The sequence below is a fragment of the Anopheles nili genome, chromosome 2 (assembly GCF_943737925.1).
Source record: "Anopheles nili chromosome 2, idAnoNiliSN_F5_01, whole genome shotgun sequence".
Classification (NCBI taxonomy): Eukaryota; Metazoa; Arthropoda; class Insecta; order Diptera; family Culicidae; genus Anopheles; species Anopheles nili.
In genome coordinates, this window is record NC_071291.1 from 5,433,530 (window position 1) to 5,680,993 (window position 247,464).

At 48.1% G+C, this 247,464-nt stretch overlaps 29 protein-coding genes across 29 annotated transcripts; 12 read left to right on the forward strand and 17 right to left on the reverse strand.

Moving 5' to 3' along the window:
* The first annotated feature begins 8,969 nt into the window (after positions 1–8,969).
* On the forward strand, positions 8,970–154,812 carry LOC128721627 (hemicentin-1). Its single transcript, XM_053815398.1, has 16 exons — positions 8,970–9,066; positions 52,279–52,408; positions 59,666–59,795; positions 62,019–62,103; positions 66,180–66,290; positions 77,059–77,262; positions 77,375–77,526; positions 82,666–82,810; positions 94,791–94,921; positions 110,282–110,441; positions 121,423–121,631; positions 127,578–127,740; positions 132,534–132,755; positions 145,928–146,182; positions 146,896–147,023; positions 154,246–154,812. Exons 1-16 carry the CDS (start codon positions 8,970–8,972, stop codon positions 154,810–154,812), a joined length of 2,889 nt encoding a protein of 962 aa, XP_053671373.1.
* A 4,370-nt stretch (positions 154,813–159,182) lies between these two features.
* Positions 159,183–160,976, forward strand: LOC128721461 (serine/threonine-protein phosphatase 4 catalytic subunit). Its single transcript, XM_053815218.1, has 3 exons — positions 159,183–159,523; positions 159,619–160,606; positions 160,676–160,976. The coding sequence occupies exons 2-3, from the start codon at positions 159,813–159,815 to the stop codon at positions 160,803–160,805; spliced, it is 924 nt and encodes a 307-aa protein (XP_053671193.1). The 5' UTR covers positions 159,183–159,523; positions 159,619–159,812; the 3' UTR covers positions 160,806–160,976.
* Positions 160,977–161,951: 975 nt separating this feature from the next.
* On the reverse strand, positions 161,952–162,912 carry LOC128731914 (NAD-dependent protein deacylase Sirt4). Its single transcript, XM_053825070.1, has one exon. The coding sequence runs from the start codon at positions 162,910–162,912 to the stop codon at positions 161,965–161,967; it is 948 nt and encodes a 315-aa protein (XP_053681045.1). The 3' UTR covers positions 161,952–161,964.
* A 592-nt stretch (positions 162,913–163,504) lies between these two features.
* LOC128721628 (uncharacterized) lies at positions 163,505–164,306 on the reverse strand. Its single transcript, XM_053815399.1, has 4 exons — positions 164,206–164,306; positions 163,931–164,137; positions 163,778–163,867; positions 163,505–163,717 (listed from the first exon to the last, which is right to left on the reverse strand). The coding sequence occupies exons 1-4, from the start codon at positions 164,275–164,277 to the stop codon at positions 163,505–163,507; spliced, it is 582 nt and encodes a 193-aa protein (XP_053671374.1). The 5' UTR covers positions 164,278–164,306.
* Positions 164,307–164,645: 339 nt separating this feature from the next.
* Positions 164,646–165,839, reverse strand: LOC128721057 (uncharacterized). The gene is made up of 4 exons (XM_053814765.1): positions 165,701–165,839; positions 165,415–165,624; positions 164,999–165,088; positions 164,646–164,911 (listed from the first exon to the last, which is right to left on the reverse strand). Exons 1-4 carry the CDS (start codon positions 165,725–165,727, stop codon positions 164,762–164,764), a joined length of 477 nt encoding a protein of 158 aa, XP_053670740.1. The 5' UTR covers positions 165,728–165,839; the 3' UTR covers positions 164,646–164,761.
* A 360-nt stretch (positions 165,840–166,199) lies between these two features.
* Positions 166,200–166,895, reverse strand: LOC128721058 (uncharacterized). Its single transcript, XM_053814767.1, has 4 exons — positions 166,830–166,895; positions 166,568–166,768; positions 166,403–166,489; positions 166,200–166,340 (listed from the first exon to the last, which is right to left on the reverse strand). The coding sequence occupies exons 1-4, from the start codon at positions 166,893–166,895 to the stop codon at positions 166,200–166,202; spliced, it is 495 nt and encodes a 164-aa protein (XP_053670742.1).
* A 209-nt stretch (positions 166,896–167,104) lies between these two features.
* LOC128721106 (uncharacterized) lies at positions 167,105–167,826 on the reverse strand. The gene is made up of 4 exons (XM_053814827.1): positions 167,764–167,826; positions 167,494–167,694; positions 167,334–167,420; positions 167,105–167,257 (listed from the first exon to the last, which is right to left on the reverse strand). Exons 1-4 carry the CDS (start codon positions 167,824–167,826, stop codon positions 167,105–167,107), a joined length of 504 nt encoding a protein of 167 aa, XP_053670802.1.
* Positions 167,827–168,348: 522 nt separating this feature from the next.
* On the reverse strand, positions 168,349–169,208 carry LOC128721120 (uncharacterized). Its single transcript, XM_053814843.1, has 4 exons — positions 169,071–169,208; positions 168,794–168,994; positions 168,565–168,651; positions 168,349–168,486 (listed from the first exon to the last, which is right to left on the reverse strand). The coding sequence occupies exons 1-4, from the start codon at positions 169,206–169,208 to the stop codon at positions 168,349–168,351; spliced, it is 564 nt and encodes a 187-aa protein (XP_053670818.1).
* A 961-nt stretch (positions 169,209–170,169) lies between these two features.
* Positions 170,170–170,853, forward strand: LOC128721246 (uncharacterized). Its single transcript, XM_053814981.1, has 4 exons — positions 170,170–170,214; positions 170,283–170,474; positions 170,544–170,630; positions 170,713–170,853. The coding sequence occupies exons 1-4, from the start codon at positions 170,170–170,172 to the stop codon at positions 170,851–170,853; spliced, it is 465 nt and encodes a 154-aa protein (XP_053670956.1).
* A 134-nt stretch (positions 170,854–170,987) lies between these two features.
* Positions 170,988–171,772, reverse strand: LOC128721137 (uncharacterized). The gene is made up of 3 exons (XM_053814860.1): positions 171,695–171,772; positions 171,211–171,615; positions 170,988–171,128 (listed from the first exon to the last, which is right to left on the reverse strand). Exons 1-3 carry the CDS (start codon positions 171,764–171,766, stop codon positions 170,988–170,990), a joined length of 618 nt encoding a protein of 205 aa, XP_053670835.1. The 5' UTR covers positions 171,767–171,772.
* Positions 171,773–171,933: 161 nt separating this feature from the next.
* LOC128720362 (NADPH oxidase 4-like) lies at positions 171,934–174,391 on the reverse strand. Its single transcript, XM_053814028.1, has 10 exons — positions 174,329–174,391; positions 174,118–174,213; positions 173,848–174,046; positions 173,681–173,778; positions 173,439–173,620; positions 172,996–173,380; positions 172,653–172,912; positions 172,473–172,578; positions 172,232–172,407; positions 171,934–172,120 (listed from the first exon to the last, which is right to left on the reverse strand). Exons 1-10 carry the CDS (start codon positions 174,389–174,391, stop codon positions 172,000–172,002), a joined length of 1,686 nt encoding a protein of 561 aa, XP_053670003.1. The 3' UTR covers positions 171,934–171,999.
* Positions 174,392–175,581: 1,190 nt separating this feature from the next.
* On the forward strand, positions 175,582–177,437 carry LOC128732066 (terminal uridylyltransferase Tailor). Its single transcript, XM_053825227.1, has 4 exons — positions 175,582–175,640; positions 175,705–176,569; positions 176,653–176,811; positions 176,873–177,437. Exons 1-4 carry the CDS (start codon positions 175,638–175,640, stop codon positions 177,283–177,285), a joined length of 1,440 nt encoding a protein of 479 aa, XP_053681202.1. The 5' UTR covers positions 175,582–175,637; the 3' UTR covers positions 177,286–177,437.
* A 98-nt stretch (positions 177,438–177,535) lies between these two features.
* On the reverse strand, positions 177,536–178,137 carry LOC128720595 (39S ribosomal protein L51, mitochondrial). Its single transcript, XM_053814271.1, has 2 exons — positions 177,935–178,137; positions 177,536–177,858 (listed from the first exon to the last, which is right to left on the reverse strand). Exons 1-2 carry the CDS (start codon positions 178,135–178,137, stop codon positions 177,570–177,572), a joined length of 492 nt encoding a protein of 163 aa, XP_053670246.1. The 3' UTR covers positions 177,536–177,569.
* Positions 178,138–179,028: 891 nt separating this feature from the next.
* On the forward strand, positions 179,029–185,385 carry LOC128721554 (importin-5). The gene is made up of 5 exons (XM_053815316.1): positions 179,029–179,152; positions 179,992–182,581; positions 182,796–182,920; positions 183,025–183,212; positions 183,442–185,385. Exons 1-5 carry the CDS (start codon positions 179,069–179,071, stop codon positions 183,779–183,781), a joined length of 3,327 nt encoding a protein of 1,108 aa, XP_053671291.1. The 5' UTR covers positions 179,029–179,068; the 3' UTR covers positions 183,782–185,385.
* Positions 185,386–185,863: 478 nt separating this feature from the next.
* On the forward strand, positions 185,864–187,544 carry LOC128721582 (40S ribosomal protein S2). The gene is made up of 3 exons (XM_053815351.1): positions 185,864–185,890; positions 186,327–186,834; positions 187,093–187,544. Exons 2-3 carry the CDS (start codon positions 186,328–186,330, stop codon positions 187,402–187,404), a joined length of 819 nt encoding a protein of 272 aa, XP_053671326.1. The 5' UTR covers positions 185,864–185,890; position 186,327; the 3' UTR covers positions 187,405–187,544.
* An 89-nt stretch (positions 187,545–187,633) lies between these two features.
* LOC128720364 (uncharacterized) lies at positions 187,634–191,400 on the reverse strand. Its single transcript, XM_053814030.1, has 5 exons — positions 190,933–191,400; positions 188,714–188,876; positions 188,355–188,651; positions 188,056–188,272; positions 187,634–187,998 (listed from the first exon to the last, which is right to left on the reverse strand). The coding sequence occupies exons 1-5, from the start codon at positions 191,292–191,294 to the stop codon at positions 187,781–187,783; spliced, it is 1,257 nt and encodes a 418-aa protein (XP_053670005.1). The 5' UTR covers positions 191,295–191,400; the 3' UTR covers positions 187,634–187,780.
* Positions 191,401–193,531: 2,131 nt separating this feature from the next.
* LOC128720368 (uncharacterized) lies at positions 193,532–195,325 on the forward strand. Its single transcript, XM_053814034.1, has 5 exons — positions 193,532–193,647; positions 193,811–194,073; positions 194,138–194,302; positions 194,374–194,542; positions 194,621–195,325. Exons 2-5 carry the CDS (start codon positions 193,874–193,876, stop codon positions 195,323–195,325), a joined length of 1,239 nt encoding a protein of 412 aa, XP_053670009.1. The 5' UTR covers positions 193,532–193,647; positions 193,811–193,873.
* Positions 195,326–195,428: 103 nt separating this feature from the next.
* Positions 195,429–196,853, reverse strand: LOC128721632 (uncharacterized). The gene is made up of 4 exons (XM_053815404.1): positions 196,507–196,853; positions 196,275–196,443; positions 195,904–196,197; positions 195,429–195,830 (listed from the first exon to the last, which is right to left on the reverse strand). Exons 1-4 carry the CDS (start codon positions 196,851–196,853, stop codon positions 195,429–195,431), a joined length of 1,212 nt encoding a protein of 403 aa, XP_053671379.1.
* Positions 196,854–197,638: 785 nt separating this feature from the next.
* LOC128721635 (uncharacterized) lies at positions 197,639–198,994 on the reverse strand. Its single transcript, XM_053815408.1, has 3 exons — positions 198,461–198,994; positions 197,882–198,395; positions 197,639–197,811 (listed from the first exon to the last, which is right to left on the reverse strand). Exons 1-3 carry the CDS (start codon positions 198,992–198,994, stop codon positions 197,639–197,641), a joined length of 1,221 nt encoding a protein of 406 aa, XP_053671383.1.
* An 883-nt stretch (positions 198,995–199,877) lies between these two features.
* LOC128721638 (uncharacterized) lies at positions 199,878–201,225 on the forward strand. Its single transcript, XM_053815411.1, has 3 exons — positions 199,878–200,251; positions 200,317–200,479; positions 200,542–201,225. The coding sequence occupies exons 1-3, from the start codon at positions 199,878–199,880 to the stop codon at positions 201,223–201,225; spliced, it is 1,221 nt and encodes a 406-aa protein (XP_053671386.1).
* Positions 201,226–201,769: 544 nt separating this feature from the next.
* On the forward strand, positions 201,770–203,212 carry LOC128720366 (uncharacterized). The gene is made up of 4 exons (XM_053814032.1): positions 201,770–202,177; positions 202,234–202,396; positions 202,462–202,966; positions 203,043–203,212. The coding sequence occupies exons 1-4, from the start codon at positions 201,789–201,791 to the stop codon at positions 203,210–203,212; spliced, it is 1,227 nt and encodes a 408-aa protein (XP_053670007.1). The 5' UTR covers positions 201,770–201,788.
* Positions 203,213–203,651: 439 nt separating this feature from the next.
* On the forward strand, positions 203,652–205,576 carry LOC128720367 (uncharacterized). The gene is made up of 4 exons (XM_053814033.1): positions 203,652–204,087; positions 204,155–204,317; positions 204,382–204,889; positions 204,964–205,576. The coding sequence occupies exons 1-4, from the start codon at positions 203,714–203,716 to the stop codon at positions 205,140–205,142; spliced, it is 1,224 nt and encodes a 407-aa protein (XP_053670008.1). The 5' UTR covers positions 203,652–203,713; the 3' UTR covers positions 205,143–205,576.
* Positions 205,577–206,375: 799 nt separating this feature from the next.
* On the forward strand, positions 206,376–213,057 carry LOC128721639 (uncharacterized). The gene is made up of 8 exons (XM_053815412.1): positions 206,376–206,891; positions 206,979–207,272; positions 207,375–207,591; positions 207,690–207,879; positions 210,497–210,579; positions 211,687–212,360; positions 212,426–212,557; positions 212,641–213,057. The coding sequence occupies exons 1-8, from the start codon at positions 206,376–206,378 to the stop codon at positions 213,055–213,057; spliced, it is 2,523 nt and encodes an 840-aa protein (XP_053671387.1).
* On the reverse strand, positions 208,311–209,826 carry LOC128720365 (uncharacterized). Its single transcript, XM_053814031.1, has 3 exons — positions 209,614–209,826; positions 208,689–209,547; positions 208,311–208,620 (listed from the first exon to the last, which is right to left on the reverse strand). Exons 1-3 carry the CDS (start codon positions 209,824–209,826, stop codon positions 208,421–208,423), a joined length of 1,272 nt encoding a protein of 423 aa, XP_053670006.1. The 3' UTR covers positions 208,311–208,420.
* Positions 213,058–213,241: 184 nt separating the features above from the next.
* On the reverse strand, positions 213,242–215,958 carry LOC128721643 (uncharacterized). The gene is made up of 3 exons (XM_053815415.1): positions 215,257–215,958; positions 215,039–215,188; positions 213,242–214,954 (listed from the first exon to the last, which is right to left on the reverse strand). The coding sequence occupies exons 1-3, from the start codon at positions 215,956–215,958 to the stop codon at positions 213,242–213,244; spliced, it is 2,565 nt and encodes an 854-aa protein (XP_053671390.1).
* Positions 215,959–216,916: 958 nt separating this feature from the next.
* LOC128721914 (uncharacterized) lies at positions 216,917–219,729 on the reverse strand. The gene is made up of 3 exons (XM_053815717.1): positions 219,040–219,729; positions 218,721–218,882; positions 216,917–218,633 (listed from the first exon to the last, which is right to left on the reverse strand). Exons 1-3 carry the CDS (start codon positions 219,727–219,729, stop codon positions 216,918–216,920), a joined length of 2,568 nt encoding a protein of 855 aa, XP_053671692.1. The 3' UTR covers position 216,917.
* A 1,283-nt stretch (positions 219,730–221,012) lies between these two features.
* Positions 221,013–222,387, forward strand: LOC128721915 (ELAV-like protein 4). The gene is made up of 2 exons (XM_053815718.1): positions 221,013–221,403; positions 221,516–222,387. The coding sequence occupies exons 1-2, from the start codon at positions 221,013–221,015 to the stop codon at positions 222,385–222,387; spliced, it is 1,263 nt and encodes a 420-aa protein (XP_053671693.1).
* Positions 222,388–223,852: 1,465 nt separating this feature from the next.
* On the reverse strand, positions 223,853–227,250 carry LOC128721647 (protein Fer3). The gene is made up of 2 exons (XM_053815420.1): positions 227,133–227,250; positions 223,853–224,559 (listed from the first exon to the last, which is right to left on the reverse strand). The coding sequence occupies exons 1-2, from the start codon at positions 227,248–227,250 to the stop codon at positions 223,853–223,855; spliced, it is 825 nt and encodes a 274-aa protein (XP_053671395.1).
* Positions 227,251–233,766: 6,516 nt separating this feature from the next.
* Positions 233,767–240,378, reverse strand: LOC128721654 (uncharacterized). The gene is made up of 10 exons (XM_053815429.1): positions 238,586–240,378; positions 237,881–238,264; positions 237,630–237,790; positions 236,016–236,300; positions 235,694–235,925; positions 235,506–235,613; positions 234,985–235,435; positions 234,827–234,902; positions 234,645–234,751; positions 233,767–234,345 (listed from the first exon to the last, which is right to left on the reverse strand). The coding sequence occupies exons 1-10, from the start codon at positions 240,376–240,378 to the stop codon at positions 233,767–233,769; spliced, it is 4,176 nt and encodes a 1,391-aa protein (XP_053671404.1).
* Between the last annotated feature and the right edge of the window lie 7,086 nt (positions 240,379–247,464).

Here is a 247,464-nt window from a genome sequence, read left to right on the forward strand (position 1 = left end):
TGCCCTTGTCCCCCGGACACAAGTGTTTATGGCACGCGTAGGACGTAGGTGCGGCAGCGTGTACGCTTGGAGTGTGTGTATTAACCGCAACCGTAATTGGATTATATCCAAATCGTGGCCCGGCCCGGTGCGTTTGGTGTGGGCAAAAAACGGCAAAAATACACGGCGCGGGTCCCATCGCGCGGGTTGGCGTGCGGAAACGAGCGCGTGCATAATTTATTTGAGAAGCTCCGCGTCGCTCGGACGCGGTGACGTCTGGCGTGTGGCGTGGAACGTGGGACGCGCGTGCATTAATTTTGTTACATATTTTGATAATTTTGTTATCTGCTTCGCGCCTCGATGGTGGCAAGACGTGCGGAGGATATTTTTTCCGCACGAAAGCTCCCGACACGAGCTGCACTGAAGCGTACTTCTTTTCGTTGTTGTTGTTGTTGTTGTTGTTGTTGGCGCTGTTCCACCACCTAGCGCCCTTAAGAGCCTCGTGGGAGCGATGAAGTAGAAAGTAAAAAGAGAAAAATGTGAACCACGTGTGTGTGTGTGTGTGTGTGTGTGCGAGCGAGCGCGCGTGTGTGAGCACATTTTCAGTAACAGTTTGAGTGACGTGTGAGTGGAATAAATAACCGAGACAAGGTTAAGCGAGGAGGCCTCCAAGCAGCATTTCCCGAGCATTTTCCCACCACGTTACGGTCCGCTGGTTTGCTTCGGGAGGTGGGAGCGCGTTCTTTTTTGAGCTGCTGTATTTTTTTTTCTCGTTTCTTCGCAACTTTCCGCTTCGATTGGATTTTCCTCGGCTCAGTGCTGGGCTGAAGGTGCATGGAAAGGACGAAGAAGCTGCACGGGCGTCAGCAGAATCGAGAGCTTTTTTCTCTGACCCAACCCAGCGCAACCGAATTTGAACGGGAAAGGCACGCCTCCCACCAACTGGGCGGTAGCGATCTGTTTATGAAAATTTAAATTTCACTACATGCAAACCGGTCTCACCGAGGGTGGCGGCACTCCAAGCGAAGGAAAATCACACGTTCGTGAGCTTACGCGGTGCGGCAGAATTGGCCATGGTCGGTGAGTGGCATGAACGGTTCTACTGTATTTGCTCGTGCTACAGCTGCTGCCTGAAGTGTGTCCCCATTTTGCCTGCTTGTTGACTGAAAATTGCTGCAAAATTGCTTTCCGCTGTTCAGCGCTCGTAGTGCGTGGAGTGCTGGTTTTCCGAGCGCAAGTACGTGTAGATGGGCGCGAAAGTGGGACTCATTCGACGAACGGAAGCGCACATCTTGATACGGTGCGGCGGCAACCGAGCGGCATTAAAGCGGTTGGTTATAGTTTAGCGTAGAGAGGCTTCTTCATAACCTACATTTCTCCGTAAATGGCTTGGATTCGTTTGCTGCCTAGCAGCAAGGATATCATAACGAACCGGTTCATCATGGTGCGGTGGAAGCGGACCCAGCCGAACGAAACCAACGCAACCAAGGGCTCCGAAAGCTTTCTGGTATTTGTCGTCCAATTTGCCAATTTCTGTTGGGCATTTCGAGGCATTGCACAAACTGTATTTTTAATTCCCACCCCCTCGAGCTTCCTGGAGACGTTCTCGTCATCATGCGGCCATCGTTGGGCGCCTCCTTCCGACCCACGGGTACGGGCAACAAGGATTAATTTTTGTTTGACTTTGGGTCGTTCAATCACAGACTGGATTTCCTACCGTCGAGTGGTCCCTTTTTGCTTCATCGACCGCCACTTGCCCCAGAAAGGGAACCGAAAGCGTTGACAACTAACCGCAATGCCGCTCCACGAAGCTGTCCCTGGGCAGTCCCTGTGGCTGCTCCTTTTCGTTTGCAATGGATCGAGCGCGAGGCGGAGGTTAGCTTTGAGGAACGCAGGCCGTACACGAGGACGGGTTTCGGGAGGAAATTCCTCGCCTTCTTTTCTATGTCCGCCCTACTCCCGCAGGCTCGTTAGACAGTGTACAGGGCAGTAAAAGCAAGACCTCCGGGCGGGCAAAAGTTTCTATCTTAATTGGTAGTTTGAATTAATTTCAAGCTCCCTTTTTCCCCACCATTCAGCTTTGGCACTCGGGTCGAAGAGGTATCGATTGCGAGTGCGGGACGCGGGCTGCTGGTTTCGGTCGTATCACCGAAAGTTTCCTTATCTTCCCACCGCAATCAGCTCTTGCATGTCAATTATTGTCATGCCTCGAGTTGCGGCAGCATGGCAGCCCGGATCCGGTTAAACCGTGAAAGTGAGAGAGAGAGAGAGAGAGAGAGAGAGAGAGATAGAGGGCTTTGAAAGCAACCTGAGAGAGCAAGTGGCGTTGGCTTGTTGGTGAAGCCACAGGCGAACAACTGCAGTAGCGAGGATCGCTGCTGTAAAGCGATGCTCCAACATGAGTTATCTAAGCCAACAACTAACTTTCTGCCCTCATCGGTGCGCGCCTCGTTTCGGGTTCAAGACATCCTCCGGGTCTTGTTTCTCTGTCGGGAGTGCCGACAGCGCGAGGAAAATTAATTTATCGCATCGCAAGTGCCCAATTAAAGCGAATTCCAAGTGACATTTGCAAACTGAAGACGATTGTCGCCCCCCCCGCACGCGGTTCAAGGGGGCGACGACGATAGCGAAGATGGCGCTCGATCGGTGGTTGGCCTTCGGTCTCCGGTGTAGCGCAGAAAAGTTCCAACCGAGCGAATGGCGAGGCAAAACTTTCGACCGCTTCAGGCGATTTAAGCTTCTGTGTGATGGGGCGCACGGTAACGAGAAACGTGGGTGGTAAACGCTTTTATCAGCACGGCAAACGGCAGCTTTAGTAGCGGGATTTATTTCCAACAAGGCAATGGGGCCGGTGTGGACCCGCGGTACGATAGTTTCTATCGCATACTTTTCTCAATTCGCTCGCTAACGATTGCATAACTCGTTTTAATTTCTGCTTAACGTGGCGTCGTTCCCTCGGTCGCTCGTTACAGGAGACGCCGGGTTGAAATCGCTCCGCTCCAGCAAGCAATGATATCGCGGAATCGGAATCTCGCCAATGTGGCGCGTGATGCCGCTGGCCGTCGCCGTTTGAAGTGCTCGACGACAAATGGACGGGGCAAAGCCTGGCGTAATATTAAGATCCGATTACCGGTGTGCCGGAAAGCGCCGGTTGGAAAATCGTTTGATGTCGATCGATCCACCGGTCTCGAGAGCGCCCGCTCGAATGGAGGATGTAATTTCACCCTTTTTATGGAAAGCAAGCGTGTATGGGAAGATGATGCTGGCGAGATCTTAGTACTATTGGACAGTTGTTGTCATCGAGCACGATCCCCATAATGAGCTCATAACTTGAGTCGGCAAATAGTCTCCTAGCGACGAATGGAAATATCAAGATAGTTATCTTCATTTGAAAATAACATGCCATGTCTTTGATGTTAACTGTGACGAACAGCTAAAACGATGACGTGCTGGTCGGGAACATTTTTTTTTATATGAACTGTGAAATCGAACACAGATGGAATTCAGCAGTCAATATACTGGCCCAATAAGCGTACTGAGCGAACAGAACTGGAAAATGATCGTTGAAAACGCCGGAAAGGATAATCGTCAAAATGGTACACTTCATGTAACAGTTATTGGTCCCCATCATCGATCGATCGAAGATCCTCGAAACCAGTCCAAAAACACAAAATCTCATAAATCATTCTTTCTGTGGGGAGCTCACTGCAGAGCACCCAAATGATTTGCTATCCAAAAAGCACTCCAGAGCGGAGATAAACAACTGCCGTGCTGCACTCCGGAAACGTTACAAATCAATTAAAATGTCTTACCATGCCCGCGCGAGATTGCCATTTTTTTGTCGTCCTTCTTCGCGGCACGTGTCTGCTCTCATCCGTTCCACCGACATACTGCCGCTCCAGGGACATATTTCACTGTCGTTGAAAATAATTCGATGGCAGTGTGGGGGAGGTCGAAGAGCAAAAAAGCAACCTGTCTCAAACTGCACCGGCCGGAACGAAGAAATCTACTCGCAAATAATAATAGAACGACGTAAGGCTGGCTGGCGGGCGTTTCTCCGGTGCCGATGATAAAAAGCTATTAAGCGCCGAGGGTATGCCTCCAACGGGCAAACCCTCAACGAACTCCCTCTCCATCAGGCGGCCACATTGTTTTACAACGCCTCAAATGACTGGCCGGCCTGCCGGGAGAAAATCTATTTTGTTTTCCTGCCGACCCCGGGATTGGCTCCTTTTCGTGCCGATCCGTTGGGCATGTCTGGAGTGACTGGCACGGACGAGAAAACGAGCGATTTTTTTGTCTTCTCCAGGCGCTTTCTTCCCGCAGCCTGAGGCACGGCAAACAAACATATTTGAATAAACATGTTGTTCGCCGTCCGGTAGCAGCGCGTCGTGCTCGGGGCGCATCAGGGCGTGAGCTTGAAAAATAGCACTTTCATCTTGAAATGAAAATTTATTTCATGCCATTGCCATCGCTCCTCGGATCTCCGGTTCCGGCCCGCCGCGGGACGTGCGCTTTGCAATCATTAATTTTGCCCCTGATTTATGCCGTTTGTCAGAGAGTGTAAATCGTGTCCGCGGTCACGGCGGGAGCGAAAACAAACCAGGATGAAGGAAAAAAACACACACACACACACACAGTACAACAGTGAGACCCGCTCCGGAAACCGGTACCAGGAAAACCCCCGCGAGATGCTCTGGAGAAAAATTGGAAAACCCCGGCGGAGATTGGAAAATCGGCCCGCGGGAAGTGGGCCGGGAAAATGCTTCCCTTTGGCGCGAGAAGCAGAGAACCGGTATTAAGTGGAAAAATCATGCCTTAGGTCATTATGTGAAACAAACACATTCTACCGTTCGGGGAAAATGTGTAAGCCCCCTCCGACGGCAAAAGAAATGGAATAAACAGGGTAACTGTGACTGTGAGAGCGAGTGATTTCCTTTTTGCTTGCCGCTCCCCGTTGCAAACAGGCGGAACCAGATTCACGTGCCATGGCGCACTGCTTGAGGGGAGCAAGAAGACGAAGAAAAAATACACAAAACAGCACAAAACATTAAACAGCAAATCCATTCGCAATAATAGCCCCAAGAGCTGGGGAGGAAAATAGCGCATCGAAGCGAGCGGAAGATTCTCGCAAGTGAAGATGGAAAATGAGCACGGATGAGGGTGACTAACGCATAAAAAAGCAACAATCGTGAACGAAAACAAAAACCTGAAAATATGCCCACTTGAATGATGGATGACGCTCAACGCAAGGCCACGTGGAAGGTCTCCTGCCAAGTCCTACTCGTGTTCCGACGACAGTGAACTTGAGCCTGAAATTAAATGGGGGACTGAAACGTGTTTGATTTGCGTGGAGCACATGGACGGTTGTTCCAAGGTGAAGATGAAAAAAGGAAGATAAAGATATAGGTTGGGAAAACAGAAACGTACTTTCCGGTTTCACTTTCTCTAGAGGTCTTTGCCAAAAAAAAATATTAAACCCACCATTCTCCGTCCGTCGTCAGTCGGTTTTTCGCTCAGTACGACCATCACGGAGCATGGTCGCGATTTGGCTTCGAATGCGAATAGCTTTGTGCTTAAATCTAATAAATTATACAAATTAATTCCAAACTAAAGCCAGCGAGTCAGCTTGAAACAGAGCAACAACGACGGTGAAGGAAGGACGGAAAAAAAGGAATTGAAGTGAAATCCACTCGCACTGCGGCGGGAATGATCCCGGACAGGCTCGCTCGGAATTCGCTGACGAATGGGAAACGTGATGAAAAGCGCCGCTGGGCGCTGCTGCCGCGGTTGCAAACGCTGGTTCGGTTGAAACACTGGCATGGGGCAATGTAATAATAATCTTTCATACACATTTCCTCGCATTCTTTCTCGGGCGCGCTGTGCGCGAAATCATTACAAGCTCATTTGCCTCTAAATAGCTGGGGCCATTTTTCTTCGCCCGAGCGCAAAGGAGACTTTAATTTATTCGCCCATTCGCCGTGGCCGGGACCTTGAACCTTGAAATGTCAGTTGAACGGCGAACGTAAACGCGAGGGTGGACGCGTTTCAGCTGAAATCAGTCCCAGCCCCAGTGGGGATTGAACTTGCAACCAAACGGTGCCCGAAGCGGAGAAAACATGTTCAGCAAAAGTTGTGCAAAGCTTTGTGCAAGGATTTGTTTCGTTGCCAGCCGTCCAAGTTCAGATTGAAATTGTTGAACACGGGTTGGATATTTGTAGCGGGCTACGTCTGGTTTTGAGGTACAAATTAACAGAACCCAACCACTGAACGGAGATCTTCATCAGGTCAGCGTCAGCGTGTAACACTACTCTAAATTGTCGCATTCGTCGAACCAACTGAAAACATCGTCTAATGCAGTGGAGCTTATGGTCGTGACAGTTGCTTTGCGCCGGTTTCCCCAGGACGCTAACGACAAGTTGTGACTACGCTCCTAGTCAACGGCATCGGCATGTCGTCCGTGTTCGTCTGCAATCTGCACAGGGTGGCGCTTGGTTTTCCTTAGCGCAAAGTTTTTCCTTCGCGCGTTGCGCACGATTCTGTTTGCCCCTCGTTTGGTGCTGTCGAGCGCGAGATCCTTCCCGGCCGGTGGCCCCGTGGGCCGGTGGGCTACATTTAATAAAGTGTTCATGATTATTTATGAGTGGTCAGATTGTATCCGCTGGTAATTAGGTTTTCTGCCCACCCAGCGTCGACCTTACGCTGCCGTCCGGTCGAGCGCGACGTGCCTCTCGCGTATATTTTTTTTTGCTGCGTATCTGCTTTCCAAGCGCTACTTGTTCGACCTCACACATCTAGATCGGTCGTGTACGTGCTTTGTAATGTGATGCTCGGGCCTCGTGTATCATGCGGTACACACGGTACGACAACCAACCCAACACCAACCGATGCGCCGTTTGGTCTTATTCAATTTCACCATGCCGCCCTAGCCAACATGGCATATGACAATTTACTCATTGCAGCTCCCCTCGGTGGGGCAAACAAAACGCAAAAACGTCCGCAGCGGCAGGATCCTCCCATCGGGCGGTGCATGTGCTAAGAAAATAACGCCCAACGATATGCCGACCCGTGGCAGCTGGTTCGGGTGGGGCGCGCTTTTGCTACATAAATCTCCCCCAGGCACAAAAATTACAATGGATCACGCCAGAAACGTGATTCGAATTATTTTATGCGCCTCGCGCAGCTTTGGCGTAGAGGCAAAACACACACACACATTCACAGAAGGAAAAAAAAGAAACGCAAAACAGAGCGAAAACGCGCGAGGTGTAAATCGGGTGGAGTTTGTGCCGATTTCTTTTTCGTGGCGTTATCCTGCAGCTGTTTGTCGAGTATCGCATTTGCGTCATAATCGCGCTGTTTGCCTTTTTCGTGTTATTTTGCATGGAAGCAATTAAAACTTTCACAACGTTGTGCGAGACGAAAACGTTCTAACTGGTGGTGTTTTCTTCTGTCTTTCAGGCCTTTTTGTGGAGGAAAATTTTCGCCACCACCGGTGTGGGTGGATTTACAATTCAATTCGACAACTGCGCTACCGAGTTCATCTTTCGGCTGCAATGCCCGCGCAATGCCGTGTGGTGACGACTGTGGCCGATTAAAATTGCGTGTGATTGTACATTCGCTAAGCCAAGCCGGACGGAGATAGCGCTCTCGAAACGTCATCGATCGTCAGGTGACCGGCGCTGCTAATTGGACTGCCAACTGGCCATCGGAAGTCGGAACTAACGAAAGGCCTAACAAACTGCATTCCGGTGCATCGAATCCTGTGCAAGAGACGAATGTGCCTTTCCCACTGGGTCCGCAACACAAAACGAGCCAGCCACCAACTCAGCATCATTTCACCTACCGTCATTGCCGGTCTCGATTGTTCACGAATCGACACGTATTCACGTGGTGTTGAAAATGGCGCTGAAAATACGCGCACGTGGTCACGTGGGGGAAAACGAGCTTGCGAACGGTTATATAAATAGGCGCTTTTACCCGTTTCTCACTCCCTTTGGTTGTGCGGTAATTGGGATACCCTAGAGCAAACAAAATCTCGTCTCGTGAACTCGGAAACAATAAAACACTAGCGAGTGATGAAAGCCCACTCGAGATGGGCCAGAATAGAGCGATACTAGCGAACCGAGCAAAGTGAGATGACGCGAGAAAACACAAACAAGTAGCGAAAAAATGGGCCATCGTCGAAAATGAGCTTCCCGAGCATCCTTAGCTTCCTCGGTCTTCTGAGCGAACTTTCGGGATCGATTTTCCGGATCGATTCTCGCGTTTCAAGTTCGCTTCCACCCGAAAGCTGTTCAGCAGGAGCCTTTCAAAGTTTAGCCTAGCTCGTTTCGATGGGGGTATTTCGTTTCCGCATGCGATCCTTCCCGGTCACTCTTTTGCGAAAGAGCCGGGAAGGATTGATTGTGATGGAGGTCGTAGTGGTTTCTCACGGTCAAACACCTGCACCTTGGGCTTCTTTCCAGCGTGATCGATCGTACCCGTGGTTCCGGCATTGCGTGAAGGCTTCCAAAGCAGGTTGTTCAATTATCGTGAGTGTATCGGAAAGTGATTCGCGGTGTGACCTCGCGAAAGCTCGCGAATCGCGAATTGAAGTGTAGGATCACAGCGAAGCATAACGCACACCCACACACCGACAGGGAGTGTGAGGTGCGTGTGTGATGAAATGCCCCCGACCGGGGCCGCATGTGCGTGAATACGTGTGCAAGCGAGTGCATCTGCCGGGTGACGTCGCGAATGGTGCAACGTCGTGAATATCTTATGCGTGAATCAACCCGAATTCTGACCGACGAAAGGGTTTGGTGCGCGAAGTGAGCAAAGCGTGTGTGTGTGTACGCGCGCGTGTGTGTGTGTGTATGTGTTTGTTTGTGGGAGTTCCGCGTACTATCATAGTTTACTATTACTAGTATCTGAATTGGCCGGACGGCCGTGTGTGGCTGCGGCGCATACTCGGCGTAAGGCACATCCGTGCTTCACTCGGCCGGGCCACGATGGAATTGCGGCACAATTTTGCGACGGTGCTGCTGATGCTGCTGCTCGCAGGTAGCGATCGGTGGTCGCCCGTGAGCAGCGAAGGGTTCAAAGCAGGTAAGCCAGCTTGGGAATTGATGTTAAAACTGCCGAACATGTCCTTTCTGAAGGAGCGTAAATTTGAAGCATTATACCGTGTGTGGCATTACGCTTAAACTTCAAAAACCAACATCGTGACATAAAGCCCACTCACGCATGCCACAGCGATGCAGCTGCAAAATGCATCTGATCGATGGCGACAGCAAGGAATTAATGACGAAAATCATTCCTCAAAGTATCGTCATCGTAGCAACGAACGCGGTTTCGGGGATAACAGCAGTTTTGCCAAGCAAATGTTTTATTCAACTTCCGCCAATGCCGTGCCACGCCACCGGGAAAGTAAATGCATTCGAATCCCGGACAGGAAACATTTTCCGCTCGCTCTGCTTCTTCCGGGCTGGCGCGGTAAGCTGTGATTTATAAATTTATGTCAATGTTGCATTTTTACCCCACGCCCGGCCCAGCCTCCAGGCTACCAGTCGTCGTCGTCGTCGTCGTCGATTCTAGCTACCACCCTGTCACTCGTCACCCTGTCTGCCACCACAGGACGCACCGAGTAATCCACCGGCCAGCGGCGGGTGGGTGGAACTCAAAACGGTGAATATTTCATCGCCAGCAGTTGCGCGAAATGGAAGCAAATTTGCAACCAGAGCTCAATTTGCCTAATGGGCAGTCATTTGCTGGCCATTTTTCTTTCACCCCCTACCAAGCGAAAGTGGACCCATTTTCCCACCCACCCCGGCGGCTGTATTTGTATTGATAGATTGGCCAACAAACTACAAGCTGTGCGCTATCGTCCGTTCGTTCTCATGCGCCCCGAAAAGCGAATCGAAGCTGAGCACAAAAAAAGAGGAATGAACACACACACACACATAGGGGGTGGGCTGGCGAATGATTCGTTTTTCCTTTTTATCGATGACATTTATCGCCACTCGCCCCGGGGGGTTGATGGGACGAACCAACCGAACCGTTCGTGGGTCGCCAGCCCAGCACAACCGGGCCGGGCTCTTTCATCTTCGACCGCGTTTCACGTCGTAATAAAGCCGTTATGAATATTAAAATCCCTGAAATCCGATCAAGCCACAGACGAAGGGTCGGTAATCGCGCGATCTTAGACTGAATCCCACTCTGACCTATCCCCCTGTCGAGTATGAATAAGAATTGACAAATCCTGCCCGGATCGGGATTTCATCGGTCGGGCGCACACGCTTTGTTTGCGATTGAACAGCAACAGCAAAAAAGAAGGAAGAAAACGAAAAGAAAGGAAAAAGAAGCAGGCAAAAGCACACCGAAAGAAATCGCGAAATATGACGCGATGATGGGTGCAGGGCTAAAGTTAAGCGCAGTCCAATGGAAAAAGGCTGTCACTGACAGTGGATTGATTTTCCCGGAGCGTTTTCGCGGCCACAGTACAACGAGCTGCGCAACGGTGCCGTGTGCTCAGTTCGTACGAAATTTAGTTTTTCGTTCGATTTTCACTCCCCACTACCACCATCCTCCCTCTCTGGTGGCCGTCCCATACCTCCCGTCTCGACCATTGAACGGTATTTTATTCGCGCCGACGACGTCGCGCGGTGTTCCGTTCAGACACGCGCCATTTTCGGCCGGGCGTCCGTGCAAACAAATTCCGAATTCGATAAACAAAACTTTTCCTGCCACCTCGCTGCTGCTGACCCCCGCTCGCTACCGAGGCTGGGTTGGGTGGCTCATGAATATCGTTATTTTCACAACGGTTTATTTTTCTTCTTTTTTCCATCCGACCTTCCTCTCTCGCTCCCTTTTTGTCCAGCGGGTGGAATTTTGCCGTTCGAGCCGGGTCGATAATTGATTTCGATAAGCGAAATGGATATTTTTCTTGCCCCCTGATGTTGACATTTGGGTTCGAAAAGCGAAGGTTGTTGCCGGAGAAACGGCGAAAGCCCTCCTTCGGCTTCGGTCGAACGATGATGCCGATGACGACGGTCGAATGACGTTTGACGGGCATTTTGTGGGTTTCCTTTCTGTGTTGATTTTTTTTTCTTGCCCCTCTTCTGCGCCTTGTTTTAGCATACCGGTAAAGCGCCTCGTAGCACGCAGCGCCGTCGATGAAGCTGTCTAGCGCGCAAATTGAGCATCGAACCCAGCAGGGAGGCTTTGCGCGCTGGAGATGGTGCGCTTTTGGCACGCCGCACAATGGGACGCAAAACTCGATGGAGGCGCCTGGTCGTTCACGGGAAGATTGCTCCCAAGGCAGCTTTTACGTCACCGAGGCTAAGCTTTATGGGTTTTTGTTTAGCTAACTGGCCCACCGGCGTGAGCTTTGGACTTTTTTTTCTACTGCCCACGGACCCGCTAGTGGGAGCAATGGCAGCACAACCCAAAATCGTGGGAAGAAGTAAACAAAAAAAAAATTCAAACACAAACCCCAGCTCCCTAGGCACCACCGATTGCATTTGGACACCGGTGTAGCGATTCGTACTTTATCTAATGCGTTTTACCTTTGCCGGCGGTGTATCTGGCGAACAAACAAGCCCAGATCAAAGAAAGTCCCCAACCCGGAATACGCTCGTCCGAAGCCAAAAGCCACCCCCGGGGAGCCTTGTCGCTGGCGGATGTTTATTTTACGAGCGTGAACCGTGCAGCGTTTCTGTTCAAAGCGTTTTTCGTTGGACCTCCTTTCCCATCTCCTTCAGCCAAAACGCGGTTCGATCACACGCACTCCCGTAGGTCACGCTGAAACCAATCGCTGTTGCTTCATCGGGAAGTGTAACGGTGCGGCATCATCTTGATTCTCGCCCGTGGGAGCACTTGTTGTTTCTAGCGATACTCCGTGCTCAGCAAGCAGTGCATCAGGAGTGTTTTTCTCATCATTTCCAGGCCTTTTCTGGAGTACCGGGGGAGCAAAATACGCAGAAATTCGATAACTTTTCAACTGAACACACTGATCTTTAGGTCCGTTTACGTTAGTATAGTGAGGATTCTTCGTTCCCTTGGGCATTGCTGCTAGCCGTTTGGTTTTAAAAGACTCGTCCCTCATCCGATCTCAAACCTGTAGGTTTTGTGATGAATAAGGCTCGGATTGGCTGACGGGAATGTCCGGAACAGCCCCGGACACTGGAGTTCGATGAAGTGACTACATTGCTCGGGGCGTTTTTGATGGACTGCTGGATGAATACGCATCCAAGATCAGATGGCTTTTCACCGATGTTATTTCACCTGGCGTCGTTCAAATGGCTGGACTTTCGCTACGTCGACCAGACAATGGCCCGGACGGATGCATTCGATCGTTCCCTCTTCTGTTCGCTGGGCGTTGCCTTTCGTGACGTTCGACGTTTGACCGTCACAGTAATCGTCGGACGATTGTGGCGCAATGGTTTCAATTTCTAGCCGCTGGCTCCATCGTGGTGCAGTCGAACATCACCCTCAGGGAAGATGGTTGGCAGATGTAATCGTTTGGCAGGAAGAATAAAAGGGAGAACTTTGCTCGTACTTTCGTTGGAACTACATTCACATGACGAATCATACCTGGTATGTCCAGAGTTTCACTGCACGAACTGCACGATTAACATCGAACAATCTGTAATGCTTTCTACTATAGAGTGAGATAGATACAAGCATCATTTCAAAACTATTGTATAGCTTTCAAAACTAAAATTTTTGCCTAGAAGAGCCTTTGAACTTAAAATGAAATCTATCTGATTAAAACAGGGTGCTTTTCATGACACCTTTATAGCACCATACTATTATCTTGAAAAATGTTAAGTGTGCTAGTCACAAAATAAAATACATTTTCTTCTCCACTGGAGAAACCAAATAAACTAAAAAGTATACATTTCTCGGAGCTCAAAAGCTTAAATGTCCACGCGCGAAACAACATCGGACCGTTCCACCGTGCGATGTGAAGTATCGTCGACTGCTCGTGCCCACTTTAGTCGTGCATTTTTCCCACCGTCCATTCCACGGTCAAATCTGGGCAAGACATTTGACCGGTGTTCGGTGCGACTTGATACTTTCGGTCTACTTTCACTGCTTCCCCAGCTAGCACGTACGAGAGACAACGATATTCATTCACTTAGTCCTCCCATCAAGCTCCCATCTCGGGACGACATCAGAACCTTCGCTCCAACCGACCGAGGGGTGTGAAAATCTGGAAACCGTACCGGTGCGGCTGTACCGTTCAGCTACGGTTGACAAAGGGGGAGGCAAAAAAATCCAATTCGCTCACTCAATGTCCCAAGCGAGAAGTAGGACGCACACCTAACAAAACGAAATGGCACTGGAACAAGAAAGCCGAGGAGTAGTATCGAGCATCACAAGTCATGCACTTAGGTTCAATGTCACTTTATTACCGTCATAAACACGTCGCCGTCGGACGAGTAGTGCGCGATCCAAGCGAGAACCAAGCGTTCCCAGAATGATGCACCTAGCTGCAGCGGAATAAGCTTTCAATTAAGTAAACCCGGCTGTAAATGAAGCTTATTATCGCCGGCGACTTGCAATCCTTTTGCTACGTTCTGTGCCGGCGACACGAGTGACCCCCAGGCCTCGTCAGCCAATTGTTGCCAACGAGTCCATCATGGCTTGATAAAGTCCACAGGGGTAAAGAAAAAAGTGTCGCCTCATCGTCGGGTCGCCGAGTCACGGGAGTGGACAAGGACATCAGCCCTAGCCGAAGCGTTATCATACTAGCGCTCTAGCCCCGGGAGACGAAGGTGTGCAGCTTGTTGTTTCTTTTTTATTTTTTTGTTCGTTTACTTTGCTCCTCAAAATCCAGACGTGGGCAACGGTAAGAGGCTTTCGTCGTGCCCGTCGGGTGGCCGTTTCAAGATAAACATTTTATAGACCTCCTTGCGCTGGCTGGTTTGGGTGCCCATGTTCGGGACGCAATATCACTCGCGTCACCTCCGGCGGCTGCTTAGAGCCGAGGACTTTTCCACCCCGACTTTCCCCGAGGCATCGAATGGCCACTCTAGTTGTGCGAGTGGTATGAAAAAAAAAATCAGCTAAACACGCACACAGTGCACCCACCTAGCTCAAGGAGCTTGAAACAGACCTAGCTACAGTGTGTGTGTGTGAGAGAGAGAGAGAATGAACGAAGAAGCTAAAAACATAAAATAACATGTTTAAGATGACGAACGCGGTGACCTGCACGAGGTGATGAAAACCTTCACACGGTGAATGTAGTGAAGAGAGAAAGAGAAAGAAAAGCGAAACAGAGAGAAAGTGACAAAACACCTCTCATAAGCAATGTTTACGGAGCGCATACCACCACCAACTTTCCACGGGCGAAACGGGTCCCTTTGATGTATTCGTATCCTTTGAGCGTCCCCATTCCACCAACGCTTCGTTCCGCAGTTCACGTCGTTCCCTTCCGTTTCAGGGCGACCTGCACCGTGGCAACATTTGGCTGCGGCTTATCGTTTGTTGTTTTTACTTTCGGTGACCCTTGTCGGGAATGGGCCAGCGTAACGAAAGTGTGCTTACTTTCCCGTCGTCGTAACCCCAGCACGGGGCGACTGCTAGGTGAAGTCATGGTTTATTTTTTTTTTCTTGCATTTATGCTCCTAGCTATGGGAGCTTTCGCCCAAGCAGGCGTTTTCCACATGAATTTTTCACACGTATTCGTGCACGTGACGTTTGACTTAGGGCGTGTGGCAACCGGAAGGGCAAAGCGAAGATCCCATCCTTAACGAAGAAAAGAAAAGCACGTTTAGAAAGATAGCACCGATGCTCGGAAAAGGCGATCGGAGGAGGAAAAAAATAGGCACGATGACAGTTATGGGAGACGGGCGAAAGATTAATATCGAATTTGTTATACATTTATGACGAGCTGTACGGGGTTTTCGAAGAGGGAACGACGACCCATATTGGAAAGCGATGATATTCGCATAAACTTTCACCCGTCGCAGCTGCGGCGTCGCTTCCACGATAACAAATGTTGCTAATGGGACGGTTTTCGTGCTCATGAGGATGAGCGAGACAAAACTACTTCAAAAAAAGAATGAAGACCCAAACAAACCTACCACAAAAAAAAACCCAAGTTTTGTGTTGGACGTTGAGAGTTAGCACACGCGAGGTCACTCGGTGTTATTAGAGCCACACCAGCGGACAGCCTTTAATGCGGTGCGTGTGAGACATGTTTACCTACTCTTACCCTCACCGATGGCGATAACGATCACAATAATAATTTGTGTAAAGGATATGCGGTTGTATGCGAAGGCCGTGCTTTCTTCGCAGGGCTGACACGGGGCACGGGACACGGCGGTTTGATTGATTCTTCAATTAACTGAATTAAATCGCTCGTTCGAATCGTTCCATCAAACTTTCCCGCCCCAGGTGAACCTTAAATGAAAAATCGATCAATTACCTGCACCGTCGAAGGTATTTCTCACTCCCATCCCCGACCCGACGAGGTGTGACACTTTGCTTTTTTTTTCCGTGCAGACCGACAATGCCGCACTGTTCAAAGTGTTCCTTGCCGGTGCTGGGTGGATGAATACGAGGGGTGCAAACGCGCGCTTTCGAGCCTCACCGGTGGAACCGAACGAAGGAACAGGTATTGATTTTTCACCTGTCCTCACTTCACCCACAATGCCCACGGTATTTTGCCGTCCGGTATGGAATTGGGACGCGAATTAGAGCAGAAACACGGGCCTACGGTTTCCTTCACACGGGTCTCGCGCGCTAGATTTTCGGGCCATCAGAACGACCCCTCTGCCGCTATCGAGGTCCGTCGAGTGCGGCATCCTGGCGAATAATTTATTCGAGTCCGGGTTGGCTGTCGGGCGTAAGGTCGCTTCCGCTTGCCCTAATGCCTCTCGGTAGCCCTCTCTCGGGGATACTATCGCCGAGAACCAAACGCTGATCGATGACGGAACCACGCGCCGCGGTGGGCGAAATTACCGGAAAAGCGTACGCATATTTTCCTACGTTTTATCCGCACTCAGGTGGAAATTGAAAGCAAACAGCATTTTTCCACTTGGCGAACCCACCCAGACCCGAATGTTGATTCACCGGATAGGGGTGGGGCACAGTCCCGGGATGGAGGAAAATGGTACACTGGCGCGCACGTGAAAAGCTCAAAAACCCGTCGGAAAGGGGAGAAATGGGACCCACGGATGGTGCCTTCGCAAACATATCCTTCGTTCGTCCCCGAAAATACATTTTCACTTGGTTCCACCGCGCAGCAGGAGACGGACAACAGTGGGACCGTGTGGAAGGAAAATCGAAGCCCTTGGCTTAGACAATTTCCGGGATCAGCCTTTTTGACAGGCTTTGGCTAAAATTAGAGCCAAACGCGCCCGCGACTGGGTTCGCTCTCACGGCCCACGCTGGAAATGGGGATGCGTTTGACAAATATCCCCCAGGGTAAGCTTTCGACATTCAACATTCTGCCCTTTTCCGGGGGATGAGAAGCAGCTGTGGCGAATTTTTCTTTCACTTTTCCCACGGGGACGACCGTCACTTGAGCATTGGCAAAGGTAGAAATTACGATCCGGCTGCAAGTGAACCTCAATCAAAGGGCACCGATTTTCTGATTATCACTCACGGACCGATCCGAAAGGACCCTTCGGTGGGGGCGATTTTTAGGGCATTCAATTCAATTATCCCACCAACCTGGCGACTGGCAGCGACCCACGTCGAAGGGGTTCGCAAGGGCGCAAGAGCAGTTTAATAAATTTAACGAGCCGAAAAATTCGCCACCCAATTTCCACCTGGCCAGAAAATGAAGCGAAGATTAAATTAGCGATTAACGAGCGCGACCGTGAGGTCGAAGTGATCCTGGTTGCGAGTACTTTTTTTTCTCCTTCTTTTCCATCCATTCCTTTCGTTCGTCCTCTTACTTGCGCGGATGTTTTGCACGAGTAGCGCGTGGAAATTGATTTGCTGAGACGCATCGTTCACGCGAGGGTTCGTTAATTTTTATTCCACGTTATCAGACGACATCAGCTTCTGCTGGTTTGTGTGGCATATATCTGCACACGTACGTGCGAAGCAAATTATACTTACTGGCTGGGGCCGCGGGTCGGTCGCTCATTAGGTGCAAATTTCCTGTTCCCTACGCAAGCCGAACCCCCGGATGCAATCACATTAGCGCTTATTCATTGCTTCCGTCATAAGCGCAGATTAAACATCCGCCACCCGTGAGAGGCGATGGATTAGAATAAATTAAACCAACTATGCACGTCGCAGCCTTTCTTTTTCGTGTCGGTAAATGGCAGGGGGGCAATAATTTATTTAAATATGCCCTCAACGCTTTGGTGTGGCCGCACCGGGTGCACCGAAATTTCAAGCAAAACGAACCGACGCGTCAGATAAAACCTTAAACAATCACCCGGTGCCTGCATCCGTCTCGGGCTCGTCTCGGCTCGGTTCCAGCAACGCCTACCGCAACGCTACGTCAGGCTGTGGTTATATAATTATTTACTCACGCGCCACCGTCACGCGTCCACGCGGGATTCCTCCGGCTCGGCGACCGCACGGAAGCACCGGAGCGAGCCTTATCGCTGTGCAAACAGAGCCTCCTCAACTTCCGAATGGCATCCACCTTGAGCGAAACACAAGGAAAACGGTGCCGCACGAAACGGCAGCTGGTGTTAAATTGAAGCTCATTATTTTCATTCACTTGAAGGAGCATTCTAATTTCCACCGTGCGGCACCGGAAAAGCAGTGATCCGGATTTCTCTCTCCCAATCACACATACACACACGAAGGGCCCCGTGGGCGACTCTGGCTAAATGCGTTAAACTCACAGTTCCGTTAGTATCCCTCTGACTCCTTGCTGCCGTAAGGATACCAGCCCCAGCGAGCTCGCGTTGCCGACCGAGCTTTAACAAACGGTAAAGATTGGAGCCTTCTCGCTGGGTCTTTGATGGAACGGAATGCCATCTCGCTTTCAGGTCTCTCTTTTTCTCGCTCTCCTTTTTTATCTTTCTTTCTCTTTCCTTTTCCTCGACTGGAGGCTGCTGAAGTGCGTGATCCAGTTCAAGGAAACCTGTTTGATGTGTTAGCAGCACCACGCTGAGTGGAAGCGAAAGGAGGTCTCTAGCCCTAGCCGTGCGTTAATCCTCCGCTTCGAATTGTTCGCACTCGCGTAACTAAGAACCGTGTCCCTTTTCGAAGGGGGCGTGCACGAGGGCGCGTTAAGTAGTGTGCGCCACACCCCCCAACTAGGGCTCGGTGCTGGTTAATATTTAATTTCTAATACATTTAAAATTCCACCAATGCAACCAGACCCGTTCGGTACGGTTTATCGCGCGTCGCATCGTTCTCGGTGGTCTCGTGGCGTTAAAGCCGAAATGCCGGCACTCGAAAGTACGAAAACTACCAGCTCGGTCTGGGACTGAATAGTTTATTTCAGCGATGTTTGGCGTCGAAACAACCACCCCAGGAAGGCCACTAGTAGAAGAGAGAGAAAAAAAAAGAAACCAACCCGGTCATGAGGTTTTATGAAGATGTATGATGAGTTTGGAGGCGCCCGAGGCAAGGCCGTGAGCTGAAAGGATAAAGATGGCCTACCTCTTGCGGGTGGTGGTTTCGGGCTGGCGGTACCGCGTTCGGTGAAAGGCTCGACGGAGAAAACTAGCTACCCTCCAGCTGCCGTCTTGTGATGCCGCACCACCCAACGAAGGTCTTTAACAATTCAACGAACATCGTATCTTCATTATCAGCCCGTCTGGCTCCGGAAGCCCCTCTCGCCTTAGATCCCACCTTCGAGAGATCGCATCCCGGACGGAAGCATTCCTTCATCGGACACGGAACACCCTCCCCCGGGGGGTGCCGAAAATAAATCAAAAACTTTTGATACACTACACTTTTCAGCACTACCGGCACCGGCATTTTGCCTGGGTGTGTCCGTAGCCCCTTTGGGCTGGTAAAAGGGGTTGGTGAGTTGGTGCGGTAGTTTGCGCGTTGTCTGAGGAGTTTCCCTAATCTCATCAAGATTTCTGGCCTCAAAGATTTGAGCAGTCCGCAGCCATCGAGTCGCTACCTGAGCGAAAGAACGGATAGGGCATGACTGGGTTGGGGGGAGGGGAGGGAGGGGGGGGGGAATTCCTGTCCCAACGGGGGGAACGGGATAACGGCCTGAATCGTGCTGGAAGCGGACGAAAGTGGCGAACTAGTTTGCTCGAGAAGAATCTGCCGCACCTCGTAGGCAAAACTTTCACCAGTAGATGGGCCTTTTGGGCGTTGGCGTGTAGTTATTTTGCCATTCCCGTGGTGATGGCGACGTGGAGAAAGCGGCAAGTTGCTGGTTCGGTGCTTGCTAATCAGCAGCCAGGAAGGGATCTGTCAGCGGATGATTCCAAACGGCACCGGATTGGGCGCTTATCGTACCGAAGTGATGATTAATTAGCAAGCATCAGTGCGACAGACTGGAACGAAAATACCATGCTCGTGTTGGGGATGATCCAATTGCCGGAGGAGATCAGAGCAGATTCAGTTGAAAGTGTTAAATGGAATGAAATCGCTGGATGCTAACCAAATTGGCTTGTTTTCCACCAACTGTTTGGGGTATTGTAAGAATCTAAATCCAACGAATACAACCCGTAAATCTCTTCATCGAAAAGAGTACACAAGATTAGAATGCTTAACAAAACTCGACGATTTAAATAGAACGGAAACTGTACACACACGCACACACACCAGCACAAAAGCAGCCACCGTAAAGGCTCTTATGAAGCCACAAAATCGCACGTATCGTTTCACTCCTCATCAAGTGTACGCGTCGCGGTACCGCGAACCGTAAATGAAATTTTATCTCACAAAAATCAATACTCCGCGCTAGTTCACGGCATCATTTTCCACCCGAAAATTGTTTCGCACCACTCCGTTCTACTCTGTTTATTCGCCTCACCTCATCCGATGACAATATTCTCACCATTACCGGGGCGCGATGCTGATCCAATGAAAAAACGAGAAAAAAATGGTGTGCAATCGATTTTTGCCAGGACAAAAAAAACAACTCCGCATCGAATGCGACCACCTCAACACAGCTTTCCGGTAGGCAAAGAGAACTATACACACACACACACACATACACGAGAGTGAGAAGAGAGAAAAAAATGTGCCACCAAGTGGAAACAAGTACCACCCAAAGCCGAGTGCCCGAATCTCAAATATGCTGCTGCATCAAAGTTCACCGTTTGACACCTGGGTTGGCTCCCTTCGCTCAACGGGACGAAAAACACACAGGTGCCTGGTGCCGTTTAAAGCACCGTTTAAAGGATCCTTCGTGGAAGGAAGCAATCCTCACACACACACACACAATGATGAGGCCCGGAAAAAAGGGGGAAGGGGAGTGGGGGCGCATTTGGCCCCGAACCGGAACGACAGAGCGCCCGAGTGCGCTAGTCCGGGAATACTTTCGAGCCCCATTTCCCCATGCAATGTTAATGGTGTGGCATTTACTGCTCGCTTCCGTTCGCGCCCGAGTTCGTAGGAAGTCGGCAAAAAGCAAGACCCACGCTGCCGGCTGGTGTGGATGAGTTTCCGTTTGCAGTATCTGTTTCGGCGCTTCGGTCGGTCGGTGGCTTCCGTTGATAGTTTTCTTTTTCGTTTTTTTTTTGTTGCCAGCTCCTTTTTAGTTCTTCTTGCCCTTGATTCGAGTGTGAGCCTTTTCGTGAGGTGAAGGTACACGAACGACTAGTGCCGGACCGGTCTGGCTGACCGAAATCCCTTCCGGCCGTGCTGCGGAAAGCCCACACTCCACTGGCATGAGGGTGGTGCCTGGAATGCGCAGATGTGCATGCAGACAAACCCAAGCGCCGGGTGCAAGGCAAACCAGGAGGAACCGCCCGGCAAGGACTAAAGATAACCAAAGCCGACCGGCGACCACCATACGAGTTACACGGGTGAAAAGTGCATCGAGCAATAAAAAAGGGCTCCCTCATGTGAGAGATAAATTTATCTCTGTCCTGGGTCACGAGGACGCCACGACACGCCAATGGAACGGCGCACAGGACAAAAAAGAAAAGCACAGGAATCGTGGAGCTCATTTTTTTCCCAACCCGATAAAAACTGGGATCTGTTGGGGAAGTGGGGGGGTGAGGAGGTAGGAAGGACACGCCGGCAGAAGAATGACCCATTATTCCCGCCGGCCGGGATTGTAGGCCTGCAGTGGGACTCTATTTTTAACGGCACACGACCGTTCGTTCTGCTGCATTGATCAGAGCCACAGTGCCGGACAGGGTGACACGTAGGGACCCGATTAGGCTTCCGTTTTGTTCCCTATCCCGAACGGCTGGTGGCCTCGAAGGCCGAAAGGTCGTGTTGTAATTACGGCGAACCCGCCGGTCGACGGTTTTAGATTTAGAACCACCGAGCCACCACCGCGCTATCAACAGGGTTGATCAGCTTCGGGGTTCCGAGACCGGCAGCGAAATTGGTGTCACATCCTCCGCATCAGCGCATCTGCGACACGTTGGTGGTTGGTGCCGGGGAGAAAGATTTGTCACGTAGCTCATATAAAATAATTAACTTTTTTATGACCACCCCGGCCCGAACTGGGTGTGGGCTACCACCAGCAGCTTGAGGTTTTCGAGCCAACAGCTGCCAGCTGGCTACACCGGCGCTGCCGAGTGGCCGTGATGGATGTTGGGAAAGTGGGCTTAATCTCTCGTCGGCTTGCCCGTGATCTAAACCCGAGAACGAGGGCTCGAGAATCCACGAACCGGATGTGGGATGCGACGAGAATGGAGTCGACGATTCTGCATGATAAACGGCACACGGCGGAATGGTACCCAATTAGGGGCGCAAATTATGCGCCACAGGCGGTGGGAGCCCTTGTTTCTTGTTTCCAATGCCCGGTTTCGGTCACGTTTCGCACAATCTCGAGAAAAGGCGCCACTCGAGCCACATGTTGACTGGCGCGCGACGGTTGCACTGCATGAATATTTAAAACTCTAATGGGCGTATGATGGAGCGACCTAAAGTGACGGTGGTGGCAACGATTCGACCTCTCACACGCATTGATGGCATCGTTCGGTTCGCAACTGTATGTGACTAATTGAACACGGCCTGCTGAACGTTTTGTACCGTGCGCGTTCCTGCTGGCAAGACTCTGCTTTTCCACGAACCGCAAGCAAGCAGTCGAATTGAATACAAACACGCACCGAGCACTTAATGGCGAATAATTGGATGTTATCAACGCGGCCCCCTGATTGTTGCTTCAACCCATTGTGGGTGGGCTTTTCCAGTGTCGTGCCTGCGCGGGAGCTTTTTACGACTTTCCACCGCTCACCACGAGGAAAATTGCAACAATTATCGCATTAATGAGCCCACCTCTTCGGGTAACCGAGTAGGGCGCAAAAATTTGCGACGCGCAAAAACATCGAGAAAAAGAGAGAGAGAGAGAGAGTGAACGAGAGAAGACAATCAAACTCGACCTTGCGCCAGCTGGCCTTGATTAGCTTGGCCCTCCGAAGCTCGTCGAATCCTATCGCTCTATCTGATGTTGGCACACGGAACTGCCGTCGTCTCAGGGTACGGGTCGGGAAAAAAGGCCGCAATCATGCCCCAACCGTGGTGCCCTCCCGAAGGAAGTCAAGGTGGCAGTAGTAGCAGCTTTGAACCGCCGGCTTTGAACGGAACACGAACACGTTCGCGCAGTTGGGAGTAGAGCTGTTGAGGAACGAGGCTGAACAACGAAGGAAGGCACTTCAAAACGGCACACTCACGGCCGATGGAGTGGAGTTGGAGAAAACTTCCAACTAGCACATCCATTACCCAGTTCTCGATCTGATACGTTCGTTCGATTTTTTCCTTCCCGTGCCTTCCCGAGGAAAGGCTTTTCCGCAAATGAAAAACATGTGCCTCACTTTTTACCCGCGCATCGATTCAGAGCAGGCAGAGGGCCGGACCATCGGAACGGGATCGTGAGTCATGGCCGTTGATGCGTCGATTGAGAATGAGTGTGTGTATGTGTGTGTGGAAAGAGAGTTTTCCCCGTAATTCTCGCTGCGCTCCAAGCTTGGTCAGGTTCCAAGAGCTCGAGGCTCGGGTTTGGGAAAGTGTTGCGTGCGATTTTTATTTTTCCTTCGTCCACCACCTCCTGGGTGGATGGAAACGGATTGAGTTGATTGAGCGCAAAGATCGATCGTCCTACTCGTCGGCGTGGTTGGTGGCGTGCAAAAACAAACCCAACTGGGAAAAAACTGGCATCGAATACACTCAGTTCTGGCTCGGTGGTTCGGCCTTTAGTTCAGTTTTCGCTAAGCCAATCCCAAACGGATGTATGTTCGATGGATCACCAAAAGAAAAGCAATGTACAGAACCGTCCCAGGATAGGGCAGTGCCGTGTACGGTATCTTTTTATTGTTTTTTGTTGTTCTTGGCTGCAGGCGTGCTCGCTGGTGGCAATTAGAAACACTTATTTTCCACCCCGTTACCTTCTCGGTTCCTAGTTGTTCCCGGCAATGGATCGGTCTCCCGGCGGATCAGCCATCTCAAGCACCCAACCGACTCGACGCCGATGTTTGCTGCTGCACTTTTTTGCACCTACTGGTAGCCTTGCAACGAACAAAGTTCTTGCAGTAAAAGTTGCACCGCTAACCGTTTCTGACATGCAATAAATTATCGCAACCCTTTCGAAGGAGAAAGCGAGAAAGATGGTAGACAGAGCGTGTGCTGTGTGACGGGGATCGGATCCAGCAAGAAGGAAGTTGGCTTTCTCTACGGGCAGCTCACGTGGGAACAGTAACGCCCGGTCCGGTCGGGGCTGTGGTCCTTTGAAGGACCTACTCGGCCCTAGTCGAGTGGTCCCGTGGCAACATATTGTTGCGGAGCTCGTTGGCACGAAGGTGGACGAGCCCGGGGCTATCGCAATTATGTTACTACACTCTTCTTTTTCTCGCCAGCCATCCAACCGGTGAGCAATTACAGTTTATATTAATAATGGCTTTCGGTGCGGCTTCGCGCGTTCCACGTGTTTCCCGGTTCTTGGCGAGCTAGCTGGACGTCTTTAAGAAGGTGCCCGATTTTAAGTATTAACTCCAGACGGGCAAATAAATACACCTAACACACACACACACACACGCGCTCGCGCGCTCGTGTTTACGGACAGTGCATTTTTCATCGCACTCCCTCGCACTTGCCGGCAGCCAGCGCCGTTTTTCCAGACTTTTTCCACCCCTAATTCCACGGTACTGCGCGTCGGAACAAAACCAAACAAAACGGCACCGGGAGTAATGGTAACGGGTTTCAGCTGGCGTTGTGCTTTGCCAAATGCTTTACTGCTCCACTTCGATGCCTGGCGCGGTTGGGCGCGATGTTTGCAAAGTTACGAAATGGCAGCGTGGCGCTGGGTTTGGGACACCAGGACTAAGCTCGATAAAACACCACTCAGCGGTATGCTGCAGCCAGGAAAGCTTGGTTTTGGGTGTCGCTTTTCATTGGTGCATTCATGGCAGAGGGCTTCTTTCCCAAGGCACCCATTGTTGATTTTTACGCCGCAACAGAGCATAACTCTCCGTTAATGCTTATACTGCAGCTGCTATTTTGGTTGAGAAGGAGCAAAAATTTGCTTTACTCAAACATCGAAAACACTAAATAATATTTGCAAGCAGCCACTCATACACTTGCCAAAAGGAAAACTTTTTTACCCCGTTTATGCACATGCTACGGCCGGATCGAAAGCCTTTCCTGTTGGCACGAGTGTGCAGCACCGTCGTTGCACGTTGCATGTAATTACACAAAGTACATTTTGTTCAACGTTTAAGATCGCTCGGTCTCTTTCTGAAGAGCATTTGTTGGAACGAGTGTTTGTCACTTCAACTGGATTTCTTCACTTCCTTTTATTATTTATTTAGGGACGGCCTGGCCGTATTAAGATTTGTATAATTGTTTCTGGGCTGAAAGGCATTTCCTCCTAACAGCTGCTGAGAGCCTTATCCCGGGCTGACTCGGTTAATTTCTCTAGTCGATCTATGCCATGTGACGCTGGTAAGGCTCGGTAGCTATTGTTTGAGTCCATGTTTAGAGGGGTCGGGAATTGTCTTCCCATTAACCACATATATCAGGAAGTTAAACGGAGGTAGCCGAATTCATCTCCTTTTTGTGGAAATTCCGAAAAGAGCACTTAATTTGTTTTCTTTTGAGTTAAATTTATTTTTTTCATGCATAGCAGAATTGCTCGCCATAAAAAAAAGCTCCTTCTACGGCAACGCAGCATCGCCTGCTTCGATGGGCTCGTATTAATCGTGATGCATCTCCACCGAATTGCACTTGAATGCAACACGGAAAAAAACTTAATTGCCTGGCACTGTCAAATTAAAGTCACCCATCTTGTAATGCACTCCTTCCCTAAAACCACCCACAAGAGTCCTCAGCGGGCAGTGAAATGGTAGCGCTGTGGTGTTTTTCAGATGGCCAATTTTCAACGAACAACACGAGCAGGACTCCTCCGACACCATGGCGTAAGGAGAGCTAACAGGCACGCGCTCTCGAAGCAATTAGACGAGCGGCGTTAAGGACGACTTCGCCTCCACCAACATCATGGCGTTGAGGCATCCTTCGGGCTCATTGGGGAGGGCGTAATTAAGTTATGGGTGTGGCGTTTGCCCCTGGTGAAAATGCAACGCGGCTTGTCAAGTGTGTGCACCCATCCCCACCAGCGGCTAGCATTGAAAAGGTGATCGTTGAGAACTGGCCTAACCAGCGGTGTGTTCGTGTTAAATAAGCGCAAGCACGTGGCTGTCAGCCGTCGGCACTTCACCCGTACCGGCATAATCGTGCATCCGTGAAACGAACTCCAAAACACTATCCGTCAATTCCCGCAGTCAAGCAGCGTGCTAACGAGCGGCCCAGTGCTTATGGTACACTTGATTCGCCTACACCAACCGGAGGGCAGAAATAGGGGGCAATCCGATTCAGGGCTTTTTTCCGTCACCTCCACCCGAAAAGGGAGGTAGATTGTTAGCGCTTTTAAAAACCTTAGTCACGAAACTGGAAAGAACTGGTGCCCTTTCTGCGGTTCTGGTAGGCACCCATTCCCGACTCCTGCTGGGTGGGAAAACCGACACCGAGACATCGACGGGTGAACGAGATTCTGACACTTTGAAGCCAGGGCGCGAGCCCGGGCGCAGCAAATAAACAATAAATGCCACCCACCACCGCGAAGGAACTCCTAGCCAATGGCGCTATGGCGCTATGGGGGGAAAAGACTCCCAGGAGTTAGGAATTTGTCGGTTCGCTCGCTGCAAAATAGTTCCTGAAGACGTGAGCGCTGAACCGACGGCGTGAACGCGTTCGGGACGCACAAACGACGGAATGGTGGGTGAACACGGCGTGCATACATGCACGCGGGCAAACTGCAGCAACAGCACATCGGTGAAAATGATGTTCCCGATGCATGAATAAACGACTGCAAGCGAGTGTACGGTAGCGCCGGGGCAGCGCGTCAGCTGAACGATTTGCCACCGTCACACCAGGGCAGGGTTCGCTATAAAGTACATTTCAATTTCACTTGACGTTCAACACAGTAGTAGTGCTGAAGAAACGTCGGATTTTCCTCCAACCGGGATGTGGTGATTTTTTTTTGTGCTGCTTTGTTTTCATTCCACTTCTACACTTCTTTATGATGGTTTATGGTGCGTTGTTTTGCTTTTTTCACTCGTTGCTCGGGCGTTGGCATCGAACCGAGCAGCGAGGTCATGTTGGGGCGAGCTGTTGCGACGAAACCCGCAATCGCTGTTTTATGCTGCCGTTGCCGAAGACGAATACTCAAGGGACGACGAGGTCTTTTTTTACGGTGCATCTTTATGGCACCCCCGCAGTTGTTGCGCGTTGTCTCTGTTGTATCTAATTTTCTTCCGCAGTCCGACTGGTGCAGTCAGCGAAATCCGAATGCAAGATGCACATCGCTTGATTTCGATCCGAAAGTCTCTCTTTCTCTCTTTTTCTCTTGCTAAATCAATGCCTTTTTAGCGGCACTGGCACCAGGCCGTGGGGGCCGGAACTCGGTCGGTTAACGTTCGCTGCAATCAAGCTGACTGTAAATCAAATTTGGCAACGAAGACGAATGATTGCAGCTGCAGTTGCATTCGGGCGTCCACAGCGGTAAAACACTGCACTCGATCGTCGCAGTCGTTTTGGTTCACTTGGATGGATCTAGATGACTAGGTTCAACCACGCAGGCGCTTTAAAAATGCATTAATCTTGCGCTGCCCCCAAGGACCTCCACCGAGGGTGCTTGTCGGTTGTCCGCTCGAGCTCGAAACATATGCTGATCGACTATGATGGTACAAAACGGACGGACGGGATTCTTATGCGACAGTCTCTTGGAGGAAGATAGATGCGAGAACCATGGACACTTTCGTACGGAGTGAGCTTGTTTTTATATCCATCGTTCATCGCGCTCGGTTGAACATAAATGAGTGTTGTTTTTAAGTATGTGTGTGTGTGTGTGTGTGGTAATCCAGCTTTCATATAGGCTCACCTTTAAATCACAGTCAGAGTCCATGCTTCAAGGTTTCGACATACAGCTACGAGCGCATCGTCAGTTTGGTTGCAGCGAAAACACAAACATCCTGAAGATTCGACTAACCACATGATTTTTCCCCCATTCCATTTTCCGTTCGTTTTTATTCCCCGACGGATTTGGCTCCCTTTTTATTCTTCTACTTTAAGGTCTGTTTCAAATTTTCTCCAATTTCTTGCTCTCCACTTCCATTCCCTTGATGAACGAATGGCTACCGAGCTGCGGTCTTCGGTGGAGCATGTTATCATTCCTGTCATTTTTATCAGCGCAATCTGCCTGAATGCGGTTTTGCGAATGGTTTCCACAACGCGCCCGTGTATGCATGTGTGTCTACGTTGAATAAATTTTCAACCACTCGCTTTTCGATTCCTCTCTAGGACGGCAAGCTTCCTTTCCGGGCGCGGCACTTCATCCGTTGCGTTCCGTTTCCACAAGCCCGATAAAACTGCTCGCACTCAAGAGGGAGTTTCTCATACGGGAAATACTGAACATCGTCCCGTTTGTGTGCATCAAGGGGTATTTTTTTGTTGTATGAGAAAGGAAGAAAGCAAAAAGGGTTGCTACTGCATGCTGGGCACGAAATTTTTCCATTGCACCACATACGTTCTAAAATTCTACGGTGAGATTCGCCTTTAGAATTCGCTTCCCGTTGCGCGTACACCCACCGATCGTTTACCGCAGCGCTAGTCTAATCTGGGTTTTGCGCGGTTCACCGGCTAGGCAGGGTGTATTGGCTCGAGGGATTTCAAATTTCAGTCGTAGTGCCGTTGGTTGTTGGTGGAAAAACATCCTGGTGAAAGGGAAGAATACTCCAGAAAAAAGTGAAGCAACCTGTCCTCTACAGCGGATTCTACACTGCAGCCTTTTGACAGAAAAGAAGCAAGAAAAGAATATCCGGTTTGTTGCCACCAGAAACGAAGCACGATTTTTTGTTAATTTCGTCAGTTCCCACTAATGAACGAGAAATATATATATCTGGACTGCTAGAGCTGTACATAAAGCTGAGCTAGGATGCAAGAATGAACAGGCTCCTAGAAGCGTACGGGATAAAGTTCGCGAATTGTGTTGCACGTAATTATGTTCTAATAACATACGTGGCAAAGTTTTTAGCTGTAACACGTTATACAAATTCGCTCGAAAATAAAAATAGCTCTGCTTGAGAATTCGTCATCAAAACTAAATCTTTGGTAAGGCTCTAATCTGCTTTACTACAGGAAGTGAATTTTCATTTTGCTCGCTAAACAACCTATCGCGGTTTGGAGTATTTCGTGGAAAACAGAAATACCCAGCTCGTCACAATATTACCGACAGTCGAGCTAAAATAATTTACCTGCTTGAAAAGCTCGCCTCGCCATCTAACGGTTTGTCACTTCTATATAAATGTGCCCGAAATATATCGCACAGGCTATCCCGCGAGACATGACCGCAACGGCCCGGCCCGTTTGCTCATGACTTGCGAATCTTTTTTCGTGTGTATTGTCATCCTTTTCCGACTTTGTGGCACAGCGAACCCGGCCACGGGATGAGCATTTCCCACCGGGCGTCTATATCTGCTGCGGACACGCCGCCAGATAGCGGTGACCAAAAATGCTTCATCTTTTTCGCCTTTTGACTAACGGACAAGCCGCCCGCTGTTGGTGCCAGTAGTGCCGCACAATGGATGGGCTCTGGCGTAGGGCCACAAAGGAAATGGCAGCACCCAGCCCATCAGCGTGCGCGGCACTATCTCTCCCAGGCCGATAGGAGCCTTGAGCTGTGTACAATGACGCGCCGCTTCCTAACAGTTGCTGCAAACAACAACTTAAGGGCAGACGAAATGGAATAAGTGCAACGACCTGCTCCCTCATGTTTGCTTTCACGGTGCTTTAAGCGTTGTTTGTTCAGCAACAGAGACCCTCGGAATGGGAACGATTATTCTCCGGCATCGCTGGTGGTGTCAGGCTTTGTACCGTGCCAAGGCGCCTCGCACTATACCGGGTGCTTTCTGTTAAAAAGGGGAGGAAAGCTTTAAGGGCTTTTCTTTATGTAACCACAAATGTGTCCCACAGTAGGCAGTTTTTGGGTTTTTGGGTTTGGACCAGACAAATCCAAACTCCAAGCTTGCAAAAGGACGCTTCTCGACGCTCACAAAACGCCGTCATCGTCAATCCTCTACCGAACGAGCCGCATCTCCTAAGGATGCTACAATCATTCTGCTTTAAAGAGCAAGGTCTCGATTCAGTTGGAGCAATTTCAGTCGAAAAAAGTGTTTCAGTCAACCGCTGAGACTGATTTAGATAAGGACAGCGCTGAAGCACCATTTCCATCTGATAGAAATGAATTTGACTCATGGAATTTTTGATAGCAATAACTCAATTGGATACCAGCCCTATTCATCCACCCACGGACGTACCCGTGATGATTTCAATTTGACTATATAAGGAGAGAGAGAGAGAGAGAGAGAGAGAGAGAGAGAGAGTAAAAGGGAGAACGAAAAGAGAGACACAAAGGCAAAACGATCCACTTCTTGAAGCAGTTAATGGAGAACTACTTGGGGGAAACCAGCGAGAAAAGCTTTGGACAGGAAGCATGGAGCTGCGACAAAGACGGCGAGGAAATTGAAGATAAATTTTGAATCAAGGAAGTTACGCTAGAATTGCGTCGTCGTTCTGGTCGTCATTCACGGGGTGATCGGTATCTCAAAACCCGAGTGGATGGGCCGGTGAAAGAGACAAGGATGGTGAAGTCATACGAAAAAATTGCTAGCAAAAAAGAATTAGATAATTTCCTCCCACTAGTTGGCCGCGAAGGGTGCGCCACGGTCGATGCGTAACCGTATCGTTCGCAGGCCAAATGCCCGTTTCTTAGCTCGGCTAAGCCAAAGATATTGGACGGCAAGACGGTTCGGAAAGCAAAAGCAAAAAGCCTCACCAGAAAACCGGACCGGACTGTGGCTCCGTGCTTCTTTGTGGAATGAAAATATTACGCCCGCACAAATATTTAATCATATTCTTTGTCAGCAAATTTTCTCATCCGGTTGGCTTGGAGCGCTGGGATCTGATTTTTTTGTTTGCGCTTCCCCTTGCGTTTGGCTCTCTTTGGATGTCGCATCTCTTCGTCTTCGCGTGGGTTGTGTAAAGCGAGCTTTAATCGGAGCGCGAACAGGATCTGATTTTGACGTCGCAAGCACGGCGATTGTTGCTTATCTTCAGCGAGTCATAATTCTAGCGAAGATAAATGGAACAACGTCCACGGCTCTGGCATAGAACAGCAGGCAATGTTAAAGATATTTTACGCACAATCGTTTCAGTTAAGGGATTTCACCGTCGGCTGCGGGGCTGCTGTTTGTGCACGGGAAGCTCGGGAAAGCGGAAAAGCAATCTGACGAATCAAAGCGGACAATGAAAATCCTTTAGAGCCGAAAGCGAACCCTTCAAATCGGTGAGAGAGAGGGGGGGGGGAGAAGGTTCTTTTGGGGCATCAAAAAAAAACACGGAAAAATAAAGTTGTTTTCCATCCCGGATTAACCCTTTTCGGTTGCCGGACGGCAGAAAACAGCTTACGGTGGCGCAAAAGATTAGAAAGCGCACCAGCGTTTGAAGGGCAAACTCGGAACCTCGCTTTTGATCGCTGAGAAATAGAAATCTTGGCGCTACGTCAAAATCGAATCGCATTCAATTTGCAACGGTGGGTCGAAAATGGAAGTAAATAAATTTCATTTACTCGAGCACAAATCGATACCAACCAAGAATGCTGCAGCAGAACTATCGCACCTCGGCGCAGCAACGCCAACGGGAATCAATTACGGTGCCCATCGTTGATGGGCTGCCCGCAGGATAATCAGGAAGCCGAAAGATGGAAGATCGAGAACTCATTTCCCGTCCGCTGCTATCGCGGGCGCTTAATCTTGCGCCCTTTGGCCAACACAGCCCCGGTAGTAAAGTTAACGAATCAATGCGCTCGCTATCCCTTCCGATTCCGGAGGCACAAAGTAGGCCACGCGAATCTTCCGAACCTTTCCCAAGGCAGGCGGCTCGGGCTGTCTGTCTTGCTTCCATTACCGTAATCCGTTTGGAAGAACGCGCTTCACGCCAAGTTCAGATCGAACGCGATAAGGGCCCCGCGTCCCAGCTCGGGGAGGGATCCATCCTTTTGTTTGTAAATCATTTTTTACCCTTCGTACCGTCATGCGGATGCTTTCACTCGGTGGCGTCAGCGGCGATCCCACCGTTATTCTTTCTTCCGTTGAAATCCAAAATCCTGCTCAAGCTGCATTCTGGACCGGCCTGTTTTTATAGACCCCTTCTTGGGTTGCGGCATTGCGGTACTGGCGCTGTACTCGAGGGGCGTAGAATTGAGCAAAAACTCAACCGCCCACCCGGATAAACACGCGGCGGGACCAATTTCCTGTTCACTTCCGGCAGCCAGCACACGCCGGTGGATGTTGGAGGCGCTCCTTTTTTGTGGGTGTCTGTATTGGACGCTCGCAAAACCACCACCACCACCAACAGGGTTGGTCGACAGAATGGCGTCGATGTGGCATCGGTGGCTGGGTTGGGTTTACCTTTGGCGCTATCCAAGCAACTGTGCGAGCCATGAACGCGATGAATTTCATCCGCCGCTCACACCGTGGTAGTGAAACGTCCCCCGAGAGGGAACCGAAAAAGGATACGAGAAATCCACGACGGACTTCATCGAACTGGACACTGACGAATGGACGGTAGGTCTGGGCTCATTTTTTTGCAACTGCCATGCCCACTGGTCGAAGAAGCTGCTGAGCGCGAAAAAGAGACCCCGGTGGCGCAGCAAAAGTGAAAGAAAAATCAAAAAAGTTGGCGAACGAAGCTCGGTTCCAGCTCGGCAACCCCGGGTACCTGATAATGGAGATGAAATATTAATACCCGAGCAGCGGCACTAAAAGAATGCGGTTTTTTTCCCTCCACCACTGACCGCGTGGATGATGAACATCGTGCGCCATCGTCAGGGTTTCCCGTGGTGCGCCAGGAGCACCCTGATCCGCTGTTGGCCTTCTCATACCCATGGTCCCGAGAAAGGGAGCCATTTTGCGCCACCGCTTGTAACGGGCTCGAGTTTCCACACCGTCGGAGGATGGGTTTTTAGGCGGCTTATGTCCTTTGCCGGTTTCCGCGCGCAAATCCTTTCCGGCAAGCACCGGCACGATACCGGCGACGCGCTCGATCTCGCTTCAGATTGATTGGCACTGGGATTTCGCTGACGCCGACGGCCAATTGCTGCTCGGGAGTCTGTGGCCACACGCGGTGGATGCGAACACATTTTTGGTTGCTACATTTTTAATGCGCCCATCCTCGGCTCCCGGTGGCGCGATCAATGGTAACCGGCCATGTCCATGGTGTGGTCGGGCAGTTGAGCGGCTAGAAGATTGATTATGATTTCGATTTGGGACGAGCACTGGGATCGCCCTGGGAGTAGGAATTAGGGCGGGTGTCCGGGCGCAAATCGGCCCATAGTGGTTCTGGTGCGAATACGAACCGGGACGCTGAAGAGCTTTCTGTTTTCGTTCACATTTTGTACCCGTTGGGGGTGTGGGTTTTTTTTCTGGTGGAAATTTCAACCAGCGACGAGGCTTTAGAAGCTTTTAATTATAAGCGTTCGAAAAGATTCGATTAAACAGTTACGAATAATTGATTCTTGATTTTTTCGAAAAAATCGTCGAAGAAAACAAAAGTAGTCGTCTTGGTGCTCTCAGGACTCCAAGGATAAAATTCCAAAGTCAGCCCGATCTGTCTCTCCATCTCTCTATCTCTCTCTCAGCCCCGTTTTCCCGGATCACTGTTATCACATGATCATATCACACATCGGAATGACTTAATTCCTTGCGCCGCCCAACAGGGGCCAATTTTAGCACTCTCCACACGACACGCATCATCCGTGCCGGGTGGTTTTCGCGCGAGCCTAAAGTGTTGCGTCTTAATTTATATCTGCTTTACGGATCATAATCGCCATCATAAGTTGCTCACGCACGAACGCCCACCCGATCCACCCTACAAATGGTCTCTAATGAACGCGGCGCCGTTCTTGGATGGGGCAAAGAGCTCTCTATCTCTTTGTCTCTCTTGTGCGTTCTCCACGCAAGCCCTCCACGTACGCACACGCCACCACCAGTTAATCTGCTCCACCGCCGCCGGTTCTCGAGTGGCGTTTCGGATTTACGATAGCGCATTACATCGGCATTAAATCTCGGCGCTTCTCTACACGGCCTCTTCCGATGCACGGCAACCGCCACGCGGAGCTTCGCGTTGTGGTGTTTGTGGCACATAAAAAAGCATAATTTATGAGCTTTTATTATTTTTATTATCATCCCCCGAACGAACGGCATACGGTTCAAGAGGAACCACCAAAACTCTTGCTACTGGCCCCACTTTGGAAATGCGGTTTGGGCCTCAAATTTCGCATGATCTCTCGCGTGGTCGTGTGCGAGAGTATCTTGTCACTAGGCTACAGGTTGCGAAGCACCTCCTCGATATGCTCCCAACCCATCGCCGGTCTCGGCTAATGATTAAGGGATAATAATACCTCAATTTATATTATAATTAAATTCCGTTCATCTTTATTATTTTCAATTTAGACGCTCACCTGATCGCAAGGCAGGGCAGGCTGATGTGATACCAGCAGAATAAAAGCAGCGAGCTCCGAGAGCAACAGCAAAAAAAAAATGAATCACCTCCCTCACGCCAGCTAGATAGCCGGACGGGAGAGCTCTTTGCCAGTGGCCCTTGGGTTTGTTGGGTTTTGTTGGGTTTTCCACCACCCAGCAATCGGCCATGGCGTCGTCTCCGTCGTCGTCGCTGGTCCTGACGGGAGCTGAGGCAAATAAATAAGCATCATAATCGACGGAGCGAGTTCGTGTAATGAAGTTTCCCTGGCCAACCTCCACCCATCCTGGGAGGTCCTTTATCACCGAGCGCCTCTAAACCGTGCGAAGCGGCTGTCTTTGTATCGTACGCCTTTTTGCACCTTCGTTACCCATTTTTCATGATGGCCCAGCGGGGTGTCGGTGCCCGGACGTGGAACATGAAAATGACTTGGAACCATCCGTACAGCTGCTCGGCCACGGGTCGGTAAAGGGGACCGGTTGCATTGTCAGCATTAAACTGCACCGCTGCTCCGTGCACAAAGTGCCACTGTGACAACGGTGGTGTCGCTGACGGTAAGACACGCGGCACACCAGGAAACGGATAGGGCGGACGAACGCGCAACTCCGGCACACGGATGGAAGTAATTTAATTTTTTAATTAATTTTTCCCTCCATCATGTCGCCTGTCGCTGCTGACGGCAACGTGCGGCCACTTGACGTCCGCCGGCGTTCTCATTCGTGCAAAGCGTGCATTGTTGCACCGAAAGGTGGTGCCCGGGGGCCGCCTTTAACCGGCCACTTTGTCACCTTTTTTGCAGGCCAAACGCGTTCCGTCTTCCATCTTCCAATGGCATACAACGGCCACCCAACTCTCGGGGGCGAACTTTCTTCACTCGAACCCCAACTCCAACTCCCCTTGGATAAGCGATTACACGTTTCTTGTTTTTTTCTTTTCCCCTGGTATAGCTCTCTTTCGCTCACAAATGAAAGAAAAATAATCTTCCCCTATCTTGGCGCGAGATACAATGGAGACGAAGGTGACCCCCATTTTACTCCTGCGGCAAACACGGCTTTTTTTTTCTCGCTCATCATCTTATTCGTGTGCTCATCCGCGATGCTTCTTCTTCTTCTTCTTCCTGTAAGCTGGAGAGGTCAGCAGTAATGCAGCCCTTTTCTTGCGCTTTTCGTTGTTTGAGTTCCTCGGGCTGAAGTTTTAATGCGGTTCCGAGCGACTTTTGGGTCCGACCAAATGGGCTGCAACAATGGGCTGGCGAAGCGGATTTCTTCTTTTTTGCTCACCCTCCCTCTGCAAGTTGGGAAGATGCGAGAAACCGGAACCGGAAGCGAGGGAGAAATAATAATCCCCGCGGCAAGCCGAGTAGGCGGGGAGGCATAAACGACAAGAACCGAAGAAAGCGCCAGGTTACAGCCCTGAGATAAGCGAATGCTTAATGCAACCTTCCGCGGGAAAGCGCAAAAAATAAAGCCCATCACGGCACGGGTGGGCAGGATGGAACAAGAACAAACAACGGTTGCGGTGCGATGAGCGAGGCATGAGTGGGGCAGTAGAAAAAACTAATCCTTCTTATGGCATAATCGACCTTCACGTCGGCCGCACGTACTATTAACCGGATAAAAGGAGCTTTTTTGTCGGGGCCCTTCTGGAAGCAATTTCAAGTTCCGGCAAAGCGAGCGCGGCTGCTTTCCTGCACTTCCGCCTTGCGGAAATGCATTATTTCTGCAAATGCCAGTTTCTTGCTTGGCTACTTTTCGCTGTTTTTCTCCAATTTTGTTTTTTTGCCTCATTGTTCCAGCTACTCGAAAGGAGAAAGTTTTAATCGATCTGTTACGGTGAGGCATAATCAACAGTTGGCCCAATCGTGCGTTGATGATCACGTTAATTCACCTCGCTCGGGGATGACTATCACAAGCAGCCCCGATTGAACTGATTGGACGGGATGCTAGTTTTTGCCTCTCGAAAGGATTAGTGGAGAGGTGGGTTGTTTGCATTCAGCCCCAGGGTGGCTACCGTCGACACACCAGTTTCATTATTATTCGACAGCTCAGGTGCGAATCCGATTGGCAGCGCTCACTAATCAAGCATTCAATATTGAATTCGGTAGCAGAGGGAGACTTTAATTGAATTCATGACAATGTGCGGACCCACCCAAAATCAGCCCGAGTTCCATGAAATCCCGGTGGGTCAAGTGGTCACCTCTTACACCGGGCCCCCCTGGACGGTTTGGAAGAAATTCATCACCTTTCCTTACCGAGTCGCTGCTAGCGGACGCCCCCTTTCCCGGTGGGCTAATCGAATTGGCTGCAATCAAATCAAAACCCGACCACCGATTGCAGTGACCAGAGCGCTTTGGTTGGCAACGCCCGGAGACGGTTGTGGCAATAAAAGGAAGCCAAAGCCCATTGCTGGTCCTTCGTTACGAAACCGACTGTCAGACAGCGCCGGTAGTGCGAATGTGAAGCCAGCGTCGTGTGTAAATTTCAATATTCATCACAAAACTGACCCATCCCTAATCGAGTAGCTCCCCGAACCGAGACGGGACGGGACTTGGGTTCTCTTGGGCACACCCCTGCAAGCCTTTACCCAGAAACAATATGTAATCAATCCTGGGCTCGTTCTCAACCCGAATCCTGTGCGAGTGACGGCTTGCCTGCCACGGCAGCCGCCACCGTCAGTAGGGCGATTGATTGATTTCGATCCCTTTTCCCGGTCCATCCGTACGGACAATCAATTTGTTTCAATATGAATGAGTGCGCTTCACGGCTCGAGCGGTGCTGAAATCAATCGTCCTTACACGCTCCCGGCTCCTGCAGACGAGCCTTTCGTACCCGAAATGCCGATCCTCTTGCATGGATGGATGAACCGACCGACCGACCGGCCGACCGATCCCCGGGCGGGTGTATGTGTCGGTTCTCGCATTGTTCCCGCAAACACACCCTGAACCGGTACCCAATTCACATTTTGAAGGAAAACTCCTGGCGGGAAAGGCCGGCCAAGAAATGACACCAATTGTGAGGCACCCTACGGGGAGGGCCGTGTGTGAAACAAGACACCGACATCGATACCTTCGGTATTCATTGATTATTTATGGAGCCAGAGACATCAATCTTGCACCGGCCATGAATCAACCGATGGGTCGGGACGCCTCGATGCTTTTTCGTTTTTGCAAGGACCACTCTTAGCTATCCTCTGCGCTCCCTTCGAAACCAGACAGGAGGCCACGTTTTATGTTCCGATTTGATTGGCGATCCCCGAAGTCAGTTTCATTTACACCCAATTCGAGTTCAGTTCGCTTGAGCGAAGAAAACACAGCACCCCCGTACGGTTGATGGATTTAAAATTGCCTTCCCGTTCGATTAAGTCGGTCAATCATCAGGCGATCGCCGGTCGCTTCGAACGCCATAAATCTTTCACCCGATGAAAGGCGACTGGCATCGGGATGAAAGCTTCACGCACCCAAAATCGAAACACAGTTGCACCCAGGCAAAACAGAGGAAAAGCTAACAAAAAGGCACAACAATTCGACTATGCCTCTCGGGAAGGCATTGGCACAATAGGGCATCTTCATTACCGGTGGGCAAAATTCACTTCCGACGCCCGTTACGAAGCGACCGGAATGGCGTCCGGAATCGGGTGCGAAACAAACGCCACACCGCCATTCGCCAACCAACGAGTTAAGTGAAGGAGGAAATGGTGAGAACAACGTTCCTATTCCCAGTTCCAACCGACACGGCAGGCATTCTTTCCCGAGGCTCGTCGCCATCGGGGTTTCCACACCCGGACAATCATGCTAATGAAGCTACAAAATTTGTAACCCACAAATCCCCCGAGGACTTGCTCCGAAAGGGATAAAGAGGTGGGGGAGGTGAAAAAAGAGAAAAAAAAAGATATACAAACGAAAAGTCCATTCCAACCTTTCAGTCGTGGGCGTCCCATGGACAACCTTGCAAACATTAGCAGCAAAAAAAAAAAACTACACCAAAAGTGGCTAAAAGAACTTTCGCACGGGTATCTCCGGGTTTCGGAGACGGCACAGACGACCACCGAGGGGAAAAGCCGGTTTTTTGGGTTTGAAATCGAAATCAATATGGAAATTCGATCGAACCCTCGTCTCGCCGTCCACACTGAACCCCCTCTCTCTCTCACACACACACACACACTCTTCCATCCTACCTCCAACGGCCGAGGCGAAGGATTCATCAAACAGGAGCACCGTATCGTTGGGAACACCCGGGGACCATTTTCCGGCATTCACAGCTGGTTCGGGAAAGGACGTCCACGCGCGCGCGAGTGAAGCAGGGGCAACGAGCTGGAAAAACTGTTCCATCTTCTCATGATGGTGCCGTGAAGCGGAAACGGAACCATTCCCCGTGTGCCGAGCGGCGGTGCGCTCCTTTGAGGTTGCTTTGCCATGCGTTAAGCCGGTTACATTTGGTCAACAGTCGGTTTCTTATTTCTTACTTCGCCTCGGCAAGGTTTTTTTGCCTACTTGGGGAAGGTTGTGTTTATGCGGAAACATTTAGAAGTCAAAGTGAGCCAGGCAACGAGGACGATCGATGCGGCGCCGTGTGTCGGAGTCGAAACGCGATACGAACCGAATCGGGTCACGGAGCACTAGGTTTCGAAGCCGTTCGCTAGTAACACGCGCGCTGCTGTTGACTTAGGGCAAGGATGGTCGATTGTTTCCAATGCCGAAGGCCGGAGATTGAAATCCGTCGGGCAGAGGGGTTTATCGATTCTATTCTCGGAAGATCGGTTGCCGAAACGATTCCCTCTAGCACCGGGAACACTTCTAACAACCGAGCACAAAGAACGAGTATGTCTCTCGTCGGTTGGCCGCGGGTTGGATTGAGGAGTTTCCATCGAAAAACGGAAACGCTCATCTCCCGGACCGGCTGGCTCGATTCGCATGAAGGTCGCACTTACATTGCTCCGTGTCGCCAGATTGCGATGCTTCAGTAACGGCAAAAACGACATGAATCGACTGATTGTTTGGTCTGCCCCCACATAAAGCCAACGGGCTCGAGCCGAAATGCTTGACTCACGCACATAGACCGAATAAAAGCGAAGGGTTATGGATTGGGGGCAGATTTTATGACGCTCGAATGCACGTAAGCACCCCGTAGGAGTGTGATAATATTTGCACGGTTTAATTAAACTTGATACGGCCAATTTCCACGCCTCGCTAGAGCACACCGGCCGTATCACATCGCATTGAAATCAGTCACCTGGTGCAGTCAGTTGCCGGTGATCGTCTAGTTGTTTAATGAGAACAACAGATTTAGCAACAGCTTTGCGAGTTCCATGAATGCATGCCGGTACAAAGATAAGTGAATTGTAATTCCATTCGATGGAATTGTCTTTTATGCTGCATTTCGATTTCGCTTTGATGGATTTACCTCGATTCAACTCAACTCTCAACACAAAATGCAGGTTTTGACATATGCAGTGTCCGAAAATCGCAAAAATTAATCACAAAATTCTAACAAAGAGCCTTGGTTACTGTGCTGAGTTTCAACATGGTCCTCCTGAAATTACCGTGCTTGGTCGAATCGATGCCACCAAAACCTCAATCTAAATCCAAAACGCTAGCATTTGCCATCCAAAAGCGACCTCCAAAGCACGCTGACGAGCTGTCCAAGCCCCGAAAACCATCGGACAGCCATTTCACGACCGACTGAATCACTTTAATAGCCGAATAAACTTCATTTTCCCCGCCGACGCCCGGTCGTGGTCACATCCGTCCACACCACAGCGACCACGGCCAGCCTGCAAGATGAAAGCAACAAGTCCCAGCGATGCAGTGATGGTTCAACACCGCAATCGATTCACACGAACTAGCGCTATAGCCGACACGAAACAACGTCAGCTTCATTTGCTCCGGGCTGCGGTTTTTGCACGGCCCTGTTCGAATCTGGTGGACCGGATAGACCAGCACCAGCGCGGGGATTGTACCAGAACCGTTCACTCGTAAAATTCCCAATTGATTTCCATCCTAAAACCAGCGTTCGTTCGCGCCCGCGCGCTTCCACCCAGGTGGTCCGCCCCCCGTTGGTCACTTTTTGTGGGCATCACCTGTGTTGATGATCCTGGAAATGATCCTACACAGTGAGGCTGACCCGGAACCACACTCCGAAAACCCCACAAATGAACACCGTAGCTGGTCGGGCGAAAGGTCCTCCTTCGTTAGAGAGCTAGCGACAAAAAATAAAACAAAACTGCCATCGTACACAGTGAAACCCCTCACCCAAACCTGGGTTAAAATGCCGAATGAGAAATGGATAAACTTTTGCACTCACTTTATACGCGCCCTGGGAATTGGCATCTTCCCTGATCGACCTCCGAGTGTGGACGATACGTTGCCTGGGCGGCATGGTGTTGGCTTGGCGATGTAAAAGTTCAACATGAGGATGTACGTGGACGTGTGGGCTCGTCGCTGCTTCGTCTCTCTCTCTCGGGCGGCTAATTCCGTTTGCGGCGGGATTTAGAGTTACGGATTTTACGAACTTTGAAACACACACACACACACACACACACACACACACACACACGTGGTGGCGATGACGACCAGCCCGAGGTTGGTCGGGTGGTTTTACTTTCGCCCCGTCCATGCCGTCCAATTCCTGAGAGAGTCATTCTTGACTATTATTTTGTCAGCTCGATTCGGGAAACGAGACACACCGGTCTTTGGCGTGCACCTTGAAAAAAAATCCCCAACCGATAAACTACGACCGTGTGCCGATTTGGGTGGCATAAAAACCAGGCCATGGCAGTGGGAAACAATCAGGGAATAAATACATCTCACCGACCGATCGACCGACCGACTGAAGCTCAAATACACTCCCGGGCATCGGTTGGCGTCCCGGATCCAAGGCGGGAGTAAATAAATTCTTCCCGGCACTCTTCCACTGGGAGGAAGGCGAAGCGGCGAGCCGGCAAAATAATCTTTTACCCGTCGATTTGGCCCAAACGCTCCAGAGGGAGAGCGGCATCTCGGTTCCCTCTTGCCTTTTCGCATATGGCTTCCTTTTACGCTCGTTGGCCCGCGTTGGCCGGGAGATGAAAAATGCTCGTCCAAACGAAAATTCGAACAAAAAGTTGCCAACTTTCTTGCATCCAAAGGGATGGGCGGTAAGAAATAAAACCACCTACAAAAAAAAAGTGTACAAACAAATAAATACCGCGCGAAAGAATGACGCCAACTGGGAGAGAGTGAAGGGAGATGGCAAAAAGTGGAAGAAAAAAAATACCAAAAAGACCCCCCACGACAGGACGTTCTCGTGTTTACCGAGGCGGGAAAGATTTTCGCTCCTAGTTTTTCGCATCACACTGCGATTTCTTGGCCAGAGAAAACTTGCTACGACCGGTGGCTGGTCACCGTGACTAGGTGAGGACTTTTCCTTTCCACCCGACGAGCGCGAGATGAATGGAAAATAAATGTTTTGCGGGCACTTTTGCTGTTTGCTTCCGCTTCGTGCGATGACGGCGGAAGTGACAATTTTCTTCCCGCTCGCTCGAGACAACAAAAAAAACATTTCCGCAATGGTGCGAAGTGTCAAAGCACGTGTCCCCGACCATCGCAACAACGTTTAGCGAGCTTTCGGCTGAGGTTCGACGCAAAAGTTCCCACAGTTCGAGCTGTGCGTCGTAAGAAACAGGACACTTTAAAAAGGCAGCAACCCCCGTTCCACGCTTAAAGTACCGCAAGCGAAAATAACACGGCACGGCCCTTGGCACCCTGACTGCCTAATGGAAAAGGCGAATTTTCAGCGGCCCCATTAGCAAATTGGAAGAAACATTAGGGGGCATTATTTACAGGCGCCTTTCTCGGTCTCGCTTCCGGTTCGGTCCCCGACCACGGTTGGTGTCCCTATCCCCGGACCCCGTTTGCTTCCGTTCCCTGACCCGGGCTAATGCAGATATATTGCCAACCACCGGGCACCTTACCGGGGGTCGGAAAGTTTTAGATTATTTCACCGCATGGTCCACACGGGCGCGCTTTAATTAAATATTACTGCAACGGGGAAAGTCAACACGGGCCCGTCGGTGGAATGGTTGGGAGCCCGTTTAGTGGCCGGCTTATTTGACGATCCAAGGTAAGCGCGTCTCACCCCTACCTATGGCACGATAGCGTTTTTGCTTTAAAGCCCACCGCGGCACTTTCTTCTCCTAATGAATGCTCCTCGGGCTTCGTTCCATCGCGAGCGAGTATTTGTTTGCTGCCAAGACCAGTTCCAAAGACTACACGCTACCGTACGCAACGACCACCGTTCCAGGAGGAGTCCGCACGAGAATCCACCACAAGAGACGCCCCAGTCTCTCGAGTCGAGCGTCCTGAAAGCGATCTTCGAACCACGGGCCTGGCGCTGGATTAGCACCTCCTCTGCTACCGTCTCCGGGTACATCGGTTTCCGGTCCGAACGGGCTTTCGGGTGCGTTTTAATTAGCTCCCCGGAAGTAAATACATGCGCGCGCGCGCGGGCGCTCTCGATCCCATCCACGCGCATCCTCCTTAGTTCCTCTGCGACACCGGCTACGGTATGAGCGAAATCGTGTCCTTTCCCACAAACGGGAGTCGCCTGTGGCCATCGGAGTCGCAGGCGCATAATTACTACAGTTGATGCCGAGCGGCTGAGGGGCGGAAGAACAAATAAGATTCAAATTTAATTATTTCGAATTAGCATATAATCTTATTGCCACAATAATGCCCGTGGCCGGATTATGCTCCCACCGCCCTAAGAGGTCGATGCGCTTGGGCGTAGGCGTTCCGTAAACCGGCGTAACTGTCACGCGGGAATGGGAGATGGCTTTAGGCCTTTCAGCGCGCCTCGATCCGTGACTCCTCGTGACCGTGTGTTACCACACGCCGACTCACACACACGGCAGGTTTCTACGAGTAATGCTTTGGGTGGAATTATTTGCGGACGAACTTGTCGACGTTGGCCACAAAAGAGCCCGCCTGAGCAAACACACACACAGCACTGGGCGAGGATTCAGAGAGTTCGTTCGTAAACGAGTGACCAGCTTCATCCTCTAACCCAATAGAGAGAGAGAGAGAGAGAGAGAGAGAGAGAAAGAGAGAGAGAGAGAGCTAGAATGTAGGGAAATATTTAAGACATTTCAATAATATCACTCGACAAGGCGGTTCCGGGGAAAACTGTGGGTGCGAGAGACCGTTCATTAGACCGGTTGGCCTGAGCTCGTTTGTCTTGGGCTGTTGGAAAATCGAATCGAATCCAAACGGCACCGGTACGACGGAAACGCTAAGCTAGGCGGGTTGGTGGTGGGTTGATTGTATAAATAATCCCTGCCAAGGTGATTGCCGACGGTTTAGCCGGAACAAGCGCCTCCGTCCCGTGAGGTGGAGTGAATGAGAGCGTGCGGGAGGTGCCACTGAAGTCGTGCAGCTGGTTGGCAATCGAAAGGATCGTGGATCTGACCTGTGCACCCGAAAGGATGGCAGAAACGATTCGACGTACGAAATCGAAAACCGAGCAAACAGGAATCGGATCTAATGAATGTCTGGAATTTAGTCCACCCGTTCGCCTTTCGTGGGGTGGTCAGGCGTCGCCAATGTATGTGTGTGTATGTGTGCACGGGAGTTGTTCCCAGCATTTGGTGCTCTTTCCCGAGTGATTACTTACCATTATCTTGTAAGACGTCGGTGTTCGGGAATGATTAGCCGCACCGTGAGTCCCGAGACTCAACTCAGGCTGTGGGTAGATGGAATGCTGCTAAAAGGAGCGCCCCAGTTTGCTAATCCTGCCACCGGTCCTTGACCACTCTATGCTCCCAGTGGAGCTCGAAGTGAAACGATACTTTTGTTTTCACTGCATCGTCTGATTGGATCTGGTTTAGTAAGCGGAAAGCGCCGGGTACAGGGCTTCCGTAACCATGCTTCAAAATGAAGTGTCTTCAGCTCATTCCGATAGATTAAACTTCGTGGAAGGAGAGGGCTTATTCATGGTATTTATTTGCCATACTCCGGCAGCTCGTAGCGAACGGATAAATTTGGATCTTCCAAAACCAACGCGAGCTCGTTGATTTGTCGAAAAATACTCATCCAATCAATTACCACTAATCTACGTTACGTTTTCAAAAAAGGCGCCTCAAAATGCAAGCCACAACTGACGAAGCAGGCAAAAATTCAATGTGGTCGCTTCTCGTTTGCAGCTGAGGCTGGATTACATGCCCTTGCCTTACGCCGCTTGTTCAAAGTGTTTCGAATGATCCACTCCATACTTGGAAGTGAAAGGCATACAAAAATAACCAGCGACACAAATCAAATCATTTCTCGGAGTGCTCAAAAACATACCCCACCGTAGCTGTGGCTCCGAGCAGGCGGACACACGCCGTAATTAGTGTCAGTATTTCAGGATAATCTTTTACGATCCCCATTTACCGCACAAGTAAATTTGAATGGCTGTTCCGGCATTTGTTCCCTCATCCCCGCCCCACGCTGTAGAGGCTGCCAATGGAGCAAAAAGCATCTTTTGAATAATTGATAAATAATTATTCAAAAGCCCAACCCACAGCCCCCGTGGCTATGGTGGACGGATCGGTGAATGTGGAAATCCACTTCGTAAGCTGCTTCCCTAATCCCCTCGTGTGCTCATGGCACACCGTCATGGCCCGTCTGCTGCTTGTTGCAATCTAAATCAACTCACAGGCTTCACTCGACCAGCCCCAAACGCCCCTCGCATCCGATTAGGAGCGTTAGCACAAGTAAATTGAAGCCATTCTTCTCACGAACGGCAATAAAAACCAGTCCCCGGCAGCACCGTCTCCAGGACCAGGCGTCTCCATCTGCTGCCATTCCTCATTCGGGCGAGCAAGGCGAGAGCGCACGGCCGACAGCACACAATAAAATATGATGCAATTAAAGGCAGCAAGTGCTCGGAGGGCTCTCCGTTTGCCAATCCACCTTCAGCCCAGGCGAGGACTACCGAGCAGCTCTGGCACTCATCTCTTTTTTGCTACTTCTTCTTCTTCTTCTTCATCATCATCTTCTTCTCCTCCGGCGGCCAGTTTGTGCCGCTCGTGTTATAATGCCACAGCAACATGCCAATCTCTGGCCAAAGAGTTTTGCCCATCGTTTCGAACCATTTTCCCACCCCCACCATCGCAAAGGCGTTGCATATCGAACTCGACGGGGCATCCGTGTACCGCTCGCTCGTCCTCCACACCGACCACCAAATCGCGCTTTATTTTCTCCGTGGAAATACATTATTTAACACATCGTTGAACAAAATTAATTGAATGTAGAATTGATTAGACTTTATGCTTGGCATCTCGGCAGACGCCAGCATCCGATCCGGTGTAGTTCATTGTTGTGTATGTGTGTGTGTGTTGCTACATCCATCCCATCAGCATTGTATCGGTGGTCCACCAGAATCCGTGAGCGTGTGGGTATTTTTGCTGCTGTCTTATACCGATCGGAGGGTAGAACACGCGTTCGATACGAGAAACACGTGTTGTTGTTATCGCGGAAAGTTACCAGACTAAACACTATCGAAACGATTGCGAGAATCAAACTCAGAGATTGCCTTCCGGAAGGTGGAAATGTAAATTCCAACATCCGCTTGCGCGCATCCATCCGTCGGGGGACGTGGACGATGAGCCGGAAGAAATAATGGCTGGCATCGCGCAGTTCGCGTGTCCTGTTCCCGCGAGGCGAGAGCATAATAATGTGCCAACTTTCCACCTCATCAATCCACCTCCGCGAGCGCTCATCGACAGGCGTCCTCGAAACAGGACGCAGAAACCGAGGGCCGGTAAAATTAATGCCGAAACGTGCTGGGAGAAAAAAAAAAACAAACGCTGAAATTGAAAGCCAAAGCAACGGAAGGAGGAGCGATCGAGCTCGACTAGTGGCGGCTCGAGTGTCTCATAATTTTTCAAATTGGGAAATGAATTCATTACACAATGATGGATGACTCATTTTCGTTCCTTCGTACGTTCGCGAGGGGTGAGCGAGCTCGCTGTGAAAGGAATTTCAAATTAGCTCACGGATGCGCCAAACGCGCTCGTCGAGTGAATTTGTAGTGCTTTAATTTTTGAATTGGTTTTGTTCACTTATTTCTTTGTCTGCCATTTTTTACGCGATGGGTGATGAATTCAAATTACGTAATGAGAGAAATTTTTGCTTCGCTAGTACCGAGGAAAGTCTATTACGGGTTCCAGTAACACAGAAAATTGTATTTCAATCAACTTCCAGTTCCGTATTATTTCATAAAAATAAAACCTGTGCAGCAACCCGTACCATACCATATTTCATAATGGCTTTGTTGATGGTAAACTTAACTCTTCTTTGATTCAGTCCACGTTTCATTCATGGAACGAAATTGAAATCAAATTGCAATTTGCGTCAAGAACGTTCCAGGTATTTCAGGTCCATAATTCCATCCCAGTATCCTTCTGTTTACGTGGAAATGATGGCATCATGTCGCAGCAGAGTTGCTCCCAAACACAGCAAACAGACACTTCAACGGTGCAATTAATTTTTGCTCATTCGCCTGCCAACCGATGAAATGTGGGCGAAACAAAACGGCCAAAGCTTTTGAACTAATCGGCTATCTCGTCGACGAATGCAACCGCATTGTACCTCACAACTCATGGCCGTTGATTAAAGCGGGTTTGGTCGGCTCCGTACTGCGTCTGCAATTGCATCGTTCATTCATAACGAACCGGTCGGTGGAGAAGGAAAATTTCGTGCCGATACAAAGTCGACCCCAGCTATGACCCATCGGGCAAAACTCACCCCCAATCTATGTGTGTTGCCTCTTCGATGACAGTCATCGTAAACCATTCGGCCTGAATGATTGTTCGGTTCGTTTTCAGAGAAGCGCATAAATCACGGCCACCACCCGCTGGGGAGAAGGCGTCCGAGAAGACGAGCTGATCGCATTTCACGGAACCACGGAACTAGCACCATAAACCGATCCGCTGCTCAATCAGCTCTTACGGGCCAAGCCGAACGGCCCCTTTTTTTATAGATCAAACATAATTACTCCACTAATTGAAGGCAAACACGGTAGTGACGGACGCGTTAGAAGTGAAAATTTTGTTCAGAAAATGTCCTCCCCAATGATGATGATGATGATGATGGGACGTGAGCGAACGAAAAGCGAGGAATCGGTGTAATCAGAGCACCCGCGCGCTGCCTTGGTTCGTTTGTGGCGTGGTTCCTTTTTGACAATTTGATGCGCAAAATTAAATTGGGATCAATTTATCACCATCGGAGCGCGGCGTGAGTGATTGCAATCCGGTTCGCGGACGTGGCCAACACCAGGACGTTGGGCTGGTTCCCGAGAGCCGAGAGCCATGCTTGCTGGCGGCAATTGACATGACGGCGTCATCATCAACAACGTCAACCCACGGTGGATGGGTGACGCACGAACATCGAACGACACCCGATCGGTCCTTGCGCGAGCGAAGGGCCAATGATGAAAAGCAACGACCGCACGCGCGTCGAAAGGATTAAGGATTAAGCGAAACGACGACGACGACGACGACGACGGTGAAACGAACCGGTGCCGGTACCGGTAAAGAAGCCACTTCCGGTTCACTGTTGACATTTAATTTATTCAAAGCTATTTATCATAATACGCCCGGTGAAGGCAAAGGTTTCGGCAGTGCTGGGGCGCTGGCGACGAAGATACGAACCACACCGTGCACACGGACGCGTTGACAGATTCACGAAACGACGGAAATGGGTCGTCCACCAAACCACGCCAAGCGCGAAGGATCGCTGACGGGGAAACTAACCGAATGACAAATATTAGCAATCTATTTCGAATTGTGTTTACACGGCGGTATACCTGCCAAACGGGGGAATGGCCGCAATTGGGATCGGGAGGAACTATTTTACCAAAGAAATACTCCCCCTTATGGTTCTTGTCGCGCGGCTTCCTTCCGTCGCCTCACACGCCAACGCAGGACTAATGAATGGCAATTAAGCGTCAAATTCGGTGTTTCAATTTCAACCCCCTAGTAGCTGGTGCTGGTGGCTTTTTAATTCTCACAGCCTCAGGTGGTTGCGTACCCCCGGTGGTAGGCTGTTTTCCTACCCCCAAACCCCTACTCGTTAACGACCCACGGCTAATGGATGGTTAAATCGGCGTTCAGATATTCAAAGCAATATCAAAAGGTGAGGCCAAGCGTTCGTAGGCTGTTTGCGCGGTGAAGGATGCTAAATTCCCGACTCGCGACGTGACGATGATAATTTCGCCTCCACCGAAAAAATGTAATCCCCACAATTATCTCGAGACGCCTAATTGCTCGCCCACCCCTAACAAGAAAGGCCCCAAATTCCTCCGAAGCAATCGAGCGCGGATTTGTTTGACGAATTTCTTTGCACCAACAACCTCGCTTCTAATCGCAGCTTAACAGCTAGCGCCGTTAGAACAGCAAAAAAAACACGTGGACACGAAATCCGGGACACCAATCAACACCTTCCGAGAAGCAGATTATCGCTGGCGCCGATGGCTTCTCCGCCTACAGACGGAGTCAATTGTTGCTTTGCTAATCCAATCACCAGATGGGCGAAACCGATTACAGGACGCACCGGTTCGATAGCTTTCGGAAGGGCAAAAGCCCTCCAACCGACCGTCCGGCCGTTCGTTGTCAACCATTGTCAAGATGGTGGACGTGTACGAGAAAGGCACTTCCATTCGCTCCGTGTCTCAATCAAGCGGAAGCGGTAACCATTGCCATCGCCTCGGATTAGGCACCCGGCGCTCCGATCACCGGAGCACCTTGTGCGCAATAATATTTATTGTGATTAAATATAAGCCACCTTTCGTGGGGAGGGCGTCCAGGTGGTGGCATCCACAGTGACGGTCGGCCGGTGTCCGAGGTCCAGCTTGCCGCACTGGCCTGGGGCCCTGAAACCACCGGTCGCATGTCTCTTTTGAAGGTTGGCTCAGCTTTTTCCAGTTCCAACTACCACCAACCAGCACGTCCACGTCCGCATTCACCCGGCTTTCTGCCATTTTGAGTTCTGTCTCGTTTTCCTCGTTTCCCCGAAGGCGATCCACCGTGCACACGGGAACAAACGGTTCTTGTAGACGGTCTGCTGCTCGGATTCCGCAACCCAACGCCCATCCCCCTTCTACCCATCCAATGATCACGAAGGACACGGGCTCATATTTCATCGGCAACATCATACTGCAGCAAGAATTAACAGCCTGACATTGTAATCTACCCAGGTTCCCGGTGCCCCCTGAGGGTGCCCCCCTTCGTCGGGAGTACGCTTCCGGAAAAACCCCGGCCTCGTTGGTTTCGTTTTCGTGCCATTTTCTGTCTCCACCTTCACCACCGCTTGGGCTTTTCCCCGAAGGACGGCATTTGGACGGCGATGAGGAGCTCGAAAACTGCTCGTTTATGATAAATTTGTTACCATTCTGCTTTTTATCCCTCGTCTTCCAAGCCCGGACGTTCAAGTTTTCCCGTTCCATGGCAAACGACTTCGGCCGACTTCTTGATCGTTTCACTTATCGCGTACGCGAAATATGCTTACGATGTACGCTAGGCGAATGATTTGTGGGTTTTTTCAAGGCTTTTCCACCATCCTACCTCGTCGGGAGTGACCTACATACCTAGCTGAAGGCCGACCACGGGTAACGTTGGGATCGATTTCCCGGACCGCCGTCTCACCGATGTGTCAAAAATCAGGATTCCACCGAGCGAAAACCTCTCGGATAAAGGGCTCACACGCCTGGTCGGTCGATGTGGCTGCTGGAAGCGGAACCTCCCGGGCCAAAGGGACCGCAACAGATTTTCACACCCTTCGAGCAAGGCGCCGGACCGAATTGACGGCCGGTTCTCGGGCGCGGTCCGTCGTACACCTGTGCTGTCTGGTGCAGATTTTTCACCGAGCTTGCCTACGGGTGGTTTACGAGTGGATTTTTGAACAGTGGTACGCGCCGTTCTGCAGGTGTTACTTACGGCGTTTGGTTTGTGACGCGCGTGTTGTAGCGAGGATTTGCTCAGCAGTAGCTGCGATTTTCCCTCCCGTGTTTTTTTACCAGCTCCTTGCTCACGCCGCTTCATTTTCAATTCCGAAACGGAAACGCGCATAGCTTTCCAAATTCATCGAAACCGCACACATCGAATGTGCCAGTGCCCAGTCCTGCCCGGAGACTTCGGAAGCTTCTGGAACGATGCGTGACGGTGCTTCAGTTCGGTTTTGGTGGTGCATGCATTCCACATGATGCTCGGTATTGGCATGCGAAACTCCCGGTAAAGACCGCGCGCTATTCTGCCACTCAATGGTAATCATCCGGAGCGGCCAAACCGGCTCGCTGGCACGCGGATGAACGCGAGAACGCGTCCAGAATACGCTCGCAACAAATAAGCCAAACAAGACGGACCTCGGTTGATAGCCTTCGGTCGTTCCCGAAACGGTTCCTTAGCTCACTGAAGCGGACGCTGTCGGCGATAGCTATTCCTTTTTTTTGTGCTCTCCGTACAACTGCATGATTGCCGATGCTAACCGTCGGTTCCCGGTCGTACCTCGTCTAGCTATTTGTGGCCAGGTTCCGGAGATTAGCTCTCGGTGGATGGTACCCTACGCAACATTCTATTAGGATTGCAAATTACCAGCCGTGCATCTCAGCCGTACCGAGTGGTCGCAGATGACTGAGATGTCTGACGGATGTCCGTGAACGGGAGCGAATTTCGAGCAGCTTTCAGCATTGTATCGAATGACGACGACGAAAAGCGGCACCCACGCGTGCCGGAATGTGCCCGTTCGCATAATGCATTCGACGCACGCTCGTATAATCAGCGACTTCAGGCGTTGTGAAAAGATGAAAATTTACATTATTGAATTGGTGCCTCGCGGGTTTCGCCAGCTTCATTCCTCGTGAAACGCGACGTACAAGTGGATGCGGAACACAAAAATGCTGACCACCGGTGCTGACACGTGTGCAAAATTCGAGTGCTCACGCATGACCACGCACGGCTATTAACATTTGACGGTTGTTTAATAGCGTAGTACCCGCACGCAAAATGCAACAGATCACTGCCGACATCGGCTGATGTAATGGAAAATGTGTGTTTACTCATCTGATGCATTCGATTACATTCGAAATGATGCAGCAAGAGAACGTTGAAAGTACATTGTCATCCTCCAGGCGCGGGAGGCGAAGCAGTCTCAATGTCAATTGTGTACAATTGGAAGACGATTACAACTTATTAACATTTGCTGGATTCTCAACTGGAACAACACAACAACATAATGGAAGCAAACAATACAAATTGTTCCATCGTTTCAAGTAAGGCTTGCAAACAAACAATGTAACAGCACTGATAAGTCCATGCTGCAATCCAACGCATTTTTTTTCACAAACCATACCCCGGCTTTGAAAAATGAACTGTTCTTTTCAATTATTCCAACCACCAATCGATGAATGAAGGTACGCAATTCAAGGTGCGATAGGCAGAATAAACCAGCCGCTATTAATTACGCTTGCTTTTAAGGCTATAATAAGGAGGAAACTTTTTTTTTGCGTTCAATCATAATGATTATGTGCCTACGTGTCCGATTCGCCAAAAGGTCAATTTTACGTAAGTTAGCCAGACATTTAGGCTTTTTGGTAGCTGATTTTTTAAATGTTGCTTTCAAGCCAGAAATTGAAAGGCAACAACAAAAAAACGAAGCGCACTTCGTTGCTTCACATCAAAGCATAGAAAGCCAGTCGTTATTGGTTCGTCCCTTCGAAAGCATAATCATTAACATCATTAACACAAACGGTAGGGCGAAAATGAGCACCTTAGAATCATCCATCAACCACCCGCATCCATGGCATTATGCGGTCAATTATGTTTATCTTCCAATTGTGCGCCAATTGCTCAGCCGCTGGAACGCTAATGAGCAGGGAAAAGTCGATTATAAACACCACGCGATAAGGCACGCTGTATCTCGTAACCTGATAAGGTGAGCCTTTGTATTTATTTTCTCCCATCGATGGTACACAGCAGCACCTTCAGAAACCTTCTGCTATGCGCGGCCTAATGAATATGCCACCCATGATGGATGGATTTCGAGCATGTCGAAACGAGCTGGCGATGTGGATGAGTGGATTTCCATCAAACGTCGTATCCTCGCACATGGTCTCTCGCTAATCTGCATCTCTTTTTCTTTCCCACTTTCAGACGTGCCGACTCACCTGGAGAAGGTGCTAGTTAACGAAACGGCTCAAATTAAGTGCGACGTTTCTTCTAACCTCACAAACGACCGAATTCTACTAGTGGTGTGGTACAAGGATAATGTACCGATCTACAGGTAAGTTCACGGTGGTAAGCGCGATAGTGTTCTCAATGACACGTGTCACAAACATGGAACACTCCTGGCTGCGGTGGCTTGCAAAAGAGCAATTGAATTAAAGACTTACGAGAACATTTCATAGTGGCTGTTTGGCACTGCGTTCTTGTCTTTTCCCATGATGTGGAAAATTGCCCATTAATGGATCAACGTCCTTCGCTTAAATAGATCATCGTTTTGCGCACGGAAAAATTACATCTGATTCCGAATGCATCAGAACGATGACGTTGCGCAACGGCCGGATATGACTTAACTAATCTCGTTGCATCCAAAGTGGCGACCTCGGCGGATGGGCACGCTCGGAAACGGTTGCTCTCTTCATGCTGCTCCCTAGTAAATACCATTTGGATGGCTCCACCAACGATCGATTGGAACGTTTACAGCGAGCGCGCGGTGCCGTGAATAAATATATTCATTCTCGATTGCAACGTTCTGCGCGCTTCTTTTATCATCGTTCCAGTTTGTCTTTCCTTCAGCCAATTCGTGGATTTATCGTTCGTTGACATAGAAACCCAGCCCTCTCCCTGGGGGATGATTTGCCTTTAAACCTTCTTATCATGCTCGTCGTCGACCTTCCTTGCTATGCACCTTTTTTCCATCCCATTTCCCATCGTTTAGTCTATTTTTTTTGCGTGCTGGTTCTCTTTCTCACTCCTTCCGGCAGCTCTCGAAACGCGAATGGTTCCTTTCTTCCCACTCATTCGTGCCGCGTGGCCAATGGCGCATCGCTTCGTGACGATGGTGACGAAATGATCGTAAAATATTCAAACCATCAATCTTCTCGTTTTACACGACCCAATAACGAACGCGGTGAACCTTTTCGCTGCCGGAAGAATACCACGGCTTCTCCGACTCTTCCGTCTCCAGGCGCCTGTTCACCAATTACGCTTTTACCCGTCCATCGTGGCCCCCTTTTGCCACGGAGAGTGAATTTTCCTTTCGTTTTTTTCACGATCGCAACCACCGCGAGGCTTGGCTAGGCGACGAATAGAGTCACACACCCACGAACAAAAAAACATCGTCCTCGTCGCACGGAGATGACAATCTCGACAGCGTAGTAGAAACGTGGAGTTGGGTTGGAAAAATAATTTACATATCGATAACTTTATCGTGCGCGTCGTTTCGTTTGAGTGTGTGTGATCTTTGCCGTTTTTTACATATCCCTGTATCGCTCTTTCGCGCAAGCTAACGTTGACAAAGTCACTAGCGGAATGCTCAACTTCCAGCCAGTCGCCGAGGCAACGAAGAAGGGAATATAGATTCATGCTCACGTTCGCACGGCGGTGGAAAAACCTTACCAGCGTGTATGGGAGGGAACTGGCACTTCATCGAACGGTGGGTGAAAAACAATTTTCAATCTAACTACCATTTGCCCCCCCATGCGGCACCGAGCTCCTGTTTGCAGTTTGTGCCAAGGAACAGCTCACCCCAAGCCAGGCAAAAGATGTATAAATATATCACCCTCACCGGATGGCGGAGGTAACTGCGCGGCGTGTGTGCATATTTTACGCGACCAGTTGGCAGTAGGCACAGCATCTTCAACATAAACATATCGTCTATTTTCATAATAACATTGAGTAAGAATAGCTCGGAAACACGTAGCCACAGTGGCGCCCACCTGTGCGAAACGAACGCAAAACGGACGGAAAGGATCGGTGCGTGGGTGCTCAGATTTTTCCCGCACCCATGGGTGGTCTTTTCCCCAGTCGGCTTCTTGTCTTGCTTCCTGGTGAGGCTGCAGGCGAAGAATAAGGTTAAATTCCCCGGTGGAACGCAAATTGGATTGGATATGTGATGAGGATCGCAAACAAGATCCCTCCCACGGTTGGCTGAGAGAGAACGGGGATGGATGGCTGCCAGGACCGGTGCGTCGCACTCCGCCGGTGTAATACTTGTGTATTCATAAGTGATGGCTTTGCATAGAATTTTTTTTACCTCTACGTTTACCGTCCTCCAAACCGACTCCAGTGGCATAAAAGGCGAATGGGGAATCTCGCCCCGTACCGTACATCAGACGCACACCGAGGTGGGCTAAGGGCGATGGAGCAGGTTGATGTATATGTATGCATATCGCATATTTAGCATAAAAATACGAAGCATTTCTCAAAATACCGGGGAGGGCTGGCTGGCTGGCTGGCTCTAGTGGGCCGCGCCCGCACGCGAGTTCCGATCCGATACGAGCCTTTCACACTGGTTGCTGTCATTTTTACTCCTCCCTGTTGTACGGTGGTGTCGTAGCTCAGTGCGGCTCTGATGTACCTTCCCAACTTTGTCGGGGTAAGGTAAATGCAACCGCAAAACCAAGAAAAGCAGAGAGAACCGTCCAAATCCACCTAAAAGTCAATTCTAGACGTTTCGCACTGTAAATCCTACCGCATACGCATGCAAGGAAAGATACACATCGGACTGGTGGGGGAGCTTTTGCAGCTACAGAAAAATGTCTTTCCATCTCTCTGGCTGGATTGTATTACTTATCTTTGCCAGCTTCACTCGCATGGTTCGTGAAAGGACACCCATCCGCATTGGCTACGACCAACGCAACACGCAGCCTGTCACGCGGGAGAATTTCGCAACGGCATACCGTAATCCCCGAAACATCCTGGATATAAATTTTCAACCATCCGACCCGGTCCGCGGACGGGTCGGCAAGGAAAAATATCGCAGGTCGTCGTGCGTCGTTTGTTACCCGTCATTGATGGAGAGGCCAGTCCCTCCGGCTCCGGCAGCCCGTTTCTGATCGATCGGCTCCGGTGAGCGCGTCCCAGGCAGGTCTCCCGGTGTTTGCCGTTTCGATGGATCATGCGGAAGGCTTTCCTAAGAGAGGGTGTGCTGGCGTACAACCTCGACAGCAAGTGATAGTGATGTTGAGTGGTTCCTTCGTACGGGCCCGTGTGCTGTACGAGGTGCAATATGGGAAATGCTCTCAGCTGGCACAGAAGCTCGTCTGAAAGTCCTTCGCCCTGCCGCCGTTTTGATCGATGACGAAAACACGACGAGCTCGTGAGTAAATGGATTTGTCCACCGGTATAGAGGATTCTCTTCCACCGTCGACACATACTGCGTCACGGGCGGTACATTTGAATATGTTTATCATGCGGAAGGAAGCCGGTTTCCGCGCGACAAGCCAACGATGTTAGCGTGGAAAAAAGTGACGAAGTGGATTTGCCGGTTCTGCAGCCGGTACTCGAGACGCAAGGACACGCGCTGGCTGCCTAGGGAAGGGGCCACCCAGGCCGTGTTTCAGAATGGCATACACGTTAATGGAGGGTTGGCAGGAACGCCCTTCGCTCGCGTGCCCTTGATTACGGCAATGAACCTCATCTCGGTGGGTTTCGGTGTCTTGAGGCACGACCCACGGGCTCCAACCGGAGACAGATCATCGATTTCGCATAATGATCTGGAATAATGGTCGAATACGTTGTCAATCACTTTGATTAATAGGAAAGGTTGCCGAACCGCACACGCGCGAACGTGTGTGTGTGTGTGTGTGTGTGTGTGTGTGTGTGTGGCAAACGAATCGTGAAGCTTGACAAACAAAAAAATGGAAATACCTTGTTCTTGGGATAAGTTTCATCCGAAAAGCAAACTCTTAAAGAACGTCTTGAACTTGTGAAAACCCACTAAAATCCCCGTCATGCATGCCCGTTACAGAATAGCTTTTCCTTTTCTACCACGCACCTACACGAGCCTATTCTATATGCTTCCAAGTGTGTTCTACATTGATAGGCACCATTGCTTCAAGTTCGCTAAATTATTCCTCACTTCCCACGAGCACGATTCAATTACGATCATCGGTTCCCATGGTAACCGCACATCCATGGTTCCTTAACGCATCGCAAACATGCCGGGCGTTCGACGGGTCCATCGATGAACTAGAATTTCCTAATGAACGCAGCCTCTTCTCCGGTGGCGAATTCGTACGGGAAAACCATCGATCCGGAAAGGGAAAGGCGGGCCCTCGAAATCAATACCAGTGCGAGCATCCTGCAACAGTGCCACTTTACCGAGCGCCACTCCAACCGGCATCGATACACGGGGCCTCGGAGAACTCGCCAACCACTCGAGACGGTAACATCATCTCAAGACGGCGCTGAGAAGCTGTCAAACCACTCGCCGAATGCTACCGAGAGGCCATATACGGCCATTCGATTGTGTTTCCACGTTTCGTTGAGTTCGCCATTACCATAGTACTTCGGGTGGGCGGTATGAAATTCGATCCCTCGACCTCCACCGTGTGTGTGCGATGGCACCCGTCGGGGACTGTTGTTGCTGTCGGGTCCTGGTCCTGGAAGAAATCAGAAGGCACGGGTATGCCTGCACGAGCTAACAGGCTCAGCAGACCGGCGCATAATTCGACACCGATATCGATAGGGTCAAGATCCACGTGCTCACCGAGATGCAAGCACGCGCAATCGTGAATGACCCTTCACGCTATCGACAAAACCCTACTCGACCTCCACTTTGACACCTCCATTACAGGTTTAGTCGACGGAAGAAGGAAAAGTTTTTCTGCTAGCTTAAAAAAACGCTCTTCTGCAGTCTGTTGAGAAATCGGGAGCAGATTGTTTGTGCAGGGTGTTCAAACTAGCACACCATTGACTTCACAAACAAACTGGACACCAACCCTTTTTGTGGGGTCCTTTTAATTTCCCCGACCGAGCTGAGACAGCTGCATGTCCCTCCCGGGGGGCACAATTAGGGTCACTCTGTGTAAATACAATGAGACCGAACTTTCTAACACCGATGGCCGGGAAACTCGAACCCAAGCTGTCTACTCCTGGGGGCATCTCCGAAAAAGCAAAGTCTTCATTTGTCCGCACAGATACACCATCCAGGATATTAGTTAGCCCTTCGATCGTTGGTTGGAATCAGAATATTGAATCTCTTTCCTTTACGACCGCATATAACGACCGGTGGGGCGAGTGAGTTCTAGAGAACGGAACAAGGATGATCCTGTTCCATCCACCCGATACGGCCACCTTCCCACACACGAAAATAGTTACCGGAACTTCATCGTCCTCGTCAACGTCGTAGAGCTCGCCACTCGACGAAGACCACGACGACATCGGTGGCATGGTAATAGCTACCTGTCCCCGTTCATAGTTGGAATTGTAGATTTTGTCTACACATCCAACATTCTCTCGGGCGACGAGGTCGGGTTAGCAAATGCGGAAAACGCAAACGGCTCCTCCTAGTCAAATGGAGCAGACCGGACCGGTGGCGAATTCGTACGGGAAAACCATCGATCCGGAAAGGGAAAGGCGGGCCCTCGAAATCAATACCAGTGCGAGCATCCTGCAACAGTGCCACTTTACCGAGCGCCACTCCAACCGGCATCGATACACGGGGCCTCGGAGAACTCGCCAACCACTCGAGACGGTAACATCATCTCAAGACGGCGCTGAGAAGCTGTCAAACCACTCGCCGAATGCTACCGAGAGGCCATATACGGCCATTCGATTGTGTTTCCACGTTTCGTTGAGTTCGCCATTACCATAGTACTTCGGGTGGGCGGTATGAAATTCGATCCCTCGACCTCCACCGTGTGTGTGCGATGGCACCCGTCGGGGACTGTTGTTGCTGTCGGGTCCTGGTCCTGGAAGAAATCAGAAGGCACGGGTATGCCTGCACGAGCTAACAGGCTCAGCAGACCGGCGCATAATTCGACACCGATATCGATAGGGTCAAGATCCACGTGCTCACCGAGATGCAAGCACGCGCAATCGTGAATGACCCTTCACGCTATCGACAAAACCCTACTCGACCTCCACTTTGACACCTCCATTACAGGTTTAGTCGACGGAAGAAGGAAAAGTTTTTCTGCTAGCTTAAAAAAACGCTCTTCTGCAGTCTGTTGAGAAATCGGGAGCAGATTGTTTGTGCAGGGTGTTCAAACTAGCACACCATTGACTTCACAAACAAACTGGACACCAACCCTTTTTGTGGGGTCCTTTTAATTTCCCCGACCGAGCTGAGACAGCTGCATGTCCCTCCCGGGGGGCACAATTAGGGTCACTCTGTGTAAATACAATGAGACCGAACTTTCTAACACCGATGGCCGGGAAACTCGAACCCAAGCTGTCTACTCCTGGGGGCATCTCCGAAAAAGCAAAGTCTTCATTTGTCCGCACAGATACACCATCCAGGATATTAGTTAGCCCTTCGATCGTTGGTTGGAATCAGAATATTGAATCTCTTTCCTTTACGACCGCATATAACGACCGGTGGGGCGAGTGAGTTCTAGAGAACGGAACAAGGATGATCCTGTTCCATCCACCCGATACGGCCACCTTCCCACACACGAAAATAGTTACCGGAACTTCATCGTCCTCGTCAACGTCGTAGAGCTCGCCACTCGACGAAGACCACGACGACATCGGTGGCATGGTAATAGCTACCTGTCCCCGTTCATAGTTGGAATTGTAGATTTTGTCTACACATCCAACATTCTCTCGGGCGACGAGGTCGGGTTAGCAAATGCGGAAAACGCAAACGGCTCCTCCTAGTCAAATGGAGCAGACCGGACGTGTCAGTGACTGGAATAAAAAGTCAAAAGTCCCATGGACCAAAATCCTCACATCTCGAAATCCACCGGTTCTGTGACAGCTAGTGATGTGGCTTTCTTTTCACTTTTTCTCTGTTGCCCTTCGCGTTCGTTATTTCTCTCTTGCTTTCTTTCTCTCTCCATCTCTCTCTCTTTTCCTCCAATACGGTTAAGGAAGAACTTCCGAAGCGGAAATAAAATCTATACAAAACCCAAAACCCAAAGGTACAGTTCGGTAGTTCGGGATCGATTTCCATGCATATAACACCGAATATGTCGCATAAAGTTATACGATTTTCCGGCTTCTCGGAGGGTGATTTTCCTTTTTTAAAGGTTTCTTTTTCTTCGCTGCCTCTCAGTCCCGAGCACCTTGCGGGAGCCTTCATTTTCCTCCATAATGAGCATCTCCTGGGAAGGACTGCAGCATTCGGAACCGTCCTGTACATGGGTGTGTCCTTCCTTCGATAAAATTGATTTCGCTTCGTAACCTCCGTCACCGTTGACAACCCACTTAGAGACCCAGTCCGGCCCGTTGAAGATCGAATTTGCAAGCCGTGTGTTTTACGGCATTTGTGCGTGTGTGTGTGTGTTTGTTGTTTTTGTTACTGAACGAATAGATAACAAGATATAGATAGTTAAATATTCACGCATGTGTGTTTCTGGCTTCGTTTCAGCTTCGACACACGTGGACCGCACGTGAACTCACCCTCCCATTGGAAGGATGTCGCCATCCTGGAAGATCGTGCCAACTTCAAGACGACACGGGAGCAAAGCCGAGCGGTGCTGGTCATCAGCCCAGTACAGGTAACGTCGATCAACATTTTGGTTTGATAGCTTTGTAACCATACTGCACTCACTTTCCGAGAAGGACAGTACATCAAACAGGAAACCGATACGATGACCGAAAACCGACGTCTATTGCTTTTCACTTTGATTTTTCTGTCTGCGAAAAATGGCCATGGTTGTTTCTGCTGGGTCTGTAAGCCGTCAAGTAAAAGGGATATTTCCGGTCACCATCCTTGAACGGCCGATCACCGGCCGAAGCGATAGCATTGTTGATGACGGCATAAAAACGAGGCACTTTTACACAAATTAGATTCTTTCCCATCCCACTAAACCGACCGAACGGGAACGAACGCGATAGCCCACCGGTCAGCAGTAGTTCTCTGGTGCTCTGGTTGGATTTGCAATTCTCCCTCGACTTTTCTTCAAGACAGACCGTTCGACCGTCTGCTGGCAGCGTCGATTTTCATTTCAGTCCTGCCACCAAAACCTGCCACTCAATCACGTCAAGCGCCAGTGATTTTCATTCATCTCAACATCTCGGCGCACTGTTGAATCGAAATTCCATTTTTACACTCCGTCACCCACCACTGACCGTTCGGTCGTCTCCACCAGATCAGCCCCAAGCACAAAAAGGGGGCGGTGAAATTAAAAGTATCTCCCACGGGACCAGCAATGGTCGTTGCCGGCGCGATTCGATGGGACGGGGGCAAAATTTGCATTTCGCATTCACGGTGGTGTCCATCGTTTCCTTCGATTTCTATTGTCGGCATCTTTTATTTCGCTCGAGGGCATTTGACAGCCGCCGCTGTAGGGGCGCAAAAAATGGCGTTCCCCATCATTACGTCGATGGCATTTTTATGGAAACCCTCGCGATTCGTCCATCGAAGGACGAAGATGCGCTCGAATCGGGGAAAATAAATAAAAATAACGCACATACACACACCATTGAGTACACCCTCCCCCGAACGTGCGAAGACGAAAGGCATGCGGCCAACAAGAAAAGCACGTCCGACCCACACCCTTAACGGAGAGATTATTTCGCATTTTAATCGAAATCAATTGGTGCTCATTTCATCGACGATTAATTGATGCATCCCCAAATCGGTTGCCAAGAAAGCCTGGTGCCGAAACCGAACCGTTCTCGATCTAGATCGAGCGCAACGGGACCGATTAGGCTAGACCAAATCGATACGCCATCATGGGAAGCAGATTTCAGCGCCACATTTCTCTTCCACTCAGCTCCAACCACCATCACCTCGATTGTTCGGATGGAAGCGAACTGGCATTTCTTGAAACGTGCCAGCATTCGAAGACGTCCTTTCTCGGTCTGCCCGAGACCCTCCCTGCTACCGATGTGTCGATGGAAAACGAAAATATATTACGGTCATTAGGAAAATCCGCTCAACCATGCAAATGCTGTCGATGCTCTGCCCGAGCGCCGTTTGAAGGACGGGAATTCAATTGTTCCCTTGCCTTCTTCTCCCATGCTGGGGGTGTGGTCATTTGTTTTGCTCAATTTCGAAGCAATTTGCACTGGCGGCGATGAGCTGCCCGGTAGGTGGATTGCTTCTCCGGCCGGGCTCGATTGGCTGAATAATTCAGTGCTTTATCGTGTTGGGTTGGCTTTTCCTAGATTCGATAACCATGGCATTAAATACCCATTCGAATCCCGTCAGCGAACGATGGGATTGGTGGAAAAATTCCATTCAGCTTCGACAATCGGGGTTTTTTTCCTTGAGAACGAAATTTCTCCATACCCATAGCAAAGGATTCATGAAGATTTTTTTTGAAGAGAAGCAAAGGATTCGTTAAAAAAACCCACTATTTGCTATGGCAAAACCCTATGGCTATTGAAATTAACCCTTTCCTCAACATTGTGCATAAATTATTCGCAAAAAGGTTTGTAAGTTGTGCAGGAAAGTATAAACTGCATCATCAACTATCATTAAACTGTTTTATGCTTTTCATTGGACCTTTCCTACTACACGTCACGATCGGTCTTAATCACTCTATCTTCCTGCCTGTGTAACTCACTACATGTGACCACAAAACAATAAAATCCTCAGCCTCAGGATGCACACTCTCAGCCCAAGAGATTGCATTTTCCGTGCTTTCCCATGGACCACGGGCTCACATCCGTTTCCGCGTCGGTTCAGCAACACGCATTCATGCCAACAATTGAATCGCACCACTACTCCTCCGGTTTCATATCCACCTTTACCTTCTTTTCTTTCGTTGCAGAAAAAGGACGCCGGAAACTTTCGATGTCGCGTAGACTTTTTGCTATCACCTACTAAAAATAGTAATGTAAATCTAGAAATCGTGGGTAAGTAAGCGCACAAAACCCGCCACCGGATGCCACCGAGGAAAGGGCTTGGAACTCGAGGGTCTGGACACCCCATCCCAGAGCTCAGGGTGCTTTGGTTTTGTTTTGCCCTTTGTTAGATTGCAGCATCGAGCAAAGTCTCATGTTACAACCGTCGTTACCATGGCGACGGGAAACGGATTGGTTCAAGATTTATGTTTTTTGTCCGGCTGCCGGCATCCACTTGCCAAGGTTGTGTTCCCGCGATTCGGTCCCGGATGAACTTCCCGCCCGGCCTTCACTGCGCGGAAGGAACTCGTTCATTGTTTCTTGTCACGCGCCAGTCTTGATGGTCGAGGACGAACCACGGGATCGCTTCACCCGCGGCATAATGCATTTGCGGAGCCAGCGAGAAAGAAAGAAACGAGATATGTATTTGTTATCTTGCCCTGACGTCCGAGCAACCGCACGGGTCGTTGCACTCGCTTTCATCCAACGCGTTTCGCCGTTTGGAACAAAAAAAAATGCGCGGGGTTTTAATTGGACAGGAACCGTTTTGCAGCACAGTCACCGCAAACAATACCCAAATGGAACTGCGGGTTAAGATTGAATGCTGAAGCTGAACTGAGGCAAATGTTCTCGACACCACCTGGCCCACAATGTGTTTCCGAGGGTGCATTTAATTGCATTTGCACCATCACTAACGCGTCAATTGATACGGGGGTACGGACTAGAAAGAGCCTGAAATGCTTTTGTTTGAAACTGAAACCACCTCCAGAGTGCACTTCCGCTCCACACGCAAGCAATGGTGAAAGCAATCACACAAAGAGCATTGCGAAATGATGTATCCAAGGAGGTCGCGTTATTACAACAGTGCTCGTGGGTCGGCTCATGTGCCGGCTCTTAGCTCCGTAAATGGACTTCTTTGACTCATCTGTTGAGTTGGATGTGCGAGCGACACATTAAAATGTTACCCCACCGACACCCATCCCATCGGGATATTTTGTTGTTGTTATTTTCCTTTGGTCCTAAGGGAATGGAAACCCCCAGCTCGCCTGCTGCTGCAGTTGCTACTTAAGCCTTTAAGTTGGCACATCAAATGATACCCGGCTCATCCACGGGCCCACGTGTGGAAACGATTGCTTCCGTATGTATATATATATATATGTGTGTGTGTGTGTGTGTGCGCATGTGTGGACGAAATTTTACTGCGCCTCGCATAATCATTCTCCGTAGCGTCGCGGTGATGGGCCATCATCAGCGAAATTACTTTTCATCCCACCCAACCCACCCATCGCCGGGTGGAAAAAGAGGAGCAAATGAACGACGAGCCCGCAAGATGGCGGCTAAAAGCAGCCCGATCCTGGAAGTGAAGCTCGACTGTAAAACCCCGACACGCCGCACTCGCACACATCGCCGCCACATCATTTATGGCGCGTGATTCGACAGCTCAAGATTTAAATTATGCAAATGCAAAAGCATGATCCAGCGGTGCAGTACTTTCGGTGATTGCAAGCAATAAACCGCAACCGCCGCCACCGGGTTCTCCCGGTCCTTTTTTCTGCCACTCGCCCGGTCGGTCACCTGTTGGCTGCGCTGGTAAGCGTTATGTTTTATGTGCCACTCTTGGGCCTTGCGCCCCTTACGCTGAGTTTTACGCTTTTAGTGTTTGTATGAGTTTTTGCATTTGCCCGAATACCATCGTTGTAAGGCCTTGGATGGAAGCGAGAAGACGTAGGACTCATTCGGATGTGCACATTCATTAAATGTACTGCGACCTGTTCACAAAGTTCGCCATCAGATCGGTCTATTTTGTTGCGAAGAAAAGCTCGGAGTTCAATCAAATGTAGTAATCGCCAGGAATTCTAAAAAACAGCAGCAACAAAAACACCCTCGATGACGCATGAAGTAAATGTCTGCATCAGGTTAACCTTTGCTTACCGCTGTGAGTAAACACCCAACCGGTCCATCGTCGGGAAACAGCTCAACCGTCCCAGCAACCGTGAGCACTGTCGCCCGACCACAGGATTGTCCGGATCCAAGGTGGCCGTGAAGAGGATCACCGCGTACATGTGGCTGCAACGGAGTCCCTCTGAAACACAAACACGTGCACACATAACACCGGCTCACTTCCGGAGGCGGCCCCGGATCGATCGTGTCACTCACCGACAAGGTTGACGTTACCCAGAACGCTCGCACACGGTGCCTGCGGATGGAAACCTCCGTTGGGCAAGAAATTTTGGGTCCCCACGAGTGGACCCATCCCGACGGTGAAGCGTGTCGTGTACACAACCTGCACGTACAGCGCATCGGTACCCGTGAGCCGTTGTTCCGGTCCCACATCGACGGGATGTGTGAAGAAGACACCAGCCGGATCCAGTGCGTAGATGGCCCCAAGCTGACCGCGGAACTTCTTCCCCGTGAGGCCCGAGATCTGACCGCCCAAACTGAAACCTACGAGTGAGATCTGATCCATCGGATAGCCTTCCAGGATGGCTGTCGACAAGTATCCGAACAGGAACTGCGCCACCAGTGGTACGCTCCTGCGGGCCGACACCGTGTACGCGAACGCGGCATACGGCTGCCAGTCCAGCACACAGTAGTTGCTGCCGTTGACGAATCGCCGGAAGCGCTCAGTCAAGCTGAGGTACGGCTGAATGTTGCTGGCCTCTAGCCATCCATGTGTGACGACTGTCAGAGGCCGCGAGAGATCAAGCTTCTGCGAGATGTTCACGTCGCTTAGGAACACCTGCTCGAGGTCGGTGGCCACGAACGGTCGTGCACAGAACAGTTTTATGTTTGCCTGTGGCACGAGCGCGTCGAAGGAAGTCGACCGGGACAACGGTTCTTGAAACAAGTCCAGAACCTGCGTCAATGGACCGGCGGTAAGCGATCCAAGCAGCGACCCGATCAACTGTCCGCTGGCCACGGCGAAGGTGCAGCTGACCGCGAACGCCAGAAAGCACCAAGACGACTGAGCCATGTGAAGTAGCTCCGGACCTCAACCAGTGAAGTTTGCAGTCGAGTGTGAATCGAGCACTTCGAAACGAATCATCTTATTGCAAGATCCAAAGAGGTATAGAGCAGAAGAGCGCACATGTATCGCCAATGGAGTGCGTACGTGAAGCACGCACCACACTGAACACATGGGGTGCGTCGTCTCGGAGTGCAGCAAAACGTGTTCAATCCGAGTGACTTGAGCGTATGTGGAGCTGCCATGGATGAGATAAGACGACAGGTACATGTAAAGCCGACACGTGGATGGAGCCTAATCAGCGCTTGTAGTATTCAGCCATTTTGCTATGCAAAGCGTTCTTGCAGGTATTGTTTGTTTTTTTTTCTGTTCAAGGTCTCAGAAGATATACAACACGTGAATTGACCGACGGTAGATTTTATGAACTTGTCCACAGTTTCAACGCAATAGAGAGATACACGTTGGGTGTTTGTTTCCAATCGTGTGACATAAAAAAAAACAGCAGCGTGAATTATTGGGCAATCATTTGCGTATCTAAGCACGCGTAGAAACGAGTAAATGCGTTTCTCGATAAATTGTAAAAACAAGACGAAACAAACGGGCTGCTTTATAAAAAAGCAACTATCATTAATAATTGCTTAGGTGCTCATCGTCTAACATCGACTCATCACATCATCAGGGTTAACGCATGGTAAACATGATCTTTCACGAATAAACAACGAAGTGTCTTCCCTAGGGTCAACAGAGAAAAAGGTCAATTTCTCTACCACGAGCCTACCTCGCAAATAATGTCACCGTTCAGACGACCCTTCATAATGACAGCCACCAATTTTCCATAACAATACTTTAAGGTTATGACGAAGGTTGATCGTCATACGAGAATATTTACCACCCACGATAAGCAACCGTACAACAGCTTACATCCTTCACACGTGTTGAGAACCGCCCTTCTTCCTCGGTGGCTCATTACTTACTTTATCTACCAGCGTACAGGGGCTCATTGGGGCACCGAAAAGCTACCAAATAATTACCTAAACGTCCCGGTGTCACCTTTCTTTCCCCCACTAATGATGCCTTTTTTATCGCAATTTTTCTTGCTCTTTCTCGCCCATCCACCCGACAGTACCACCCGACGTACCGAAGATCCATAATGAAGCTGGGGTCGTGCTTCCATCCCACGCCGGACCCTACGAGGAGGGCGGCGATCTGGTGCTGATATGCGTCGTCACTGGAGGTAAGTAACTGCGTGACTTTGGAGGCCATTTTTAGGGTCACGGTGTGCATAGGAGCAACTCTGGAATAAAACAATCCTTGCAGCGTTTAAGTTTCATCTTTTCTTTGTTCTTTGTGCTCTCGCTTTCGAGAAGGGTTACTCACTGGCCAAATGCCAAACGGCGCGAAATCAAAACCCGCACTTTCTATATGGGCAAAAACGAGCAAAACCCGAAGCACTTTTCACGCGCAGGGCTGCCACATCCGGGTGGGACGCAAATATTGCAAAGAAGAGACGGCTTTTTGCGCGTTTTGTCGCTCGTTTGTTTGTTTTCACACTTTTTCCCCAACGAACGTCACACGGAAACGGAACGTTACATAGTTTCCAGTTGTTTGCGGAGAGAAATGTAAATAAGTTCCATCCCGATCCTCTCCACCAAGCGTGGTGGTGCGCGATGTTGGGAGCTCGGGAATTTAAAAAACAAAACAAAAAGATGATATTAAATAACGCAAAAAAAAAGGAAAAATTCCCACTGCATCACCCAGCGAACGTGGACAATGGCAACAACAACAACAACTAAGCATAACCTTAACCCTTATCATTCAACGAATTTTAATTCTCGACAGCATATTTTGCGCTTTCGCTTGTCGTCTCCGAGTACGACGATGTTGGCTTTGCGATCGGTGGCCGGAACCGGAAGTGACCGGTGTGGCTGAAGCGCGCTAGTCTGTCAAGGGAAATGGTGGAATTGTTAGGGTGGGATTGTTTTTATTTTCACTTAAAATATGTATACAACGTTTACTGGAATGTTTCGCTTTTGGTAGCATTTGCCTCGAGACGGACTCGATCTCCTGCAGTCCCAAACTCTTCCGTCTCATTCAGTCTCCATTTCCATCCTCTGCAATGTTTGTTTGTGTGTGTTTATTTTGTTCCACTTCGTACGTTTTTCAATCCTGCTCGTGGCCAGTGGTGTCCTCGCACCGGTGTGACAGAAAAAAAAGGATGCGTTGATTTCCGTTTCACCGAATGGGGGTGAATTCATTTGCATTCCGACCGGGGGCGAATCCGTCCCGCAGTGGAGTGTTTTCCCGGTTGTGAGTTGTGTTTATCTCTTTTCGGGTCGTTGGTTTTTTTGTTGGGTGTATATGTGGTGTTTTTTCTACGTATTCGTAGCATTTTGATTTTAAAGTTTCAAAAGTAAATTCACTTTGCTTTTGCGCTTACTATGCTTACGCTTACTCGTATGGCAAATAGCACCAGCAGACGTCAATGTATGTTTGCTTGATTTTTCTTTTTCTCCCTTTTTTGACGGTCGATACTGCACGAGAACAAACATAATACGTGAACGGTTCAGTCGACCGTGTAGCCGAGCAAACATTGCCACCGGAATCAACCGTGCTATCGAATAATATGGGCAATCTCAAATTCTAAACTGTCCGGCATTGTGACGTCCAGTGACAGATGGGATGGCCAATCCTCAGGACCGTTGAAAAAAGAGTATCAGATTGATTGACACATATTGACTTAGGCTTCAGAATGGAACGTAGCAAAAACTGTAGATGACTCTCATCTCTCACTACGCAAAAACATGATCATATTTTAGTCCAAAATAATATCATCTCTCATAAAATGAAGCGTATCATAGTGTAGACAGTTAAGCATACGCTACATGGCATGAGTTTACCATTCAACTCCTGTCTCAAACACCATGATTGGTTCCAACGAACTGACACCCCTCAACTAGTCGTCCGTCGACGAATCCCATTTAAATCGGATTAAATCACCCTAAACTACCACCTGAGCAGCTCAGGCCACCAGCACAATGTTCCATTGCAGTGGGCCATTTTGCACGCCACCGTCGTTTCCGCGTGCTCCGTTTCTTCGGTTCTTGTGCGCCTCTAACACCGAAGACAGTTAATTAATTTTTCCTCTCGACCCGCACCCGCAGTTAACTCGGTGGAAATCGATTCACACCAACCGGCAGCATGCTGCGCCAGTGCGCAAGAATTTCCATGTTTGCTGTCCCAATTTCCTTTGGTTCGCTCCTGTACTCCTCACAACTCCGTGATCCGCTTCCATTCGGTTTCGACTTGCTGTAAATTGAATCCAACGCTGCGGGCACAAAAAAAACACCGCAGCGAAGAGCTGCTCTTTGCCCAACAGCGGCCTGAAGTGGGCCTGAAAAGGCAGCACCAAACTGTTATGGCGTTGGTCATTAGCATTATGTCCGACGACGGGCGCACAGTGCTTGAGGCTTGTTTCGCGATACTTGGGCACTTCTGCGACACGCCGTTTTGATCGCGCCCTCGGTACGATCCTGGCCAGGGCTAACGCGAACGGGGAGCCGGGGACACATAATTACATCTTCATTTGTTTGCCGTCCCGATTAACTCGCCTCCGATGAGGCTGAGTGGTGGTGGCTTCACCACGCTGGGGTGATATAAAATTCCAGCTCGCACTCCATGGTGTCGTGCGTAATGAGATTTTGGCAAGTACCATTCTAATTTATCCAGCCGTGCCTGCTGGTTTTTCGCGTGCTGCAGTACACGAACAATGGCACCGACGTACTCGGCTGTCGATGGTTTGTCGAGGTCGCGAGAGGAACGAAATTTGAAGACATGCCATAACGGGGCGCGTTAAAATTTACGGCCACAAGAATATTTCAAACAAGATTGTGCGCTCGTTTTTTGAGCTTTTTTATGAAATTCAGCCGATATGTTTCTAATCTTCGCACTCATGTGCATGAGGAGATATTTGTTTACTGATGCAAACCTGAAATCAAGCTCAGATTTGATTTGCTTGATTGTTCAAACAAGTTTCTATCATTAAATAACAACTTGCACTGCTGTTATTGAATCGTGTATCTCTGAACATACTGAACATTGAGGTAGGTAAACTATTTTGTTTTTCGTTCTCTAATATTTGATGCCCCTCAAACACAGCTCGGTTGCAGGATACCCAAAATTCTCTCAATTCCCAACTCGCCGAGTCGAGCTCGTTTTCATCAAAATTTTACTAGCAAAGGTCAGCGTGCGTACGCCTGCGTGTGACTGGCAAGGGTTATGCTGTTTTGCGCATAGCTTCCATTCATCTGCAAACGCCAACGCCACGCGGAAAAGCGAACGGAAAGTCAATGTTGACGCGAGCCCGCTTTCCAGTGGGAATATGCCCACGGTCGTTTCAAAGAGGCGTTCTGCAGAAAGTGGTACATTATTTTAATCACACTTCGCGCCATCGTCGCTGTCGGTGTGCTGCTGTTGCTCCCTTCGCCATTTCGTGCTGGGTCCGATAGGCGGGAATGCGCGCCTTCCACGCCCGAACAAACGCCATTCGATGCGATGCGAACGAGGCAAACTGGCGCTTTCGAGCGCGTTCCAAGAAACGAGATGAAAGGGGAAGTAATGGCGTGAATTGGCGGGAAAAAGGCACCGAAAAAGTGGATGCGCCAGCAACCAGCGAGTGCTCGCTTCCACAAGAGCGTTCACTGGCGCGCACTCATGAAAGCGAATTCAATTAGTATCTAATGACGGCTTACATCTTTAATGGCTGATTAATTAAGCGATTAGTTACGGGGAGGGCGCGCGGACGCGAGCGCGAAACTCCGCAGCTTAGCGTCTCGATCAGCCTGGTTAAGAATCGCTGCTGTTGGCCAGCTTTTCTTTTATGGTGCGTTAGGCCCGTTCGACGCACAGCGGTGCCGTTTCGGGGTTAAGTGAAACGATTTCCATCAAGTAGCAGCCATCGGTGGCCCAGTGCCGTCTATTACGCGGATTGGTAGGGTGCAAAAATTGAATTGTCTATCGACCGCTCGAATCCGCTGGCAGGTGTTGCGCACCATCACCGTGGCACTGCGGATAAAATCCGACTCACCCGAGAAGAGGTTAGAGAAGGGGAAAATCGATTTTTGATTTACCCAAGCTCGAACAGAAAGGCAGAGAAAATTGGACGAATTATTTGTCCACTCAACCACTTGCTTCACCCGGAAAGTAAATAGGATCGCGATGGAATAACGAAGTAACCAACTCCTTCTGCAGGAAAAGGCGAAAATACGAAGATACACGTCACCATTTAACCCTTCACTGAGCCCTCACTGTGCTCTTATCCTGGAAAAGGGGTTTTAAGAAATCAAATACGATACTCTTCGCTTGCTGGCTGGCTAGTTGTGTCTTCCTTTACGAAGCGAAAATGGGATCAAATGTCCTGACACCTTCGACGAATCCGGGGCGTGAGCGTGCAAAACAATATCAGTGAGAAGAACAAACCGAAAAAGAGAGAAAACTAAAATCAAGAACCGGATCAGTTGGGTTCGTTCTTGAGCTGGTTCTTCCTGCTCAAGGCGTGCTTGCACAGCGCATTTGTCTGCACCGATCGGAGCTCCCGGTGTTGTCCCATGGCCCGAAACGCTCTATTGGGTGTAGCGTTTGGTACATCCGTAGCCCTCCGTCCGCATCCAACAACGGTGTATTATATTACACGGTAAGCTGCTTTAGCAACCAACAGCGAATATCACCCGCCCGGTGGCTTGGGCACGGAACCGAAACAGGTCAGCTTCTATGGTGACTACAATAAACACGAACGAACCCAGAGCATTCGCGCTGCCACTCGAAGAGAACGTTGCCGTTTTGTTATAAAATATGAATTTTTATAGCACACCAGCCCAATCGAAGACAAGCCCGTATCCGACCGTCGCCAAGAGCCCGTTGTAATACGATTCCCACTTGGGTCGGCGCTGTGGTCGGAAGCTTTAACCCAATCCGGTCCAGTGTCGTATACATACACCCGACTCATGCGATCATGTTTTAAAGGGACTAGTTTCGTACCTTGCAACCGAGTACAGCACACAACTACCGTGAAGCGTGATTTAAACTTCAAGCTGCAGCACTGCCAGAGTGGAAATTCAACTCCCCTGTTTGTTCTTTTCCTACGCGCCATAAAAAGCCACAAATTGAAAAGCGCCATTCCCTCCACGGTTTCCCTGGGGACTCGGGAGTGGTGCCGTTTGCCATGCCAACCATTGTTGCTTCTTCACTCGCATTCACAATGGCAGTGACTAATGATGTGTTTCATTTGTCATTGTAATGAGCATAAAAGTGAACGATTCCCGTCCGAGACTGTGGGTGTCGTGGTGTCGTGGTGTCGTGTGTGAAGGGGCATTATCTTCTCTCCACTCGATCCCTTTTTTTATTTCACGCTTTTCTTCGTGCGGAATCAATTGCCAGAGGCCGGAGTTCATTCATTTCCATATGCGCTCGCTCCAGAAGAAAATGCTCACACGAGTATCATCATTCATCACGCAGGATGCAGCCACAAGCGGTATGCAGTCAAAGACTGGGCGCCTCCATTGGGCACACCAAGCAAACAGCAACATCAACAAGCGGACCCGTAATTAATCCCATCGAGCTCGAGCATCACAATTTAGAACTCAACTTCCTTTGTCCGAGCGCTATCGAGCATGTGTGCGTGTGTGTGTGGGAAAAGAACGGAAAATCGACAGAAAAATCCCGAGGAAGTCAATAGCATTTTCATTTCCGTCAACCGTTTCGAGCGTACCGGATCCCGCCGTAATCCTCTTTTTCCTGAAGTCGTCGTCGTCGACATCGTCCGCAGGCGACTTAATGTCACTCGGCCCGATTCTGGCCACATCCCTCCTCACGATGATCCATTAGCAAAGAAACCGGTGAACGGAAACATGTGTGCTTTCTCCCGCTGAAATGTGAGTCCGTTTCCTGCCACGTCCGGGGGCACACGTTCACCGAATAGCACCGAAACCAGGGGAATCGACGGAACGGATGCGGAGCAAATCGTAGCAAATCGTGGCGTCCCTCCGTCACCGGGGCCGATAGGTGGGAGCAAAAGGTGAATGCGGGACGTGCGTAAGCCACAGTGTAATGTCACCACGATAATTAAGATTAAATGATGCATGATGAGGTTGGGATGCTGGTCGATTATGGGGGTCGTCGCAAAAGAAGCCAACGGACGGACACAAAAGGAGAGCAAAAGAGAAGGAGCTAAAACGAATAGCTCGCTCTGACACACACACACACACACGACGTCGTGCCCCGAGGCGACCGGACGGATAGGTAAAGATTATTCGAGGGGCCGTCACTGGGCACACACAAAGCCGCTCACCGACCATGGAGGAAGTCAGCCAAGGCTCGCCATTTTACGATTTAATTAATTTCGCCTCATTCATTTTCGCCCCGATGTGACGTTCGTTTACCCATTTGATTCCACCGAGGCGACCTCTCCGACACTCGTCTTTCCTGATGGAACGAGGAACGGTACGGATCGGAGTGCTGGAGCGCGGAATGGAATCATTAGAGGATACGACGTGGAAAAGACACCCTCTCACGCTGGCTCTACGGGTAGCGTCTTGCCCGCAAAGAAATCGCTGTCCGTTGTAATGGCGGAACGATTTCATTCCAGACGGCGCACAGAAGCGTAGCTGGGAGTGGGCAAACGAAAACAAAAAAAAAAGCACACGCCAGATAGCCGGCTAACTTGACGATATTTCTGGTCCTTCGAACCTACTCTACATTCTCTCTATCACGGTTCCGTCGAGACCCCACTGACGGGGGCTTCAGATTTCACGCCAATGAGAAGATCTTAATTGAAGATTGGAACTGTTTGCGGAAGTTAAGTGCCTGAACGGATTTCTAATGGAAATTCTACCCTCCCACACCGTGCGGACACGTTTCCTCACCACCGATCGAACCGAACGAATTGAGCGATATTTTTAATCACTCGCAGGCGCACACACAAACGTGCTCGCTGCCATAATGGAAATGAAAATTGGAGAGATTAATTCACTCCCACTCCCGCACGCAAGAGCGGCGAACTTTTTTTTTCGTTTCGATTGTTGATCAAACCACACACCCACGTCTGATGTTATGTTGCCATAGTGGCATAAATATTTCCGAAAGGAATTTACGATTGCTTACCCTGGCATCTCGGAAAAGCGACCGAACATATTTTCGGGATTATTTGCATAGAAAATCATATCCAAAGCAATCGAGTTCGATTGGACTGGACGAAGCGAACAAGAAGACGAAGTAGCGGAAAAAATGTAATCCACACACTTCGCTCCACCAAACCCCAGAGCGGAAGGGCAGTCTTACCGGCTTTCGGAACGATTCCCATCGATTTTTCATGATTTCGTGGCACCCCGCTCTAGTGCGAGGTAGAAACACATTCCGTCTGCCTGTTTATGGTCGATAGAGTCGAGCCTACGCCCGGCGATCGTCGCCCCGAGCTTGGAAGTTCTTTTACTATGGTGGCACCACAACCGCAGGATGATTGAGCGAAGCGGAAAGGCACAAGAATACCGCTACCATAAAGTGCTACAACGGCCCCGCCAGCGGTCGGACCGAAAGGAGAGTCCTTCCAACAACAGCACCAACCGAAAAAAAAGGCATATACTGTGTGGATGGTCGAAGAACGTGCCGTGTGAAAGGTCAGTCCGAGCACCGTCGACTGAGGAAGCGCGTGTGTATGTGTGCTGGGAATGAAGTGAACTCTCGCGCACGTGAAAGGTGAACCCTCGAAAGGTCCGAGCGCGTATGGGGAATTCAGCAGTAAGCCCAGAAGGCTGAATCCTTGCGACTTGGGACGGCACAGGAACGGTGTTGCGAGACGATGCCAGTTCCCTGAGGTGATCAATAAAAATTGGCCCTTTTGCTTCCACCGTTCGCTGCGGTTGCTCGTTGCCTACTTTGGAAACGGTTCGACTCAGCCTGCCTGCCCACGGGGAGCCATAATCCGGATGAACAAGAAACGGCCAACACGCCAAAGCGGTGGTCGGGCAACCGCCGGCAGCTTTACATTCCACGCCCCGGTTGGCCGCTCCTCGGCCGTGGTGCTGCTGTTTTGGTCGATTTTTATTCCACCAATTTTCACCCGACACCGTTCGTGTGAGACTGCTCGCCGGTGAACGCGAACGCGCACTTTACGGCCCCCGAAACCCGATAAAAGGCGGGTTTGATACATAAAACTGTGAACTTTAACACGCAATCAATTTTGTTTACAATATTTCTTCATTCAATTACCGGACACCACCGTGTGAGAGCGAGGTTCCCCTACGAGGGAAGGGAACTGCGAAAAAGGTTTTCTTTTGTTTTCTTTTCTCGATTTTTGTTTTGTTCTACCCCTGCTCAAGAACACTCGTCTTTTCCCGTTCGACATCGGTTAAAGAACGGCGCGGGGCTTATCGAATGAGAACAGATTGACGATTGATTTAATGCGCCACTTTCTAGGGACCAGCAGAGTGCGACCGATCTGGAGTTTTCGTGCGTGTGACGTTCGATTCCTTAGCTGTTTGGGGCTCTTGGATTTGTACTCGCAAGACCACTTGGACGGGGCAGAGAACGGGGAAAATATATCGGTTTTTGCAAAGATTCCTGCACGAAAGCGGTTAGAAAAGTGTTTTACGATGGAGTCTTGGGTGGGTCACTGCAATCGTTGACGGTCCTGAACGGTCAAGATCAGCTTTGCTAAGCTAAGGCTCTCTATGACTTGGAATTTTCACGTAGATGGATAGTCAGCCCAGTATACGGGAGAGACTCAGTCGAAATTTGAACCCGATACTATCGTGTGTTTGTGACGCACGCTAACGCATCGGCATTCGAACCCCTTAAATCGCGATTTTAGCTAAGTGAAAAAGTTCATGTGCTACACTAAATAGCAAAGATATATCACAGATCAAATTAAGCAGAACAGTTTTAACATTTGCAGCTTGTTCGACGATTTCAAAAAATATATATGATGCAACTATTTAACATGATGTGTCTAGTAAGTGCGAAAAATCATACGCACACTTTTGAGTCCCAGTAGGATTATTCAACCACCCATAGTTTTCCGATGCCTCTCATTTCTCTACAATGGAGCTATCGCCTTCACTTAGGTTCTGTTCACATCAAAATGACATTCCTGTGGGAAGAACTCACTTTTTTTCGAAACGAAAACCACTTGAGCTGATGCAAGACGCTCAGCTGTGCCCCTAAAGTCAGCAGCGATCATCTGTAAATGATCCCATTCATCAAACGATACGCTCTGCGAAACTGCAGAACGTTGAACTCCCGATGGAGTGCGCTACACGCGCAGCAGCCCTTTGGAGCTCGTCACGCCTAGTGTTTTAAGGCCCTAGCTCTGGCTCTTGGTGTCGCAACTCCAACCAGGTCGCAGGCGACAAACGAACGGCTGACGCTGGTTGTCTAACCTCAACGACCGACACGGGGCGCATGTGTCAATTCCCAATTCTCATCACCCAGAGTTCATCAGTGAGCGGTTGTGGTTGGAAGGCGACAGTCCCATCTTCTTCTGCAGCAACGCCGAAGATGTTGAGCTTTCATGCGAACCTCTACAGGCCTCCCACTCATCCCGTTCTTCCCAACATTGTGTGACTTTTCGTAGAATATACATTTCAATAAACATGATCTAATAAATAAGCCTCGATTCCTTGAGCACAACCACTCGCCTTCGAGCCCAAGTCAGGCGGTAGGTTCGCCTATCCTCACACGTGTATCGGATTCGATCGCATTTATGTACCACCCCTAGACGAGCTGGAATGTATACGAGCACAGCAAGTGCTTTCCACACGTCGGGAAGAGCCACGTCGTACCCCAGGCAACGGATTTTCTCTGCTATTACCGCTACTGCTGCCTAGCTACCGCACATTCGTGCTCGAGTTTTGGGGAAAAGGTGATTCCAATTCCAGCAGGGGAATTGCGAAAACTGTGCCACCCATACCGGTTCGCGTCCCGAGTCGTCGACGGATCCGGTTTTCGGGACGGATTGCTCGCATACTCAACGTACCGCGAAACGGGAAACAAGATGGGGATGAGCGGACGTGAAAACACTTTTCAATGTTCGCGACTTTTGTCAGGTTAGACGGCAACCGGTGTCCCAGTGACATGAAACCACGTCAAACCCCCCCGTGTGGAAGCATTCAACGAAAACACGGCGTTAAGGTTGTGTGACGTCGAATATACGGTGCCATGGTTTATGTTTCACTTTTTAATAGAAATTCATTCTTGATGTATATCTGAACTCCGAAATCTAACTGCTCCCAGATGATGATATCGGGACGTCCTCCAGTTAATATTCTCCGCTTATACCGGTATAATAATGAACCGCCACGCAGAACCGAACCCGGTAAGCTAGGAATCAAAGGCAATTTATACGCTCCGTTAAATCAACCCTCACGATTCCGGGCCGGGAAAATCTCTCGGACGCGCCGTTACCGAGACCAATAAATCTAGATTTCAACGAATAAAACCGTTATTATGAATTATCCTCCCGGCGCTGTTGCGTCGACCGTCGTCGACCGATAATCTAATTGGTTCCGATTTTACGAGCAACCATTTGTCGCACGCGCCTCTACTCAGTCGGGGGCCATTTTGCGTTAGCCGTCGTTCTCGAACCGGTCGTCGGTCTGCCCGCAGGAATCGTGGAAAGCTTCCGGCAGCCACCGAACCGGAACAAATTGTGGCGTCATTAGTGTGGCCTTCGTCGTTTCTTCCCGCGAGCGCCCCTATCGGCCCCGTGGGGTTGTAATTGATTTAATGATAACATTTTGGCAAATATTTGCGCCATCCTCGCGACGTCGCAACTGCTTCTTGGGCTATGGCAACAGCACCGAAGATGGTACCGTTCATAGGAAAGCAGAGGACTTCTTGGGCACCGTTGCAGCTTGATGAAGCTGCTGATTGTTTGGCGATTTTTTTTTCTTGACATTAGCACCCTAACAACTGCGGCGTCATTAATTTCTCGTTTCTCGTTCGCTCGTTTGCAGGAATTCCAACGCCAAAGATTACCTGGTCCAGCAACGGCAAAACGCTACCGAGCGCGATGATCGATTACGCGCACGAGTCCACGCTCAGCAGCCGGCTCGTGGTGCGGAATTTATCCCGTGCTCATCAGCACAACGTCTACAGCTGTCAGGCGAGCAACTTCTACCGTAGGAACGTAACCGCCAACGTCACGATCGAGCTGCGGCGTAAGTGTGGTGGCCCATCAACTGCATGCGCGATGTCCCGCGTCACTAACTGCCGACGTTCTATCCTCTCACGCTGTCTCTCTTTTTCTATCTCGTTCGCTGTCTCTTCCAGTACGTCCCCTGGCAGTGGAAATCATCAACGGTAGCAGCCCACTTTCGGCCGACCGGCGCTACATCGTGCAGTGTCAGTCGGTGGGGTCGCGACCTCCCGCCAAGATCACCTGGTGGATGGGTGGCGTGCAGCTGACGGCAACCAACCAAACGGTAAGCAGGAACAGGGGAACGATGGCACATTCGCCTTGTTCTGTGCCACATCGCACGTCCCAGCACGGATTGCGTTTCGGATTGAAACTTTTCAATTTAAATGAAATGTTTCCCACGCTGAAATACACTCCAACATCGCTAACATCGAATGGCTGTTTCCATGTCGACCTGCCACCACCGCGGCCTACTACGTTTGCTCGTTACTTCACAGCAGGCGGCCTGGAGTATGGCCGTTATGTTCGTTTCAGCGTTATCTGCCCGCCAGCGTCACAAGCCGCGCACCTTCGTCAAATTTAACTTTTTAACCTAAATCCCTCTCAGCTGGGTGCGATGTAATGTTACTGTTACGGTTATTCGCACTCACACGCCAGCTGGTGTGCTAATTCTACTTCCCGCAACTCGGCAACGCCTTGCCACCGCTGCCACATGCAACAGTGCAAGAGCGAGAGTGCCTTTCGCGGGGGTCCTGATGTGCCGCAGGATCGCTTTCACCTTCCAGCGGCAAGGATATGCAGACAATTTTCTCCCCATCCCATCGAGCATCCCATTATACGGGCCTGGAGGGAGCCCAATTTAGAGCGAATTTAGGGAAGGGGCAAAATTGTTAATGGAGTCGTGAGCGAATTGGCCCGTTTAGGCACTCGGTACCCCGATTCGCATGTGCAGTGCACCGCAGACCCCTTATGGTGGTGTTCTGTCCCTCGTGCTTCCTTTTTTTCGGGCGTTTTTTTAGCTTACGGCCACCTCGAAAAAGGGATACGTTGTTCGGTAGTAGAGCGACCGGAGTACCTTCCGGTTGCCGCATCCGATCCATTAGGGAAGCGATTTGTACCCAATTGATGGCAACGAGCCATCGAGTTTTTGCCCTGCGCACGCCTGCCCGCACCAAGCCGACTATCAAGTGCAGCCCTATTTCACGAGCCTTTCCTTAATGGTTATGGACCGGGTGGCAGCTGGTCATATGTCGGAACCGGGCACCGAGCGGCGTCGAGGCGCGAGTTTACGGCATTTTTATGTTATTAGCGTTTCTATTTTCTTTTCTCTTTTCGCTAAAACACAAACCCATAACTGGTTGATTGAGCCGTTGAACAGGGCACACCCTTTTAATTTGACTCCACACTTGACGCACCCAGACAGTATATCGAATATCGGTCGATTCCAGGGACCTAAACTGGGTATAAATGTTTCGTAAAAATGCTCCTAGCACGTTCCACGTAACGATTCGAGATGTAGCGCGAGAATCGTTCGTTTGTTATGAATAAATCACTTGTTACATCATTCATAAGTCCGTCCCGTATAGTCCCTTCGTTGATGAAGCCCTATTTTCTTTTCTTTTTTTAGTAAACCAGTAACGAACCAAAAGAGAAAAACTCAGCCTCTTCCCCACGGTCCAGTCACTGGGATAAGTAATGAAAAATCTTCATCTTTGTTTCGCTCACCAGCGTCCCAACAATGGGACGGATTTCGGTCAGCATAGCTATCATTCTTCCGTGCCTCAACAGAATCCTTTTAGGAGAATTTAATTTATGGCGTCCATTTTTCCCACAGCATCCCAGACTAGGCAGGGCAAAGCGGGCCGAAACTGACCGGACGAAAGCTAAAAATCCGTAGCGGGTAAAAAAAAGTGCACGGCACACGAAGGGGTGAATAGAACCAAAACGGCAACGAACAAAAGCACACGAACGGGCTCATCCGAACTAGAACCGGACGCCATAGCATAATGTAGGCGATATTCATTACGAGGAAAAATGAAAGGATTATTAAAATTATCCCTCTACAAAGTCACTGTCATGTATATTGTGACGAAATCTGTGTCGTCTTTCCGAAGAGGTTTTTTGCTCCTTTCTCATTCCATCTCTCATTTTTTCTCTGTCTCTCACACGCATCGAGACACTTTCGCACGTGTTCCATGAGAAGGGAAATATGGTAACGAAAAAAATCCCTGCAACACCGAACGGTGCTACAAATTCATCCTCATCACGAAACAATGTCACTTTTTCTGTTTATCTGGACAGCTCTTTTTTTTTTCCTCGGGCTGGCGTCAGCTAGAAGGGTGAGAAGTAAAAAAAGAAAGATGCGTCCCAAACCGACTCTCCCTCGATCAGTCGGTGCAGCTTATTGTTTCACAACAGCTATACTGTATTGTAGTAGTAAACCAAAGAAAAGTGAAAATACTCAAAAAAGTGCAATTACCGCTAAAAGTTTCGTTATCCAGCAAATATTCTTTTACCAATATATCTACACTATAACCCGCGGACCACAAAAACGTCGTATTTAGTATTCTCTAAAAAGTTGTCTCGTGTTTTTGCGTCAACCTTTAAAATGAGATTTTCACGAATAAAAATTCAATGGCCAGACTACGAAATGTTGAAACATATTTGATATAATATATGATATATGAACGTAGAGAAGCGGTTGAATAGCTTTTTCGAATGAAAAGTCGTATATAGAGAGGTTTATCCTCTGATGCCAGAGTAGTGAACCTAGTATTCATTGTAGGAGATCTCACTTTTAAGGCTTAAGAAAAAGTAAAATATTCACGTACCTTTCGGGAAACTGCTACTTCAGCTTTGTTGAATGATTTTTCGATGATGTTGTAGACGATGTAAGCAAACACTTTTGATTGGATCACACAAACAAACACACACACAATTTTACTTATCAGGCGATACAATCGCTTAGCTTTCTTGGCATCCTCCAGGAAAAGCCGGAACCGAAACAGGAAACGCTTGCGATCCAGCACCGTCGGGGCAAAATGTACTGGGGATGGCATACACACGCACACACGCACACTTTAGCCCTGCTTTCATTTAGCACAAATTTTTCCGTATCACTTCACATATTTAGATCGATAAAATAGGTGCAACACCTCTTCACAATTACCATTTGCACTAAAATTGTACACGTTGGGTAGGATTTCTTCACGTTACTTCAGCAAACACTTTTAATTTGATCAGACACACTCACACTTTTACTTATCAGGCGCTAAAACCGCATAGCGATCTTGGTACGCTTAGCATCACTTCATCTCAAATTAAGCCTACTACGCATCCTCCATAGGCTTCACCATTGCTCACCACTTCATCACAGATTCTGCCTACTACGTTTCTTCGATATACTCCACCATTGTCCTTCCACACGCATACACATTTTAACCTAATCACTTGCCGAGGTTTGCTGTTGCAGAAACGAGAATCGCTCGTTGCCGATGGCCGTCGGGGCTAAATGTACGGGGATTACGCTCACTATACACACGCACACTTTACCGATGCTTCTAATTTAATCATCATCTTCGTCGTATCACTTCACGTATTCAGATGGATTTAATAGCTCCCATACCTTATCACAATTGAAATATGCCCGAAAATGATTTACAATGCCATACAAAACACACTTATTGAAAGACCTACATAATTGCTCTTGCATTTATTGCCCTTATGCATAAAGATCAAACTAGCGCTCTGACATTCACCTTTGTGGCACCACCATCGATATTTTAACACGAAATTTTAATCACCACTTTTGCGCACATACGGCTTATTACACATACGCTTGGTACGCCATTTTTGGCATTAAGATTTTTGCAATCCCTTTTCCTACCCTACCAACAATATAGCACAACATCCTTCCTCCATTTTATTATGAGCCTGCTTGATATAATGAGCCGGCCGATCATTTCTTCTCACCAGATCACCATTTTGCCCAATTTCACACCACCGAACATGACACGTACACCTTCCAACCGGCCATTTTGATGACGCAGCTCGCTTGTGGATTTTGGAGGGCAAAAAAACGAAGCCTCGCGAAATGCACTGCACCATCGACAAATTTCAACAAACCACTAGATTATTGATTGATTCGCAATAACTTTTCTTCCTTTAATCACTGCTAAGCTGACCATTTGCAAACCCTACGCCACTTTTCGATCGATTTTGGACGCCGGCACGACCTTGTACTACCACATGCGCATGACATCCGGCCATTTGCGGCTCAAGCGCGATTCTTTAAGTAAAAACAAAATGAGCATATCTTTGATGAATTGTACCAAATCGTTGCTATTTCGAACGTCACTTCACTTGCTCGCGACACTTTACTGGATGTTTTAACGCAAACGGCACCTAATATCCCGTTATTTCATATGGAATGTTCCGACCCGATCGGAGCTTGCCCGAATTACGTGTGCTCTCATTGCGAACGCGAACTAAGACTGATTGCCTGATCACTCGCAATCGCTTAAGCCGATCGCTTACCAACACTAGTATCGGCCCGATGGCGTTACCGTGATATCGGCGCGAGATATTGGCCGAGTTCGTCGCGCGTTATGCAGCAGCGATCCGAAGGGCATTGAACTCACCGTCGGCTTAGCACTCCGGCATCGTTGGCTTAGTGCAGATCCGGGATCGAAGGTAGTTGTTCTGCAATTCTTTTGACCTCGATGGAGAGGTCAATTTTCGATCCGATTCGACGATACGATTCGACGCCGAAAAGAACGATTGCCGAAGCAATCAATGTGGGTTGAAAAATATAATTAAAATGACGGTAGCATTTTCTCACTTCCGTTTCTTGCACGGATTGATCATTGAGTTTAATAATCAAGATCGAATCGTTTATTGTGACATCGACGTTTTAGATATTTCATCCAAAAATCATCTTCGCTAGGTGTAAAAGCGATATTAAAGCCATACTGCTAGCGAAATAAAGGCAACGGAGCTCTTGGGTCTGCTTCACGTTTTTCCACCCTACAGATAATTACTCACCTTTACGGCTCTATCGTACCGGAGCATGATTTTCTCCCCGTTCAAAGGGACGCCTTGTGGAAAAAAAAACCTCCACGAAGGCCATTTCGCCATTTGAGCGAATAATGAGCAGCGCTCTTAAAGGAGAACCATCTTTTTCATGCTACGTCCATCATCTTCCTGGCGGGAAAATTCCGTTCCGTCATCCGACGGGCGTTTATCACGCACTCGTTGTTTTTCTTCGCTTCCATCTAGAGAACACCATTTGTGTGTTCGCTCGCTAATCTATCCCATTCGCAGGTAGATTCACCGGACCGGTTTCTTTTTCTTAACGCCTTCATGTCTTCATTGTTTTACCGCACCACTTTTTTCAATTGCTTTTTTTTCCTATGTTTTCCCGCAGACATCCGAGGACGGTAACAGCACGCTGGCGTCGCTCAGCTTCACGCCAACCCGCGAGGACCACGGAAAAACGCTGATCTGCCGCGCCACCAACGAGCTGGTGAAACGGGGGACCAAAGAGACTTCGATGAAATTAAACGTCTTCTGTAAGTAGCCCCTCGGTCTCGGGAAAAGGCGACATTTAAGCGGCTCAGCAATCCCCGGGCCAAGCACGGAGGGACAGCAAACCGTCAGGATTTTGTCACAAAGATGCAAATGAATCGTTTAATTTAATGTTTTATCAACGAAACGAATGCCCGCTGCTGACCTTTCGGAGGGTTGGGTGATGGGTTTTCTTTTTCTCTCTCTCTCTTTTGCTGGTTCTTTCATTTGGGTTTAATTTCGCCACTGCGAATCGGCCGCCCGGCGTCGGGAAATGAGATTAAAGAAAGCCACCAAAGCAGCAAAGAAAGAAAGCACCGACCGGAATGGCAGCACACTTCCGAGCGCGGACGCAAATCGCTAAACGGACAATTTATTCCGGACAATTGTCACCTGCCCGGAGTTCGCCTTCCGGCACGGATCGGACAGCTGAGGGCTGCTCCATATTTGCCACGCGAAAACTCCGTTCAACAGCAAAAAAAAGGAGCCATTGCACGAAATTAAATCCTTGGCCGGCTTTCGCAAACGACAACGGACCCAAACCGGGGGTGATGGTGAAAGGAAATCAGGAAATCGCTTCCCGCATTTTGGGGTCGCTTGGTGGATGTGCGAGGTCCGAAAAAAAGGTCCCGGACCTATGGCCCGGACCGGTTGCCGGACTAACGAGAAACAACGGCGCCAATCTAAGGGAAAAGAGAATGCAAGAGAAGGAATAAAAAGCCCCGAGGCAAAACTTCGCCCCAGTACGGGGTATTGTTCTTTTCCCTGCCCTGGGCAAACATTCGTTCACTTCACTTATTTACATTGGTCACCGGGATCAAAAGGACCGACCGGGTGGCCCACTGGCGTTCGTTAAGCGAGTCATCCGCAGGGTGAGCGATGTGAGAAGTGTGAGAAAGTTGGCCCCTTCGGCAGAGCGAGACAACCTTAAGTGACAACCTTGGCTTCGTTTTGGGGCGAATAAATTAAAAGGGTTTTCCGAATGGGTAAACACACGGTGGCGGCGTCGGAGCAGCGAGGGCTTCATCCATCGGTTTTCCCGACGGGCGAGTCGAATAGTGAAAACTGCAACGGTTGACTTGTTTTTAAGGGGCTTGAAATGGCTCGTTTACAGGTCCCGGGGAAAACCGGGCCGCCGGAGAAAAGCCGGTTCGAATCGTTAGTAAAATGCCACAGTGCGGAAATTTCTCACCCTTACCGGGTGCCGGCATCGGGTGCCACGAAGGATGGGACCGATAAAAGACACCGAAACCGCAAACTTAACCAAACTAAACCGACCGAACCGAACCCGAGGGTTTCCGGTGTAAGTTTTCCCGCAACCGAGCCACCCGATAGGGGTGGTGTAAAGGGGTTTTCCACGGGATTCACCACACACACACCGAAGCCACCCATGCAAGGCTGGGCCGTTCCGGCGCGTGGAAAGAATTGATTAGTATCGTTCCGGTGACAACGGATCCATCACGTCGGATCCCGGCCCGGCTGCTAGGCGACCGAGTGGAAAGAGGCAGTTCGTTTCGGTATCCTTTGACTCAACTTCCTAACGCCCCCGCGCAACTTCTGAAAGAGTTGTATAAGTTGTTGTTCTTGCGGTCGACTCTTGAGCGCGAGCAGTCCAATCTGAGCGGTGCCAAGAAAAACCCCCCCAAGACCATACGGCATCATTTAATCAATCTAACCGTTTACTCGCGAAAACAATCACGCGGGAGTGAAAGTTTTCCCTTCGGCCCAGCACATCAGCAGGTGAGCGTGCGCCGAACCACGCCGACCCGACACCGATACGATTGTCGAGAGTTGCGCAAAGTGTGATCGAAAAAGTCAACCGGAAATCAGCTCGACTTCCGCCGGGGAAGGGAAAAATCAAAACATGTTCCTTGATGCTCGGCTCCCATTTGGGGTGCCTTGAAGCACTTCGGGGTGTGCTGTTGCCTCCAGTCTTATGTTTTCCCGTACGGGAACTTTTCCGGTGATCCTTTGTTGTAAAACAAAGCGCCTACTTCCTGACCTCGATGACGCACGATACGCCGCTTCGTTCGTTTCGCTTCTCGGTTCCTTCATTTTCACCATTACGCGTTTGGATAAATTACGCACCGCACGAAAGGAGGACGGATGGAATAAAATTATCCCGTGATTGACTAGTTCGTCCCGGTTCTGGCGTTCCATCCGTCACAATTGACCATCCCATCCAATTCTGGTAAGGCATTCTGCGCCCAGGCGCTTCACGGTGGTCGGGCAGCACGATGGAACAAATCCACCCGGTTTTCGCACCTCGCATGTTGGCAGTCATTAAAATTAAATCGGATTTCATTAGATTTATACGCTCCCGGCTCATTATGAGTGTGTTCCGGCGGCGTGTACACAACCCCTAGCTGACCAGGAATGTGTCCCGTTTGCACACCCCAACTCCTAACGCCCGGGAGGCTCCATTCTAATTGAGGAACCGCACGGGAACGCCAACGCCTGGGAAAAAGCCAGCCGTAGAATGGCGGTGCTTTCCGGCAACCTGTTAGCCCTCTCGTCACCTTCGGGTTCGGGCTTCGGTTTTGTCTGCTCATGACACTTTTTAACACCTGCCTTCCTGTGTTCGTACTGGCCGACCACGTTTCGTCCTTTGGAAAGGAGCTCTAGCAAAAACAGAGAGAGAGAGAGAGAGAGAGAGAAAAGGAGCGAAAAAAACACCAACCCTGCTCAAGCTCTGCCACACCCATCGGGACGGAACGATATGGCGCAATTTTTCCTCCAAAAGCCCTTTCAACTACACGCACGTGTGTGTGTGTGTTTGTGTGTGTGTGTGTGTGTGTGTGTGTGTGTGTGTGTGTGTGTGTGTGTGTGTGTGTGTGTGTGTGTGTGTGTGTGTGTGTGTGTGCCTATTACGCCTGCAAACACATTTTACGTGGAAATCATTTGCATCTGGGGAAATTAAGATAGCGTTACAGCTTCTAAATGGTTTATTTAAAAATGATTTGTACCTCGGGGGCTCAGGCACGAGCCCTCCTGCGTATGCGGAGGGTGGTTTTCCTTTAGTGCGTGCTTTGTTTTTTTTTTATTTTTTGTTTATTGTTCGCCTGCCTTCTCCGAAAATGTGTTTTGATGTTCGCGTTGTTCACGCCCACGTGGCTCCACCGCAAGGACTTGCCCAACAACGGTCGCCTTAGGAGCGTTTCGCGGGTTCCAAAAATTGTCGCATCGAGCAATACGCCCGGGAGCAGTAAAGTTGTTTTCGTTCGTCGAGCAAAAAAAAAACGACGAGAGTCGGAGAGAGAAGAAGAGAAAAAAGCACACACTCGCCATGGACCTGCTCCACCATGCAAATGTGGCCTCGTTCGCAAACGCCCGTGGTCGCTTTATGTTAGGTGCGAGTGTTCCACGGAAGGTTTTAAGGACCGTGTTCCTACGCCTTTACGCCCCCTTTAGTGGCTCGACCCATTGTGCTTAGGCTGCCTTTTCGCTAGATATGCTAATGAATGCCCATGCACCAGCCTCGCACGGGAACCGACGTTCCGTCGTTCGCGATAGACGAAGGCGATTTTGTTTCATAAATTGCGAAGCTCTGGAGCATATTTTACCGGTTCGTTAAACGCCCGTTACGCGCCTTTTCACTAGCGGTTGTTTTGTTTTCCCGGCCTGGATTTTTCTTCGCGCAAACTCGACTCTTTCACCAGTGCAGTGATTGTGCAAGGTGTCGCTTGCCAGCGCATTTAAATCGAGCTCGTTCTAAGGCTGCCGTTTTGTCGATCGAGGTGTCGATTGAAGATGTTGCTTTGTGAATCGAGTATCTGGGAACTGAGTCTTTTGCCGGTTTCCAAGTGTGTCCCAAAAGGATGCTCCTTGCGAAATTACGCTCACGGGTGCTTGTGTCGAGGACCTTTCTGCTCAGCCTAGCGTTGTCCCAGCCGTCATTAAACGAAGAGGGCACAGGCCCTTCGATGCGGGTCCGTGGTGACGACAATTATGTTCGCTGCTACTAATTTACATTTGCTCTTAAAAGCAAAACGGTCCAATACTGCCACGGGGAAATCACTTCACCGCCTCTCTTTCTTTCTCTCGCTCTAAACCATCCATTGGGCTACTCTTTAACAAAACTAAAAAAAAAAAGATGAAACGGAACACCGAATGGGAACCACCATTCGCGCCATCCCCATCCATATCACTTCCTGTTCCACGTTGAGGTCACCGGGCATGGAGCTGCTGATGTGCGAGTTGGTGACCAAGGAAAGAGCGAACTACGCGCCCTTCTCCGAAACCGTACATACATTTTACATTAATTTATGCGTTGAAAGTGCTCACCAACCCATGGCATGGTGGGTCGGTCTTGTGGGATCTACACCCACACACACACGTGAGACTTGGGAGCATATTTCATAACTCTTTCACCGACCCGGACGGAGGCTGGCATTTGCCGTTTTCATGTTCACCGAAAGGACGAGAGAAATCCGTGGCACCGTTGCGCTGAAGCATTCCTGCGGTCAGAAAGCATGGAACGCTTCGCCCGGCTCCGGGGAAGGATAAGATAGTTGGCCGCGTGGGTGCCCCCGGAAGTGCCGGCCCGGCTACTTTGCATTATTCACGCTGCTTCACGGTTGCCAACGCTGGCTTTTCGGCAAATATTTTAATTTCGTGCTAACTATGAAATGTGTTACCATGGATACGGTCGGGGCCGGGGGCGGTTTTCGGTACGCGAGATTGGTTCCGAGTGGTTTGGCGTGATTGAATGAGCCTTTTGTGAGCGCCGGGTTGTGGAATTAATTTCTCTAATTTCACCATTTGCGCACTGCCACCGCGAAGCTGTGGTTTCGGTTTCTGTCGATGTGGTCCTCGGTGGAGCTGGCGTGTCTTGAGAGCTTTTGCAAGCGCCAGAAGCGTCTTCTGGAGGACATTACGGCTGACAGAGCGAGAGAGAGAGAGAGAGAGAGAGAGAGAGAGATAGATTCAATTAGCAAACCTACGTATCCATTTGTTTGCAAAAGGTAGCACTCAAGCCAGCTCTAACAGTGACGGACAGCTGACAATGATTTTCCCTTTATATCCTACTTGTGCAGCGCATTTTATCTAGTTTTTCGAACTTCCCATGAGAAAAAAGGAAAATGATCTCCGTCAAATTGACACATTCCATGCAAAACCCCTTCCAACGCAAAGGCATGACAATCTCCGAAATGATTGCATTTTCTGACCGTGTACCTTTCGCCGTTGCAGCCGGTCAGTTGTTCGTCACCAAATTTTGCACTGCAAACCCAACGGCAACCGGTTCGTCCTCGTAACAATGGTAGCTAATTAGCTTCGGTCTTCTTCCTTCCCACGACGACTCGCGGAGCGTGGAGTCTCCACACCGCCAAGGAAAGCGAGCCCTCCGTGGCGTGCTCAGGTGCATCCGTAGCTTAATTTTCCGGCTTGTCCCAATCGCTTCCATCCGATTGACCGAAGACCACCCCGCTTCACTCGACCGAGACCGAGGGCCAAAGATCGCTTCCCAAATGCAGCCATCTACCCAGGCCGATGCAACCGCAAACATGAATTTGATTACGGTTTCATCCCCGGGAACGGTGGCCACATCTCTCCCGTTCCCGTTCCATCCACGGCGGGCCATAATGAGCCCACATCGAGTGCGCCGGTCCGGCACGGGAACGACCCCGTAACCGGACACAGTTTGTTCAATTAGTGGTAAATTCGTGCCACTACGTCACCGAACTGAGCGAACCCAGCGTGGGTTTGGTGGTGGTGACGGGAAAACGAACCCAGCCCCGGTGGGTCAGTTAATTGATTTTGTCAGCCCCAGCGATGTCATCCGATCGTCCACTCGGAAGCCACTGGCCGGAACCACCGGAAGCTCCCCTCCTGACGGGATGCCGCGGTGTATGTGTGAGTGTGTGCTAAATTTGAAACAACTGCCTCGTTTGCCTCGCTTATCGCGTTGAGAGCGCATTCTAGTGCGCTCGAGTGCTGGTGCTCGTGGTGCTTCGGATCGAATCCTCTTGACGTCCGGAATCGGCTCGAATGTCCGGTTTGGTTGGACGAGTTGATCCACCGCCATTAAAGGACCCGAACACGCGCGCGTACCCTTTTTTTTGCGCTCTATCTCTCGCTCTCTCTATCATATCTCCCAGCTGATCCATCACCCGAACCGGTCGATTTCAATCTAATTTCGAAATGAAGCTGTATCATTTCTTTTTCGCTCGTCTGCTTCAACCCCACCGTGATGTTATTTGAGCGGGTCTGATTGGTTGGGTCGCTGTCGATGTGCGGCCTCGAAGAGCTTCTAAGACGTGACGAAGATAGAGTTGTCTTCGCACGAAAGCGAGCCTGGGCCCGATTCCGGATGGGTGGCATTTAATTTCTATCTGATTCCATCTGCCGCTTTGGTGGAGATGTGTTGTCCTTCTCAGGATGCCCTTTCAACGGTCTCAAACGGTGGTGACGAAAGCCAACCACAGTCTTCGGATACGATGCGAGATCTTCTTCAAAACGGACGACTTAAAGGACATGAGCATGACCGAGAAATCGGCATCCGCTTATGCATGTGGACTGTTCTGTCAAGCGGAAAAGAGAGCACGAGAGAGAGAGAGAGAGAGCGATGTATAGAGATAGAGAAAAAATCGTCTCATTCCGTCGCACTGGCAACCGAGCGCAGATAGGATAAGCCAATTCAACGGCAAGCTGGGCACTTTAAAGGAAGCCAAGGAGCCGAAAACTTGCCCATCCTTGCCAGGACACAACCGACCCAGTATGGGGGCCGAAAGTTTGTTTGCTGGGAAAGCACCACCCACCAGGAGATTCCATATGTAACCACTATCCGCTTCGCTGGACACTTGCGCCACCGAACGACCAGCCAGTTCCGTTTTGCTTTTAATCCAATTTCGTACCGTATCATTCGAGTATCATCGCTCGAGGTTGGGGTGTATTTTTTTTCTTCGTCTATTTTTGTGCATTTTTTTTTTGCTTCTTTCCCTCCTGTCGACATGTCCTTGGGGCGCCACCCATGACCCGAAGTTCCGGGAGGTATGCAACGAACCGGAAACTTCGCAAACCTACCGCAGCACCGATTCCGCTCTAGTGGTCCACCTCCGGAGCTTTTCTTTCGCTTGTGTGGGGGGGATTTTGGAAGCTTTTTTTACTTCTGAGTGTGTGCTTCCTGCTTCCACGAAGATCTACTTCCCATTCATGAGCTGGGAAGCGTAGATGGGACTCTTTCTACGCTCGAAAGCTGCATGAAGAGCGATGCTTCTTGATGGGTTTGGTCTTGGGAATTTTCCCGTTGCCTCGACAAAGTTGAGCCCTCGGTCGGGATGGGCCGAATGGATTCCGAATGGGTAGTCAACCGTACTATTAGAAATCTCAGCCACTCCATGGGATGGCACTCACCGTACGGACGCATCGCCAGGCGCCAGAGGATCCCGCGTGTTGGGGGAAACTTTTCCCGTGCGAAACTTTTCCTATTTCAACCCCCAACCGGTGGTGGCTGGTTGTGGGAGCTTCGGATGAACATGCGAGTTGACAGAGGTTTTTCGCCAGCCTGCCGTCAGCCTGTGACCACACCGCAACGTGTGAAAGTGGCAGTCAGCCAGCCGGTGCCAACCGCCGGTAGAATCGGTTATCGACCCGAATGGGAAGTGCGCCCGGGAATGGTGCCCGTTATAAGGTGTTGATATTTGGGTTGTCATCCTCTAGGATAGGGCTGGGCGGAAAATTATCATCTGTCACGTGTGGGGGGCTGGAAAATTTTCCCCATCGTGCGGGTACTTGCTAGAGAAGGGCGCCCGTGGAAACACCATTCGAAAGCCTTCAATTTTAATGAATCTACTTTCTCGCCGCTCGTTACGCATTTGCCCGTCCATTGCCATTGGAGGAATGGGATCGCTTATTATGCCCGCCGAATCCACTCAGAACTCGAGCGTTGATAGGCGAGTACGCGATCGGATTATCCGCACTTTTCCGTTGACGGCTTCCATCTTGCGCGCGGACCATAAATCATCTCTGCGCGCGAGGAAAATGACAACCACGGCACGTCCAACGGCGTATTGAAGGGAAGCTAAATCTTGGAGCGAAAGTTTTGCCACCTCGCGACAAGTGGAGCCCAATTTATCCACCCGGTGGTGGAAAAACTTTCCATCGTAGACTTTCCTAACTACCGTTAGCTTCCTTTCTGGCCTTGGGCCCGGAAGCTCCATCGTCCCGTTTCGGTGGAGGATTCTTTTTTTCATCCGCAACACGCGGCAAACATCAATCACCTGCCCGAAAGCCAGTCCAGCTCGAATGGTGCGTCATTAAATCCTCCAATCGTCACCAATCAACCGATTTGTTCGTTTCAAACTCGCGTTTGATGTCGAGTGGTGAAACGAAAGCCCTAGTCCCCGAGGGTTTCCATTATTTTTACCACCACGAAATCAAGCGCTCTCACGGGAAGGCGTACCGTTGCCGCCCGAGGATGCACGGAAAATAAATAGCGTCACGCAGGAACGAGCGGCCAACCGAGCGCAGAGTCCCATACCACGTCAGTGCTGCCTGCGTCTTGTGCGATGCATTCGCCTTGAAGCGGCAAGGACGAGGCAAAAGCCGGCTCGGATAATGATGATGACACCGACACCATGTCACGAGTCGTTGGGAAGCGTGTTGTGGAAAATTGAAATTAATCTTTGCACCGTTTCGCCATTGTACCGATGGTAAGACGCGCCACCATGGTTGGCCCCATAACTCTTTTTGTTATCCTTCCGCGTGCCGGAACCCGCGTTGTGGGCAATTTTCCGCCCACTTTTCACACACAAACACTCGAGTGGAGTGTGTTCGTTTGGCCGTATTTCGTAAAGGAAATTACCCCGAAAGCGCACTGATGCGATGTGGTCGGATGGACCGCAGATATCGCTGAAAAAGGGATAAGGACCGTTCCCAAGGACGTCGACGATGGTTCCCAAAAACCGATGGTCGGTCACGCGTGGACCCAAAGCTGGCGGATTATGGAGGTTTTATTTTTTTTTTTGCCTTTTTTCCCCATATGCCGAGTGTTCCGCAGGTCACAACATTCAAAGCACCTGCAGCTGAAGTCGGTCCCCTTTTCCGATATATCCAGCCTCGTCCGAAGGCGGGGCACGTGTAAAAGCCACCCCCCATAGACAGGGTGCTGTACAAGCCCAACATCCGGGGTGCAACATGCTCTCGACAAATCCGACAAATGGCGCACGCCGGTGGCCGGTGGACGCTGGGTGGGCGTGCTAGCTAAAAGTTGCTAATGATAAAGTTGACAGGCCACGGCAGTAAAGTTCCGTCTGACACCTGCCGTACGTCAGTCTGCATAGGGTGGCCAAAGCGGGCGAAACAAGGGGAAACAAAATGGAAGAAAACTGTTAAAACGACGCACCGGAAACATGGAAAACGTGTCTGCCGTTTCCGGGTCCTCGTCGCGAACGTCGGTTGATGTTGTTCTCACCATAGAAGGCATCCCGGGGCCGGTCTTTTCCGATAGAGCGGCACAGTATTTGACAAGGAAGTGACTTTTTACCGAGTGCCACTCAACGGATCGGAGGCGAGCGGACAAAAAAAAACACACACACACACACGAAGCTGACACGCTCATCCGCAGTTTACCGTCAGCCTGTCTGACACCGGTGATGTGGCTGCAGAAAAAGGGTGATCCAGCTGGAGCAAAGAAACCCACCCACCCACAAGTGAATCGAAAACCAGCGACAAAACCGAGACATATCGACGTATGTGGGTGGCAGGAAAGAAAAATACCCGCGCTCACAGCCACGTAATCCCGACCATCCTGCGCCACCGATCGTTAACTTGGGCCGTGAGCGGAATGCAGATTGACGACTTGTCGTTTTTTATCCTTGCACGGTGCTGTGTTCCACCACGGTTCGAATAAACCGTGCGAAGAAACGAACGCTCAATCTCATCGAAACCGACGACGATGGCGACGAGGACGTTTATGCGGTTTTCATGTGACACACGCCGAATGTGTTTTGCTCCATCCGTGTGTGTGTGTGTGTGTGTGTGTGTGTGTGTGTGTGTGTCTTTTTGAGGAGACGCGTTGAGTGCCCGCGGAAGGAATCGCACAAAACGAAAAACACCCCATTCTTCCCACTCAACCGAGCATTAGCAACAGATTTCCACTATCCGTTGGTGAGAGATAGGGCAGCTAATACCCTCGTTAGGGTGACGCTGCGTATCGAAAGTTTCCAAACCGTGGAAAGTCTACCTCGTGCCTCTGAGCTCCGTTTATGCTAGGTAGTTGTTTGCTCCAACGGAAACGCTCTTTGCAGGCTCGCAACAAAAAGTTTCATATTTCTTCGAGACGTGGATGCTTGAGCTCCTTTTTAAAAACACTATTTCACTCATATTTTGTTTTGCGTCCTCTCGAAAACGCTCCAGCAGGGACACTCTTTGCCATAACGAGACAAATCACATTCCATAAACAACGCCCACAATGGGCCGAAAACCATTTTTCCGCTAATAAATTGGTCATTCCTTTCCGGCCGCATTTCACGAAAAATTTATCATTTTGTCACATTTCACCCAAGCCGAAGCCGAAAATCCGGTCTTCCAAGAAGCCGGTTCCTCACTTTTACCGGATCTTCGTGGGCGAGCTCTCGACCGAAATCAGAAACCGAAAAACGGTCGCCCTTCCCAATTCCGCTCAATTATGTGTGCCCGGTGCGCCGGAAAATGCGACGGCGGTGGCTTACGATGGTGGCTTCGGCCAAGACCAAGACGATGGATGGCTTTCGGTCGCCCGTGGGCTTAAGGCGGGCGTAAGAAACCCGCACCGAAGCGTGCTCCGGAAAAACGGGGACGCGCGTGTAATCCTTTCCGCTACCGACCGGCGCAAACTGTTTGCTCGGTTTGAGCGTAAAATATTTTATCATATTTATGGCGACAATAAAAGCGACTGATATCATGCAAAACAATCATAAATAACGTACGCGTGACGGGTGACCCGCGGTCACATATGGCGAAGGGTTTTATGACGTTTCGAGCTCCCGAGCTGTGATGATCCACTAGCCGAGGCCCAGGGGTTTTCCTGCGAACAGTGGCTTGGTTCGCTACCGCGGCCAGAAATCCAAGCCACCCGATCCGTGGAAGTGTTGACGATGACGCCCGCGGTTTGTTTAAACAGCGGATTTGTCGCGAAAAGCTGCTCGGGACGGATTGTTTAGATTGCTGACTGCTGTCGGGGTTTGCGCCGAAAGCAAATCAAAACCAAGCGCCAGGAACCGTTCCAGGAGAGCTAATACAATTAGGGCCGATTTGCTGGCTTCAGGGGCCGTTTCTTTACAAACTTCACCTGCAGGGAACGTGGTGGAATTGTGTGGACTTGTGAGTCAGCCCCCTTGAGTGAGGCTAGGGTAAGGATTATCGTTCAGCTAGTGGGGAAGATTAACCGATGATTAACGGAGCATTTCCACAAAAGAATCGCAAGGTCCTCGTTGGTGGTCCATAGAGTGGCTTTTGTACACCATTACAGTCACATTAAAGTCATTAGGTCCTTCTTATTACGACTTTATCCATACTCGAGGGGCTTGAACGCGACATTGAGTGGAGAGATGTCAAGTACTGAGCACATATTGACGCAAGTCAAGGAAAAGAATCAATGCAGATAAGACTTATTCTACTCCACTGATGCCTTTGACAAACGCAAAAGCCTACACTACAATGATTCGTTTCAGCTAACAATTTAACAAATAAAAAAACCCCTTACCAACGGTTTGTTCCAGCTAGCAATTTTCTTCCCATTGAATTCCTGCCTTCTACGACGACACGAGACTAGAATGCGACGAAATAAACCGAAACCGTCGCTAGACCGAACTCTTGCAGCACGTTCGTACTCACACTCGTAGCATGTTCAAACTGTGTCCAACCAGGAAAATAATCCCCAATTTTTCCCTCCACTAACGGTGCGGTGTTATCGCCTGTCGCAAAATAGTTATGAGTCTTTCGAAATGTAGCGCCAAACCAAACCTTCTCAACAGTGGCTCGGGCCTTCTTTGCTCGTTTTCGCAGATCTGCCCACCCTGAAGCTCGAGCTCGGCATCAACATGAACCCGGAGGACATCGAGGAGGGCGACGACGTGTACTTTGAATGTAAAGTGAATGCAAATCCGTCTGCATACAAAGTGATCTGGAAGCATAATGTGAGTATCTGCTTTTTGCGCTTCTCTGCTCCCTTTTGTTCATCCACCATTCCATTCTTCTGCTGTTCGTTCATTTATTTATTCCTCGGTCGTCGCCGTTTCCGCGGCATTTACATTTTCTTTTTGCACCCACGAATCGCGGATTAAGGGCCGCTCTTGTGGAGGGACGGAATGCTTGCTCTAAATGCAGCGAAGGGTGCATTGGCCGGGTTTCGAGGTTTCACTGTGAGCTCCGTTCCAAAACGTGAACCGCCCCAGATTGCACAGTGACCACATGTTGGCACTGCTATTGCTTCCGTTGTCGTGGCATCCGGTGGCATGCGGAAGCGCATTGCATCTTCGTCATGCATATGCATCAAGAAACGGAGATAAAGGCTCGCTTCGCTGTTCCAATCCTGGAGCAACCGTTGCGCCCGGGAACGCATCTGTGCGGCCAAGCCAAAACGAAAAACCCCCTGCGTAAAGAAAGTCGCCCGAAGCAGAACGGCCTTACAGGGCTCGCCTTTGTGTAAGTGAAGCCGTAATGCAATATCCCCGGGAAAGGAAAATCCCATCGATTGAAGGATCAAAAAAGGAAGAAGTGTGTCCTAGGGACAAAGGAGAAAAAAGCACACACACAACACTGGTCTCTCTCTCTCTCTCTTTCGCACAACGCACTCGAAGAACGGAGAGCTTTGAAAAACTGCACCCTACCAGGGTGCATCTGCATTACGCAAAACCCATTTTCATCAGTTCCCGTCGACATGCAGCGAGCGCGCTCACGCTGTTCGCCGCACGGAATCGAAAATAGAGCCGACTTTCCAGTGCCTGCCAGCCAGCTCTAATGCGGAATCAGAGCGCTTCACAAGCTCGCGGAATTCTTTCACCATTTTCTTCACGAGCCCGAATCCCGACCGCTTGCAGCTGCTTAAAATGGCCGGGCATCGGTGCCGACGCGATCCAGCTACAGGAACGGGTGGCACTTGCAGGTGGCGCAGTTGCAGCTGCATCCTTGCAAGACAGCTCCGATGCAATGCGGTTTCCATTTCGTGATATCTTATTTACATATGTCTCCTTAGCCGTTCGCTTGGCTGCCTTTGTTTTCCGCTCGAAGTTCACTGTGCCCAACCAGAACGCAGGGAAAGCGCCATCGAAAGCTCCGACAAGCAGACAGTTCCTTCTTGTGCACGTGCGGAATTTCGTTGGTTTGTGACTCAATTTCGGCTCCATTTCTCAAATCGAATCCAGCCCGTCTCGTGGACGGATACCCCTACGCTTTCCGGCAATCAGACAGTTGCAATGTTGACTGGATAAGAGGATTCGGTAGAAAAAAAAAACATTCACAGCGAGCTAGCAAAACCTGCTCTCAGTAAACGGGAATGGGAATGCATTCTTCGAAAAATCCTAAAAATATTTCCCCATCAAATGCAACGGCCCCGATGGTGATTGATATTGGGTTCGTTCCGCTTTCATCACCGTTTCCCGGAATTTCATTCCACTTCCATTCGAGTCCTGCACCAAAGGTCTCTCCAATGGTCAGGCTCGGTGAAACAAAAGCCTTCAAACGACCTTCTCGTTGGGAGTGTGGAAGCTTCATTTTCCGCCATGATTCGGCTCGTCTGCGTCAATCATATTTCATCAAAAAGTTTCATTTTTACGTCCACTAAGGGCTAGTTACCGACGGCAAACAGTGAAGGACTCCGATAGCCGGAATGGACCACACTCTGACAGCTTCCTTGCACGCTTACACGCCAGCGATGAATCGATCGGATGCGATCGGATCGAATCCGAGCATTCCGTCGCTGGTGTTCGAGGGTTTTGTAAGAATGTAATAAAATGTTACACACACACACTCGCCTCTGCCGGTTGGATTTTCCGGCATCCGTACCACAATAAACGAACCCTCGGGAAAACTCCACCGGACTCTGCTGCTCGTCAGAGGTATGCAATAACTTGCTGCAAACATTGATGCGCTTAATGAAGTTTTATCAAGTGCGCTTCAAAAGGGTCGACTGTTTAAAACGTCAGGTTGCACATTGCCATAAGAAAAGCATGTACTCCATATTCGATACATTGCATTTCGCTTTTCTGCTGCTACAAAGACCCATGATTTTCCGCTCAATATTTCAAACCGACCAGACCAGCCAACCAGTTGGCACTAACGAGTTCCATCACCGGAAAGTGGCACACTTGTGGCGGTCCTGATTGGATTTATTATTTCTTTACGTTTGTGGTTCCGAAAATGTGACCTACACCGGGGTTGAAAAATTCCACCCCACAACGGTGGCAGATAAACCGTTGCCGCGTTGTCGGGCGCATTTTGGGAACTCCCAGTCTTTTGGGAAGTGGTCGCCGGACGAACGATTCTAACACATGGTGCCACAAAACCCCACTCCGAAGGAAACAACGACCGAAACCGGACCATTCCGGGCTTTATATCAACGGCGCTGCACCACGAACCGGGGCGTTAGTATGTTTTATTTTAGCGCTTCCCGCACGACATCCGCCCGTTGGCCATCTCAAACATTTCGGTCACGTCCGCTGGCTTGGAAACCGTTGGGCTGATGCTTCGAGTGAAGGATCAAGTCCATCCCATGCGATATGCATATTGAAGACGTTAAAATAATAAATTCCTCTCGCCACCACCGATGCCGGTTCCGAGTCGTTCGTCCTTGGGGTGCGCTGCGATTGATATACGCGGTCGCCCTCAGGGCGGCCAAATTCCTGCGCATCCGCATTCTCGCACGATCACACTTGGACGGGATGAAGTTTTGGATGTGCGTTTGTGTCCGTTTGCGCGCGTGTGTGTGTGTGTTTTCCTACTCCACCCCAAGCCATACCAAAACCGACGATACGAAGGGATTGACTTTAATAGTCGGCCCCGTTTGTAACGGGCCTCGCCGGTGGCTGCTGCGGCGTAAAACTCATAAAACTTCGAGAAAAATTCCATCCCAAAAATATGTGGCAATGTGAAGCGACCAGAAAATATCCAATATTCGATATACGTTACCGCACTGCGCCATCGCCGTCCCGGCCAACGGGTGCGCTCATCTCGTCGAACCCGACAGGGTGACAACCGTTGCCTTTTTTTCATTTCGTTTCGTTTTTTTGCTGGCCACCCAAAGCCATTTCCTTCCACGTACGAGCCCCGGGCCTGCCTCGAGGTCATAAAGTTATTCCACTGCCCTTTCGCTCTGCGCGTGTAGCTGTGTGAGTGGTGTCCTAACGTCACACCCTTTGCAGCCTTTAAAGTCAACCGGAGCTCCCGGGTTTTCCCGAGCGCTGGCAGGATGCGGTACCGAAATCTTATCCTGATCCTGATTGCGTCCGATCAGGTCGCCACATTGGGCACCCATGGACCGAAACCAAGCCTCGGACCAGGAGCTGGGTCCGGACATCGGACAAAGCAGCGCAACATAGGGCGGGTGTGTGAAAAATGCTGCCTTTTCACTTTCTGCCCGCAGTGCTGCGGTCGCCCTGGGCAGACTATATCGACCCGGTGGCCGCCGGATGCTTCCCCCAGACACATTATCCTGCTAGCCACGTGCTTGAGGTGATCTAGATTTTATCTAAATGTTTTATATAATCTCCTAAGCACCGCACACATGTACACCGCGCGAACGGGTGGTCGAGATGTTTCTTTTTTGTTGCCATATTTTGAACTCGGACCACAGTCGAAAGCCCGTAAACGTAAAACTAAATTTGGAACGACTTTGAGGGTGCGTTCGTTTCCGAAGCCCCTCCGGAGGACAATTCACATCGTTTTGGGTGATTTAACAACGATACAAAATATGCAGAATGTTGCGTTTTTTGTTGTTGTTTTTGCTGAACTCTTTCCATAGCTTCACCAAGCGGGGTCAATCCAGTTGAACAGGTATGACACTACAGCGAGCGATATCGCATCGAGTTGAAACTGGACTTTTGAAAATTTCCATGCATTGTGTGCCGAGTGCTGTTGTCGAGATTGTATAGTTCAGCTGAAGAGCCCTCATTGAAGCTGAGGATCGAATTTTATGTAGATGCTTTGGATAAAATCAATTGAAACGAAAGCTCGAAAACAACAGCTTCTCTTTCCGTCTTTTTTCGTGTAATACCATATTTAAACCCCAGAATGTTGGCTAGAAGATATATTTCACCCCATCTCCACTTGTTCTTATCGACAGCGGTGCGCGGGATGATAAGAAACGAGAAGTGTTTCTGTTTTATGTGACAAAAAATCGACCCAACGATTTATGTTCGATTGTGACTACCCCCGAATTCGACCTGCGGATGTAGATCATTGAATCGAACATGATAATAACGGTAATGATGGTGTCATTTGGTTGTAGCGCTTTTCAAACCGAACGGTCACCATAACTACCGTTCCGCAAAAATTTTGAAAAAAAAATGGCATCCTTTTCCGCCGACATCCAATCGCTCCTTTTAGGGCTTTTCGTGTGCCTTTTCCCCCTTGTAACCGAGCAATGCGACTCCTATTTTAGTTCCCCGAAAAGGTACAGGCAAAAGGGGGAGGACAGGCGAAACCTGGGCGTTTTGGGGTTCTCAGGGCGTCGTACGTCGTCTCGCCGTAATGATAATCATCCCGAGGGTCGATTGTTCGCTGGTCACGATATTAACCACAGACCGGCCAGAACCGTGCACCAACACGTGGCAAGCGCAAGAGACGACCGAATGACCGTAGGGCGATGAGCGCAGAAGAGAAAAAAAAATATGCAACCCCCCCCCCCCCCCCTCCCCAAAATCCAACAGTGAGAAAGAGGACAAAAACAGCCCCGTGACCGTGTTTGACTTGATTGCGGTTGTAGGCCGGCTGACATTGTGCCTGTAACGGACCCGGTGGCAACAGCTGTCCTGTCCTCCTTGATTAAGGTTGGCATTTTTCCCATTTTCCACAATGTGGTATTTTCCACATCTATTTTTTTCTCTCTTTCGTTCTTGATGCTGCGTTTTTTTTTGCTGGAATTACTCTTTTTCTTCTTCCCCATTAAAGGTTTGTTTTTTATCATTTATGGCACGGTGTAATGCTTGTATTTTTTTTTTTCATTTGTTCTGCCCCAACGTCGCCATGTTCGTTCCTCGCCTTATCTTGTTTTCACTTTATTAACCTTTCCTCCGGCGGTCGCGCTGTCACTGTTTCACGCTGCGAGTGCTGTGAGGAAGGGACGTGAGCTGAAAACACAGGACAGTTCTTCATTTGTTCTGCCCCGAAGATCGTGGTCCGTGGTGCCGGCCAATGGGAGGCATTTTCCGAGCCGAAAATTGGGTGGCCTTTGTCAATTGGAGTCTTTGTACAACATTTTACGCATGAGCGAGCATAAATTGCCTACCAAAAAGGGAGCGCCGATTTGAAAAAAAAGCGTTCAACATTCACTGGGATCCTGCAAGGCAGTTCGTGAAAGGAGGAAAGGTCAAATATGAACAAACTGCGTTCAAATGGAGCGGTTTCATTTTGAACCATTTTCATTACATAATCACGGGTCGATTCAGCGTGTAATACGTCCCGAGAGCTGTAGCCAATCGTGCCCAAGGTAGCCGCAAGGGTTTCGAAAGGAATACATTAATCGTTCAAAAACCCTCGCGCTGATCTTTGGTACGATACAAAACCGGTTCCTAGCAAATTTTTATTCAATCGAATATCCATAAATTTAAGTTGTTTCGGTGCGGTTCATCCTCGCCACAGGCACGCGAGTACTTTTTCAAATGAACTTTCCCGGGTACGGTTCAATAGCCGCACCGCAAAATGGTCGGGAAAGCGAGGCTAAATTTAATGGAAAGTGTGGAAAAACTTTTCCATCCGCACGCCGCTACTCGCTTTGTTGCGACTCGCAGCCACTTGGAGTCCTCATTAATGGGGCATCCGCGTGCTAAAACGGATTGGCCCCGGTTCGTGTTCCATTCATCTCGCATCGGTGCGATCGCTCAACGCCGTCTCGCGTATGATCCGCCTAATCGGTGAGCGCTAGCAATTAACAGCCAGCCACAGCAGCGAAGCCAACCCGACACGGGACACTGAAATCTTTGTCGCGGTTGCCTTTAGTTGTCTGCACTAATAATTATCTGCGCCGCCGCTAGGGAAGAAGAGCTCGCACCCGGGGACGAAAGAAATTACTACCACGACGAAGTTTAACCCGATGAAGGCTATTTCGGCGCCCGCGAAGACATACCGTAACCGCCCGTGGCCGTCCATGAGCTTCGGGACTTCGTGAAAGCTATGACCTCCGGTGGACGGGTTGCTAGAGAGCGAAAAGAAACCCCGAAAGAAGCAATAACAAAAAAAACGCTCCAAAACCCAAACTTAAAATAAGTTGAACGCTTGCCCAACGGACTCGCGCAAAATGGATAAAGACACTAACGACGAGCGGAATACAAAAGCAGTAGCATCCGCAATGGCAACAGCACCAAACGGGTGGGAGCGTAACAGCACCAGCAGGAGCATGAAAAATGGAAAACTACGCCCTGGAAAGGGACGAAAATGAGCCACCCCATGTCGGAAAAGTTTTCCCTTAACGAACTGGCCTTCACGCGCTCCCGCGTGTCCTGTCCGAATGGTAGAAGGACGAAACACGGGAGTGACGGTTTTCTTTGGCGTGGGTTTTTTTTTTGTATTTCGGTGACGCGAGGAAGAACGATGAAACGCTCTTTTCCCCCAAAAGAAGCTCACTCCCACAAGTGCGAGCTGAAGAGAGCGGAGGAAAAAAAAGGCTCCTGCCAAAGAACTGGCAAAAGTTTCGCCTGCTGAATTTTCCTCCTACTACGGTTCGTGTATTACTGACCAAGGAAAATCATCGGTTCGCGCTCGCCAGGGTCGGACCGGGAGGCGGGTGTTTCGAGTAGAGTAGGAAAATTAAATTTTCGACTCAACGGTGGCCCCTTCGTGGCGAAGCGAAAACTCTTTCATGTTCGTCATGCTTTCAGACAACTCGTGATCCTCTGCACGCTTCGATCGCTTCCCAGTGGTTCCTATTTGCTAGCGATCGAAGCGAGTCTCGGTTTTCTTTGCTCGATTGACGCTCTAACGTTTCGTGGTTGCCATGGTTGCACACGTGGACACGAAATGCCACGCAGTGAAGTGTATTGGATTATGAAATCGATAATAGTGACGTCGATCATGCGTTCAAGCGACAACGATGCATGCGAATTTGGAACGTTGTTAGAAGTTTTGCAATCTTAAATTAAATGAAATTTAAAAAATAGATGCATTTCTGGTATTATCTATGGTAAACAGTTTAGTTCATGGTGAAAAATAAACCTAAAACAGTTTAAAACTTTTACCTTTGACCACAGCCACATTAATTCCGATTAACTCACATTTTCATACACCCGTAGCAATTATCAATCTATCAGCTTTAACCGGCAACTGCCCTTTAATAGGCGGAGCCACTTTCTCGATGGGCACATATTTTAAAGTTATTCATTCAGCAAGACCCAACTTCTCCATCCCTTTCGAAAACCCCTTTTTTTACCAGCTCAGCTGTTGCCATCCATCATGTTGCTAGTAACTACGTGGTCATCACATCCGAAGCTTTTGTGGCTTGGCAAAGCAGCAGAAGCAACAGCAAAAAGAACAGCCTCTGCAATACGCCCAAGCAAAACCCTTCACGATCATATTCCTTCCGAAATGCGCCCACACTCGTTCGTGGCGCAGCGTGTCATGAAGGTTTGGCACCGCTCCGGGAGCCATTGGCGCTCGGGCGCTCGTAAATGTTATGTAAATTTTTTATTTCCTGCCCTTTCACCGTTTCCGACGGATCAGATGTTTGGTGATGAAGATTGTGAGGAGAGGAGCCGGCCTACGAATGGCCAGTCCGTACAATCCGTCCGGGTGCCCGCTGAAATCTGAATCGGTACGTCAATAACTCAAACACTTTTCCTATGTAAAATCGGGCCCATAAAATGGTCGTAAAAAAGGATAATAATAAATGCATAAATTTACACACCGACCGCAGGCCGTGGCGAAACCGAGTTCCGGAGTTTTCCAAACGGCCCTCCTTGTTGACGGCAGAAAATGGCAATGGGCGCTTGAAGCAATGCAGGCTCAGCCCAGTGCAAAAGGAGGCTGGGAATTTTCCGGCTGACCAGTCAGCTCCATACGGCTCGGTCGAAACGATGTTCCACAAAAGCTCGAAATGTTCGAGCAGCCTGCTTACTGGGAGGGGCAAAATCTGACCCAAAAACTGGACCGGGCCCTTCGGGGATGGGAGTTCGTTCGTTTCGTGAGCGATTTTAAAGCGGAACTGTGAGCTTTCGGTGGCTTAACCACAGATGCTTAAGCTTCTGTTCGTTTCTCGGATTCATAAGCGTCATAACATAGCTGCATCGCAATCCCGATCTAATGTGCCGTTTTCCTGCGAACCTGCGTACGGACATGAAGCGGAAATCAAATCAAAGCATCCTGTTGTGATGGAACTAGATATTCTCTTGTCTGCCCCTTTTTTTGATGCAGGACTCCTAAGTGAGGCTATTCATGCCGGTCTTAGGCAACGGAAGCGATGCTCTCTAGCTCAAATCCATTACTGGAAACGAACGAACTTGATATGGAAGCCGTTCCACAAACCATTTCCCACACTAACACTGCCTTGCCCTGGTACGCAGTGATTGGAAAACTGCACTCCAAACGTGTACGATGTCATCTTCAAACCAGATTTCCCGAGCGATGCAACGACATAGTCGAGCGAATAATGGCACACACACACCATGGCCCCGGGGTGTGCTTCCAGTAAGTCATCCAAAGCATCGTGGACCGTGCTAACGCCTCGACAAACATAAGTGATGATGTGCAATAATGGAAAGGGATAAAGGAATGAAATTGATATTTTTACCACTCGCTTCCTGCACCTCCCTGGAGATTGCGAGCTGCACTCGAAGTCCTCCCGCTGTCACAAAGAAATGTGTTTTATGGGATTGAACTAGCTCATTATTACGGGCTTTAATTGGTCGCTTCAACATCTCTTCCATAAATCATTATTGTGCATTCGAATGGAAACTTGGCATAACGGCGCCCAAGGAAGGTGATAAATGTAAACAGACAATTCCGAGCGGGTGTTAACAGTTGTCAAGTAGGCCATGCTCGGATGAATACATATCCTTGTGACATTTGACAGATTTGACATCTCGCAAAGAAGGAAGAGCATTTTGAAGATTTTCTACAAATCACTGCTTAAAGCATCAATTGATTGACTGTTTGCTGTCGCAAATGTGTCGCATTGACGGGGTGAATTTATTTACCAGTAACCGTCCAGCTCTGCATAAATCTTATTGTACGCGATAAAATATGCCCAGCTCCGCGAGCCCGGTAAGCTCACATTTTTCTGTCTATTTTGCACGTCTCTTGAGGAATTCGTTGCTTGGATGTTTTTTTTTATTGCCGTATCTGTCCAACCGTCAGGACATGATGTCCACCACGAAGGCAATTGCTAGCATGGCGTGATTTTTTTTTGCCTTCCCAGATGGACGGTGCTAAGTTTATGGCTTCTCCATCGATGTTTGTGGAACCCACCGCACGAGATTAGCGAGAAGCCACACGGTGGTTCGGACGCAGCCACCGTATGCTTCTGCCAGCGCTTTTCGCCACCATTATTACGCTTCGACCAACTTATAATACTTTCGAGCGACTGGATTCCGCTCGTGCCTCACTCGTCGTAGCTCCCACCAAGACAAGGCGCAGATTGTGTTTCGCCGTGTTTCACCGTGCTCCGTTTTATCCCTTCGCTCTAAAATTGTCCTACAAATGCGACAAACGATCTAAGCTCGCGGGCTGCAGGACGTCGCAGGACAGATCGCGAGAAGGAAGGGGCAATAAAATTTTACATTGCTTGCAAAACCATTCCGACGTGGTGTCCGGACGTCACCGTACCTCGCCGACTCCTGCCCATCGGGCTGTACCGACTGCCGGCCGGCGTTCGCCATCGCCATCGGCACCGAAGGAAATGGCTGAGAAAATTCAATCGTGCCCCGCCGCCGGGCCACGTTTGTGCCATTTTCCCGTGTCCCGGCTGGTGTCGTGCATCCGGTGCCCATAATCGTCGCTTTGATTTCGGACCACCCGGGGTAGGGCAACAGGGCCACGAAGAACGCCAAATAGAAGCTGTTAGCAATTCGTACTCGCCAACACACGCCGCTTGCTTGGCGCCCGGTGGAAAGAATGGCAGCATTTTGATAACATTTTATTGCCTACATCGATTTTACTGCTTATTGGAATTCACTTCCGCCGGTGCACCCCACCCGAGGGTGGGTTGGTGCGCGAGGGACACGTGACAGCGGGAAAGGACGAAAGCGAACGCGGGCAGGAAAAGGAAATTTAAAACCATCAAAACGAAAGCCGGTCACCACACGGGGCAGGGCAAGCAAACAAATCAACACGCCGGCTCGCGAAGTGCACGCAATCTAAGGGCTCCTGTTTTCCTTCGGCACGGGAAAGTTTCCCGTAAATCGGCACGGGTGGAAAGTTCGGAAAACTGCGCCCCATTGACCAGTGGGTGGCCTTTGGAATCAGAGCGTTGGGTTTTCTTCTAGTTTAAAGCTGCTCGTTCACTTCCCGACTGCACTAGAGACTCGAAACGCTATGTTTTCGATCTCATCTCGGTTGGAATTATTATAGTTTCTCAATCCGTGCAACATTTTCTGCTGCTTTTGAACGCAATTTTAACGGGTCGCAGTGTTGACTGTGTTTCATGTTGATCTCAAGTTTCTACCGTAAGTAATAAGTTGATAATTATCGTTCCGGAGAAAATGCTTTTCGTTTTTGTAGTTCTTTTTCACTGATGCAGTGCATTCGAACTCAAAATACTATCAGATATTGCCACAGAAACCCACAAATCAGTTCAATTAGTGTTGCCCGAGCACATTCCGCTGCACACTGCATCACCAAGACAGTAGAATTCACCTTGCGTAAAACCACTACAGATTCTTCCTGCTTCCGGATCCGCCAAGAGCCAAGTGAGTGGATAAGAAATAAGGTGGTCGCCGTCCCGCTCAGCTCCTCGAATGGCTGAATCAATTAAAAAACTATGGACGAACAATTTGATTGGAAAAGTTCCGCACCATCGATTGTCGAGTAGTTTTTCAATTAAATTTAAGCCATCCCCAGATTCCCGCCATTCTACGTCGCGTCGATCCACCCAAACTCAGTTCCCATATTTTTCGAGTCGCATAACGCAATTTTATTGCGCTCCATGCGCTTAGCGCTTTAGCGAATATGTGAGCGGTAGTGAAGAAAGGTTTTATTATTGCTCAGTTCTTTTATTTTGTTTTATTTTCGATCATCCACCGAATGTTCTACTCCTACAAGAGCAGCGGTATCGATCGATTCTCGGTGGAAAACCTTTTTGCTTCCCATTCTGCACTAATTTACCGGATTGGAAGACATAAAAAAAGATAATAATGTAAAGTAAATGAGGACCGGTTTTACCGGAACTCTCTCACTATTTGCAAAGGACTTCAATAGCTTCTATACGCCTCCAAGGGCATGCATGGTTTGATCGCATCAAAAGTTTTCTTTCAGGTTGAGCGTGAGATGCGAGTTTTACTTTCAACAAAACACTCAATTTTTTTTCAGAATAAAACACTCCAACGTTTCATTTTTGCCGTAGGCGCGTTAGATGTTCCCACGCTTCCAAAATCGCCCCCACGTTGACGTCGACAACACGCTAATAGTCAGTTTACTGGATATTATTATTATTTTTTGTTCAACGCCCACCAATTCCGAGTTAAATTGAACGCTTGCAACAACGTCAACAATTAGCGCGTTCGCCTGCTTCCCACAGTGGCATCGTTCGCGGAAAACAACGCCTCATTCGAAACGATTAAAATGAGCTGCACTTTCCTCCTGTGGTGGCAGCAAAGAACGCTAGCATGAGGCAAAAAAAAAACATGAACCAAACCGTTTCTCGACCATCCTTCCGTGTAATGGTCGGTCATTAAAAGCGGACGATGGCATGGTGGTCACAAAAAAGAAAACGAACACAAACTCTTACCTTTACCACCCCCGTGCCGGGACCGATTCAGGCCGATTGTAAAACGCTGGCAAGAGGCGAGAGATTCTTATTTTCACTGCACTGGACTCCATTTTGGTCGCGTCCGGGCCCTTCGTTTGAGATCATGTGCCCTAGCAAGCAAACGGAAGTGTAGTTGAGGGCGTATTTTTTGTGCGTCTCCTGAACATGGTCGAGAGTGGGCGAAAGAATCGACTTCTCCATTCACCGTTTGACGTTTGCCGCGCGCCTCTCGATGTAAGTGTAATGACAATAATAATTTAATCTACGACTGAGCTCGACGTTCCCGAGTAGGTCTTAAACGACATTGTCTAACAACGGCACCAAGCCAAGAACCTCACGCAGCCACACAATCCCTGGTACACTTCCGAGGCACCGTCTAGTTTTTTTTCCGTTGGTTTCCTTCACTCTTACCTTTAGGAAAAGAAGCACAAAAAATCAGAGAATTTCCCCCTTTCTGCGTCTACCGTCCGCGCGTTCACAGGGTGAACCGTAAAACCCGTAACGGCATCGTTTTTGTTCCACCGGATTTGCGCCCCACCGCTGCCACGATCACACGACCAAATAGTTGTCCACCACCGCCGCTGGAAAACGGATCCCCTCACAAACCTGGCCACACAGCTCCCCTTCGTTTATGCTGGCCCATAAAAGGCGCTTTCCAGGGCGCCCACTCTCGCGGCGTGTCTAAAATAAACGTTGAATGAACACATTTTCCGCTAGAATTTAATTTTCTTTTATTACTTTATTGTTTTTGTAATCATTGCGCGCCGTTTGGAGAACCCTCCGGAGTCCATGCGGCCGGCCTCCACGTTCGGTGACACTAAAAGCGCCTTGAGCGGAAAACCGAACAGACCACGCTGAAACAACAACAACAAAAAAACGCCCACGCGCACCAAAATAACATAGAGCGGATGCCTCCGTGACAAGACTCGCTCGTTGGCGTTGAATTTTCGTCGACAAAATGACGCGAAATTGGCACAAAATGACAGCTTTTCGGCGTCCTACGCCACACCGTGGCGTCGTGATCCATTTTGCTGCTAGCCTTTGGAGAGAGATACTTTTACTGCTTCGTTTCTTTTGGTGGGGCTCGGCGATTTTTTATCTACTGCTCACTCCGATCCTTTTGAGGGTGTGTGTGTATGTGTGTGAGTGAAAAGGGAAAAAGAATCGTCGAAACGGGCTAGTTCGAACTGGGTAAGGATGAGCGAAGGGCGAACCATCAATATTGGTGACTCGTCCAACTGCACTTTATCGGTGCACAAGAAGCAAAAAGCGAATCACCAAAACAGCCAGTCCGACGTTCAGCGTTTCATCTAACGCCGGATGCTTTGCTTTGGTGGTGAGCGAAAAATGGGAAGAAATTTTGTTTTTCTGTGTTGATTTTTTGTTTCGGAACTTTGCTACAAAGTTCGAACTACGAGCGCAATAAAATTTAGTTACTCGTTCATTTCTCGTACGAGAGTTGTAGCGAAGTTGCATTTCCCTGAGTGCTACTCGAATAAAAACGCTAGCAGGATAACGAAATAAGTTAAATTTCATTACTTTACCGAAGAGGATCAGTGAAACAGCGCATAAGTGCTTCTCCGGTTCTCATGGTTGATAATTTGGCGTTATTCGAGATAGAGACAGAGAGTTTCGCATTTTTTGAGCAATTTTTTGTCAAAATGCATCACAATCAACCGGCGGAAATTGGTTCAACAACCATTTGGGTCACTTACGATCATAAATACTCTGCATGCACGCCCCAAACCAGGTCACCACAATCAGCATTTGTGCGGTGCTTTCACGGCGCAAAGTTAATGAAATGCCTCACGATATTACTATTTTCGGTCTTAAAATGCTTCATTTTGCTTAAGGCCAGCGAGTCGTTTTTTTTCTCTTCTCTCATAGCCAAATTCTCATACCGAACGAAACATCGCCCTCAACCACGCACCGAATATGTGTTTGATGAAAATCGATCTCTCCGGTGCGCAAACCCGAGCGAGCATGGCAACCGCGTTGCCTCTGCAGCAGGTATTGAATATTATGGCCCGTCGCACACATGCGCCGCATTATGATGCGTTATTTGTGCGTTTAACGCCAACTTACCATGAGCGGCATGATCGTAATATACGGCACCGCGCGCACACGGCAACGCGGACATTCATAATCTCCCGGTGCAGAGGGCGAACAAAAAACTAAACCTTCGCTTGGTTCGCATTCGCGTGTCGTGTTTCCTACGAAGCCGCGTGGTATGTGCCATTTTCATTCATGCTTTTTTACGACCCCACCGTGCGGATCATGCCCGGCCACATTAAAGTGGCCCAGAGACGGAGGGCTTCAGTTTTAGCTCACGGCTTGCTGCTGCCAAAACCGTTACATTAAACGGTGAGGTTCCTCGGCGTATCACCTGAGCGTGGTGAGCTAGCGAGGATAAAGCCCCGTGCTTAGCGTCACCGCAAGGCACAAAACCCTGGGCTTGGATGTATCTTTTCGATGCTCAACGGTGCCCTGCGGGTGCCACCAACGAACGCCATCGCAGCATCGTACGCGTGCGATGGAGACGCATGGTAGCTCGTTCTACCGAAGTGGCTGCGTACGGGCGATGGCTGCGTGCTGTGGCGGTGGCGGTGCGGGCAAAACGTTCGCGAGGGGGCGTGCGCCCACTGCAGACTCTAAATAAATAATCATAATAATAAAGCTCAAATTTACTGCCTACGCACTTGTTTTTCCTCACTTTTGACTTTTCCCGCCATCCGTTATCTCATCTCCCTGCCCTATCCGGTCGTTTCTGATGCCGCAGCGGAGCGAGAACGATGCGGCTGGGGTGGAAAGCATCCGTCGTTTGCCTCAGTGGTCTGATGTTGTTTGCTTGCGCGCTCGCAAAAGCCGTACCATCAGCCGTGGCATATTTTTATGATCATAACGAAAATTTTATTTCACTTAATGTACCTGCCATCTCGTACGCCATCCCGGACAGGCTGTCATTTCCGTCCTTCGCCAGTGCACCCACTCGTCCGTCTGCGTGCGTCTCATTTCGTGCCATTGGCTAATAACTTCAAAGTGATTCGGAAGCGAGGCACAAAAAAAAAACAACAGCCGAGCCTGCTAAAGCGCAAACACCCTGCGACACCTTCCGGAGTGAGTGAGGAAACAGATCGCGCCATTTGCCCGTCGATGGCCGCTTCGTGGGAAAACACTGTTCCTTGCCGGCAACCGCAGATATTTTGCGCTCATTTCACACGCCCATCGGAAACGAGCCGGCAAAGCGAATCTCATCAAGCAACGCGAGACGCATTTGCGAATTTTCCACCACCCGTTGCCAATGGTGTTGCTGATAAGGCTGCCCGCTGCCTATCTTTTCCCACCGAAGCCTGCTAACGTTCCGATTTTCTTCACTTGCTCATTTCAGGAACAAGTCGTTCAGCACAACTCCAAGTCGGGCGTCATCATGAGCAGCACAGCGCTGGCACTGCAAACGGTGACACGTCACCAGGCCGGTAACTACACCTGCATCGCGTCGAACGTCGAGGGAGACGGCGAAAGCAACACGGTCGACCTGAAAGTGATGTGTAAGTCCAACCAATCACCCTGCAGACTCGTTCACCTACGCGCCCGTGCATTGGGAAAGCTTTAAGCCTCCCAGAAAATAAACACCCCTGGCTTAGAACCGAATTTTGCACACCAAGCATCCAAGCCAATGCATGATCTCGCTCACCGCACTCATCACCACCATTGATTGTCACCTTGTGCGACAACGAAGGTAAAAAGGTGATGACGAGCGCGACGCATGCACCGAACACAAGACAAGCTAACTAGCTCGTCTCGCTTCTGAAGCCACCGGAAACAGGGATCCCTTCACGTGCAATGGACGGGTGTGCTGTAAAAGTTCTCGCTTCCGCGAAGCCTGCCACTGGCAACGCGACACGTGTGGAAAAGTTTCCTCCTTACTCCCACGTCTTTGGCACACATTCACTCCCATGTTGTGCCGCTGGAGCGTGGAGAGCCTGGTGGTCGTCGCCATCATCGCCAAGGCGCCATCCACCATCCGAGCAGGCGACGACGGCTCATGATGGTGACGGTAACGATGACAGCCGAGCGTGGCGAAAGCCAACTTCGATGCGACAAGACACACAATCCCACAATCACACAGCCACATACGGGTTTTTCCCCCGTGCGAACCACGCGTTATTGATGATTATAGTAGTGGCAATTTATGAAACGGATTACGCTTTATTTGTATTTGTTTCCCAGTTTGTTTTCTTCGCGCGAGGTTTTTCATCCCACCCCCCACCTTCCATGTGCAGTTGCTGAGTGCGCTGGGGTAGGGTTTCTTTTTTTACGTGAAACGCCCTCGGTGCTGCAAAGGGGGGTCTCGTGCCTTTGTTACACCTTTTTACATCACCACCACCGTTCGCCGTCGTTCGTTCTGGTATTTTATGAAACTTTTTTATTGGAAGATTTTCTCGTTCCGTTTCGACCGGAAAACAACGTACCGGCACACCAGCAAGTCAGCGGCGTGGACAGCTTCACTCGGGTGGGGAAGAAAAATCCATTTCAATCCCCGTGGCGTCAAGAATGTTCATCCCCCCAGCGCGCCAGCAGTCGTTTGTTTGGCAATATTTGTACCATAATGTTGATAATTTAATTCGCCCGCTCGCACCCGGGATTGCACCTCACCATCATGGGGGGGGGGGGCATTGGACAAGGGTGTTGAGTTCCGCGGTGCTGCAAATATTGAGGTCACAATTTACAATCGCGTTACACCTTTGTTGGGGATTTTAATATAGTGCCCTGGAATGGGTCATGCATCATGCTGCACCAGTCAGCTTACAAGCTTTGGCGTAAAATCGTGAAAATTGTTTTTCTTGTCCTTGGTAGTATGAGTTCGTTCACGGAATATCAAATCTGGCAAATTCATACAACAGAACCATGAACCACATCATACGTTGTACATCATAGGTTTTTTGTTTTATTCAAAGCCGATTCTCCGGAAAGTACAGATCTGTTTTGCTAATGGTTTCTAGTGTACGAAGGGAAACTTTCCATTTAAAAACTGATTTTAAATGCGATTTCATCATCATATTTCTTGTTTCGTCAAAAACATATGGTATTGTGCCACGGGTATTAGCTTGTAATTCAGATAGCTTTTTCCCAGTAGTACCACCCGGTGCATGTTTTAATGTTGTCTTTTGAACAACTATTATTCTCAACCCCATGATGCTCCTCTGAGAATGGAAAAAAAACCCACGCTCCCAAGAACTCCCCACGGAGCAAGTTTCGATCGCATCGAAATGCGGAAAGCACGAACACAAACAAACTGCCTGGTTGTTTCGCTAGCCGAGTGGTAGAAAAATAACTAAAAATTCACCAGAGAAAACTCATTAGTCACAAAAGTTTCGCTGCACTTGCAAAAATATTTACGCTCCCACCCAGCCGTCAGAATTCGAGGGTCTTTTGGCTTCCCCTTGGGGTTTTGTTTCGCAACCTCATTCGACTACCGCCGCCGACCAAACCGGCCAGTAGCACTGAGTAGCAGAGGAGGCAAATTTTGGTGAAATTTTTCGTGGCGTGAGCACATTTTCCCCCCAGCTGGAGCAAACGCTTCCCGGGATTGCTGGAGAAACGACGCTGTCGAGTGGCGTCGGTGGCGCTTACCAGCGATGCCATTCCATCGTGGGGCCTGTGGTGCACCTCGAAAACTCAGCCAACTCACCCTCCAGAGTATAAACCCAACACCAACCTCCCTGGTGGCAAAACCGCCACGAGACGGCAACACGAAACCGAGCACAACTTTGCGGGACATGATCGTGCGAACGGGTAAAAAAGGAGCGAGATACACTTTTGCATGTAAATTATTGTGTTTATTTTAAAATTTCCCGAACGTGTCCGGCTGCGCAGCTAGCTTCCAGACCACCCTAACCCTTGTGGTGGTGCTTAGGTGCGCCATCGAAAATGATCCCGGTGTGAGATGCATCTCGCCCGGGGAAGATTCTCGAGGGCGCCCAAAACTTGCTCTTACTGCAGCGAGATTTTTGGCCACGTGAAGTGCATTCGACACCCGCGTTCGTTTCCACTTCTTGCTTGCAACCTGCTGCTGCTGTCTACTGCTGCCTACACACCATCAGCACCGAAGCGATTCTTTTTCGCCGCAAACTGCACACGGAGCGGTTACAAATCCAGGGCTGCAGAGTTCCTGGGGCCGGCTTGTAAACAGCGGTGCTAAGCCGGCAAGTTTTACACCCTGCAAGCTGCAGCATTGCCCGGTGGCACTGTAACTTCCAGCAACCGCTTCTTTCTGGCGGTGAGCATCGGTATTCAAATGGAGGGGATATTTCCGCAAAACGCTTGGCTGCGGTTGGAAGAATTTTCCACATTCCCAACAACGGTCGGGGATTTTAATCGGTCCCGGTTGAAAGAAATCGTTTGATTTGAGCGGCATTCCGAGTGGAATTTATGAGAAAATGTTAATCAGCTCGACAAGCTCGCGTTTCCTTTTGAAGTATCATTATCCAACCAACGGGCGGCGATATGTTGCGTGAAAACTTCCACACCCCCAGCGATACGCGGGTGCGATCGATGCGCAAACCCAATTGAATGTGAATCAAACATATTACCCATACCGAGTGGCATATTTCTGGAGCAAACAAAGTTACGACCAGCCCGACCGATCGAGCATTCGGCCTCACACCTTTGAAGCAACGAATCGGAAGATTACGCCGGTGCTTTCTCGCTGGCGCTACAACATCAATAAAAACTCATTTTCCACCGGCTGCACCGTTCGCTTGCGCCACCATTTCCGAAATGTTAGCATATTTTAGGCAAACTTTCTTATCGCCTTTCGCACCGCACTCCATGCCACCAAATCTGAAGCCCATTCTGAACCACGGACGGAAATATATTCATCGATGAAACGCATGAAATGTGCTCAAGACAAATACGATTTCGTATTTCGTTCTCCTTGTCCGTTTCGTTTTCGCCCCCGGAACCAACTTTTCGCTCGAGCACTTTTGCGAACGGGTGCGAGTGGTGTAAATGCTCGGCCGGTTCCGGGCGCTCTGTGGGCGAGGGTATTGTTGCCGGAGTTTGCTGCACCGAGCTCCGAGGAAAACCAGCCCGGATAAAGTTTTTATTCGTCCCACTCCGGCTCCGGTCTGTCTGTCTGGCTTTTGCGTTGGCACCGGGCTTGGGTACCGTCAAACGCACCCGAAACGCCCGTACGCTACTTCAAACGAATTTTATTTACAATTCAATTGACTTTCCTCCAAACCCGGGCAGGTTGGGAGGGCTGAGCTCGGAAACTTATTTTCCATCTAATATGTTAATATTTCATCCGCTCGATCGAACGAACGAACGCAGCCACCAGCCAGACCTTCTCATTCGCCGGCTGCGTTCTGGAGCGGACGTTCGAGCGCAAGGCCACTTGGATTACGAGCCAGAAATTTGTTCTTGCGGATGCCGCCTCGGTGTTCCGACACCACAGATTTCATTCCCTCCCAGAAGGTCCACGGTTGGGTACGCAAATTGGGCGCAAACTTTTCCCTTCCTTCTTTAACGGAGCGAAAGAGACGGAACTGAATGGAGGAAACGCCGCTGCATGGTAAATGGAGTCCTGAATCCCAGGCACAATCCAAAACGGGAAATTGTGCATCGAAGATTGCTGCCAAGCTACACGCTCACCGGAAGATGGAGTTTCTGCATTCATCAAACGAAATTTATGTACAATGTGCATACAAACCTCGCACGCCTCTCGGATCGACGCCTGAGCCGGATTGGGAGGATGCAATACCGAGCGAGAAGAAGCAGGAAACAGGCAACAACAAAAAAAACGGAACGACATTCACAAACAAAGCTCGGAACCGCAAAACCGTGCGGTACGGGAAACTCGTTTGAATAAAACATTTAAAGTTATTGTTATAGTTTATAGCAAACCCGACGGAACGGGCTGGCTCGTGGGGAATCCTCCTGGCGCTGCAACAAGCAGCCGTATGCATTTGATCGTTTTGTAACGCCGTATCTCAGCGGAGCGTTTTTACCGCCAAAGATGGCTGGTACTTTATGGTCATGTTCGGAGTTTGGTAGAGCTGGAAAAGTTTGAAGGAAACCCGAACGGGTAGAGCTTCTGCCAGACAGTCAATCTTAAACCACATCCAAATACATCCAATAAGAAATTAGAGGCTTCAAATTGACTTCCTCTCCAGTTTAAAATATAACAACTCACCACAAGTTTGAATAAACCCTTTGAAACGCAACTACAATCGGCGATCATCCGACACCGTCATTAAAAGCTCGATTGCTTCAAGCGTTGCTTAAACAGCTTACATTGCCTTAAAAAAACACCGTATTGTTTGCAAGCTTCATGTAACTTTTAATAGCCTACTGTGCTCCCATTTTGTGTGCTTTCACGAGCTCGTCGGTGATTCATTCCACTGACGAGGCAGATTTATTACATAAAATCGTTAATGAATTCAATTGCTTATCGTCCATCCATCCATCCATCCATTTCCGGGTGTCTCGTGTGGGTGGTGTTGAAGCTTTCCCGAGGATCCTCCACTCACCGCCACGCCAACGCGCCCGTGTGAGGGAAGATCATTTATTTTGGTCTCCTACCGAAACAAAGCACCCGTATGTTTCGGTGCAAAAGCAACATCCTACCGATGGGATGCATCCTGCAGTTTCGGACGCATTCACAATCGTCTAGCAGCACCGAGCATCAAGTTAAAGCAAGCACCGTCGCTTGGCAAAATTAGATAAGGTGTACACCATACGGGCTAGATAAACTGGGGCCAGCAACCAAAAGGATAAACGAAATGTTGCCAAACCCGACGACCTAGTGCTTGCCGGCCGGGAACGTCGGATGCACATGTGGCGCTGGAACCATCGTCGCTAACGAACCATCACACCCGACCATCATCAGCACCATCATCGCCATCATCATCATCACCGTCGTCGTCGTCATTGCTCCAAACCCAATGGGCTCGATGTCGGACGATGAGAGCTCTAAACGGCAAACGTCTAACGCTCGGCGCGCTTCACGTCGTACGTAACGCCACACTCGTAACGTGACGGAAAAGCCAGCACATGTCGGTACCACCCGTCCGTTTTCACTCCCTCCTCCCCCACACATGGAAAAAGCCCGCACAAAATGTGGGACAGATCCGAAAAGAGCGCAGGAGAGAGATATTTTATTGCAAATATATTTATGTTATTTGATTTTGATATGAATATGTTAGCACTTTATGCAGATGTAATAAAACATTCGGTGCTGGTTGCTGGTTGCGCTTCCTTGAGCGTGTGCGCCCGCGGACGCTTCCTCGACGAATGGCAGATTGGAAATGGCACCGTCCGTACGTTCGCATCCGTCCACAACATCCACGGGTGTCGTGGGTTTGGGGCAGAACGAAACGGGGGCAAATAAATTTTGTCCAAACACCTCTCAAACCCTCGGTGACCTTTCCCGCGAGGCGCAAACCCTGTAAATGGAGAGCGAGCCCTGTACTTACCGGCAGGGACCGGTAGGGACCACATGCTTAAAAGTGTAAAAGCTCCACCGGCGAGTCGGACGAGTCAACGAATGGCCGAATCTCCCGGTGGCACATCCGGACACATGATAATGGCACACTCGGTTCGTCCACCAGCGGTCACCTTGGATACGATCGGACAGGGCCAACGGGACGAAGGGTTGGTTTTTTGGCACCCACTCCCACTCACCCAAAAAGCCACCCCAAGAGGAAATCGAAATTTAGCCAACCCTTGCACAACCCTCCGGTGGTGGTGACGGTTGCATTTTCAGCTTCTCAACAACACGACCAACAGCAGCGGTATTGGCACAGGGGTGCAGGTGCAAAACAGCCCAGTTCCACGTGATTTAGTTTCACCTCAGCGCCTCCTCTCGTTCGAGACCACCACCGACGCATATTAGACGGCGAGTTACAAATCAAAGGCTCGTTTACGTCCGGGCATGGGTGATATAAAATAAATAAAACCAACCCGTCGGGATCACCATCACACCCCTCGGGAGAAAGTTTTAGCAACAGATGAAACTAATTTGTATGACCATTCGTGATGGAACGCACCGAGAGCGTACCGTGTCTCCCTCGGGGTCCGGGAAATGGATGGCGAACTATCTGCCACAAATGTGCAAACAAACTTTTCGGTACGGTGTTCATAAAACATTCAGCGCGTGTGCGATCTGATGCAGGAGCTTTTTGCTTACCGTGAAAGAGAGAGAGAATGTACTGGTAAAAGCTGATGCAATGATTTAAAATGCACAATGCACGAGAGTGGTGCATTCCGCGCTTCCGGCGTAAAAGACACCACGAAACGAGGGGATTTTCCGAAACTTCGTCTCCCTCGGTGCTGTGCTAAATTTCCGCCCCAAAGCGGGTGCGCTGCAGCAACGCAAACACCACACGGTTACGATATATTGTCATAACCCTTCACCCGTGGGCGCAAGGGCAAAAATCAATCCATCGTTCGGGCACGCGTTCTTTCGAGCGAACAAAAATCCCATTATCAAATCGTGTCACCAACCATGCGCTGCGAGGGTGGTTTTGGTTTGCGAACATTGGCGATAATTGAAAATAAAACCAGAAACGCACACACACACATACATCATTTCGTCGGGGAGGTTTTGAAGGGTATAAAGAAAAAAATATTAAGCCCATCAAAACGAGCGAACAAAAAACACCCGACATCTCGTAATTATGTGCTCTCACCCACGTGGAGCAGAAAAATCAATCAAAGTAGGCTCGCGCGAGGACGGAAAAGAGAGACCCACAAAAAAGAAGAAGATGAAACGACCTCCCCCCCCCCTTCCACCGGGTCATAAAACCGACCGGACGGCCAGAAAATGGGAAAGCGACCCAATCAAAGGGCAACCGAAACCGAACGGAACCGAACGGAACGCGGCCACGTTGCCACGCGTCAGAATCGAAAGCCATCCATTTGCATGGCAAAAGCTAATAAAAATGATTTAATGGTTCTAATTTTGTGGGGAAAGCTTTTACTTCGCGCTTCATCACCGGCCCGGTTTGTTTGCCGTTTGCGGGTTCACCGTCGGGCCTTTCGTCGTGTTTGATGTGTGTTTTCGCTTGACATTTTGCACGCGCCAACCGAGAATGGGAGGCACACAAGCAACGACCGAAAAGGGCGACCGAAGAAAAGAAAACGCGACACGGCGCGGCTACTGGCTTCATTTCGCACGCGAATGGCGCGGAAATGGGAAAAGGATTTTATGCTCTGCAGCCGTCATTATCCCGCGTGTGGCGTGGCGGTAACACGGCCCAGCATTGCATTTAGCACCTTTGTCTACGAGCTGTTTGTCACTCTACCCCCGGTCGTGGATGGGTTTATTTTTCATTTTCAAATGACCCACCGTCGGTCGCAATAAAACGGCGAGCCCAACACTGAACTGCCGCCGTTGCCGGTTCGAAGGGCTTAGCAAATGGAGACGTAAAAAGCGTGAGGAACACGAGCGAACACGCGCCGCGGAGTAGGTCAAATAAAACCCGAACAACCCGGATCGTTGTAAGCGAGGCCACCCTTGTGCGGATCGATCGAGCAAATTGCGGGACGGGTTTAGGACGAGGTCACATAATTTGTGGGCCCGTTTTATGCACGCCCGCCCATCATGGTGCGGGCAAACGATAAACGACCACCAACGGGACCCGTGGTGGACCGGCGTCGAGATGCCAAAGCCCACCCGTTGGGAGACCCGACCCTCACAGGACGGCCGGTTTTCCCGGTAGCTGGAGATTGATTAGCCTGTCCCGGCTCGTTGTTCAACCCACCGGACGAAACTGATGCTGGTGTTGGGACGATGGCTGCTACGGCCACGTATGCGTCACGTGGGTCACACGGTTCTAAATCCCAAGCCACGGTCGGTACACGACGCACGACGCAGCGTGTGATTTTTATCACTTTTCCCAACCCACAGCAGCTACAGGGAGCTGTCCCGAGGAGTGTCCCCCGTTGGCTCGCAGGACACGCCGATAACAAGGCCATAAATTTCTTAATTTTCATTTATCAAAATAAACTCCCACCAGGTGGCCTCGTGCCCACCGTCGTCGGTGGTAAACGAAATTACCTTAACGAGGCCTTTTCCTCCGTGCTCGAAGGGACGTGCTCGGTCGACCTAAATAGATGCGGAATTGCACCGCATGGAATAAAAGTTAATTTTCATTCATTTCCAATGACAAGCGAAATGCGCGGGTGTGCGGATCCTTTCCGCTCTGAAAAAGTAACCGAAAGCACACGATATTGTCCCGCACTCGGCCTCGGTAAACCAAAATTATGGCCGCCCGGTGGACGGCCTGTGGTTCAAAATTTAAGATCCACCAGCCTCATTTGGAATTCAATTTCGCTCGACCACGGAATCAATCACGAACTAAGAGCACCGTCGGTACGCCGTAACGAGCCCACAGGAAAACCACGCGCACGAGGACGCACGGGCGCAAATATTTTCCATCCATCAAATGCCACCCGTGCGTGCCCATTCGTCGACTGATGGTTCGGGCGTGTTTGTGATGGGCTTCCTTTTCGCAGCACCTCGGCTGGGAAAGAGAAAGTGAAGCGAAATGTTGCACGTTGCCTTACCTGGACGCGAGTGACACGGCGTGAGGATTTTTGACAGATTGATGCGCACTTTTTCTTACCTCTCGAGCCACCCAGTAGTGACAGTTCGCTGCGTCGTTCGTCGCCGGCCACCTTTGATTGGGTTGACATTTATGCCGAGGAGCACCATGCGCAAGGACCTCCGCACAGTCACACAGTCACGATGTTTTGGTGCTGCAGCTGAAACAGCGTACCGGGAGAAGGTAAAACGCGCGCACGCCCTCCCAAAAATCCCATTCGGAAAAGTAATAAAGAACAATTGCGTCACATTCGGTTGATTTATAGATTCGGTTTCGGTGGGTTTTCGTGGTCCCGTGCCCGGTAAAGGATTGCGACCGAAGGAACATCCCCCCGAAAACCGGCATGTAACGAATCCTAACAGCATCGCCATAAAGCATACACCTCCGCGATCGAATCTCGGTGAATCGACGGCGAAATTTACGTGCCCACGGGGTGAAACCGACCGGCTCGTTAGTGGTGTTCCTGGGAAGCGAATTGTGCTTGCGCATTGCGCCTTGCCAATAAACCGTCAACGTTAAGCGACGGCTAGGTGGTTGCTTTGATGAATGGGCTGCTCGGCTCTTTAAAATGGTTTATTTCACCGCTTTTCTTTACTCACCCCATCGTAATCCCTAGCATGGCTTGCTTGGACGCGAACACGCTGTAATAAAACGGGAGAGAAAAATAAATGGGCGGATGAAAGCGATTGGGTTGCCCGGCTCTCAGTTAGAGTATTGAATTATTTGTGAAAATTTTATAATCATGCCTAACCACCAGCCACTACATCTCGGAACCGAATCGAGTAGTGCATAAAGTGCGCTCACCCAACGGTCCATGGAAAAACCTGCCATCCAACGAAGCCCAACTAAGGGCTCTTTCATTAGAGGCTTGTGCTCGTGGCGTTGCGGTTTAAATGAAATTCACAGAATTCTACTCCCATTAGGCGCGACATGAAAGCATCGCTCTGAAGTGCCATATGTAACCGGTGCACGGCTCGCACGGTTCGCTTTTCCGCCGGCAGGACGGCGCGATTACTTTATGCACCCATTACGGGTAAAATATTTATTCATCTCTCAATCCTATTCGAACAAAAATGGTCGAGTTGATGAACAATCCGCCACTTGGCCGCCTCTTGCACCGCGCGGTGCCTTCCTGCCTTTGTGTAGGTGGGAAATGCAAAAACGCCACCGGCCCCGGGGTCCTGAGATGGAAAATATAGCGTGCTTTTTGCGTATTTCGTGCCTTCAATGCTCCAACAAGCTAGCTCATCCACACGGTTGGGGCCATTCGAGCAGCACCGATCAATAGATTGCTCGTGGAATTAAATGTACGTTGTTCGAAATGAATGAATTGTTGGCCACAGCTCGCAGTTATTTTTTTCTTTCTCCTTCCTTCTTTTACATTCCCAACCCCTGTACAGTGCTGCCCACCAAACAATGGGACGGGTCGGACGTATCGGCGATCTTTAATTTATTTAAAACTGCACACCGTCCGAAGCACTCGCGGGATTTACAACACCCCCATTCGTGCTGTAAAGTAAAGCGAAACTCAATGTAATATAAAATGGGAATGGGAGAGACTGCATCATTTCCAGCCAGCCAGTGCTGCTCGATTTCCGCCCAGTTTCCATCAGATCAGAAAGCCCGGACGGCCGATAAAAACCCGTAGCTGGAAGTATACTAAATTCATTATAATAGTGTCGTTGTGTTGCAGAATAGATGGTTGCTTTGGGCACCGGGTTTTTTGTCTCCCACCGCCAACTAGCGCGAAGGGCTTCGGATTCTTCACAACTGCACAATTCCCGCCACAAATACGAAACCAATCAATGGCTACACATTATGTACCGCTGCTGACACGAGAATCAATATTTACTGTGAATTAATGGCGTCCCATTCGCTCGCTCTCTCTCACTCTCTCTCGGTTTGGTTCTCTTTTCAGATAAACCCATCTGCCGGCCGGATCAGAAGAAAATCTACGGAGTCGCGCGGAACGAAGCGGCCGAGATCCTGTGCCAGGTTGACGCCTATCCCCCACCGGAGTCGTTCAAGTGGTCCTTCAACAACACCGCCGAAACGATCGATATGCCGCAGAGTGGATACCGCGTCCACGCCGAGCAGGCTTCGTCACTGACCTACACCCCGGTGAAGGTATGCCTTTTGCTGTGGTGAAGCTGGGCTAATACAAACACACACACACACACATACACAACCACGGATCTAGGGTTTCATCGCAACCGACCTTGGCCCACGGTCCTTTCGTGACCGGTGTTCAGCCGAACCGGAATCCTTTCGCTCACGCGCCCGAACCGCTACCGATAGGTGTGGCTAAATATTTGCGTCCTGAAGCCCTACGCGAGACGAAACTACCTGCCGGGTTTGGAGCTCCTCGGAGGCATATTTTCACACTGCACGTGCCGACGTTGCCGAGGGTGCTGCCCGAAGAGGAGCGAAATTTGATGTGCATAAATAATCGACCAAAGCGGGGAAATGTTGTCATTTTCCATCGGCTCCTGCTGCTGCCGCCCGGTACGGATTTGGAAAGCTAACCACTTCAGGTGGAGAGCCTGCAGCCTGCCAACGGGACTGAATAGGGGCGAAAACATCTACCGTCCAGTCTCCGGATCGATAGTGCGACCTGTCAGCAGCAGCAGCAGCAGCAGCAGCAGGACATTCCTCTCTCATCGGAGTGGAAACATGTGCAAAATGCTGTCCACTTTTAATTAAATATTTAAATGATCTGACCTATAAAAATGGCAGTAGCCAGTGCGCCGGTGTGTGTAGCGGCCGTTCCAATGTCACATTATGCCACGTTTTGCCCGTGCCGTAGTTTGAGGGTGAGTTTGTTTGTGAGGCGAGCTGTTTTTTCGGGTCAGCATTACACCCGTTTGCGAAGGTGGCAACGGTGCTTCTGAGCCCCGATTTTAGGCCACCATCCGGAAGCAGCCCGAACTGGAACGCGCACACCAGGCGCGGGTGCCAAAGTGTGTTGTATTTTTCATTCCTTTTTTTTTCAACCTTTACTCAGAAGGAAGCCCCCGTAAAGCCAAACTGCGGGAAAGCCCGAGCCGAAAAGGTGATAGTCTCGCTCGTGCCTGGTTGCAACCCCCATTCTCCGTTTTGTTTTTCAACCCCATCGCTGCGGCTCCATCAACGGTGGTATTTATTTGGAAGCCTTTTTCCGAAAAACCACCCCATCGCTCGGCCAACCAGGCTCGGCAACCAGACTCGGTGCTGAGAATCGCGTGAGGTTTCCCCGGAGGAAAAACCCGGAGGTGCCGGGAGCCTGAGAAGGGAGAGGAGAGAAAATATACTTTATTTTTCATCACTTTTAAAAGCATTTTACCATTAAAGGCAAATTTGTTGCATGTTGCCATGGGGAAGCGTCCGGTGGGAAGCGTCGTTGTTTTCCCTGCGATGAAAACACGCTTCGGACCAAAACGAACCGGAAGCAGTGGCCACGAGGGGTATAGGTTTCGATCGGCGAAAGTGCCGCTCGGAAAAGCCTTCGCGTTCGCCTTACTTGCTGACGGTTATAATTTTTCATAAACACCACCCATTATTAACATACTATTAGCATAATCCATACGATCACACGATGTATGTGCCACACCAGGTGGAAAATGCAGGAAGCAGAAAGCAGCCACGCAGCAGTAGGGACAAAGAGAGAGAGAGAGAGTGAGAGAGTGAGAGAACGAGAGAGCAGCTATAAGTGATAGCAACGGAGGTCGTCGTTCATTCATGGAAATGAAAACGGTTCCCTGCTGGTTGGCGAGCGGCAGAATGTGGCGATATTCGCGACCGGATGCACATGAATGCACTCCACGGAACGACCGTGCACCCTTACGGTCCGTTCGTTCGCTGGCCCGTGCCGGAAGGGCACCAAATGGGAAATGACGAAAGTGTATCATTACGCTCGCTTACCGAAAGGCGGTTTTCCCCTGGCGGGATAAGGCAGGAGTGCAGCCAAGCCAGGGCCACCGAGCGAGCATGACGTATTGATGGTCCAATTTCGCGCCAACCCATCCAACCGAGCGCACATATTGGGGTGGAAAAAAGGCGTATAAAATATGAGCAAGATGAAATTATTACCATTGTGGCTGTGGCCAGTGGAATGCTACGCGGGTTGCATACAGTACGGGCGCCAAACGAGCGCGTGGATGAAGCCATATTCGCTTAAACGGCTGCACCTTCGTAGTGCCAATTTCGATCGTGAAGTGTAGGGAAGCCTTTTGAAACTGTTTTTTAAATAATGCAGCAACACCGCCACCACCATCATCATCATCATCATCATTATTATCATGAGAAGCCTCCAGGAGGCATGTAATTTAAAACGAATTAAGTGTGCACTGATGGCTTCGGCGACGTATGCCGCTTAGCTCGCGTACGCGCTGAAGAACGCGCAAACGTGAAATTTAAGTTCAAATTATTTTACAGTTACGCTACACAGCACGATTATGGTAAGGGGGAAAAACTCGAATCCAATCAAGATCCAAATGGTTTTCTGTAGAAGGTATTACTGCATAATGACCTGGTCATTGGTAAGGAATATTTTGAGGAGGTTTGATTCAGATTTCAATCACTACTTTTTTCACGCGTGTTGTGTTTCTATAGAATAAATCATAAACCTGCTTTTAGGTCACTATCCTATTATAGTCGCTCGTCTACATACGTTAAACAAAGATGATCGATGGAGCGGAACACAATCAAGTAGAATGTCAGTGTAACACAATTCAATACAAAAAACAAACTCTCTTTGTGACACTTTAATTGATCTAAAAACATGTCCCAAAAACCTCATTGTCGCTTTGATGATAAAATCTACCGACAAAAAAAAACAATACGAGTTGAATGTGGCATGTTGAAAAAGTTCCTAAACAAATAGACGCCATCGCGACCGGAGCTCAAGACCAAAACACTACATGCTATCTCACGTTCTCTCTGTTCATATCACCTTCTCTCTCTTCTTCTTCTTCTTCTTATACTTCCCGAACTTCGGATCTTCTACGCTATCGATATTAATTACTCTTTCAAAATGTCTAAAAGCAGCTTGCTCCGGACACGCAACAAGCTCGTAAGCGGATTGTTTTCCATCGCTAAGGGAGTACCCCAAGCACTCAAGTACCTCCTCGATCAATCATAATTTGGCCACCATTATTCGGTTTCCTCCGGTATCCTTGAACCTTCCTCGTCCCACCGAAATCCCATCGATGAAGGTGATTGAAAACCAGCACCACGGTTCGTTGGCTTCAAAACGTTTTGTGCCAAAGGTCAAGGCATGGCTTAGCCATGTATCGTGCAGTAGCCAGCAGCTTACATCATCAAACTACACCTAGTAAAATATGACAGGGACCTTCTGAAGAGCTGCTCAGCACACTGCTCCGTGCGGTGCTTCATACTGCATTGCACCGTTGAAGCAAAATACTCTCGCAGATGCTGAAGTCGCTTTAAATCCCGGCACCCAGCACCGGTGCCGGCGCGCAACCTTAAGCATTATAAAGTGCTGTTTGCATGTCAGATTTATCACGGCTCGGACAAACAACACGTCAGCTCCACGGCCACCGCCGACGGAGAAATGTCCTGTCAGAGTTGTCAGCGTCGGAGGCCACCACCAGACCACCATCGTTCGCCCGTCCGATCATTTAGCAAAACAAATCATTCGTCGTCTGTCGGTCGACGACCGTCCGTCGGTGTTGGCGCGTTCAATCCCAACCCTGCGTTCGCTTTTAGAGCCCTGTTCGCTTCTCGACTCCTAACCTACGGACCTAGCACCGTGCAACGCCGACAAAATATGAGTTTATAATTTCTGCCGGCACGTTGATTAATTATTGTTTATGAAAATAAATGCCCGACTAAATCACATTCCGGACGCCCACCGGTACCGGAGGGCTCCTTCCGAGTGCTTTGCGTGGGAAAATTTATTAATCAACCCAGACATTCGACAGGCGGAGACTGTGTTCTTTCCCGCCTTCGGCCTTCACCCACCACAATGACGTTGGCTGTAATTGAAAAATAATTTTCATTTGCTTTGCAAGCCAGATTTTTGTACTGCTCGTACCGTTGAGTTGATTTAACTTCTTTTTACTTTTTTTTTGCTCTCCCACTCATTGGCCGTTTGTTCGCGCTGCTGTTGTTGTTCGCCCACCCTCGCAACGGACAACGGTGGGACGATTCAACGACCCTATCAACCGGCCGCAATCCGTTGTGCCGGTGCGGTTTGGGTTTTGTTTGATTTACGTCATAGGCTCGGAGCCGACCGGTGCCAGTACCGGTACCGGAGAAAAATGCTGTGCTGAATTCAATTATCGTGCTCATAAATCACGTGTACACCCGAACCTCCCCCCAATCCAGCGCCCAGCATGCACCGGCCAGCGGTGTGTAAAGCGAAGGGAACGGTGCGAAATTAAAACGAGATCAGTGCGGCGGAAAAGAAATCGACAGCCTGGATGGTTGATGGAGGCGCCTGGTGGCGCATTGCATGAAACTGGCTGCGGTGGCTTGCCGGCGATTAATAGGCCCTTCGATACGATCTCGCCGTTGGCGCCGCTTTGCGTACTCGCTTAATGCAATTAAGCCGGTTATTTATTATCATCCTGATCGAAATGCATCCATCCCGGTGCGTTTCGCGGAACACAGCGCTGAACGCGTTCGTTTGTTTGCTCGACCCGGCACAGCTCGAGTGCGGTTATTTTGAATTATTCCAATTAAATCTATTATGTGGTTCGGCTGAAAATTGGATTATGTTACAACATAATTCAGTTACGATGCTTCAACTGCGGGTGGTGGGCATTCGGTAAAACGCACGCAATTCCCAATCCCCACAAACGCTTACACCCTGCACTACACGGCACGTCGAACAACCGCATCAGAACGATCGGAGTACATCAGCGTTTTCTGTGAGTTGTAGCGCATCTACTGCTGGATGCACCACGAACATCGGTTGATGAAAATAATTATCCTACTCGGTCCGGGGCAGGACACTCGGTTGAACGATGGACAACAAAACTACCCGACTCGAATAAATCATCACCGCGTGTCCCACGATGAACCGAGGGCCAATTTTCCACAGGCCACCGGTGCTCATGTTGCTGCTATTAGCGTTGCATCAAACCAAACTAATAGGTTTACCAAAGTAATCCTGTTTCACCCGAAACGCAGCTGGGCCAACTAGGGCTGGCGTTACTTTGCTATATTATTATACGGTGCGTTCAATTTTTTGTTTCGTATCTCTCCCTTTTCTCTCTCTCTCTCTCTGACTGAGGTGGCTTTTGGTGTGTTTACTCCACTCCATAATGCACCTGAGTTTGGGCAACTGACCTCTCTGCAAACCGATGCACCATCACGCACCACGAAACGAAACCGTTACGTAAAGCTCGCTGAATAAACTCTCGACTCGGGGCACAGCTTCCACGCCTCGAGGCCACCACTATGAACTGCGTTGTGTGTGCAATTTTGTTTGATCAGCTTGCAACGCTGAATTCCCGTGAACACCGTGTTTACTGAACTCTCAGTACCCCAGAAGCTCGGGTGAAAGCCACCACACGGGAGCACAACCACCGACGGTCCTAAAATTCCGTACCTAAAACACAAATATTTTCCCTGGTCAACCGGTCACCCTGGTGCGCTAGTGTGCGTCGGCCAGTGAACCGTGTGCCGTCGTCGTGAGATCGTGAGACAATGCATGGTGAACCGGGATCGCAGGTCAGCCACTATACAGAAGGTAAACATTCCCGACATGCCAGGACTCCCGTCAGCGATTGAGATAGGAGCAACTTTTCCATCGGTTGCACAGATTACACCGGGCACACTCTCTGGCCACCATGCATAGCAAGTAGGCCGTGTAAACACGCTTCTCAGCAAATCGAACCCTAGCGTCCCCGTTGCCTTGCCGGTGGCAATTAAGCGCCAAGTAGAAGAACAATCACAACGATGCGTTCCTGGGAAATGCGGGAAAAGCTCTTCAACGGCAGCGACTCCAGTGGAACGCACGCCACTACCGTATTAAGCAGTCAGCATAATGAAAACGAACATAAATCACATATTTATTATTTCATTTCCATCACCACTGCTCACCATTTCCGCTTTCATTTTTCGCAGGAGCTCGACTACGGTACGATCATGTGCTGGGCGGACAACGTGGTCGGTCAGCAGAAGGAACCGTGCGTGTTTCATCTGATTGCAGCCGGGAAACCCGAGATGCCGTACAACTGCTCCCTCGTCAACCAGACATCGGAATCGCTCGAGGTGGACTGCGCCGAAGGTAATTATTTCACCATCATTTGTTTAGCTCATCAGAGGACCCGCGCAGGGTGACATCATGAGCCGTGTTACCGTCCGTTTTCACAGCCGGCATAATGGATTAACTCGAGATGGGGGACTGGTGAACGTCCCGGTATGGCAATTCATCGATGGAAAGCCATCCGGATTTCCCGCACACTGTGCCCGTCGATGTTGGCGCTCGGTTGGTGGGCTTTGATGTTGGAGTACTGCCATTTCCGGGCACGTTTTCATTTCCCGTTAACAGAGCATCAATCAGAGGGAATCGATGATGATGATGATGATGCGCGATGGCAATGGGGATGTTTTACATTGATTCATTTAGCCAATGCATACCATCGCAAAAGGACATCCATCAATACGATGGGCAATCACACGTGGTCTGCTCGTGCGCACACAATGGCGTTGCGCAGTTATTGTAACGCAATTATCCGCAACAAAATCGCAGCTCCATCGTCACTTGCAACGGCCGAGTTATGGCACTCGTCAGGAGCGATTAATTTGCTAATGCTTGATAATCTAATGGCACGCCATTATGCCGTGCGCGGGAACGTACCCGAGAAGGAAATAAATAAGCTTTCTACTTATTCCCACGCTTCTCCGTTCCGGCTTGTAAATCCTGCCATCTGAGGCACGAACTCTAACAGACGATTCCTGCCAGAACGCCCGGGACGCTTTCCCATCCATTAACGTGCCCCGTGTGTGTGTGTGTGTGACTGTTTCCTATTTTAGGGCTTGCTCAGAACGTACGGTTAATTTGGCGTTGTTTCGTTCCCTCGAGGAGAAGCGAAAACGGCCTCAAGCGAACCCCGAATCGGTGTCGGCCTAGTCGGTGGTGGCCTTATCAAGCGCCAGTCTCCCGCGGGAACCGTTCCGTTCCACTCGCCAGTGGCACAACGGCCAAAGGCCACCCAAAAGCCCCCAAGGTCATGAGGGAAATTAACTTCAATCAATACTGGCTCCATCACACCACAGACCATTAACCCTGGATTGGACTGGACTGGACTGGTCTGGGGGTAGGTTTCACCAAGCGGACTTTGTCGACTTGACTGACCGGAGGTCACCCTCGTACACACACAGCCTCATGCTGAAGGTGCGACATGCACGCGATCCGCAAACCAAAAGCCGACCCCTTTCACCGACGCGTGGCCTTCTAAAAAGGGCCAGGCGTGCCGTGCCTGCGGTGGGTTGTTATTCCAGGAGACTTTCGGACACAGGCACACGGGCACCAAAATGACCAATCGGCGCACTGGTGCTGGAGTGCCACGCTGGGCCAAGGGAGTCCGAATCTGCCGCGTGCCGATTACGGTTCGATTTACGTACGAGCCCAGCAAACCCGCGCAACGGCACGCGAGGCCGAGAAGGAAGAAGGCCCGATAACGTTGAGGCTCTCAAACACCCGCTCACAATCGCACACGCTTGCCATTAGCATGGTTCGCTCCCGGTGGGTCGTGAAATTAGATTTGCGCCAGTATTGCCTCCCACCCCTTGTGGGGTTGTTAAGGTGTTCTTAGTCACCGAAAGGACGCTCGAGGACGCAGTGGACGTGTTGAGCGTCCAATGCGTACGTACAAGAGAGCTCCCCTGAAGCCATCCATCACGACGAATGTCGATGGCAGGGAATTAACACCCCTTGTCCTGGGGCGTCCGTTGATGGGGTTGGCCACCGCCAATGACCCAATAAAGCTCGGACCCACCCCGAGCGGGCCCATTTGGCACGCTAGCGAAAGAATCGAAAGGTCCCCAGCCGGTTGGTGCCGGGCGCAGGTGCCTAATGGTGCAATAAAACCGATTCCCTCAGATTGATGGCCGCGGATGGCGAGTGCGCGCAGGTGTTGGTGGACGCGGAGTTGGCTTCCGGAAAATTTCTTCGCATACTTTCGCATACGGCCTCAACGAAGCGGGCACACATACACACACACATTAGGAGGCCGGTAATTGCGGCCGATGTAAACATGCCCATGGAATAAATGCCGATCGCACAGAAAGCACTCCATTACGTATGTATTCTTTCATGAAACGCCCCGAGGGTGTGGTTTTTAATGTCGTAGTGAAGGTTAAATAGGAGTCACAGTAGGAACAGAGGAACTGGTCGTGGCTCGAACGCAACGCTGCACATTTTTCAGCAAGCACGAATGAGTAATGAGCGCCATTTTTCACTTTCCGTACTATTCAAAGCAAGCGAAATCCGCGTCTCTTTCCGTTTTTATTGTACTGCTAATTGGCAACCACATTCGCTTATGCCAATACAAGCGGGTTCTCATTGCATGTAGGATGAATAACTGCTACTCAAAGACGTCGGATACATTTAACATGGATAGGTCTGTGATGATTTTACTGTTTCTTTGCCCTGAGCTACACAGAAAACGAATCACCCCAAAAGATTAGCAACAGAACGCTCCTGACTTTAACAATCACGAAAGAACGTACCAAATTCGCTCCCTAAATCGTCTGCAGCCCTCCGTTTTCGTCTGACTGGTAGCGAACATTCCCACTGCTCGGTAAATTAAATTTTCACAAGTCCGCTATCGGCTGCGGGTGGTACACCAGGTTGAAAAGGAGCCGAACCACGAGCATCCCGACACAGGTGGAGCAGCACAATCTCGTTGCTTGATGTGCTCCAATTGCAAGCCACATAAACCCTGCCCCATCACAACGAAGACGACGTGTCCTCACGGCTACCGATGCTACCGAACACTCGGTCTGGTCGGTAGCACCAGGAAGAAGGCCAGAGCAAATGGTGAAGTTCCCCGAAAACCTCAAGCAGGTAAATTATGGTGGCACATCATTAAAGTGCTAAAGTTCTCGGTGCACAAAACCGGCCGCATGCTGGTACTGCACCCGACATTGCACCTGAACCGCCCGAACTTTGCACCTTTGCGTTGCGAAGGCGCATCCTTAAGATCCTTCCAAACTTGATATTTGCGCTTCCTCTCCCGCACCCGGATGACACGCGATGCCCCAACCAGCACAATCTGCTCCTTCAACCCACTCGGGGTGAGAAAGAAACCACCGCCCGAACGAGGTAACGGCATTCCGAGCGCAAGGACACGAACGCCTGGTGCGAATATCTCATTCGAGCGTCGCATCTCGTGACAGTTTTAATTTACTGTAAAGTCATCGAATTACCACAAACTCGCAAACCACCACCAACGCCTTCCATTCGTTGGGGATGCAACTTTTGTCCCGTTCCAGCGCAACCAACGCATCGACAAAACTGCCTGCCGTCGACCCAAGCCCGTGTTGGCAGGTTTGTTTTGCTTGGTCCCGGGAATCCGGCAAATAAAATTACCGTCTAGGGGCACCCACCACCGTTACCGAGCACCGAAACGCACTCGAACTCGTCGCCACCGACGCTAAACTATTTGCACGTGCTCGAGTGGGAACACAGCGAAGCAAAAGCGCTGTAACGAGAGTGCTCCTGATGCCACGGCTGCTGCGGGCACAGCTGGTTTAATTTTTCATGACGAGTAAAGGAAGAACGAAAGCAGCTACCGATTGCACCGGAAGCGGTGGGGTGCGAAGGGCAACCAAAGCAAACAGCATGGAAGCGAATGCACAAAACCAACAATGGCACCTGGCATTTGTGACCCGTCGAGGTTTGCCCGTTAGGAGCGCGCGCTTCGTAGCTGGAGGCTGTAGTGGAGCATCGGCGCAGCAGTGGAATTATTTGCAGGCCATTAACTCGAGCCGGCTCGAGCTTCTGAAAGCTCCGGCTGGGAGTTGGATCGCTAAATGGCGTTTGTCAAAGACAAGCTCTCGATTGTGTTGGTACCGACGATCCAGTGGCGTGGTGAAATAGGTGAAGCGATGTGGTGAAACTCACCACATTGGTTGGGTGTTCGTTTGATGCGCTTAATTTTCCCACCACATTTCAACAATTACCCGCTAAACGCGGTCGCATTCGATACAAAGTCATGCTGCCCACGGCTAGCGTTAAACATTATCCATTTCTTGTGAGGTGTGAGGTGCAGGCGAAAAAAAACCCCACCCACACACCACACGCAAATCAAACAAAGTGCCTGCTACGATTGGCGATTTTTTTTTTCAGCACTTTCCCAACGGAGCGGGCGGGCGCATGGTTGCATTGTTGCAAAATGCACTCCAATCCCTCAGTCATGCTGGTTGGCAACATTGTCACAGATACCGTCACAATAATCCGTCACGCGAGTTTGGCAAAAAGCACCGAACTAACCCGTGATCCTTTTGGTGTTGCTTCGGGCACAAAAACTAACTGGAGCTATTCACGTACGAGGAAGTTTATGTGCTGTGGGTTTTCAGTGAGTTGCTTGTTATTTTTTTCTTCTTTGGACAGTGAAATGGATATGTTAGAAAGGGAATTTGAAAATGACAGCCCATCAGAAAAGTTGGGCGTGAACTACCGCATACGGTGCGCGAATTCCGAGTGCGCCAATAACTGTCCCACACCAGACACGGTGTGCCTTGTAACCGTGCAACCAACCTAACCGGCACAGATTGACGTGCGGAAACCTCATGCCCGTGAGGCCACCATTTATTATGCAATTAAATGTAGCACAATCCCGCGCCGACAGATGCAAATACGCACTACTTTTTGCTAACAGTGAAATCAGTGGATCCACGCGCTATTCAAACACCTGCGTGTATGATTTGAATGCCACATCCGGGGGTGGTTTTGATTTTTTCAGTGGGAAATATTTCGCAGATTATTCGCAACTAATTCGTGTCAGATGCAAATGTCAAACGCCCAAACTCAAACCTGTTACTCTTTCTCTCTCTCTCTCTCTCTCGGTGAAGGATTCGATGGAGGCCAGCGGCAGTGGTTCGTGATGGAGATCTACGACCAGCAAACGCACGCCCTGCTTGCCAACGTGTCCTCCAAGCTGCCGATCTTCACCGTGAACGGGCTGGATGCCGGGCTGCTGCTGAAGATCGTCATCTACGCGACGAACATGCGCGGTCGCAGCGAACCCATCCTGCTCCAGGCGTACACCCTGAAAGCGGCCGAAAAGCAGACAGGTAAGGCAGGACACGCCAATGCACCACCGATTCCGGTGCAATCCGTGCTCAACGAACGCATGTACGATCGACGAATGGATGCTCCCCAAAACCTCGGCAAACACTATTAATTATGCAACACGCGGAGTAGCCTGCGCTAATTCGTAGTGCGGGTTGCATACCCTCCGGGCGTAAGGCTGTGGCAAACGCCCCGTCAACGTAAGCTCACCACAACCCAGTGTACTTTTGCGACCTACCGACGACCCACGACGACGACAACAACAACCGGCACATCAACAGCATTCGTCCTACCCCGTACGCTCTCGTACGCTCTGCCCCTTTCGCCTTCGGCTACGGCAAAACAATTTCGAATGTGATGTGCATAATTTATACCGACCAGCAGCTCGGGCATGTTGAGGGACAGTTGTGCCTCAGATTGCTAACCGCCCATTTCCACGGGCGTACATGTTTGACCCATCGACCATGCGCTGCTCTCCAACGCGGTCCAACGTTCCGACGCAGGTTGCACTCGTTTTCAAATCTAATTATCTTAAGCGGCCCAGATGTCATTTGGAGTTTCTGCTATCTCTCGCCAGCGCGTCCTGGGACGCCACGGGAGCGCAAACGGGTTCTCGGGTCGGTCGAGTGCACAAAACCACCACCCACCTCACGACAGCCATCCCGACTCACGACCACGCCACGCAGAAACGCCGCTGAAGTAATGAAATTTTACAAAACTTCCCACTTCAAACACGCTCCAGCACGAGGACCAGGCACTTAAGCGCTGGCAGCCCCTTTGCCGGAACACTCCTGCGTATTTCGCTCTCGCTTTGCAAGCGCTGACTGCTATTGCCAGTGCTCTTGCAATGCCCTTGCACTCGCTAAGTGGATTGACCAGCCAGACACATGGCTCGTTAACACGTCCACAGCACTGGTTCCGCACCGGAAGGGCAACCGGGCGCGATCGGGGTGGGAGAAATTAAAAGAGAGATTCCGAGAGCGAGAACAAGCGAGATAAAGTGCAAGGATTGATGGTAGACGCCACCGACGGTGATCCGGATGTGGAACTTTTCCCCACGGACCTTTGGGGCGAGCGAGCGGATTCGGATGTAAAAAGCTGTTTAATCTTAATTAATACCATTATATTGTATTAGAACTAATCCGACGGGGAGTTTAAAAAGCTTTAAATTCTGAGCCGTTATGACGCTCGCATCGGTTGTGCTTCCGGTTCGCCACCCAGGTAGCCGAGAAACGGCTCGCAACTCTACTCCCGGATGGGTATCGAGGGATTACCAGTTGTGGTGCTTCCGACGGTTCGTCTGAAGGGATTCCCTCTTTTTTTGTCTCCACTTCTACAGATCTAACACAGTTCTATACGCTTCCGCTCGCCACTAACTACCTGGCGAAACTAAAGCACATCATTAAGGACGGCATTCTCGAGAAGATTCATGCCCCGATGGGTATTGCATCCCGGCCGTGAGACAATGGCAACGGAGCGGAGAAATGGATAATTTCTTAAGCCAGCCAGCAGGTGTATAATCTCGCCATTGTTCGATCATCGTACAATGCGTTCGAGTTTGCAAATAAAATGCCAACTCCGTTCGCCATCGAGCAACGCTTCCCTGGGGTGATATTCATTCATTGAGAATCGGCCATATTTACCCAGCCACTGTCTTGTTCGATGGCAACGAATGGATGCGAGTTTGGCAGCTTGTTTAAATGCGCTGTGCAAGCATCTATGAGGCAGCTGTACATGTACGCAAGGAAAACCTAAACCTTGCCATGAACCAATGCACTTTAAGGGCCGCTTCCTTGGCAACACTTTATAGGAATTTTCGAACTTTATGATCAACTCATCAACCAAAGAAAACAAAACCAAACAAATTCGTTGCATGCAAAACCAACAACCCGTGGACGATTTAAACAAACACAAAACATACCTCACCCCAATCCAGAACCAGGCTAGCAATAACATTGCGACCGCCGATCAAACGAACCTCGGATGAGAGTAGAAAAAACATTCAAAGGGATCTCGCAGCAAAAAAACAATCATGACACCCGGCTGGCGACGGTTTGTCATAATACCTCATTAACCGCTGGTGGTGGGCTGGGTTTGGCTACAGTTCCGTTTTTGGGTGGGTGGGTGGGTGGGTGGAACATCATTAAAATTATCATCGACAAACAGCCCGCCAAGCTGGCGAGTCACTTCAAACGCGACGCGTTCCCAAACCCGAATGATACTCAAACAACCGAGCTAACCACCCTCGCCGAACCTGACGTACACTTACGCAAACACGCACAAACCCGGTCACTTCAAACGCACGTGGCGGATGGAGATGAGCTCCATAAATAAACAAATCGACCTGCGGGGGGCATTGGAACAACAAAAAGAACACAATCACATTACGCCAGCGACGTCCGAATCGGTGAATCGATTGCTAATCAAATAAACGGATAATTATAATTCGCCAAATATGTGCGCACGGCCCAATCGATCGACCTGGGACGCCCAGGACGCCCTCGCCCATGCCCTTGTTCATGAAGTACTGGGCGCCTCCACCGTACTGTAGATGGCAAGCCGTCATAATCCCGGCTTGTCGGTGCCGCGCGAACCACCCACACTCGCGCAACCACTGAGCTTCTCTGCGCCAACCAACCTCAACCAACCGACGACCAACGATGGATGTTTGCAGCAAATGAAATAGTTGAATAATCCAATCGAATTATTTATTATTAGCAGTGTGATTAATTATTCAATATTTCGGCGAAATAAAATGTACCGATGTTGGTTGGAAAAAGAGTGCCACCTGCCCCATTTGCTCTGCCGCTTTGCTCTCCACTGCACCCGCGCTCCCTTTGGTGGCCCTTTATTGGCAAACATGAGCCGGTTCGTGTACGGGGTCAAATAATTTACCCGCTTTTCCAGCAAACACTCATTGGCATAACGCACGACAACCGCGCGTTTCGCCCGTACCCGCGCTCCAGCTTTTAATTACGACATGTAGTTTTTCGTCGCTTTTCGTCATGTTTTGTGCGAGGGTGTTTTGTGTGTGTTTTTTTTGTAACGCTTTCTTTCTTGCTTTCTTTTTTGCAATACCTACCGGTGCTGTGGGTGGTGTGTGTGTGTGTGGTTTTTTTGTGGTTCCTTTCTTGCTATTTGGACCACCAAAGTAGCCGAATTTCACCAAAAATGATCAGGTCGTGCGGTTGGTTCGAGCTGAAATGTGGCTTGGGCGGGCGATGCTGCTCATAAATAATACCCCCAGCGCACAATATTGCCACCCAAGTACCGAGCGTACTGCGGCGAATGATTCCCGAGCCTTTTCTAACGCACCATTGACACGAACCCGACCCGAACGTACGTGGTCCCTGCCCGTGCCCCACTCAGTGGCTCAGCTCGGTTGGCTTCGAAGGGGGTAAATTATGAGTCCCCCGAGGGGGTGGCGGTGGCACAGCATGGGTGTGACGAAAAAGTAAAAAAATAGAACACACGACACGACTCCACTCATTTATGTATGTGTTATCGAACAGTTAAGCTACGATCGGGTTAAATAATGGTCGATGGGTGGATGGGTGGGCGAAGTATTGTTTCGTTCCGCAACAACATTTTAATGGCACTAATAATGATGGCACCAGCAATAATGGCCGCCTCCCGCCTCGCGGACACTAAGCCCCATAGATTTATTGAAAATTAATCAGATTACCATCGAACTATCGCCAATGCAATGCGCCAATATTGCGCCCAACATTCGCGCCACTGACGCGGGTTGGAAAACGACCGTTGTCAGTCTAAAAAAAAAAAAAAGAAACAGCGCACCTGCGCTGGGGCGGCATTTTCTGTGAATTCCTGCTACCCCCGATGGGTGGTTACGCCCCTATTGGTCGTGATTTAATAAACGGGGACGTAGAGATTAATAAATTTATCGATGGTTTACGTTCACCGGGGAAAAAGCGATACGCGGGACAGCTTGCACGTCAATGGGCATTTTTATCAACCGATCGAGTGTGTGTAGCAGCGCGCGCGATATGGACAGAGTGGCTGGTCCAAAGTGCGAGTTCAAAGTGAGACTACGTGACACGGTGCTCGCTGTGTGGATATTATTTTACAGCAGCAAACTAACTCCGATGCTACATTACACATTAGATAGATACATGTCCATCGATACAATCTCGTTATTTATCATGGGCGCGAGAGTATGGCTCGAAAAACTATACAAACAAACTAGCGCATTCAATAGCCCATCATCAGCATGTGTCCTGTAAGACAAAAGAAGGCTTCGCGGCTAAATCCTTTCCACTAAACGGCTTCCAATCACATCGCGCCCGGTCCGTGTGCTATTTCGCAGTCCGTAAGGTCGCTTCATTACGATGAAATCGTTCCAAATTGGTTACATAATCATCGACGGACAAACACTGTGAAAAGAAACAAACATTCGCAAGCAAAAAAAACCCCTCAAATGAATGCAAATGGTAACGGCCGCGTGCAAAAACCACACGAACACGGTAGCCAACGCAAAAACCAATGCACCCGCCCCCGTTTCAATATAATCAAATTTAGGTCCGTAAAATGGAGTGTCTGAGGAAAATCCACACTCACTCACACACACACACACCAACCTACCATAAGCTTCTGCCATAAAATTTATATTCACTCTCGCGCTGAATTAGGTGCAAATTTAGTGGACTATTTTTTAATGGCCACCGATTTTCCGATCGTTTTCTGTTGAACGCGCGAAACAAGCAACAAAGGGGCGAAGAAGAAAAAAATCAGCGAAATAACAAACACCCCCTACCGGCCATCCACCACCACCACCCACAATACCCCACAGCAAGATGCACGAGATGGCTGCCCATTTGGATGCGTTGTTTTATTTTCGGTTCATTTTTTTCTGCCTCTCTCTCTCTCTCGCTCTCTCTCGTTCTCTCTTTCTCCTTTCATTCCTGCGGATTCCTGGTTGCTTCGATTGTGTTTCCGTTTCGCTTGGGGCCGCCGTTTTTCGGTGAACCATATAAAACCATTCAACGGAGCTCGGTTTTTACACGCCGCGAAAAAACAGATAAAGCTTTTCCTCTCGAGCAAAATGGCACCAACAAAAAAAAAAACAAGCGACGCAAAAGCTTCGGATGACACGGTTTCGATAACGAGCGAAAACGACCGTACCGGGAGGCAGCGAGCCATCGCGAACCCGCTCTCTCCCTGGAGGGGCTGGGATGGACAAAAAAAATATATCAAACGATAAAAACGACAAACGGATAACGATCCGTTATTGGGGAAGTTAAAATTTTATTTCATTTATCGTTCTCACTTCTACGAGGGGCGCAAAATATGGATCAATTTTAAAAACGACCGCACGCTATTCTGGCCCCTCCGAAGGACCCTCCGCCTTTCCGGTTCTCTCTCCCGTGGGCGATGTTGGGAATTCGTTTTACTACCCAAGCGCTAGCCAACCCACCAGAAGGACCCAGCGCCAGTGCGAGGAAAAAAACACGTCCCTTTGGCCTCACGGGATCTAGGATTCCGCTCGAACGCGAACAACTCTCCAACAGCAATCAATTTCTCCCGGTTCCGGTGGTATCGAGGTGGAAGGATAACACACAGCAAATAAAAAGGAAAAAAAGAAACCACCACACGTTCGCGTTGTTGGCACGAAATTGCTGTTTGCTGCGCGCTTAAATAAGCCGGCACAGCTCGATGATGATGCATTAATGTAGCACCGGAGACTGGAGACCGATCGGCACTCTCTTGGCATGCGTAAAATATTCTCACGACTTCCTTCTTTCCTTTGCGACGGACGCCCCGGCGGAATTCCTTGCCTACGCATCCTCGAACGGTCCAGGATTGGGGCGGGCGAAAGCCACGATCCTATTATGGTGCGCGCGAGCTCGTCCCCGGACTCGGGCATTATTAGCTTTTATAGTCTTACAAATGTGCAAATGTGTATTTTTATGTTTACGGGTGGAGTAATTTATTTTTACGATTTTCTCCACCACACGGCCACTCTCGCCGCCGCGTTGATGAGCGAACGAAATAACGCTTCTGCCACTCGATCCCTGGTGTTATTTTACTCCCGGCTGGGATTTTTTTTTGTTTCCATTCCTTTTTTCTTTTCTTTTTTTTCTGTTGCTCTCCCAATCGGCCAAAGGTTTGGATTTCGTTCACCCACCCACCCCCAAAGACACGCCCGGAATCCGGCCATCGAAAAGGGTCATCCGGCGGGGAAGGTAAATTGGCATAAAAATCTGGACAATGCCACCTCCGACGAAAAGGGGCGAAACTCGAAAGCAAACCAACCCCGTTTATTTTGTGCGTGCAGTTGCTCCCACAAAGCGGCAAAAATCTCCGCCTCCAGGCACGAATTAATGGTGTTTTATGTCCTACCATTTAGCCGATGATAATACTAATGGCATAATTGCCAACCGAATGAGTGGCCCTCATTCTCACTGGGCTGGCACTCGCGGTGAAGATGGTTCACAAAATGAAACTAGCTGAGGGAAGCGCAAGAAAGAAAGCACCATCGTTGGTGAAATTAAACCCAAAAAGCCCCGAAACGCTCGACGGCAATGCGCCAAACAAACGGGGAATAGCGACACGGAGAAACGGCACGCCGGGCTTAAAAGCTAATTGGTCGCATCCGTGATTGGCCGTGGCTTATTATTTAATGCAGTCGGGTGGAAAGTTTAATCCACCACTCACATCCCACGCGCGCATATCGAGCTAATTGAGTTAATAATGCGTATGTGCGCATTAACCACGCTCATGCGCGATCCCTTCGCGCGTAACGACAGTAGAGGATGGCGTCAAAATAAAATTCGCATCATAATTCGAGTGGGAAAATCACCACCACTTAACCGGTCGATGGTATTACGGTACGGCTGGGACGCACCAGCAGAAAAAAAAATATCCAAAGTCCAGTTGCCCATCGACAGGGCGTAATCGAATAAAAATCTAATTTATCGTCCACCCATCAACCCGACGACCCACTCGGGGTCGGGAGAGGTTCAATCATCTGAATATCCTCTGCCGCAGGACACAGGAGAAGCGCGAATGAACCGACGCGCGATGGTTCATCATGGTCCATTTCCGACCGACGGGTCGTTCGAGCCACCACCGATGATGAATATTCATTGCACGAGCACGAAAATTACGACTATCGATGATTACGTGCCGCAACTGGACGGCCCTGGGCCTGAGACGGCTGGGTAAATGACCACCAATTCCTGTTGGCCACGAAACTCACCGACACTGCCGCCGGGTGCCAACGCGTAAATTGACCGCGAGACTCACGAGCGCCGTTTTTTGCTCGATTTTGTGTGTGTGATTTTTTTGCCACGGACCGAACGCGCCTGTTTTTATTTCTACGCCGTTGCGGCCAATTTATTCGATTGGCTTCGGAACGAGCCATTGACACGGGCCAAAAAATGAACTACACCCGGCTTGGTATGGTTCTGGTTCTGGCTCCGAAAGTTGCCCGAAAGGTTCTCGATTATGATAAACTGACGGAGCCAAGCGCAATCACGGCCGGTAAATAAGCGGCCCGGTTGGAGATAATCAAATGGCGTTTAAATCTGGCGCTGATGCTCATATTTAATCACCCTCTGGTGCGAGAGAGAGAGAGAGAGAGAGATGGAGCATTCAATTAACCCGACCCGACCCGACCCGAACCGACCCGGACATCCTTCCATCCTTCTTATCAAACGCAAGATTTTACCGGATTCGATTGTTTGTTCGGGCCGCTAGAAAGCTGCAGCCTGGAGAAAAACGGGGATGAAATCCAAACGAACCGACGCTTCCGTTCGTCAGCTAAACGAGGCTTGCCCGCTTGAAGGATTCTCCGGCCGGTGTGTTGAAGGGAATTAAATTCACCCAACCCTACGGGGTTGGGGTCTGTGCGTTATAAATAATACCCCAAACCGCTTCAACGCTCACACATGCTCACCGACACCTGATCCTTGGCCGGCTGCTGCTACTGCTGGAGGCGCCCAGCAGCTTTTCTCCGTTCCCGGTCGCTTGGCAAACAAGAACCAATTATTCGCAGGTGAACGCAAGGGAGAAAACCCCCGTTGCCGTTTGGACTCAGGCAAACATCCACAAACCACCAACCCGTCCAGTACGGGTGCCGCTCGGCACGAGAAACTTTCTCATTCGTTGGAAAATATTTACTGTAATTTATCTACTGCCACCCGGCGCGCTGGGTACGTACTTCATGTCTTCCCGGCAGGAACAAGCTGCGGTACGATGCACCCTTGCACCGATTGCCGGCTGCAAGCGCAAAGGTCAACAGGGGAGCATTATAATTACCTTATACCTAAACAGCAATAACTCATGCATCTAATGTTCATTACAATTCCAATTCCAATCACTGTTGCGTGTTGCGAGCGTGTGAGTGTTTGCCGTCGAAGGGGTACGATCTAAAGGACGACCGAGTCGGAAGGGAAGTTGTTTGGTACGTGCCGGTGGCGTGGATGTTCAGCGAGATCGGGAGGAACGAAAGGTTTGAACAAAACTTTCTTATCCCAATTTTCCACCACCACGCTTTGGTTGGAGGATAAGCACGAACGGAACGAGTGCTACGAGCACATGGACGTAAAAGGGTTAGTAAACACGGAGCTTAATAGAAGCTTAATCACTATTATGACTGTTTGCGCAAGCTTCGCCCCAAAAACGGGGATGCATTTTCACTTCGCTCCGCGGAAAAGCGTCGTGAGTGTGGGACCACCCGGGTACGGTACGCTCGCTGAGATATTAATCCCCACGAGCTGGTGGATGGTCCTGAAACAGGTCCTGTTTTGGTTTTTATTTTATTCATTCAGCTTTAAAACAGCAGCAGGTTTCGGGGCTGGTTTGATAAGCACTTCGTGGAGCACCAAAAATATGCCATTTTCAAATTCAAAAGCTCGCGCGTTTCGAGTGGCGCGTTTGTTGACGGGTGAACTTTTCTAATAAAACAACTCTTTCCTAGAAGAGATGCAAACGCGGTAAACAAGCCAGCCAGAGGGCCACTGTTCGCAAAAGCAGTGGAAGCAGCTTTCCACTGAGAAAATGATCCTCCCTTCGAAAACGCACCACAGAGCGTGCGTGGGACGTGCTCCGGATGTGCCGCTGTGCTTTGCGAAATTTATCCGGCAAATATTTGAATTTATGGCTGAATCCGCACCAAACCCCACTCTATCCCACAGCTGTGTAGTGTAAGCTTTCATCGAAGTGGATATTATGTGGCAGCCATTTTCCACACGGTGTAAGACCAGGAGAGCATCCTCTTCGACACCCCATCGCATCCGAAAGGGAAAATCAATTCTCCACCGTCTTGAGTGCAGGCTGCCACTGCAGGATATTGTGCTGCAGCTGCAACGAGGCCGGTTTTCTTTGTTCTTCGGGCACCGGTGCTTTGGGGCAGTGAGCGGTAAACAGCATGGGCCGGTTCACACAAGGCCTAACGATGCGTTCTTGCTCGATGGCTGGATGGCTGGAAAGCTTCGAGTCAATTTGCCTTCCACTCCATGAAAGCTACCGCACTGAGAAGAAAGCGTATCCGATGCTGGCGTACTAAAACAATGGCTCAATTGCTGATCGAAAAGGATTTCTAGAACGGCAAGTGCTGCCAGGGAATGTAAGGGTGCCATATCTCTGTCCTTCGTTCTAGCCATCCTTCTCAAAGGGGCTAGATGCACCGGAAGGTACGTTAAATTCAACAGAAGCAGCTCTTGCTGAGCAGCCCCCCAACGGACCATTATGCGCCAGTCGATGAATAATGTGCGATTTGAAATTTTAATTCGATTCGAACGATACGCCCTCTCCTGTGTCTGTGTCAGCTTCAACCACCCTTTCGACACGTTCGGTGCAGATTTCACTCTAATCTCTAATAAACCGAGCAGGTGTTATCCTCCCGGCACCTAAAGTACACCCGGTGCGAAGGGGGAACTTTTGCCAGCCTCGTCCTGTGGCTCGCCACCTATCGGCTGGGTGGACGCGGATTCCCTGGATGTGTTTTTTTTTTGTATTTTCAAATCGAATCTCCATTCCGGAGTAGACGAGAGGCACCGCCTGCAATCGATGATCCATCACGAAGTTCGGTTCGCTTTATTTGATCTAACTTTCGATAGCATCGAACAAAAGCTTCCTCGTCGGGCGTTGGAAGCATTGCAAAATAGTCCCAAACTCTGCTGCTCGACCACGAATAGCGAAAGCACCACTGGGTACGAAAATTTGCAACCCACCTCCGGGAATGAATAGGGATTTACACTACTGCGTGAAGATTAGTTATATATTCTATCGTTTCGGTGTGGCCCGGTCCGATCACCTACCACGCCAAGATCGGCTATATTGAGCGTTTATTCCCCTATCGGCTGCATTAGTCAGAAACTAAAACGGATTCGTCCGCGTGAGGTAACCTAATCCCCTACCCGTTGGGATGCAGCACGTGCAACCGAACGCAGCAAGTGCATCGGCACACACCACCGGGGCCGGAATTCGCATCCAGGCGGTACATCAAACAGGCCATCATTCCGGCAGGCTCGTCGAAATCTCATCATCGTCGCAAGCTGTCAACGGGTGCTGTGCGTTGTTCTGGGCTCCGTTGCCCCCGTTGGGCCAATGCAGCCACATTGTTGTAGCACATAATGTCGATAAATCTTAGCCAACTGATTGATTTATTGACGAAATTCTACCGTCCAAAGCGAGCGAACCTCCCGACGGACGGCGGCGAACGAGCGAGGTCAGGATTTATTTATTTTATATTTTCGGTCCACCGCACCGGTGTTCCGGCGCTTGTCGCACAACAATGCAGCTCTGGGCTCGAACGGTTCGCTGGAAATTATTCCAACATCGCATTTACCGATGTCGCGTTCGAACCGGCTTACACTGGCTGATCCGCTCGGTTTTTCGAACCGGATACGCCATCCGTTTCGTCGAGCTCGAGCTGTCAAACTGCGCCCGAAAGATAGGCAATCCCTCCATACACATAAGCACCGTACACCTGTCATCGGCCGGGTGCGTTGTTGACGGGGGTGGTTCTGGTGCCGGTTCCGAATCCGGTGCCATCAATCGTTGTGACAAGCCGAAAAATCCATTGCCCGCGGGTGAGTCCATAATTTTTTACCCAACGACCCGCCATCGGATGACCCCAACGCGGCTCCGAGGTATCCTGTTTCTCGCGGGCGCACCATTACCGTCCGAAGCCAATAAAGAACGCCCAGGAGTGCCGGATGAAAAGCCATTCGCCATTAAGTAAATATGTAGCGGTCAATTGGGAGCTCGAGAAAGAGAAAAAAAAAGCCACACGGTGAAGCATCCTCGTATAATTATTCCAGCCAATTGAGCACACATAATGATTGCCCAAGCATAATGACCCAGTGCATTCGCGTGCAGCCGCGAATGAATACGCGAAGCCTTCTGCAGGCGGAATGGTAGACGCGGGTCTGTTTTATTCTGTTGTGCCTGTTAATTGCCCTGCACGAGCGTATTTTTAACGCATCGCAAACTCAAGTGTGGTTATTGCGCTCTTTTATTGTCCCAAACAACGGTGGCGCTTGGGGCTGGAAATCTCCATGCCGATCGCCACTCTTAGGACGCTCAAACGCTGTAGGTGAACATAGCGAGGGAAAAATTCTGAAGAGGATCAACCAGGATAACGGGCGAACGGGCGAACAGACACGCCATTCCCACCAAGTGGTGCTGCACTTTCGCAGGCTTATCGGCGTAATTCAATTGAACAGATTTATTCAATAAATAAATACACATAAACAATTAAGCACAAAAGACACAAAACATGGCCGGAGTAATGGGTGGGAACAAAAGAGAAAAAAAAATTGTCAACCACCCACCTCGTCGCCTGCGAAATGGTGAACGGCCGCACAAAAGGGAAAGGGTGCTTCGAAATAAATTTCCCGCGTAACGCAATTACTCCACTTACCGGTTTCCACGCGCAAACATCTCCGCCGGCCGATCAGATTGGCGATTTCCGATCGTCATTTTGCCGCCGCCAAGCCGATTTATCTGCCCATTTTGTTGGCGCGTTTGTTTTGCATATTTTTTGTTTTTGCGCCCCACCGATCGGTTCGGTTTGTGTGGGTTGTTTTTTTTTTCTTTTTTTTGTTACTCCCACCACACACCAATCGGTCGGACCAAGGTAGAACAAATGAAGGGGTTGTATTGTAAGTGCGGTGGATCGTCTCGTCTGGTCCTTGATAGGGTCCGGTCCGAAATGGGCGAAAAAAAAAACGTTGGAATTTATTTCTTCCTCCAGCGATCTGCCACGTTCGTGCGCATAAATTGGTGCCTGGGGTGAACACGGCCAACTGCACCCTCCCGGGGGACCGTACTTTCATTTCAGGTCACGGCTCCAATCGGTCCCAATGCGATGCCATTTCATTAGCTTGTGAAGCTCGAGCCCCACCCAGCTTACTGTGGGCTGTGTATGAATTATGATAATCAGCGTAATGTGGTGCATTATCGCGTCAGTGGATGGGTCGCCGTTATCGATGGGTACGCCATCATGCACACGGTATCTGCTATCGCCCGTGGTTAATAAACCGCTGCGCTGCGTTTGTGTGTTTTAATTCTCTTGAGTGTGCTCTGCGCATATGATATCATGCCGCCCGCATTAGAGCCGCGGTGAAAATCGCAGAATTTAAGACCGTTTTCATTAGTCCCGTACATTGTTACCATTAAAAGTGCACCTCTTGCGCGCATTGCTTCTCTATATCTTATAGCACTGTGTTTTTCCTCAAGGGAAAAAACATAACAGACAGCTCACTAGGTGCCTTCCATATTTTGCGCAAAAGTTTCCCTCAGCTTTTCACGATTCCGTGAGCTTGCGAAGCATGAGGAAACATTGCAATTTTCATTTTATTTTTTTGTACGCTTCCTTTACTGTCAACATCTCTTCTCGTGGCCAAGTCACCCATTCAAATGCAATCCGTGCAGGAAGTTCATTTATCCACCTGATTACCCTCAACCACGGGCTGGCGCAGAGAAAACCGACACGAGTCGCACTGAAGTTCAATGTCTACCTGACGAGTTTTCCCTACAGAGACTGTGCCATCGTGAGTCGGAGTGGTTAAAAATCAGCATCCTCTCGGGTGCACCATCTTCATGTGCTCCATTTGCGTGACAAAACCGTCCATCTCTATTCCAAAGCCTACTTCGCAACGCATCTCACCGTAGCTTCTGTTCTCTTGGTTCTCTTTTCCCGCAGGTACACACGCTGAGTTCGAGCTCACGCCGATCGTATCGATCGGGATATTTATCGGCATTTTGACGGTGATTATCTGCATAATCATCGCGGTCGCGGCCGCCTTCAAGCTTCGGTCGACGCAGGCCAAGCAGCACACCAGCACCGGTGGTAAGCGGCCCGGTAATCTGCCAATTAAGGAGAAAATCTCATTACCGCTCAGCCAGTCGGAAGACATGTACGACGAGAAGAACCCGGACGTCGTACCATCGAACGAGGGTAAGCCCTGGCCGCGGCCCAAACACACACACACATGGGCGACTGCGAAAACGAGAGCCATCGATGACATCGATCCTTCGAGCCGGGTCCATTTCCGCCGGACTTGCTCCGGACGCGGAAACACGGACGCGGATTCCGCAGGATAACGGCCGTTTCGCTTTGCTTCCCTTCGTATCCTTTCCCGCTTGTGCTTCCGTTTTAATTCCCGCTCGAGTCAATTCCTGCTCCCGCACGGCTAATTATTCCGATGCGCTGAGAATGCCCATCAGCCGCGTTTGGCCTTCGTTCGGTTCTTCGTTTTGTTATTTGGCCTTCGTTCGGTTCTTCGTTTTGTTATTTGGCCTTTTTGTTCACGTGTGTGTGTGTGTGTATGTATGTGTGAGAGAGATTGTCTTTTCTGTTCATAATGTCCCCGTTTCCGTTTCAAACCCCAACCAAATTTATCCTCCAATCCTTGCGCTACTGTTTCGCTTCTGCGCTAGTATTCATGATCATTGTTTCGTCCTGCCCAAACGCGGTGTCCCAGAAGCACGCTCCCAGGCGGCTTAATCTGGATTGGAATGAAAATAACAAAAAGAAGCAGAACCTCACCTCACTTCAGTGATCCCTCTACATTATGTTCTCACTCTCTCTATCGTTTGTCCGTTCGCTCGCTCGCTCGCTCACTCTCTATCCTTACCTGTCTGTTTCTCTCTTCATTTAACGTTTTCCAGATCCCGATTACAAATTAATATCAGCAAATCAGACTCCCACGGCGCTGCATAATTCATTATGCAACAGCAAACATGACATTATCGGCAGGACGATACTAGACGATAGCCGGAAAACGTACCTAACCGGGGTAGGTTCATCATTTCATTAGCTTTTAGCATGTGCATATAGAACGGTTCATCACGCATCGCTGGCACTCCATTCGTGGTAGGGTCGGCTTCCCGCTCGTGTCCCATTCCTTCCCACAGATCCTTCACCTCATCCCCAGGCATGTACCCATCACGTGTAGCGATGGGTTTTCCACTTTCCCAGCGCTTCTGTCTCGCTTTCACGTTTCGCTCACCTTCAACGCTGCTGGAGGCTTTAGCTTCATTTTTCCACCTCGGCTGGGGATTTTCCTGGCACCCGCGGGGGGAGGGACTTTGTGGGTGGCTCGATGTTCTTTCCCGTGTGTGTCTGCTGCCGGGAAAAGACTGCATCCAGCACCGTGCTGGAAGCGATACCGTGGGGACATTTTTATGGTGCTGTAGCTCACGCGGATCACCATCACGAGAGCCCTCGCAATTTGCAACGATGTCAACATCAGCTCACTCTGCACGATTCATTCACAAACAAAATGCTACCAGCGCTTCAGTGCGTTGGATATCCGGGTTTATGTTTTGTTCATATTCAATTCACCTAGTTTAGTAACTACACAACTCTCTGGATCCGATAGCACGAGACAAACCGATCACTTCATGGTAGTAATACACTCTAGAGACATTGGCAGAAAAATTCAAATAATTCGTTCTCAGCAAAATCTGTCAATCAATGTTCGTTGAGTTCTAGTGAAGCCCCGTGAAGATAGTGGAATGAAATTTAAGATATGAAATCGGCTCAACACCTGTGATGGGATACCATAAACAGACGGCAAGCAAACCGTTCCGAATGTGAGCAAACAAAAGCTAAACCTTCAACATACTAAATTATTCTAATCAATGAGCATCCTCGGCCCAACGAACGCCAGGAAGCCAAGCCAACGCACTCGAGTGGACGCAATACACGACCGAGCAAATGCGTGCCTTCTGCTCACATGGCACTTTGCAAATACATTGTCCCTTTCGAGGAGCGATCCGTTCGAAATAACGCAAACACAAGTACCGTACAAGTCACCCACGGCCTCGGGCGCGTTTGCCCGTCACGTCCTTCCATCACTCGCACCGACGATCCAAACGCAAGCCTATTCAATTCCGTCGTCCCGTCAGCGTCACCTGTTTATCCGGCCAGCGGCGGTGGATAAGAGCAGCTTTCTGACGTGACCTGACGATAACTTGACGGGCAGATAGAAATACGGACCGAGCTTCACACGACCCGGGACCGGAGGCCATTCTAGTGGGTCTGCACGAGCTTTAGCCCAGCTCTTTGCGATGGGCGTACGTCATCGGCACGATACGCAAGCCCTGCACGCATCAACGTAAGTCCTCAATCGTCGAGGTGCGAGTCGCAGGAAAATTACAAATCCCTCCGCAGTGCCGTTTTCGCTTGGTCGCTTGGGTTTTCTCGGATGTCGCGGCGTTGGGCTTAAAGGGCGACCAAGTGAATGTGGGTCATGTGGGTGCCTCCCGCAGTGCTCAAATTAATCATGGCCGCACGGTTCCTTGTGGGAAGGATCTGGTGCTGCAACCACCTCTGCGACACGCGGGGACGCAGGATGTTCATTTGTGCTAACCGCAGATCGTATCATTTGCGTCTTTTTTGCGGCAAGCCGGCTGACGTCAATGCAAAAATCATGCCCACTTGCTGCAAGAGGGCACGGCGTTGTACGACGTCGTTGTGGCCAGATTCCACAGCATGGTTAACAGCATGGTGCCGCTTCCGACCGGTCTCGAAAAGGTCACCTTTCGAACATGAACGCTCGGAACGCATACGCACCGGATCCACCGGTTTGACAACGGTGGGAAATTAATTCTACACATCGCTTCTGACTCATCTCTCGTAGCGTTACGTTAGATTACCGCGATGCCCTTGGCAACGGACGAGCTGGCTGTGATTGGAAAGTTTCGGAACGCACTCAAAGCATGCCAGCCTGATGGACGCATTTTACCGATTGTCCTGTCGATTGTCCTGAGGGGCAAGATACGAGCGTTTGTTAATTGCTTCCGGTGTGTCCTGGAAACGATGCAGCAGCAGCAGCAGCAGCAGCGTACCCTAGGCTAACCTTTATTGAACGCTAGAAATTATTACGCTCCACCAATCGCGCCTTATTGCGCGAGTCGAAAGAGTAATCCTTGAGCGCTATACCGAATGCATACATTCGGGCGCTTTTGCTGAACTAATTTTGTTCCTCCACAAAACGCGTGCGCTCGAACTTTCTACGAAACGCACTTTACAGCCGAACATAAACAACGGAAACATTACCTAACGTACCCGAACGAAACATTATCCACGCACGCATCCATTCCGAAAGGTGGGTCAGGTAACGATGCCTTCTCTACAAGGGGCACGGCCTTCATGTGGCCGGGAGTTTGCCATCCTGAACCAACGAATTCCACGGCCACGAGCAAACAAACAATTCGAATAATGACGACAATCGCGATACAATCGCTGACCACGGCCAACATGGAACGCTTCATATCGCTTTATGGCGCTTTATGGCGCAGCCGGCCAGCACTCTGTTCGACATGCCCATTACATCGGTCCGAACATCCGATGAGGCTCGCTAACCGGGAATGGGCCCCCGGTCAAACGTCAAGTGCTGATTATATTGCCCCGGTGTCGAATGACCACGATACCAGTGCACCATTCCGGCAGCTCACGTCACCCACTGACCACGGATGGGAAAGCACACCCCGGGCAATAACCGTTACCAGCGAACTCGCGCAGGTATCTAGGCGCTTTTCTCTCTCTCGCGGGATGCTCGCTCGTACCGTTCGATGGCCTTTGGCCTGCATATTTTCTGCTAGATTTTTTTTTTTTTGTTTCATTGAACAACCATCACTCCAACCCTGTCTGAGCTCGGGCACCGTGATAGCCCTCGAGTGCAGCTGGCCAACGCGCGGTGTTACGATCTTTCATTTTATGCACTTCCCGCACCATTCGAGTCAATAAAATTCACCTTTTCCATCGGGACCGTTCGAACCGCCCGGTGAATCGACCCGCACGGCCAATTACACCGCGTCGAAACGTATCGAACCGGAAAGATAACCCTCCCGAACCCGATAAAGGGGCTCGTTTCCGGGTCCTCCCGTGGGGCTATTTTCGGTGCCTCAAATGGCCATGAACGAAAGGGGGTAAAAAAAAGGCGCGTTCGACACACATACACCCCAATTGCACATGTGGATTGGGTGCTCCAGCTCTCAAACCGGGATTCCCCGGGAAGGCCACTCGAGCCTCACGTATTTATCGTTACGAAGTGGTACGCTTTATTTCTGGTAGTAGCTAGTACCCGTAGCAATTGAGTTTCTAACTAACAGACCTTTTCGTCCGTCGATCACGAGTAACGGAATGTGCAGGCTGGCATCGTGAAACCGTCCTCGTATTGATGATGCATGCTCGATGATGCGCTCTTTGCGCAGCCAATTAGTTGTAGTTTTGGATGCTCATCTACCAGGTCCGTTGAAATGCAGCATTGAACATACGAAAGCCTAGCGCGCCTGTTAGCTCTACACCCTGCTGATCGATGCGGTCAACGTGGTGAATTATCCGCACCGTCAGCGGATTTCTGCTTGCTCGCAACCGCCATTAAATAAGCTCATTTTCGGGGGACGGAGTACGTTCTCGATGATGGCAAAAGAAGATGCACAAAATATCAAGATGGCAGGGAAGAAACTAAAGTCTTTGTTCAGCTGCCCGGCTGAAGCTTAAATGGAGGCGCCTGGACGTTTTCAAATTGGACGCTTCGGATCGCCCCTGCCGGGGTAATTGTGTGCTGCGAGGGCTAGAAAGCAGTCGAATGTCGAGTTGACTGTCGATTGCTTTTGCCCCCGTGGTCACAGCGACAAGGCCGGGTCAAGCGCTCAGCAAATGCGCTCGAGTGTGCCGTACACGGAGCAGGCATGCAAACACCGGCCGCAGGCAGGCACGCTCTTCGTCGCAAGTACGATGTGCAGTTGCTTTTTAGCTTCATTTTTTGTTTTTCGTTCTCACGGAAAGGCGATGTGCAAGAGGCAAACCGTCAGACCGGTAAGCGGGAAGCGAAGCGACTGTTGGATAAGAATGAGCTGGACATTTTGTCACCTAAAGGCAGACGCGGCCAACTCGGGCGCGGGTTTTAGTTGGTGAGGGGGCAAGGATCACGGTCAAAGCTGCAGCCGATGGCCAAAGGCAGTCAGCTGCAGGTCGACGTCAAGTCATCGCCACACACACACATGCCGGCTGCTGCTGTACAAGCACCGAACGAAACGAGCATAACAAGATGACCCAGTTGGATAAGGGTGATGTTTTCGTTCATGTTCGTGCTTTCTTTTCTGCCGGTGTGCCGGTTAAATGAAATCGCTCAACATGTCGCCCCCGGATGTGAGCGCTATGCACCGTGCGGATGCAGTTAAAAATCCTCCACAAATGCTCGACCGACCGTTTCGCGGACCACCCGATTTATCGCCCGTCAAACCCGGACCATCGCCGGACCAAAGCTGCACCGGCACGGCAATCATCAGGACATGCAGCAGCAGCAGAAGAAGAAAGAGAAGGAAAAATACGCCCCCCCACGAGATAATGCCGTGCCCGTCTGACGTGCCTGTCCTTCCAGCTTCAGGACGAACCAGGACCTGGTCTGGGCGTCTGTCACCGCTCGTGACAGCGCCACTGGCACACTATTAATAGACTCTCCGAGGGGTGCAAGCGAGGATTCACCTTCTCAGCGCACGGTTCCCCGCCGTGCAGCTGACAGGGGGCGAGCTTAGCTGTCGCTTTCTTTTTGTTCGCATTTCTTTTCTTTTCTTTTTTTTTGTCACCTCTGCCCTGCGTTGCCCTGCTTGGACCGCGGGCGCCCGGTTGCGTCTTGCGAGATCCATTTGCGAGAGATGCATCTAGATTCCTGCCATTCCAGAATGGCCGGAGCCTGCAGCGAGCTCAGTCCGAGTCACCCGCAGAAGGGCAGCGAAAGAAAAGTCCAGCCCAGCCAGTGACAGGCGTGTGGGGGCGTGCAACCGCGTCGGTGTAAAACGGGATGGTGGAATTCTTTTTACCTGCAGGCAGGCTTCGTTGGTTGGTCGATTGCCGATGTTGGAATTAACGGGGCGCACGGGCGCATTTCTCCGGAAACGATCGGGGCGTATCCGGAAGTGGTGATTTTCTTTCCACGTCGCTGCCACGTAAATCGATTTTCACGTGCAAATGGACGTCGTTCTTGCGTCGTTTCGTGCATTTTTTTTTCGCCCTAAACAATCGAAGCAAAGTTACCCTTTTCCCAAAATCAGGCTCTAACTGCGATGAAAACTAAACGTAACGCTCTCCCCTGAAAATGAGTAAAGTAATTACAAAGCAGCAGCTTCAGATTGGACGGACAATAGTTACTTTTATTCGCTTCTCAGCAGCCTTTTAGCAGCCCTGTTCCTGCGGCAACCGCAAGGCTCTCGAAAGACCGCTGCCTCTCAAAACGATTTGAAATGAAGGACCTACACCCATTCCTAAATTCCACCCGAAAGCGTGGCGCCTGGCGGAAAATTAGTTCACTTCACAAGTTTGGCATTCCGCTCGATGCACGCTGGTTGCTGGCAAATTCCAAATGCCAACGCACGGAGGCACACGAGCCACGGAGGCCAGCGAGTTAACGAGTTAACAAGCGACGCCGGCGAAGCCAACGGTCGAGGACCCTCCCCTAAGCAACTGTCAACCGGATGGCGGATTTCACATTCCAAGCCCAAAGCCTACATTTAGGCGCGTAGCGCTCCGGTGCGAAAGGAGCGCCATTTTGTTCGGAGCCCAGATCGTGCGGCGCAAGCTGCCACGTCCTGTGCGCATCACAAATCACTCGCTGCAACTCGGCGGCTTTCGACTTTCGGCCTTTAGGCAAGTCCTGCACACACGCCCGTCACAAAGGCACACACCACGTGTGCGAGGACTCCAGACGACACCCATATTCGTATGCAGCCGGTGCGACGATTCGGCAAACGGTGGTGTTCGCGGACTTTACGCACGAACGCATCCACCCTGCCATCATCGCTTGCGGTTGGCGCAGGCTACATGCAAGAGAGAGATGGAGCGAAGTCACGGTATAAAACACTGCGCGGAATGCGGAAAATCGGATGCAACGCCACCGTTCCATTCCAAACACACATTCCAGGCCACAGCCCGAGTTGCGATAATGCACTGCAGCGCTGAGAGTCCCTTTTGGGGGGGAGTCAGAACTGGCTGGAATTCGAAAGCCTGGCGGGTCAAGCGCCCGCAAGCAAAACAATCTTTCATGCCAACCTTATCGGTCCGGTCGTTTAGGGAGCACAGTTTGTTGCGTTTGTGACATTCTGTAAGTATCGCAGCTGGGTGGGAAGGAGCCACCGAGCTGTGCCACCGAGGGTTGCGAAAGGGCGTACATTTTTAGCCCCGTTTGCCTTATCGATCCACCGGAAGCCTGCGCGAGCTGAGGAACAGTTACCACACCAGCGGGAACAATCGTGCCCGCGGGCTTCGTGTTTGGGTCTGCCTCGAACGTCAGGTTCAATCTGTGGCACTCAGGACCTCAGTGTGCGCAAACTATCAACCCTCGATCACGATGGCGCACGGGGGCGAACATAAATGACCCTCCCGCGAAATGGCAAGTCATCAATCCAATCAAAAAGCTTTATAAATGGTGCTCCAGTGGATCGGTGCTTCTACACCGAGCTCGCCAACCTGTTTCGCCATCCTTTCGTCCTTGCAGCTTTGTGCGCAATTTGGGCGATTTTGCAAACTAGTGGTCAGGTGCTACTGGCAGGTGAAGGAGAAATGTACATAAAATGGAGCAACACTTCGAGGCCCTTTTGTTTGGCTAACCATAATCAATCTGCCTGTACGCGAGAGCGTTCATTTGACATCCGGAATCAAAACTTTTAGAAAGGGCAAATAATTTACCTCCTTATCTCTGCTTTCTCGTAATTGCAAAAACCCTTTTTTTTTTGCGGCACATCGCAAACCCTCTTCAACACGAATACACTTTCCATAGTGCTGTTGCACGCAGCGCACCTCCTCCCAAATGCATTTTTAGGCACTCTCTTCGTCCTTTTACGGCCATCAACTCATGGTGTCCTTGAGAACGAACCCCCTATCCGTTTGTTTGCTTGCTTCATCCCTTCGCTTTGCCGTAATGATAGCCGTTCGAGCACCGCTAAGCGCGCTAATTGAAACACCGACACTAACGATCTCTCTCTCTCTCTCTCTCTCTCGCTCTCCCTAAACAGCCAGCTAATGAAGTGCATTACGCGGAGCTAGCCCTAGCGATACCGCACGACGACAGTAGCAGCAAGAACCATCTCAACAACCATCTCAACAAGCTGCCACCGCCGCCGGCCTACAACTACTTCGACGAGCCGACGATCTACGCCCAGATAGACCACGGGGGTAGCCTCAAGACGGTGGGTCCCCCGTCCGGGTCCGGAGGATCGCTTGTCGGAGGTCCTTCCGCACCCACCGGACCCTATCCGGGGGTGTCGCCCGCCTCACAACACCATCCTCACCCACACCATCAACATCACCACCCACTCACGTTGCAGCTGCAGCAGGACGCGACGCAACCGGCGGGTGGAGCGTCCGCTCTACATCACGCCCCCCACACGCCCCATACGCCCACAACCGCCTCGCTGCTGCAGCTCTCCCAACCGCTGGCTCACTCGCCGGCTCACCCCAGTCTACCCCACTCGCCCTCGCTTCCACCCGGTTCCACCAATGGCGGGGGCAAACAGTATTTGCGCGAGATCGTCACCGTGCGGACGCCGCTCGCCTTCTCGCAGCAGGAAAGCTGCGTCTAGAAGGGGGGATGGAAACCATCCACCCCACCCACTGGTCATCCGTGGCACGGGAGTTGCTCAACTGCACACACCCACACACACCCAAACACACACACACACACGTTGCGGTGGTGCATCGGTGCATCGGTGCATCGTTGCGTTTCTTTGCTAATTTAATTAATCGCCCTCCACGAGCCCCAAACCCCGTATCACGTCGATCGAGCCGGCCGCCATTTTGGTTTGGCTTTTTGGTGCATAATTAATTGACAGCGATTCATCAGCCGGGACGTGCCGGCTAGGAATCGTTCCGGGTCGCCTTTAAAAGGTGCGGGTGCGCTTAAAGATGGTCGTGCCGTGATTTGCTGCTCCTTGCACTTGACTGGGATGGTAGGGCTGGTGGTGGTGGTGGTTTGTTTGCATTCACACTCGGAATCACGGCTCACTAACCAAACCGGGTGCGGGTGTGGTTTTGCTTACGGTCGACCATTCCGTGCGTCTCACATCGAGTGTGAGCCTGGCCTGCAGCCTGACAGATTGGGGGAAATAATGGAATGCGTCTCTTTCCCATCCACCTCTTTCGATTGTTGGCGGGTGGCGTAGGATGATGGGAAATTTATGTACATGCCCGCTCGGCCATCATATCCACCCGCTGTTGAAGCTTTCGCGAAAAATGACCCATTTTTTCGTTTATTTTTTTCTCCACCTTCCTCCACCATCGCCGTCCACTCAAGCGTCGGTAAATGATCCACACGGGGGTGGTGATGGGAAAACACCCGGAAAAGGTGACGCTCGGTGAGTTCCACCAGTTGATTTGGGGCACGTACCGAACGGGCATGTACCCTTTTTGAAGCGGGGGTCGTATAAAACCGCCCACTCACGCCATCCGGGTCAGTTTGGGCTGAGTCATTGGGGTCCATTTTTCGTAACGGGAGGCCCTTATCGCTAAAGGTAAGGAGCAATTTTGCGATCATGCCAGATCATGCCCCGGCCGTGCTCGCCCGGGGGGAGGAGGAAACTAATCCGTAAGCACTCGAGCATGGGTCGGTCAATAAAATGAGAACGAGCGGAAAAAGAGAGAGAGAGGGCGCAACAAAATATAAGTAATAATGGCTTTCCACCCCGACCCGAACTGTTGCATGTTTTCATTCGGGCGCTCCATTATGGCGTTATCTGCATCCACGAAATTCGTGGAACCATTTCAATAGCCCTTGTCGCGGTAATTAAAAATTAAAACAATTCGCTCCCCCCCCCTATTTCTGTCGGTTGCGGTTGCGTTACAGAACCATTTGAAAGAGCAGGAGAAAACAAGAGAGAGAGAGAGAAAACACACATCCCGCGTGAGCCTTTTCGTTATCGAATCCTTTCAAATCCCTGCATAATGGCGGCCATGATGGAGAGAGAGAGAGAGAGAGAGAAAAAGGAGCATCTACAAAAACGGATGGAAAAGTTTTCAAGCCCAGATTTAAAGGACCAGCGCACAAAGTTCCGACCCGCGATTTTGACGGTCCGATCCGTCAAGTGGCAACGAGCCTTCAGGAAGCTGGAATTAATCCCTTTGGCAGTACGCCACATGAATCCAGGAATAGGAGCTAATTGGCAAGGAAACCTGCTGGCTGGACCTGTCTCGTTAGCACAAACGCACTCGAAATCCCACTTGCTGAATGACTGCAAATGGGCACCCATTCGAGTGCAGAACTGTTCTCTAAGTTTATCTAGTACCAGTATATTCAACCCACTCCGGTCGAAGGGTTATTTTTGTATGCACTAAAAATGCTCGATTCATGATGCACCTAGTGACCCCTCGTGAACAAAAAGCGGGCGGTTTCTCGTGTAGTCAGAGAGAGAGAGAGAGAGAGAGAGGGACACAGGGCGTCGCTTGGAAAAAACAAAACATCGCCTACTACTGCCTCCCGTTCAATACCAGCCAGCGTAGTAGGCTGGGTTCATATTTATGGACTGCCGTAGTTTCGGAGTGTTAAATTTAATAATTAATTTAAATGGACGCGCTCGATGCGCTATGCTACCTACCCACAGACGGACCTTTTTTTGTGCGATTCTTCAGTTTCCTAAAAACTGATGTTCACTCATGAAAACAGGGTAGGTGTCGTTTTTTTTTTGTTCTTGTCGTTTGCTGCTATTTTGCGTTAGCTTTCATGTTTCATCCCCAGGGCGCCAGGACATGTTGGCTGTCCATCGCTACCGTTCACCGAAACTATAGATACACGTCGAGTAACTCATTGCGATTTTTGTTGTGGAAAAAATAATTTGAAACTTTCAAATGGATTGAAATTTTTCTGCATTCGTTAACGCACTCCTTTATGTTCCTTCCCGCTTTTCTGTTTTCCTGATAACGATGCGCCGATGGTATCGCATTCAATTGTAACTGCACCCAAATGCGAGTACGTACTCGACCGTGTGATGTGAAAGGGAAACCCGTTAAACACGGAAAAAAAAGACAACTTCATGAACATGAGCAAACAAGAAAAGAAACATTAGAAACAGTTCTTAGAATCAACCCCTCCCCGGAGAGGTGTCTCGCGAATTGGAACGTGCTCATTCGAAGGAGCAGCCTCGCGAAATAATAACAAAACCTACGAGTGAGCAAAGGACTGACCATACCATTTCCGAGAGATCGAAGCTGCTGACGCTCTGCGTGTAATGGGGAAAATGGACACACAATTCCAAACTACTCAAGCCGCCCGGCAAGGATGCGGCAACACAGAAAAACGAACAAAAAGAAAAACATTACACAAAAAAAAAATCTCACTCAAAGTCTAAATTTAAAAGCATGGGGGAAATATGGAACCTTCTTCACACGTTGTTAGGATTAGCATAATTGTGTACATAGGCGAGCAGACGCAAAACAAAATAATTGAACCCGGAAAGCCCAGCAACAATAATAAATCTTATCGGTCGGGATAATAAGGGATGATTCGTTTCCTACGCGTAGCATTTAAGTAAAAGCAAGTCAATGGGGAAGGAATGCAGCCAGGTTTACCGGCAGCCGGTCGACAAGCCGGCTGGCCAGTCTGTCTTAGGTTAACGTACCACTCGAACTCACTCTAGGGTAGAATTTAATCCAATTATCTATACTGTACATACGGGCGAGCGGCGCGGTTGTAGATCGTAGCAAATCGAGAAAATCGACCGATCGGACGATCGAAAGAATTTCTCATCCGATCCGATCGATTTCAGGCTTGCCGAAACCGACCCCGTCACGTCCCTCTCACGTCTGGCCCAGTTTCACAAGTACTCACGAATGCAAAATCAAGCGCAGCAAAGCGTCGTCGCCTCGGTCGGCCACGGCACCGGCCCCGGCGGGATGTTGTAAATAGTTATACATACTAGCGTGTAAGTGAAGTTCTCACACAGCACCGCAACCGGGAAACCGGGCCCACGGGAGCCCCTGGCCAGTCGCTGCAGGTCCCGACCTCGATATCCCCCGAGGCCAGGGTTCTGGTTTATGTTTTTTTTCTTTTCTAAATAAAATTCTATCGACGAGTCTGACCTAGAGAGCTGGGCGGCCGGGGTCCTTGTGCTCCTGTTACGGCTCCCCGTGCCGTGGGGACAGGCGTAAAGGTTACAGTTTCTTTGAAACTTTTTAAGACACAGCTAGATTAATTTGTACAGCGATGGAAGACGCGTGCACTAGCCAGCACACGGGAAGGGTTGAGTCACAGAAAATCACAAAACGAGAATGAAAGACATCTCTCCTCGATGGATGCCGAACGGGAGGAGCAGGAATACAAGTGAATTGTTGACAGCAAGAATAGTAAACGGGAGAAAATGGGAAAACTCAAACAAAAAAAACAGTCGGTTTAAATAAAAACATTTTTTCTAAATTGTGAAACATTGTTTGTCTATTTCGTTGCAAGCTGTGATGTCAATGGATATATCCATCAATACCTGGTTAATTCATCTTTTGAGGATGTGATTTTTAGTCTGTAAAATGCAATTCGCACCACAAAATCAGATAACGGACTGATAAAGTGATTCATATATTCAAAAATCTCTGGCACGTGTTCAGAAACTGCCGATAACATATGCTTTATAGCACAAATTTCTACATGCCATAATTATAGCACTGAATGAAAACGTGAAATATTTCATTTCCCACTATAGCACGTGGTAACTGTCAAACAATGCCGAAGCCATTGAGTAATAACACTTTTTGTTGAATTGAATACAATACGAGCTAAGCGAAAATGCTCTGTGCTGAAGAGCAACAACGATCAAACAGTTATAAAATTTCTTTCACATAATTCTGACTCCAACTCACATCATTAGTTGCCATCTGTTATGTCCGTTGGGCCGTCTTCCATGCAAGTTTGTCGGACTCAAAACGTCAAACGTCAAAATTGTAAGCTTGCCTGCTTGGAGGACGCGTTGATTTTGTTACCGTTCGTTTTTGCCGGAAAAAACCGCGGTCTACGAGCGAATTTCACTGCAACCCGAGGCTACGTTCAACACAACACTTCTTGTTTTACTTTTCCTGAAACGAAATCGGGACGGTGTCGCGTTTTCTTGTCGCAGTTAGTGCCGGTTTTCTCCCGCCCAGACGCCGTGCATCATCATTGTCGCGCGTTATGTGGTCTTCTTATAACCATTGTTCCAAACTAGCACACTATGCGAACTAAATGCGATTGATGCTAAACAATATCTCGGCACGTTACCGTCACCGTTGCGAGTCGTGTGCAGAAATTAGACTCTAGAATCGAAATACGCTACCCAGGTAGGGCAGGCTCGTGAATCCCGGTAGAAGACGCGGCTCCAGTCGAAGGTCATTGTTTTTAGTTCTTTTCTTTTTTTTGCCGTTTGTTATATCAGGAAGACAGAAACGGCCGAAGAAGAAGGTAGCAGTGCAGGCTCAAGAAGCATCACGGTCTTCTTGTGTGTCATTCGTGCCAGCTTCCTATCAGTTGGTCATTTGTCAAGGGAGACGTAACCGACGCAAACCCCGTACTCGGCAGACCGAACTTCGTCCCCACCCACCACCCCCTTGTGTTTACGCCAGTAGTACGATGCAAGACTACAGCGACCTGGACCGGCAGATCGAACAACTGAAGCGATGTGAAATTATCAAGGAGCACGAAGTGAAGGCACTCTGCGCGAAGGCACGCGAAATCCTCGTCGAGGAGGGAAACGTACAGCGGGTTGACTCACCGGTTACGGTGTGCGGCGACATACACGGACAGTTTTACGACCTGAAGGAGCTGTTTAAGGTGGGTGGCGATGTGCCGGAAACGAACTACCTCTTCATGGGCGACTTCGTCGACCGGGGATACTACAGTGTGGAAACATTCCTGCTCCTGTTAGCGCTTAAGGTCCGGTACCCGGACCGCATCACACTGATCCGCGGCAACCACGAATCGCGCCAGATCACACAGGTGTACGGGTTCTACGACGAGTGCATACGCAAGTACGGCTCGGTGACGGTGTGGCGTTACTGCACCGAAATCTTCGACTACCTGTCCCTGTCCGCCATCATCGACGGGAAGATATTTTGCGTGCACGGCGGCCTTTCGCCCTCCATTCAGTATTTAGATCAGATCCGGTCGATCGACCGCAAGCAAGAGGTACCCCACGACGGCCCGATGTGTGATCTGTTGTGGAGCGATCCGGAAGACACGCACGGTTGGGGGGTGTCACCCAGAGGTGCCGGCTATCTGTTCGGTTCCGACGTGGTGTCCCAGTTCAACGCGGCGAACGACATAGACATGATCTGCCGAGCGCATCAACTCGTGATGGAAGGTTACAAATGGCACTTCAATGAAACCGTGCTAACGGTCTGGTCGGCGCCAAACTACTGCTACCGGTAGGCGATTGATACCGTGCCCGCGTGACCATAATGACTAACGATTCGGTTCCGGTTTCCTTCTTTCAGGTGTGGTAATGTTGCGGCAATTTTAGAACTGAACGAAAACCTACAGCGTGATTTCACGATCTTCGAGGCCGCTCCACAGGAAAGCCGCGGTATACCATCGAAAAAGCCTCAGGCCGACTACTTCCTATAAGCTCGGGTGTACACTTTTTCTTTTTTAACTATCCCTCCATCCGTGTCCCTTTTCGCCCTCGTAGTGAAAATTAACGCAAAACGGCAAGAGACGATTGCCAGTAGTGTTATGATTGTAATATTTTGACGTGTTAAATATCCCACGAATAGTATAATCCATTTTGAATTACGACTTATTTGTTTCATTCAAGGTATGTACCTTTCCCACTTTTCCACGTTCTTGTGTTTCCTTTTATGTTCCCTTTTTTTTGTGCAAAAAGCTGCAGGTGTTGTCTCCCGTATTCGCTCGATAAGAGGGAGGAATTGCTCAGGAATCGTAACACAGCCAACGTATAATTTACTCTTCGTTTCTTGGTTTTCCTCATCAAACAATCGAGTCTTTTTGTTCTGTGTATCTGTCGTTTTATCCGGCTAGTTTGAATACATATTATTAACAAACGATAGCAAACAAGTGCATGATGCTAGTGGAAATATGATGATAGGATTTGGAATGAAGCAATGCCCCCTGAATTGTGAACAATAATAAAGCAAGCAAGAGGCAAAGTATACAATATACATATATGTGGCTTTTCATTGTTTCCACCGGAATGTATCCAATTTTACAGACAATCTGCATTGCCGTGTTTGCGAGAAAAACGATCGCCAATCAAAGAAGACGATCAAACTCTTAAATGAGCACTCGAGCATATGTGCTTAAGTTGGATTTTGTGCTGGTAGACATAGATTCCCTGGAGAAATAGAAATGAACCCAAATGTTTTCCCGAGGTACCGGAAGAACCAATCAATTCAATCGTGAAACTTTGTTTTTGATGATGAAATAAAATAGACTTTTTAGGATATAGGCGCTACGAAAGACAGTGCATGATCGAATATAGCAAGCATTGCCAACGTACATTGAACGACCGTAAAGATATTAAAGATGTGGGCACACAAGATATATAATTGTAATATTCTCCGTTATCGCGTTTCGTGGAAATATAACAAACTTAAACGAAAACGTGTAATATCGGGATTGCATTGCAAGCATGATAAACATGATCCAATATGTAGATAAATTGTCAACTTGTTTATTATGCATGTATGATATCACTTAATCAACAACGTTCAGTATATACAATCTACATTTTTCTACACAACGATCGTCGTTTTTAGCAGCTCGATCAGCGTGGCTTGAATAAATTCGGCAAAATTTCTCCGCATCTGGCAGAAATCTTCAAATCCGCCTTCGGATCGCCACGAGTAGCACCAATGTTGACGATACCGACCGGTAGGCCTAGTTCCTTGGCCTGCAGCACAATCCGATAACCGGAAAAAACGGTCAAGCTGGACCCTAGAACAAGCACGCCATCCGATTCGATGATCATACGAACTATTTTTTCTATTCGTGGCATAGGCACATTGTCCCCGAAAAATACGATTTCAGGTTTCAAGTTACCGCCGCACTGTGGACAAGGAGGGATGTTAAACCCTTGCACGTACTCCATTGATAGCTCAACATCACCATCCGGGCGCATCGAGGTCGATTTATCTTCCATGGCAGGATTCAGCTGGTCCAATATGCGTTGGAACTCATGCCGATCGATCCGATAGTCGCAACCCTTGCCCTTTTCGTTCTGGCTGCCAATACAAATAACTTCGTAGCCACTCCCGTGCAGCTCGACCACTTGTTTCGAGTTAGCTTTCCCGTGCAACCGGTCGACATTCTGCGTCACAATCCCGCTTATGCGACCCTCACGCTCTAACCGCGCCAAAGTATAGTGGGTAACGTTGGGAGCAATCGAGGAAAACCTTGGCCAACCGACGTAATTTCGTGCCCAGTAGCGCTTCCTGGTAGCTTCCGATTTGACGAAATCTCCATGCTGTATCGGTTTGTGATTAGATCTGGCATATAGTCCTACCCCTTCCGATCGGTAATCTGGGATTCCCGATTCTGTCGATATACCGGCACCTGTGAGCACTAGGATGTGTGGTTTGTCCTCTAGAAACTTTTCCAAGCGCCTGCAATCGCTCTCCTGGGCCGGTTCGTGAGCCGGAACAAACATCGAGGTTGAATGGAATCTCTTTCCATTGATTTGTTGCACGCGTAACGGCCCAGCGCAAATTCTCATTGCGAAATTATTTTGATATCTGACGACTACTACTTATAAGGCTGTAATATTGTAAAAACACGTCTTAAGGTTATCTTGAACTATATCTAAACCTACATAGAAGGCATACCTATTGTAAGGTTAATTTATTACTTTTGTACGATAATGTAAAGATTTAATATAATTTATTTTAAATACTAAGTCTTCACTATCAACACTGTCGACAACAATTGACTACGAACCCACAAACAATATGACAAAACAAGCGTCAAATTTAACATGTCAGTTGTGGCCAATTTCGTGACCGACGTCGTAAGTTTCTGATTGGGATATTACACATTTTTTAACTTTATGAAAACAACTGAATTCATACAAAATCAAAATATTTCTCCAATTTGGCTGAGGAATATCATTCGAACAAAATAAAGTCAAATCAGCCTGATGCTTCCACAAATGCTTTTGGCTTTATCGTTTAAAAGTATTACCAAACGTTTTAAAATTGGCGTTAATAAATTTAGACCACCCTTCGGATTTTCTATAAAGCTTTTCATGTGGAATACAAAAAAGAAGTGAATGTATATATACAAACAATTTTTATTCATTAAATCGTGGATTAAATATCTTCTGGTTGTGGCTCCTCTGACTGTGCCGCAACTGGAACCGGAACCTGTACTGGTTCATCTCTGAATGGATCCAGCGTAAAATTTACCTTTCGATAGATTTTCTTCAAGTACAAACACAACACATGGTCACACCAATTTCCAAACTCAAGGTAATATTTCAGACTGTTCTTGTAGAATTCTAGCTTCAACAGCCCAGCTTTCATCTAGGGTAGAACGAAGGAATTAGGTCGATATTTTAAAAAAAGCATTCCAATATTACGAACCTCACAAAACCGAACATCGTCCACTCGCCCAGGAGTATGATGTACGGTGTAGTAATGCTTGTGTAGATCCTTAGAGCTTTCAAACAAATGCTATGGAAATGTGGAGATGTTTAGTAACGCATCACATACATATATAGAACACATGGTGCTTACATCGCAACATTTTATTTCCACCTTCGGCAGTCTACTGTGCCTGATGTAATCGGTCGATACGGTTGTATACTTGTACAGCAAGTTTGTAAGAAGCTCTTCGATATTCCATAGATTCATGAGAAATTGCTTATCACACAGATCCCACGTTTCCACGATGCTATCGTAGCGCGCGAGGAAAAACTTCGTCTCGATGATAAAGTTGTACGTCTAGAAATCGATCGCATGTTTTCACATCAGTTTTTCTACTTTCACATTTGCCTGACATGTATACTGACCAAGCGCCATTGCGCCACGTCCTCGGGGGTCTTAGCACTCTTGCGAAACTTTACGGTGTCCTCGAGAATCATCTTGTAACTGGTAGCTTGTCCTTCTGCGACTGAAGCAAAATATAAGCTTTCACTGCGGTTAGCATAGCACTTCCGTGATATATCTTTCACTTCGATGGTTCGAAGGAACCAAAATAGAACCGTGTACTGCCTACCGTGGGAAACACGTTCTTTACATAAGCAACAGTCTAAGAACATGCGCTCGTGTGGTTTTCGTGCGCTTTCGGCTACTGCGTGGGATAATGCGTGATGTGTTTTTTATCCATTACCAATAGTTTTTTTCATTTAAAAAAGACGATAAAATCGTTCTATTCATAGCGTTGATCATTTATAAATAGTTTATTCAATTGTATCTTACGATCTTATTAATACAAGAAATTGTACAGACACCACTCTTTCCGTTACCCCTGCTTTTTTCTTGTTACAGCTAACATTGATGATACATAAAATAAAAATACGGTATAAATCATTATCTTAACGGCTACACTTCAACAGCAAACCTAGCCTACAGGTTGAACGTGTCCAACGTGATGATGATCTTTTTCAGAATCTTCTTCAGGTACAGGCACAAGTAGCGGTCGGCTATCGTTCCATACTGTACGTATTCGCTTACCCTCCGATTGAAAAATGCTAACTTCAGCAGGGCAGATTTCAGCTGAAATATAGGCCCATTCATGGAAATAGCAAACGTGGTCATTATACTTACGCGTACATTGTACGAATAGCTACGCAGTCAACTTACCTCGCAGTTGTCCGTTTCCTCAAAATGCGACTTCTTGTGGCGACAAGAATGATGGTGCAGTCTTAAGTCCTTTACTGTTTGAAATTCGAGCTGAGAAAGTAAACCGAGATAACGCCAAACGAACACATCAATACTGCGCCATTGAAAGTTACAATCTCCGAATGATCATTCGAACCGGTGTTATAATTAACTCGACAATCGGTATGTGGGAGCCGCGGACAAGAGTGCTAATCGGTGCACTCTAGCCCCCTGTGCATTGATTGATACCCGCAGTCATTGAAGCTTTCGGAAGCGCAAGGTGGACTATTTTAGGCAGCTTCTTGTTTGCCCTTCACTCAACCGCGCACCCAGACCACTTTCATCATTATCAAGTTCATGAGTGGATGGATCCCACCCTAACGCCATCCCAAACTTACGTCGCAACACTTCAGGTTGAAGAACGGCTTGCTTTTCCGATCGCCTACTCCCTCAAGCGATAGAGTGGTAAACCGGGATAGCAGCTGTGTCACATTCTCGTGGATCTCGATCAAGTAGTGCAGAAAGAAATTTCCCGAGAGATCCCAGTGGCTGATGATAGAATCAAACTCGTCAAGGAAGTACTTCGTTTCCGACACAAACTTTTCCACCTTTGAAGTAAGATGTATTGCAAGATAAGATATCGATATGCAGAGCATTTTGTGGTGCGTTCTCGTTTCGACTTACGTCTCGGGTTTTCACTATTTGCTCCATTTGCAGAAGTTGTTCGCTAGCGTGGCACCTATCGGGAAATCACTCAATATCAGAGTTTCAAACTTCACCAATCTGCTAAACACCCCTGATACTGTGCCCACGCTATTCGAACTTGTTAGTGGCTAGCGAACGATTTCAGTAGCCAACGGATGCTGGTGCTGTACTGATCGATATCGAGCATCATGATTTACCAAGAAAATTTCCTATCTCATCATGAAACGCACTCTACGCTCGCCGATCAGCGCCGAACAATCGGAACTTGACCGCGGTAGGCAGAGTTCGCCAAATCCGAACGCAATCGGAAGGAAATCATCATCTTAGAGAAGCACGTACAAAAAAGGAACCGCCATCCGATTGGTCGCCCATGAGTGGCTGATCGAAGACGGCCATGATCATGATCCCAAGGCATTGTTGGCGCGCAGGATCGCGAAGGGCGCGGCAGAGGCTTTATTGAATCGAGTGTCGGTTTATTTTAAAACTTCAAGGTACATGAGATCTTCTTAGCTATTCTTTTCAGATCCACCAACAGCGTGCACGTGTGCTCTTTACCGAACCGCGTGTACTCATCCAACCGGTGACGCATGTGGTCCAGCTTGGCGAAGGCGGATTTCAACTGCAATAAATCAGCATACGGAACATGTTAGACAGTACCAGACAAACCCCTTCGCGACGTACCTCTAGCATGTTGGGATACAGGAGAAAGGCTTCATTGTGGACTGCTTTGTAGTGTTTACGGAACTGCTCATTGTCGGTAAATGCGAGCTGTTGAAAAGATAACCAAACCAGATGTATAGGAAGTTGAAGTCTGCAGATCAATCCCTACAACAGAAGCATGCTTACTCCGCAGCAGAACATTTCCTTCTCCGGACGGGTACTTCCATCGTCGAGGGGAGCCGCTTCGAATTTGGCCAGCAATGTTTTCACCTTAGAACGGATCTCGCGCAGGTAGCTTTTGAATACTAGCTTGTACATATCCTTGTGCAGCACGATGTGATCATACTCAGCTAGGAACCTTTTCACGTCATTGCGAAAGCGATCCAACTGATGCGACATTAAACGTTAGTGACCCAAAAGATCTACACCGGAGAATATCCTTACGTACATTTTTATACTTGTTACTGTAAGTGTAGATGTTGGTGTGAATGTAAACTTTCGTGGGAACCCCCATCTCAATAAAGCAACCAAACTTCCCAAACCTTGAACGGAAACTGAGCTCTGGTCCAGATCGATTCCTTACTACAAGGCTGTTCTTTCCGTATCATGTTCACTCAAGCCAGCTAGTGCTGCGCAATACTCTTCTTTGATCAATTCTTTATTTGTTCTACGGCTAAAAATACTGATACCACTCTTGTGTCGATTGGGAGCACGACAACCCACTCACCACTTTGGGCCGTGTTCCAACGTGCTGCGCATGTTGCTGGCAATTTTTTTCAAACCCACCACTAACGCGCTGGTCGACTCCGTGCCGTAGAATGTATACTCCTTCACTCGCCGTTGAAAGTAGTTTAGCTTTCCATTCCCAGAACGCAGCTGTAGGTAAAGGAGCGAACAAAATCACACATTTAAAATCTGGTGGGAAAAGCGTATGCGCGTTGGTTCTTCATACCTCTACTATACTAGGATGGATAAGCCTGGCGTGGTTATGAAACTCAAAGTAGTGACGTTTAAGCTCCTCACAATCATCAAATAAAACCTTCGAAAAAAAAAACACGTAACTTGTGAACATTTTCCTATCATACAAAATGATGGGCTGCTTGTCCACTTACTCCGCAGCAGAACTTTTCCATGTACAACTGCCCTTTCAAACCACTGCCGCGAATGTGCTCAAACTTCTGTAGCAAGGCCGCTATATCATCGTACAAACGTTGGAGGTTCCGCCGGAAGCTTCTATGGTATGCCACAGAATGTTGTACAATGTTTTCGTACTCTTGCAAAAAATGCTCCACGTCGGTAGAAAATTTGTCCAGCTAATAATGAGGTAAAAAAATCCTTCACTATAATGATAACACCGTGATAAGCAATCGAGTGACACTTACGTTCCGAAACTTGCAGCTAAAGCCCAGGGTTCGCTTGCGAACACATGTCGGAGCGCTTACCATGTCTCGGTCACTGGTTTAACAACCGTGCAGTCAGGAAGTGAAAGTGAAAGTGACCTGCTCAGGGCCACTTCCGAGTGGCAGCCAAGAATGGCCAAAGTGTGCGAGCCATTTTTTTTTGTTGCTTCTTTCTCTGCCGTTACATCACAACGCGAAGAGCTGGTTGATTTCGAATCCTATTTACAGAGCCACATGTCGTAGTAGCACATAATCAACTCGTATGATGACACGAGTGATTAAATCTCAGTGCGCTTAAGCAAATTGTCATCATATCGTCAATGATTGGGCTACAATAGAGATGTATTACTTTTCGATTCCGGGGTAACGTTTATTCCTCGTTTCGGATTAGACACAACAAGGGTTAATTATTTTAACAGAACGCCATGCTCTTGCGAGAACGGCAACGATTAGCACCTGGTGGTTAGTTGTAAATTCGTTTTCACTGTCACTGATAGCAGTTCCATGACAGCCTTAATAGCTAGCTAATATTTTGTTTCGTATCACACTCGAACACGCATCAATCCATCAACCGAGATGACCCGCAAGAACGGAATTGCTCTTCCGCAGTAGTCGCTTCAGGGAGAAGATCAGATCGTTGTTCATTGCCTTGCCCAGCTCGATGTACGTCTTCACCGAGTCCGTGTACGCCCGAATCTCGTCGAGCTGGAAACGAATGTCCGAGAAAGAAAGCAATCGTTGTAGATACGCAATGGACAACTGATCCACGTGTAAACGCCTTACCCCTGGTTGGGAAATCGCCTTATCCGCTTCTTTGTGCACTTCTTCATAGTGTTCCTCGAATTCCTCCGTGTTTAAGGCTGCGTCGGGCTGCGAAGTTAAAGCACATCATGGGAGGTTAATAACGACACCAGACATGATTCCTTTCAGACTCGCTGTGTCCAAAAATAAACCCAAGTGCCCAGTTTACTTCCCACGTGGGCAAACAACCTAGAAACGGTTCTATTCTCACCTCGCCACAGCAGACGATGTGCTTGTAGAGGAAATCCTCGCGAACCATCGTATGCAGGATATACCGTTGCAGCAAGGTCACCAGCGGTTCCCGCAACTCGTTCACGGTGTGCAAGTAGACGCTTTTGTGCTTATCCTTGCCCTCCACCAGGTCATCGTATTTGCCCAAAAAGTTGTTCGTTTCCTCTAGGAATAATTTCAACTACCGATCGAAGAACACAGATCTCGTTACACCTTGCATTTTGTTGTATCCAATTCGGCGTCTTATTCTTTCTTACCCTGTCGAATGTTGTGATCTGCGGTTCTGGCTCTGGTTCCGGTTCTCCCTCGGATGCTGACTTCTCTGCTTCCGGCGCTTCCTGCGGTTCCTCCTCTGGGGCTTCAGCTGCTCCGTTCTTGTTGTCTTCCTCAGCCATGTTTCGATTGGGATATAGTTGTATCAACCAACGATGATTCGAGCGTCAAATGCAAGGGCGACTTCTCTTTTCGGCAGTGTTCCTTCTATTTAGAGGCACCTCCGCTGGTGAATGTTTAGCGCTAAATGATGCTTGCTATCAGTTCAAGATACCTCATAAGCTAAGCTGGCCGGCACCAGACGCTGCTTGATATAAAATTGTTCTCTACGGCCCCCCACCACCTCTCTTCGAGTCCCACTACTCGTGAGGATGCGAAACGATGCAACGATCGTGCAACGACTTCACCGAACACGAGCTGTCTTCGCGTGCTTGCCGCATTGCATCCCTGCCATCATTATTCATCATCGTTAGAGACGCGATGAGCTTCAGAATGTCATGACAAAAAATCTGGCAACATTTATGCAAAGGACGTAGGCATCCTACCAACAGCTGTTCGAGAGAAATTTCCTTTGCAAGGTTTAGCAAACCGATCCTCAAATTTTAGACGCCGCCAGTTCGGGCATCGTTGCAAATGGCGCTAACCTGTGACAGCGCTTTGCGCTTGTTGTATTTTTTTGTGTGTGTCTCTATTGTGGGCAAAACCCGATATGCGGAGATTACCGAAACATTTGTAATATAACTTATTATACGATTATTTGCGGCTCAATCCGTTTCCTCGGGGGCAGCTTTCAGACATTCAAACTCTTTGGCGCCAATGACCTATTGGTATTGCCCGTTCGTGGATTGGCTGCGTTCCCAAGTTCACGTACTAAAAGTAAAACCGAAAACGGCGGGTTGCTTTTCACCGCAAAAGAAAGCGCATGAAAAAGGAGGGGATGCAACGATCGATCGCGATCCTTGATCCGCGCTTCGGAACAAGAATGTTCAGTTAAGCACAGTCACTATCCACCAGCGCACGTCCGTGCGATTTCACCACTTAGATTCTTTGTGTGGTGCTGTATTGGTATTATTTTCATCGAACATGAAGCCAGATGCAAACAAGCTGGATATGTCCCAGTGGGAACGGGTAAGAGCAGGAAAAGATGGGTCGGTGTGGCAAGCCATTTAGCGATCGTGTTTTCCCTGCTCCGATAGTTGGATCAGGTGGTGAAGGAAACGCGCAACTTCCTCGCAGAGTACGACGACATCGTGCTGCACAAAGAACTGTACCGCACATTATTCCTATATCACCTGACTACTCTACGTGATGAGGTGATTCTGTTGTTGAAAAAGTTTACCACCCTGCCGAAGGGCGTCCAAGAGGAAAAGGAGATCGAGTGCTGTGGTGTAAGCAATCCTCCCCGGTGATTGTGTCGAAAGTTGCAACCAAAAATAAAGACATCTTTCCTTCCATAGGAAATGTACAACGACAAGGATGCATTTAAGCAGCACTATGAGACTGTCCACAACAAAAAAGTTCACCAATCGGCTTCTTTGTGCGAGGTTTAAATTGTTTCCGTGCCTTTAATCAGTAAATGAAATGGAGATCGTAATGTTTCTTTCCTGTTGATGGTTTTTCCCACAGCTAAAAATGTCTCTTGCTAAAATTACATTCTTCGAACGGCATATGAAGGACTATTTGTTGGACGGACAAGAATCTAGCTGTGAGCTTTTGCTAAACTTGCGAAGGATATTGAGGCGGTTGGATCATACGCTGGAATTTTAAATTTGTTCAACTTTACTCAAAGATGACAAAAAAGTATTTAAATAAATCTTCTCGAATGTTAAAGGAATTTTATTTGCTGATGTTTAATTTCTCAACACTATTTTCAATGAAGTTAGATAGAAGATCAGTGATTTCTAATAACGAATTATGGAGATGATTCTTCGGAGAATTTTCGTAAGATAAAAGCACAATCCATTATTAGCCGCACTTCCCGATTGCAGCCATCCATCCAAAATTCGACGAAATACGACCATCCGCAATAGGGCCGCCTTCATCTGGTTGATAAAACGTATATGATTAATGGAAAGCATCCTTAAAATATCTCATTCGATGAGCTAGCTAACTATTCGAACTAACCTCACACGTGTTCGCAGCCATAAGGTACGTTTTGTCGTGAACCGAGTAGTAGTGTAACCTAAGGGTGGCCAGCGTACGAAACTGATCATCGCAGCAAACTAGAGGAAACTTTTCCTTATACCCTTTAACGCGGATGGTATAGTCCGGAATCTCCTCCGGAATGTCGTTACTTTTTTTCTTTGGTTTGGGTGGCTCCTGCATCGGAAATCCAAAAGGATCAACGGCAGCGTTCACTGGTTGAGGCTCACACCACTCTATAGTAGCGAAATTCATCAATATTTTGATGATTCGAAGACGTATCTCTTGCAGGTAGTGATAAAAGAACGTGCGGTAGATGTCCTTATGCAACACAATTCGATCAAAGTCATCGTGGAATTGCTTCACAGTCGCTATCATTTTTTGGAGCTAATACATAATCGGAAACAGTAGTCAGTTTGACATGCGCCAAATTCGGCAATAAGCAACTAGATAACGAATACTGTACCTTATCCCATTCGAGAGCTTCTTGTGGCGTTTCGAAGTAAGGTCGTATGGAGAGATACTTAAGCGTCAACATCTTGGAACACACTAAACCTGATCGTCTCCTAACGATCAAACACTTAGAACCGTTGGACAGAACACAGACGATAGGAAGGCTCTATTTTTATAATCTTCTCATTGCAGATTCAAGCTTCCACTTTTTAGAAATCACACAGACACAGTATCGTTTTTGGTATATTATTATGCTCGCTTGTATTTGAAACATAGCATTACAATACCGACAACATCGTCAAAATATTTTCGCACACATTATCCGAATCCCTCGTGGAAGTAACTCAGATTGCAACCATGCTTGTTGTATTCCTTGCACTTTGCTCGTATTTCTTTAGTCAACTCTTTAGGCCCACAACTGAACACAGACACAGATTTTCTGCAAAAGAATAGGAAACCAAAACGTTGTAATGTTGATGTTTTCAATAGAACGTCATGCCACAAAACTTCTGCCCTTAACACTATTTCATGCAGAGCAAATGAAACTTACTTCGGATAAAGTGTTATCAGATCCATGAACACCTCATTCCAGTTTGGACGGCCACGATGTATTCTCGATTTAATCGATGGCATATCACCAAAACATTCAGCTAGCAAATGCTCGTCGTAGTTTTGCGACCAGTAGAGCTTCACCAAAAATCTATCTGGCTTGTTCTGACTCCAAAACTGTAAAGAAGTTGCGATTGAACGGCTTTCATTTAAAGATCAGATTAACGCCTTAAATTAATAACCTTTTCTTGCAAACGTGAAATCTCATCTGTGAACCAGAGAAACGTTTCCAAACTGCGGGCAACCCACACAAGATGTACTCTGGCCGGACGATCAACGTTGGTGCGTCTATGAACGGTATTATAACGAAAATATAATAAATCGATGTGATGTGACGTGCGGTGTAAAAATAATAGACTTACATCAATAGTCGCATGATTGTTACAAATGGAGTTATGCCAATACCTGCACCAATGAAAAGGATTCTCTTACAATCCAGCATGTTACTCATAACAGATGGATATGGTCCATCTAGAAGAAACTCTATTCGCCGGATTGGTTCAACTCCGCCAATGGTCCTCCTGCACTGCTCCCTCTGAACAACTATATTGTACAGCTCCTCCGTCCAGTCTCCACGTACTCTGATCGTGAGAGCAAAATCATTTTTTTCCTCACCCGGGAGCTAAAAATAGACCAGAGAGAGAGAGAGAGAGACCTAGAGTCATAATTGATACAGTATTGAGATTAAAACTACCAATATCATACCTCAGTTATTGTGAAAGGATGCCACTCAAGTGTTGAAATCAAAGGACACTGAAGGAGTAAATATTGACCGGGAAGGATTTTCGAAATCGATTGTTTTTGAAACTGCAATCGAAGATGTACCGCGTGTCCTGCCATCGCATAGACCTGAACAGTCGATACCCGAAGGTTTTCGGAATGAGACGTAAGGTAGCGAAAGCTAGCGTCAATCACGTAGATCGATAATCCCATGAACGGCCAAATCCAACCTCGTTTAATGGCGGGCGCAAATTGTGGCGGCTCTCCACACAACACCAACAGATCATCGTTAGAGTACAGCGTGTTATTATCCACTAGATCACACATAATCTTATGCTTGTCAACGTTCGTCTGATGTTTAATAATGTTGCTAAAATTGGCAGCTTTTTAAAAACTCCTTGAAAGAAATATTTAATCGGTGAACTAACCTTAACGGATGATAAAACATCATGCCATAAAATACGAGGAACAGGTGATGCGAGGTAAGAAAAGTGTTGTAGAACCGATCACGGTTCGAACGTCTGGCTAGATAGGCTATTGCTAAAAGCGCTAGCATCATAATGCACCCGGAAAATCCGGTAGGAGTAGCGAAAAGCAGGCGTAGAATATTCTGGTATCACAAAAAAACATAAATGTATTATCTAGTTTTTCATTCGTTAAAAATGCTTACGTCATCTGGGCCACTTGCCCAGTTGATCTCTCGGTAGCGTTCATCGTAATTGCTGATGAAATTGATAATATTCACGAAGTGTGCCACACTATGTATAGCTAAACGAAGTGAAAAGAAATCAATTAATAATTAAATTAAGAATATATATATATCGAAAAAACACTCACTCGCAACAATCAGTAAACTGTAACCTAGTATCAAATGCAACACTTTAACCCTTTGTAAATAGTAAATCAAAAATCGCATAGACCATCGGCCGAAGCTTTTATGTAATAGTAAATTGAAAGATTTGCACGTGGGGAGAGTTATCAATGCCATCGTTACGTTCAGTACAGGAGCCGTTCCTCGTGAAACACATAAACCGTTCTAGTGAAAACAAATAGTTTAAAATATTATAGAAACCAATCACACTGTTGCATCTACTACATACTACATACCCCGAGAATTTTACTGAGATAGTAGTACTCTGCGTCATAGTGATAGTTATTGAAGGCTTTACAGAAGATGACAAAATTTAAGCTGGTCCAGAGAAACTACAAAATTTTAAAGAAGAGAATCAGTTGAAATTCGGGTGTGAAATCAATCGCGTCGATTAATCAATTATCAATCATTTATGAATTTATATCACAACATTTAATTTGCACTTACCGCGATGATGTATTTGAACATAAAATTTCTTGATGAATGATAAATCTTGTTCACACGCTCCATACTGAACCAATCCCGTTCAATGATCCTCGGTCAACGCCAAAATCGCTCCTAACACGCATCAAAGTAAAATCAACACAGATGGTTGCCCCCAAACGACCGTTACATTAATGATCAGCGGCATGTGGGCTACCAAATTACGACGATTGTTTATAGTAGCTGCCGAACGCAATAACAGTAGGGAATGTCGCAGTCCAGTACGAACGATGATTGTTTTAGACAAAAATAGAACATCAAATGCACGCTTTCTCTATGTTGACCATGTGCGTCTCGATCATGAGTTATGGGAACTGCATCGTGCACAACCTAGATTTTGCGACAGTTCAATTTAAATGGAAATGTTTCTTTTTATTTCACATTTGCAAAAAAGTGTGAAAAGCTAGATGAATAACTTTTAAACTAGTCACGGAGCTAAACCTTACCAGTAAACTAATTAACTACGAGCCGTATTATTACAAAATAACTACTTGGCATTACTTCTCAAATACAATTGCTCCATCACTCCACAGTTTCAGGGATATTTGCTTCAGTTACCAAATCTCATGCCAGCATCATCCTATTTCAACTGAAACAACAGTCTAACTGGTGTATCCAATAGCGGCTTTCCACGATTATAGTTCCCTTTCTACTGTTCCTTTCTACCACGGCAATGGTATATCCATGACTAACATAGCTTTAGCGGTGATCTTTATGTTACGATCGTACGACATTCGTGTGGTCAAGCTGTTGCCAAAACCTGCGCAAGATGAATTATGTGTTAGTACAATACGCTTTCCTAATCGCATAATAATGAAATGAAAAGAATTACCACGTGTTGAGTATTCTTTTACTTTGTTCAAAAATCAGTTGTACTTTGTAGTAGTTTATTTAAGTTTGAAAGAGTTCCATATGTTTGTATTATTTACATGGGGTTTATTGCGGTAGAACATCTCGTTAGTAATTTCTAGTTTATATTTTTAAAATTTAAATTCATGCATTGAAACACACAGGATTATAGCGAATAATAGCTTAATTTTATTCTTGACATCAATATTTTGTCAATTGTCCTCCTTCACATGCACTCCGATGTACGATTTGACATTTCACTGATCGTCGGCGTGTTGATGCATTTTCAAACAAATCATTTGTTTTGATTACTACAAACCTTTAAACACAAACTTTATGCTTGAGTTTCAAACATTTGACTAGATGTTTTAATTGTGTCGTTTTGTTGCGTTTTATTCTGAAATTAGATCAATTATATGTTACGATGGTACAGTTAGCATAAGTGTTGTGTCTTCTCATTTTAACAATCTTTATTTCGTTTCTATTTCCAGTCGAAGGGTTACATGTCAACAAATGTAATGATGCACGCGCTGATGCTGAACCTAGAGTGCTACGAACCAGGACCCAAAGCTATCGATACGTTCACGCTCTCCCAGATAGAAAAACTCTTGCAATTGCTCGAGAATTTCCTAGCTGAATCCCAACTTGTGTCACTGGGCGAAAATGAAACTGAAAAGGACATGCTCATGTCGTGCTACTACCAACAGCCAAATGTCGTTCGTTGTCGATTCTGCACTGCGACATACAATGAATATGATGGAGCTGTAAAGCATATGAAAAAGCATGAACGTCACAAAAAGCACGAGCCGGAAGTCGACTCGGCCGTAGTAAAGGGCTCATTTATGGAGAAAAAATGTATTCCGCGATCGGGTGAAGTTTTGTCCAAAAAGATGAAAAAATTCTTGAGCAGAGATCATTCAGCAATGATACAAAAAATTCGATTAGAAAGCAAGTACGTGCAAACCGATGATGAGAATATGAAAGCCCAACAAGCGCTGGAACAATGTTTGAGAAAAAGTTACCCATCGGTAAAGTGTTACCATTTTGGCTCGCGGGTTGCAGGCACAGGATCTTTCACAAGTGATTTGGATGTATTTGTTGATCTGTATGATGTATACAACGGACGGAAAAATAAGGTCACGGCCGAAGAATTATCAGATTCAGTAGAAAAAGTACAAATAATCCTGCAAAATTCGTCAGAATGGATCATTGAAGCAATCGTGCTGAATGCTCGCGTCCCTTTGTTACGAGTTTTCAATCCCAATTTCGATATCAAATGCGATTTAACATTCAGCAACGGCCTAGCGCACCGTAACTCCGTGTGGTTGCAGTACATGTTCAATTTGCAGCCGACCAGTAAGTAACCGAATAGCGCTGTACAATTTTTAACTTTTTAAATTATTGTAACCCTGTTCTTTAATAATAACCCTACACTTCAGGTCGTTTGCTAGTGTGCTACCTTAAGGAATGGAATCGTGAATGTTGTTTGAATTCCTATACACTATCTTTGATGGTTATATTCTTCTTCCAATGCCATAATCTATTGCCATCTGTTGCATCGTTGCAGAATGATCCAACATGTGACGTCATTATCGACGGTAAACAGCATACGTTATAGTATGAGAATTAATCTAATAAACCCTTTTTGTGTATATTCAGACTGGAATGGAGGTATAAGCATGCCATCATTTGAAGAACTACATTTGGAGTCTTGCGAAGATCCTGTACTGGTACTATCGAAGCGATTTTTCGAGTTCTACAGCCTAACAAATAAATCGTTTTCGCTGGAGACTCACGTGGTCTGCCCTTTGCTGGGTCATACCGGCGTGTCAAAGAAGATGTTCGACGGATCTAAACTGGAAAACATACCACCTGAAATGCAGCGCCTTCGGCGCTACATGCTGGATCATCAGAATGATAAAGTTGCTAGGAATCAGTTTTACTATGACAAACCGTTTGTGGTTCAGGATCCTTTCGAGCTTTGTCACAACGTCGCCAAATCAATTCCTGTGGATGCTGCCTCACGATTGCTGCGTTCGTTTCATTTAAGCGCAGCATTTAAAGGCAATTAAGAGACCGAGACAATATGAGCTTGAGTTAACTAACTATTCATTTTTAACGTTGCAATGAAAATGCTATAATCGTTTAGTTTTTGTCTAAAGCACAATATTCGTTTTATGACTTGATTGTTTTGTTCATATCGATTGTTGAATTACAATTTGATTAATAAACGGATACAGAAAAATGTAAGGTAAATACTGAAATTTCAATTAAGATTACTCATTTAGAAATGGTTTATAAACAACATTGCTTTATTTTATTTTCTCTATGTACTACTAGGACTTTGATTTGAAATTTAAACGTTTGAAAATCCTGTCTTAGTTTTGCGATTGAGGAAACGATACAGATATGAGATGCGTTTTTCCATATCACGCCATTTCGTAGGTCTTGCGATAGGGTAAATGGTATGGCTGAGCATTTTCCGCTTCCGTAGCAGCACTTGGTACTCATTACCGGACACGCCACGTAACCAAGAAGGTACAGAGTACAGCACGCGTGTAGGATGAAGCCTATCGTTACCTAAAATGTCGATGTAGTCATTTTGTCCAAAAAGCGCCCTTTTTTCACACCATGCATTCTTTGGTCTGCAAGTGATATGCGGAAAACCGATGTTTTAAAACTTTGAATAGACAAGAGTTACCTAATCGATTGTTGACATACTTGTAATCTGGCATAGGCAATTTTTGTCCATTATCCAGATGAGGTAGAAGTCCACGTTGAAGAATCCTGTCCTCATAACCATAACGTCTAACTAGTGGTCCACGGGCCACTTTGTCCGCATGATACCTATATCGGACTGTAGTAATCTGTGGCTTCCATAGCACTCGAACGAGCGATTGAACAACGTTTCCCGCAAAAGACATTGTACTTGTCACAGAGTAATAGACTAGTACTACCTTTGGTTCACTAAAGCACCAAAGAGTATTATTTTACGTAAACTACAAACAAATCGCAATATTGTGTATTCGCGGTGCGAAAGAAAAACATTACAATTTGTCAAATCGAGCCAAATTTTGACAACCCGTTGAACTCGTGGAAAGTGTTTTATTTTTAATATATGCTATTTTATCTGTTTTTTATAAAGCACTTAAAACTACGTTTATATGAAGCAACATTTAATTATTTTTAAAGGTTTTTCCTTTGTCACGTGCTCATTACTATTATGTTTATATTGAGACGATAGGAAAAAAATCCGAATATGTTTAATAGAGGCTACTTAAATCGTTGTGTGATGCTTTCATTTATTATCTTATAAATAAAATAGAGAAGATGATATTTTTACATAAATACAATGTTTTATAACAAAAAATAAGGTTAACGATACAGCATTTTGACGGATTGTATCATTTTGTCTCTCTTTCCTATGTCAGTTTAAAATAATATGCAGTGCTGACAACATGAGAAACGATTCGAGCGGCAATCGCCCGTCTGAAACAGCCGCCACGAGCAAAATGCGCGTTTCTTCTTCTTGACAACGGCTCGCGCTCTTTCGCAGCTGTCTCGCTCACGTTTTCGCTCGGTTCCTCGTGGATTTTCTGATCGCCGAAATTTGCAGCGCATGTAGTGGACGGAATTTTTTTTCGTAGTGCTCCAAAGAAAGCGAACCGAAAGTAGCGACCGGCTTAAGGTGTCGGTGGGCAGAGCAGTGTGTCGGATTAGCACCAACCCTACATAGGAATCCACAGCATTGAAATAGCAACACGGCAAAAGGCGGCTACAGCCTCGAGGAAAGGAACCCAATCGAGTTAGCAGCGGAGAAACAACACGATCCATAGAGTAGTAAATGCGAAAATAATGGCTACAGGAGAGCAGGTCAACTTTCAGCAGCTCATGGGCTCGCTGCTATCCACGGATAATGAAATTCGTACGAAAGCAGAGGTACGTAGCTGAGCAACGGTGGCCAAGGTCGCCGCAGTGCATGGGGCGCGGGGTTTCTGTTCAGCCTGTGCGTATGTCAATGTGCGGTGTGTTTCCGGTTCCCTTTCTGTCGTTGCCTGCCTTACATGGGAAACGGAAAAATGCGTCATAGGGGCGGTGTAACGAAGAAAAAGTGATACTCCGCAAACCATATTCGCCTAGCCACGTTCATCCTAACGTGATGAACAACAGTGTGTATAATTCATCACGATCGTTTTATTTTAATTTGAGCTGTAGAATCCATTTCTAATGAATCACGTGTTTTTGCTAGTTCTGGGAATGATATTCCTGACCATGAGAATCTTCCCAATGCGAATGAATTTTGAATTAAATGGCTTACTCGGGTCTTCTCTTTGGGTGTGACTTTGTCGAAAAAATTACGTTCCCGTAGCATTTCGGACGTCATCGCACATGTTCTTTGCGTGATGCAAAGTTGCCGGTCAGGCGATAGGCGAGTTTATCAATATTCAACACGTCGGCATGTGTATTTTGGTAGATTTCCTGTCAATCGCGTAGAAGGTCGGCTTAGTCGGAGGCATCGAATGCACCGATGTATTGGATGTTTGACGTGAAATTGCGACGGCAACCCCAAAGTCGCATTTTATTGATTTTACAGTTCAACAGGACCGTGTCCGATGTCACCTCTGTAGCCTTGTGTATTTTATTTGTTTATTTTTTTCTTCTCTCGTTGCACGTGCGCTGGCTCTCGAAAACAAAATTGTCGTCTCCACAAACGTCAAACTGTATCCTGATGGATGTACCGGTTGCTTTCAATGCTGCATGCCCGGTTGAAACCGTAGGAGGTGTACAATGGATTACCGTGCGATATTAAGGTTCCTCATCTGCTGGGAACGGTACAGAACCCACAGATGGCGGAGGATGCCCGGATGCTGTCGGCTGTGTTGCTGCGGCGATTATTTTCCTCCGAATTCCATGAGTTCTATGAACCACTGCCCCCGGAATCGAAAGATCAGCTGAAGCAACAGATCCTGATGACGATGCAACAAAACGAGCAGGGAAGCATGCGACGAAAGATTTGTGAAATGGTAGCCGAGGTGGCGCGGTGCATGATCGACGACGATGGCAACAACGAATGGCCAGAGTTTCTGCAGTTTCTTTTCCATTGCCACAGCAGTGCGAATGTGCAGTTGCAGGAGTCTGCCCTACGCATATTCGCCTCGGTGCCGGGAATCTTCGGCAATCAGCAAGCGCAGCATCTCCCATTGATCAAACAAATGCTGGTCAAGTGCATGGAACCCAGCTCGGACCAGGAGGTTCGCTTTCAGGCGGTTCGAGCGTACGGAGCGTTTATCCTACTGCACGACAAGGAGGAGGATCTGAAGCGTCAGTTTGCCGATCTGTTACCGCCGGTGCTTTTGATTACGGCCGAGAGTATCGAGCTGGGCGACCCACAAAACCTGATGCAGCTGTTGATCGATATGGCGGAGGGCGTGCCTAAGTTTTTCCGACCGCAGCTCGAACAGATCTTCGAGCTCTGTATAAAAGTATTCAGCATGCCGGACATGGAGGACAACTTACGCCATCTGGCGCTGGAAATGATGGTTTCGCTGGCCGAAAACGCGTCGGCGATGGTGCGCAAACGGGCGGAAAAGTACGTGGCCGCGCTCGTACCACTGATCCTGCAGATGATGACCGATCTGGAGGAAGACGAAGAATGGTCGGTGTCGGACAAAATTACAGAGGACGATACGAGCGATAACAACGTGATTGCCGAATCGGCGCTGGACCGGTTGGCGTGTGGGCTCGGTGGCAAGACGATTCTGCCGCACATCGTAAACAACATTCCAAACATGCTGCTCAGTCCGGATTGGAAGCAACGGCATGCCGCCTTGATGGCCATTTCGGCTGCTGGTGAAGGTTGCCAGAAACAGATGGAAGCAATGCTGGAGAACATCATGCAAGGCGTGCTGAAATATCTGGTCGATCCTCATCCGCGCGTGCGCTATGCCGCTTGCAACGCGATCGGCCAGATGGCTACCGACTTTGCACCAATCTTCGAGAAGAAGTTCCACGAACAGGTCATCCCGGGGCTGCTGAATCTGCTCGATGACGTTGAAAATCCACGCGTGCAGGCCCACGCCGGCGCAGCACTGGTCAACTTCAGCGAGGACTGTCCGAAAAACATCCTCACGCGGTACCTTGACGCCATCATGGCCAAACTCGAGACGATACTGACCACCAAATTCAACGAGCTTGTCGAAAAGGGAACCAAACTCGTGTTAGAGCAGGTTGTGACGACGATCGCGTCGGTGGCGGACACGACTGAGAAGGACTTTGTGGTGTACTACGACCGGTTGATTCCGCCGCTGAAGTACATCATCAAGAATGGCAACACGGATGAGCTGAAGCTGCTGCGAGGCAAAACGATCGAGTGCGTTAGCCTGATCGGGCTCGCGGTCGGGGCGGAGAAATTCATGTCGGATGCCTCGGACGTGATGGATATGCTGCTAAAGACGCACACCGAAGGCGACCTGCCGGATGACGACCCGCAAACGTCCTATCTGATTTCGGCCTGGGCGCGCATCTGCAAGATTCTCGGCAAGCAGTTCGAACAGTTCTTGCCGCTGGTGATGGGTCCAGTTATGCGGACGGCTTCGATGAAGCCCGAGGTCGCTCTGCTGGATAACGACGAAATGCAGGGTGTGGAGAATGATAGCAACTGGCAATTTGTGAATTTGGGCGAGCAGCAAAATTTCGTCATCCGTACGGCTGGCTTGGAGGACAAGGCGTCGGCGTGCGAGATGCTGGTTTGTTACGCGCGTGAGCTCAAGGACGGTTTCGCCAACTACGCTGAGGAAGTCGTGCGGTTGATGGTACCGATGCTGAAGTTTTACTTCCATGATGGCGTGCGGACGGCAGCCGCAGAATCGCTCCCATATCTGTTGGACTGCGCAAAGATCAAGGGACCAAAGTATCTCGAGGGCATGTGGCTGTACATCTGCCCGGAGCTGCTGAAGGCGATCGATTCCGAACCGGAGGCGGATGTGTTGACAGAGCTGCTGCATTCGCTGGCTCGTTGTATCGAGACGCTCGGTGCAGTCTGTCTCTCTAACGAGGCCATGGAGGAGGTGTTGAAAATCATTGACAAGTTCATGAACCAGCACTTCGAGAAGGAAGAAAAACGCGCCCAAGCCAGGAAAGAAGAGGACTACGATGACGGTGTGGAGGAGCAGTTGGCCGAGGAAGACGACGCGGACATTTTCTTGTTATCGCGCATATCCGACATTATCCACTCGCTGTTCGTCGCCTATAAGGATGCGTTCCTACCCTCGTTCCAGCGTGTGGTGCCACATTTCGTTAAGCTGCTGAACTCGTCCAACCCGTGGGCAGATCGACAATGGGGATTATGTATATTCGATGATGTAATTGGTAAGTAAGAATGGCCGTCGTTTGGAATCCTATGTTCATAGCGGTTCTTCTTTGATGACATCTGACACATACGTATGATCTCATAGTGATTATACTTCTTTATGGCTTAACCTTTGCTGATTGAATTGTTGAACGTAATGAGACATCATATTCTACAATAATAACAGTCAACGGTCCTAATGCAGTTTAAATTTTATTATCTTTTGTTCTTCAGAATATACTGGTCCTTTGTGTGTTCAGTATCAGCCCTATTTTCTGCAACCTATGCTCGAGTACATCAAAGACGAGCAACCGGAAGTGCGACAGGCTGCTGTCTACGGATGCGGTGTACTGGGACAGGTAGGCAAATGAATTAAAGTAAATTAATAATACATTTCAAAGTCATTATGATTCGTCACTTAAAACAAATATAAGAGTTAACGCGTTTTTTTACATTTGCACAGTTCGGTGGTGAACAGTTTGCAGTCACCTGTGCGCAGGCAATTTCCCTATTAGTGGAAGTTATTATGGCCCCCGATAGCCGTGAACCGGAAAACGTAAATCCAACGGAAAATGCTATATCGGCAGTCACCAAAATTTTGAAATACAACAATACAGCGATCACAAACCCCGACGAAATCATCGCGCTCTGGTAAGTTGCTCCAAAAATGGTTCTAAAAGACGCATGACGCCGAAACACTGGTACAACATGATGACAACTGGATAAAAACATGTCTTACCAGATTGATCTGGCTGGGGATTGAACTTCCTTATATGGCTTAACCTTTTCTGATGTTGTACTATGGTAGCTTTTGTAGATTTTGCAAAATTTCTTTGCTGTCGAACCTATTGAACTGACCACTATTGCTATCTTTTCACAGGTTCAGCTGGTTACCGGTCGGCGAGGATGAAGATGAGGCCGTTTACGTGTACGGTTACCTTTGTGATCTAATTCAGGCCAATCACCCCATCATTCTCGGCGAGAACAACGTGAATCTACCGCGTATCGTGTCGATCATTGCGTCATGTTTCTATCAGGAGGCGGTTACCGTACCCCATCCAGAAGCACAACGAATGCTATCGATTGTCAAACAAATCGAAGGCAATCCGGACCTATTCCAAGCGTGCATTAGTCAGCTTACGGCCGAGCAGAAAGCGGCCCTAGAAGCGGCGTACTGTGCGGCTGCAGCAGCGACGGCATCGGGCACTGCAACTCAATGAAACAGTGAATGTCCCCATCCATTTCCCTTTCCCATGAAACGCAAATTACTATAAATTTGAAAATGATTATGTTTAACCAGCATCTACATTATCGTTATCATCACACGGTATATTATATAAACACGCGTGTAATTGCCAGGACGCTTCTGTTTTATGTCGAAAGATACCTGTTGTGGGGCTAAATGACAGCATTGTCTTGAAGAGATTTTTCTCCATTGGAACTAAATTGGCCTATAATTGTGGCCGATGTGAGGAGAACCACGTTGAGCTAATTTTTTTGGTCTGCATCGCGTAAAACCTCAAGTGCTCAGAATCTTTTCACGTTTGCTGGACAACGAACAATTATGAAATCAAAACATTATTTCTAATCGAAACCATATGTTACTTTGCAATGATATGCTTGGCAGCTTTACAGTTAAATGTACGCGCGTGCAGGTCCTACGGTAGACATCTCGACACATCTTCGGTTAGCCGTCTTAAGAAGCTTGTTAAAACTTAGTGTTTATTATTTCTTCGTGTACTGATGTCTGTATCGTTTCAAATCATTTGTGATAGAACTGAGCGCAATCCCTCACTGAACATGAATGACGAACGTCGTGTATTCATGGATAGTTATGGTAAATTTCGTTACTTTTCCTACTGTTGGAATAACAGGTATGCAAGATTGTAAATAGGATGAAACAGTGGAATACATGCTTTTCCTCCAATATCCAACTCAAGCTTACAGGCAGGTAGCCTGTTTGAATAGTTTCATTGGAAAATTTCTGTTCCCTTATCCTATAGTTTTATGTGGCGCAGGCAATGAAAGATGCAAATCACCATTAATAAGGTTTTTTGTTTCTTTTAACCGTACTAGGAAAATTATACATCAAGTCAGCAGTTCTGTGAACATAAAGTGGGAAGTGTACAGCAGTATGGAGAGCGAGAACACGCGTATTATAGTTGAACAATTGAACTTTTCACGACTTGAGTCAGCACAGCAAAGTATGATGTATTCTGTGAAAGCACATCATGATGAAAAAAGCGAAAACTAATGCTTTTGCTTGGTAATGCGGGATAGTTTTAGTGGATAAAATACATCCTTTTAGGAGAATTGCTGCGAGCCCATAGCGAAGAAAACAGTAAATACCGACGTTCAGCCTGAACAATGTTAACTCACATCTAACCATCATAATGTTGAGCTACTCTAGCACATAAACATTACCGAATGTCGAAACAAGCTGTTGATTATGCAAAGCCGTATGATTACCGCCTTCAGGCGTTTTTGAAGAAGTGTTTTATTTTTCTTGCACAGCGGGAAACGTGTTTGATTTATTGTAAAACCAATGGAACCTATCGAATAGTATTCTAAAAATTCTATTCACTCATTACTATTGGCAGTAATTCGCGAAGGAGTCGAAAATATAATCAATCTATTTGAGAAAAATGTTTTTTTCTTCAATTTATCAAGCTATTGGATACCATTCAATTATCTCTGTGTCCTCCAAAAGAAAGTTTTCTAGCACCACATGAATGTAAAAGATTCATAAATTGCAAGCTTAAATGATTTCAAGAGTGTATCTTGTTAACGCCTATGAAGGCTTAAGATACTTCCAGCAAACAGTTCATCCTGATTACATCTCTACCTGGCGGTTATGTTTTACAACAGGAAGGATATTTTCGATGTACGGTTATTTGTTATTATATCGACCAAGTATGTTGGTTTGAAATCAACGTTTATAGAAAATATTGGTTTTACTCTTTTTAATGTAATTCGAGAAAAAGTAATGAAAATTCAATTAATAATTTTCAAATCTCGTTAACGGCTTGATGCTTTGTATTTTTAATTCGTGGAATTATTTGCTTCATATTTGTTCAAATGAAAATTTTCTTGATTTTCCACAGTCAAACCCACAACATAGCTACTTTATATGTACAATGACGTCACAGTTTGAGACCATTGAAACAAAAGAAAGAGCAGCGCAGGAAGCATATGCATAGCTTGAAAGCGAGGTAGGGTTATGGGTTCAGCTATGTGACGACAGCAGCTGCCGGAAGGTACAACGTGACGCGACGCCCAACCCTCGTTCATTCGGGTTTCCGTAACAACACGAACAACACCAATCTCAAGTAAGTATGGGCTGAGGCTGATTGAAAATTAGTGCTTTTTCCCTGTCCGACTTTGGTCGTGTAGCAGGTTAACGTTTCTAGTGTAGTGTATAAAACGTTTGTAATGGCTTTAGCCTACACTGGCTGCCCGTATTTGCCTTAAACTGTGCTTATAATGCTAGCTGTGATGCTACCATTTGACGCAGCTCTGGTTCTTACTGCCTACGCCATGTTGGTTCGCCACGTGGTGACGAAAGAAACTGAGATTTGTTGCTAAGCGTAAAATATTTCACTAAACTTAAGCAATGTTGCGAGACAGCCCTACTTTTGGCTCTTACATTCAAGTAAGGCTTGTTTTTATTAGCTAATATGCGACTGATTTTCAGTGCGTGTCAAACGCGCAACCTAACCTCAAATATGAGTCTGATGGATGGATTTTGTTTGTTTTCTTCCTTAGCATGGCGGACGCTGCTCCAGCCCGTGGTGGATTTAGAGGAGGATTTGGCTCGCGTGGCGGTGCCCGCGGCGCTAAGGGACGTGGTCGCGGTCGTGGCCGTGGACGCGGTCGCGGTGGCAAGGAAGACTCGAAGGAGTGGGTACCGGTCACGAAGCTTGGCCGCCTGGTGAAGGATGGCAAGATTCGCACGCTGGAGGAAATCTATCTGTACTCGCTGCCGATCAAAGAGTTCGAGATCATCGATTTCTTCCTGAACCGCTTGCTGAAGGATGAGGTGCTGAAAATCATGCCCGTCCAGAAGCAGACCCGTGCCGGTCAGCGTACCCGCTTCAAGGCTTTCGTGGCCATCGGTGACAGCAACGGTCACATCGGTCTGGGCGTGAAGTGCAGCAAGGAAGTGGCGACTGCTATTCGTGGTGCCATCATCCTGGCCAAGCTTTCCGTCGTCCCGGTTCGTCGCGGTTACTGGGGTAACAAGATCGGTCGCCCGCACACCGTGCCGTGCAAGGTGAGTAATAGGTCGAGAAAAGAAGAATGCTTTTGCAAATGGTTGAACACGATGCCGAAAGAGAAAGAGTTTTCCAAATGATGAAAAAACGTTGTAAACTTATGCGGTTTCCTCGGATACGTAGTTACTAGACATGGCTACAATGACGTTCGTTTTGCGTCTGATGGATCACTCACACTCTTTCTTTAGTGCACGGAAGGCTTTGTCGACGGGTTTGAAGTATTCAGTCACTAACGCGTTTTTTATCTTTGCTTCCAGGTCAGCGGCAAGTGTGGTTCCGTTCTGGTGCGCCTGATTCCGGCTCCCCGTGGTACCGGTATCGTATCTGCTCCGGTTCCCAAGAAGCTGCTGCAGATGGCTGGTATTGACGATTGCTATACCACCACTCGTGGCTCGACGACGACGCTCGGTAATTTCGCGAAGGCCACGTATGCCGCCATCGCCAAGACGTACGCGTTCCTGACGCCAGATCTGTGGAAGGACCTGCCACTGAACAAGACGCCGTACCAGGAGTACGCCGACTTCCTTGAGAAGACCAGCAAGACCGGCCAGCGCATCATCGAAATGTAGAGCGTGTTGAGCCTACTACACTAGAGAGAGCGCATGATACGCCTTTGCTGTTCAATTGAATTCGTCTTCCTCCTCACAGAGGAGCGATAGTTGAAAAAATGAAATAAAATTCATTTTTAAAATGAAGTGACGAAATTCAACTATCTTTGTTTTAATTTTTTTGTTGAGAAAATTTACGGCAATTTATTGATTTAGTTATTTAGCAGCGGAGAATGAGTTATCCGACGAGTATTGGTTAATAACGCCTGGAGGGAGCTTTTATTCCATGCAACATAATACAAAAGAGTTCCTTCGATGATCCCACTGAATGAATATAATACATAGTCCTTCCGATTAGGTCTAAAAGTAATGTTTTTGAACCTTTCGGGTGCTCCGCTCAGTTCAACTCTAGCAGTCCTTTGTGGGCGAACTTGGGGAGGGCTTTTGTGATGTACTCAACGTAGACTGGCGTAAGGAAACACTTCCTGAAGCTTTCGAGCATCTTTTCAGTGTCCGCGAAGTCTACTTCGAATCCTTCACCGTCCTCGGGTATATCCATGAACTCGCTCATTTCTACGCACATGAACGGTACAAAGGTGGCTGCCAGCAGAAACTCTAAAAGAAAAGAGGCATGTGTAAGCGATTTACGTTTCGTTCTAGTGTAATTCCCACCTAAGTGTCCACATTTCAGGATTTCCATATGAATCTCGAGCAGCGTTGGCATTTTGCGGAGGTAACCAAACTTGCCAAGACACTCCACGAGCTGCGCATGGTAGAAGCTGATGAGCTCGTCGCGGTGTCCTTCGCGGGTCGCGATCGACGCACTGTTGTACAACGCATAAATGAGATCGATCGCAGGCGTGCCCCAAACGCTCATTTGAAAATCAAGCTAAAATCGGAAACAATCAGCACAAATCCATCAAACATGCTAAACTCGATCTTGCAGCCCTGGAGATCACTCAACGCCTTACCAGCATGATGTCGTCCAGCATTCCATTGGTCCGTTTGAACATCATGTTTTTGAAGTGACAGTCCCCGTGGTTCAACACGTGCAAGCATGATGTCGGATCGAAGGTGTAGATGCTGGAGGCTTTTTTGAAGATTTTGTCCTTCACAGTGCGAATCCGTTCGGAGAATTGCGCAAGACCGGGCAAATCCAGCACGATCGAGGAGAGCAGCTCCAGATTGCTTTTCCACATGTTGAGGAATTCTTGGTTCTCCTCGAACAGGACGTACACGCCTTTGGTTAGGGTTTTCATTTCCGGAAGCTGCGGGAGACAATCGGATTCAGCCTCGCCGGGTTGTTGTGGAAGGTGCATTGTGGTCTTACCGTATCGACGAGTGCCATGGAAGCCGCATGCCAGCGGGCAAGCTTAGAAAAGATCACCTTGGTTTCGAATAAATCCAATTGTGCCGACTTCATCTCGAATCCTAGTTTGGTAATGTCTTCGAACACCATGACCCATACAGGGTGCTTTTCGTGGTAGAGCAGTCTGCGGGAACGGACCATAAATCGTAGTTGTAAATCTGTTTTTTGATCATGTTGAATTGCTATTCAACTAAAAATAAAAATAACAGCCGATTCAATTGAAACTGGGGAACACATCCAAAGGCTCATTACGATCCCGGAAAGCAAGAGCAAATAATTCTATCAACCCTTGTTGGCCCACAAAAACTGGAGCCAGTACGCTCAACTACCCTTAATCTACTAAAACCTTCCTTTTGAATGCACTCGTCCACGTTCATCCCAAACTTTTCACTCACGACTCCGAAAAGCAATTTTTTTCACACCAGAAACGAAAGACCTCGTGGTGCGCGCCGTTGAACGGAAAAAACTCGTCGTCAAATTTTGCTATCCAAAAACCGGCAACAATAACAGGAGAGCATGAATCGCAGAGGTTACATTTAGCCGAGTCGACTGGTATCAATTCCTTCTCGCTTCCACGTACTTGCAAATTCAATTGCTAGCTCTCTCTAGCGTTATCGAACCATATCGTCGCTCTTACGAGGGCGTGATTATCCGCATACAAATTGTCCTCGATCGCCATCGATGTTTTAGGTGCACTATGAGTTCTCGGTTTCCATAAGTCGTAAGAGTATAATCGGGCTTAACAAAGAAGTAAGCTGGTGGCAATAATTATCCGTAACATGTAACAATGTTTCCCATACCATTGAAGGTTTTTGTTACACGAAACCAAATGAAATTGTTGTGATGAATAAAAACAGTGTCCGGTGCTCGGTTTTTTCTCGCATTGTCTCATAGTCCATCGGTGATCAATTAGCCCAATCAGGTCGCTCGCCCTAAAAACGAGAGATAGCACCTTTCTCCTCTTGTTCTACCACTAGGTCTCTCACGCTCACGTACCAGTCGCCATATCTTTCCGCCATAACTATTTCTTCATTGCGATTTTGACTTCGCAGCGAGCAATGATACCATTAGAAAATCATACAGCAAAGACGCTCCATGCAAAGGATCTTAAGAAATATGGTGGTCTGTCCTGCTTCCTTGATTAGTGCTCCAGTATATTGATATTAGTTGACAGAAATTGAGGAGAGAAATCGACAACTCTTTCATAACAACATTCAAGTATACGCAAATCATGATAAGATCAGAAAAATATCATTAGAAAAAAAAAACTCCAGCAAAAAAACTCTAGCTGCATAGTTTTGTCTCCAGGCTACCGTTTGTTTGCCTACTGTGGTGTAATATTTGCTTACGTTGCAGTTAGATTTGCGCGTGCGCGACATTTGTGGTTTTCTAGCCCGCTGCTGGCGCATCCTAGAACGTGTCTAATGTAATCCGACATGGTTGCGGTTTTACGGAACGTGGATTGAGTTTTAAATTATTGCACCCCTCAATACCATCACACTACCCGCCGCGTGGGACAAAGATGCATATTTTTCGCTCCAAGGCCAACTAAAACGCACTTGAGCCTAGCCGGATGATTAGCGCATTTCCGTAATATGAATTGACGCAGTCGTTTCTGCCGCTGGTATGCAAACGATTGATTACGAAATTGACATAGTCGCAAGCCTGGCTATTAAAAACCGCTCCGCGTTCACGTATCTGATGAGCCAGCGTGAAGTAGGTGTGAGCCATAATATTTGCTAAGGGAACCGTTGCTCCAACGGCTAACATTTGAACGTTCTGTAAATATACAAAGCTCCGAAACCGGCATGGTTTGTTTGAAATTCAACATGTCATGCGGCTTGCTAAGCGGAATCTCGCAGCTACTGGCTAACGACACAAGTAACCGAATCCGAAAGTGAACAGCAATCTGACCAGGCGATAAACCAGGCGCCTGTGACCGTCTTTTGTGGCTCGTGTCCTTTCGATTGGTAGCGATAGCCGCTGATAAACCGGGCCCTTTGTTTGCCCGTTCATCAAGTAATTAAGACAAACATTCTGCCACACGCCTCATATCTAATCAAAGCCTCTTGAACGACGTGATGCCGGTGGCATGACGTGGGGCGCAAATAAAAAGCTCACAAGACCGCGCGATACCGTGAGAGAATCGTTCCCATCTGCCCCCAAATCAAGCTACTTACCTCGCGCCAAGTACGGTGGGATCGTCAACGGATCGCAGCAGTTGGTGCATCGCGGGCACGATGGTCGTGTACATGAGCGTTTCCGTCTCGAAAACGTACCCATCCTTGAGGATGTCCTTCTTGAGCCCATCCTCGGCCGGGAGCGTTTTCACGATCAGTGACACCTCGTCGGCGGCTTTATCGTGGCGTACAAGCACACGAAAGATCACGCTCGCAAAGTGATCTCCCGGTTTGGTACCCGGCAGGACACGAAACTCCTTCACCACGATCGTACTATCACGCTCCGAGTGGCGCAACACCTTCTCGAAAAAGGCGCAATCCATCCAGCTCGGTGCGTTCATTTCGTCCTTGTTGAAAGCCATCCTGTTGCTCTGTTGGGTGGTGTTTCACGACTACTGCTTCCACTACTGGCACTTTCGAGCGTTGTTCGAGGTGGCACCTACAGGCACGAATTGCAGGGTGAACCGATGTAGGTGACCGACGGCGTAAAACTAAACAGCGTCGAGAGTGCCTGGCAAAATCGTAGTCGTTATGACGGAGTGGCATTCGGGGTAGCAGGGAGACGACGATGACGTCGAACTTGCACTGATAGCGCCATCGAGTAGATGTGATCTCGAGCTAACTGTGGTAGAAACGCGTGGAGCTCTCTCTCTCACTCTCTCACTCTTTCGCTGTTCCTTTAGGGCCGATAAATCCCCACCACTTCCAGCATCGGTTGGAGTTTCAGTCTCAGGTCAAAGAGAATCTGCTTCATGACGCACCCGCGGGTTGCAGGTGCGTTGTGACCCTGGCCGAATGGCCGAACAGTGGGGCACGTTTTCTATCTTGCCACGTGGTCGACTGGTGCGGCTCGTTAGAAATAATTCTGCCCTTAAGCAGTGACTAGGCAAAACACGACAACGGCAATATAATCACTCGCAACTCGCCCATTTCAATTGTGATTGATGGGCGCTGTATGGCCAGGAAGAGAGCCACATCTCTGGTGATTAAACCACCGTTTAATGGTTGTGGGAAATTAAGTAAAATGTAAAATGAATATTCCGCGCGATGAATGGCCGCAAAAAGAAGGGCAAAACGAAGCCAAACGCCGGTGCCAAACGCGTTAACGGTCACGCAAATGCATGCGACTATTTACAAACAGTTTAACGTGCATGCATGAGCCGGTCGGTTGCAATCGTTCGCTATGGTCTCCTGTTTGTTGTTTCACTACAAACACGAATTTAATGCTACGCTGTGAGCCCTTGAAGCCCTTGAACGGCCGCGGCATCATAAATTGTGAACAACGAATCGCTGGGAGTGAGATAACGAGCGCGTCGATTCTAAACAGCATCGCCACGCAGAACTTGCCCGGTTGCAATTAACACCCTTTTCTGTCCATCTAACAGTTGGATTGCGCAACACATGGTGGGGATCGTTCTCGGTGAAGAACCAAACATGTGCGCGAACTCGACTCTACTCGATGGGTGCCAATTCGCGCGGCTAGCGTAGCGGTCACCGTTGAAGCGATCACAACGATCAACGTCAATGATGTCGGGGCCATTGGGTTATGGAGCAAAGTTTTCATCTGAACCACGCAAAACAAGGGATGACCCCTTGCGTATGCTTTAAATTGTCTAAATCAACGATACGGGCCTCTGTTTACTTCCTGCTACAAAGATAGCGGTCGGCTCACATGATGCTCGATCACACCGATCTAAATGGCGCAAGGTTAGCTAAATTGGATGTCTCTGTTGACCGAGAAAGAACCGAACTGGGTAGTGAAATCAGTAGTAAATACAAATCGCCTCTCCTCAAGGTCGCTTGGTGAGGTGAATGACCGACCCTAATAACGGCATTTGAAGGTCGTGGTGATATTGGGGCTTTTGTAGTGTCATAGATAAAATGATCATTCGGTGTTTGAGTGATCGTTTTGCATTACAATTAGTTCAGCTCACGTCACATAAGGTTGATGAAAAATTTTGTCCTTTTGCAACAGTGCATCCTTTCCCGTGCCGTGTTTAGGGCCGATTACAATGGCAATACTTTTCCCCGTGGTCAGTCCCGCGACAAGCGTAACTCGCACGCAAATAGCGGCCATTTCGGTGTTGGTGTAGGACCGGTTTTCGTTCCCCAACCACGTGCGTTTGCGTTTATTTTTCGGCTGCCCCAAACACAATCAACGCACACGTTGGGGGATGATGGAACTCTACCCCCTTCATTTCGCAATGTGTCTCGGTGTCAGGATGATAAGTTCTATAAATACAATCAAAACCCACGACGGCAAGGGCACAACTGCCAAGAAGCTTACCGACGGCCATTCAACCGCGGCCCTTCGGCGCGTAATTTGGGCGCGTGTACGTGTCTAGCTTTGTTTTGCTGCTGTTGCGAACCCGGACGCAGGCATTTTTCCGCGGTAGGAAAAACGGACCGCTGGCCGCCTGGTGTCACGCTGGCCGTCCGGTGACTTGTGCTTGTGGTAGTGCCGAAAGTTGTCCCAAGCGAGCGAGCCGAAATGTCGGCCAATTATCTGCGGATGACAGCACAGTTTCGTGGCCGTCGTTGTCGCAGGTCTTCCTTCGCGGCTGGTTTTTGGACGTGACGCGTTTTTGTTCGAGTGGCCCAGAAAACGAAAACAACAAATACCCGCGCCAGTGAAAAGCAAGGGCAGTGGCACATATACGCGAAGCAGGAATACATGATTGGGGCTTGGTGAATTACGCTCTTCTACCAGCGATTGTACGTATCAAACGAGCTCCCCATGGTTGCCTTATCATTCGTGTACCGTGACCATGGCGTTCGTCTCCACTATCGCTCTCTGTATCTCACAGGCCGTCTGGGGTGGAAATGAACCGTTTAAATTCCTTGCCGTGGGTGCCTGATTGAATCATTCTCGTGGCAGGTGTGACCGGTGGAAATTGGCGGCTCCGTGGACGGGTTTATTGCGGCACAGCATACAAGGACGATGGATCCGACGACGTTACAGGAACGTTATCCGTTCATCACCAAGGACTACCTGCAGGGAATACTGCGGCGGGAGCAGTGTGAAAGTGCGATAACGGTCGAGAGCTTCAAGGTGGTAGCGCCCCTAGCCAAGGGTGAAAACTATTCCAGTGACATCTTGCGGGTGACGGTGAACTACACGACCGGAAGCCACAACCACAGGTTGGCATATGAGCCTCGACCACAATGTGAGGGGTTTTAATTTCTCATCCTCCATCCTCCACAGAACGCAAACGTACGTCGTCAAGGTGTCGTTCGCACGTGACGAAGATGCCGACCTGCTGGATGCGTATGATGTGTTTAAGCGCGAGATCGCCGTGTACGATGTGGTGATGCCAAAAGTCGAGCAGTTGTTGAGCTCGATCGGATACAACAAGCGGTTGGCACCGGTGTAAGCGTTTATCTGTTGGCTTGTATCATAGCATCTAGCATGATGATGATGATGAGATGAACTTTTTACAGTGCCCATGCCATCCACACGACGACGATCAAGCACTTTGTGTTCGAGGATCTTTCCCTGCAAGGCTACAAGCCAGTTGGTCGAGCGGCGGGGTTGAACTTTTGCCAGCTGCAGCTGGTGTTGGAGAAGATCGCCAAGTTCCATGCGGCTACCGCCGTTCTGTACACCATCGTAAGTTTGAATCATCTTCCGGAGAGTCACGTGACAATCGATGAATGATGATTTTCGATTTTTTTCTTTCAATTCCAGGATGCAGAGAGCCTTGCCTCACATCATTACCGCAACATCAGTGAGGATGTGCCTCATTTTTACCCACTCTTCCAGAACAGTGTGGTCGCGTGTGGTGAACAAGCATCAAACTGGCCGACGACGAAGGGCCGGATCGCGGAAAAACTGCGCGCCCTAGAAGGCACGATCATCGCGAAGGGTTGCCGAGTGTACACACGCAGTGATACCGACTTTAACGTGCTCAACCATGGTGATTTGTGGGTGAACAATGTGATGTTTAAGACGGAACCGAGTGGAAAACCGCGGGACGTTATCCTTGTTGATTATGCGACCGGTTTCTTCGGTTCGCCGGCCATCGATCTCAGCTACCTGCTCTACACGTCCGCCGCCAATGACGTGACGGTTGAGGACTTCGATCTGCTGCTGCAGCACTACCACGCCGAGTTGGTCGATGCGCTGACAAAGCTGAAGTACAGCAAACGAATGCCCACCCTGCTGGACATACAGATCGAGATGCTGCGCAAGGGGCATAACGGCGTCATGTTTTCCACCTTCCTGATACCGCTGCGACTACTGGAGGACACCTCCAATGCCGATCTGGGTGGACTACTGGGTCGAACGGAGGAGGCGATCGCATTCCGGAGACGCTTATTTTCACACCCAAAGTACCAGGACCGGATGGAGTATTTGCTTAACTTTTACGATCGCAAAGGATACCTTGATTGACGGCGTTCGGACGTCGCCTGTAGGCAATAAACAAAATCAGACAAAAGTGTGCCAGCTTACGAGTGCTGTTGAACTTATTTGTGAGCGTGTCACTCCAGTCTAGCTAATCTAGAAAACCTTTATGCAAAAAGTGTGGCAACAGGGGCTTGATGATCGCTTGATACTCCTCATTGCTGTAAAGCTTACGACGATAGACACGCGCATCCTCGTTCTTGCCGATGTAGACGTCCGTCACGTGGTTGTAGTCGGCAAAAAGAAACGGCACGAAACAGATCGCGATGACGACCTCGAGAAAGCCGGCCTGCAGTAGGTCACAGTTGATGTCGAGCAAGGCGGGACCCTTTCCCATGTGTCCAATGTCGTTTAGGGTGCGTGTGAACTCCTGCTGGTACATTTGCAGCAGTTGCTGACGTTGCGAATTGCGAGTCTCACGATCGCATATGAAGTACAGGAAGTACAGCAGATCCACTGCGGGCGTCGTCCAACAGCTGAGCTGGAAGTCGTACTGTAACATTGGGTTAAAGCGGGTAGTTATTAATAGAAGGTGAAAGTGATTCGTAATTTGTCATTATACTTACGAAGAGTACATCTTGCACGCGATTGTCACTATCAAACTTGAACAGCATGTTGTTGTAATGGAAGTCTCCGTGAATGAGCACGTTAAATTCGTGCACTCTCGGGTCGTAGATCGCCGTTCCGCGTTCAACGAAGGTGTGCAGGATATTGGTCAATCGTTGGGCATATTTTTCATATCCTTGCCATTGTGACACTTCTTCGATGAAAATGCCCAAATTATCCTGCATGAACTTCATGCCCTCCGACGCTTTTTGTTTGAAGAGAGCATTATCAGCCCTATTGGACACATCTGATTGCTGGAGAAAAGTGAAGAAGTTTTTCAAAACTAACCACCAATCGATCCTAAAGAAATTGCTGTACTCTATAGATTCACCTTAGACGAGTTGTTCAAACTGTACGATGTAGCGTGGAATTGGGCCAACTTCATCAGGACTACTTTGGCATCATCCAAACCGAGAAGTTTGTTGCAATGCACGAATTGCTGACTCGTTAAATCCTCCAGAATGATGTATGGTGTGGGTTCACTAGCCGCATAAATTAGCCTAGAAAAAATCAAGCAGTAAGATGATAAACGTATCATGCTGAGCTACTTGTTTTATGCTTACTTCGGTCCAAAATGTGACTTATTGCTTTCACCAAAAACGCTGTCCACTTTAGCCAGATAATCACGGTACACGTTAAGCTCGGTATCAAACGACGATTCGTCTGTTACGCTGTTTACCTTCGAGGAGATTAACTTCACAATCAACTTAATCGATTCAGCATTTCCTCGGCTACGGTAGCTCACGATGGCTTGGTAGATCGTGCTAGCGTACTGTAAGGCAGCATTTCCCTGAAGAGCAAGTTGCACATCATCCACTTCTAAGGTTCGATCAGCTGTGTGATGCGCGAGGACTTTCTGAAACAGTTGGCAGTCCAGCCAGTTGGTAGGATCCTTGTTAACTGAGGGCATCCTGGTAGCCTGTTGTGTATCACTTGCGCTAAACCGATCGAAATGTGCACCAGAATGAAAGTGTAGAAAATGTGCAATACTCATTTCGTTTTATCCGTGTTGGCAAATATTGGAGCTTATCGGTTATATATACTCCCAATTCCGAAGTATATAGACATTAATCAGTATTATTAGGACACTGTAAAACAATTGCGAGATAACATTTACAGCTTTCATTTTGAATCGCTCATTGTACGGGGGAAGCACATGCTTCATCAGTCGCCCAACGAAACCGTGGTCAGTAATCAACTTGAATGTTATGCTGTAACGATCGTGTTTATCACGTGCATGTTTGCTAAAGCATTGAGCACACGATTACTTAACAAAAATCGGAGCAGAAGCACAAGAGTACAGACTGAGAACAAAGGCTGGTAGATTGCACTGCACGAATGATTTTCAAAAATGAAAATGTTCAACTTTCTTGCTGCGAAAAGGAAAACAGCAACAAGTATGTCGTCGTAAATTATGGTGCGATTCTATGACTTCATGATTACTCAGCAATCAGATCACGTGCAATCACATTGATAAGCTGTAGCAAATAGTCACACATTGTCGATAACGAATCAAGTCACCGCAGGGTGTGCGTAAACGTGGCTATTTTGTTGCTTTAAGTTAAAAGTTTTGTAGTAAAAAAAAAGGAATGATGTTCGTTTTATTTGTTTATTACGTCAGAAATAATTTAATTTCCTTTTCATCGGAGTCATGAAAGTTCTCGATAATTGTAAACCTAGCAGTCGCATATTTATTTATTCTAATAACCCCTTATGGATGTAGCCCGGGATAAGTTCTTTCATGAGCTCCTGATATTCCTCGTTCTGGAGACCCAAATTTCCCACCTGACCAGAGGCGAGCACTTCTGGAGGAATTTTACTAAAATCGAAAAACCGAAACTGCAAAAAGCAAGTGTAGTGTAGAATATCTGAAGCGAAAGAATGGAAATAGTATTACTGAAAACCACTTCCGTTTGTTCATTCGTCGACGGTGCTTACCCAAGAAGCCATTCTGTAACAGCTCAATTTGCAGGTCCAGCAACGTCGGAATGTGTCCCATATATCCGACCGCTTTGAGTGTGGCCGCAAACTCGGCATGGTAGAAGGTAATCAAATCCTCCTTGTGTGCTGCCTTCACTTTGTAATGCACAATATTGTTCAGGAGGTAGTACAGATCGATGGCGGGCGTCGACCAGCAGGAGGCCTGGAAGTCCAGGAACCGGGAGTCAGCAATTGCTCCTTCGTCGTTGAACTGGTGCAGCAGGTTTTTCGCGTGAAAATCTCCATGGTTCAGCACATTGTACAGCCGGCCCGGTGTTCGGCAGCTGTAGATATCGTGCAGCCGATCGCAGTAGTCGGCATAGGCACGTTCAAACGGTTCAACAAACGCTTCGCAGCCTTCCCACGTGCGCAGGGCATCGTTGAAAGCTTTCAAATTTTTCCCAAACATCCAATCGAGCGTTGGATGCTTCTGCTTAAATATGTCCGTCTGAAAGCCCTCGAAGTCGGTTTTCTGGAAAAGAAACGAATGCATCCATGAAAAATTGCACGCAATCGAAATGTCCGCGATGGGCTTACTTGTTTGCTTAGATAAAATGAAGCCGCGTGAAATCGAGCGATCGCGATCGTGATGGGTTTTGCTTGCTCGAAACTCTCGACGAGATCATGCCCTTGCCACCCTTCGGGAGCCAAATCTTCCAATATAATAACCGGTGATGGATTGTCACCGGCGTATACACACTTGGGCAATGGCACCGGTCGTTCGTTCTCGTCCAAGAGGCGCTTGAACTGGGGCAAAAATTCGCCGTACATTTTCAGTTCCGTTTCAAACAAACTTTTCCCCATCGTGCCCCCGATGATGTCGTTTTCGGGAAGAATTTTCACCACTAGCTTTTTCGAACCGTTCACCTTCGGTCCCTTGCACTGGACCGTAACACGGAACAACTGGCTGGCCAGATACTCGCCAGGTTTTCCCACCGGGGAGCTCTCCACATCTTCGACCTGCAGGTCTCGATCACCTTCTGATTTTCGCAGTACGCCTTCCAGGTAGGCCGCGTTTAGCCATTCCGGTGGCGTAATTGGTTTCGTTTCGCTAGCAGCAGTTTCGGCCATTTCGCGTTAGAATAGGCAAAAAATAAATCTCCAAAAACGCTGCGTAATGCTCGTGTTGATTGAACGTGCGGTTAAATGACGACTGAAGGTGACTCCCAAAAACCGGTTACCTTATATACACTTATTTGTGGCGCATTGCAATCGATGACAGTAGGACCAACGACGCCTTCCGATAGAAAACTTCTGTGATGGTGTACGAATTTTGGCGTCTTATCTCGTTTCATATCCAGGCGGCATCAGTGGTGCTAATCGACAGGGAGAAAGCCTACAGGAAACGATGATAAGTGCAAATTTGGAGTTGACTCAGTGTTACACACCCGTCACAGTAGAGTTTGTTTCGAAATGGTTTAGCCGACGCGACGACCATTTGTAAGCACGTTTGGCCAATCATTCGCATTTTTACGCCTTTATGAATGAATCATTCGCGCTTTTTTTTCTCGTTATACTTGTCGGTTTTCACTCGCAGATGAACAAGTTGTGGAATTATTTATACACACATGAGCGTGATGCAAATTGCCATCACATATCTCTAGCTTCTTATTCAAATGTATTCTTCAAGTTCCAACATTATACGCCCACACGAGTCAATGTACGAGCTGAGAATAATCTTATTTACGATTGATTACGACCTATGAAGGGAATGTATCTCTACTCCGATCAAAAGCGCGTTGTAAATGGGTTCACACGTTACAACAATAGTGAGCGTTACTATTTCGCCAGCTGAAATCTAATCACAAATTCTATCGTGATATTCACTCGCCAAGGCGAAACTAGGTGGGGATTCACTCCCATATAAAAACACCCATTAAATGGAGGGGCACCACAGTGCTGTTGCGATTTCAACCTCATCCAACGAACTTTTGCTCATCAACCGAATGCTGTGATGCTTCCTGTGGTGGAAGGAAGCGATCGATTACCCGACTGGTTGAACGATGAGTTTTTCTTGCGGGTGATTCGTGAATTTACACACGATTCCGCAGCTCGGCTGTGTCACGGATGTAAGCTGCGACCAGGAACGAAGCCCGGTGAACGATTCGCAAGCGCAATTTTCCGGACAACCATACACTATCGCTCCCGTTTGGGTAAGGAAGCGTCGCTGGATGTCATCATAAAGACTAAACCACTCTCGGGCGGCCTCCAGCGTGATGAACTCGATGGAAGTGACCTTTTTCTCAGGGAGATGCGCATTTACAGCAAAGTGCTACCAGAAATCGACCGAAGGTTGCGCGAAATCAACGAAACATTCAGCTATCCCAGGTAGGGTCGATTCATGTGGCAGTGCGAGGGTAGTACGATTAACAAGCTGTGCGTTATTCACATAGGCTGGTGTTTGCTGCCGAGTCCCCTCAAACGGTTCTGATTCTGGAAGATGTGAGTGGAAAAGGCTGGGAAACTGGCTCGTACCTAACGTCCCTGGAGGATGTGCTCCCTGCGATCAGATCTATCGCCAAATTTCATGCTGCGTCTGTCGTGATAGCACAAGACGTAAGTGACTTTGCGCTGATAGAGACAAATGTCTCAACAGGAATATTCTCGACATTCTGCAGGACCCCCTCTTTAGCAAGGATCATCGATGTGATGTAGCTAAAAAGCTGAAAGCTCTCGACGAAATGCTGAAGAAAAGCTTTACGGACTTACTGGGCTTCATGCGATCTACCGCCGGCTTCGAACAGTTGGTTCAACCTGTTGAAAAGCTGCAAACGACCCTCTTGGATAAGATGATTGAAACCTACGGTCCTTCAACGGATTGTCTGAATGTACTCGTCCATGGGGATTTTCATTCGAAAAATCTGCTTCACCAGTACTCCGCCCATGGGCTTGTCCGAGACACTATGCTAATCGACTATCAGATATGTAGCTGGACGACGCCAGCCATTGACTTGTATTACCTGCTCGACACGATCGTAGATCATTCGGTTAAGGAACGGCATCGAGAGCAAATGATATATCTGTACCACAGCGAGTTTCATCGGGTTCTACGCCGACTCGGATGGCTTGGTCGCGTCACCACACTACAAGAGCTACACGTGGAGCTCCTCCGGAAGGCTGCACTGGAGCTATTTCATTACGTGGCGCTTTATCCGTATCGATTCGTTGACCGTTCGAAAATTGATTTCGAGGCACTTCTGGCGGGAAAGGCAGAAAATCCCGCCGCTAGCAGCGCAGTGTACCAGCGCGTCATGAGATCAGAACTGACACGATTACTGCACCAAGGTGTGATGAAGCCGTAACGTGACGCTTCTGGTTACGGTTTCTTTAAACTTGATTTACTTGAATGGGAAAACAAATTCCTTGCAACAGCTGAGCATGGGTCCACGTGAGCAAAATGCGATAGTGCTGGGCGGAAGGCACCAACAACAAACAAAAACAGAATTACATAACGTTATCTTATCGCAACGGCTTGCTGCGATTGAACCCCATGCAAGCGTATTGTACACACTGTTTACCACATGAAGGTAAATGTGGCATTCTGCTACACGTAGAAACCTACTACACGCGAGCAATGCAAAAAAAAATGAAGTAAAATTAAATTCCTACCAATATTGTTGGCCCATTTGCCCCATTGAATGCACTTCCTTGGCTCCATGACGTTTGCTGCATCAAAAACATCCGAAGTTCAAATAAAGCGACATTCATAATGGAATGTTAGTGGTTCGTTCGCATTGAAGGCACTACCACAGCTATGGAATGATTGCTTGCAGCTGGGAGCTTCAAGGCAGCCGCTGGGTCGCGACAGTTTCTCATTACAATCCCGTGAAGAGGGCGACCAATATTGGGAGCTCAATCGTCAAGTATGGAGTACAACCAGGACGAACTTTCTTCGCCTTCGTGGTTGAGTAATGCATTCTTTCAGCATGTTCTGAGTAGGTTCGAGAACGATTCAACGGTACGATTAGTGGACACCTGTGAGCTACGTCCGGGGACGAAAGCTGGAGATCATTTTGCTAGTGTGATGTACAGGACGACAGTACGATACCGAGTCGGTGGAGATCAGCAGACTAGTGCACTTTTCTTGAAATCGATCGATCTCATTATGAAGATTAAACCGCTGCAGGAGGGTCTCAAGAAGGAGCTGCTTAATGATGACGATTTTTTTGGAAAAGAAATTCAAATGTACACTAAAGTTCTTCCGGAAATGGCTCGTTTGATGGAGAGCATCGGAGAGGAGTACAAATATCCAAGGTACTTTTCGTGAACTTTCATTAAGCGTTCCAGTTGGTAATTAACCGGTTTCACAGACTGATCTACGCTGCCGAGAAGCCTCATACAATAATCATCCTAGAAGATATTAGCCCACAGAAATGGAGAATGAAGGGTCTGTTGGACAGTTTCGAAGATTTGAAGCCAACAATCGATGCAATTGCCAAATTCCATGCAGCGTCCATGATGATGCAACAACAGGTAAGTATTTATGTTTGATGACCAAAACGATGGAGCGATAGTAAGTGACGGTTTTTCTATTACAGGATCCAGAATTCAAACTTCAATTCCGGTGCACCATTCCGGACACTTTCCGAAGTATGCGAAGTATGACGGATGCGTGTTTTCATTCGTTCGTGAACTTTCTTCGAGAGGATTTGTCACTTCCAGAGTTCGTTGCACCGGTGCAAAGCTTCCATCAAACAATTGACGATAGGATACGGGCAGCATATGCCACTTCTGAAACGTGTGCTAACGTACTCATTCACGGTGATTTCCATTTCAAAAATCTACTTCACCTGGAGTCCGAAGACAGAGTGGTTAATACGATGTTCGTGGATTATCAGATGTGCAGTTGGAGTTCACAAACGGTCGATCTGTTCTACCTTACCTACATGATACCAACACAATCGGTTAAAACACATCATCGAGACGAGATCGTCTATCGCTATCATCAAAAGTTCACCGACCTATTAAGGAGCTTGAACTTTTCCGGGTACATACCGTCGCTGAATGCGTTACAGCTCGGAATGCTTTCGAACGGACAACTTGGTAAAAAATACGTTGAGGATGCTTTGGAATTAAAATTTCATCGTATTAACACGCGGGCTTTAATTTTCTTCCATAGAACTGTTCCATTACATCGTGTTCTCTGCGTTTCGATACATTGATTTGTCAAAAGTAGACTCTGAGGCATTTTTCCAGGGAAAGATCGCCAATCCCGCTTTGCAGATTGAAGAGTTCCGAGAAGCGATGCGAAAGGAGTTGAAACGGTTTCTACATCAGGGTGTGCTCTAAATATCTAATTGTTTTGAAATAAATAAATGGGTAATTCAAACTTTTGTTCATTTAGTATTTTTGTTGCTCATTTACACAATGGTAGTACTATATGCGGCCATAAACGATAAATAACCCACAGCTGAGCGACTTGTACGTATAGGAGCCCTGGTGGTAGATAATGTGACCAGAAGCAAAGATAATATTCTGCTAGTGTTTGCTCTGAATTTGTTTTTTTACTATACGCGAATGGTCACTAGATACGAAGCTACTAGACCGTCTGTGGAGTGTGTTTTTGCAATCTCATCCACTTGTCTCGCGCACTCATACCACCACCCGAGGACGAAGATTGCCTGCAAGACAGATTACAGCGCATCGAAACTGTGTTTATTTAAAGTACAAGCCCTTATTGCTTAGAAGCATTAGTTTCCCAGTAGCAGTAGCTGCGATCAGACGGATTTCTTCCATTACGGGGTGTGGGTGTAGAATTTGCAACTTCAATAACTTCTCCTCTCAGCAACCATGTCGTACAATCTGGACGAGCTTGAGGCACCAGCATGGCTAAATGATGAGTTTTTTCTCGGTGTAATACGTGATTTTAATAACGATCAGACGATCGAGTTGACCAGCGGATGCGTTATGCGTCCGGGAACTAACAAAGGCGATCATTACGCAAGTGTGATGTTCCGCACGACTGTCAACTACCGCTCGAAACGGTGCGTCGGGGAGAATTCGATCAATCTCATCATGAAAACGAAACCTGAGGCGGATGGCCTAAAGAAAGAGCTCTTGGAGGACGATGGGCTGTTCGTAGTTGAACTTAAAATGTACAGCAAGATCTTGCCAGAGATCGCTCGGCTGTATGAGGAAATTGGAGAGGAGTACAAGTATCCCCGGTAGGTTTTGTGAAGCTTCAGTGAATTCTAGTTAATGCTGTAATTATACGTGTGGTGATGGTTACAGCTATATTTACGGTGCTCTGAAACCCCAGGCAATTCTTATTTTGGAAGACATCAGCGGTCAAGGCTGGGTGATGGGGGACCCCATCGCCACTTTGGACGACATGAAGCCGATTGTACGAGACATTGCAATGTTCCATGCCGCTTCCGTTATGATCAGTAGCAACGTAAGTGCAGGGTTTAATGATGACTTATTAGTTTATTTACTGTCAAGTGCTCTTTTTGCGGTAGGACCCTTCATTTGCGGCAGAAAACACCTACTCGATGGCCGACAAATTTATGACCTTCGGCGGAATGATCACAAAGGGTTTCGGTGATTTATTACAGCTTACGAAGATGTATCCAGAGTTTGCTCACTTTGCGAAGCCAATTGAAATCTTCCACCAGAACTTGCACAGCTATCTCAGCTGGCTTTACAACCCTTCCAAGACGATCCAAAACGTGCTTATCCACGGTGATTTTCATAACAAAAATATGCTGCACCAAATCGATGCCGAGGGTCGCCACACGGATACAATTCTGCTGGATTATCAAATCTGCTGCTGGACTTCGCCCGCCATCGATTTGTACTATCTGCTCGACATGATACCAACGCCAACGGTTAAGAACAACCATCGTGAGGAACTGATATACATGTACTATCAACAGTACAGTGATCTCCTGCGACGGTTAGGTTTTCTTGGTAAAATACCCACCTTGTTGGATTTGCAGCTGGAGCTACTGCGATGCTCGGGACTTGGTAAGTGTTCTCTTCAACGTGATCAGCATCTCGTGCAATCGAACATTCCTCACCATTCTTTGTTTCCCTTGCAGAGTTATTCCACTATGCAGTCTTTAGTCCGTTCCAATATATGGATCCAAACACGTTCGAAATTGAGAGTTTTATTAAGGGTGAGGCAGACAATCCGGCGTTTAGCAACCCAGCTTACAAGAAGCTCTTACACACCGAGCTGACGCGATTCCTTCATCAGGGAACTCTGGCAAACATGTAGCCATATAAGGCGAGTCTGAAACGAATCTTGTACGTCACGCGCGTGGTCGACTGGCGGCCGATAATTGATAACGTATCTCATACCGAAGCAATCCGTCGCCTTTTTTGTAGCTCATGCAAGCGTGCCAAAGCAATCTTCGATATCAAGTTTGCATTGTTGTAGAAATTTGTGGTAGACGCGCTACACGTCAGCCTGCGCGTGGCACTTTTGGTTCGATGATTATGTGATAAAGATTAGCCCGATAACAGATAATGAACTTGTCCAATAAAACCGCCGATGTATGATAAACCATTCCTACATCGTTGTTCTTTAGTGTATACTTGAATCAAATAAAAATATCACTTTTTATGTTGGAGCATTGTACATCTTGATGTAAGCAATAGTGATAGTAAAATATCTTTGTATAATCTACAGAAAATATAAACCATTTACACTTTACATAAGTCCCATATCGTCATATTGCTTAATATAAGATCTGTTGCTGTCTCTTTTTATACATACTGCTGCAATTAGATGCCAATGTAGAACTTGATATTCCAACTCATTCCTACGTGGCAAAGATCAATTGATCGCAGGGATCTCTTGCCTCTGCCAGTATTGATCGATTTAATAAGATAATTGACTGAAATCATGCAATGGATTCAAACAATAATTTTATTTCACATATTATCAGCCCTTGGTTAGCAACGCAGCTCTAATTTACAGTAGACGTTTATTTCGAAAATAATAAATAAGCTCAGTCCCAAATTTCAACCCAACCCACATAACATGTAACAACTGCAGCACACCATGTAACGGTAACAATTGTAGCACAACATGTAACGGTAACAATTGCATCCAGCAATAAACGTTTCCCCCGATAAGTGCATCTCGAATGGACGTCCATCTGCTGCAGCTGTGTGCGAAACATTTCGGTGACAAAATATGGATAGGGTGTGTTCTACCCCAAACAAACCCGTGTCCGCTGGACGAAGCACAAATTATGCTGCCTGCATCGCACTTTGCGCCTTGTTCCCGCGGGTGTTCCCGGTCGATTTGTCGCTGGTGTTTGTGCCGCGTCCAACACGAACCGCTATCGCTGTGCGCGTTTCGCGGAGTAAATGCGACCGGGTTTAGATTATTCCGTCCGTTTTGCGCGGCCAGTTGCGTGAAAGCATCGCGGTTGACGTGTAGCAGCGTGGCGCCGTGCAAATTAGCGCCTTGAGTGAGACAAAGAGTTATTAAGCGGGAGCCATGGATGAACTCGCAGCACCGGGATTGCCGTGGATTGATCGGGAGTACTTTACGCGTGTGCTCGAGGCGTATCTGCACGCGGATGTGGCTGTGCAGCGGTTCGAACTAGCCGCTGGTTGTCCGGGAGGGCAGAACTTCATGAGCGCCATCGTGCGCGCCACGGTACATTATACAGTGTCCGATCAGCCGGATACACTGTCCCTCATCGTGAAGACAAAGCTCGCCAACGAACAGCTAGCTGAGGGTGCTGATCAGCTGAACGTGTTCGGGATCGAGAAAACCGTGTACGGGCCGGTGTTGAAAGCCGTCCGCGAGCTGCTGACCAGCTTCGGTGATTGCACACAGTTCGCACCGAGGTTCATCTACGAGGATGAGCATGCGCTGGTGCTGGAGGATCTCTCCGTCAAGGGCTACCGTCAGCCGGATCGTAAAGCGCGCCTCGACCGATCACACATGCAGTTGATCGTGCAGAAGCTCGCAAAGTTTCACGCCGCAACGGCGGTGCTAGCGCGTAAGGTAACGCGAGGTTTTCCCACCCCAATTGCGGGATGTGCGAAATGTAGCTGATTGCTGTAACAGATAGTGCTCACTCCTTAATTACAGAATCGTGAGCTGTTTCGACCGCTCACCAGCAGCACCTTTGCCACTGAGGGCAATCCCATCCATCTGTTTTACGCGAACGCCATCCAGCATTGCATTGAGCAGGCGGAGAAGGTGCCAGAGTTGACGCAGTACGTCGGATTTCTGCGATCGTTCCTGGAGGCAGCGATCGAGCGAGAAGCGCTCAGTTACGCGTGCGATGAAACCACCTTCAACGTGCTCAACCACGGTGACATGTGGTTGAACAATTTGCTGTGGAAGTACGCGGCGGACGGCACCGTTGTGGATGTGATTATGGTAAATAGGGACCGGGGAATTGTAGAGAAAATCCCAATTCGCCATGTCGGGTAATACCGAGTCTCGTGATTTTTCACCGTCCAAATCGGACGGTTGCTGTAGGTGGACTACCAGGAGAGCTTCTACGGTTCACCGGGCTTCGATCTAACCCATCTTCTCTACTCATCGGCGAACAATGCGATCCAGCAGGCCGGATTCGACGAGCTAGTGCAGTTGTACACCGGCGAGTTGTTGGATGCGTTGCGCCAATTTAAGTATGACGGTCCACTGCCCGATCTCGAGCGCGTGCGGGCGGAAATGGCCGCAAAACGCGATCACGGTAAGCAGCGATTTGCATAACAAACGTACCGAATGGTTCATCCTCTAATCCTAGCTAATTTTATTGCCATTTCGTTTGATTTTTATCTTCTCTCGTAGCGCTCATCGTCACGACGTGCATTGTGCCGCCGTTGATCCTGGAGAACAGTGAGTTGGCCACACCGGAAAATATGCTCGGAGACGACGAGGGTGCCGTTCGAGCGAGGCAAGAAATATTCAGCAATCCTCGGTTCATCGAAATCCTACTCGTTTTGCTGCCCAAATTAGCCGCAGCTGATGGTGTTACCGCGTAGCAGCAGTTTCGCTACAGTCCTTTGCTGACTAACGCCGCCTGCCGATGTGTTCGCAAGCCAGAGATCATGTATTTCGTCCAGTATTCCAGGAGAAGCGGAAGCAGCGCGCATACGTCTCGATGTGTAGTTGGATTCCGTGCAGCGTATGCTATCGTGCAATAAAGCAAATTAGGTCACGTAATTAGTCAACACGGAGTGCAATGCATACGATGTCTTAGCGGATCGTCACGTCGCTGAAAGAAAACATTTGCGCCCTTCTTCGATGTGATTATCAATTTTCTTATCATCTCCCGTCCAGCTGTTGCGATTGCTGGTAATGGTAGTGCGTCTTTCGAATTCGCTTAGTCATTGAAACATGGCGGGTGGTTTAGGCAGTTTAACCCGGATCAACACTCAAATCGGTTTGGAGATTTCAAACAAACAAACAGAAAACGACTGATAACACCGTGTTTATTGAGAACCAGTAAAGAAAAGTGAACAGCACAACTCGGCGATCAAACTAAAACCCCGAACATGGAGTTGCCTCCCCCGGGGAGCCTAGTACAACTCGTCTAGCAAACCTTTGCGATCAAACTGCGGCAGTAAGCCGCGGACAATGCTCTGATACTTCGCGTTCGACACGATCATGCGCTTGTATTTTTGCGCCCGCTCGTTATCATTCATTAGAGCATCAAAGTCGGCGTTCTCGGTGTTGTCGTTCATCTGCACCGGAAGTGCTATGAAGGTGGAGTATACGGCTGCAATGAGAGGGCGAATGAGAGTTGGATTTAAGACAGCATTGCAAGCGCTCGGTGAAGTTCCCTACCATAAAACATCTTTCGAAGTGCTTGCTGCTGAAACTGATACAGTGTCGGCAGTTTGCCACGGTACCGCAGCTTCCGCGCACAGTCGATCAGCTCGTCGAAGTAGCACTGCAACAGCTCGTCGAAGCAGCTCTGTCGGATGTCGTCCCTAGCCGAAGTGTAGTAGAGGTAGCAAAAATCGACCATCGGCGTCCCATAGCAGCAGTATTGGAAGTCCAGCAGTACCGCATCGATCGGGTTGCCGTGGGCGTCGTATCTGTACAGTAAATTGTTCACCCAAAGATCACCGTGCACGAACACGCACAGGTCGTCGCTAGCAGGATCATTATCGAACACTTGCAGACCGTACTCAACGAAGCTGGGACGGAGTTTCTCCAACTTTGCATGATAGTACTGCCACTCCGGACCCCACGTGTTGATCTCCTTCGTGAGAGCGTCGAAGATCAGGTTGAACATCGGATAGAACGCATCCGTTTGGCGCGTCATCATGCCCGTCTTATAGTGCTCGAAAATGTGGGGTTGCTTTTCGCGCAGCTTTATCGAGCCAGCGTGCATCTTAGCCATCAGCCGCATTGCCATCTTCAGATGGGGCATGTCCATCCCTTGCGTCCGATCCGCCATTCTGTAGCCGTCGGGTGTGAGATCCTTGAACATGATCACTTCATGTTTGCGATCAACTACTAAGGCCGTCGGGTAGAGTTCGCTGTGGTCATCGATGGCTTTCATCATGAGCTTTAGCTCTGGAATCACGAACTGATATACATCCATTTCCTTGCGCTGCACATCGTACTGCCGCAGTTTCTCGCCCGCTAGTCCCTCCGTGATCATGCCTTTCAGTATGAACGTGCGTGTTGTTTCGTACTGTTCAAAAGAAAAGCCCGGTTACACTAGCACCCTCCATTGTTTAGCAGTCACTTTGTTCGTTACCTGTGCCTCGGAATGGTATGTGACGCGCAGACGAAAGATGATGCTCGCAAAGTTGTCACCTTTTGGGACAGCGTAACATATATCCAACCGCTGTAACTTAATCGACTCATCCTGCAGTGCACAACGCAAAATTTTCTCCACATAGAGCTCGTTTAACCAGTCCGGGGCATCGTTGGAAGCGTTAAGGCACTCTGGAATAGTGTTCTCGGGCATCGTGATCCTCTCTGCCTGTCGCTTATCGGCTGCCACTGGTTGCATGTGCAAGATGCTTTCGCCTTTTGTCTGGACTGCGAGTGTTCGGGTAGTCTTTATACTTAGCGCACGTCACCCTCGGAAGGACAGTAGCAGAAACTAGATTTAGTGCCATAAATTGTTGGTCCCGCGTGCGCTCCTGGTTAGACGCTTGTCGGGTAAGACGTCATATCCGGTGTGCCTGGGAATGGTTGTGCAATATGGCACGGGTGCATGATACCGGAGGAGACAGCGTGCATCTTGAATTTAATTCCATGTCAGCTACAATCTACACCTCACCAGACACTGTCTAACTTCGGTGGAATGATTGTGCTCCGTCCACACAGTTTCTCTGGATGACGTATTGGCAGCGTGTTAGAGAAGTACATATTTAATATGACAACGTTCTCAGGATCTTTTTGATTACTTTTGTTTATTCGAACAGAGCCTAGTGCATAAATCACAAACTTCTCCTAGTATTACTTACCATGCTAGTTTATTTCGCTTATCTTACTTCAGTTGCCGCAGATTTTTTCAGTTTCTGCTTCACGTGGCGTCTAACATGCCTGGCAGATCTGTGACGAAACTCGGTACACCAGTGATAATTCTAAACAACCACTTAGATCAAATTATTGACTTAATCTACAAGCAGATCCTCCGAGCGTGCCATCAACCAAACCGGTGACTACTGGAAGAAGGCACAAACGCCAACCGGGAAGGGATCAGAATACACAAGTTATGATCACAATAATGCAACTAAAGCTGCTTATCGTCGATGGTTGACATAGCATCAGCGTGTAATGCCTTGCGAATGATCTTCACGTGAACTACATCTGGTAAGGTTGGAAACGGAACATTTGAAGCATCGTGACGTGACTGCTAAAGGCTCACTGGACATCGATCAAGTCATCTACACTGCAGGAAGTTATCGTTGTCCTTATATTTGTTGGCCTATTAGTTGATACCGTTACAGATAGGTTTCGACACGCGCTAAATATCAGTTTTTATTGAAGTGACTGATCAAAATGCTAAGTGATTTGAAAGTGAAATAGATATTCTGAAGTTGAACTCAGTGTTTTCAGTCAAGTCACAATTTAAACCTAGAGCTATCTGGTATCCTTCTAGTGGTATATCACGATAGTTGCATGTACCAATCAGTGAGTTGTTTGTAGGTGCCACAGAAGTACACTCGTAGGGATTACTTAGATTCATGTAGTCAAAAGTTCTAGGAAATTCGGATTAGTCCACCGCATTATGGCTCTTCTCACTTTTTAAATATACATTTTTGGTATCAACTTTTACTAGTGCGATAACCGTTGCCCAAAGCTAGGTGTTCTAATTGAACCACACAAATGCTATCTTTTTTGTTGTGCTGCGGCCATCTACAACTGCCCTAGATCGTATAACACAGTGTTGTGAAATTTCTGGGTACTTGTTCCTGATAACACCCTTTGCCAATGTGTTGATATGATATGAAAATCATTTGATATGAAAATCTTCTATTTTTAAATTGATAAGCGAAAGCTAGTATCAATTCTGAAACATTTGTTTAAATTTCACGTCGACGAATGAGGATCCGAAAACCGTTTCGTTATTCAGTAGGGGTTTTTGACAAACATTTCAATTAAATTAGCCACTGCTGACCCACAATGCACTCACACAAGAAGCAGTCTACTATCTACATCGCGAACGGATGGAAAGGGTTGTTGGATTCAGAGAGTGCGGATTGAGTAGATACACGAAGTTGGTATTATCTAACGTTATGATGTGTATCAGCGTGTAGCATGTCTAGCAACAGCGCAACGAACTCATTTAGTCGTGTATTCATCTCCTTGTGGCAAGTGCGCGAAAAAACAATGTCTGATTCCAGCTGGAAAACGGTTGATTTCTTCTACGATGTGATCACTCGAGATCTCCAGCTTGAGAGTGGAGCATCGATCATCGTCTCACGATTTGATATCGGTAAGGCGACTGAAAAAACAGCCGGCTACATGTCTCTCATACACCGGGTGTCGATCGATGTGGAGTGCACTGGTCGGACGATGTGTCTGTCTTATATCGTGAAGGAAAAATCAGATCAATCGTTCGGAGCCAACCTTGTCGATATTTTGGCTGTCTTTCCAAAAGAACAGGAGGTGTACGAGAAGCTGTTACCCGCATTCGAAAGGTTGTTTAACGACTCAGTACGCTTTGGACCGAAGATGTTCAAAGCAACCAACTCACCCGCCACTGTGATTGTGTTGGAGGATCTCAATCGTAGCCAGTTTCGTATGAGGGAGAAAAGCTATGGGCTTAGAATGGCAGATGTGAGAAATATCCTGATCAAACTAGCCAAATTCCATGCAGCCTCGGTGCGTTATCAAGAAATCAATGGATCGTTTCCCAGACTGTTTTCCGAGGGAGTGATTACGGAAAGAACTATTGATGTCCTGCGTGATCACTATGAGGGATTGTATAGCGTCTTTCTGAATACTCTGCGTCAACGGAATTTTCCAAAAGAAATTCTGGAACCACTGGTAAACAGAGTACATATAGCTTATGGCTAATTGCACATGGTTTCATCGGAACATCGTACTTACAGGCTGCGCTTGACGGACGATTGCTGAAGGAATGCTGCCGAGCACAACAACTCGACCCATCCGAACTCAACGTTCTTAACCATAGTGACCTTTGGCCAAACAATGTTATGTTTGCAAAAGACGATCTTCTGTTTGTAAGTAACGTTTTACGAAGCAAAAATTACATGCATCAGGTCTTTAACACATGTTGTCAATTCACTGTGCGCGTTTCTAACAGCTTGATTTTCAAACGGTATTTTACGGGCCTGTAGCGACGGATGTGCTGTATTTTTTAATTACATCTGCCGCGGAATTGATTTGTGATTCTCTGGAAGAGTTGTGCCGGTACTATTACGACAACTTAATGAATGCTCTGCAACAGCTACAATGCCGGCAACCGATCCCATCATATGACGATTTACTGAAACAAATTAAACGGCGCGGTGTGTTGATGCTACCGCCTTTGTCGGAAGCAGTCGCAGTCGCGATGAGCGGAGTAACCGAACTGTCGGATATGGAAATGATAACATCCGAGCAACCGGAAGGTACTGCCTTGCGGAAGCGTATATATGGCAATCCGGAGTATCTTGATTTGATCGACCGGCTCTTGCCGGTACTCTTCAAATTTGGGTTCTTCGATCATTTGTCTCTATAATGTTAATAATAAACAAGCTCTTCGCAAAACATGAATTAAAACATTGCTCAGTTTATTTTCGACGATTTGTTGTTTAATCTTATTACTGATACCTTACAATTGTGTCTTGCGTTTCTAAAATATCAGGAATATTGTATTCTTGGTATTGAAATAAATAGAACATAATGTACAATGATTTAACATATTATTGCTTCCTGCAGTTGGCAGCAAGCGGTGTCAGCACTCCTCGAGATCGAAAATAGGGCAAAAGGGTTTTCATTTGTTCCTTGAAGCGATCGTTGTCGTAGAGCACCTGCTCGAACGTTAGTCCTGTTTCCTTCAGTTCCCCGGTAGCTTTCTCTGTAGCGTTGTCACTGCGATCTACCAAAGCGTATGGTAGATCGATCATACTACTTTTGATTGCGACACTTAAACGATGGTTGAAATCAACATGAAGCTGCAGTAGCGTAGGAAGTGGCTTCTTGTATCCGAGCAGCAATAGATTTTGTACCAACCGTTCCTGGTAGTAGCGCAGGAAATATGCTTGTTTCGAAAGCTTTACATTCGCATCCACGGAGGAGAACAAAAAGTGAATCAGGTCGAGCACCGGACTACCCCAGGAAGCGGACTGATAATCGATCATAGCCACTTGCGTTGGAATATCGGTGTCGTACGAAAACAGGATGTTGTTCAACCACGCATCCCCGTGAGTCAGTACGTTGAATGATTTGGAATCGACGGCATAAGTTTCAACCAACAGCGTACATATCTGCCGAGATACAGCTTCCAGTTCATCTACGAAGTCGACAGCAAACTCCCACCGTTTCATGTGCGTCAACAAGTTGTCCAGTGAGGTCGCAAACTTCTTATCGGCGTCTCTCGCTACTGCACAATCCGTGAAAGCGTCAGTTAGCTCTTTAGGGAGGGATTCGCTATTTTCACAGTAGACGGCTGATGCTGCGTGGAACTTGGCTAAATGTTCAAGCACAACTTCGGCATGGGCTTGATCCAGTCCGTCTTGTCCTCGGGCTAGCAAGAATCCACTACGGGCTAGATCTTCCAAGACGATCACCTCCACTGGCAGTCCGTATCGTGGTTTGTAGTAACTGGGACCGAGCTTCACGGTCACTCCTTTGTTCTGGTAGAGCGTCTCAAAAGCCGGGATAAATTCCTCATACATTAAACGTTCTCTCACGTACCTTTTCTTGGTTTGTGCATATATTGCCGCGTTTCCTTTTGGTGGGGCTTTGATGACGAGTGATAACGTTTCCTCGGTACCCGCCAATGTCCAGAAAAGTTCAACCTTTACGGAGTACATGGCAGCAGCAAAGGCATCACTCTTTTTCGTGGCATTCTCAACGTAGACATTCCGAACGACTCGTTTACCCGTGGTACTAGTGCCAAACTTTGCATCTACAATGTGCTCGATAAACTCCAGATCTAACCAGAGCGGTAATTGTAGTGATAAGGCACATTCAATGCGAGCGGCCCGTTGCGTACCAATCTGCAGAACATCAAATGCTCCCATGTTGAAGAAGTATTCCGATATATCTTTCATTTGCTTGACGTAGGCGGGATTTGTATACATTTTCACCTTGAAGGCTATGCCTGCTTCATCCTGACCCAACATTAGATCCATCGAAGCGTCGTCAGTTTTCTCCATCAAACAGATGGGCAAGATGGCGAAACACATCGTAAACCCAAACAGGGAGTGCGCAATAACATCCGAGTGCAAGTCTTTGAGCAACGGCAGCTCAGCTTCATATCCGAGGAAGGTAAGATTTTCAACAAGATGTTCGTGATAATATTGAATCATGTAATTCATCTGAGGAAGCCGATCATCTCCATTGACCGAGGTAAACATGAAGTAAAGCAGATCGATTGCCGGTGAACTATAAACCCCAAGCTGAAAGTCAATCTTTGAAGAAACAAAACCAAGAAAGTCAAGCTTTGAAGCTAAAGAAAAAAGGGTATGTTGCGATTATTTGCTAGATGTCCTCACCAGTACGATATCATCAACTTGCTGATCGGCGTTGTAATGAAACAACATGTTATTGCACCACATATCACCGTGGTTAAGTACATTGAACTTTGTCGGGTCGGCCTGAGTTATGCGTAAAAGTGCATCAAATAAATCCATGCCCCAGTGTCTCTGTAAACACAACGATGATATTATTGCTATTAAATTTAGCCAAAGTTTTTCATTCCAATTTACCATACCATATATTCTGCGAACGCCTTCTCCTCTTCCGATCTTTCACTCATTAACTTGTACATAAAATCGGCTTGCCCTTTCTGGAAGTGTTCGTTCATCGCTCGTCCTTTTTCGGCAAACATGCCTTCTCTAAACAGTTCCCCAAACGAACCGTATCGCTGATAGTGAACAGCGGACGCTGCATGGAACATAGCTAAGCGTCGTAGCACCAATCGCGTATGATTCATGTCCATACCCTGTCGGCGGTTGGCCATCGTGTACTGTCGTTCTCGTAAGTCCTCCAGTACGATCACGTCGGTTGGAGAGGTGCTATGCTTAAGGCATCGTGGCCCAAAAACCACATCCTCCCGTCCACGCTCATGGTACAGCTTCTCAAACGCGGGCAATATCTTCGTGTACATGGCCATCTCTTTCGGGAAAAGGTTCATCTGTTGTATCATTTCCTCGGACAGGCCAAGATTTGGGAGTGCCTTCACGATTAGTGACACGTCCGTTTGGGCTCCGGTGTCTTGAACCAGCACGGTTACACGAACGCGATATAGAATAGATGCGTAATTATCGCCCGACTCCGTCGCAGGTCGTACATCCAGGTCGGTAATTGTAAATGAGTTTGATGAGAGATCCAGTTTGGTAGCTATGGCGTCTACGAAATACTCTTTTGTCATCCATTCTGGTAAATTGACTGCAGGCGTCGACGAGGTTGCCATGGTAGCACACGTTGAATGATTTTTGTATTCCTAGTCTTTCCTGCAGTTCTCTGAGCCACGTGGCTGTACACTAACACCAGAAACGTACCCCTTAGTCAACCAGATATGATAACTTTGGCCGTAAAATCAAGACTGACGCGAGTTGGCAGTCCGTCCGCGAGTAATAAGCCCTTTTCCGTTCGCGTGCACTGATAATAATTCGCGTGTTGGAGGTAGGTGTCTTCCAGGCGTGTGGCATAATTTGAACGGGCTACGATGGAGGCGCCCTAATATATACTCTTCTATTGCTAGATACACTATCAGCAGGTGCCCACCGAATTAAAACAAACATATCGATCCTGCTAGGGGTAGATAGGTCAGTACGCATAGGCGGCACACGCAATCTATATTGATATCGAATCAGCCGCACAATTCCGGTTGTGGCCTTTTAGGGAGTAATGCTCAAAAGTGGGCGAAAAAGAAAATGTTCTCCAGATAAGGTTTGCCTTTTACGGGAAAAAAACGGTTACACCCCGTTGCGCAAAGTCTTCGGCATTAACTTGCCCCAATCCCGGTGATAACAAAACGAAACTCGGTACCCACAAAATCTACCGAACACCTATTGAGCTACGCTGCACGCGCCTTTGTTCGCATGGTGTGTGTGTTTTTTTTTATTACATCATCTTGGAAGAATGCCGAGACGATGCTTGAAGATGATCAGCAGAACGGTACAAGTAAAATCAAACGTGAGAGTCATGCTGACGTCGCTGTTTGCTTGCTAGCTGTGTTATAGGCTCGTACAGGTTCAAACGATTTGCGGCTATTGTGTTAGACAAAATGTGTTTTTTTTTCATTGCTCAGGTACACAGCTCACTGAGCTATAAACATTGTTGTTTCAAATGCTTTATTTATTGTCATTTTTTATGGTTAATGTTAAAAGCTGGTTGGTCGATAATGGTGAGAAGTAACCGTTGGTGGCATTATTCGGCTTTGCGCGGCACGCCTCGGTTGTGAAAGTAGGGCAGTAGCGACTTAAGCTGCGTTTTCAGCTCGTCATTATCTAACAGCTGCCTTTGGAATCGCTGCCCTGCGTCGGTGCTGTTTCCGACGGCCGTATCAAGCGATGCATCTTCACAATCAGGAACGAGCGCAAACGGAAGTGCCATCATGGCACTGATCAATCCCATTGCCAAATGATCGTTGAAGTCAACGAACAGTTGCTGCAATGTCGGCAGTCTCTTGCGGTAACCGAGCAGGATGAGATTGTCAACCAGCTTCTCCTGGTAGTACCGCAGAAAGTAGTTGAGCATCGGTTGCTTTATTTCCGCCTGCACGGAGGAAAACAGAAAACTGTGTAGATCGACCGCCGGTGAGGCCCACCAGCACATTTGAAAGTCCACAAGGGTGACAGCGGATGCCTGTTGCGCGTTACCTTTGGTATCGTAGCTGAACATCATATTATTCACCCACAGGTCACCGTGCGTTAACACGTTAAAGCGATCCTCCCGGGGAGTAATGATGGCAGCCACTTCACAAAAGGCGTTCTTCGCGAACTCCTTCAAGTCGGCATAGAATGTTGGCTCGAGATCCCAGTTGGCCATGAACTCTATCAAGCTGTCAAGCATGGGCTGGAAAAGCTCTTCACCCATTTTCTTGAGATTTTCAACCGCTTCTAGTCCGTGGAAATCACTGGAAAGTGCATTTCCGCGATCAACGTAAACTGCAGAAGCAGCATGGTACCTGGCCAAATGCTCGAGCGCCAGTTCCGTGTGATATTGGTCCAACCCGGCGCGACGATCCGCCATGCGATTGTTGCCGCTAAACAGCAGATCATCCAGCACCATCACGTCCGCCGGAAAGCCCTCGCACACCTTGAAACACCGTGGACCAAGCTGCACGTCGACGCCCTTATCGCGGTAGAGCCGCTCAAAGGCAGGAAGCAGCTCCCGGTACATCTTTATCTCGCGCGCTGAGAAGTTCAGATACGACATGTGTTCTGCCAGTACGCCCTTTGGGGGTGCCTTGACGATCGTTGAAAAACTCTCCACGATTCCGGAGCGACCGTGTTGAACGTCGACCTTGGCACGGTACAGAACCGATGCGTAGTTGTCTCCCTTCTTAGTTGCCAGCTCCACGCGCACGCCGCGGATAACGCGTCGTTCACCAGGCGGGCATGCTCCGAGCTTGCTGAGTACTACATCATCGAAAAACTGCCGATCAAGCCACAATGGCAGGCAAATTGTGCTGTCGCATTCTATCTCGGCAGGACGCTGCATTCCGAGCTGGTTTATGTCGAAGGCACCAGTGTTGTGGAAGTACTCTAGGATTGCACCCATCTGCTTGACGTAAGCCGATCCGTTGTACATCTTCTCCTTGAATGCCGTTCCTGCGTCTCCTTGATCAAGCATCAGATCGATGGAGGCATTGTCGGTTTTTTCCATCAAGCAAATGGGAAGCACGGAAAAAGCCGTACTTAAACCGTACAGCTGACGATCGATGAAATCAGAGTGCAGATCCAACAACGACGGACATACGCCCCCATATTCCAATAGGGTCAAGTTCTCGGTCAAATGCTGGTAATAGTAGCGAATTAGTTGGTCCATCTCGCGGAGCTTCAGGTCCCCGCGCACGGAGGAAAAGATGAAGTAGTGAAGGTCAATTACCGGCGAAGACCACATGCACATCTGGAAGTCAATCTGGATCGATTCGCCGAGTTGCGATTAATTAATCCTACATACATCGGCTTCGGCTTCGTAGCTGATAAAGCGGATTACTCTACTTACGAGTGTTATTTCTTTGATGAGGTCACTATCGCCATCGTGGTCGTGGTATTGGAACATCATATTATTACACCACGCGTCACCGTGGTTTAAAACGTTGAACTTGGACGGATCAGGTTTGGTGATGCGCAGCAATGCATCGAACATGTCCATGCCCCAATGTTTCTGCAAGCGAAAAATAGATTTACATTTCATGCTCTATTTTTCCGAATTCTTGTACGATAACTCTCTCTCTCTCTCTTTCTTTCTCTCTCTATCTATCTCTAACGAATGATCTGCAGTTAAGAGATCCTGGATCATTTTAGTTACGATTACGACCTACCATCAATTCAGCATAAAGCTTCCCCTTTCCTGACCACTTGCACATGTTCTCATACATGAACACACCGTGTTGTTTTTCAAACTGCTCAAACATGGAGCGATTCTTTTCGGCATACATTCCTTCTTTGAATTTTACATCGTACGAACCGTGTCGTTCGTAGTAAACAGCCGAAGCCGCGTGGAATTGAGCCAATCGTCGAAGTAGTGTATGGCAGTGCTGCAAATCTAGTCCCTCCTGGCGATTCACCATGCGGAAGTCACGTTCTTTGAGATCCTCCATAACAATAACGTCCGTCGGTTCCGTGCAGTGTTTCAAGCAGCGAGGACCGAAAGAAACAGTGACACCATGCTCGTGATACAGCTGCTCGAAGGCCGGCAATATTTCGGTGTACATGGCCATCTCCTTTGGGAAGACGTTCATCGACGTAATCATCTCCTCCGAGAGACCCAAACGGGGAAGAGCTTTCACGATCAGCGAAACATTCCGATGCTCCTGTTCACCCACTAATACCGCTGCCTGCACACGGTACATAATGGAAACGAAGTTATCTCCAGCCTCCGTGGCTGCACGCACGTCTAACTGCTCAATGGCGAACTCTTCCTCCGATATGTTAAGCGCTTTGGCGATCGCATCAGTGAAAAAGTTGTTTGTCATCCACTCGGGAATCTCAACGGGTTTCGAAGGTGACATCGTGCGCAGATCGTTTTGGTTTGGGTTAGAAGAGAAAAAACGTTTGGTTCCGTTCTCAAAGTCCGTCCGTTCTTTTCGGACGCTCGAGCTTTACTAAATGCAAGCGTGCTGCCGATGGTCTGTGTTAGATTGGATGCCTTCCTCCGTAGGAGATATGTTATCTATGAATCACAAAAAATACTAGCTCTACGGTACTAAATCACGGTTTCTGATTTTGTGTTGTATTGTCCCCCAAGTCTTAATCTTCTCAAAGTTATATTTAGAGTTCGATTGAATTTGCGAAAAAAAATATATGAAAATTTCAAAATTACAGTAAAGCTCGCTTGGGTGGATAGGAATTGTCTATTAAGAGCATCTATGATATTCAATTATGGATTACGCCAGAGCAGGCGCAAACCTTGAACCCAAAAGTGCGGATATATAAATTGAGTGACAAATTTTAACTAATGATCCATTGAATAAGGCATTGTTTGTAGCAAAATAAGTCATGCGCACCAGACTTTAGCTGTTGCAGTTTTATCAATATATATTATTTTTTACATTCCAATTTCGGCGAGTCATTCGACTTCGAATCCATTAAAAGCCGGGTACAAATTATTTTTATTAAGCTGAACGCTGTATCTTTTCAGGTATAAATAAGTACCATGTTCGTGGAATCGCCTGTTCTTTAATTGACGCGGTTTTTCTGATTTAAAAACGGAATGCCGCTTCAGCAGCAAGTATTAGGAACTGCACAATATGACGATCTTGCCGTTTGAATTTAAAAACATGTGCAGCGGCATCATAAGTACTACAATCGTGACATACAGACAGATGAAAATCGTGCGCGTGCGTGACGCTATGGAAATACATTTTTTAAATTAGCAGGAATAGCACATTTTCTTAATGTTCGTTGGTGCTTTTGGTCGATTCCGCAAAAACGACAAAGTCGATGAAAACCTCACCATCATCGAATGTAGACCTGCCAACCTAGCAGCTTAAACTCGTGATGAAACCAGTGACATGCGGCTTGACAGTAGCGTTAGATGCAGAAACGAAAACATTTTGCTCTCTTTCTCCCCAATAGATTTTCCTCACGCTTGCCGTACCGCTCAAAAAATCCGCTTAGGGCTGTTGGTTGGAATAAATATCAAAGATAGTGTGATCCGTCCGTTTGCTCGAAAATTATACATTGTATGCCGAACTGAAAGTGATCGTTTGTGAAAAATCCGGTCAAACTGGTGCGAGACGCATCGTATTGAGGGGTTCGGGGTGCTGCAGGCGTGCATATTGTGCCGTACGGTATGGGTGATATTTTATGGCCAGCAGCAATGAACGAACCGTCGACTTCTCAGCCACAAGTTCCTCGTCTAACTGAAAATGATCAACTGTTCGAAGAGTTGTTGGAAAACATCGTGTACGTAGGAAACCTGCCAAAAGAAATCGTTCTAACGGATCTGATCGAGCTGTTCAAGTATGCCGGCCGCATCGAACGCGTCGCCTGGTACGGGGAACATCGAACCGACATCAACACGAAGGTTGCCTTCATACGCTTTCGACACTCGCGGCACGCGAAAGAAGCCGCAAAATGGGACAGGATACGCTACCACGACTCGATACTTATCGTAATGCAGATATTCAAGGACCAATGGTTCGACATGACCGTGTCGATAATGGTGCGAAACATTCGCGATGGTAAGTAGAGCTCTCCGTTCTTCTCTCCGTGCAGGTAGAAATCGATCGGTCAGTTCGATGCTTCGAATGCGTTCGAAACTGGATCTCGCTCATAAGCGCTTTGCACTTGCAGACACGACCGACTGGCAGTTGTATGAAGCTTTCCGTAGATTCGGAAAAATCTACGGCATACTCATACCGACCCACGGTACTGCGTACGTGGGATTTTACTACGAGGGCGAGACACAATGCGCCCTCGAAATGAACAACAACATGTTCAACGGGAACCGGATGCGAGTGGAGATGCTGCGGCGAAATTTGCCCCTGCAACAGATCGACATATTCGATATCTCGAAGAATGAGGTACGACTCCTGCGCGACATGTTGCTGGAGGTGGACGAAAAGCTGGAACAGTTTTACTCGGCGTACGACGAGGCGTTCAACTACTCCTCCAAAGACTACCGTCGATGGAAGCGGAAGCGACGCCGCGTGACGCCGCTGCTGAGTGACTCGAGTTCGTCATCGGAGAGTAGCTCGTCGTCCGTGTCGGACATCTCAAACCGCAGTGCAACCGAGGTGCGGCGCATTCTGTGCGGGTCGAACGAAGAAAACCGCTGCCTTGGCATCTTCGGCATGAATCCCGATACGACGGAAAAAACGCTCATGAAGCTGTTCTCCCGCTACGGTGCCGTTAAGGACATTAAGCTTATCTACGACGGCAAGACCAACGTTTCGCGCGGCTACTCGTTTATCTATTTCAAGCATGCCAGCGATGCCCGTCGGGCGCAGCGCAAGCTCAATGGCACCATGCTCGAAGGACGAAAGGTGCGGGTCGATTTTAGCCGCAGCAAACCGCATGAGCCCCGCGCCGATCGACGCAAACGTGCCTCGCCACCCGTCGCTTCGACCAGCGTTGACCGATGCTGCCACCGCCGGCATGGAGCGACACATCACAAGAAGCGCAAAAAGCGTCGGGTATGCTACTCGTCATCAGATTCAGAGTAAAGCTCTGAATCCGCTGCTGTCATCTGGAACAAGACTGGCGGGGTCGAGACTTTCTGCTGCGGTCGCTTTTCCAACGCTAGCCAGCGCTTCCCCTTTCCCAACTACAAGGCATAATTTAGTCTTGTATTATTATGTTCTTTATTTACTTTTTTTTCTTATCTTTAGGAGGAAGCTCATCGAATCATGTAGCCTTAACTATCTTTTGGAGGAGGCTTCTCTATCAAATTACGCGTCGTTTTATTGATCAAAATATTCAATTCACGTTTCCTCCAGCAAACAAGCTGCTTCAAACAAACAACCTTCTTCCCATTCAAACAAACATAAAACACGAACATCAAGTACGAAACAAATCCCCAAAGCACTGCTACTATCAAAAAACTCATGGCAGTGTCCTTATTGTCGCAGGAGAACGCACTCCTGTACGTTAATTACAATTTCTCTTTATTCGTTGTTTATCATTTGCTTAAACATTCACATAGTTGTTTTTCCTTTTTGAATCTTATTTTACCCCAATCCGTGTTCCTCGTGGATCATGCGATCGGCTCGAACAGACAAAGAAGTTGAATGTATATATTTATATGTACACCAGAAATGAAATTACATAATGGAACGCACTGTTGAACTAAACAAGAAAAATGCACTATCGATCTAAGCGAAGGAAAAAAAGAACTCGCAACAGTCTGAAAGTACGGACCGTGAAATACAGGCACTAACGAAACCACGCAGTAGGCAGGAATTGTCTAGAGTACCGTTTGCACAGTACAACGCGCAGGAAGTGTGTCGCAACAATGTCCGTGTGATCGGTCGAAATGAACGTGATGAAATCTAGATCCAGCTTGCAGCAGCGCGAGCGAACGAATTTTCCACTGTTAATGGTGAGGTAGAAACAAAGCGGATAAAAAACAAACAAACAAAAGGAAGCAAACGGAATCGTGAAAAGCTAGGAATCAGCGTTAGAGCGGTAGGACGTTAGGGCTAGGAAGTGGAGAGTGGAGGCATTGTTATGTACATTTGGTTTGGGTTTCCACGCCGTGAATTATCGACGAGATGGATGCATGCCAAAAGACGTTAAGGAATTTTTACACCATAATACAGAAGCGTATTTAGCAGGTAAATAATGGTGAGCAAGGATCAATCGAGCGCTAGGTACTTTGCGTCTCCGCAAAGGTAAAGATGGTCCGGCGAATGCTTCCCGTCGTAGCCGGTAAAGGTACATTAACTGCACACTGCGGGCTCGATAATGTGGAGAACAATGAATAATAACCACGCGCCGCCCACGTTGTGTGCAAAGCGTTACAGCCACACTACTTTAATCGCGTTGCGTTGTGCTGATCGTTATCCTTAGCAAAAGCATCCTGAGCTTTTCCGGCAACCCACCAGCAACCAACACACCCGACGGTTCAGCATCAACGATTTGTCAACTCTCGCAAGAAGCCGCTCTGCAATTCAACTCCCGGCCCCGTGCTCAACCCACGTGGTGTGGTGTGGCACCGGTTCCGTACGCCGGATGGTAGTCGGTCCCGTTGGTGCCAGCACCGGAAGCCGCAGTGACGGCGGCGACGGCTGCCGCGGCTACGGCCGCTCGCTGTAGCGACGGGTGGTGCATGTGATGTCCTGTTGTCGCTCCAGCAGCCGACGGTGGCGGTGGCGCTGTCGATCCATGAAGGCTGTGATGTTGCTGCTGCTGTTGCTGTTGGTGGTGCTGTAGATGCGCATGGTGGTGCTGGTGTGCGGAGGGATGCTGCGGCTGATGTTGTGAAGAATGGTTGTTGTGCTGATGGTGATGATGGTGATGATGATGATGGGGCGCGTGGTGTGCGGCTGCCGCTAGCACTCCAGGGTATAGTTCCGGCGATCGGCCATCGTGGGTCGGAGTTCCTGCCAGCAGCTCGGACATGAAACCGATGTATGTGATCGCTAGACGCAGTGTTTCGATACGCGATAGTCGTTTCTCGTACGCGAACGTCGGAACCTTGCGGCGTAGCTTATCGAACGCTTCGTTGAGGTTGAACATCCGTCGTCGTTCGCGGATGTTGGCCGCTCGGCGCTGTGCCATCGAGGCAACCCGGCGGCGCGCTTTCTTTGCCGCTGCGCTGCTTGGTGCTGGTTGTGCGCCACGTGGCGATAACCGTTGGCTGACGAAACTGCCCACCTGCTGCCGGGGCCAGATTGCTGGTGTGGGACGAATGAAAGAAACGAAATCCGAAAATCAATTGATACTCATTGGCCGGAAAGCATGGCCGGCGACACACAAGCTGCTAGCAAAGGAGCACGAAAAATAGCAATTTCCGCCCATCAATATGTCCCCTGTTCGAGGGGGAAATCGTAAAATCAATTCAAAGCTCCTTCAATACCATGATCACCATCAAACAGCGATCCACGCATAACGCTCCGACGCTCTCAGCCGTTCGATGGAGGCGCATCATTCAATAGATCAAACTATGTAGCCATCGCTAATGTACACTGAACATCCAAATGTATAAACATCGCCGTGTAGATAAACGATTCGTAAAAACCATTAAATACGATATAATATGAGAACGAACATCCCGAGGTCGCATGTAGCGATCAAGTTTTTTTTTATTTCATTGCAAATCGTCCAAAGCATGTGATCACAGACCTGACCGAAATACGCAGATTTCTTGCACAACTATCAATTCTGGTCTCCATTGTTAGCGTGTGGTCTGTCAAGCACTATTCAAAAATTTTCTTCCAATCAAACTTGTCCTTCGGATGGTGGTGCTGGGATCCTTCCGATAACAAAAGAAATTTTAGACGTTCCTCTAAACAAAAGACAATTCCCGATTTTCCCGTAGTTTTCTCCTTAAGGTGGTGAATAGATAGTAGATGGGTTTGTGTACGATCGTGTCTTCGATTTTCGGAATATGGAATGTACGGATTTGAAAAAAAGAATTACGAGCTGGGTGTGAAGTTTGACCAATGTAACGTTGGCAAAAGCTGACAGATTCGATGGTAATGGATATACCTGGCCGTGTAATGGTGTTCAACTACGAGCGAGTCAAAGACGAATGCAGTTTGGAAATCAATTGGTTGCAAATCAACCTGGCCATGTCAATACGACGCGTTCAACTGTGAGTGGGCCAACGAAGATGCCCTGAATTAGCCTGACTTCATTTCAAATGAGCGGATTATGATTACAAGTATCCGAAAAATAAGGAAATATGGTAAGAAAATATGTGCTTCTTTTCTTGGATTTTATGTATTGTAATCCAGTTCTTGATCTAGAAATCGATTTGTGTTGCAAATGCAATTACAGATTTTTAGCACCATTTTATGTTTTTTTAGATAAACGTTGGATTTGCATATTTGCTTGTCTTGTGAAGTTTTTGAGCACTTATTACTAAGATAATTTTTTAGTAGTTGTTCAAAGGTAAGTGGTAGAGGTAATTGGTTTTGGCTTTAGATTATACTATTTAGCGTATAAAATTAGATATCTAGTGTTGGAAGAAATTTGTACACAATTTAGTTGCTATTTAATTGATATTACCATTATTGAATAGTATACTAATAGAACTTCAATTGAATCAGCGAGGCTGAGGCAAAAGACTGAAAATTGACTTTCTAGGTGCTATGATATTTTAACTATTAAATTTTGAACAAAGTTTAACCAGTGAATTAAAACTGATTGGAAACATTCTAAGTGCAAAGGATACAAACTAAGAAGGATATCTTTTTCAAATAGATCCAATCAAAAACATAATACCGATTGTCGTAACGCAACATTAGCAAGCGTCAAGTAATATGTAGTTGCTGTATTACCTATTCCTGATACTAACGATATGATAAGACTTTGATTTCAAACCCTTGCTAAATCGAAATCGAACTATAATTTGATGAGGATCGTGTAGCATTGTTTGCGTTATATACTAACTAATTATAACGTAAACTTTACAGTAGCGTAGTTTAAACTTACACTACATATTTCGCACATTACTTTAATTCTATTTTAAATCACTTTGTATGTTGAGTCTTCCATCATAAAGAAGTGAATATATTGATTCAATAAAAAAAGATGTATCAAACACAAAAATTATATTCATGTATTTGAAAACTAGAAGTACTAAAAATACTCATTCATTTCGAAATTAAACCCAGTTAAAATTCTCATATGTATAGAAAAAATGTCCGAAAACTCATATTTGTTTATTCAAGTCTATACTCTTACACAAACTGAATAAAGCATAGTAATATACAACAGTATAGCAATCAGTTGCACATAGAACAAAAATCTAAAATGTTTTCTCTGGAGGACGATAGTAGACTCCATCCTCAATACTAGCCAGAAAAAACTGCTTGAATCAACCTACGTTCCTGAATGTATTTAGCCATAGCAAATAATGTGGTTAACATAAATTGAATTTGGTGGAATTAACAACAACTAACATGGTGTAGAATGTGGGATTTCCGCAATTGGTGGAATTGTAAATTGAATTGTTTTTAATTTTTATTATGAAGCTTTACGTTGTACGCTGGTCTCTAGATTTGTTTCATACTTAGACTATTCATACCGAATTTACCCGTTAAACTCTTTGTCAAATTGATTATGTTAAATGATTTCGAAATCAGTGTCGCTGTTTAACACTTTTCATTGAACAAACAAATAGAGAACTTTTTTATGTCCGATAGGAATCGAAACAAGTATTTCGGATAACATCCACAATCCACATCTTTTTCGATGGCAGTTTTCCTTAACTTGCCTTTCGTTCTTTGTCAAACAATCTTACCTAAATCAGCACAAGGGAATCCCGCCATTAACTCCGGATAGTGCACCATTGGTGATGGGTTTTCCTGGCCCCAAATGGGCGTGAAAGGTGCCACATCCGGCGGAAATGGCGGCTCCATGTTGGCAGTCCTAGCGCGACTGTATCTCTCTCTGCAGTGGTTATGAATTCTGCCTTTTTGGAAGCACTTTTCTCGGTACACGTTATAAGGCTGCCACAATTCAGGTGCTTTTCTACCTCACATAACTTATCAACGCAACGGCCTACTAAAACTGCTAATCGAGTCTCTATGGTTTGCCCTTCCAGAGCCTGCCTTGACTCATACACACACTCAAGCTCGCCTAATTTCAGCTCTTCATTCGCCGTTGCAAACCTATCCCGCTTTGGGTGAACGCCGGGCACCGACTGAGAAGAACAACCGCGGCTGGAGTTTAATATTCCACCACCGATCGAAGGGAAATCCGCACGGACGGCAACATCATTTTTAATATCCTTGCAGCTGTGCGCGGTCGCATCCTTCCCGCCGAAGGACCACCTCCGCAACATCGGCAGGGTTGGCTGCCAGCCTGGCAGCAGCTTGCACGAATGTGGTGTGCTCGCCTTCGCAGCATCCCGCGCCGAAAAGGGATGAAATTTTCCACCCCACCCGGCCGGAAAGCCACACGTGCGAGACAGGGAAGACGCGTGCTGTTTCGTTACTGCGGAACCTTCGCTACTCACACCGCTGTAGGAAAATAAAACATGGCAGGATCTCTGCCTCAGTGCCACTGGAGGAATGCTTTTTTCCCTCCAACGAAGGGCTGCGCCTGGCTTAGCTCTTATGTAACGCACCGAAACGCTTTGACGCCCAAGCCGCTCCAACTATCCTCATCCGAGCAAGGAGCAGATCCTTGAGGTTTGCCAGGAGCACACGGACGTCGGGCCGTGAACCCCTCCGGTGCTCTTTACTGCGAGAAACTGCCGCAGCTGGCTCCGCCCATCGAAGATGGGTAACACATTTCGGCGACCAATCATAGAAAACGTGTTGCCAGCACCGAGCAGGCGCCTGGTCACAAATGGTGCGTCCTTTTGCGACAGGACGAAAAATCGATGCTGCTCACTGATGGCCCCTTTGCAAACGGTGCCCGAGAATTTAATGTGTGCCCCCGCAGCCAAGCGCACGGCTCTGGCTCGACGACTAAACGGATGCTGTGTTTAAATCGTTACTGTTTTCATAGACGGTGGCCTGAAGTACGGAGCACTAGTTAGTGGCGTTAATGAAGGTAAATTTAATACTCGTATGCAGATATTTCAATAAACTCCTGACTCGTACGGGTTTTGGAGGATATTTTGTTGTTATGTTTATGTTTAAGGACGCCATATTCCGACATCGGCGTATAGTGTAGTATAGGAAGCTAACATTTTGCGATGTTTGTGTTTTGACTTCTTTTCTGTACCTTTTATTGGCCACAATTTCGGTATTGAAAAAGAAAATTTTCTATTTTAACTTCTCTTTACCGTACGTGCTATTTGCCATGACGTCGGTATTGAAACGAAAAAATTTGCCTTGCATTGGTTTGTGGTAAAAAAGCTCAAATGTGCGTGGCAAAAAAGAGTATCCATCTATTGACGACTATATGTTCGTCATCGATGACTAAATTTTGTATTTAGTAGTTAATTTATCTTCCCGCAAGTTACAGGTTTGTATGTTTTATCAGCCATCAGTCTACGAATCATATCAGCGCAAATTTCACATTTAAATACAGTTTAAATTGCAAATCTATTTCTTCTATTCAGCAAGCACCCCAGAACAACGAAGTTCTCTCAGTCCTACTCTGCCAGCGTGTCCTTTTTTTCCCTAACAAATGCTGTAATAGCCAGCTAATCTACCCACTCGTTATCCTTGAAACGTAAGTAATTAACGCGACCAAAATCAGAAGCAGGTTAAGCCCGTTGCGGTTTCGAGCCATCCCAATCCGACGCGATTTGTTTCCACTTGTTGGAAAGTTTAAACTTATCGAAGGGAATGCCTCTAATTGTGACCATCCACGAGCACCCCTTTGGCAGCTGGTTGAAGGCATCGAGTCAACCCTCGTTCGAATATCGTTATCACTGGCCTTTGTCCCTCGCCCTGTCGAATGAGCAGAAAGTTCCACACCATAGTGAAAAAGAGTAGAAATGGTTCAGGAAAAATAGAAGCCATAACACAGCGTCGTTGCGCCTACTACGCTTGTTTTTACCGCAGCAATTAGACACAGATTTGTCAACGGGAGTGACACTTTATTAATTTTTTGTCCGCCCTTTCGCTGCCCTACCAAAGTAAAGGGGCCCGGAAACTCGGTAGGGTGTCGAGTACGAACGTACCAACAAACAAACAACCCTAGCTACGCTAGCGAGATCTCCGGAAAAGTCAACCCAACCAGAGGGTGTTGTTCCGAGGGCTCCGGTTGTTCCTACACCTGACACTGATCGTTTCATATCCTGTACTCGGCACACGAGTGGGACGGAAGGCGCTACGCCTCCGGTTCCGGTTTGACGAGGCGTTGAATTGAATCATATTTTAATAAAACCGTCTGCTGTTGCCTATCCTGCGCCGTCATAAGTCATATTTAATTTTACCTCCCGTCCCTGGTGTAATGTGTCGTAACCGAGGGAGGGAGGGAGGGTTCGCGCAATTGATTAGTTATGCTGATTTTACGGCTCGTTTGCTGAGGCACGGAAGGCAACAGCAAAAGCACATCCCAATCGGCCACCGTCAGGTGCATCGTTTCACAAGTTGAACCGCCGGGAACGGATGGTCCGGTTTGTCATGCTCTCGCAATTGAGGTCACTCCTGGCGGGGTCCTAACGGGAGCTGCTAATGAGCCTTTGCCCGTTTCGCAGGGACTTAGGGTAGTAGCGTTACCCTTCAGTTGGGTAAAGGATGCTGCCGTCTCGGATCGATTAGCAGGACAATGTTCCGCTCGGAAACTGCGAAATCCGATTGTTGACTAGACGTGTTGGTGACTGGTGAAGGACCAGAATGAAGCGCGGAAATCATGGTACTGACGGAAAAACTGACATACTGGCCATATGTGCTTCCCGTGAGCCGTAAATCGGGATTGCGTTGCTTTAAGCTGACGGTAATGAACTCTGTTACTGTACTCTTGTTGGCTGGGAAGAGATTTGTCTTCTAATTCTACGCTAGAAATCAATGAAGCACCTAGATTTTTGTGAGAGATCCTTCGAAGAGAGATTCTTAATTTTGCCGAAGCATGGCTCATGTGTTTTGAGTGTTTGAGCTTGCAATTATCTCATAGTTGTTGCCCTTTTGTTTGACTCAATATGATACTCGAGCTTTATCTGCCTTATCATGCCAATGTGTTGTACAACACAACAACCACCAAATTAAACACATAGTGACGGTTTACTGATGGGTGATTTATGTTTTGAACTATGTATGAACTGTGAAATAATAGGCCGCACCAGCAGGAGGAGTTCCATCACTCGATCGATCGACCACATGCAGCCTCTTTGTTGCATGAGCTCCTATCAGTATCGTTGCCCGCTGGACCCTGTAAGTTATCGTCTCAAAAATCTTCACGATTGCGGTAGCTCCGCAGATTCCGCGGCATGCAAAATGAACATTTTTTATATGACGGCTTACGAGACACCTAACGGTAGAACAAGAGGAAATATGTGCTATCTCTTGTTTTCGGGGCGAGCGCCGTGATTGGGCTAATTGAACATTGCTGGACTATGAGACAATGCGAAAGAAATCCGAACACCTGACACGGTTTTTATTCATGACTATAATTTCTTTTGGTTTCGTGTCACAAACACACGTCATGTTAAGGGAAACATTTATTTATATCACATCAATTTGTCACAGGCTTTGTTTTGTGTTTAATTTGAAATATTTATGTGTAACAAAATAATTTATACCCGATCATAATACCTCAATTTGTGACCATCAGGATCACATAGTGCGCTTAGTACAGTAAGCAATCGATGGCGAAAGAGATAGGATGCGGCTAAGCACGTGTCAGAGAAGGCGACGATATGGGTTGATAACGCTAAAGGGAGCTAGCAATCAAATTTGCATGTGCGTGGAAGCGAGAAAGAGTTGATACCAGGCGACTCGGCTAAATGTAACCTCTGCGATTCATGCTCTCCTGTTATTATTGCCGGTTTTTGGATAGCAAAATTTGACGACGAGTTTCTTCCGTTCAGCGGCGCGCGCCACTAGGTTTTTGTCGTTTCTGGACATTGTGCGCGCTCTAGAAATGCTTTTTTCGTGAGTGAAAAGTATCGGAAAAGCGGGGACGGAGGCTGATTGAGTATTTCCTTTTTCTTTCAGGAAATAGTAAACAGTACTCCTTAGTTAAAAGAAGCGTGTTTTCCAATTATTTCAGCTAAATCGGCTATCATTTGTATTTTTAGGAAAATATGTTTTGCTAGGGGCTCGCCTATTTTGAAGGGCTAAAAGTTATATCAACCCAATCCCTTAGTCGCTAAGCTAAGCTTAGTGTAAGTATATTTGATTATATAACATTCATATTAATTTAAAAAATAAAGAAATTATCTAAGAGATCATTTCTTTCGATCCAAGAGCGGAAAATAATCATTTCTTTCTCGGTTTTCGGATTCAAACAAGTTGAATGAAGTGTAACGTCTAAAATGAAATTTCACACACAAACGCATTTGTTTTGTTTAGGCTCTTCCGTCGTATAGCTTTTTTACAGGTTTTATTATGGTCGCGTTATGTTAACTACATCATCTCTTAATATTTCATCCTCTGAAGCGCACTTGCGCCATTCTCGTTAAAGCAAATTCACATAACGTCCTTAGTTTGTGTCCCCGCCAGAAGTGCCTTATAGCGTGTTACTTTTTTCCAGGACCACTCTTTTTCCCTCACCACAAATTAGAACCCTCCAACGACTGATGATACATTTACACTCGATGAACTTTCCACCACGATTCTTCTTCCTTATTAAGGACTATCGATCTGCATCGTGTACGGCGTCCTCGTTGCACTTACATACACTATACACTTTAATTTACATTATTTTCAGCGAAGCTTTGTAGGCCTCTCAAGTATGCATTTAGTGGGTATGAATATAATCCTCAGAATCGTAACTACTATCGTTATGGCGACCGCTTGCGTTCTCTCTGGCGAAGTAAGTCTAGGAAAATAAAATTACTGGATGCGCTGCTGGTACATGATGTGCAAAAAATGACCATTTTCATCGCCTAACTAAGAACTCGCGTTTGAGGAGTGCGATACAGTTCTATGAATAGGTAGTTTTATTTTAAAAAAATCAATGACAAAAACCTAAATCAATCCGTGCCGCCTCCTTCGTCGTATGCCTAACGAAGCTATTGTAAGCGGCTCCGTGCCTCAGGTAATATTAATGTTACCGTTTATTTTCCACTTAGTTCCTCTGCCACTTTTCACGACTTCGGCGACCAAAGCGTATCAGCTACTTTCTATCCTTCCTAAGAAAACTTCCTTCTATTGCCATATCGATGTGTTAGACACACACGTACACAGAGTGTTAACGAAGTACTGTGCTAGTATCTTAAAAGCGACAACCGTTGCAAAATTTAAAGTGAAAACCTGCTCCATACGAGAACAAGATTTATAAGTGATAACAAATTCCGGAACCAAATATTAGGTAATTCAATGCAATAAAATAGTTCTACGACGGAAAATGAAAAAAAAAAGTAAAAAGAACGACTTCCCACGGACACCAGGCGTGAACGGGTTAAAAACACGCAAGGCAGTTTACAGCATCGCTCGCTGAGAGATCATTGTGCCGCAGCATAACAGAGATGTTAAGATGGATAGGGGGTTCGATTCATTTTTTTAAGTTCAACTAAACTTTTACCGAGAATTTAATGATTAAAATAGTAGAATGAAATGAAAATTGCTGCAATACGCACGCGAAGAAAGTTTAAATGCATTTAAAAATTATTCCCTACTTTCCATGCTGCAAATAACCTCGCGTACGACAAACTTACGTTATTATATTGCTTCGCGTGCCGAGAAAACGCAACGTTGTCATTAAAAAGAAAAATTGAAATAAAACGAACGACTACAAACGCACAGCTGAGCGAGTCTTCTTTTCTGAAGGATGACGAAATCTTAGCTATGAAGAAGAGCACAGCAACCGAACTATTGTTAGAGTTGCAGCCATTACAACAACCATAGTGCATGCATAGTGTATGGCTAAAGGAAACTGAATCTATGAGCAACAAAAACTGGACCGCCCGAGAAAGCCCAATAATGAGTGACTTATGGCCACTCATTTTTATTTTCTGTGCATCGATACTCGACTCCTTCAACTATTTACAAGCGCACACCTCTATCACTGCCACTCATTGCCCTCTACTACTTCCCGGCCTTTTTGAGATGGTTTGTCACTGTTTATGTTGTCTGTGCACGCATTACGAGGTGATGATTCGAAAACTCACTTGGGTTTTCTTTTATACACTAAAAATAAGCTCACATTATGGAGCAAATCATACATACTAACGTATCGTTAACATCCTCTTCCTGCTCTCTGTTGCACTCTCTCGGGATAAAAAAAAGTCATTTGAGATAGACATTTACGTGTCGTTACAACGGTTATCGCTGAATGCTGAAAATGCTGAACTCCGACTGCTGTCGCTGCATTTATCCTCTGCCACTACCGAAGCCACTGGCTGCTCCACCGGTGGACCTTCCAGCAGAACGATCATTCCACTCGGGATCATTGGGGTCGTCCTCTTCGACGAACAGCGATTCGCCGGTGTCTGTTTCTTCGTCATCGATTACATCTTCGTCGTCATCCAACATAGGCTTTGCCGAGGGTGGCACTATTTCGTACTGCTGTGACTCGCTCCGGCTGTTCAGCAGCCGCTCCATGATGAGTTGATTTTCCGTCCGCTTTGCGAGCATCAGATCTTCGTCATCGAAATCCTCCAAGTCCGTCTCGGTTGCCGACACCGTTGTCGCGGTCGATGCGTTCGAGCTAAGCGGATTTTGGGTGCCAATTCCCAAGCTGGCTGGAGCCAGATTAATGGTTGACTTAACCCTTAGCATAATATTATTGTTTCTTGCCGGTTTTCTACGGTACGGCAAACCGTTGCGGCCTGTCAGCTTGCTGAGACAATCATTCGCCAGCGCAATGTGGTCGCTGGGCATCGCCCGGAGCATACCCTCGAAAATATCGTTTGCCAGTGGGAACTCCAGTGTTTCATACGGTGAAACAATCTGAAATACGATAATTGCATTAACATATGTTAACTGGATGACTTCGAGAACAATTCATATTTAGTAAAAGATTGAAAATTGTGTCGGAGATACCTTTTTGTTGGTTAAAACTTAACGTAATCGACATTTTCGAGATTTTCGAACAATTAGGGAAAATTTGATTTTCATTTCTACGGTAATCAATTTCAAATAGGTTGCCCAAATAATTGTTTTTGATCAGCAAATTCGTTATTTTAACAATTTCTATCAAGTTACTGTGTAAAATATCAACCATCTGTGCAATAGAAAAAAAATCCTACCTCACGTGTATCTGGCGTAATGGTGCCTGCTCCTTGTGCTTGTTGATCTTCTCGTTTCGACGATACTGTTCGACGCCGTTCCTTTTTATAAAGGCTCTTATTAAGGGCTGTGCCGAGAACGAAAAAGAACGTTATCATTAGTACCATCCTTCGATCTTCAATTGATATACGAAATGTCTTACCATTCATAACGTTTGCTTCAGAGAGCTCCTGTCCATCCTGAGAAGTTATTGGTGTAGACGGGCAAGCAGGCGACGACTACGGAGCAAAAGAAGAAAGTGATAGAGTTAAGTAAACCGTTTGAATAACTGTTGTTAACAGCCTATTAGATTGTCCTTACATCATGCTCAATCATAGGTGTCGGCGGTGCAGGCGAGGTTGGATCTGGTGTGTTGCCTCCACTGGAACCAGCCCGGCTCTCAGTGCGCCTCTTTGCTCGAGGCCGACTCCAAGGGAACTTCAGATATGATCGGAATTTTTTCCGCTCCTCTTGCAGAGCGCGCTCATGTTTCAGCATGATCGCTTCCTCTGAAATGTCTTCCTCGTCTTGCGCCGGTATCACAATCAATTGTTGCTGTTGCTGCGAATTTTCAGTATAACCAGAGGTGGAAGGAATCGCAATCGATGTCGTCGTTTTTGTACCATTCGGGGGATGGAACGGGTCGGTCTTCGACGAAGGTTTACCCATTGGATTTTCTTTAGCCTCAATCAACGACAAGCCTGCACCAGACATTTCACTCGTATGTTCCATTTCATCGACTGCATCGTCCTTTTCGTCCACAATCCGCCATCTAAAATGAAGTATAACATCTTTTATGTAAAATCTAGTTCAAAACGAAGTCAAATGTACGCTACACGTACTTTGGTATAGTTATGTCCTTATATTGTGGTAACGATACCCTAGTTGAGGCTGCCATACTCTGAGGAATGACGATACTGCCGATGTCGTACGAATTGTTGCGATGCCTCCTAACGAATACACAAAATTGATCATTAACAAAACGCTTCAAAAACTGCACCGAAGCGGAGCCGGAATTGAGATGCTTTACCTTTCGTTACGGGTGTTGGGCGTTGGTGATGAATTTTTACTTCGGCTTACGCCGCCCTCATGGCCATCGTAGTAGTCATAACTATGTGAAGACTTTCTCGATTTGCTCAATGTGCGATGATTTTTGTTGTGCCCGTTTGGACCCGAACGCGAACCATCTATTGGGTAACCCGGTCCAGATCTTCGGTTATTCGGCAGAATCACATCCCGCCTTGATTTGGCTCTTTTATATTCTACAAGTAGAAAAAAAGCATTCATTATCTGCAAGTGAGAGCAAAGGAGCGCGTCATGCTCAAGATTTCGCTTCTTCCTTCAATACTCACTGTTGCTACTATCGCCGCCCATGGAGCGATCGATGCTCTTGTACTTGTTGCTGGTCATGGCACCATACTTCCGCTTGCCGTCGGAACTGGCATAGCGCTTACCGTGCGAGGACGGCGCTGTTTCGTCACCGGATGAAAAGAACGCCGCGGAATGGTGATGATGTCCACGCGAAACCGCTCCTGTCGCCGAGTCCGTGGAAGCGGTTGTTGCGTTCGAGCGGATCATTTTGCTCTGCCACTCCGGGGTTCGCATAATCGCCTCCAGGTGTATGCTGTGCGAAATGTCTAAAAATAGAAAAAAATTATGAATAATTGTAGAAGAGAAACATTAACACCAATTCACATTTAATTTGAGTCGAGCACGAAATTAAAAAACACAGAGCAACAGAAGACATTTTAATACTAAAAAATCATCGAAAATCAAGCAAAAAACGCCGGTCTGGCATTACCCTCTTTGTTTGGAGCGAAAATTTCCATAATAAAACATCGCCCATTGAACCACCCGGGTATGTTGACAAAGGTATGGCCCATAACGCCGCGAAGGGCATTTGTGGAAGGGTTTGCGAAGGCTTTGTGAGCCCTTGCGCGCATGTGCGCCGGAATGCCGTTGTGACAGAAGGTATAGAAACACACCAGACGCGGTACAAATGCTACTCGTTAAAACGAAACGAAAATTTTGCGCGGGAAAATATGCTCTCCCTTCGAGCCTGGCTTCCCCCTCTCACTAAAGGGCAATGCAACTAAGGGGGAGGTGGGTTGACATAATACGCGACAGCAAGTATGCAGGCGTTGGGTGGGTGATGACGGTGTTGGTGTGATGCGCACCCATACACAGAACGTGAGTCAGCCACCTTTCCATCATACGCGTCCCGGGAGTGTTGCGATATTCATGGCATTGGTCTGGTTCAGCACGGAAGGAAAAATGACACATGTGCAAACTCCAGGTGTACTTTAATCATCAGATGTAATCAAGTCAGATCTTGCAGAGAACCTTTCGAGAGATACCGAGTGCAATGGGAAGAAAATTTCTCCAAAAGGTAGACGTTTACTGACGAAACCAGCATACTTGATCAATTATGAAGGTCACACTACAAAACATTTTAGGTTTTTTTTTTCGCGGAAGTCGGAACAGGGGATTGGTAACATACAGGGGGGAGTGAAAAAAGGTTCGCTTGATTCTAAGGTGTATTTGAAAAACCAAGCCAGATTGACTGACTCATCGAAAATCTATTGAAAGCCTCTACCTGAAGTTGCGCACACACAATGAACATTTTGTTTGCTACGTATGATCTCACACACTACAAGGCGTTCCACCAAGCTACTCCGACTTCTTGACCAACGCTACTGCTTACAGTAAATGCAACTCAACAGTGCGATTTGCATACGACACAATGCTTGTTGAAACTTCGCTCTTGTGCGTAAAACAAATGACATCGTACAAGGCAAATCTCCGTATGGAGCTTTATTAAGGTGTTGTACTCCCACAGTATCATCACTTGAAAGTAAAAATTAAACTTATCTTTTCTTATTTAAATCCTCTCAAGTAGATCTGCGAGCAAAGTGAGATATTGGGAAAACGCACAGATGGATAACAAGCTGGGAAGCTGTGCTTACCTTCTGGAAAACTTAACACCGGATGATAGCTGGCATCAAGTAGGGCGACGCGTTCCGAGAATGTCATCGTATCGGCCGGATCTCGTGGTGCTGTCGGATCTGGCCGACCAGTGCAAAGGGCACACGGTAGAAGGGGCCATTGGCAGCCACATTTGATGTTGCTGTAATGTAAAGGCACAAATAATGAGTGATTTCCTTGGAACACAATTTATAGATTCAATACGTTTCGTAATATAACCGCACTACATTACCTTGACTTGGCCGCTTTTTTCGAGACCGTGTGCAGATTGTGCGTTTGCAGCAGCCGCCGTTTTCGGAACTTCTCTCGACAGTAAGGTCTCGTTCGGCAGCATCCGGACACGACATTAGCGTCGTCGTCACCAGTCTCCGCGTCTGTAGCTTCGGAGATTGGTGCTTTGCTGCTGCCGGGAAGAGGACCTCGATAGCCATTCACTTCCGGGATTTCAGACAACCCTTCAAGTGTGATGGGGCCTTTGTTGATTCGGATTTTGTTTAGCACCTCGTTATGTTGCCGGATGCGATATTCCAGGTCCGCTATTCGCGCCACCACCCAGGTCCACCTGCTCGCCACAGCCGCGCGATTATTTGCCCATTTCCACGCGGCTCGCTCCGTGCTGCAAATACAAAGAATAATGTGGTTAAAAACTAATAGTTTAAGCGGTATGATGATGACATCGTTCCTACATGTAGCAAGCAAGTTCATTGTTCGTTTCGCTTCTTTTTTCTTTATCTTAATTTAAAGCGTAGGAAAAAAAGCTGTACGATGAAATCACTCTACCAAATAACAGACTCCTACATATTCTGTCTTTATCTGCAAACAACGAATTCTGCGCTCTGCGGTTCTCTATTAATTTGTTCTATTTCTTTTCATGATTAAACACGACCTAATGTTTATACTGCAGTTCTATGGTTTCGCAGCGTTAGTTTACACTTACATTGCGAGTGGTTCCTGTAAGGCATTCACATACGGCATTGATTCATCGGCCGATTCCCCGCCGGAACTGCTAAGCGTAGCATCCGAATCGATGGTTTCTTGAACCTGTCTCAGCTCGGCATACAGCATTCCGGCAGTCTGCTCCAGCTCTTGGGTTGCCGGTTGCTCAAACATCGGGATCGTGTTGGAGATATTTGCAAACTCCTTCGATTTTTCCGAGCCCGTCCACCCACTGGTTCCGCTGGTCATCGACGATACTGACCGGGATGTTCCTGCTGCTGGAGCGTTGCTCACGCCATGGAAATAGCGATTGTTCATCACTCGATGGCTCTGCACGGAACAGATCGTGTTGGATATCGATTCAAGCCGCTTGGAGAACGTCTTCAGCGCGTTGGCCGATATAGGTTTCAGCTTTTCTGGCGTCTGATCCGGCGGAGGAGCCTGAAACGGAATGATATCAGGCCAGCATCCGCTATCACCGGCAAGTGTAGACGTCCCGTAATGTATATTTCCTCCTGCTCTACTGTTGTTATTGTGCATTTGCTTGGCGTTTTCCTTTTCACATTTCTTCCAATATCGCAGCGTGTATTCGTACAGCCCTGCAATCTCTTCGCTCACATGTTGACCCATGTATCGAGCTTTAATCTTACTGAGACGACGTGCCAGGAAATCCTGCTTCCGTTGCATTAGCGCCTGCAACTTAACAATCTCCGCGTGCTGTTCCAATCTCTCGCGGTCCTTGTTCGGTGATGTTTGCGGCTGGCTGCCATCGCCCACCGGTACATCGCACAGATTCGCCACGTCGGCATCGCTGAAGAGCAGCAAGCTGTTGTTGTCGAAACTTCTCAACACTTGCATAATGTCTATGTCGGACGTGGAAAGCTCGCGGATCATTTGATCCATGTCAGAGCTCTCCTTCAACTGCATTCCCAGCTCACTAGATCCGCTGACGCCAGCACCACCAAGAGAGGACGACGACTGGGACGAATCTTGGGCCAGAGGCACCGCCATCATTCCTCCCGGCGTCAATGGCATCTGTTGTTGATACTGAGGGTGCAGTTGTTGCTGGTGCGAATCTTGAAAAAGCGATCCTTGAGGTAAGGTACCTTGCGCCGGAGGAATAGCTAATGACATCAAATCTCCCTGCGACTGTTCTTGAAGGTGCAACATGTTGCCTGGCATGGGCGAAGACGAAGAGACGTCCATGTTCGCCACATTGGTGGCCGGCATCGCCGGTACTTCACAGCTTTCTCCTCCTCCACCCATAGATGCGTCGTGATGTAGCTGCTCGAGGGCCAATTCGATCAAGTCTCGGCTAGGATCGACTTCCAGTTTCAGCCCTTGAACACCATTGTTGTTGTTCTGTATGTCATCCACCGTCGTGGATACAATTCCAGTTTCGGAACTCATTGAGATATCCCCACTTCCGTGATGCTCGGATGTTGTAGTGGCCACCGTTACAGTAGCGTCACACTCACTGATCGCATGGATTTCCTGCTCCGAAGCGACTTGGAGGTCATGCTCTTGTCCTGTTACGAGCTCTGCCAACAAGGACGACTGATCATGTGATTCGGAGTGCACATTCTCCGGAGAAGGGATGATTGTGGTACCACCGAGTGTATCGGTAACGGTGGCCGTTGCCGTTGTGCTGCTGCTCGTCCTCGGTGAGGCACCGGAAGCAGCAGATGAGGACAACTTGCTTTGGCTAAGTGGCTCCGTTAGAGCGGGGGCCATCTCTTTCACAGCATCGGATGTTGTCTTCACGGGTACAAACGGGGCAACCGCTAGTCCCATTCACCGTGACACATACAATTCAATACGCTTCAGGTGCTTCCCAATGGCGTGGAGCAACTTTGCACGACAGGCTCAAAGCTGTAGAAGATCCTCCTTTCTTATTCTGAGGGCGGCCGACTTTCTCAGAGGATTGTACCCTCTTTGAAGTGTTTGAAAGTGTTGTTCCTTAGCAGATGTAGAAAGCAGGTTTGCCTTCGTCAACCTGTAGTACGTTACACTGCCTGCAGTAAGATTAATTGGACGAAAAAAAAACAAATTAATGCACAATTTAGGTTACAGATATAACATGTGAAACTTGAGTTTGGCAACAACTGTAACATGAACACTGAAAAAACTATTTTGTTAATAAAATAAATACGTTTATCTTTGGACACAGCATTGCACTATCCGGTTTAGAAATTATTGCATCATATAAAATAAAATAACCCCTTCTAAAATATTCTATCTAGACACTGATTATCAATAATTCGATGTGTCGATGATCTTTAACCACGGCATATAAAAAATATTGACATGCTGGGGAACACAATATAAGATATCTTAACGCCTCGCATGGCTTTGAACCGATTTTGGCTTCTAATCACATGCATCTTTGTTTTTACCGCATAAATAGGTTACTCTACACGTTCAAAATTTCGTATTAGAAATGGAGATCCTCGATAAATACACGCCGGTTCAACATATAATTTTGATGATGAAACATGTCTGATCATGTTCACCATCCAAGTACGAGACATTTGCCGGTGTCTCAAAGCACCCGGCCGCAATTCGCTGCCGGAAAAAATGTACGAAGAAAATCAGAACAAAAAAGCCGCGCTCTCTTGCGCACTAACACATACAAAAAGCACCGGCATTTGTACCCCACAACGCACACACGTTCGTGTTCGATTTTCAACACCACGCACACACTGTCGAAGGGCTTTTCAACGTTGTTTTTCACGCGATTTTTCTTCTACGAAAAGTCTATTGCTAGTAGAGATGTGTTTGCTTGCTATCATTTTTACGCTTCCGAAGTAGGCGCGGCACAGCAGCCATCGGAACCACGACGAGACTGTCTTGCCATGCGGTAACAATTTTGAGGATTTAGGGCTTAGTTCCGGGTTCTCTCAAATAATTTTACGCTTCAACTAGAACGGTTCCACATTTGCAATGATTCTACAATTACTGACAAACACGTGATGACGTTCTCGCCGTTGTCCATCCAATTTTATTCCTGCTAAAAGTAATGCAATGCATCGAGCGAGAAGATTTTCTTCAGTGAAGAACAATTGACCAAAATATTACGGCTGTGAGCGGACACACGTTCTATTTGCACACAAGGAAAACGCACGAACTACCGATACGATATGATGGGAATCATTTTTGCGTACGTGGATTTTGAGATGCATCTATTTGTTGCGTTTGACTGAATCCTCTTCAGTGGCGCTTGAACAATATGCTACAAAGCAATCAATCGAACTATTTTTTTTTCTAAAACGATGCCTCTTCTTACAAGCTGGTGTACCCTTTGTGCGTGTATCTCGTTACATAATTTACACAAACTTAACGGCTTTATCACTTAACCGGCTTGTGCATGCTAATCCGCAAATGCAGCGTTGGCGCCAAATATATTCTTATCAAAAGAATACCGGTTAGCAAAGCTACACGTACCAAATACCGGGAAAATAAAACACATTGATCGTAATCGACAATATCAAAATGAATAGATACCACAATTTAATAAACTTTATTCAAGGAAAAGTAAATGTCTCTTTTCAAAGCAACAACAGAGCAAATCAGGTGTGGCAGATGATGTTTCTGAAATATTTCTTTGTATCTACACGTACAGCTTTTTCACAAGGAGGCTAATCGAAATGAAAAATACGAGTGATGAAATGTTATACGATAGGGTTTCATTTTTCAATCCAACACGAGATATTCAAAGAATTACATGTTGTGTATACGTGAAATATAACGAAAACTATGCTCGTTCCAAAAATACAAAACTGAGCTGTTTCATTCAACGCTCAGAACGACGCATTAAAAATACGGTAAGCAATGATTGCAATGAAGCCATATAATGCGTAATTTTCATTAGTTTAGTGGGTTAATAGCCTTAACAAAGAATTCGTTTGAGATCGTCAGAGCTTTTTTAAGATATTTAAGAGGCTATTGTCAGGTATGTTTTTAAAATAAACATATAATTAGAGCGTTGCATCTCGTTTGTACTTTAACTGATTTTTAATAGTTTTAGTAAAAATAATATATCAACCAAAGAATACGCGGCGATTTGCTCTGATCTTATACAAAAAAAAAATGCGTAGCCACTTGCATACATATATCGTTGCTCGTTTCTCATCAGTACACTAACACTAGCTTATCCGAAACAGACGATGCGTGTGGTGGTTGTACGCTGCAATTAATAATCGGAGCTTGCGTTTTTAGTTCACTTCCGCTCAAACAATATAAGCGAGCGGTTAGTGCAAGGTTGGGGTATTTTTTGTGGGTACACCTTACTGGAATCGTTTAAAATCGATGCGCTCACGCTGCGATTGCTGCTTGCTAATAATAATGCGCTTAAAAGTGAAGTACCATACTCACACATTGATAATCTCTCACACACTAAGGCCTGCACAAAGCTTCTTTGCTTTTGTCGTTTCGTCCGATACTGCCCGCCGCATTGGAATGGGTGGTACGAATGAATTCCACTTTCTCACTGTAGCATCATTTTAACAGAAACACTGTAAAATTGATCGAATTTAAGGAATTTTGTCGACCAAATCGATAAAAACAGACTGAATTTTAGAAGTCCACATTAACATATTGCGCCAAGATTCGATTATTTTATTTTTGACGCCTCTTTTCACCACGCTACCACACACGTTCGGTTATGAAACAGGCAAGCTAGCTGGCGCGCTGCTATGATCAGTATATAGTATTCGTGCAGTACGTGCCAGTGGAGATATTATATGGTAATTATTACAGTGCGCCAGTTCACACACATACACGCACAACTCCCCAAGTCAGAAGATGCGACGCGCGATTGCGATGCAAATTATGCTACCGTGCGTGAACTGTTTCACGAAGAACACGACTATGGCGATACCACAATATTACCGGTATTCACGAATGCACAGCTTTTGCCGCCCTGGATAGGTAAAAGGAATTTATTCTTCGAGCATCTAGGAGGGTGCTATCATCCTTGCACACGAGAAGACACTCTGCTGCTCTCTTCACCGCGCCAATTCACCACGTTCACACACAACAATCTTGCTTCTTCCCTTTCCCATGAATGGCATGTTAAAATGGTGGCAGCACGCACACGCACGCCGCAGCTGTACCCCTTCTACCTTGCACACACACACATACACTCACGCACCACAGCTATCGATTTGCCGTTTTTTCTTCTTACACCCACCGTTTCTCTCTCTTTCTGGCACACACTCTATCCGTACGATCTTTGCTTCCCGTTGGCGCTCACTTTTACACTTTATAGCCCGATCCCGTTTCCAACGAAATATTAGCCAAAAATGCCGCGCAGCTCGTATGGTCAACCCAGCCTGTGGCGCTAGTCTGCCGAACGACATACACTTTGCCCACTTACCCCATGCAATATCTTCGTCGTACGCACACTTCCCCTCTTTTGCGCTCTGACACAGCACACTGCGCTGTCTCAAACGACCAAAGCGGAAAAAGATGGCTTCACCTTTTCTCCATTACGCTTCAGCCCGCATCGGATGAAGCTATTGGCAATTCCAACTTCCTGTCCGGAAAATTGGCTTTTACACCTTCACCCAATTTTGGACATGAGTTGCAGTTTCAACCAGAGTTATATTCCTTGCCTCTTGCTACAGAAACGTGAAACACGGACGACGAAGAAAAATGCGCTGCCTGCTTCGTTGCTGTACAACTCGTTCTAGATTTCTTCTGTCATTCGCTATGGCTGTTTCTGCTGTCAGTTTGGACTAACACAATGGGCGCTGCAGTAGGCGTTGGTATGTTCGGGAATGTAAATGTTCCTAAAATCTGGAACAAATAAGTGCGTAAATTGATAATATGCGTAATATAGAAAATAATCTACAATCACTTAGATAATTCAACATTGAAAAATAGAACGTCACATAGTTACAATATATTTTAAATAAGCCAAGTGACAGCAGCACGAAATCACCACCTCTTTCAAAAGTTTGGTGTAAACGCTTTTGTAAATACAAACAATCAACACAAATTCACCACATTCGGTAATAACAGCAAAATTGGCTCATTTTTTGAATGGCATAACATATATAAATTTCTCTTCGATTCCAGAATGCATTTTGTAACAGGCTATCGCAAAACTTGAATCGCATCATTCGGTTTTGTTATTTCATAACAGAAGCTTCATAATGCTTATGGCTGATGTCAAATGAGGTCAGGTAGCGTGCTAAAACATACTACTTTTACTGCTTACTACTTCAATGAGTAGAATAAGGAATAATTTGAAGTTACCCATTGTATTTTTGAATAGTGGTACTACTCACACCACATTTATGGGTAGCATGTCATAAAACAGTATCTGCAACTTTCATTGCAAAAAAACTGCAATGAACAAAATGACCTTCTGAATGATCGTTTGGAAAGTAAATATTTAGGCAAAAAGCATGCCCAAAACTGATCGTCATATAGTCTTAAAATAATAAAACAACGAAAAATATCGAGAAGCACGAGGCCATTCAATAAAGTTTTCAAGTATGCCAGCCAAATTTGCAATCCTTACCTTGTCTTGTTGGCTACGGTACACGTAGCATATCCTTTCCCTTCAAAGTTAACTCCAATTTGATATCATCGATTGATATTTGTAAATTGAGATTTACAAACAGCGAAATGTTTAACTCCATCATTATTAACTGGGCTACTGAAACGAGAATAGAGACAAAAGCAATATGAAAGCATAACCAGTACTATGAAATCTAAGCAACTGCCCGGCTAATCAAATCACATACTTTTATTTGGATTCGTATTAAAACCTACAATCTGCACAATTATATCAAAAGATTAGTGTAATGTACGATGGAAACTACGATATATTGTTTCTTTGCTCAACTTCTCAAGTTACCACGGTGATCGAGCTGCGGCTTTACAACAACATTCTTTGGCTATCTCGATTTGAGACTGTCAAAAACGAAGGAGCCAGATTCATTGCTTGTTAAATGCCTACCCTTGTTTACAAACTAAAACATAAGTTTTTACTTAAAACTACAATGGATGCTATAATCGATTATAGTTCATATACATAAAAATACGTATCAGAAAAAAAACGCTAATAATTTAACATACCTGTATTACACTTTCCGAGAACAGTAGGATTTGTATGCAGCAGTTGTAACGAAATACTTCAAGGGTTGACGTAAATCGAATCCACAAAGCACAGTGGGTCCGCTACCTTCAAAATTGTGGTATTTAATATAATTAGTACCATCAACTTTAAGACAAATGTGGGATACTCAATTCAAATACAATTTGAACTTGTTAATGTTTATAATGTTTATTTTTTCACATAGATTGGTCATAATTGAATTTTCAATTATTTTCAGACCTACATGGAAGGTATGTCGCAAGGTTAAACAAAAGGCATAATTAACTCAAATTTGTTAGACATACAATTCGAAAAAAGAGAAAAAAAAATAATGTAGCATTCCATATCGCGGCAAAAATGTGGTTGTAATTTTTATTGGAAAGTTACAAAAGCTAGTAGTTGGACACCAGGATAGATTATGAACTATTAAGGAAAGAGTAAGCGAATGCGTAAACGTACGTTAAGAAAAAAAGGAAACGGATGCACGCACGGTAAATTGTCGCGGGCAGGAACTACATAGAAACGGGATGTTATTTATACTCTTGAAATATCGCGATTGGCGGTTTCCCGAAATAAACGAAGCCGATAGCCTTCAACCGTGAATTGTGCTCGACATCTGAAAAAGTGCATCATGCGTTTACAAGATTCCCGGAGAAGTGCGTAGCGCGAAATGCAAAGCAGTCTTCAAACGACACGCGTCCGAAGAACTTCTCGGTACTTGAATGTGAGAACTAGGAATTTGCTTGTGAAGGAATATTTACTATCCCAAAAGACACCATGTGTTACATAGTGAGTGTAACCAATTGTGATACCAACTGTTGATCTTTGTGAGACTAATCTGGACTGACGAGCGCGAAAATGAATTTCCTTTTGACAAAAATATCGTTCGTTGTAATTCAAAAACTATATTCTATTCAGTAATGAAGTGAAAAATAAAATGTTTCATATAGGATGGATACGCCTTGATTTTTTTTTAAATTAAAGATCAAATTCGAAGCCTTGTAAACATCCGGTACACTCTGGCACAGTCCTGTCCTTACTCTGTTCATTGTTATCGTGTAGCCCAGCGTTCATGGCGACATGGTTTATATTTCCTTAGGTGCGTAAAATCGAATCTTGCTGACACAGTAAATACATACCATTGCACATGCGAACTCTGCCAGGGTCATTCTGCACCCTCAAGAAGAGGAACTGTTTTTTTTTTCAGTGTACTACGGCATGATTATCCTGTCTGGCGTGAAGGTTACGTTCCAAAGTAGTGGCTTGCGTCATAAATCTGCTACCCCTTACGGCTTAGCATTTCTGTGCAGTGTTAATTTTTTTTATCACCCTTCCGATCGAGTACATCGAATATAGGAACATTGGAGAAACTTAAAGTGCCGAATGGGAATGCATGATTGTGATTTTTAAGATGACATCTGTCAGGATAATGACTGGCAATTTTTCTTTCGATAGAGAGAGGGGGAGAAAAAAAGGATGTTTTCGACGCTTTTAAATTTCCTTTGTATTTAAATTACTTGACGTCTTCGCACGTGGAGTCGAGAGATGTCTAGTGCATTGACCATCAACCATTGACTAGTATACGGGCACGGCAAATGGTTGATACGATGAGAAAGGAAAAGTTCATGCGATACACAGAATTGCACTAGCATATGTAGTATTCGTAATTCCTTCCTCTTCGGCAGGGTCAAATGTATTCGTCATATTGTCTGCAAAATACAGAAAATAAATAAACCACGAACGACGCGAATATTTCCCTTTGCCTTCTTCGG

Coding starts and splice junctions, on each gene's coding strand:
- LOC128721627 (XM_053815398.1), top strand. CDS start 8,970: ATGGAATTGCGGCACAATTTTGCGACGGTGCTGCTGATGCTGCTGCTC. Junction 59,796..62,018: donor TGGTCATCAGCCCAGTACAG/GTAACGTCGATC, acceptor CTTTCGTTGCAG/AAAAAGGACGCCGGAAACTT. Junction 66,291..77,058: donor GATATGCGTCGTCACTGGAG/GTAAGTAACTGC, acceptor GCTCGTTTGCAG/GAATTCCAACGCCAAAGATT.
- LOC128721461 (XM_053815218.1), top strand. CDS start 159,813: ATGCAAGACTACAGCGACCTGGACCGGCAGATCGAACAACTGAAGCGA. Junction 160,607..160,675: donor GCGCCAAACTACTGCTACCG/GTAGGCGATTGA, acceptor TCCTTCTTTCAG/GTGTGGTAATGTTGCGGCAA.
- LOC128731914 (XM_053825070.1), bottom strand. CDS start 162,912: ATGAGAATTTGCGCTGGGCCGTTACGCGTGCAACAAATCAATGGAAAG.
- LOC128721628 (XM_053815399.1), bottom strand. CDS start 164,277: ATGATTCTCGAGGACACCGTAAAGTTTCGCAAGAGTGCTAAGACCCCC. Junction 164,138..164,205: donor ACGTGGCGCAATGGCGCTTG/GTCAGTATACAT, acceptor ATCGATTTCTAG/ACGTACAACTTTATCATCGA. Junction 163,718..163,777: donor ACGATGTTCGGTTTTGTGAG/GTTCGTAATATT, acceptor GTTCTACCCTAG/ATGAAAGCTGGGCTGTTGAA.
- LOC128721057 (XM_053814765.1), bottom strand. CDS start 165,727: ATGGAGCAAATAGTGAAAACCCGAGAC. Junction 165,089..165,414: donor TCAACCTGAAGTGTTGCGAC/GTAAGTTTGGGA, acceptor TTACTTTCTCAG/CTCGAATTTCAAACAGTAAA. Junction 164,912..164,998: donor AGGAAACGGACAACTGCGAG/GTAAGTTGACTG, acceptor CCTATATTTCAG/CTGAAATCTGCCCTGCTGAA.
- LOC128721058 (XM_053814767.1), bottom strand. CDS start 166,895: ATGGGGGTTCCCACGAAAGTTTACATTCACACCAACATCTACACTTAC. Junction 166,490..166,567: donor AGGAAATGTTCTGCTGCGGA/GTAAGCATGCTT, acceptor TCTTTTCAACAG/CTCGCATTTACCGACAATGA. Junction 166,341..166,402: donor TGTATCCCAACATGCTAGAG/GTACGTCGCGAA, acceptor GATTTATTGCAG/TTGAAATCCGCCTTCGCCAA.
- LOC128721106 (XM_053814827.1), bottom strand. CDS start 167,826: ATGGTAAGCGCTCCGACATGTGTTCGCAAGCGAACCCTGGGCTTTAGC. Junction 167,695..167,763: donor TTAGCTGCAAGTTTCGGAAC/GTAAGTGTCACT, acceptor CCTCATTATTAG/CTGGACAAATTTTCTACCGA. Junction 167,258..167,333: donor TCCATCCTAGTATAGTAGAG/GTATGAAGAACC, acceptor CTTTACCTACAG/CTGCGTTCTGGGAATGGAAA.
- LOC128721120 (XM_053814843.1), bottom strand. CDS start 169,208: ATGGCTGAGGAAGACAACAAGAACGGAGCAGCTGAAGCCCCAGAGGAG. Junction 168,995..169,070: donor AGATCACAACATTCGACAGG/GTAAGAAAGAAT, acceptor TTCGATCGGTAG/TTGAAATTATTCCTAGAGGA. Junction 168,487..168,564: donor AGGCGATTTCCCAACCAGGG/GTAAGGCGTTTA, acceptor ATTCGTTTCCAG/CTCGACGAGATTCGGGCGTA.
- LOC128721246 (XM_053814981.1), top strand. CDS start 170,170: ATGAAGCCAGATGCAAACAAGCTGGATATGTCCCAGTGGGAACGG. Junction 170,215..170,282: donor ATATGTCCCAGTGGGAACGG/GTAAGAGCAGGA, acceptor CTGCTCCGATAG/TTGGATCAGGTGGTGAAGGA. Junction 170,631..170,712: donor AATCGGCTTCTTTGTGCGAG/GTTTAAATTGTT, acceptor TTTTTCCCACAG/CTAAAAATGTCTCTTGCTAA.
- LOC128721137 (XM_053814860.1), bottom strand. CDS start 171,766: ATGTTGACGCTTAAGTATCTCTCCATACGACCTTACTTCGAAACGCCA. Junction 171,616..171,694: donor AAGCTCTCGAATGGGATAAG/GTACAGTATTCG, acceptor ATTATGTATTAG/CTCCAAAAAATGATAGCGAC. Junction 171,129..171,210: donor TGGCTGCGAACACGTGTGAG/GTTAGTTCGAAT, acceptor TTTATCAACCAG/ATGAAGGCGGCCCTATTGCG.
- LOC128720362 (XM_053814028.1), bottom strand. CDS start 174,391: ATGGAGCGTGTGAACAAGATTTATCATTCATCAAGAAATTTTATGTTC. Junction 173,381..173,438: donor ATGTTTTATCATCCGTTAAG/GTTAGTTCACCG, acceptor TGCCAATTTTAG/CAACATTATTAAACATCAGA. Junction 172,579..172,652: donor ACAATCATGCGACTATTGAT/GTAAGTCTATTA, acceptor TACCGTTCATAG/ACGCACCAACGTTGATCGTC.
- LOC128732066 (XM_053825227.1), top strand. Junction 176,570..176,652: donor GTTCAATTTGCAGCCGACCA/GTAAGTAACCGA, acceptor CCTACACTTCAG/GTCGTTTGCTAGTGTGCTAC. Junction 176,812..176,872: donor ATGTGACGTCATTATCGACG/GTAAACAGCATA, acceptor GTGTATATTCAG/ACTGGAATGGAGGTATAAGC.
- LOC128720595 (XM_053814271.1), bottom strand. CDS start 178,137: ATGTCTTTTGCGGGAAACGTTGTTCAATCGCTCGTTCGAGTGCTATGG. Junction 177,859..177,934: donor TTGCCTATGCCAGATTACAA/GTATGTCAACAA, acceptor TATCACTTGCAG/ACCAAAGAATGCATGGTGTG.
- LOC128721554 (XM_053815316.1), top strand. CDS start 179,069: ATGGCTACAGGAGAGCAGGTCAACTTTCAGCAGCTCATGGGCTCGCTG. Junction 179,153..179,991: donor AAATTCGTACGAAAGCAGAG/GTACGTAGCTGA, acceptor TTGAAACCGTAG/GAGGTGTACAATGGATTACC. Junction 182,582..182,795: donor TATATTCGATGATGTAATTG/GTAAGTAAGAAT, acceptor TTTGTTCTTCAG/AATATACTGGTCCTTTGTGT.
- LOC128721582 (XM_053815351.1), top strand. CDS start 186,328: ATGGCGGACGCTGCTCCAGCCCGTGGTGGATTTAGAGGAGGATTTGGC. Junction 186,835..187,092: donor CGCACACCGTGCCGTGCAAG/GTGAGTAATAGG, acceptor CTTTGCTTCCAG/GTCAGCGGCAAGTGTGGTTC.
- LOC128720364 (XM_053814030.1), bottom strand. CDS start 191,294: ATGGCTTTCAACAAGGACGAAATGAACGCACCGAGCTGGATGGATTGC. Junction 188,652..188,713: donor CCATGGCACTCGTCGATACG/GTAAGACCACAA, acceptor TGTCTCCCGCAG/CTTCCGGAAATGAAAACCCT. Junction 187,999..188,055: donor CCTGAAATGTGGACACTTAG/GTGGGAATTACA, acceptor CTTTTCTTTTAG/AGTTTCTGCTGGCAGCCACC.
- LOC128720368 (XM_053814034.1), top strand. CDS start 193,874: ATGGATCCGACGACGTTACAGGAACGTTATCCGTTCATCACCAAGGAC. Junction 194,074..194,137: donor ACCGGAAGCCACAACCACAG/GTTGGCATATGA, acceptor CATCCTCCACAG/AACGCAAACGTACGTCGTCA. Junction 194,543..194,620: donor CCGCCGTTCTGTACACCATC/GTAAGTTTGAAT, acceptor TTTCAATTCCAG/GATGCAGAGAGCCTTGCCTC.
- LOC128721632 (XM_053815404.1), bottom strand. CDS start 196,853: ATGCCCTCAGTTAACAAGGATCCTACCAACTGGCTGGACTGCCAACTG. Junction 196,444..196,506: donor AAGTCACATTTTGGACCGAA/GTAAGCATAAAA, acceptor GATTTTTTCTAG/GCTAATTTATGCGGCTAGTG. Junction 196,198..196,274: donor GTTTGAACAACTCGTCTAAG/GTGAATCTATAG, acceptor ACTTTTCTCCAG/CAATCAGATGTGTCCAATAG.
- LOC128721635 (XM_053815408.1), bottom strand. CDS start 198,994: ATGGCCGAAACTGCTGCTAGCGAAACGAAACCAATTACGCCACCGGAA. Junction 198,396..198,460: donor CATTTTATCTAAGCAAACAA/GTAAGCCCATCG, acceptor TTTCTTTTCCAG/AAAACCGACTTCGAGGGCTT. Junction 197,812..197,881: donor GTTACAGAATGGCTTCTTGG/GTAAGCACCGTC, acceptor CTTTCGCTTCAG/ATATTCTACACTACACTTGC.
- LOC128721638 (XM_053815411.1), top strand. CDS start 199,878: ATGCTTCCTGTGGTGGAAGGAAGCGATCGATTACCCGACTGGTTGAAC. Junction 200,252..200,316: donor GAAACATTCAGCTATCCCAG/GTAGGGTCGATT, acceptor TTATTCACATAG/GCTGGTGTTTGCTGCCGAGT. Junction 200,480..200,541: donor CTGTCGTGATAGCACAAGAC/GTAAGTGACTTT, acceptor GACATTCTGCAG/GACCCCCTCTTTAGCAAGGA.
- LOC128720366 (XM_053814032.1), top strand. CDS start 201,789: ATGGAGTACAACCAGGACGAACTTTCTTCGCCTTCGTGGTTGAGTAAT. Junction 202,178..202,233: donor GAGGAGTACAAATATCCAAG/GTACTTTTCGTG, acceptor CCGGTTTCACAG/ACTGATCTACGCTGCCGAGA. Junction 202,967..203,042: donor GCTTTCGAACGGACAACTTG/GTAAAAAATACG, acceptor TTTCTTCCATAG/AACTGTTCCATTACATCGTG.
- LOC128720367 (XM_053814033.1), top strand. CDS start 203,714: ATGTCGTACAATCTGGACGAGCTTGAGGCACCAGCATGGCTAAATGAT. Junction 204,318..204,381: donor CCGTTATGATCAGTAGCAAC/GTAAGTGCAGGG, acceptor TTTTTGCGGTAG/GACCCTTCATTTGCGGCAGA. Junction 204,890..204,963: donor ACTGCGATGCTCGGGACTTG/GTAAGTGTTCTC, acceptor TTTCCCTTGCAG/AGTTATTCCACTATGCAGTC.
- LOC128721639 (XM_053815412.1), top strand. CDS start 206,376: ATGGATGAACTCGCAGCACCGGGATTGCCGTGGATTGATCGGGAGTAC. Junction 207,592..207,689: donor GGCCGCAAAACGCGATCACG/GTAAGCAGCGAT, acceptor CTTCTCTCGTAG/CGCTCATCGTCACGACGTGC. Junction 212,361..212,425: donor AAGAAATTCTGGAACCACTG/GTAAACAGAGTA, acceptor TCGTACTTACAG/GCTGCGCTTGACGGACGATT.
- LOC128720365 (XM_053814031.1), bottom strand. CDS start 209,826: ATGCCCGAGAACACTATTCCAGAGTGCCTTAACGCTTCCAACGATGCC. Junction 209,548..209,613: donor CATACCATTCCGAGGCACAG/GTAACGAACAAA, acceptor TCTTTTGAACAG/TACGAAACAACACGCACGTT. Junction 208,621..208,688: donor ACTTCGAAAGATGTTTTATG/GTAGGGAACTTC, acceptor CTCTCATTGCAG/CCGTATACTCCACCTTCATA.
- LOC128721643 (XM_053815415.1), bottom strand. CDS start 215,958: ATGGCAACCTCGTCGACGCCTGCAGTCAATTTACCAGAATGGATGACA. Junction 215,189..215,256: donor AGGCGTTCGCAGAATATATG/GTATGGTAAATT, acceptor TTGTGTTTACAG/AGACACTGGGGCATGGATTT. Junction 214,955..215,038: donor AAGTTGATGATATCGTACTG/GTGAGGACATCT, acceptor GTTTCTTCAAAG/ATTGACTTTCAGCTTGGGGT.
- LOC128721914 (XM_053815717.1), bottom strand. CDS start 219,729: ATGTCACCTTCGAAACCCGTTGAGATTCCCGAGTGGATGACAAACAAC. Junction 218,883..219,039: donor AGCTTTATGCTGAATTGATG/GTAGGTCGTAAT, acceptor TTTCGCTTGCAG/AAACATTGGGGCATGGACAT. Junction 218,634..218,720: donor TCATCAAAGAAATAACACTC/GTAAGTAGAGTA, acceptor GAATCGATCCAG/ATTGACTTCCAGATGTGCAT.
- LOC128721915 (XM_053815718.1), top strand. CDS start 221,013: ATGGGTGATATTTTATGGCCAGCAGCAATGAACGAACCGTCGACTTCT. Junction 221,404..221,515: donor GGTGCGAAACATTCGCGATG/GTAAGTAGAGCT, acceptor TTGCACTTGCAG/ACACGACCGACTGGCAGTTG.
- LOC128721647 (XM_053815420.1), bottom strand. CDS start 227,250: ATGGAGCCGCCATTTCCGCCGGATGTGGCACCTTTCACGCCCATTTGG. Junction 224,560..227,132: donor ATTCCCTTGTGCTGATTTAG/GTAAGATTGTTT, acceptor GTCCCACACCAG/CAATCTGGCCCCGGCAGCAG.
- LOC128721654 (XM_053815429.1), bottom strand. CDS start 240,378: ATGGGACTAGCGGTTGCCCCGTTTGTACCCGTGAAGACAACATCCGAT. Junction 236,301..237,629: donor GGTGTTAAGTTTTCCAGAAG/GTAAGCACAGCT, acceptor TTCTATTTTTAG/ACATTTCGCACAGCATACAC. Junction 234,346..234,644: donor TTACGCCAGATACACGTGAG/GTAGGATTTTTT, acceptor ATCGTATTTCAG/ATTGTTTCACCGTATGAAAC.